At 34.5% G+C, this 236765-nt stretch overlaps 1 protein-coding gene, 1 non-coding gene and 1 pseudogene across 2 annotated transcripts; 2 read left to right on the top strand and 1 right to left on the bottom strand.

Annotated features, from left to right (window-relative positions):
• Positions 1 to 71338: 71338 nt before the first annotated feature.
• On the bottom strand, positions 71339 to 71540 carry LOC143386365 (U2 spliceosomal RNA; annotated as a pseudogene).
• Positions 71541 to 113989: 42449 nt separating this feature from the next.
• Positions 113990 to 234828, top strand: LOC143639946 (nuclear factor 1 B-type-like). Its single transcript, XM_077107969.1, has 16 exons — positions 113990 to 114019; positions 114899 to 115013; positions 118326 to 118362; positions 118523 to 118667; positions 119600 to 119660; positions 123347 to 123442; positions 141978 to 142031; positions 169591 to 169659; positions 174970 to 175090; positions 177971 to 178089; positions 197820 to 197954; positions 201971 to 202155; positions 206167 to 206332; positions 209385 to 209467; positions 219492 to 219580; positions 234109 to 234828. Exons 1-16 carry the CDS (start codon positions 113990 to 113992, stop codon positions 234236 to 234238), a joined length of 1635 nt encoding a protein of 544 aa, XP_076964084.1. The 3' UTR covers positions 234239 to 234828.
• Positions 159166 to 159238, top strand: Trnaa-ugc (transfer RNA alanine (anticodon UGC)). The gene has a single exon. It is a non-coding gene; the product is annotated as a tRNA-Ala (tRNA).
• Positions 234829 to 236765: the final 1937 nt, after the last annotated feature.

Genomic DNA, 236765 nt, shown 5'->3' with positions numbered 1-236765 from the left:
CAAAGCCCAAGGTAGCTGCCCATATACCGGTTGTGAGAGAATACTGTCCCTTGATTCAATTATACTTTTGTATCTCAAAAGTTTTAGAAGTCCTCTCCAGCAAATTGTGTTTGAGTTTAGTTACTAAAATCATTTCATTTGTGAAGCAGTAGTGTTTCAACCTGAAAGTATTACTGCTATAGTTGTAATTATTGTCCAGTGACTCATCCCCTCCCACACTAGAAAGTAAATTTAAACAACTAATTTGTGAGATACAGATTGTTTTGTGTTAATTGCTTCAAGATAAAACCACCTTTTTTGGCGGGGGAGGTTTGGTCATTCAGGTCTGAATTAAAGCTAAGCTAATGACAATGTTCAATTTAAGTTTGTTTAATGCTGATGAAAGACATTCATACAAAGCATCCTCTTTTTTTTTTTCATATAACCCCATTCTTTGGTGGCAGCTGGGGTTGTGGCTCAGTGGTAGAGTACTTGCCTAGCACAGGCAAGGCCCTGGGTTTAATCCTCAGCATCACATAAATAAATAGAGGTTAAGAAAAGCATTCTTATGTGAAGGATGCTAAATGTTTCTTCATATAAATTATCACTTTGAGGGGCTGGGGTTGCCTGTGAGGCACTGGGTTTGATCCTCAGCACCACATATAAATATAAAGGTACTGTGTCCATCTACAACCAAAAAAAAAGGTTTGTTTTTTTTTAAATTATCACTTTGATATACATGTTTTATAGTCTATGAAAAAACAGAAAGAACAATGTTTCAGTTTTGCTACATTTTAATAGTAGATTTTAAGGGAGCAACTTCAACATCAGTAACATCAAACAAAAAGGTACTGAGTACTCCACAGGGTACAGATTGCTGCCAAGCACCTTGGAAAGTTTACATGACATGGAGAAGATGAGGCCCTTCTCTTGAGAAGTTTACAGTCTGGAAATTTTGACTACTCAGAGTTTCAGTTGAGTGAACATTTTATTAAGGCAAATTCTTCATTTCCTAGAACTACTGTAAACTGAACTATTTTTGCACTTGTGAAATTAACCCAATCCAGATGAAAGAAAAGACTAAATTTGGTTGAGAATTCTTTCAGCCTCATATAGTTTTATTAACATTCATCTAGTAAACAAAATTGACCTAACAGACAACTGAAAAATTAAAGACTAGATCTCTTGAAGTGCAAGGGCTAAAATAACTGTTATTCGTTTTAAAAAGCAAACAGATGGTATGATTAGGGTTTACACTAGTTTAAAAATAGGCCAAGTATTGCATTCCCTTCATGCATTGTTCATTTAAAATAGTGAATATTAAAATACATGGGTTCTACATGTAACCCACAAAAAAGCTCCTCACAAAACTTTTATGTTCTGTGTATCAAATATCCACCTTGTGTACTATGAAAGATTTATTTGTGTCTCATCATTAAGTTAAAAGTAATGTAAATGGTGAAATTACAATAGGCTAATGATCTGCATATTTTCATATGAATGTCAATATATCTAAATAGGAAATAAATGGCAGTTGTATCTACCTATATTTAAAAAAAACTAGAATACCTTTCCAGATTTTGCATACCCATCACTTTATAAAGACAAGGTATGCAGGTTTTAAGGTTTCACTATCAGTTGTCAGAAAAACAGCAGTTGTTCCTGCAGTATCTCATTAGCATCTGACTCAATTATATTTAGATGACATGATTTAAACCCACCCAAAAATTTGTAATTATTCTGAGAGAGATGGTTTTAATGTTAACCCTAGAATCATTAATGTTAACCCTAGAAACAATAGCAATGTGATGTAGAACAACTAATCAACATGACTAAAAATATGCTTACTTTCAGAAAAACAATCTGGTCATCTGGAAAAAAATCACAGCTACAATCTGGGGGGCACTCCCCTATAAGATATTGATCTGGTCAAGGCACACTATTTCTAAGTAGAACTATCAGATAAGGGTGAATTTAGTCCAGCTCTAAGGAACAGCCTATAAGACAGACCATAACTGATCCAATTTCCTTTCAAAGCAATCTGGAACTATCCTACCCAATTCAATTCAAAAGTTTGAAGTTAATTCAAATAAAAAGACCTTATTGGAGCAAAAGTGAGCAAATGTGTAAACTCTAGCACATTCTTATTGCTGTATTTTAAAGTTTGAAGATGAGCATACCTACTATAGCAGTATTGTTCCAGGAAGCAGGGTAGGAACAGTGGTAAATTAGGAAAAAGACTATTAATTGCAGAATTAATAGAAAAGTAAAAACATGTTTCAAAATCTACAATAAACCTTGTATCCAAAGGAGTCATAACAATGAGGTGCTGGACTTTAGTTCTGTGGTACAGCTTTGCAATGGACTCACTGGCCTATAGGTACGGCTCACTTCCTGCCTCCTGAAGGATGAATATGCTACCCAGAGCTATGATGGTTTCTACTGAGTGGTATAATTCACAGAAATTCCACATTACTCATGTCAGAATCATTCCTTGTGTAAAGTTTGATGTAGATGAAGATAAAGTGGTTTCTTGGTCAATAACTGCAATTTCTTTCTTTTAAAGTCAGTGGGTTTCTTGTATATGTAACCACAATAGAAAGATGATTGTTTAAAATACTTTGATGATTGATTTACTCCAATGTTACATTCTAGATAAGAGGGACTAAGAAGAAACATGAACTAGTAACCATTAGTACAGTATGAATCCTATATGTATGTCACTTACAGTTCTATTACAATTGGCCCAGGTTTAATCTCATCCATCTCCATGAAAGCAAAACACTTGGTGCTGGTAAACCTTTTTTTAGGCTTGTAGTGTTTGAATTCAAAGAAGATAGCTGCACCTAAGGAATTAAAACAAACCACATAAGCCAGAGACTACACATTTCTTATGTGTCACCAGAAGCCTATGATTTTACAAAGTAACATGTGTCAAACAGTCTGATGACACAACTGTTGATAACTCACTGTGGCTGTCACTCCAAGCTCTTCTACCATGTCTGAGTGACATTTCTCCATATCATTTAATTCTACAAAGTACAACAAAATTGTATAGCAAGAATGTAAGTTATGTACACAGGTAGAATCATAAACTACCAAAGAATATAAAATATTAAATACCACAAGAAAAACAGAAGTTACTTAAGTATCAGCAGTACCTATAGAAATGGTTTCAATAAGCACCTATATTACAATAGAAATTTAAAAGAGTTCCGTTGATATTTTATTTCTCTCCCTCCTGAAACCACCATGCCCAGATTGTCCTTTCCATATTCTTACAAACTAACTGCCAGTTATAGTATCTTTTTACCCAATGCATCTTATTGAAAGAAAAAAAATAATTCCTTAACTGTTAGAAAGTAATCATTAGGTTCCTAAAAGGACTTCAGGTAATTATTAGAGAACCTGCTTTCCTTAACTCTGTATTATGAGAAATACTTCCCTGTCAAATAATATTTAACCACATTATTACACAACTAGATAATGCAACTGCTAATTCTCATATTTAAAAAAAATTGTTGATTTGACTTTAAGTCAATATTCATAACTATGTGAAATAAGATCTTGTTTTAAGTACACTATCAACACAAACCCAGGTAAGTACTTTCCTTAAGAAGTCCTTAAGAAGTCAGTAACTGATAATTACAAACCTTTGGTTAATTTTTCAATATGCTTCTGGAGCTCAATGTCCACATTAAAATGAACATATTTATCTTATCTTCTTGAAGCCACAGGAGTATCTTGCACAGGAGTTAAATCTATGCCATTCAGATCTGGAGAAACAAATAAGTTTCTGCTTATGAGCATTCACATATACAGATGGAAAATCTAGAAACTGCAAAGGTTACAGTTCCTAAAGAGGCATGGAAAGAGCTGAGAAGAGATTCTCAGGCTAAGAAATTCCTATTTGGTGTGAGCAAGTATGTGAGAGTTGTTGAAGTTCATGGGGTATGTGGAGAGAAATGAATATAGACTGGATAGGAGTCCTCATGAAGGGGACAAGGAAGCCTTTACATGGCCAAGTGGACAAAACTTGATCTTCATAGTGAAGTGGTAAAAAGAACAAACATGTTTTCCTTAGGGAATAGCCCACTATATTTTTCTATGCAAAAGAAAAAATCTGGAGTATATAATTTGCCACAATGGAGCTCTGCCACCAATTTCTAACTTTGATCAAGTATATGGCTTATTTAGAAAAGCCTTTAAACCTAACCTTATCATAATTTCCCTGTTAAGAACCAAAAATGGATGAGAACAGCCAACAAAAACCCTTTTGTTAATGAATAATTTTTCATATATATTATCTAAATTCTGGTTATACTGTTTACAACATACCCTGAATTTACAACAACCAGATGGTACGTTATATATAGTTTTAATTTTCTGGGTTTTAAAATCTCAGTTTAATCAAATTCAACATGGACTCATTTAATAACTCCTCAGTGTTTATGTGTTATTCATTTATGTGTCTCAAAAAGCTCAAAAACAATTTAGTACATTTAATAGTTAAAAAATTTTTACATAAAAATATTTCAGTTTAACATAGGCAAAGGTAACTTAACATTTACAACATCATTAAATATTTTTGTGTTTTAAGTATACTTTCTGAATGAGTATGCAGTTTTACAAATGGTCTATCAAACAATGTAAATATTTTCGAGTATACTATATATTTGATAAGTGGTAACATCGGAATTTAAAAGTGTACCAGTATTAGTGCTGTGGATTATGTTCTTTAAATAAATCTTTTTCTTTGTGGTCATATTTTTCTTTTAATTAGCACTAATTAACCCATGGATCTGACTTTATTTCTGCAATTGATAAAAGTTCCTCCATTTCATTTCAGCACCAATCTGTTCCTTTGGTGCAAAACTACAGATTAAAATAAGCCATTTGTACTAATTATAGTTATTTCTGTAAAATGGTATAATTTATTCCTTAATCATATCATCATCCCACGGGATTGCTTTCAGGGCATGGATGTTATGGATGCACCCTACTTCCCTGTCCCCTGATTTTCATCTGCCTCTGTAGGACTCACCTATGTAGATACCTCAGTAGCACAGGAAGAAGAGGGGCTGAAGCAGGAGATGGGAAAACAGGACATGGGGCTTTGTGTAGAAAACTACACACCCATGGAAGGTGAGGAGTGCTATGGTTAATCTACATCCTGAAGGCTGTAGCTGCTGTTAAACATACAATGTGTATGTTTAGTCCGCACATTAGCTGGAATCTGAAGAGCAAAAATCTATACAAACTCAAAAGCAAGTAGGAAATATATTTTGTAAGTCTTTCAGAACTATGTTCTGTTATGATCTCTTCTAGGATTTTGCCTCATTATAGAATGCATTAAAGTAAGTTGTCACATATAAAATACCATCCCCTGTCAAAAACTTTGTCCCATATGAGAAAAAGCATAATGCAATTTGCCAGTTATTTACCCTTTACACTAACTGTAATATAGGGATCAATGCACTGTCCAGCGTCTTTCAGACCAATTTTCTCAATCCTGATAGTGAGTAATGTCATTCCCGGTTCTGATGGCAACCTTGGTAATAAAGTACCTGGCAACAGAGAAACCTCAATAAAAGTTAGCTCCACCAATAATTCAGAGTAAATACTTTGACAAACAGAAGATATAGCCTACCTCTTAAGAACTAACTAGGCATTATGTATTTTTATTTCCAAAATTCATGAACATCTGATTTATACTTTTTTAGAAAAATATTTAAATTTACACATAATATATCTGCATTTCCCAACCATACAATCACCTTTAAGCAGAAATAATAATTTCTATAATAATAGTGTATAGTATGTATAATAAAAGTTTGTTAAAAACATCACTTGAGGAAGCCCAATTATACATAATAGTATAATATGCTCACATAATATTTATATTCCATATGTACTTCTATATTATACTCAGCATCTTAATATGAAGTGGTAGAACAAAGACAAGAAAAGCTTTTAAAATACTTGTTATTCTGTTCTAAAGTCTGAGACATTTAATATCAGAGTTGATCAATACATTCTTTCCTTTAGTTACTCCTAATAAAGAATAATTTACAATTTGATATTTATGTTTTAATTTAACTATATAGTCTAACTTCTATTCTTCATTCTATTTTGTATGATTTATTCTCAGAAATTAGTACTATACAGACTGCCATATAAAAGGGCCATTTGTATAACTGAACATTTTCCCCAAAACCAACTAAAATTTTTAAAACTAAAAACCCACCCAGAACAACATGACAACATTCACCCACCAAGAACATATGAAGAAAGAAATCAACTGTTCAGTATGTTCCCTTTTTCGAAACTACCAATAGAGGACAGATGCAAATAAGCTGATTTTAATCAAGTATGTATACAGAACCTCAAAATACATTTAACAAAAGATTTTGGTTAATGTTTTTCAAGTTTCTATTCATCAATGTGTTATGCTACTTTTAATGATGAGTTATTTGAAATAAATGAAGCAATCAACACACTATATTTGAAAATACACATTTGATTGATGGCAAATGTGGCTTGAGGAAATTTTGGGAGGCGATGGGAATGTTCTGAACTTGTATAGTGATGACAGATGCAAAACTCTATAGAGGTGTCAAAAATCAATGAATTTTATTCTTACAGAAGGGAAATGTTATGATATACAAATTATACCTCAACAATGCTGTTAAAAATGTATTACTTTCTAATTTAAACAAATATGAAGACAATACAGACAAATGCAAGAATGGGAAGGCCTGAAGGCTGCATTCCACTGTTGCATTAACAAAACTAAATGAGCTCAGGCTGATAGCATTAAATATATACATAATACCTTTTATGCATCTTCTTTGATTGACAAATGAGGGTACTTTTCCAAGAGGGGCTTGTACCTGGACATCTGGGATGAACTTCAGAGAGCTAAGAAACACCTCTGAAATTTTATGAAAAATGTGAATATGTATACATTTATATTTATATACATACATATTCACATGTATGTATATTATATATGAGTTTTTCTGCAGAAAAGTTCATTCTATTATGTAGTACATGGCTGTATAAATATGCTACAGTTTATGTACAAATTCTTGTGTTGATATTTGAATTACTTCAACTGTTTGGATATAGTTAACAAGGCTATTATAAATACTCTTCTGAACATCTTCTGGTGCCCATAAGCACCCATTTCTGAAACAGAGGAATCACTAAGTCACCTGGCATGTTACCTCCATACCTACTATGTAACAACAATCCATTTCCCAAGGTGGTTGTGCCAATTTTTATTCCTAGCCCAAGTGCAGTAGTGTTCCCATTGCTCCACTTCCTCATTAGGTACTGTTTTCTCAGATTCTTCATGTTAGCCAATTTTGGTATAAAGAGATCAATCATTTTAATTTGCATTCCTCTGAAGATTAATAAGGTTGAGCACCTTTTTGAATAAATCAAATAAATGATTTCCTCTTTTCTGAAGTGTGTTCAAATATTTTGCTCGATTTTTTATTGAGATGTCTATCTTATTCAGCTGTAGGAGGTCTCTATTTTTTTGCTAGACAAATGTTTTACAAATAGCTTCTTAGTAGTTTTCTTTTATAAAGACTTTTTGTTGAAGTAGAGCATATACATTTTAAAATGTACAAATTGTTAGCACAGTTTGCTGAACTTTCACAAAGTGAATACACCTGTATAACTAGCATCAGATCTAGGAAAGATATGATCAGCCTCCTGGGAGTGTCCTTCCCCACACCCTATCCAATTCACTCTTCCAAAAGATAGCAACGGTTGCTAACTTCTAACACTAAGTATTAGTTTTGAATGTTAAGAATGACTTTTGTCTGCCATGGTGTCTTCTGATTATGATAAATACTTACTGCTAGTAATATCAAATTTCTTAATATCTTCCTTTACAATCAGTGCTTTTTATGTTATATTTAAGAAAACTTACCCCACTCCAAAATCATAAAGGTATTATCTTGAAAGCATTTTATTGTTTTGCCATTCACACTTAATTCTATATGTCACACAGAATTATTGTCTATGGTGTATAGTAGGAGCTTTAATTTCATTCAATTTCACATAAATACTCAATTGTCTCAGCACTACTTATTAAAAAGACTGACATTTTCCACCACTGATCTGCAGTCCCACCTCAATCATAAATCATGTGGCAATCACTTTCTGAGTTTTCTGTCTTACCGAACTGTTTATCCTCTTATCACTAATACAGTATCTTAATTCTATAGCTGTATAAAAGGTCCAGGAACTGCAATAAAAATTCAGATGAGTTTCAGAAAGAGTCTATCTTTATAAATTACTTCTTCTAATTTATGAGCTAGTATATGTCTTTACATTTTAAAAATCATAACCTTTATTTAATAGAAGTTTATTTGACCTAAAAGCCTTCAGAAATAAAGACCTACAGATCCAGGGAAAACTCCTGTTTTTATGTTTATGTTCCATGAAGAATGGATGGCCATGTAGAAATGACTGGGAAGGGGGTGTGAGCTAATGGTAAAAGGCTGCCAGGGTCCTAGCAAGCCCTGTCTGGTCAGATTCTTCTTGGCCTCTCTGTATAGCCTTCTTTCCTTCTGGACCTAAGGCAGGACCTGTCTGGAATGAGGGTTTTTAAGGGAGGGGGGAAGGGAGGGTAAGGGGACAGGAAGGGAATAGCAGGGAGGGTAGAGGAGAGAGAGAGAGAGAGAGAGAGAGAGAGAGAGCTTTCTAGGTTTTATGAGAGAAGGCTTTGGGAGAGAAGGGTGAAGGACAGGAGAGCAGGAGGAGGGCAGAGGCTTTGCTTCTGAGGTTGCTTTCGGGATTCCAATCTCCTTCAGTTAGAAGTTCTCAGCAAGCCAAAACCCCACCCTTTGGGCTATAATATTTTTCCCCCTCTCCCTCCCTCCTCATCCCTTTCTCCTTTTAAGAAGGGAATGTGTAGATCTTTCCATCTTCTAAGATCTTCTTTGATTTCTCTGTTTAGGGTTTTGTAGTTTTCATTGTATAGATCTTTGACTTCTTTCGTTGATTCTCAAGTATCTTATTTTTTTTTGAGGTTACTGTAAATGGGGCAGTTTTCCTCATTTCCTTCTCAGAGGCTTTGTCACTGATATACAGAAATGCCTTTGATTTATGGGTGTTGATTTATATCCTGCTCCTTTGCCGAATTCATTTACTATTTCTGGAAAGATCTACCTTGCTCTTGGGATAGGCAGAATTAGTATTATCAAAATGACCATACTACCAAAAGCACTATATAGATTTAATGCAATTCCAATCAAAATCTCAATGGCATTCCTCATAAAAATAGAAAAAGCAATCATGAAATTCATCTGGAAAAATAAGAGACCAAGAATAGCTAAAGAAATCCTTAGCAAGAAGAGTGAAGCAGGGAGTATCGCTATATGAGACCTTAAACTATACTACAGAGCAATAGTAACAAAAACAGCATGGTATTGGCACTAAAACAGACTGGTAGACCAATGTTACAGAATTGAGGACACAGAGACTAACCCACAAAATTACAATCATCTTATTTTAGACAAAGGTGCCAAAAACATGCACTGGAAAAAAGATAGCATTTTCAACAAATGGTGCTGGGAAAACTGGAAATCCATATGCAACAAAATGAAATTAAACTCATAACTCTCACCATGCACAAAACTTAACTTAAAATGGATCAAGGACCTAGGAATTAAGCCAGAGACTCTGTGTCTAACAGAAGAAAAAGGTAGGCCCTAATCTTCATCATATGGGTTAGGCCCCAACTTCCTTAATAAGACTCCTATGGCACAAGAATTAAAACCAGGAATCAATAAATGGGATGGATTCAAACGAAAAAGTTTTTTCTCAGCAAAAGAAGCAATCCGTGAGGTGAACAGAGAGCCTACATCCTGGGAGAAAATCTTTACCCTTCACACATCAGATAGAGCACTAATCTCTAGGGTATATAAAGAACTCAAAAAGCTAAGCACTGAAAAAACAAGTAACCCAATCAAAAAATGGGCCAAGGACTTGAACAAACACTTCTCAGAAGAGGATATACAATCAATCAACAAATATATGAAAAAATTTTCAACATCTCTAGCAATCAGAGAAATGCAAATCAAAACTAAGATACAACTCTAATCAGAATGGCAGCTTTTATGAAGACAAACAACAATAAGTGTTGGCAAGGATGTGGGGAAAAAGGCATACTCATACGTTGCTGGTGGGACTGCAAATTGGTGTAGCCAATCTGGAAGGAAGTATGGAGATTCTTTGGAAATCTGGGAATGGAACCACCATTTGACTGAGCTATTGCTCTCCTTGGACTATACTCAAAGGACTTAAAAACAACATACTACAGGGTCACAGCCACATCAATGTTTATAGCAGCACAATTCACAATAGCTAAACTGTGGAGCCAACCTACATGCCCTTCAGTGGATGAATGGATTTTTATAAATGTGGCATATATACACAATGAACTTTTTTAAAAGAGAATAAAATCATGGCATTTGCAGGTAAATGGATGGCATTGGAGAAGATAATGCTAAGTGAAGTTAGCCAATCCCCAAAAAACAAATGCCAAATGTTTTCTCTGATATAAGGAGGCTCACTCATAATAGGGTAGGGAGGAGGAACATGGGATGAATAGATGGATTCTAGATAGGGAAGGGGGGAGTGAGGGAAAGGGAGGAGGCAGGGGATTAGCCTCCTAATGAATGTGGAATGAATGTGATGGACATCATTATCCAAAGTACATGTCTGAAGACACAAATTGGCTGTCAACCTACTATATATACAAACAGAGATATGAAAAATTGTGGTATATATGTGTAATAAGAATTGTAATGCAAAAAAAAAACAAGTACATGTATAACGTGAATTGGCATGAATATGCTTTATACAAAGATATAAAAAATTGTGCTCTATATGTGTAATAAGAATTGTAATACACTCCATTGTCGTGTATTTAAAAAAAATAAAATCAATAAAAGAAAAAGAAGGGAATGGGGAATGGGTAGGGAAAAACTGTGGAATGTACCCAAACTAACTTTCCAATGCACATATGTGAATATACTATAATGAAACTCATCATTTTGAATATCTATAAGATACTAATTCTTAAAAATGTAAATAAATAGATCAGTAAAGTGGATCAAAGGGAACAGTGGGAGGGAGGATGGGGAGGGTGAAGGGACTGAATTGGAGCAAATTATATTCCATGCATTTATAATTAGTCCAAATGAATCTAATGTCAAGAATAACTATTATGAACAAATGAAAAAAAGAATAATGACTTCACTGTTTTTATAAAATGCATTCTCATAAACAATTCAATCAAGAGAAATGAAAAAAGTAAAAGAGAACATACAATTAAACATCTCACCAACCATAACAATTACTAAGTCACTCTTCCATCTTTTTCCCTAATTTCAAGATTACTTCAGTTTCCTTTTCCTTTTGATATTCTTTTCTTTCTTTCAACAAAGGTTTATTTTCTACATAAAATTCTTATATTTATTTTGTTGAATTTATAATAAGGTCCTTGATATTATTTAATACTACTATAAATATTATAATAGTTCATTTTCTAAGCAACTATTACTTGTTTGAGATAGAATTGATTTGTCTGTACAGATTTTATATCCAGAAACCGCATTATCTTATTAATGAGTTATGAATAGGTTTTTTTTTTTGCATATTCTCTATATATTCATAAATATGCAAATAAAGAACATCCCCCCTTTTATATTTCATTTTTCTTATCCTAGTGCAGTAGCTAGGGCTTCCAAAACAATTCTGATGAAAAGAAGTAATAGACACTCTTGTTTTGTTCAAATTCATCATTAAATGATTTTGGGCTGTAAATGTCATGTAGCCATGTTTTATCAAGTTAAGGATGTTTTTCTGTTCTTTGCCAAGAATTGTTTAAAATCAAGGCTGTATTTCAAACTTAACTGGGAACTTTTCCTGCATTGTTGACAACATTATGAAATCTTTCCCCTTAATCTGCTAATGTGAACTACCTTGATAAATTCTGCTAATAATATATTTTGAAAAATCACTCATTAGTTCATGGAGATTTTCTGAATTATTTTCTACAGCATCCTATGTATCATAGTTTATTCAGTCAATCTTCATATGGCAGTTACATTATTTCTAACTTTTTATCATTATAAAAAACACCTCAACAGAGAATCTGGTAAGTCTGGCAAGTGTTTCCCCCTCTTTTTCCTGTATTTTGCGGGTGCATCTTCAGAGTAAATTCTCAGGAATGGGATTGCTAAGGAAAAAATATGTACTTATATATTCTTAGAGAATGCTCAATTTCCCTCCAAAGGAACTGTACCATTTTTCTATTTCCACCAGTGATTAATAAGTACCTATTTCCCCTAAGACTCACCAACAGTAGCTTTAATTTATGTTTTTTATTAAAAATAAAGTTGAGTATCTTTTTATATGTTTAATGGGTATTTTTAAATGTGTGTGTGTGTGTGTATGTGTGTGTGTGTGTGCACACACATGCACACTCGCTCATGTTGTCTGTTCCTCTCATGTATTCCGCTTTGGTTATTACAATTAAAATTTTTCTTTATATATTAAGAATGTTGGGTTGGGATGTAGTTCAGTGGCAAAGTGTCTGCCTTGCATTTGCAAAATCCTGGATTCGACCCCTAGTTCCAAAAAAGACAAAAAAAGAACCCACCCTACCCCACCCCCCAAAACCCCCAAGAATGTTACCTCTTTTATGTCTTACCTCTTTACTACCCTTTTTTTTTGACAGTCAAAAGACGATTGCTTTACAGCTTTCAAAGTCTTTTTGATGTTAAGATTATTTGTTTCCAAGTTGATATTAAACTTGTTGTTACTTTGGGGTGAGTCAATTTTATAACCTGTCATCATCTAGACCTTTCAGTTGAAATGGTAGGGCTGATGCTACATTCCTTACCAACAATCTTTTTGCCTGAGACTACACAGTAAGGTTTAATGTAATCATTATGCTTTGAATAATTTAATATGGAGGCAGTGATTGCAAGTCTGAATTTCTTGTTTAATTCAAGGTAGAATGTCAAATATTGTGCTCCATGATGAAGGAAGCTGACTATAATTAAGATCATATATTACATAGAAAGGTGCCTATTTAAGGTGTTTCAGAATGGTCTATGATGTGCTCTCTCTCTCTGCATGGTCAACATTCTACATACTCAGTGAGTCCTAAATCTGGCTAGATTTATTGAACTCCCTCAGCCCTTCAGTTTGCCAACCTATGACATTGGTGCACATCTCTAATCATAATCATGTGCTTTTGGCTCTGTCTTGCTGACTACACAATAAGCATACTGAAAGATGTGGGAACTGTTCCTTTTGTAGTATGCACAAGGAATAAACAGATCTTTGTTGAAGAAATATTTTATTGAATGAATGACTGAATTTCCAGTTCTAGTGGTTATCATGCTTTAGTAAACAAATGGCTAGAGAATCTATATCAATGAGTGAAGAAATAATAAACATAAAAGAAGATCAAATACTAAAATAATACCATACCATCTATAGCTCCCAGGTTAGATGAAAAAGGTTGCATGTTTTTGCATCAAAGATAAAACCATGATAGTTGTAAATTGAGCCAATGCATTAAAAGGAAGATTTCTAAGTGAAGAATTAACATATCCAATTTCATAGTGTAATATGAGAACAAGTCAAGTAAATTCATAAAATCTGAAGACTAACAAGGATAAGAAAGAAATCACTACACACAATCCAGTGTAAACTGTGCTATTCCAGCTAGATCATCTGCTCACAGATCTAGAGCAAAGATCAGAAGAAATGTTCTTCCACATGCAATTGCTATGTAAATAAGAAATAGCTAACACTTGTGAGCATTTTTGATGTGCCACGTACTGTCCTAATATCATTTTCGAAGCAAAACTCAAATACAGTTTGTTGTAATTAGTAACCCTAATATTACCAGTAGATGTATGACTACTTGGATTGAATGTTTGTATGTGAATACCAGATTTCATGTATTTTTGAAAATATCATTTCAATCCATTATTTAAAATAGTAAACTATTATACTTTTTATTCACCGTATGGTCTATTCATGCATCATCTCTATATACGTAGGCCCAGGGTACACCTATTTTTATCCCCGAACTCTGAATGATAGGGTTTCAAAACATGCTCCCAGAAATGGTGGAAGAAATATGCATGTCACCTGCTCCATGTATTCTTTTCATCACATCATCTTCTGGACACAAAATGCAAAACTCACACTTATCTTATATTTCTACTAAAGCCTAATTTTAATGACGGCATGAATTACTAAAATCATCTACATCTGCATTGCCTATTGTTTTCAAATTTCAATCCTACGGTGAGTATACACTTGTTTCTTCCTAGAATAGTGTATTCACCCATCTCCCTGTTGAAAATATCCCTGATCTCATCACTCATTTTATACGTTGCCCGATCTCCTAACATCCCTATGGATATCTATTTCCCCAAGTGCCTTGTTGTGACTGACTCTTCTTGTGTGCTGACATTCCCATTTACACTCCAATGGAAATTCATTGGATTGCAAAAAGGGCCTTTAGTCCAAATCCAAAACTCACTCTTCTTCCTTACCCTAGTCTGGAATCCTGCCTACTCTCTCTATTTCACTGGAAGTTCTCTTTTACATTCAGTAGTCCCAGGTACAAGATCTTATGCCATTGTATATCTATTTACAGGATTCATCTCTGCAGAACATAATTAAAAACTATGTATCCAAATCAAGGGCCCAACACCCTTTTGTGCTTCAGATCTTACCTACTTTTCTATTTTCATACTTACATTTCACCTTACATTCTTACAAATATCCCAGTTGCCCAATACCCGTATTCATCCAGCAGAATGACTCCTAACCCAAATCGAACATGATATGACCCTTAACCATACTCTGTTCCCTCAATTTATTTTCACATAACAGCAGGTCCTGAGTTGATCTTGCCACACGGGTATGTAGGGAATCCTACAGCTGCTGAGAAGCTCAAAGGTAGATGCCGAAATGCTTCCTGGAGCAAATGTAGGCAGCTAGGTAGGACCTGTGAGGTCTCTTCCATGGCCAACAACCCAGTCAGGATGAAGGGATGTGGCTGAATCAGCCTCTCTCTTCTCAATGCAGGGAAGATGGACACAATCAGGCCTGTGTGGATTGCTGATCCCAGGCTCCTAGGGTATTTAGAGCTTTATGTCTTGTGAAAATGTCACAGGAAGGTGGGGCAGCCTCCATCTCATGGGACCCTTGGAAACAATTGTTAGGACAAAGTGGTTGCCAAGGCAGTGACCTCATTCACTTCCCTTAAGAAGTGACCTCACCTCACTTCCTTGGTGATGGAACTCTCTGAACTTGGGATCCAGAAGGCAAGGCACCCAGAGGCAGTTCCAGTCTCAGTGGGCTCACTTGTTTGTCTGTACCAAGGCCAGAGTCATCCTTTCTTGGCACCTAGTGATGTGTGGAGAGCCAAATGCCTTAAATGGTCTGAACAGGGACCTTTCCTGAGAAAGAAGTGTTGGCTCATTGCTGGCTCCTGACAACTACACAGAGATGGCCAAGGAGACCAGAGCTAAGAAAGGGCAGGCCACAGCTGGGGAACATATTTTCACCCACCACTCAGAGGACAGAGTGGATAGATGCAGACCAAATACAGGGGCAGTTTGTGTGTATTAGTGGGTGTGTGTTGCAATTTGTCATTTTGTCTCATGTTCTGAGAACATGAAGGAAAAAAGTTTTTCTGTTGTTGTTGTTGTTGTTGGTTTAAAATGGGCTGTAGACTAGTGAGTCTTTCTATGTCAGTGGATCCCACTGGGTTTGTGTTTACAGAGAGTAGAGAGAAGAATGCAGCCATGAATGTGTCCTTTCTAGTGGAAATCTTTGCAGGACATCTCATGGCCAATTAATGAATGGACTGCTGCTTGCCTTGCAGATGGGCAACACCTACCAAGATCCTAAGTTCCTGTATTCTTCCTGCATTTTGACCACTCTCTGAAGGGGTTCGTGGTTTTGTGTCCAAGATGTGTACCACCTTCAAGCTGTGTGACCTGCCCATGGACTGGATTGCTGAAGGGAATGCCAAGCATCTCAGAAAACTCAAAAATTAGCATGACTGGTAAGGATCTCTCTGGAGAATCCCTGCTTGGATAGATGGCAACCCAAGTTGCATGATTAGGAGCTGTCAGTGCCACAGTGTTCAATTAAAGCCAAGTTTTTCTCCAGGCTTCTTTCTTCCCTATTGTTCTGTTCCCCTGAATGTCAGGGAGGTGTTTGCCTTGGGGCATTCCTTTGGGAATCCTCAAGAAAACAGTTTCAAATGGAAATGAAGAGGCCTAATCTGTGCCTTTGAGGTAAAGTGCTTTGTAAAAGCTGTGTCTGAATCAGACTCTTGGTGAGGGACAAGAAGCATGTACTATTTTTTGAAGGGTTGTAGTTAAGTTCCCCATTATTAGTCAGTTATATTATTCTATGTGAATAAAACACAATTATTTTGAATTTCTGTAAACAGGAAGATAATATATTTAATCTTAGAATATTGATCAGATCTTGAGAAAAGTTTATTTACTATAACAAAATATTTGCTTGGTTAAGTATACAGAAAATATGTCATTAGTATTTCTTTTCTGTAGGCTCCTGAATCGTGAAATTTGTACTGGTATTTGTATTTAAAGATTTTTAAGAGGTAGAAAAAATATTTATGTGTTCCAGAACCTCTATAGTAGATGCAATCTTTATGACATTTATTCATCAATGTATTATGCAATAAAAAATAAATGGGATATGCAGTTTGGATTATTCATAGACAATTCACCTAACATGGATGCTTTTGTACAGATTTCTTACCATTGCCAATATTTATCCATGATTTTTATTGCTATTATATCTCTAAGTTTTCTCCCCATTTCCATTACTATCACCATTAGTTGGTCTCTTAAAATATTTTTTTAAGATAGTATTAGTAATCAAACCCAGGGACACTCTTACAGTGCACTACACCCTAAGTTCTTTTTAGATTTTGTTTTGAGACAGAAGCTGACTCAGTATCTGAGACTGGTCTTGAACGTGCTGTCCTCCTGCCTCAGACTCCTGAGTCACTGAGATGACAGGTATACACCATTATGTTTGGCTTTAATACTTTAACTTGTAAAACAGAGTCTACCTTAAAACCTTTGAAATATGATAATCAAATAATCACAATTTCACTGTGAACCTCCAAAGGCTTCCTATTTCACATAGGATGCATTTTAACATCTGATTGTGACCAGACAATTTGTATTCATTCAGCCCCTTTCTCTCTTTTGGTTTGACTTCTGGAACATGCCAAATTCTTTCCCCACCTTTTTTTTACATTTGTATTATTTTGCAATGTTGCTTACATCATTTTCTTCTTTAAATACCATGGGTCTCCTCAGTTCAAATGCCATCACTTCAGAGAGACTTCCCCCAGTCTTGTAATATGGCCACTGTCTTCCACTCACTCTTTCTCAAAAAAAAAAAAAAGAAAGAAAAAATTACTATTACTTACAATTTAAATGATTTTGTATACTCATTGTGTGATGATAAACTCAACATTTTAGTTCAATATATGAACAAATGGGTAAAAATAATAAAATTTTGTGCTTATTCTTTATCCAAAAAGTAAAGCAATAATTTCTAAGATTTACAGTTTCTGAAATGTCCACATTCAGTGATATATGCATATACAGATAATACTTGAAAAAAAGTGGCAGTATTTTTGGTGTAACATCAATGGTTATTAGAAATCATGCCAGCCTAGTGAAAGATAGATGTCTGCTTTAGTTGGTGCCTATAAGGAAGAGCATCAGATTTAGTTAATCCATGGATAGTAAAAATTAAATAATTCAGAAGAAGAAGAAGAATTCAGAAGAATAACACCACATGAAATACTAATATGAATAATGGGAAGTTTTTTCTTTCTTACTGTTTTCTCCTTCATTTTGTCTCATACTCCATTACCCTACTTTAGTTGTTTCTATGTGTCATTTTCTGAAGTTCCATCTGGATTTCTTACCACTTTCTCAACTTACCACTCTTCATTTTGATGAATAAAACTTACGTATCAGTGGTTCTTCTCCTAGGGACACTACCACTGAGTTACCCCTATCCCCTATTACAAAAATTACTTTGAGGGACCAGGTTTGTGGCTCAGTGATAGAGCACTTCCTGACATGTGTGAGGCATGTTTTGATCTCCAGCACCACATAAAAATAAACAACAACAACAATAAAAGCTTCCTTAAAAAAATTACTTTCTAACAGGTTCCTGAGGCTAGTCTCAAATTTGTGCAACTCCGGTCTCATCCTCCCATGTAGCTGGGATTACAATTGTGCCCCATCATCATTGAAGCTTTTTCTGTCAGCACATGCCTGTTTCAGTTTGTTGACTTTCTAAAAAAATAATTAATTATTATTTTTATTTATTTATTGACTCTTTAACTATACAGTTGATATTATCCTATGCGTTCCAGAAAAACAACAAAGTATCTCGGTCTTATAATTTCTCTGAGAAATATTTTTGACAGTTTGAAAGAAATAAGAAGACAACAAATGGCTTTCAGAGATACCCATTTTTACAATCCAGATTCATTTTTAATGCTTTAGGTCAAATTTCAAGTCCTTAACACCCCTCTCTAAAATGTAGGACCATCCTGCACATGCAACCTGATTTAACTAAAGATATGGAGCCTGCTGCTATGGCCCATGTCTGTAATCCCAGCAGCTGGGAAAGCTGAGACAGGAGTATCACAAGTTCAAACCCAGTCTCAGCAAATGTGAAGTGCTAAGCAGCTCAGTGAGACTCTGTCTCTAAATAAAATACAAAATAGGGCTGGTGATGTGGCTCAGTGGTTGAGTGCCTCTGAGTTCAATCTCACCCATAAAATACATAAGTAAATAAATCAATGAAAAGATGAGGTCAGAAGGGATAAAAGTGCTTAGAAAGGGTATTTTGGCTTTGATCTCTGTTCATCTCTTCTTACCTCTGTTTTTTGAAAATCAAGTAAAAAATAAAACAAATCTAATGAAAAGATTGTCAAATAAAAAGTTATTTGAAAAAAAAAACTTGAGAAATGTTATAGATCTTGTATTCATCAAGACCAGAGACATGGATTTAATGCTTCTTAAGTCTGTACATTGTTTTATTTTGATGAAACTACAGAAGGATTAGCAAAATACTAACTCTATAATCTTAGACCTGGAAGAAGGATAACAATATAAGAACTGGCTGTGATGTATAATATGGAGTAATTACCTTGCATTATGATTATGAATAATGTTTCTGTGAGCAATTGCTTTCAACATTTTCATTTAAAAATGTTTGTCATATTAACCTTGGAAGGGGATTAAATTAAAAGAAATATTCTTAATCATTACACATTTTAACTAAAACTTTAGTTAAATAGGCTCTAATAGTTCACAGCCAATGAAGTTAGGAATAGTTCTTGAATATTATGTTTGTGTTTTTCAATATAATATTTTGCATAAAGATTCATGTCATTTTTGCTCCCAAGTAGGTAATTTTTCTTTGTTTATAAGGAGCATATAAAGTCTTTGTAAAAAAAAGAATAAAAAGTTTAATGAATAGCAAATATGAAAGAAGCACATTAAGAAGTTTGAGAAGTTTGAGAAGTTTAAGCTGTTAAGATAAAATTCCAAGTGTTGGTCTGTTTATTCACTAATTCAGACAACATGCCAACCTATGAGAAACAGGTAACAGATACAAGCAAAATAAATTTTCTTTCTAGTTCAAACTGCTTCAGAGAAATATGATGAAAGAGCTAGTGATACCTGGATTACAACCTTAGTAAGATTAGCTATAAACACACACACACACACACACACACACACACACACACACACACATATATATATATATGTACATATACATATATACATATATATATCTATGTGTGTATATATGTACATATATTTAAAGAAAAGGAGAAATAAATATGTATTAAAATATACATATAGAATTGGATATAAAATTAAAGCAATATTGAAATGGAAACTGACATGATAAAAAGTTTTGTTATGTTGCACTTCAGCAATGGGACTGCTGTTTCGTTTCTCCTATTAGCTATTAATCAAATTTATGCTGGATCTTAATGTTTTGCATATATAGTTGGAAAACATTACCCTTTTTATTGTATTTAAAAATACCCATAATTAGAAATAAGAAATAAAATTCAAAACATGGAAATGGGAATTCATATACATAATATATTTAACAATACATCAATATATACACTACATGTAAGTAACACTAACTAAAAACAAACTGTGTGTTTCTGATTTGATTAGCTTTTGGTTACATAGTATCTGTTAAATGTGAATACCAATAAAATATTTTAATAATTTCTTGCAAATATGTTATATATGTTATATAAAAATAACTTCTTAAAAATCAGTACTCTTGGTAAAATCTTTATTATATAGTCAGTATTTTAACATGCTCTTATGTGTATTTTAACATGCTCTTATTTGTATATTGACAGAATTTGTTTATGCTATGTGACATAGTTAAAAAGTTTCAAAATAAGATGATTACAAAGAAAAATATTCCTCATATTATAGAAGTGATTACAGCAGTACCTACATAAATGTGATATGCTTAGATATTAAAATTATGTAAATTTTAACTTTATTAAAATTATGAATATTAGAAAAGTTTTGCAGGAACAACATGATTTTATAGAATAGTATCAAGGAGGAAATATCAAGTATCATTTTGATATATATCTAAAAGTTTAGAAATAAAAGACCTACATATGACCATTTTATTCATTTCTAGAGTAAGTTCATCATTATCTGAATTATATTTCAAATGCTGAAATGCGAAGCATGCAGGAATGAGATAAAAGGATGATCCAACTTAGTTATTATCTGAAAGTTGAAAGGAATTTGATTTAGTGACAGGATTGGAATAGAATACCATATAATGGTAGGATCCAAAATTAGTTTCTTGGAAATAAGGGCATTTAAAAAAATACGTATTGAATAAGCTCAATCTTATTAAAACAGAGAGACATCCAAAATGTAGATGTAATGGAGGAACAGATTAGTAGATCCTGTTTTAAAATGGTCTTAAATCAATTTAGAAAGTAAACTGAAAGGCACATGTAGAAGTAGAGAAGTGAATGAAAATCACAGATAATTAACATTTCTAATTATTTGTTGTCATACATGTAACAAACCACACACACACACACACACACACACACACACACATACATACACAATGCCTTTATTATTGATTATAATCATCAACACAGACAGTGTATATTGGGACATTGTTTCCTTATTATAGAAATTAAAGTTGAAGTTCTGGGAAATTGACTATTGTCAGACTGCATGGCCCAAATCTTTCTTTCAATGCTATATTAAAAGATTTCCTCATTCTTTGTAAAGCTAAGTCATATATTCCCTGTATTTTAGGCATTTAAAATTTCAAAAAGTATATTCAAACACCTTACATAAGAGAAACACTTTAGTCAATTATAAAATAAAATTAAAAAAATAAATTATTTTTCAGAAATCAGTACTCCACGGGACAGGAGATATGAAAGTTGAAAATATGATTAAAATAAATCATCATTATAGGAATATCTCAGCATGTTCATTTTCTATGAAGTGAAAATAATAACAATGAATTTCTTTTGGAACTTTTAAATTAATCACTCAATACAAGTATAAAATAATGGTATAACACATTATATTTTGTCTCATGCACAAGGCTAGAAACTGTACATTTGGTTGACATTTTTAAAAAATAACTTTATTTTATTTATTTATATGTAATGCTGAGCATCAAACCCAGTGCCTCGCACGTGCTGGGTGAGTACTCTATCACTGAACCACAAACCCAACCCCAATGTGGTAGACATTTATATTCTCAAATTATTTTACAACAAGTTTGCTGATACTAATAATCAAATAGCTCATATTAACTTCATTTGATTAGTGTCAACAATTTAAAAAACATACATCATGATGGATATCTTACTGTCTCAAACCTATGTACAATGTAATGGAATAATTATGAAGAAAACAGTGTATAGTATGAAAACAATACTACATATGATATTATAAAATGATCTTCCTACATAAGTTCTTTGAAAATATAGATAACTATGATAATTTCCTGAGCAGAAAAGTTTTATTCTTTTCAGTTTTTTTCTGTGTGTGGGAGATCTCTCTCTCCCTCTTTCTCTCTCTCCCATTCTCTCCCTCTTTCATAATTTTTTATGTCAAAGAACATCAGATAGGCTGTATATTCATGAACATAGAATTTGATAAATCTGATGGTGAGCTGTATAATAATTTTGTAAAAACTGAATGGAAAAAATAATTGTATAAAAGCCAAAATTTAAATAGACATTGGTATTACTAGTTAGTAAAATTAAAATTTAATAGAAATGCTAATGGAGATATTATTGAAGAAAAATAGAAGCTGATAAGGAAACTAAATAAAAAGAATATTGTCAGAGTCATGTAAAATTGTTGAATTGTTTCATGATTTATTGTGTTCTTGTTTTAAGTCTACAAGTACTTTCTAGTTTTGAAAACATAATAAATATCTACTATCAAAACATTAATGAAAAAATTATCCATATAGGATGATGCTTACTAAATCTAAAATTATAAATTTGTGTGTACAGAAAAAGGTACAGATATTTGAAAGTAAAGCCTTTCTTTGGATATAATATTGAAAATTTGTGCTGACCAAAGAAGGACGAAGAACACTCTATCAAAGAGGTAAGTCTAAGTCAAAATATATTAAATCATATTATAATGTAGGCATATACTTTATGGAAATATCATTGTATCTAAATAAATCATTAAAGTTGGATAAAATACTTTTAAAATGTATGGTGTCTCATCGTTCGCTAACATTTTCATATTTGAACTTTACTTATAGACAATGCTTCAAGCTAGGCAATATTATCATCATTTGAGTTTTCAATAAATTTCCATTGAATTTTTGTCAATGCTCTGAAAAATTGAAGATTCAGAAAAGGAAGGAAGGAATAAAGGAAGGGAAGAAGAAAGGAAAGAAGGAATGGAGGAAGGAAGGATGGAAGGGAGCTGGGAATGGAGGGAGGAAATAAAATAATCCTGCTCTTTAGAAGCATGCACTCCAAATGCAGATGCACAAGTATTTATAAATTGCTTATACAAAGTTTTATTTTAATTGCTATGGTTTGAAGGCTGTTAAAATGACAAATGATTTGTGCAACTCATTTAATCCCCTCAAAATTGCCGCAGTCTCTGGCTGGGCACAAATCACAAGCCTCCACACAGCTTGTAGATTAAAATAGCAATTCTTTATTCCCGAACTCACACCAGCCGTCTACAAACACGTTCTGGGGGAATCCACGTTCTCTGCCCAAATCCACCACTCCCAGGCTTCTGTCTCCCAAATATACTGTCTGACCCTAAGAACTCAAGAGGAACTCAGCAGCAGGATACGCCCTATTCTAAAGGGGGAACACCCTAATCTCCTATTATGCTAAATTGCCCTATTCTAAAGGGGGAACACCCTAATCTCCTATTATGCTAAACCACCCTATTCTAAAGGGGGAACACCCTAAACACGGATCTGCCCTGGTCCTTGAGCAAGGTCACCTAAAATGCAATGTCCTGCAAAATGTCCTATTTCCATGAGTCCTTCCACTAAAGAAACATGGGGGTACGCTGGCAAGGAAATTGTCATACCTACTTGGCTGATGGCTCCCAGCATCTCCCCCCTTCTGTTTAATCAAACAACAAGTAATGTGGCTTAAGGACCGTGCCTGGTAGGTTGTCCAATTCAACATATGGTTCTTACCCGTCATCGGAAAACTGACCTTTAGGCAACTGACCTTTAGGTGTCAGCCTCCTGTCTTAGGTTGATACCACTGCAATTGGATCATACCCGTCACTGACTGAGATGTGGCACAAAATGATTTCATAATTTTTAAAATGACAATAATAACAATACCTACAAATAACATAACATTCAAATTTCTTAAATAAAATTAAGCAAGATCTGCAAGATTATCAGAGAGAGAGAGAGAGGCAAAAAAAGAGCTGATAGAGGAGAACAACAAATGTCCTTTTTTTCAGTGAAGGAATGCTTTCTTTTTGATAATTTCAACACTTGAAAATAAATATCTCAGCACTGCCACTCTCCTCTCTCTCAGATCTCTGGCTTAGGACTAAACAAGACCTGAAACTCAAGAGGAAGGGGACTGATCAAATAATCTTCAGAGGACATGCTCCTGAGAATTAGATGGAGATCTCTGGAGAACTGATCCACAGGGGCAATAAGGAAATACTGTCACTTCATTAAGTGTTAAGGTTGTGGTGAGGTAGGAAAGTCAATCAGATCAATGTCAAACTGATATGTAGAAGTTTAATCAATGCAATTTCTTAAATACCGTGTCTATGTAAATGACTAAAACCTCCAGGGAAAGTTTTCAGGAGACACTTTCAGGGCACATTGAGGAATTACCTATAGCCAGTTTGCCTGGATTCCTTCTTCACATATGTTCCTAGTTACTGCCCATGAAGTTCAACTTCATCTTTTGTTTGAAAGGCAAGTTCTATTGGCTCAAGCAACATTGCCAAAAACTCTGTAGATGACTGTAGCTTGTGAAATAAAAGATGTAATATTTCCTGTAGGAAAAGTTGCCTTAAAAAATAAGGGAGAATGGTAGAGGGAGATCACTGTACCATTGGCCCCCATGATTCTTGGATTTTCAGATTAGATCTAGAAATACACTCTGGTTTTCCAGGCGACCGGATTGAAGACGCAGATCATAGAATTTCTCAAATGCCATGATCATATTACCTAATTCTGTCATTATAGATATTTATTCAAATATGAAATAATGTATTGATATTACTATTCATTTATCTATTTATCTAAATTCATTCATTCATTTATCTACTTATCCACCATACTCTCAGTTATTTCTCTGGAAATTCTTGAATAATATACTAGCCTACAAAGTAACTACTACAAATTTAAAAATCTGATCCAAGTTACAGATACAGATCTTTGGGAACACTTTTTAATGCATCTGTATTCTTTGAACTCATGAATATTAAAAAAAAATTGTACTTAGGAAATAAAAAAAATGAGTTATAACAATATGAAAATAAAACAGGGAGTGACAGAAATAGAACTTCTATTTACAGAGACTGAGGATAATATAAAAGTTTCTTAAAAAGTTGACACCTGACTTTGACACCTCCAACCCCTAGTAATATCAATCATTACCTTCACAACACTGATAAACACTCCAAAATGCATTGCAGAAATTCTGGAAAAGCTCAGCAAGAAAGTGGTCACAAATTGAATTTCTTGATTAAAATAGAGTGAATCAGGTAACGAGGGGCTGAGTTACCTGTAAATGGAAAGCAGGGGATACAACCCCCATCAGTGTTATTACAACTTATAGAACAGATGGAGGTAACAACTAATAAATATGGTTATTAATATTTTGACTACAAACATCTGTAAAAGTCTTCTGGCTTGTAGGTACACATACACACACATATCATTTTTACATATACACACAGAAACATAAATGTATGTATTATATATTATATACAGTTGTTCCTTGAAGTATAAATGTGATACATCACAAAAAAATTCAACATATGCCAAAAATATTGTAAGTTAGAATGTATTTAACACTTTCACAAACTTAGCACAAATTGAAATGTCATAAGTTGGGTCAGGAACCATATCTACCTGCATATATATACATATGTTATATTTGTAACTATGTATGCATATGTGCATGATAAAAACAATGGTTATATTATATAATTTATTCAAGATGTTTTCAGACAAAATTGTTAATGCTAAATATTAGTTCTAATACAAATGAAAATTTTATTAAATTTAAATTTAGAAGCTTAAGAACAAGTAATTAACTTAGTATACCCTAAATATAACTGCATGTCTTAGCTATTAATTTAAATTATTCTTTATGAAAAACCATTGAAGCCCTAGGGCAAATATTAACAATGCTAATTTCTAAAATATTTTCTTATATTAACCATAAACTAGTGCTTGTCTTATTTCTGTCCCATGATATATTATATCCATGCTAATGAAGAACAGAATAAATTATTATCTATTTCATAGTTTTTAATATGAAACTGCTGATAGTTGCTTAAAGCTAACACTTTCTTGTATCATTTCAGAGAATAAATTGAGGATTAATTGTATGAATATCTTTTTTCTTTACATCCAGTAGATTTTTACTTACCATTTTTTCAAAGCTCAATATTTTAACTATAGGAAGTTAAGAGAAGTTTTTCATACTACTTCTATCAATTGTCTATTATTTTTAGAAGTATATATTTTTATACTATAACAATCTTTTAACATTATATTTAATAACATAAGAAATTGGTATTTTATGATCATGAGTGTTCTTAAACTTGTGACACAAGGCCAAATACTTAGCTTGATATCTCCATTAGGAAAATATTTAAAACTTTACCTTTCAAGAATAATTTTACTGTTTTCTATCACACTCAAATTCCAATTAAGTGGAAATCAATTGCTATTTTTCAAGCTCTGGACCTTTTACCATATATTGTAGAATCCATAATATAATGTGATTAAAAATAATGGTGGTGACAGAAATATGTAAAAGTCAATATATGGATTTTTACACCCGTTAAAATTCCAGACATAATTACATAAAATGAAAAGCATTCTTTTATTATAAGCAAATGAACTTTACCTTGTTGTGCTTGATAAAATGATTCCCAGTTGACTTCTAACAAGTAATTAGCATGTTTTAAATCTTACAAATCTTATATCTAGAGATTTTTTTTCATTTTGAAGGTTTAGGTTTCTATAAGTCTTGACATTTAACTACTGTATATGCATTGTATAAATTTACCCTTTAACATTACCAGTCTTCTTTAACATAATGATGAACATCAACATTACCAGTCTTCTTTAACATAATGATGAAGGTTATTATTTTTAAGTTTAAAAAAAATGATTGTATTGATATAACCACTCATTTAAATATTGAAATTAATATCAAAAATCCCTGATCTGTAGTCACAAAGTGCAACATCTATATCAGTTTGAAGGCAAAACATTCTGTGGGATAATTTGATATATATTTTGTTAAATATAACATTTATTTCACATATTTTACTAGAAAAAACCTGCATTATTAATTTGTGTTTACTTCCACAGATTTCCTGCAAATGCTATTTATGATAGAGCATATACAATTTTCCAAAGTCCAAAAAATCTAGGACTGTATATTTGTCTATAAGGGTTACATAAGATAGTCTATAAATACATCACAATTTCATAGTAAGTAAATTTTATATATTGTTTTCAGCAGTCAGACATGAATCTGCAGAGACACAGAACAGCTCTATGTGGAAGGTAGAGTGACAGAGAAGACCACAGAAGCAGCAGAAAGTGAGAAGAGATGGCTAAGGACTGATGGTCAATCTCAATAATTTACATCAAATCTATTTATCTATTTAGAACAAAGAGAGGAAGAAAAAGTCATCAAAGAAACATCTGGGGAGAAGGACAGGAGCACAGATATAGTTCAAAAGAACCCAAGGGAAAATGAACGTGGGATGCTAAGTGCCAGAAACTGAGCCAGGGTGAGAAGTTGTAAGATTAGGCATGATAAAGATTATAAAGTGAACACAAATGAACTTTTGTACACTCGATGCTTAAATTTCAGTAGGCATCCTGGAGAAGAAACAAATATTAAGAAATAAATAGAAATGGGACTTCAAAGAAATGGGTTCATATTATGTGAAGGAAGAAAAATGGTTGTATAGTTTGAACATTTCTTTGTTTTCCTATGTATATTTACATGAAAAATACCATTGTGTGTTTTCTTTTCTTTTTTTTAAGAGAGTGAAGTTTTTTTTTTTTTTAAGTTCTTGGTGGACACAACATCTTTATTTTATTTTATTTTTTTATGTGGCGCTGAGGATTGGACCCAGCGCCCCACACATGCCAGGCGAGCATGCTACCCCTTGAGCCACATCCCTAGCCCCCATTTTGTGTTTTCTTAATCAAAGTTCGTTAGTTGTTAGGTCTCTTACTTGTGCCTCATGTAACTTGTATGGAATGGAATCCAGAAGAACTACATGAGCTATAGTGACCCTTGTTCAAAAATTATTTCAAGACAGCAGAACTGGTTTGCCCTTCCATCCTGTGAGAATTCAACTGAGAGAGTTGCCCCTATGAGGAATGGGCCCTCACCAGACACTGAATCTGATGCTATCTTAATCTTGGAATTCCCAGATTTCAGAACTGGGAGCAGTAAACATTTGTTGGCAGCCTACACAAACTAAGACAACGTCATTTTAAGGATAAGACTCTGCACAGGCCCGATGCCCATGAATCCTGCTCTTCTATTGCTGTTCTGTGGTCTCTTGCTGGTTCCTGTCCTTGATCACTTAATGCTTCAATGCCTAGTGCCTTAGCTTTGGTTCTTAACACTCTGCACTGATTTTGTGGTGAGCTTGTTTCATCTCATGGCTCAGCCAACCATCAATGTGCAAAAATTCATTTAGTTTCTGTGGAAACCATCGGAGGGTCTACCACTGAAAAGTGCAAAGGAGAGATGGTTCCTCTTCCCTGTGACACTGTGCCTTGCTGCATCTATAGATTTCAAGAGTCCTGTGGCATAACTGGACCTTTCATATCCAAAATTCAGGCAGCAGGGATCACAAATGATATTTTAATATTTTGTTTCTCTGACATAGGAGTACCATAGTTCATCCTTATTGCTTAGTTCACTGACTCAAGATTGGCCCTGTGATGAATAAGGAAGTTGTTTTGAGACTTCATTCCATTTTCCCCAGGATACCATCTTTGTTTTCAGTAGCTGAACCGCAATCTTCATCCCAGGCACTTAATGCTTGCTTGCACTATGGGACCTCTTTCAGTAGTCTATCCGTTCGGTACATGGCAGTTTTTCCAACTATACCCAAGTTTTTACTTGTTAAATTTGTGTTCCCAAGCAAACACAAATGCTAGTTCATTGGAGGAAAAAAAAACCAACAAAGTTGGCAATATCTATTAAAGCAAAAGAAAGAGAGAGAGGGAGAGATAAAGAAAGAAACAGAAGAAGGATAAAGAGGCACAAATAAAAATATTACAAATATAACCATAAATACTACAAAGAATAAAACCTCAACAATGTTTCATTATGAATAACTTTTCTGCCAGTAAATTTGAAAACATGAGATAAAATATATAAGTCGATTTCTAGAAACATTTAAATACATAAAAACTTGTTAAAAAGCAATGATCCTTATCATATTATAGATAGTATGCCAATTGAAAAACAAAATCAGACATCTTTAAAAGAACACATGAATTCTAAATGAATTCTAAACGAATTTGAACCTTACAAACATTTTCAAGGAAAAAAAATGAAATGAGGAAATGCTCTTTGAATTTATGAGGCTCATCTAACCTTGAAAGTAAAATCTGTTGAGAGCCACAGCCGAAGGGGCTCCAGCAAACTTTCAGACTGCCAGCTGATGATTGGTTCACAGCGGCCCCAGCAACACCTAGCTGATTGGCTCCTCTGTGGAGATGCTCATTGAGCTGTTTCCCTGCCCTTTCAGACTACCAGCTGATGATTGGCTCACAGCAGCTCCAGCAACATCTAGCAACATCTAGCTGATTGGCTCCTCTGCGGTGATGCTCATTGGGCTGTTTCCCTGCCCTTTCAGACCACGGAGCTGCTCATTGGGGAACTTTTTTGGCTCTGCCCATGCGACCCAGCCAATCGGCCTCAAGAGCAGGAAGATTGTGGGAGGAGGTTGTTGTTGGGGTGTGTGGCTGGTGGGAAGCTGGTGGTGGCAGTTGGGCTCTGAGGGTTTTTTTCCTGAGGAGCTTTTTTGTTTATCTTGTGTGGTTCTAAAAATAAAGTTAGTTTCCTTTGACAAGTGGCTCCTGAATTGTGCCCAGCCAGACTGCGGCAAAACCTGACAAGGACTTAGGAGAAAGAAAAATCACAGGCTAAGTAAACTTATGAAAATAAATTCATGCCATGTTATTAAATTTTTAGAGTTAATAGCTGTCATTTCACCTGGTAATGGGAAAAGCCGCAGAAAGCAAAATTACTATTATGTGCTGATTTTCAAAAGCTTAGGTTTGCACTCAGAGTGGATTTCTCAGCAAGGATGACTAGATAGGCTGATTAAATTTCTATAACTTCATTCAGTAGATTATATCTACAAAAGAGTATGTGGTCCCCTGTATGACCACAGGAAACCATATATCCTGTAGCACCAAGGAATGACCAAATTCAATTCACTTTGAGGGATAGTATTGGAAATAAAGTCTAAATTGATCAAGACAGCAATAAGAGTGCTCAGATACAATATTCAGATAAATGGATATGGTTATGAGATTCAGAGAATATGGATATAAGATTAAGGACATAACCGTGTCTAAAGGACATATTTCTCTAGAGTATTACAACATCACCAAAAGAGAGACTTCTGGAGATATTCAAATGTACAGCCTCTCAAAGAAGAGAAAATTATACTTCATTTTAAAATGAGGGAAGAAAAAGAAATAAAAGGTATCATATAAAACTGCATTATAAGAAAATAAAAATAATTTGAATGAGGCACTAATAATTAGTGCAAAATAGAAAAATAGGTCTATATGAGGTACTTGGAAAAATCTAATAAAACAAAATTCACTAAATAAACTTTTAAAATACTACCTGAAATGAAAAAAAAGCATAAGTACAAATAGAAAATTTCTGAAGGATGTAGCTGAATAAAAGAAATAAAACTAACCAATCTCAGGAATGAAATGGAAGGTAAGAATTTTATTTTAGTGGTTAAGAGTAATAGGCAAGAAGGAACTTAAGTAAAGAGAGGTATATGAGAATTTATGATAATGGAAAAAAGGAGAAATGTGAAAATCATCAAATAGCAATAGAAAGTTAATTAAAAATGAAATAAGAAATGATGGCTGGGTGTGGTGGCATAGGCTTGTAATTCTAGTGGCTCAGGAGGCTGAGGCAGGTGGATTGCAAGTTCAGCCTCAGCAAAATCGAGGCACTCAGCAACTCAGGGAGACCCTGTCTCTAAATAAAATACAAAATAGGGCTGGGGATGTGACTCAGTGGTCTAGTACCCCTGAGTTTAATCACCTGCACTTCCATGCAAAAATAAAAAATAAAATAAAATAAGAAATGATCAATTAAGAAAGCCAAGATGATTTAACAAATATATAATTGCAGTTCCACCATAGTAGCAAATGAAACTAATGGAGCAGAATAAATAGCATAATATATAACTCAAAAATATTATTTATATTAGCCAAAACATATTCTATGCACTTTTTAAGTGGAGGAGTTAAACTAAAATGCTTGGATATCATAAAAGTTACAAATACCAGGTAAGGTAACAAGACTTATGAACAGTACTTGTTCATACATAATTGAAACATCCATTTAAGATTTTCAAAGAAATAAGGATTTCACATTCAAACAAGTTCAATTTCATCTAAAAGAAATATAGAAAAATAATTACGTGCTTTCAAAGGATCAGGAAATTTTTTTCCATGAACTTTTCTTGACAAAAACATTCATAAAGGAGCACCACTTGATCAGGATTGTTGAAGTAGGCTTCCCCCAAGGTGAGCATTCCTGTACATAAGCATTCCACCAGAATTAGAACAAGCAGTAAAGGTACAGAATATTCAGGAAGCAATGCATATTCTGACAGAAAAGTTGTGAATTGTCAAATATGAAGAAAGCAGAGAATAATCAAATAGGAAGAATTCAGAGAGGGTTTCTGGTTCCAAATAAACTTACTGATTGATTTTCAGTATTAATGGGCAAAAATGTCATTTATAATTAGATATTAAGTTAAAGGAGAATTAAGAAGTCACAAATTAAATCCACAATTGCCTGAAGTAGGAAAAATAGTATTTTAAAAACAGATAATTAAGTGTAACATTATAATGTGAGATACTAGAATAAAAAAATGATTTGTGAATAATAAAGTCATGAAAATAAAAAAGATCACATGAAAGATTTTATAAAACAAAATAACAGAATTAAGATGAAAGATATTGGTTTTACCAAATAATGCAAATGGGCTTAAACCATGTATAAAAGGAAAAATGTTTAAACAACAAAACCAATAATGTATGTGTTATGATTTCTTTTTTTTTATGTTATGATTTCTAAAACTAAAATAAATATTCCTCATGTAAAAAGGAGCAAAAATCCTTAACAAAGTACATGAAACTAAACTTTACAACACATTGAAATGATAATACAACTTGATCCAATGATTTATACCTGGTATAAGGAATGTTTAAGCATATACAAATAAACAAACATGATGTACCATTCTAATAAAAAGAGTGTAAAAATCATGTCAAGAGAGGATGTTTAGGCATTTGACATAATTCAGCATTTTTATGACATAATATAAAAAATTATAGAAATACAGAATAAACCTCAACATCTAAAGGCATTTTATGACAAGATCACATTTATCATCACATTCCACAGCAAAGAAACAGAGCCCTTATCCTTTAAGATTAGGAGTAGGCCAAGGTCCCCACTCTTACTCTATATAGTGCTGAAAGATCTAGGCAGGGAAATTAAGAAAAGTAATTATAGACATCTGGATCATAAAGGAAGAAGTAAAATCATCTCCAGAGACAACATCATCTTACTTATAGAAAACCCTAATGACTCCACCAAAAAAAAAAAAAATAAAAATAAAAAAATAAACTCAGTGATGCTACAAGCTACAACATGCAAAAATCACTTCCACATCTATCAACCAACAGCAATCAACAAAGAAATTTTATTAAAAAATCTAATAATCACATGGAAAGCTAAAATACATAGGAATAAATTTAATTGAGAAGAGGAAAGATCTATACATTAAAAGCAATTAAAGCATCAATAGAAATTGATGATGACACAAATAAAAGAAAGGACATCTCACATTAATTAATTAATTGAAAAAATAGCATTGTTCAAATGCCCATGCTATCCATCTACAGCAACTTACAGATTCAATTAAAATGCTAGAAAAACTACAATTTTTTTTAGAGAGAGAAAGGAAACAACTGTGAATTTGTGCAGAAATTAAAAAAAAACAATATTCTAAATAGCTACAGAAATCTTGAGAAAGAAAAAAAATCTGGAGGCATTATCCTTCTTGATTTCAAACTTTACTAACAATCTATACTAATAAATAAGTTATGGTATTAGCATATCAATAGACCAATGAAACAGATTAGAGAGTCAGGAAACAATGCATGTTTACACATTCAACTAACTAGATGGTTAACCTGAAATCTACAAACAGGAAACATTTTTGCTTTTTATGTATACATAGAACATCCTAAACAACTGACCTTCTGAAAGGCCAGAAAGAAGGAAAATTTAGGATTAACTGACAAATTTCTAAAGACATAAGACCTACAGAAATTCAATCATGTGGATATAGAAAACATAAACAAACCAGTATCAACCAATAAGATTAAAGCAGCAATTAAAAGTCTTCCAACACAGAAAAGTTGAAGACTAGATTGTTTCTCTGACAAGTTCTACCAGACCTTTAAAGAAAAACTAATGCCAATCTTCCTCAAATTATTCCATGAAAAGAAAGGGAAGGAATACTGCCAAATTAATTTTATTAACCTGATATGAAAACCAGACGCAGATATATCAAGGAAAGAAAACTTTAAATCAATATTTCTAATAAACATAGATGGAAACATCTTTTTTTATGACATAATAACATGATGTAATATGAACATTGAAAAACAATTGTATTTGTAATAGCAATGAACCTATTGATGTTAAAATTAAAAATAAAATATCATGTACATCCCCTCTAAAATAAAATGCTTAGGTATAATTCTAACAAAACATCCACAGGATTTGTATTCTTTTTTTTTTCTATTTTTTAATTTAGAAATAACAGCGGAATGTGGGCACAATTGTTCATATCTCCGGTGGTATACAAAGTATATTCATACCAATTCATGTCTTCATACATGTACTTTGGATAATGATGTCCATCACATTCCACCATCATTTCTAATCCCATGACCCCTCCCTTCCCTTCCCACCCATCTGACATATCTAGAATTCACCAATTCCTCCCTTGTTCCCTCTGCCCACCTCACTATGCATCAGCCTCCTTATATCAGAGAAAACATTCAGCATTTGTTTTTCTGGGATTGGTTAACTTCACTTAGCATTATCTTCTCCAACTCTAACCATTTACCTTCAACTGCCATGATTTTATTCTCTTTTATTGCTAAGTAATATTCCATTGTGTATCTATGCCACATTTTTCTTAATCCCACCTACTGAAGGGCATCTAGGTTATTTCCACAGTTTATCTATTGTGAACTGTGCTGCTATAAACATTGATGTGGCTGTGATCCTGTAGTATGCTGTTTTTAAGTCCTTTGGGTATAGTCCGAGGAGAGGGAGATCTGGGTCAAATGGTGGTTCCATTCCCAATTTTCCAAGGAATCTCCGAACTGTTTTCCATATTGGCTGTACCAGTTTGTAGACTCACCAGCAGTGTACAAGTATACCTTTTTTTTTTTACCATATCCTCATCAACAATTATTGTTGTTTGTCTTCATAATATCTGCCATTCTGACTGGAGTGAGATGAAATCTTAGACTAGTTTTGATTTGCATTTCTCTAATTGCTAGAAATGATGAGCATTTTTCATATATCTGTTGATTGATTGTATATCCTCTTCTAAGAAGTGTCTGTTTAGGTCCTTGGCCCATTTATTGATTGGGTTATTTGTTTTTTGGTGTTTATCCCAGTGCCTTCAACAGATCAATTAATGAATAAAATGTGTATATAAATAATAAAGATTTACTCAGTCATAAAGAAAGAAGAAATCAAATCATGGCATTTCCTGATAAATGACTAGAACTGGAATATATCATGCAAAGTGAAATAAGCTAGACTCAGAAAATCAAGGGTTGAATGCTTCCTCTCATATATAGAAGTTAGAGAAATATTAGCAGAAAAAAAATGATTGTCAGATTGCATGAAAGTAGAAAGATGGACAGCAGAATACAGGAAGAGAATGGTGGCTGGGAAGATAGAAGAGAAGGAGAGGAACTGTGGAATACAATTGACCAAACTTTGTTATATACATATATTAATTTACCACAGTAAATTTCAATTTTATGTATATCTAAAAAAAACAACAACTTTTAAAAAATTAAATAAATACAGGGAAAACGAGAAGAGTACAGGTAGGAGAATGGGGAAAGGGAGGAGGGAAGAAATAGAAAAATAGTGGGGACTGAAATGGAGCTATTATGTTGCATGCATATAATTATGTAAACCCCAAATGTTACATACAACAAAAATGTGCTTATAAAACATTTTTAAAATAAAAAAATCACAAATGACCCCTCTGAGAAACTATGTGCAAATAAAAATTTAAATCTAATAAAATTGATATTTTCTGAAAACATAACTAAAGTTGAGTGCATTTGACAGAAAATGTCTAAACAGACAATTTGTCATGCAAGAAAACTAGAAGTTTCATTTATTTCTCTTGCAGAAAAAGAATCAGCCTTGGATGTTTTTATATAGTTATGCTACCACAGATGTAGAGAGAATCTAGAATTAATTATTGCAAATATTCTGTAGAAAACCAAAAGGAGAAATAATTTCAAAATATTTAAAGATAATAGAATATGGAAAATCACTGCAGGCAAATATTTCTTCTGAACAGTGAGAAAAAATATGAAAAATTACCAAGTAGTAAAATCTATGATGTTATTTAAATAAATCAATTTTATCTAAGTGTTATAAATGCAAAAGTAAGTTAATATAAGAAAATATATTAATATAATTCAGTGAATTAAAAAAAATAAGACTAGTATAATTTTCTATGGAGTATGAAGAAATGCATTTCATAGGAAATTTTCATGTTTGAAACACTAAATAAAAAGAGTAATTTATATATGCTTCATTAACATAAAATGTGTACATCAGTACTAAAGAAACTATTTTACTTAGTGGAAAAACCTTGAAGAAACTAAAATAAAATTATGTATGACACTTGAGTATTCATTATCTTCAATTTTCTTTCATACTGTCTTAGAAATATTATTCAAAGTATCTAATTGCAGATATTTTGATTGGTTAACGTGGAGAAATACAATTTAATATTAAAATAACTATAAACTGGAATGATCACTGGATATAAAATGTAAAGTAATCAATGGTCTTCAAATGCAAAGTCAATAACAAGACAATAAAACTCTAGAACAGAAAGATTTTAATAAAAAATGCAGAAGTATAAATCCTAACAAGAAACGTGAAGCAAAACACTCCTTGAAAAAGACTTGAACAAATGGAATTATACATGTAGGCCCTGGAGAGGAAAACCTGACACCATAACAATGTCAATTCTCCCTAAGTCAATTTATAACATTATTCTAATGCCCCTTGGTTTTCCTAGAGCTTAAAACATTGATTATGAATCCTAAGTGAAAAAATAATCCAGGAAGAATCCAAGAAGGCAGTAAAGAGATGTTCTGCACTTATCTCTGCCACATAGAAGAACTAGGGCAACAATAAAAGGTATTCATTTCAAGGAGAGTTACTAAAAGAGAACTGTGGAAAGAAATAAGATAGTGACAGAAGCCCTAAGCCACACCAAGAGTCAGAAAGGCAACCTAAAGAGAGGAAGAAAGCACACTGGTACTTGAAGCACAGATCTCAGGATGGGGGTGAATTCGCGACTTCACACAGCCAGTAAAATGTAAGTGGGAAATACCTGCTACACTCGTCAGGGCAGGAACTTGTCGGTCCTAGCTACAGAGAATTGTACCATCATCTCACGGTTTAAATGCACTTTGGTGAATGAACTTGGATCTAAGTGACTGCTTTGCTTCAAAGAAGAAACATACATTGACCCTTCACCCCCCAAATCCAAGCTATGACCACTACAAGACTCACTGCTAGACTCCATCACATCTTGGTGTTCAGAAGCTGCTCCATGATGCTTCCACAGCCCTGGGCTTATATGCACCTGAAAAGGTGGTGAACAGGTAGGTCCTGTAGTATTCTGTTTCTTAGCTTCAGTAACTAAAAGAGCCACAAGTCTCAGTACCACCCATAACATAGAATGTAGAGAAGGTCTCAGGCACAGTCATGGCCTTAGGATGACAACTATTTGTGCCCAAATTCCCAGCATCACTCTATTTTATCCCTTTGAATCTGGGTAAGGTCCCACTATGGATTCACATTACCAGAACTGTGGCTACTAGTTTCACAAACTCTGTATCATAGACATTCTGTGGCTCATCCATTGCATTTGGCCTTGACACCACAACTACTGACACCACTGTAGTGTCCCAGAGTCACTCACTTGTCACATGGGAACTGGGGAACATTCTATCCATGTCCTCTAGCTTAGGATCATTGCTATAAGTGACAGAAGCCTCCTCATCACTTGTTCACACCTTGGGACCTGGCGATGCTTTCCTTTGCATCCTACAACTTTAACACTACAGTTGCCAGTGTTATGATGCAATAATCCATCTGCACTACTACCTTGAGAATTAAGAAAGAGCCCATCAATGTTCTACAGTTAAGGACCACGGTTACCAGCTCCATATGCTTAACATCTATACATTTATATTGAGGGACCTGTGGAAGGTGTCCTTCATGTTCTATGTCTGTTTCATAGCTGTTGGTAACACAATCCTCAGTGTCTGTCATCCAAGATCACCTTATAGGATGATGTCTTACACTTCACCCTGCAGCACCAGAACTCCAGTGCCATGAGCATGTGGTGGGGCCAGAGGTTGTGCATCTCTGGAAACTCACAACCACTCACAATCACACAACAATTCTCAGGAACAAGTGAAGATTGGTCTACTAAGGCAGAAGAATAAATAATGCAAAAACTACATTTTCAAGCTCATCTATAATCTAAGCTCAACTGACACCTTATATCCTACCTAAATTTATTTATGTTTTCCTTCAGAAGATATCCTATAAAATAGGAGGAGGTGAGTGCTATACCAGATGCTCATACGTCAAACAGGGACACAAGAAACAGGAGAAAGCAAAGAGAAACAGAATAATTATCCAGAAATACAACCCAATTTTAAGAAAATCTATGAAACGTCTGAAAAAATAATTCAAAATTACAACCATATAGAAACTCAGGGAAATGCAAGTATATAGGTAGATAATATAATGAAATGAGAAAAAAAATATATGATGTAAGGAATGAATTTATCAAAGAGGTAGAAATCATTTAAAAAAAAAGAATCACTCAGAAATCTTGGCGATGAAAACTTCAATCAATGAAATAAAAAATGTAACTGATACCTTCCAAAACGGATTAGACCAAGTAGAAGAAATAATCTCTGAACTTTAAGATAGGTATTTTGATAAAACTAAGCCAGATTTCAAAAAAGGAAAAATCAAAAAGAGAACAAAAAAAAAAAGAATTAAAAACATATTTAATAAAATAATAGCTGAAAACCTTCCAAGTCTTCAAAGAAATATGGATATACACATTTAAGAATCTCAAAGGATCTTAACTAAGATTCAACCAAAAGACATTCTCTAAGGCATATTCTTGTCAAAATGTCAAATGTACAAGACAAGGAGAGAGTTCTAAAAATAGCAAGAGTATCAAACCACATACAAGGGACCTTTCATTAGGCCAATGTCAGATTTCTCAGTAGAAAATGTGCATAGTAGAAGAGAATGAAATGATGCACTTTCAGTACTGAATGAAAAGAAGGGTAGAAAAATAAATAAATAAACCCTGCAAAACAAGAATTCTATATGCAGCAAAACTTCAGAAACAAAAAATTGAGTCTTTCCCAAACAAGCAGAAACTGAAGAACTCCAACAACACTAGATTAGCCTTGTAAGAGAGCTTAAGAAAGTCCTACACTAGAAAAGAAAAAGAAAGACAATTCCTATCATCATGAAAAACATGGATGTATGAAACTCACTCACAGAAGAGACATATAAGAGATAAAAGAAGAGATCAAAGCTTATCACAGCAGAAAACTACCAAACCACAAAGGCAAACTATAAGATAAATGGAAAAGAAGAAAATACATAGAATGCAATCATTAAATAATTAACAGAATTCAGGAAGAAATCTATCCTATCCATAATAACCTTGAATATATACACACTAAATTTACCAATCAAAATATAAAGATTGGCTGGGTACAGTGATGCACATCTAAAAATCCCGTGTCTTGGAATGCTGACACAGGAAGATTGCAAGTTCAAGGCCAGCCCCTGGGTTCAATTCCCAGTTTAAAAAAAAATATTGGCAAAAGGGATTAAAAAAATTACCCACTATATATCTTCCACAAGGACCTCACTTTACAAACAATAATACACACAGATTGAAAGTGAACATTTGAAAAATAAATATATAATCATAACAGAAACCAAAAATGAGAAGTATCAGAAAGAAGACATCTCAAAAAATTAAAAAGAGAAGAAATGTCATTATATACTAATAAAAGGATACATTTAAATAAGAAAATGCAATAATTATAAGTGTCAATGCAACCAACTCTGGAAATGAACAGATTTCATCTAAAGGAAGAAGGGAACTCCACTATAATAACTGGGTACTTCAGCACCTTATTTTCACCACCCAGACAGAAATCTTTAAGTTGAACCATAGTAGAGAACAAACTGACTTGAAAGACATCTTTAGACTATCTCATCCAGGAGCACCAGAACCTACCTTGTTCTGTAAACAGAAAATTTTCCAGGATTAATCATATGCTAGATCACAAAGAGAGTCTCAATTAAATTTTACAAAATAAAATCTTATTATGCATTTTCTCAAACCACAACAAAATAAAACTATAAATAAACAAGAACAATAAAAATATGCAAATACATAGAATTGAACAAAATATTCTTAGATGTAAAATTTGTAAAAAAATTAAAGGGAAATTATAAAATAATTCTCAAATAAAAAAGAAAATATAGTATATCAAAATCTGTGTCACCCAGCAAATACAGTATTAATAGAAATATTTAGAGCAACTAATATTTGCATCAAAACAAAAAAAAAAAGAAAGTGACAGAGATTTCAAATAAGTAACTCAGCAATATACCTTAAGGCTATAAAAGCAAGAAAAAAATAAAGTATAAAGATATAAACAATAACATCCAATGATAAATAAATAAAATCAAATTTAAAACAAAAAATCACTGGAATAGAGTTGAATTTTGAAAAGAAAATATTAATCAACATTTAGCAAGAATCATCAAAAAGAAAGAAAAAAAGAGGAATTGATATAAATAAAAACAAAGACAAAAAGGAGAAATAACTGAACCCACAGAAATTTAAAGATCATAAGAAACTTCTGTAGACAATTATATATTAACATATTGGAGATTCTAAAAGAAATGGATAAACTTGTAAACATTTATATTCTATAAAGATTGAATCAATAAGTAGAAAATATAAAAAGAAAAATAAAGGGTAATAAAATTGATGTTGAAATGAAAAGTCTTCCTTTAATAAAAAAGCCCAGGAGGACCTATTGCTTTACAGATACATTTCATAAAAATTTAAAGAAGAAGAAATTCCATTTTTTCTTTAATTATTGCAAAAAGCTGAGGGGGGAAATATAAGTTCTACACTTGTTCCCTTGAGACTAGTAGTACCCAAATTTGAAACTATATAAAAACATAACAAAAATAAAAGCTATAATTTAATCTACTCTAATATAAACATATAAAAAAAACTCAGCAAAATTCTAAGAAGCAAAATCCAACAGCACATCAAACAAGATCATGTTCTGTAATCATGTGGAATTCATCCCAGGGGTGCAGAGATAGCTTCACATCTGTAAATCAATAAACAGTATATCCCATCATCATAATCAAAAACAAAAATCATATGATATCTTAACAGAGGAAAAAAATCATTTGATAACATTCAACATTTCTTCATGATAAAATCTAAATAAATTAGGAAAAGAAGGTACATACTTTAACCAATAGTCAACAAAATACTGAGCAGGAAAGGCTGAAATTATTTCCCTAAGATCTGGAACAAGATAGTATCTGCTTTCCCTCCTCTTATTCCCTATAATGCAGTAAATCATAGTAGGAACAATCAGGTAAGAAAGAAAGAGCAAGCGGTGGGGGGGCATCAAATTACAAAGGAAAAAGTTAAATTATCAATATTTGCAGTTGACATGATTTTATACATAAAAAACTAAATATGCTATAAAAATTTCTTAGAATGATACAATCTATATAAAGTGATAGAATACAAAGCTAGCATAAAACATAGCTTCTTTATACACTAACAATTAACATACTGAAGAAGAAATCAATAAAACTATTCCATCACAACAGTCACAAAAATATCAGGCATAAATATATTTAAAGAATTAAAAGATCTCAACAATAAAAATTATAAAACACTGATGAATGAACTTATAGAGGACACAAAAGTAAATTAAAGATAATTTGAATTTATGTAATGGAAGAATTAGTACTGTTTAAACAAATAGTACTAAAAGCAATCTTTAGATTAAATGTGATCCTAATCAAAATGCCAATTACTTTCATCACAGGTATAGGGGATGAAATCTAAAAAGTCATAGGGAAACACAAAACTTAGAATAGTTGAAGTAATTCTGAATTCCATCAAGATGTACAAATCTTATGTCTCAATGAAAAGGCATTTGAAAAGATCCCGAAACTTAAAAAAAAATTAAGAAATTAAAATTAGAAATACAAAATAAAAAAAAATATTAAATCCTAAAAAAAGAACAAAGTGTGGAGTGGGGTTGGGTATATGTTGGTGGGTATATTCAAATATTTTAATTTTGTATTCACTGTAATTGAAATAATGTGAAATTGGTTCTTGTAAAGAACAACAGCCTATGAAACATAAATCTAGAGATAGACCTAAGTGGATGTGAACACAGTTATGGTAGACATCAAAACCCCACAGTCATCATTCCATGGATATGGCTTTCATTTATTTTGCTTTATTGAGTTAAAGGTAGTTACATGTTTATTTGTTACACAGAGTATTTTTCTATTTAATATTCTTCATAGATCCCTCCTTCTTCCACTATATTGGAATAGAATTTATGGAGGTACCATTTTAACTAAATTTTCCAGGTGAGGCATGAGCTATGTTCATCTTTCAAGCAGGCAGGAAAATTTGACATGATCAAAGATAAATGTTGGATCTATCCTTCACTTCTGGTGTATCTACCATAGTCTTTCTTTCCTTACCTCTGCCACAATAGATTTTCTTAAAAATTAGTCTTACTATGGTTATTTCTTGTTCATCTTTATGCCTTCTGTACCAATCCTTGAAATAAAATAAAATCCAGTTAAACTTCTAACCTCATCCAGAGAATCCCTCCTTCATGGAAAAGTTGGTTCTGTAACTCAGGGGCTATCAGAATTTATAATAACATTTCTGTAGCTTTTTAAAAAAAATCAACAATAACTATTATAGATTGAAACATCATTGATCATCATTGCTTTTCAGGAATCTAACTTATTTTTCTGTTTTGTGCATTCAAAGATCTCTTAATTTCTTTAAAACATGACTTTATTGTTAGTTGTTTTTACACACAAATTAAAGGGATATTCTAATCTACTTTGATTTGAAAAAAAGCAATTACTAGTCAAAGATTTTGTTTTAAATAATGCATAAAAGATATTGCTCAGAATAATTTGACTTTCACATTGAAAACAAATTGAAAATGAGGTTTTGCTGAAGTGTGGGCTTCCTGAGGTAATGGCAAAGGGCACTTGGCCACATTTAAATGAGGCAAGGACTTCATCAAGAAGGGAAAAATGTATAAAATAAAGATTCACTGAAAACCTGGTTCTAGTAACCTTAAAAATGTACACCATAGTTTTACAGGTGGAAAAGCGTCAAATGTGTTTACACTATTTGCCATAAGCCAATTTTATCTGCATCAAGCCATATGGTTTGGGAAACTGGGAGTTTCAGAATTCACAGTGAAATTTAACAGTACTGTCTGAAAACAGTTTATACAGAGTTTACAAGCCATTCTAAGACACATCGGGAACCTTTTTTCCCTTTTTTTCTCCCTTTTCAAAAACAATGTATATTACCATGCTGATAGTTTAAAAATGCAAATTTTTAAAAGTTACAAAGTTTTTGTAATTTTCTGAAAATGACTATATCCCTACAATAATCTACACAAAATTTTATTGTCATAAATTGCACCATTGGTGTTTTGTTTTCTGACATATAAAATTAAAAGCCCTTGATATAACATATACTTAATTACTTAAAATATTAATTATATCTTTTATAGTTTGAAACTATTAATTATAACCATCAAAGTAAATATTGTTGGGTAGTCATTCAGAGAAATGCATGGGAAAATTTAGTAAAATATTACATTTCAACTAATCTATCAATTATATTAAGCAATTCTCCTCTTGATAACGATGGGGTAACTTAGAGCCAAAAGCTTACATTTTTACCTTTTGTTAGTGTTTTGAGTTATCAAATACACTATGAAATATCATCAGCAATGTTACTTAACACATCACATTAAGATCTGAAGTTTGAATTTATTGCAGGTTTTTAATTTTAATTTTTGGATTATAACTCAAAATAAAGCAATTAGGTAAATGAACACATTGAAGTATAATATGCATATATTCATAAAAATATATCAATTTGAAAAAGGAAAGAACCTTACAAAACATTTCCAAATGTGAAAAAAAAATGACTTGCCTGCATATCCTACGGAAAACATCATCCTTTTCCATAGAATCCCTAAAGTTTATAGTAAAACTTAAAAAGTTGAATTTACACCAAATTGATTAGTTTGGAAACAATCACTCCTATAATTAGGATAGGTCAGGAAAAGTTTCTTTATAAATAGTTTATTAGAAACTACTCTATAAAAACCTAGGGAAATGTCAAGCCAGGTGCAATCTTTTAAAACTATTCCTGTATAAATCAATTAAGGTGCTTTATTTTGACATCTAGTGTCAATATTTACCAAACTTAGATAGACAAGTCCATCCCAGCAGCCTGCATTTGCAAATAACTTTACTCATTAATGTTTAATTAAGACAGAGGAAAACTGTCCTTGATATTTTGCTGCAATTAGTGCTCTCTCTACCCCACTGACTTCTCATGATGAATTACTTTTCAAATGAAAAGTGAAGTGATTAAAACTGGAGACACTCAATCTACTACGAATTGCCCATACCACATTTTAAAGAGAAAACCAAATAACACTACCCATGGTGAAAATGCAATGCAAGTTATTTGCTATTGTCAATTGCAACAGTGAAGTTTCTTTTTTATTATGATTCTGAAGTGATATGATATGAAAATCTCAATTTATTTCAGTTAAATTATAAAGTCAAATAATTAATTCTAAAACTTTCAGGGGTTTAATTCAATATCTTTAATTTAAGGTATTCCACAAACTCTAATTTTGAATCTCACAAATGGTGTCCAAATCATTTTGCTGGTAATTTTTCAACTTTTCCTAAAACAATCCATAATCTCTTTTGCCCCTATACCACCCACAACAACAACAACAACAGAAAACTGAATAAACAAAAACTTAAAATCTGAAAGATTCGTTGACTTATGCATTGTTACACAATCACAAAATATAGATCTAAAAATAAAATATAGTTGGAACATTCTTGAAATAGCATGTTGTTACCATGTTATGCCTAACATTGACAAATCAACTATAGAGTTCATACTAATAGTAGATAACTATTTTCTAATTTCTTTAATATTCACTTTTTTCATTATTCCCTCAAGTTTATAATTTGTCCAGACAGATATATATTAAGTACTCAGAGTTTACAATTAATAGCCTCAGAACTAGGCTAACCAAGAGCTGTGTTATACTTGTTCTCTATGGAATTAGTTGCCAATATGAAAAAAAATGGTGAAGTTTCACATATAAGTCTAGATTTCCAAAGTCTTTGTAGATACAAGTGGAAGATCTGGCCAGTACAGGTATACAGCACAGATGACTGTCATCCTCAAGAGCCCAGAAGAAGTGAGCCACTTTCAGCAGTGTCCATATTGCTCTTGACAGTCCCTTCCATTCCCTATAACTTCCCATCATCAGGGCTTTGTGTGTTTCATGTAAGTTCATGGTTATAAAAGCACTGTTGCTTTTATAACAACCAGCTTCAGTCTGTAACACCTGCCTATCACTCATTATTTTAACTGCCTACTTCTTCAAGGTCTTTACACTAGCAATTCTTGACATGATTGTTCAGAGGCAAACTACATGAAACATGGTAATAAACACACACACATACACACACGCACGCACACACACACAATTTTGATATTATGTAGTATGGAGCTTACTTATAATTGGTTTAACATTCTTTGGACATAAACTGCTGTCGCATTGTATGACCACTAAAACTAATATCTATAATATGTAATTTAATGAAGTTTAATGGATAAGTGATTTTAAAATCATGAGACTAATGAATGAGTATGTACTACCTGTGTGCAAAACTGTAAAAGAATTCTTTGATCTTAGTCCATTGGAAAAAAGTACAAATAAATAACTCATTGGTTAGTTCTGAAGAAAGTACTGATGTTATGGGACAAGAAAAATCTATGGTGGGCTGGGGATGTGGCTCAAGCGGTAGAGCCTGGCATGCGTGCCGCCCGGGTTCGATCCTCAGGACCACGTATAAACAAAGATGTTGTGTCAGCCTAAAACTAAAAAATAAATATTAAAATACTCTCTCTCTCAAAAAAAAAAAAAAAAAGAAAAGAAAAGAAAAAAAATCTGTGGTAAGGGTACAGAGTAGAGAGCCAAGTTGAGTGGTCTGTGTAACCCAGAGGCACTATCAGACAAGATTCAGGTAAGGGTGGGTGATATGTCAGCCTTGATAACTTATAGACTAGATTAAGTTGAGGTTTAAAAACTGTTCAAGTACAGACTAGAAAAGCATAGAATCTGGAATTTGATTTTAATTGCTTAATTTTATGAAATATGAGCTTCTGTGTTGAGTTGTCTAACATGATAAGGATATACAAAACTTTCTAATAATCTTCCATTCTCACTAAATGTACTGTTCTGTTTGGAAAATAGTTTCCTATGCCCTCCTCACATAGGACATTTCTTGCTCTCTCTCTTTAAGGAGAAAAAAAAATTCACTTAAATTCTGACAATTGCTAGACTTGGGTTTAAACATCAACATGACCTGAAATGTCCAAGATAGAATAAACCTATGGAAAATTAAGAAAATCCACACTGGAGAAACATGAATAGACCCTTAATATTGGTCTCACTATTGGGTGCCACTTATGATAACAATTCCAAGACCTTGAGCTCTCAGCAGGTTTACTGATGGAGAACTCTTATCAGAGCCCCTGCTGTTAGTTCTGACAGATTTACCACACATGGTTGCACATGGCTACACTTGTACCCACTCAAGTGTTTAAGAAGTGTCTAGTGCTGAGCCACTGAGAATTTGCCTCAGTAATGTTTTAATTGCAATGCTACCTCTAATCAAAGAGGTTAAGTTGGATATGAAAAGTTGCCTTTGTTGTTATTTTCACTTTTTTCAATGCAAAGAAACAAATTATCTGAAGGTATACATTTCTGATGCTGTCTTATTACATATGTACCTTCTTTGAAATGTTGAGATATATACTTTTTTGTATAAAAGAGATATGCACGTATATTTCTTAAAGATTATATCATGCAGTGTAATAAATATTCATGTGCATTTCTATGTACTTAAGAACCCAAAACAAAATATTTGAGCAAGATGGTCAGGTCTTGAAAATATGCAATGTTACTACAGGAAATAATCATGAATCTCCAGAAGGAGTCTCATCTCAATTCAGGAGACAGAATTTTATAACATTGTATGTATTTCCTCCTTCTGAAGTTAGATCATTGATACATTGGAATAACAATGTGCCTAGTGCATTCTTCATGACATGGTTCATTACTGAGAGAAAGAATAGCACTTTCAATAAAATAAAAAAAAAGAAAAACATGGATTTTTACATAAAATAAATCCAAATTTGAATCTTAGCTAGATATTTCATATTTCTAAGCTATTGGAATAATGTCATTCACCTTTCAGATATTTTGAGAAGACTACTCAAAATAATGTGTAAGCTTCTTATTTCAGTGACAGACACTCAATATCACCACAAGGACCAGTATTAGATATAAATGTTTCTTATGCATTAACTATATAAAAATGTAAAATCTATAACGTGTCCATTTAAATATTTTAAGTATAGTCAGAATTATAGGATTATTTGTATGTATTTCATAAAAATATTTAAATATATATTTAATATATATATTTAAATTATAGTAAAATCCTTTCTAAAATGATAGTATAATATTGTACTTTACAATCCAATAATATTCATGTACACATATGTGTGTATAAAAAACAAAATTGTAGAATAAATTGTGTAGCTTATTCACAATCTAAAGAATTCTGTGTTATGAGTATACTTCAAGACAAGATATCTATACTTCCTAAATTAAATCTGTAAAGCCAATAATTAATCTAACTCTGAACAAAGCAGAACAAAACAATTATAAAGTAAGAATAAAATTTTCAGCATTTAAAAAACAATTTGGAGTATTGGTTATAATGTAGCATTATCTATGGATGCAATGAGTACAATGAGCATCTAAATATGTTTAATAATTGTCACTCTATTTTACAGATCAAAGTATTTAGAACTGCGGCAATACTACTTAATCAATACTACTGAGATTAGAGAAATACAAGAAATACAAATATCCAAGATGCTAAATGCTCAATATTGAATCATATAAATTTTACCTTTCAAAGAAGTCTAACTTGAATTTAGAACAAAGCCTAGATTAGAAAACAAAAATCTAAGACCTGGCTTTGATATGTGTTCTTTCTATTGTATGATTTCACTATCATGCACTGGTAATTCATTCTTACTTTTAGATAGGTTTTAATGTCTTTCATACACCTCAGCTAATTTAAAAAGTCAACTTAAATTTTTCAGTTATTCTGTAACATTCTTTATACTAAATACTAACTGAAGTAGGGCAATCTTAAAATCTGTTTGCTAGGCAGACCCTTGTAATATGAATGGATTGGCTAAATTGACTCACTAAAATAGAATTCATGTTACCAATTTAAATAAGAGTAACCTTTCCAAGATGACTAAAGGAAAAAGTGACATAGGGTATGTCTACCTCCTAAATTCCCCAGGTCCTAATAAGGGGGGCTGATGCTGATGTACTTAGTACCCTGGCACTCTCCTGGTGTGTGCCTCTCATGGAAGTCAGCTTTGTTCTGCTCTACTTTTAAGTAGAAGAAAACTGGAACCCAAGAGCTCCACGAAAGGGGAGGCACTTCCTGCTTGAGTTCTGACTTGCTTATGTGGTTTGTTTGCATTATTTATTTACTTATGGTCAGGATCACAAGTAAAAAGTATTGGCCCTTTGAAGAATGAATGCGGCTGTCATCCTCCATTTCCTATGAGATGTCACAGCTGTGACAAGGAAGGGTTTATAATGGCACAGTTCGGTGCCTTCATAATTTATTCTCTCTGATTTTATGCTCTTTTTGTCTCCTGCTCAACCATCCACTAACAAGCAGTGATATTAGCCAATAAATCAAAGACGTCTGCTTGTCACCACCAGATGCTTGGCCACATCGCCACCGATTATGAGACGTACAAAAGGACAGTTTCATGTAGGGAGCTCAGCAGAGGTGTTCCAGTGATATTCTGTTTGATAGGAAACCAGTGTGAGGTGAATATAGTAAAATTCAATAACTTTTATGCCTTGTAGCAATGAAGAACTAAGTTGAAATAAAACTGGAAGTAAATTAGGACCTCACCTTTATGACTATTCTTTTTATGATCCTAAATGTCTTCCTTTATTACTTCAGCACAGATGAGAGGAAGAAGAAATGTTTTAATATACTCAAGTTTATTTTTCTGGGTCTGAGAATTTGTCTCCCTTTTCTAAAAACAACAAATAAGACATTTACATTAGTCTATTAAATGAATCTAGTAAAGCATCCATTATTTCTAAGGAAATGCAATAATAGTACAATAATGTTTGTATGAATTGTAGTGAATGTATAAGAAGAATATAATTGCATTTTTTCTTTACTATTAAGAGCTATTGTCAACTCATTAAAACCATCCATTAGATATTAATTGCTTGCAATCTCCTTTGTCTCCTTATTCAAACTACTGATCTTCCACAATGTAGATATACTCCACCTAAGATATATAAAAAAGAAGAGTTTCAGCAGACTGAATTTATAGAACACAAATGAATGCACACGATGTTTTCTAAAATGCTTCTCAATGCAATATTGGATATTTAAAAAAAAACAAGAATTTTTAAATTTTTCCTTTAAGTGAACAGAAATAAAGAAGAGAGTTTTGCTGCTTTTATTTTATCAAAGATGTTTATAACTTTTTCCTCATCTGAGAAGTTGAGAATATAGATATATCAAATATGTAGCTAGATTGTTAATTTGACATTTTAGCTATACTAACAAATTGCTATAGAATAATACAATAGCTCTTAAACTACAAATCAAATTTTATTGTAAGGGATAAAAAGGCATATATAATTATGCTTCATATTTAATTAACAGGACCACTGTTTATCTTGTGACTACATAAATTGCCCTTGCTTTTTTTATGTTTTCTTTTGACTTTTAGTGGTTGTAAAGAATGCTGTTAGATGATTCAGAAAATGAATACTCCACAGTGCCTCAATCAAATATCAATTCTCAGAGACTAGTAGAAAAAAAATCATTTTTCTTCTTGTTTTCAGCCATTTTTTCATCTTATTTTCATATCATAGATGTTTCTAAATTATACATTTTGACTATTACATCATTTAATCTTTCTCAGTGAAAGAACTTTAATGTTCCAAAGTGTGCATCATTGACATAATAACTTTTTTACATTAAAATCTTTATTTGCATAATATGGTTTGGATATAGAATGTCCTAAGTTGACATGTGTTGGAAGCATGGATCGAATGCAGCAAGATTCAGAGGTGGGTCTTTTATGAAAAGATTGGATCAGGGGGGTTCTAAGTTCATCAGTGGATTGATCCATTGATGGGTTAATTCACTGAAGGCTAAAGAGACCCTGAGGAGATGAGATCATTTGGAGGAACTGGGTCATTGCAGGCATGCCCTGGAAGGGTTTTTCTTCTCTTTCTCTTCCCTCCCCTACTATACCCCCTTTCTCTTTCTCTCTCTCTCTCTCTCTCTCTCTCTCTCTCTCTCTCTCTCTTCCCTCTTTCTGCTTTAGACACGTATGAGCTGAATAGCTTTCCTCTGCCATGCCCTTTCCTTCTGTAAAGATGTCTCAGTTCCAAAGGGATGGAGTTGGCTGACAATGACCTTAGACTTCTGAAACCATGAATCAAAGTAAACCTTTCTTCCTCTAACTTCTTCTTGTCCAGTTTTTTAGTAACAGTACCTGAAAAAATAACACATTGTATATTTTCAAGCAGTATGCATGTAAATTGCAATTGCACTCAATTTAGATTGTGATGTTTTAACATTGTTGTTACTCTGTTGTTGGTAGTATTGTGTTACTATTTGTATTATACCTTTTTACTCTGCTATTTCATGATGGCTCGATTTTTCTTCAGCCTATTATATGTTGAAAGCTGTCATATATCTAAAAAGCTTAGAGACTATAATTCAGCTGGAATCATGTTATTGGAGTCCTTTTATTTCTCTGGCCTACAGAATTATTAGTTATAATTAGGTACTTAACCACCATTTTATATTTTGCAAAGTTTTCGAAACTATCTTCTTATGTCTCACATTACTCTCTAACAAGAGCAAATTTCATTATATTAAACACAAAAAATCAAGGAAGCACACTAAAAATAAACTGAGTAACACATGTAGAAGTAAAATAGAAATCACAGGTATATTAAGGAGGTGATAAATTACAACAACAATAGTTTGGCTTCTGCATGACTACCACAAAGAAAAGTCTTCCTACTTTCAACTCAAGAAGGGTATCAGTTTGTATTGCCCTACAGTAAAATGATAAGGATGACTTGAAAAAATGAAGAAGAAGAACTGTGAGAACACAGAAAATGAGAAGCAGATTAAGGATTTTGGTAATATTTATTTTTGATGAGACACAATTAACACTAAGTTTACCAGCTAAGGAAACCTATGAGTTTAAGTGGATTTGATTGGGTTACTCAAAATCAATGAAAATCAGCATATGTGAAGTTGTTTACACTTTTTTAATGAAATATTTACAACTTGGTAGAGCCAGCGCAATTTGGAAAGAATGTGTCACAAAGCTTGCAGTAGCTGTACAAAGTATTGGTCTTATCTCCCCATTATATCATTCCTTGGCTTAGTAACATGTTTTATTTGTGGGTTCCATGATACTCGATTGGGTGAAATAAAATGCAGTCATTTGGTACCTGTCATCTTGAATGCACACTCAGAGATAAAATATAGGAAACTGTTTCTCACCAATATCATCATGAGTAAGAGTTTTGATTTACTCTGTGGCACTTGTGAAATAACTAGACTCACACACACATGCAAACACAAACACACACATAATGTATATGACATCATTGTGAAATAAAAATATGTGTGTGTATATATAGATAGATATAATAGTGATCTCTCTCTCTATATATATATAGTTCTCTCTATATACATATATATATATATATATATATATATATGTATTTGCATACACACACACACACACACATACTATGTGTGTGTGTGTGTGTGTGTGTGTGTGTGTGTGTGTGTATCATTGCCATTTTCACTTTATCCCTGGGCAGATCTGTGAAACCCACACTAAGATCAACACTCTACATCATGTAAACGATGTCTGATTTTTCCCATTGGCAGGAGGGGTTGATCTATACTCTCCTAAGTCCAAGTCCAGGTGTCAGCCAGAGAAATAATGAGGTAAATTTGATCTCAAGCAATATCCAACACAAACAAGTTACTTTACCAGATGATAAGGGAGAGTTGTAAATGTCTCTTACAAGCAATAAAAAAGTATTATTTTTTCTTCCATAGCTTTCAAACCCTATCAACAATAATGCATTCTAGGAATGTTTCCATCTATTGCTGAACAGGAATTCCTGATCAGGAATTTTCTCATGACTTTCTCTTTATAGTTTAATCCAAATACAGTTAACTGACTTGTTTTTACTCATAACTCAACATCACAAATATGCCCTTATCTGAATTCTGGAATTTTCATACTATGACAAAATCAAAAACACTGTAAAATTTTTCTTCACCTTTCCCCTTACTATACCCTATACCTTCTGAATGCAGGTAACACTATTTGTATGATGTATTTGCCATCTATCATATTTTGTGCATCATTCTGATTATTGTTGATATCTAGATGAAGTATTTTTAAGGTTTCACATCTTCATTTTCTTTATTTGTACAATGTGACTAAGAGCATATACTTAAAATGTTGAGGTGTGGATTAATGATGTAATACTAAACTTTATTGTAAAGTGCTAAACAAGGACTGGATGCCCAGCAAGATACCAATGGATAAATATACATTGGTGTTATGATGGGAGACACATTTTCTCCTAGAGCATGCAAATTTATTGAAAATAGTAAACAAATAATATACCTATTAATATAAATTAGAAGGTATATTTAAGAATATATTAAAAATATTTAAATCTTTGTTTATGTCAGTTTGAGATCCTCTGGTTTTTATATATCTTGTAATCCAATAATAACAGCTACACACTAAACAAATTTACATATTCATGTAAGCTCTATTGAAAAGTATAGTTGTAGAAAGTATCATTTACCATACTGTCATTATTCAATTTAAAATACACTAATAATTACGCTGAAAAGTTTTATGTTACACAATTCATCAAGTGATTAAATAAAGCAAATATGACAAATATAACTGCCATATCCTTTGATTAACATCAAACATTTAAATTATAAAATTTGAATTTACTTGATAGAGAAAAATATAAAACTGTTATTAGAGAAAAACAATACTAAAAGTATCTAAATTATATCTGAGTGCAATAAATTATCTCTGAGCAATACCTTAAATGGAAATCTATTAATTTTATTCACTCATTCATTCACTTAGTGCTCATTCACTCATTTGTGTGTCATCAATGTGTTCCTAGCACTTATATGAATACAAAATACTATTTTGTGTTTGAATGAATGCTGAATGACAACTTTTTTTATCTTTGTAGTGATGAGACCACAGTAAGTAATCTCTCAATTCCATAATTTGAAAATATTAGGACAGTAAAATATTTAAAATATACCCTCAATGATGTACATGTAATAAAAACAGAAATCCTTTTCTGCTCCTGTACTGACTCTCAAGAAACATACATTTAATTTCACAATGAATTTTATGAGTTTGCCTTCTCTAGTGAGACAGACAGAGGCAGAACTAAGTTTAATGCTTGGATTAATACAATTTTCAGCTCTAGAGCAAAAGGGATCATAATCATCATTGTTGCCATTAAAATACTCAGTTATGTACTATTCATTCCTGAGTGCCAAATCCTTTCCAGGTGGTTTACATAAGTAAGCTCATTAATCCTCACAGCAAGCTTCTAATATTGGAGGACCAACTTTGAATTTTGGTGACAATGTTGGTGACAATCAAGATTCTAAACCAAATCAGTTTGAAAGATCATGTTCATTCTATTTGTCAATCTCTAATATTGATCACAGATGAGCTTGTAATACTAAAACCTTGCTTTGCATTTTGTGGTATGGATCTCTATGATTCTCTGAAAATAAGTTTCGATATTTCCATTCCAGAATACAAACTCAGAGAAGACTCTGAACACATTTGTAAACCTGTTCTGCAGTTTGACCTGCGTGAAAAGAAAATTTCTTCATTAAGAAATATTAGAAAGATAGAAATATTAGAATGAAAAGTTACAATAGGGAGAAGGAACTCTTTGTTTGAACTAAATTTCATATTCAATCATCTCTTTTTAAAAACAACCTCATGTACTTCCAACTTTATTAAGTGTTTAATATTTCAGTACACAGAGTTATAAAAACAGTCTATATCTTCCTCCCCAAACCAAGTAGGTCATGTTTGTTAAGATATGGTGTTAGATTTAGAGTGTGATCCCATTCCATTAATTCTTTCTTCCTTTGCAACCTTTCATAAGCTTTGAAAACATGTATAAGAAAATGTGTTTTTTACTCTATAAAACTAAATCTCATCATTTGTCCTGTTCTCTGAAGATTCAATCAGCAGAACCTCCTCTATACTGGGTTTAAAAATAGAAAGTTGAAGAAAAGAAAGAACTTTCATAGTTCAATTAACCCATAACCCCCATCAAGCTCCCTTTTCCAAATTAGAACTTGAATGATGTGTCCAAACTCTAAGTCAGTTTACAAAGCCACCTGCGTCTCTGATTTCCTCTTCTAGGAGTCTTTGAACCACGTCTTGTTGATCAGATTCTGACAGCTTTTCAATGCTTAGTAATAGAAAACTGTCCATGAGTTTTAAAGGATCACTGGAGCTATTATGGAAAACTTCAGTAGTATAAATTTATTTACTGATTTATTATGCTATCTTAGGTATTTACATTTTTTTGTTAACGAGATAGTTCTCGTGCAATTTTTGACAATAATATATTCTTGTTAACCAATTTACATACATGTTTACTTTCACAATATATATTTTTTTTCAATTTTTTTGAAGTTTTTTGTTGTATGTGATATCTATTCTGTAAAGGCTCTTCATAATAAATACTTTAACATATTTCAAATTTCTTCTTTTTTTTTGTACTCGATTTTGAACCCAGGGGGACTTAACCACTAAGCTGTTTTTATATATTTTTTAAAAAAATTTTGACATAGGGTCCCACTACTTTGCTTGGGGCCTTGCTCTATTGCTGAGTCTGGCTTTGAACTAACAATCCTGTCTCAATCTCCTGAGCCACGGGAATTACAGGCATGTGCCACTGCACCCAGCTCTAGTTTCTAAGTACATTTTTCCTCATGTAAATAGTTACCTGAATGACACTTTATTGTCAAGTAAATGTCTAGAATTGTAAGTCAATTTCCTTTCATGTAATACACAATAATGACATTAGTTTCACCTGTATGACAATTAATTATAAATAAAATTACTGAACTATAGATCATATTTTTCCATACAATTTTTGTGAATGTTGTTCAAATATCATAGCAATTTATAGACTTCTCATCTGCCGAATATCACTTGGTTGACATTCTGTGGTAGACAGATACTGAGGTGAATCTCAATGACCTCTGGTTCCTTTTGTTCACACCATGAAAATACTGTCCCCCTTGAACGCAGTTGGGACCTAAGGCTTACTAACAAGTGATGTGCACAAAAGTGGTTACTCTATGTGATGCTAAGTTACATAGAATTCTCTCACCCTTTCTCTCTCCTTCTCCTCCTCCTCCTCATCCCTGTCCTTCTTCGATCTCTCCTTGTCTCCCTCGGTTGCTACTCTAAAGAATAAAGTTGTCTTGAATCCTACACCCAAATGGAAATTTACTCTGCCCACGTTTTTTATTGTATATGATGTTTATTCTGTAAAGGCTCTTCATAATCAATAGTTTAACATATTTCTAATTTTTAGATACTGGATTTTGAATCCAGGTGTACTTAACCACTAAGACCTTGATCCTTGATATATGATATATATATATATTGTTGTTGTTAATGAGATTTACATTTAACAAAGGAGCTTAGAGGTGCACCCTTCTCCAGTCACATTTCCAGATAGAACCCTGACCTGGCCAATTCCTTTATTATAGAGGATCCAATTATGATCTGCCTGGACTCCTGATCTAGAGAAAATGTGAGGGTATGGATGTATAACATTTTCATCCACTGTGTTTATAGTGATTTGTAGCACAACATAAAATCATTCTTTTTTTTTATTTTTACTTTTCCTATTTCCAGGCATTAATACTTTTTCTATTATTACCAACCTTTTGCAGCTAGAGATTTTCAAAGTATTCTGTCTCTCCATTATAATTGAACATCTTAGATCATTACCTGAGAATAAATATTTACCATGTATAAAGATTGTTGAAAGAGTAAAAATTCTTCTATAACTAGTGACAGAAGAGCAGAAATCTGAATATACTATTTGATCTTAGGAATTCAGACTTGAAGACATTGTTTTCTGTACTCTAGAATTTTTGTGCTACCAGAGTTAGAATTTTTATTTTGCAATGCATAGAGCCATTTAGTACAGCTATAGTTTTTCATGGTACCAGTAACAACATGACTAGTATTAAATTGGGGGGGGGGGGCTAAACATCCATCATTGTATTCTATTATAATAACTATTTGTGACGGAAGGCAGGAAGAGAAGGGCACTTGTTTGAAGTCTCAGGATCTCAACTGGATCTGTATTCATTTGTTTAATTTCTCTAGATTTAATTCTCCCTTTAACATAGTCTTGAACTGAGGTGGGAAATAACTGAAAATAATCTGAAGGCAGTTTCAGAGGTAGTCAGCTCTAAGATGTCAGACTTGATGTGTCCCATTAGGTATAGCTGTAGGATATTAAACAAAATTTTGGGATACAATATCAAGTGAAGATAAGCACTCCTGATTCTTTAAGAAGGACCCACTGTTCTCCAGGGGACAGCTCAACATTGGGGACTCTGGTAGTAGGTCACAAAACAAACTTTTCATCATGTCATATTAACAAAAGGAAAAGGGAATTCATATTTACTAAGCTAACTACTCTGTGTCCAGCACTGTGTTGGGCCTTCACATACTAACATGAATACCAGAGCATCACAGGAGACCTTAACAAATACAATTAAAAAGTCAAAGACTTCCATTTTCAGCTGTGATATACAAATATTTGGAAGCCACCAATCTCGTCTTAACACCAAGGAAAAGTTGAACAAATTGAAAATCAATGATATATTTTAATGACTCAACAAAGAACAAATGATCATCCTGAAATCCAGAATGACAGGTGAATTCAGAGTTACAACTAAGATTTGTTTATCAAGATCTACTGAAGCCATAAACTGGAAGAAACAGTGACATGATAAATTTGACAATGTTTTATAGGCTACATACAAAATAGTCTGAAAATGAGATATGCAGGGACCTACAATTTAGGAGAGTTCTCACAAATTCCTGAGTTTTCCACAATGCAACCTCCAGGTTCTCACAATGAAGAGTCAGGAAAGATGACCTGTGACTTGGGTACAAGGAGAGGAAAATAACCATTTAGAAATATGCTCAGAGCCTCCTATATAACCAGGCTTAATCTTTACTAGGAATATTTTTATACAGTAATGTCTGACCTTGGGGAGGGGAGTTTCCTCCAAATAGCCCCTACTATCCTTTCACCTAAGTGAAGGAAAGAAGCCAAAGAAATACTTGTGAAGGGCACACACAGTCAAATAAATGACAGCAATGCAATCATAAGATTAGAAAATATATTCCCTCCTCTACTCTTCATTACCATGGAAAAGACATTGGATTAGTAGCCCAAAAGACCTGGAAGACATAATGTCTAGGAAAGATTCCTTAGGGAAGTCTAAAGACAGGAGGAGGAACAAACATAGAATAAAACTAGAGGAATCTGAAGTCTCTGGCGCCCACAACAAATATGGAACCCAGTCAAACTCCCAGCCAAGCTAACTTAAACATTGCAGAAAAGATTTCTATTTCCTTTAGTTACTATTATCGGATGTATTTTATCAGGCTTTCAACAACAAACACGATAAAAAGTTATATTAGAAGAAAGAAAATGTCACCCAGAAATACAAAGCAAGCCTTGGAACTAGACTCAGCTATGACACAAATATTGGAATTATCAGGTGGAAGTCTGAAATAAGGATTATGACTCTATTAAGGACTCTGGTGGAAAAAGATACACAGCATATGAAATTAGATGGGAAATGCAAGAAGGGAGACTACAACAAAATCTAACTCTACTAAAAATCCAGGGAATAACCTCGTGTGAGTAGGCTGGGTAAGTTTGGTGACTTAAGTAATGTGGTATTAATGGAACTTGTATAATTAAGTGCAAAATAATTGGATGAATATTTCTCTCTAGTTGATAATATGTTTCTAGTGGGCTAGGGCTTTGCAATTCTGATATTCTAGAAAGTAATACTAAAGGAACAATTAAGTAAACAGATGCAGGTGGTAGAAGCAAGGTTCTTCCATGCAGTTGAAGATTAGAGATAAGAGAAGAGGCTGAAAGAGTCACATGGTAACAGATTAGAATTGGAACTGTCATTAGGAACTCATACTTGGCTTAATATAAAGTTGGTTCCAAGTAGAAATATTTACAGATATACAGATACACACACACACACAACCCACACACACACACAAACACACACACATACAGAGGTTAATATGTACACTTATACTTTTCTGCCCATTCACTAAGCATGCAAAGATTTAATGACGTTCCACTAGCTACAGGCATTGCCTGAGTCCAAATTTTGATTTCTAATACCATCATCAATAAAAGCAACAAGGAGTCCTGAAAGAAATGGTTGATTTTACGAGGCAGGAGAAAATATAAACGATAGTCCTTGTGTGGAAAATACCAAAAGGAAGAAGAAAGAAAACCTATATGAGAGTATGTCATCGGATACAGGAGCCAAATAAAAACTCTCAATGGCCAAAGATGAGTTAATTTATGCAGAAAATTATAACTCAAAGGATGACATAGTAGCAATAAATTCATACTGACATTATTATTATTATAATTAATTATTATTATTTTACAGAAGAATATCAACCATGCATCATGATTGCAAATATTTGGTAAAGGTACTGTCTGGCCAAGAAGTGGAGCACATGTTAAGTGCTGGATGTTCATAGTAACTTCTTTTGAAAGACTACAATATGAAAAAAAACGAAAACAGTAGTGTTATGGTAAAGAAACCTGACAAGGTTTTCAAGATGATTAAGGTCAACACCAACACTTATAAATCACATTGATGACATGAAATCTTAAAGTCAAGGGATGAAAGTGATGCTTTATAGTACACAAGCCAAAACTTATAATGCCAATATAATAATGAAAAAAGTCAGAAAAATCTCAATAAAGGAACAATTTACAAAATACATGATCAATACTCAAAACCATCAAGTTGATCAAAAACAAAAAGGTCTGAGAAAATGTCACAGCCAAGAGAAATGTAGAGAGATAATAGGGCAACCTGTACAGGCTCCCAGAAAAGGAAGAGAACAGTAGGCAAAAAATAAGAAAATCTAAATAAATTATGGACTTTAGATAGTATATATTGATACTAGGTCATTAATTACAACTAATGAAGCACATTAGAATAAAATATTATAATTGGAGGATTTTGTTGAAGAATGTATGAGAACTTCTTTACCATTACCATAAATTTTCTGTAAGTCTAAGACTATTCTTTTAAAATGTTATTTTTTATAAAAAGGTCATATGTTAATTTAAAACTCAGGAAATATATTTGCCTTTTTTTAGGTTATAAGGTAAATGGAGATTTTGTGCAGCAAAATTGTTACGTGATTACTTTCAGTATTCATAAAGGGTAAGTTAAAATCCTTGCTCTAGTGCTTGCAAGATATATTGGCTTCAGTGTCTATACTAGTTATATGTAATATTCATTTAACAATAACCCCCTACATTTGAATGGTTCAGAGAAGAATTTGCCATTGAAACTTTGAGGGGAAGGCATTTCCTTTTACAAAATATTAGATTGGTTAATTTTAAGATCCCCAGGAGAAACTGATTGTCTGGATACATGGGGATCTGTAGTCAATGTGTGTGATTGGAAAGCAGCAGGATTCTAGAAATGGAATTTCAGAGCATTCAGCATCAACAGTTTGTTTATCCCAGTTCTGAGAATGGCCAACTAAGAACTAGCATGGCTACTGTATTATCAGGAGAGCTGGATTTATGAAGTACATTAGATGGATGTGAACCATTAAAATCACCCAGTTGACTTCTCTTGTGTTATACTCGATTCCTCAGGCTAACTTTTGATTACATTCAGCATTTCCATGTATATTTATACAACAAAATTACACTGACGAGAACAATTGGAATATACGTCTCCCTCCCATTGTTCTAAAATAGTCTCATTAAAATGTAAAGATCAGGTGTTTGATTTTTATGAACCTATTCTGAGCTTAGTTGACCTGTTTCATCCTTGAGGTGGATCCACTTACAGTGTTTAAGGACTTCTAAATGATATTCAACCCAAAGCATACACTTCCCTTCAAGCTTTCACCCCATTCTTTAATCCATCAAATTAAGAAGCATTTTTAATCCATTTAAACATGTAACTAAACTACTTATATTGTAAATATAAACATCAATATTAGTGTTATTAATAGCATGGACAAGATAATATCAGTAAGCCAAAATTATAATATCAGTGTTGCTTCATTTATTAAAGGAATATTATGAGATGAATATCCCAATTGACTCAAGGACATAAAATTAAAAAAATAATGAGTAGGAGACTAGGTATGAATATATTAGAATAGGGGAAAGTGGAAAGCTCTTTACTTTGTAAAGAAAAAAAATTCTAGACTAATATACATTAGGTTAAGTCTTTGTCCATTAATTTGAGTTTAAATATGAAGATAGATATACAGTGCTCATTGGCATTCAGCTACATGATGATTTTATCTGGGCAGAACATCTATTTCAAAAAGTAAAATTCTCTTTGAACATCAATGAAAACCAAATATTCTGTATATATGCATGTTGGTATATGTGTGTTTATTAAAAGCACTATATGTCAGTTGATCGATTTGAGTTCTCTTTTCTTTTATTAAAAAATGGTAATAAACTAAAGAGGAAAAACATATGGGAGAACAACATTCATGGGATGACTATTCTAAGCAGTCTGGTGCCATAGTTAAAAGCAAAAGCTTTGTAACCAGATGTATATAAATTGAAGCCCAGGCTATTCTTAGTAGTTGGTAATCTTGGGCAAAATTTCTAATTTCTTGAGGTTTCTAATTATTTTTTATAAAATACAGAAAATAATAGTGCAATTATGACTTATCTCACCATAAAATTACTTGCTATAATATTTATATTTTTATTTCCTTTTTATTATGGTAATTATAACTATATCGATTATTCTGTGCCATAAAAAAGATTTGATTTATGAATTGGTTATGATACTCAAAACAGAGCTCCTTTATCTGTAGAGGAAATGTTCAAGGCACTGAGTAGATGCCTGAAATTTCATATAGTACCAAGTATTTCTTAATCCATTTGAACATGTAATTGAACTATTTATATTGTAAGCATAAACATCAACATTACTGTTATTAATATCAGTGACAGGGTAATATCAGTAAGCCAAAATTATAATATCAATGTTGCTTCATTGATTAAAGGAATATTATGAGATGAATGTCCCAATTGACTCAAGGACATAAAAAAATTTATATATATATATATAATATATATATATTATATATATGATAAAGTTGAATTTATAAATAATGCACAGGAAGAAATCAACAATAATCAATAATAAAATGGAATAATTATAAAAAATATGGTAACAAACATTATGTGGTTTATCTAAAAATATTTTCCTGTACTCTATGCATCCTTCTTCATGTGATGATGTGAGATGATATAATGCCCACCTGATAAGACAAACTGAGATAGATGCTTTAGGTTTGTGATGTAGTCTTTGTCTACTACATAATGGTTAATTGAACAAAAATTAATTTTTGTTCAATTGTGGTACCACAACAGATGATTTCATAAGCATGATAGCTTCTAAGTTATAAAGGAGAGACTTGCATATAGAGTGTGTATACATTAGACAAAGGGAAAATCCACATCCCAGGTAAGACAGAGAGAAAAGGAAGGTGATTTCATCATGCTATTAAGAAAAAACATACAATTTAAAGCTTATGAAATGTTTATTTCTGGAATTTTCCATGTAATATTTCTGGACCAATAACAAAAAAAAAAGTCAAATAACAAATAAGGAGGAGCTACTACATCAAATAGTGATTCTATTTAGCCAGAAAGTCAACCAATTACTTTATGAATCTACATAGGAAACCAATCAAGTCCCTGATTTTTATCATTTTTTCCATACAGAAGTCAAAACTGCAATAGAATGATTGTGACATAAAACATGAAAGTATGAGTTTTATTTTAGAGACTGTGTCAACTAACTCTTTAATTTCTCTTACATTTTCAGTCTGTCTTGCAGTTTATCTATTGCCATATTACTAAATCTAGCCAATGGCCCGAGAGCAGAAATGACATATATGTAACATTGGGACTGTAACATTTGACGGTATATATGCTTTGTTTTTTTTTCTTTTCCTGTCTTAGAAATATTGATGATTACAGAGTCCACACAAAGACTGGGTTTTCTGTGACAATGACGCTGAGATCCAGCTTAGTGAAAAGGATGTTTCTTTGCAGTCTACACATGGGTGGGAAGAAAAGGAATGGAAAATGGGTTAAGCAGAGACAGACTGAAGCTAAGATTCTGGCACTTAATAAACCTTTCTGGCAGATGAAGAGATTTAAATATATATGGCACATTATACCAAAAGAACAGTACTTCAATCTTTAGAAGACACAACCTTCCTTGAAGGGACATATGGGAAGGGTATCACCACATCTACCACCTTCCAGAACCACAGCTAAAAGATGCACAGAGGTTACAGTGGCATTAGGACTAAGCCACTGAGCTTTCAGGACTTTTGTATTGGTTAAACTGCTTTGATATGCTCCTAATAAAAGTATAACTTATAATGTATTTTCCTTCTGAATGAATTCTAATATGTACTGAGTCATTTTTAAAATCAAGTCAGTTTTATTTGGGTCTATTCTTGCAAGAACACATTAAATAAAATATTGTTAAAGAAAGATAGAAAAGCTGTTAGCATCTGAATTTTATCATAGCTAAAGCTCAAGCTGAGACTTCTCACAAAGATGTATTTTCCCAGGGTAGATCTTTTATTTGGTATGGCAAAAGAAATGACTACTGCTTAACGAAAATCACACTATTATCATACAATAACTAATGGCCATTCACTTTGCCTGTGTAATAGAATTCAGTTTCCAGTTTAAACAATACAGAGCTATAGGATTAAGAACATTCGTGCGCATTAAAAATAGCTAAAACAGATATTGGAAGGTAAATCCATTCAAATTGAGTACTGTTAGCAGATCTCCAATTACTGGTAGTTAGATGCTGGCTTTAGTTGTTAACTAAGCAACAGTAGTATGAGATGATTTGAATCTTAAAATGGCCACATAGCCAGAGTGCCCAGTGTGGATAATATTTCCCAAAACAATAAGAAGAAATTTGGGGTGCAGTGACTTTTAAACAATGGCTAAATAAGGTTATGATAAAATAAATCAGAGAAGTGAGATGGTTTAATGGCTTTTTAATGAGCCTAATGTTTTCCATTTTAATGAGCCCTCTTACATCAGTTTTAATCATTTTATGAGAATGAGAATGAGAAATGATTGAGAAATGGCTTGCATTAATTCAATTTTCCGTTTGGTCTTCCCACAAGCCATTATGGCACAGTGGCTAATGGGAGTCAACTTGGATAAGTAGGAACTTAGATAAAAGGACAAGTCTCAGCTAATTTTAGCTAGACACTTGATATGTTACCTGGTGATAAGGCTATATTTCCTCATTTTTCAAAGTGAGCATACCAAATGCCTGCATGGTGTTTTCACACTATATGCCACAAGCAAAAATTAATTAGGATAGTTGAAATGATCTATAATTTGTTCTAATGAATTCTACAGAATTGTGTTAAAATACCTACTTTTTTTTTTATTAGTGGTGTATTTGTATTACCAAACTGTGTAATAAATACTTTTGAGAAAAAAAATGGTGCTTACAATCACATTAAGCCTTTGTATTATAGAACACAGGACACAATTTATCTACTATCTATATCAATGGTATGAAAATTCTTTAGCTATATGAAATTATATATGCAGAACACCCTGAATCCTTATGAATATTCATGAAGAAGTAGTCAGTAAATACAAAAATATAAAATTAAAAATGATGGCAGGCTCTGATCTGTCAATGAGAGTTACTTAAAATGAGCCAAGAATCCACCTCTAATTCAGGTTAAAATATTTATTTTTAAAAATATAAGCAACACTGTATGACTCATAGAACTAAAAGGTAAATTCAAGAATTAAATATCGATAGTGATAATTTACTGTACCTTTTTCAGAAAGGTTAAAAGAAAATATTTTGAATAGTTTTACCAAAAGGAAATTATAATTATTCAAATGTAAATTATTATTTATTTGAACACTACATAATATGTAAATGTATAGGAACATCAAAAGGTGTGCCATAAATACATATCATTTTTTGTACATCAGTTAAAAAATTCAAGAACAAGATTGAAATGCATAAGAAAAATTTAAAAAAAAATACACAGAAAAAATCATACCCAACACCTATTCCATGAGGACATCCCATCCAATAGAAGTCTGGACTCTAAAAATTCTGACTGTTCTGGGCAGCAGTCACTACTGGTAGACCATAGCAACAGAAGTGCCTAGAACCTAGAGGTTGCCACCATCATTACTACCCCAACTGTCAGAATAGATTCTCTGCATTCATATCACTTAATACATTTTTTTTTACATGATATGTGATTACAGTAGGTTCTTTCTGAAAATTTCTTCCTAGGCTAGATAAAAGACAACTGCAAACATAGGCATTTGCAACCTAGTTCATCAGAGGCAGATTCTCCTCCCACACAAATTTATGAGGCAGAAAATACTGCCAGAGACAAGAAAAGAGATGATTTAGAAACTTGGAAAAAAAATGATGGATAGACAGATTATAGGATGCAGATAAATAGCAAAAGGTTAATATATAGCAATTTTAAGAGGCAAACTTTCAAAAATCTAAAGAAAAAAAAACTTTATCAACTGAATTCAAATGGAGTGTACCAGCACCATTATGTAATAGATATGGTGTTTAGCCCTATATGATGAAGCAAATGGAAGGAACGTAGAACTAATACTTTTTAAAATCTATTAAGTGATAATTATTTACTTTATCTTTTCCAAAAGCATTTGTCTTCAATGATTTGACAATTTTGTTGGGAGACAAAATTGCTCTAGTCTTCTAAAAGCAAAGAAAAATTATAATGTAATATCTTCTAAACTCTCATAAAAATAAAAATAGACTGTGTTCAAGGCAGGTGATACATATATATTTGTGGACATGTAAGTAAAAGTTGTTTGGGTACATAATAAAATGCAAGAGACAATAAAGATATTAAAGCTATAATAAAAAAATTATTTTAAAGATAATTAAAAATATTTGTTATATGAAAACCTTACCTCCTAAGAACTCTTCACCATGTACATCCCTATCTTCACATATGTGTTAAATGTTTATCCTAGTAGCCAGCTACATATGAAGAATCACAGCAAAGACAAGTAAGAAAAAACAAAACAAACCAATCAAATGAAATAAAAAGCAAAATGAAGGCAATGAAGACAAATAGCAAGGCAAAGAAATTGCAAAGCACCTGAGAAAAGTTGGCAAAATACTGCAATAGATGACTTTCTTTTCCAAATGCAAAATGTTTGAATCAATCAAAAATTAATCAATAAAAGTATTCCCTTCCCATTCTCCTCAACAATAATTCCAAATATTTATTACTCTTTATAGCCCACAGCTTTTTCAATTACAATATAGAATTTGCCCCCTATTTCACATGAAAATTCACCCTAAAATGTTGCATGCTACTACTTTGATCTAGTCTTCTAAAAGTTCCTTTCAATGTTTCAATCCCATCCACTCCTTTTTCCCTTAGGACTCATTATTCTGGCCTCCTGCATTGCCTCCTAAAAACAGTGCCTATAAACAAACTTAACTGCTTGCATTCATTCTCCACTTTCCCATTTCAAACTCTCAGTACCGGTTTTCTCCTCAGTTCTTAAAATTTGACTTCACTGACCACAGGTTTTTGAAAATAGAATCATTAAATCTTCTAATCTGCTCTCAAATACCAAGTTCAGTAGCAATTGTTTCATATTTCTCCCATGGGGCTTACTTGACACATCTAGGAAATGTCTATAACACCATCTCTAGTTGCTTAGTAAGCTTGAACTGACATGGGTTTCCTCATTGACATTAGTATGTTTTCATTGCTTTCCTGACTTCTCTTAAGTTCCTTTTCCTGTCTACCACCACTTGACACTGTTTTTATTTGCTGTGATTTCATACTCCATTTGTTGTTCTTATTAAAGACTTACTGAATGATTCTGATTCCATATATAAGTTTTATATTCTCAGCTGCTCCTTTTTCTGAACGTTTTATATTATACTTAATTGCTATTTCACCTCTGCTCCTGATTTTTACAGAGATGATACAATTATTCCATGTCACAAACAAAAGTCACCACCTATTTCTACATCCTCCTCCTTCTTCATTCATGTTTGCATTAGTGCCACCAATGAACATACAATCACAAGTCATCTCTCTGCATCCTTTCCACACTGTTTAGTCCACAAGTCCAATAGAGTTGTCTAATAAAAACTTTTTAATATTTTTTTTAGTTGTAGTTTGACACAATACTTTTATTTATTTATTTTTATGTGGTGCTGAGGATTGAACCCAGTGCCTTGCATGTGCTAGTTGAGCACTCCACCACTGAGCCACAACACCAGCCCCTAAATATTTTCAAATCCATCTTTTCCATCCTCACAACCCTGTTATATTCTATTCCCTCATTACTTCTCTCACTGTCATACAAAAAGATTCCAAAAGTTAACAGTGAATAATTTAATTTATAGTTGTCTATCCTACTCTATAGGCAACAGAACATATAAAACATAGTAAATGTAAATAGCAAATTCTTTTTAACTGTGTAAAAATTGTTTACTACAAGTTTAAATTTTATAAAATCTGAATTCGTATTAATGTATTAAAATAAATGAGGCATTTATATTTTAAAACTCTGCTCTTTTAATTAAGAAGCTTTTTAAGGAACATTTTTGAAATTAAGATCTATGAATATTAGTGATCTGAAATAAATTAATATCCATTTTTTAAAAAATGTTAAAAAATTAAATAAACTTGAGAAATAACCAGATAAATGAAATTTCTTTCCTACAAAACCTAGTAGAAACTTTATTATGCTAACATGTATTAAGACTTCTAAGAGGAATATATCATCTTTATTATTTCATAAGTATATTTCACCAAGGAGTCTCTTTATCATAGTATAGTTATTAACAGAAAAATAACACCTTTTAAAAATTTTAAAAACTGAAGTGTTAATAAAAACAAATTATGCTTACATATAAACAATATGAAATTTTAGGTTATATAAATCAAAATTAATTTTATATTATTAGGTTCTTCGCTGAAAACAAGTTTCCAGTCTTTTCTAAATATACTGATTTATGAACAGCAAATTAAGACACAGAGTATGGAGAGAAATTGAGTTTGAAATCATTTTGCATATAAAGTGTGATTCCCTTTGGAATTTATTTAAATCCTTCTGAGATATGCATCCATAATATTGCTAAGAAATACAGGATTAGGCTGGAATAAATTAGCAAGATGATTAATTAAACCAGAAATATTTATCATTATTAAAAAGTGATATCTCAAGGAATCTAAAAACCTATCTTATTGGACTCTTGCTAAATCTAGACTAAATTCAATATACTTTGTATATTAAACTCTAGTTTCTTTGTAAAATACAGGAACAGGAGTTTAAAAAAGTATATGATGTGGTTTAGAAAATGGCATGTGTGGATTTCTGAATTCATGTATAATCTCTCATTTTGTCCTTCATTTACAGAAACAAAATGATCATGTGAAGTCTCCAGGAGTCTTTGAAAGGTGCAGAAAATTACCAGATAAGTGAGTCTGGTTTGCTTGGTGTTCCTGTAGATATCATCTGAACCTACACTTCTGAATGTTTCCTATCATTTTGGTAAAGATGGAGAACAGTTCAGGTGACTACATATACATTATTCCTTTACATCCAGATAACTTTTTTTGAAAGATAGAGACCTGTTGATTTTCTTTTGGAATAAATTAGGCCCAAGCTATACATCAAAAAGTATAGAATTAGTAATAATGCAATGGTAGGAACATCTCAACTCTTCAAAAAAAATTACATGGGACAAATTCCTTAAATATCAAAATTTTCATGGTAAAAGTGTACTGATGACTTTCATTATAAAAAATTCCAAACATGTGTAATAATAGAAATGGTATAATAAACTCCCAAGTACCCACCTGAAAAAACTTGTGGTAAATTTTATTTCAAGAATGTCTCTGATCCTTTCTGGAATCTGAATTTTCTGGGGTAAATATAACACATTTTATCAATTTGCCTGTAAATATTTTAAGCCCATTTCTAAAGAACAGAATAATTTTATAAATGTAAACAATACATTAAGTGCTTCATATCTGTGAATTCCACATTGATAGGTTCAGAGATACAAGATGGCAACCAATCATGGATGGGAAATATTTAAAAAATAAAAAGTGTCTGTACTAAACTTTTTAAAAATAATTTTTTAGTTGCAGATGGACACAATACCTTTATCTTATTTACTTATTTTTATGTAGTGCCTCACATGTGCAAGGCAAGCACTCTGCCACTGAGCCACAATCCCAGCCCCATGTCTGAACTAAACTTGTAGAGGTTTTCTTGTCATTAATCCCTAAACAATACATTGTAACAACTATTTGCATAGTGTTAAGTATTTTAAGTAGTGTGGAGAGGAATTAATGAATACAATAGAATATGTATAGTTATATTCAAATACTACTTTTTTCATTTTATATAAAAAACTTGACTATCTGTAGATTTTGGTAATGTCAGGGGGTCTGAGAAGCAATCCCTTATGAATACACAGGGAAGACTTTACTACTGCCCCTCTTTTAAAAAATAAATAAATAAACATAAAGATTCTTCACTATCATGAAATACGAAACAAGTGTTCAGATTTCATGATTATATTTCAAATGCATATATTTAATATTATAGTTTGCTTAGAATTGAATTTTAAAAGTTCATAAATTGCAAATGGCTAATGTGTCCATTAATTACTTTGTTTCTTTACCAATGCTCTTTTTCACTAAAGCCTCCACAATAAACTGAGGAGGATTGGAATGAAAGCCATTTATAAAGATGGGGAGAACTGAGAACAGAAAGCCATTATTTGGTATCCAACTTCACCATCTGCTTAAGCACTCATTTTGCTGTGCTAATTCTGTGAATATAAGAGCAAGGAAGAAGAGAACTGAAAAAGGGGTGTTGGGAGATGGGGAGGCAGAGCTGTTGAGCAGCTGAATTTTATTTATTTGTTTGTTTGTTTGTATATACTGTTTGGAGGATTCAAGGTATGTATTTCCCAGGAATCAAGAAGACCATGTAGGAGGAACAGAACTAAAGTTCCTCAGTCATTGTTATGCACAAAATGGTTACTCACTGGGACAGAGAGCTCTACTGGCAAGAAAGCTAGAGAGATGGTTCCTTATGAAGGTATGGAGCTCCTGTTGGAGCTGAGGGAAGTATGGAATTCCACCATGACCCTTCTACATTTCTAACCTATGCACTATTAGAGCAAATCAGCAACTGGGAAGGGAGGAAGAAGTGGTGGACCATACTACAGTCAAACAGATCATACATTTGTCTCTTTCCCTCTCCTTTCTCAGGCTGCAAGCACATTAAAATAAGGAGGTCTTGAAAAGAAAGGAGGAGTGTTTCTGGAGCAGAAGATATCTCCCTCTTTCCCCACCCTCCAACACTCCAGCAGGACATGGCTCTCAGCTCAAGTCTATGTGCAGAGGTGATATTCAAATGAGATGATACAAAAAAAGTCTTATAATGAAGTGGATTTTAAATAACCAGAGTGAATGAAAAGTTGTGAAATCTGTCAGAGATGTCAATAAGAACATTTTGACAGATTGCAGTGGAAGGCAGTGATTGTAGAAACACAAATTGCTTCATGTTTACACCCCCACTGAGTTGAGACTACTCAATAAACCAGTTTGATGTGAATTTCATAGCACATGGTCCCTAAACACAAGTTAATTCCTTCTGGGGCTTACCAGAGAAAGAGCAATCTGTTTTAGTTCTGGGAGGAAACTGCCAGTGTCACCCTTGCTGAGAGACACTAAGTCTGTCTGCAACCTGGAACCCTCCTAAAGAATTTTCAATAGCAGTTTTGACCCCAGACGATGTTTTCCTGCATGCTTTCGTGTACCATGCATACCATTTGAAAAAAAAGCACACTCATGCATTGCTAGTGGGACTGTAAATTGGTGCAGCCAACATGGAAAGCAGTATGAATATTCCTTGGAAAACTGGGAATGGAACCACCATTTGACCCAACTATCCCTCTCCACTGTCTATACCGAAAGGACTTAAAAACAGCATACTAAAGGGACAGAGCCACATCAATATTTATAGCAGCACAATTCACCACTTGAAAATTGCAGTTTCTTGAGGACACTCTGTACATGATTCTCAATTTTTTCAGGAAAATTAAATTCATAGTATCCTGGCTTTTACTTGCCTGACACATTGAACTTCCACAATGGAGAACATTCAGAGCCAAGGTAGTTAAAAACTAAGAATCATCATCAGTGTAGCATTTCCTCAGTGAATGTTTTAAACTTTATTCCCATTTATTTGATATATTCTGGTCATTTGTTAAGAAACTGTTTTCACAAAGATATTATCCCCAGAAAATTAAAGATATTTTCTTCCTTCTTACTCAATGATGAGCTTTAACATACTTTCCTTCAACTCACCTTCTTCACACTGAGAGTTGAAGTGCTGGTAGCTGGATATTTTGGGGAAGGGCTCAATATCATAGTAACTGGTCTTAAAACCCTAGAAAATTCCCAAGGACATATAAGAAAATTGTTAAATTTCATGTTCTCCTTCAACGGTCCACTTATTCATTAAGTAAGCATGGGACAATAAGGTCATGCAAGGTGTCTCAGCAAAAGATAAGTCCATTGTGGGAGGACTGAGTAATCTTGGTTAAACCTGAGTGCACAAGGTTTAAGGTAGACTAATATGGTTTCAAAGTCCTCACAAAACAAGGGAAATTAGTATACTTGCAGATGAGTTCTAACCATTCAACTCATACGGTTATTGCAAGGTCTTAATTGGGGCATGATACTTTGAAATATTTTGTGTAGTGCATGAGATCTCATTTAATTCTCTTTGGGACTTAATGCAATGCAAAGTAAGCAATAATGGCTTCTAAACTGTTTTATCGAATTGTGCTATATTGCCATTACCTTTCCCATAAAAGAGCCTAACGTGCCTAGTTTAACTTTCTAATTAATTTACTACAATGATAAGAACAAATACTACACTTGATCTTAGCCAAAAGGCCAAGAAGCTATCGATAATCTATTCATTACTAATGGGAATTAACAAACTGAGACAACCTGACATGTTAGAAGTACTTTTCCTTAGTATTTCTTTCAATGTTATAAAATATCTCAATATTTTATGCAATTAGGATAGGATTGAAAATCCATTTCAAAACTTCTTCATTGAATTTGCAGAAGACGCATACCCTATTCCGCAATTCAAAGAGCATCTGAGTTTTTTAATCTTTTTTAAATTTTTCCTGTGGAGGGGGTACTGGAAAATGAACTCAAGGACACTCAACCCCTGAACCACATCCCCAGCCCTATTTTGTATTTTATTTAGAGATAGGGACTCACTGAATTGCTTAGGGCCTCACTGTTGCTGAAAGTGGCTTTGAATCTGTAATATTCTGCCTCAGCCTCTAGAGCCATTTGGATTATAGGCATGTATCTCAATGCCCAGCTAGTTTTTTTTTTCTGCTCTATTTTATATATATATTTTTTATTTTTTATTTATTTTTTTAAATTAATTTTTATTGTTGGTTGTTCAAAACATTACATAGTTCTTGATATATCATATTTCACACTTTGATTCAAGTGGGATATGTACTCCCATTCTATTTTATATTTTATTTTTTCCCCTTTTTAAAAATTTTTATTTCATTTTATTTATTTATTTATTTATTTATTTTTTATTGTTGGTTGTTCAAAACATTACATAGTTCTTGATATATCATATTTCACACTTTGATTCAAGTGGGTTATGAACTCCCATTTTTACCCCATATACAGATTACAGAATCACATCAGTTACACTTCCATTAATTTATATATTGCCATACTAGTGTCTGTTGTATTCTGCTGCCTTTCCTATCCTTTACTATCCCCCCTCCCCTCCCATCCCCTCCCCTCTTCTCTTTCTACCCCCTCTACTGCAGTTCATATCTCCCCCTTGTATTATTTTTTTCCCTTTCCCCTCGCTTCCTCTTGTATGTAATTTTGTATAACCCTGAGGGTCTCCTTCCATTTCCATGCAATTTCCCTTCTCCCTCCCTTTCCCTCCCACCTCTCATCCCTGTTTAATGTTAATCTTCTTCTCATGCTCTTCGTCCCTACTCTGTTCTTAGTTACTCTCCTTATATCTAAGAAGACATTTGGCATTTGTTTTCTGGGGATTGGCTGGCTTCACTTAGCATAATGTGCTCTAATGCCATCCATTTCCCTCCAAATTCTATGATTTTGTCATTTTTTAATGCAGAGTAATACTCCATTGTGTATAAATGCCACATTTTTTTTATCCATTCATCTATTGAAGGGCATCTAGGTTGGTTCCACAGTCTTGCTATTGTGAATTGTGCTGCTATGAACATCGATGTAGCAGTGTCCCTGTAGCATGCTCTTTTTAGGTCTTTAGGGAATAGACCGAGAAGGGGAATAGCTGGGTCAAATGATGGTTCCATTCCCAGCTTTCCAATAAATCTCCATACTGCTTTCCAGATTGGCTGCACCAATTTGCAGTCCCACCAACAATGAACAAGTGTACCCTTTTCCCCACATCCTCGCCAGCACTTCTTGTTGTTTGACTTCCTAATGGCTGCCAATCTTACTGGAGTGAGATGGTATCTTAGGGTGGTTTTGATTTGCATTTCTCTGACTGCTAGAGATGGTGAGCATTTTTTCATGTACTTGTTGATTGATTGTATGTCCTCCTCTGAGAAGTGTCTATTCAGGTCCTTAGCCCATTTGTTGATTGGGTTATTTGTTATCTTGTTGTCTAATTTTTTGAGTTCTTTGTATACTCTGGATATTAGGGCTCTATCTGAAGTGTGAGGAGTAAAGATTTGTTCCCTCTTTACCTCTCTTATTGTTTCTTTTGCTGAGAAAAAACTTTTTAGTTTGAGTAAGTCCCATTTGTTGATTCTAGTTATTAACTCTTGTGCTATGGGTGTCCTATTGAGGATTTTGGAGCCCGACCCCACAGTATGTAGATCGTAGCCAACTTTTTCTTCTATCAGATGCCGTGTCTCTGATTTGATATCAAGCTCCTTGATCCATTTTGAGTTAACTTTTGTGCATGGCGAGAGAAAGGGATTTAGTTTCATTTTGTTGCATATGGATTTCCAGTTTTCCCAGCACCATTTGTTGAAGATGCTATCCTTTCTCCATTGCATGCTTTTAGCCCCTTTATCAAATATAATATAGTTGTAGTTTTGTGGATTGGTTTCTGTGTCCTCTATTCTGTACCATTGGTCCACCTGCCTGTTTTTGTACCAGTACCATGCTGTTTTTGTTACTATTGCTCTGTAGTATAGTTTGAAGTCTGGTATCGCTATACCACCTGATTCACACTTCCTGCTTAGCGTTGTTTTTGCTATTCTGGGTCTTTTATTTTTCCATATGAATTTCATGATTGCTTTCTCTATTTCTATAAGAAATGCCATTGGCATTTTGATTGGCATTGCATTAAACCTATAGAGAACTTTTGGTAATATCGTCATTTTGATGATGTTAGTTCTGCCTATCCATGAACAGGGTATATTTTTCCATCTTCTAAGATCTTCTTCTATTTCTCTCTTTAGGGTTCTGTAGTTTTCATTGTATAATTCTTTCACCTCTTTTGTTAGGTTGATTCCCAAGTATTTTATTTTTTTTTTTTAGGATATAGTGAATGGAGTGGTTGTCCTCATTTCCATTTCAGAGAATTTGTCACTGATATACAGGAATGCCTTTGATTTATACGTGTTGATTTTATATCCTGCCACTTTGCTGAATTCATTTATTAATCTTTCCAGGTCCCAAGTATGGTTTACTGAGTTCTGGGTATCTGAACTTGGACAGAATATTAAAATATGACAATATGTGTCATAATATTTTCTATACAAAAGAACATTTTTCAAAATCTTAAAAGAAGTCTCCAAATTAAGCCCATATGATATTAACATAGACAGACCATATAAAGGAACCTGGTATATTAACCTAATTTGGCCCCAAAGAGGTGACATTAAATAGTACCTTGTTGGAGGCTGTGAACGTCTTGGGTAGACTAGGAAAAGGAGTCCAGGAAGGACACCTTGATACTATCTCCTGCTCCCAGCTTGGTTCCTTATGTGTTGATTCTCCATTTCATTGTTTGAGAACATCTCTAGAACCAGACTTTACACTGCTCTTTCTGTTCCTAGTCAATACAATGCTGATGATATTTTGGTATGTGCTCCGTGAGCAGGGCCTGTCTGCTTGTGACATGGCTCCTGGAGGCCATGGCATTCTGAAAAGTGGCAAAGCCCCAGATTCCTGTGCCAGGTCTGAACCATCTGCACAACCCTAAGGAAATACCATCATTGTGACCTTAGTCGGCCACAGTGGAATTACACACAACCAAATGAGGAAATCCCTGTATATGCAAGAAATTCTTTAAGTAAATTAAGATTCTTAACTGTAATTTTATTTTTATTAATGGAAATAACAACAACCAATAAGACTCTTGATTATCTGTAACTTAGTCTAAAAATTGAGCAAAAGACAAAGAGTCTATAAAAATCTTTCCTGATCTCATTGTAACCTAAATCCACACCTTTGAAAAAACTTAATAAATCAAATAATCAGCAAAACAACTCACATAAAGTAATGTAAAAGCTGCTGGTACAGAATGCTTATGGTTGGGTAGGAATTATCAGCAACAGAATCTATCACCATATAAAAATAAAATAGGCTTAATTCCTAGGTATAAAATGCATTAAGTTGTTGAGATACAGAGAAAATAGAAGAGATGGGAGAAGGCCGCAAAGAATCACATTCTAAAGATCAAGACTCCAATTTACATTTGATGCCAAATAACAGAGGCTCTGACTAAGGCTGAATAAGCTGGCACTCCAACCATTCCCAGGGAAGGAAAAATTCTGTGAGTCATGTTGGAATGAGAAAAGCCATGTGTTATAAGTAAATGTATCCCACTGGGATGAAATTAAAAGAGGATGGACCAGGATTAAAAATACAAGAACTCAATAAACCTTTTAGAAACTAAAAGCTTCTTATTTTTCCAGCTCTGATTGTGCAATCAGCTAGAGGTTTGTAGACCCACTAATATCAGAGTGGGCTGTACTTATCTCTAAGAAGAAAAACTATTGGATTAAGAAATGGTAGAGTTAATTTTCTAGCACTAGTGGTTTGTGCTATATGGAATGCCTTACCAAATACTCGGGGAATTATTTTGTTTATCTTGTCTGCCTTAAGTTGTCACTGAGAAATGTCAAGCCTAAATCCCCAAAATAGAAATCAGAGTCAATGTCCAAACTACTAAAGGAAAATTATTTCTCTTGGAAGGCCAAGTCATAGAAAGATTCTAATAAGCTCATTTCCTCTTAATAATCCAATGTTGATATTTTGCCTGATCACATAAATTTTCAGTGAGAAGACATGTATAATTGAACAACAATACTTATCTATTTATACTCTCCAAATGTGGTTTGTGTTAGGTTTTAGTTGCTACTATATAAGAGATCTTAAGAATAAAGAGAAAGGTGATAACTCCTTTCATTCTAACACTGATATAAGTAATCCCTCAAATTATTCCTGAAAGGGTTAACTTTTTCCTAGTTTTATTCATGCTTAAATAAATTTTTCACATGACGTTTATGAGGGATCATCTATGGCAATCATCAGGTAATACAACAACACAGCCCTCTCTTTTCAAGTTGCATACATATGGGTAAAATGACAAGTGCTTAGAGTGATTCAGTTAATGGTCCATGGCCTTAAAATTTGTGAAATATAATCACCTCATTCATCATTTGCAAAAATAAAATTTTTATTTTCTGTAACAGGAAATTAGGTGGCTAAAGGCTGAAAGTACAAATCCATCTTCAACTAATAAGGTATTAAGCGGCACTAGCAGACAGTACACTAGCTTCTCCCAGACTAGGGACACAGAGAAGTGATAAGCCACATGAAATATTCACCATCAGGACTTTCGAGGTAGGCAGATTCACAACAACAGCACACAAGCTTTGTCAGGAATTGTTGAGAGATTGAAAGCATACTTAAAGGATTTATTAAAGCAATAGAGACAACCTCGACTCCAGTTACCGTGATTGCAGGGATTTTTATGGCCATGTGTTTAATCTTCCTGTGTTGTAACAGATAAGTTATGCTTTCCGCTGATTTGTGTACAAAGAGTTTTCTCAATCTTTTCTAGTACTATATAGTACTGAGGTATAGCTTTTTGACTTGCTAAGTGAAGCATTAATAGGACTGTCAGCAACAAGATAGAACAGGCAATAAATATTAAGGTTTAATGTTAAAATGATTTATGCTGTAGGGAATATCATCCTAGATTATAAGGTATGATTATTATCTTTCATAATAAGAAATGATGGGAGAAATAGAATGTTGGTAAAGGAAACTTTCTTAAGCTCCCTTCTCATGAAAATATTTTTTACAGGAATATATATGAGATAAGATCTCAATCTTCCAAGAGTAAAGTTGATTCAAATAGGTGCTTAATAAAATATTGCTGTTCTACTATAGGATTTTTGTAAAGGTTGACACTGGTCTTTTAATACTTGACCATTTCATTCACTGAAACTATTTCATAGGAAAAATAATTTGTAGAATGTTTTATGAATGAACTACAGATAGTAGAAAATCCTTCAGGGAATGAAGACCTGCATAAAGGCCCATGATCCTATTCAAGACACCAATGTAATGACAGGTTGATTTATAGACTTAAGTGAGCTCTAGCATCTTCCCCTCCCTGTGTACTTGCATGCTATTTTCTTCTGCCTTGAGTGTTAGTTGCCTATGGGTGTCAAACAAATTGTAGTATCCTGAGATTTATATCAATCTCAAAATTACTATGTATCAAAAATACAAGCCTAGCTGAGTAGGTTGGCACATGCTGTAACCCCAGTGACTTAGGAGGCCGAGGCAGTAGAAGGGCAAGTTCAAGGTCAGTCTCAGCAACTTAGACTTAGCAGGGCCTTAAACAACTAAGTGAGACCCTATCTCAAAATAAAATAAAATAATAAGAAGGGATGGGGATATAGCCCAATGGCTGAATATCACTGGCTTCAAACCCTGGTACTAAAAAAAAAAAAAATCCAGACTTAATCATGAAACTGCTTATGATATGGCAGTTTTCATCCCCTAGTAAAAGATATCTTACAGGGGGAGGATGACAAAGAGAGTATCCATGATGTGTACTCCAACCTTCACATATCTCAAGGTGCAAGTGGCATCCCGTGGCTTTTACAGAGTTCGATTGAACAGAGCAGCCTATGCGGAGAACAGCCCATGTTTTCAAGGGCTAACTCACCCTATGAAGACCAAGAGGTACTGATCATTTGGGGTCCCACTTGGATGCCCTATTCTGCCTTGCAGTTTACCCTTACTATATCCTTCCAGTTATATTGAACTTGTAGTAAAGGGATGTTAAAATCTGGAAAGATTTGGCTTCACCCAAATAGTCATTCCAAGTTATCTGAAGCGTGCAAAAGATTTTCTAAAATGACATGACGAATGCAGGCATTCAATCTATGACCCAAGTGTGAGGTGTGTGGAATGCATGTATCAACAAAAGAATAGAAACATCAGGAGCAAGGGATCACAGGCCCCTTAGGGAGGGCTCAGCAGGATGGAATTGAATGCTGATATCACAGAGTACATGGGATTGCACAGGTGACAGGCAGAACAGCATTCTGGTGGTGGGAAGACAGACTTTTGAGATTTGGTAGCTGAATCCTGAGGACTTGGAGACCAGTGGAAACTGCCGCCCCATGTGTTGAGTCCAGAATCCAAGTGCCCTGCCAATGCAAAGTATGTGGATTTCTTTTCTGGAGACAATGGAAAGCCTTTAAATATTTTAAGGAAAAGGGAAAGTATCATAATTAGGTCTGGGTTTTGGACAAGCAAAAAATATTTTTTTTCCCCCTTTGGGTACCAGGGATTGAATTCAGGGGCATTTGGCCACTGAGCCACATCCCCAGCCCTATTTTGTATTTTAGTCAGGGTCTCATCAGTTGCTCAGTGCCTTGCTTTTACTGAGGCGGGCTTTGAACTCGTGATTATCCTGCCTCAACTTCCCAAACCGCTGAGATTACAGGCGTATACTACTGCGCCCAGATTGGACAAGCAAAATTTTTAAATATATTAATTAGAGTTAATTAGAGAGCTTAGAGTTGGAGGTCCAGCCATGCTATCCCTCTTTTCTGGGATGCCTTTCCCTCTCTTTGCACACTGCCAAACTCCTGTCTATCCTTCAACATTCCTCTGGAGAGATATTCACAGTAAAGTCTTTCCTGACCTGTCTAGATGGAATAATCACTCCCTCCTCTACAATTTATGTGTAACTATTATTGCTGGTGTAACATCAGAGGATAATAATTTGTTTACACATCTCTCCCACTCCTTGACTTGAAGGACCTTGAGAGAAGGGGTTGTGGGTTTTTTACGGGTTGTTCTGTTTTGATCTGTTTTGCATGCACAGTGTAAAGTGCTTGGCCCATTGTAAGGGTTTATATTTGTTGAACATAACTAAGCTGACTAAGGCTACTGTGAAAGTCAGGAGAGAAGCAAGGACATGGGCAAGACTGCATTGGTAGGAATAGAATGGGGAAGGCTTATTATGGATGCAAGGGAGGAAGATTTGGGGATGATTCTGAGACTTCTAATTAGTAATTCAGGTAAATGTTAAAATTTCCTTAACCGAGACAGAACCACTGCATTTGGAGGTATGTTGTTTAGTTATTCCCCTCTCCCCCTCAGATGGGGACATTCCAAATGATAGTGTATAGCAGGCAAATGAAAATACAATCTGGACTAAGCTTTGTTGTTATCCCCAACCTTTGAAGCCAAAGTTTGTTTGAGATTGAAGAGGGGGAGAAAAAGAGCCAGGGGTACAGTTTCGGGGAATGCTGACTTAAGGAAGTGGCAGAAGAATTGGAGTTAAAGGAGAATGTAAGTGAGAAAGAAGTCTGATAAATAGAAACAGAATCAGGCCACTCAATGTCATGGGATCCAAAAGGAGAGAAATAAGGCACATGCTAGTCTGTCTATAGCTAGAACATTTTATCATAAAAGTACTTTGTAATAATGACAATTGCAGCAGCAAGAACAACAGGAATAATATTTATAGTTTTTTCAGCACTTACTATGTTCTAGGCATTTTCTTAAGTGCTTTTCTGACATGTCCTTTGTGTCAAACTTTTAAGCCTGTTTTCCTTGTTTAAACAGATCTGCAAATTCAAACTCAGAGAAGTCAAGTTGCATGTCCAGGGCCAAACAGCCAATAAGTATTGGAAATGGGCATGATGTGAACTTTGGTATGCTGCAAAGAATAATGAGGGTTTATTTTACTTTGTGATGGTGGAAATCTGTGGAGACTGGAGATTAAAGTTATCTGTAAAACTCACCACAGCCATCTCCATTAACCCAGAAGACAAAATCCTTTCTTCCTTGAATGAGAGAATATGTGGATGAGTTCCATGCTGTTTGAACTTTGCTCATTTAAATCCCCTGATTCAAAATATATTAGTGACTGTAATATATCCGACTACATTAGTATGTGGTATATATTTTAACTTTGTTTTCTATTATAAGATCATTTAAAAACCATTCTTATCTACCATTTCCTCTACAAACTTCATATGCTTATGTTCTGCAACCTGAATTTTTATATAATAAGGAGAATTATTTAAATAGGAAAGAGAATCCTGAATATTTTTAAGCAATTATTTTGTTGAGTGCTTCCATGTGGAGTTGCATGCTTAAGAGACACACACAAAAGCAATTCCTGAAAATATTTGCTCATAATTGCTGCACTCTTATGGATGTGCTTTCATATATAATTCAGGAAAGATAAATTATTGCATGTGATAGATTAGCGTTACAACATAAAAGTACTGATTTGTGTATCCTATTTTAGTGCATTGCTAATTCCCAAGAGATAGCTATACAGTAATTTCCAAGAAACCAGACAGTTTAATTTTGCTACCAGTGCCATTTCAGAGCATGTGTGTGTGTGTGTGTGTGTGTGTGTGTGTGTGTGTGCAGCTGGCTAAGCCTCCTCTGTCCCTGTGCAGGAAGCCCTCCAGCAGCAGGGACTCTGGCCTGGACTTACCCACGGCATTGAGCCCTCCCCAAGCCTCCCTCCTGGGGACTTCCTGGCCTTGGAGTGGCAGAATGTCTCTGCCTTTTAGCATGAGAGGAGGCTGGTATTTCTCTGGAAGAACTTTTACAAAGAAAAATGCTAAGGGACATGAAGGATAAGAGAGTATATAAAAGAGATGGATGAGCACAGTGTTTGTGTTAAACCTAATTAGATAAATTTAACCACAGGTTGATTTTCTGGCTAGACTTAAAGATTTGTTTTTTCTTTAGTTTGTATTTCCTCATAAAACAAAACAAAACAGAAAAACCAAGACTCACTCCCAAACTGTCCCCCACTTTAGAGGGCATAGGAACTGGGGTGGAGGAGGAGGATTAAGACAATAGTGAGCATGGCTCTCCCCACCTGGTGGTTTCTATTACTGATTCATATTTGTTTCGGAATCCCAGGCAGATTGCCACATTCTTCACTTTAAAGGACCTTATAATGCAAAATATTATTTTTCTGAAAAGGTAATATAAGTTGCATTTACTTTCCTTTTCAATCATTGGTTATCTTTTCCTCACTTTATATGTTAGAAGTTAAATAAAAAAAAAAGTACCCTTTGGGAATTTCCATCAAGTGATTGGTTTTCATAGATTGTGTACCTGTAAGGAGGGAAAGAATGAGATTTAAAATTTTAAACTATAGTCTTGGTGACTGAAATATTCACAGATTGGTTAAATCAGCTATCTCTTTACATAACCATTGGATCTCTTTCAAGGTGCTGTCTCCTAACCGACATACTGTACAAATAACTGCAGTTTAATATAGATGTATCTTGATGTGTTTAGATTTGGTAAACCCTCTTATCTTTCAAACATGCATCATTTATTTAAAATGCATAGGCATATGTTCAGAACAAAGTTATTTTCAGTGCATATATATTCATTAGCCTGTGTGTGAAAGTACATTTCAAATAAGAACCATTTCAATATTTGTTTTTCTTTCAAAACTTTCTTTTCTCTCCATCTTGGTTTAATTGAACTCTAGGCCTGAACTCTTTAAAGCATTCCCATGGAGCCAGAGTACATTTGAACGTCTTTGACTGATATAAAATAATTGCTTTGTTGATCATATACCCATGCATGATAAGATATGCATAAGAAGAAATCTGGTACAGAAGTATAAATAATACTTATCTTTAAGCCAGCATCTGTCATCTGCTTCAGCAGACAGTGCTTGCTTTCTTCCTTGCACAAAAAGGGCTGAAAGATTTATGGAGCAGCTTTGTTTGTGCTCTGTGATGCTTAATCAATTTTTATTAAATTCTAAATTAAAACTTGGCTTTCACTACAGTGACATCTCTGATGTATAGAACCAGGGGAGAGATCATGATGCCCTGGACAGGTTAGACAAGGGTGAGCCAATTCCCCAGTGTATTTCTTCCTATTGGACCTTTCTGGATAACTTTTGGAAGTCTGACTGAATTCTTGTAGGAATGCACTGGAAAAGGTAGAGATGCATCTCAAACTTTGGACTCTTCAAACTTCTAAAGTATAGGTATTTTTGTAGCTTGTTTTTAATACTCTCATGCATGTCCCCGTATCTGAGAAGAGAATACATAAATTATTTCAATGTGCAGATAATAAGCTCATTTTGTATTCAGAATGCTCAACTAAATTATGCCTTGCTAGTTATGATTACAGAGAATTTTAAGGTTTTTGACAATAGAGGTTTTGCATATTAGAGGTCTGATACAGACGTGGGCTTTGTAACCTTGTTCTAACTAGTTTTCCTCATAAGTTCTACATTTGGAATTTTTCTGGCCTTTTCATACAAATTCTTTTGGTTGAATATAAGCATATGGTAGGAGGCCCACTCAGAGAGGCCTGTTTATAAATGACCATCTTATCTTTGTGATCTTATGTATAAGGAATTTAGAGTCATGAGTAAAATTGAGAATTTTTTTTTCCAGGAAAAATGTTAAAAAGTTACACTTGCGATGGGTTTTCTCAGATTCTGAATCTATAAGGAGAGGAAGAAGGGGATTTAATTAAAATGCATTTCTCTGTTGAATACTGATATTTTTGTTTTTGAATTTGATTTTTCTTACATCTGGTACACACCAGACTAACCTGTACATATTATTCCTTTGGAAACATATGTTTGTGGGCCCTGATCCAAAAGTGGCTTATGTATCTACATTTCAAAGTGTAAGGTTTTTTGACGAGAAGAGAGGGGGGAAAACAACTATGAGATTTGTTGTTAATTATTGTTTATTTTCTAGGAAATATGGCAAGCTGTAAACTTAAGATCAGAGTAGCTGTGTTTTTGAATTATGTAATATGCTACCTTGGAGAAGAGTATATTGAAGAAAATTCAGAAGCCACTGCTTACTTGCCCAAAGAAGATTAATAATTCATGCAGTTGGTTCTTTTCCATCACTTACCTTTTCAATCCCGCATTTATACTTTTGTATTACTCATTGCCATGTTTTAGTTATCAATGCTCCATGTACGAATAGATTGAACCTATTGATATGTTCTATTTACTACCAAAGGCTTGATGCATATTCTCCTATTTGCCTAGCCTTGATATTGGCCTGGTACTCTATGCATGTGTAGCTGGGGATGCCATCTATGAAGTTCAGAAATTATCCTAAAGCCCATCCCTGAAATGGTTATATGACAGGTAATCGCCCAGTAACTTTGCCTCTCCTTTGCCTAAAATGTAATTGGTGTCAAAGTGTATTCTCCCCATGCACCTTCTCGGTCAGCTGCTGCTGATTCAGAAAGACCCTTTAGAATTGTTGTGAGAGTAGAGAGGAAGCCCTGCATTACCCATGGCAAGACACCCACACTCAGCCTGACACACAAATAAGCCTTGCAGATGGAGTGTAGTTGTTCCTGGCTTTCTAACCTAGAGCTGCATCTTACACTGTCACTTGGCCAGTGCTACTTTATTGTGATACTTGCAGCCTACAAAGCTAGAGAGTTTGTCTGCTTTCTGTTTCTGTGGAGTAATTTTGAGTAGATGAACTGAGGCTTGGGAGAGATTGCCAAATGAGGTGGTGATGATGGCTAAAGAGACTTGGACTTAGGGAGTGCTTTCTGGCAGAAGCACAACGCAGACGGTATCATGTTTTTGACCATGGTACTTTGGACATGCTGCCAAGTGTTTGTAACGAGATAGGGCTGTTACCATACTTTGCTTTTAACTTTACTTCTGCATACAGTATATCATTCTTGTTTTATAAACTGTGTCGCATACTTTTTGTACCTCTATAAACAAGTGAAGCTGTTGAGTTTTTGGACAAAGTTTGAAGCAGTCTTGTGTTGCTTCTTCTTTGCTTTATGCTCCAAGTTGAGAGATGAATAGTAAGATCTTTTTCACACCATTTATGATGCGATGCACATTTTGAAGGCAATTTAAATTCTTTTGGCTCCCCTGCCATATGCTTCAAAATGGAAGCATGATACATGTCTGAATAGAGAAATAGGTAGGAAATTGGAGCATAAAGATATATGGCAGGATATACTGTGGGATAATATAATCCTTATTGAGGGGGAGAGGGGGAGAGAGGGAGGGAGAGAGAAAAAGAGAGAGAGAAAGGGAGAGAGAGAGAAAGAAAATGAAAGGTAGGTAGGTAGGTAGGTAGATAGATTGATTTTACTCTCTAGGAATTTTTCCAAACTTTAGCCCCGATTTTGTTGAAGGAAATTTAAAATGTTTCCATAGGCTGCACAAGAACATTTATACATGCAATTTATATGTGTAATGAGATTTTGGAACTTGACCAGTGTATTATTTGAAAAATTGGCAATATCGTCAAGAGTAATGAACTTTAAGGTATAATTTTTAATGGAGGGAAAAAAACCCTAATGTAAGTGAAAACTACATTCCTGTTTTATTATTACATTTTTACTCATTCCTTTTTTATGATCTTATTCCTCTCCATCCTTGCCACCCCCTCTCAATTTTTATCAGTTTATTTCTACATTGGAAGAGTGAAATGTAATATTCTCCTTAACACATAAACTCTTTCACTCTGTCTCTCTGGAGGATATTTTTCACTGTTTTCACAATCCATTCTGCCTGGGTAGAAAACACCAGATTTCTCCAATATTCTGAAAAGAATTTGTACTTTTCTTAGATAGAAATATCCCATTTCTCAGCTTCTGTCCTTATAATCATGTAGGCTTCTTGTGATTATGCCACAAGGATCACATGGGTGACTTTATGAAGTAATCTGGTTGATGTTGGATGGGCGTTTATATATACCTTAAGGTATGCCCTTCTTATTCTCATTAAAGATTGCTTCCTTATCTTTTTTCTTTCCCTCTTCCATCACAGATAATAACTGGTTGTGATATTAGATCAGATACAGTAAGTAATTCCTTCTGTAACTTTCACCAGAAATGGGAGAGCTGTATTATTCAGTAGTTGCTGTTCCTTTCTCTGACAGAAATAGTTTGTAGTTAAGTGTACCTCTGTACCTATTCATTTAGAAACAAAACAAATAAAATAAAATACACATGTGCTACTTTCTACTTTGGCTCCCTGTACACGGTGGGTACAGAAATGATGGGAAATTTTTAACAGAAAGACTTATTGGAATATATGTATTATTTTCTTCATGACCATTGTGTAAAAAAAAAAAAAAGTAGTTTTCAAAGATAAGTTTCTTTTTCCCTGTGTCCTTTTGCTCTTCAGGGCACATTTCTTAATTTGAATTTCTTAGGACCTGTTGTAACGGGATGTGTTACCAAGACTCTTCAACTTCACAGGCAGCTCCTTTTCCTATTATAAATTGGGTTGTGTGCTTTTGAGTAGTTATCCTGTGATGTGCTTTCACCATTGGTTGACCTTGTGCTGTTCAGGAGACACAGGGAGAGCTGGGAATTAGGAAACAAAAAAGAGGGAAAGGAAAAAAAAAAGCAGGAACTGAATTTCCTTCATTCATTCACTTATTTTTGAGGAGAAGGGTGGAGGGGCCCATAGATTTATATCTCAGTTGGGTGAAATCATGTTACTGTTTATCTGTACCTTTTTCCCCCTGTGGCAAGAGACGTGGTGAACAGACACTCACTCCCAAAGATACCAAGTTCCAAAGCACTGACTCACGAGTCCACAATGAAATCCTAGGATGCAGCCATTTCCTACCTTTGTTTGGAAACGAACTGATTGGAGCAGGCGGATGTGAGCCCTCAGCTGCAGGGCTTCACAGACGGAAATGCTTTCAGTTGCTCTGAGGTACTAGATGCTGTTTAGCAACTTCTTTGTATTTGACTGGATCAGCTGATGTGAATGTTTCCTAGAGTGTATGAAATTTGGTCCCTGCGCCCTTCCATCTGTTTGTGCACACAGCCTTAGTGCGGTGGGGGAGAGAAACATGTACTTTTAGTGCAGTTAGTTGTTAATGTGCCTTATGCATAGTACTCCTTGCCCAAGTCTGACTGGCTAGAGGAGTGTCACTTATGTTTGCAGCCTTTACATTCAGTGGTGACTTCTAGGTGCAGAACAGTGTGGCCCCGTTTCTCCCCTTTACCTGGATCACATTCTGCCTGTTTTCTCTTCTGACAGCTCACCACTCCCAGTACTCCTGAGCCTTTAGGTACTCTGCTGCTGGGAATCCTCTTTCCTCAGGTGGCTGCAGATAGGCCTTCACCCTTACCTCATTCCAAGGTCTACTCCAGTTACCTGTGTCCCAAGAGAACTTTTCTTCCCACTGTATCTACTACCTCCTCCCACCCTACCCCTCTTTTCCTCTGTTGCTGTACAGTTGGCCCTGTGGCTACTTGACACTCATTTAAATATAGATATATGTATATTTTTGGTATCAAGAATTGAACCCAGGGGTATTTACTACTGAGCTATATTCCCAGTCTTTTTTAGTTTTTATTTTGAGACAGGATCTTGCTAAGTTGCTGAGTATCTTGCTGAATTGCTGAGGCTGACCTTGAACTTGGGATCCCCCTGCCTCTGTCTCCCAAGTCACAGGGATTACAGACATGTACCACCACACAAAGCCTTTGTATTCATTTGTTTCTTGGTTTAATGTTTCCTCCCCCTGCTAGCTTGTACACCTGATGTAAGTTAGGACTTTGATCATCTTGCACCTTTTTTTTTCTAGGTCCTAGAATGTAATAGAACCCGTGTACATGCATGTGTATGCCTAATACTGTGAGCAACCTTGGAGATTCACAGTAAATATTTAGTCAATAAAAAAACCAGTATCAACCATCAAAACATAGTGCTAGCTTCTTATATTGGGCAATTCAGTGAGTTATTGGACTTGTGGATACCTCAGCTTTTCCATTTCTTAAATGGAGACAAAATTTTGCACACCCAAGAAGCATCATGGGCGTCTAAATAATGAGTAGTAATGCTGAGTAGTAAAGAGGTCAAACACTAATTTGACCTCTTTTAGCCCCAATATTTTTGAAGAAAATTTAAAATGTTTCCATAGGCTGCATAAGAACATTTATACATGCATGTATAAATGCATGTATTACAAAAATACCACAGCAGCCGTGTGCCCAGGGGGACAGTGCTTGTCAAGGTTTTCCAAGCATGTGATGATGCTTGTGATGGTCCTCCAGAGTGGGGATGCCAAGAAGGCTAAGAATGGCTAAAGTCTGAACGAAACTTAGGATCAATGTTAATCCAGAAATGAGATAAATGAGAGAGACTGGATTTAAAGAGAGTGTTGGAAATGGTAAGTTATTATCATATTTGCCAATGTTGGTTCTCAGACCTGATAGTTTTCAGTCAAGTAATCTTTCTAGGAATTTCAAAAGTGTGATTTTACCTTGAATTTATTAGGGCTGGAAACAATTGTTTATGTTTGTGCAGTTCATAATTTTGCAGTTTAGTCTGTGTGGGTTAGTGGCCCTACTGTTCAACTGGATGGCAAATCTGTGCTAGGAGGGTGCCATATGCACACATATTTTCTTAAACAATGTTGGCGTTTGCCACTGGTGTTAGGAGAAGAAGGAAAAAATGAGAGTCATTCTGGAAGCCCTCCAGTAAGGGGTTAGGAAAGAACTTAGGGACAAATGCTCCTACTTGTAACACAACACCAAATAGTGTTTTTTTTTTTTTTGTATTTTTTTTTAAGAGAAGCCAAAATTAAACACAGTAGAGTTTACTGTTTGCTAATCAGCATGCGTTTACTTTCTCTTCCAAAACTGAAGTTGCCAACCAATACATTTCCTACCCAGTGCTATGAATCTGTCCAAATAAACATGGGAAGTAGTAAAACAATGACACCACATGAAAAATATATCCTCATTCATTAAATAGAATCCAAAAAATTCTCTAGAATTTTATTCAAGCAATGAAGTGAGGACTGCTTGGTCTATTGAGAGAGAATAGTGAGTTCTTACTTCAGTTAGTTCTACTGTGTATGAATGTGATTTTAAGTGACCATACATTTCTACATGCATTGTCCTAACCCTAGAGAGGTGAAATGGATATTTCATATCAGCTTCTTACCCAGTTGACAGGAGTATTTTGATTATAGTAGAGTTTTGTGATAACCACAAGCATAAGCAGCTTGTAGCATTCAAATAATCAATTTTGATTCTGTCCCAATCACTAAAGATTATTAACAACAGAATTTGCAAGATGAAATCAAGAAGTGCTTCCTCTGGAAGGTAAAGATAAGTTGTAAAAATAAACTTTTATTTTATGGTCAGTTTTGAAAAATAAAGTCAAAAGCAGAAGCCAGAGTGAACATTCTAGAAAACCTTAAATTCATAAGGGTGATGATTTACTTTAGCTTTTAGCAAGCAGTTGCCTGTAAAATAATATTATCTATAAGCTGTATGTATGTCTTCATTAAGAAACTTTTTATAGGAATACAACATGGAGATGTAGTGATTATTCTTTTATAATTATTGTTATGGCTTAAAAATATCTAGTGTATGCTTTATATTGGTGTCCAGACTCCTGTCTTCCATCAAAATCCGCTTTTAGGAAATAATATAATATCAGTCATTTACTCTTTATTGTAAGTTTAAAGAAGTGCTTTGAGCTTCTGGTAGTATTGATATTAAAACCCCTGTGTTGTGGAGCACACAGCTGAAGCTCCAGCGCTGGGGGTAGGCGGCAGAGTCTAACCAGGACCGCCTTCCTTCTGGCAGAACATTTACTGCTCAGGTGACTCTTTTCCCCTCCTTGTACAAATACAGCCAGCCCCTGGACCTTTCATGTCAGGCCCTAGTGCTGCTTCTAGGCAGCATCCAAACACAGGAGAGTGACTTCTTTGAAGGCAAGTTAGCACCTAACTGTAATCCAACAGCACATTTAAGATTAGAGTTGTTGGGGCTGGGTTTGCGGCTCAGTGGTAGAGTGCTTGTGTAGCCCGCGCAAGGTGCTGGGTTTGATCCTCAGGACCACATAAAAATAAATAAATAAAGGTATTGTGTCCAACTTAAAAAAAAAAAGATTACAGTTTCTCTGTCTGCAACACTACAACAGTGCTCTTTTTTTTAAATTAAAAGCAAAAAATTAATTATCTGAACACATTTACTTCTTAGATTTAGTTAGCTAATGGTATATAACTAAATAATAGTTTTATATTAAGCTGACATTAAAACACATGAGAACCCACAGGGATTTTTTTAGGATGAGATGTCAAAATTATCAACCAAAACTTTTATAAACTTGGTTGTTGCCTTTATTATCTAATCTAATCATTTGCAGATAAGGAACTGGAGGCCCTCAGAAGTAAGGTCTCCCACAGGCTCCCATAGCCACTAAGGAGCTGGGTCAGGCTAACAGTATTGAGAGGTCCTAAGTATGGAACTCATTCTCCTCCATCCATCTGCCTCCCCAGCTTTAAACAGCATCCTTTGCAGATCTTTTTATTAAAAGTTTTCCCGGCCTGCATTTAAAGGCATAAAATATAGAGCATTATTGTTAGCAGCTTCTTTCAACACTCAACACATACTTTGGTATACTAGTCAGGCAATATAAGAAGGCCATTTGTTCTGTGTGACTCTTTCATCTGACAACCATGTATGTTAACACGCGCAGATCTAGGCATACACACATTTACATACCTATATATTTCCTGGTACTAGGGGATAGATACAGTGGAAATATTCTGTGTGTCCTTTAAATGGAAGCAGAAAGTGGAGAGATGTTGGAACAGTCACTGACGCTCAGGCAGGCATTTGGTGGATGTGTAGATAGTGGAAATGCAAAGGTGGAGACTGTCACAGTCCTTGGCTTCATGAAAGAGTATATCTCTAGTAATTGTGATGGATCAGAAGATAATTGGCAAAGTTTGATAAGATCTAGAAAAGGCTGCAGTGGGAAAATATATGGAGTTATGGGGGAAAAAAAGAGACCCATACAGAACAGGGAAGACTTCCAGAATGAAAGTTAACCACAGGAAGGGCGGTAGTGTTCCCGGAAGAGGGAACAGCAAGTATGAAGGCCCTGAGAGAGCTGAGGAACTTGAGGAAGGTCAATAAAGCTGAAACCTCAGTAGGCGAGTGGAGGTACACGGTCCAGGAATTCCTCAAAAGAATCAGTTTGATATTTGGTCTCATAAATTCCCAATGGAAACTCTTAAACTATCTGTGATGTCTTTTTTCTGAGCTTGGTGCTTTTTCTTCATGTTGCATTTCAGCTATATGACATTTGAATAAAATGATCATTATCCTCAATAGACTTATTTATTAAAAATCCTACCACTTGTGAAGCCCTCAAGGTCCTAACCCACAAATAGCAAAATATTTAAAATTTAGAAAAGTAGACGATTTTAGGTCTGTTCAAAAAGACCAAATGTAATCTTCAAAGCTATTTTTTTTCTTTTTCGTCTCCTACTATTACTTAATCCAGTGGCTTCACCTGGTTATTTCTATTCCAATAATCTTGGATCTGTTTTTTTTTTAATATATTTTGAAATATTTAAGGCAAATTAAATACTTCAGCAAACACAAGCATCTATCACCGTGTTTAAGAAATATAATTTCAATTAAATTTGCGTAAGTTAAAAATAAGTACATCTTAAATGAATGACTAAGTTAAAAAAATAAGTAAAATGTAAAAACCATTAATAATATACAATGCATGCCTCTTTTTTTCCAGCCTTTTTCTTTTATCCTCCCACACCAGGAGGTAGCCTCTCTCTTAAATGTGATTATCCTACCCAGCATTCTTTTTTCACATGCTCCTGCTGCACGTGGGTTTGTGATCTATGTTTGATGCTGAGGATGCTAATCTCTCTACCATCCAATCTAGAGAGTAATCCTCTGACATTTTACCCTAGGATAATTTCTCCTAAGTTTGATAGTTCAATGAGTCAAAGGACTTCAGACTTCAATCTGGATTTTTCAAGAGTCGTAAGAAGTTCCTTAGACGTCCTTTCCTTGACATGTAACATAATAATAATGCATTACCCTTGATTCTTGCTGTAGTCATTATAACCAATAGATGCTTTATGTATGTATGATGGCCTATAAATTACAGACATATTCTTTTTGAAAATGATGACTGCTGATGATAACAAAAGTGCCCTTTGGGCCATTATTTCATATCTAAATTGATAGACTAGAATTAAGCTGAAATATTTCAACTCATACTACAAGTTACTTAATTCTGCCTTAGTACATTTGCTCACTTTCCAATATATGCAATTTGCAAATGAATATTGAAGAATAACAGCAAAACAGCTGACTTCGGATCTCAAACTTTACCACAGTTTTTATGATAAATTTTAAGCATTTTTCATGAAAAATTTTGGGATCAAAATTTTTTTTTGAAAAATTCCTTCACATTAGAAGTTTTAGCTTCCTGTTACTCATGAAGAGATACAAATGGTTTAATTTTAATTCGCATTTAGAAGAAGAATATTTAGAGGTATGTTTCTGTGGATTTCACATTTTCAACATATTTTCTGTCTTTGTGTCTAAAAATGCATGGCAATAAGGGATCTTTTAAGAGCAGTGATAATACCATTTGTTTAGCAAATGCCTCAATTTAAATTTCCTGTTCTTTGCCTTGGTTTTTTTTTTTTTTTTACAAAGTGATAACTTTCTGCTCCATCCTGTTAGGAGCAAGTGCAGCATGTGTTAGCAGAAGGAAGGAGCCAGAGGCAGAGTTGCCCCCCTGACGTGTCCTGCTGAGCATGCCAGACAAGAGCTGGCAGCCCTTGACTCTGCTTTACGAAGGCCTGCAATAGGTGGTGGGCACTCCTGCTTCTATGATCATAGACCACTGTAGCTGAAGAAGACAGGCAAACAAATTGAAATGTTTAAATAAAAGAAGATAAATAGTTCAACCAATTGTAGGATTGTGTTGCAATTTAGGATACTTTCAGTTCAGAGTCACAGAAGAATATACAAGGATCCTGCTCCTTAAATTTCTCATTTTATAGTTTCCAAGGTGATATCCATTTCAAAATAAAATTTGATCGTGAGGCTTCCTCTTTAGCTTTCTAAAACTTTATGTTTTATTTATTTTGGTGCTGGGATGGAACCTAGTGCCTCCTGCATGCTAAGCCCACTCTCTACCACTGAGCCACACCCACAGCTGGACAACTTTAAAACGGAACATCAGACTTCAACCCTCACCTCTGCCAACTTCTAGTCTTCCTGTCTTTTGTCTGAAGTTCTGAGACGGGGTAAAGTGAACCTGGTAGCCTTTATAAATGTATTTTTTTGTTCCTTCAGCAAAGATGGTGTTGCAGGAGCCACATGTCTTCTTTCCCAGTGGCAAATGATTTTGGAAGCATCTAGGACCACTGTGCATCTGTGTGTTTTGCTTCAGGAAGGCAGGCATGCACAGAGTTAAGCTCATGGCTACTCTGTGCTAACTGAACATTCTCAGTGTGACGGGGTCATAATCCCTAAGCAGATGCTTTACAGGGTCTCATTATTGTCCAGAAGTGGCTCTTGTATGAGAAAACGCAGCCATGCAGAAACGGCACAAACACTATTGACTCGCCCACCCTGGCTTAAGGTTTTTTCCTTTTTAACATTCGTGAACCCATTCCATCCTCACCTCGCCATAGATCATAGCTCCTTCCCTCTCTACACCATTACCTCATAAAAAAAAAAGAAAGAAAAAAGAAGAGAAAGAAACAACAGCAAAAAGCTAGAATCAAATCATAATGTTCCATCCCGATGAGAGACTCCGCTTTACCTTGAGATCTTTCAAGTTTGTTGTTGTTGGCGAAGACCTTGTTCCTTTCTCAAGTCTTTCAGCCACATCGTGGCCTTTCAAAACCTTTAAGTCCTGTAATACTATATTTTGTGAAGAAGGAAAAAAAATGAGATTTTTTTTTCCCTTCTTGCTTTTGTTAACCCATTCTTGTTTTAGACTCCAACAAAAAGGGTTTTTGTTAACTGGAGCTTAAAATCGGCCAGCTTGCAAAGTATTCTCCCTTTTTATGCAAGGAGGATTAGCTTGGCATGTTATGCAGTTCTCTTGTATGAGCCATTCACGTGTCCTGTCATAAGGTGTGTAATTACTGCACTTCACCATCAGCAATCATTCTTAAGTTAAAACCTGTTTTAAACCTCTCATTAATATAAATCATACCGGGAAGGTAGAAAATACACCTTCAAAAAGAACGAAGTGTTAGTGAGTTAATCTGTTCTTTTCACAATAGACCCAGAGTAAATAATTTTTACTTAGTGCTTTTCTTTCTATGCAATCAAAATAGTTTGTGATAAAAGATCGGGTACCAGGGCTTGCATAAATGTGTAGTGTTTTATTCAGACAGAATTGGGCTTCCTGCTTGGTGCCAGCCTCGTTTTCTCTCTGTCACCCTTGAACAGTGAAGTGTGTAATCCTCCTTTCTTCTAAAGCTAGCCCTCTGACAAGACTCCCTCTCTTCCCTCTCTCTGTTTCTCCTATCTCTCTCTCTCTCTTTCTCTCTCAGTGTGCACACACACACACACACGTTGCACACTTGCTCATATCCATAAATTCAGGAGCAAATAGTTTTTGTTTTCAGGGCTTTTGTTCAGTGAACTCTCCTAGCATGCTTAGATAGCAATCTGAACTTCTGAAGGTCTCACAGAATGATATTTCTTTCGTGGAAGACACATAAGCAAAAGACTTGAAGATCCATGGTCTATTTATTCATTAAAGGTTCATTCTTCTATCGATATGGGAGCTCTGCCCCTAGAGCTCAATAGCCCAAGGTACTCATCTTTCTTACACAGGGAGGCTATCCCTACTCTCCCTCTTGACCTCCCACAACAGAACCCTTGTGACACCTCTCAAAACTGTTGTGAAGGATGGTCATGTGAAGCTGAATCCAAATTGTGTTTCTGGGTGAGAGAGGCCATCTCAGTCTCAGGAAAAAAAAAAAAAATTTCTTTTTTTTAACACATCCTGAAAGGCCCAGGCCCAACTTGATCTAACCTTTGCTCACTTCTTTGAACTCCTTACTTTTCTTCTTTAAATTTGCCAAGGAGCCCCAGTGTTTCTACTTTTTTCACTTCTAATCCTAATTCATTCAGATAATTTTCTTTCATCCTTCAGGTGTTAGCCTAAAATTAACTGTCTTTTTTCCCCTTCTACGTATTTTTAACTAAGTGCCTACTCTGGGAACTTATTCTGAGCCCTTGAGGCTAGAGGTTGTTTGGACAGACTATGTCCCTGTCTTTGTAGGACTTCCGGTATAGGAGAGACCTGGGACGTCTTACTGCCACCTCAGGCCAGGTCAGCTCGCTGTCTTTTGCATTCCCATCTCACTCCATGATTCCTCACAGCATGTACTCGCACCCTCTAAATAATATTTATTAATGCCTGTTGGAAATGTTCATCAAGCTTGAACAAGTTCTGTTTTCCCTGATGAACTTGAGGCTCTATTAAGACATGCTCATACTTCATCTCCATCATGTATCTATCCCAGAATACAGTTGGCACTCCATAGATGCTGAATAAATGGATAGAAGAATGATAGTCTTCCTGTCCCCAAACTTTTTCCAAATGTACACCGTCTGATTTTTTTTAATGTTAGCTCTTATGCTATCTTAAAAAGAATACAAATTAGAAAGTTACTGAGGCCAACCAACTTTTCTTTAAAAAGAAAAAAGTTAATTACTAAAATGATAGCTTTTAATTTATATTATCTGCTTTTCTTTCAGTACCCAGCAGATATTAGTGGCTGCAGGAATGGGGTGAGAGGTGGTAGGTATAGAGCCTAGGGCAGATAATCTGTGGTGATTGGCCTACTAAGGCTAACTGGGCTCAGGAGCTGGGAAGGTGATTTCCCAGGAGATGGGAGGGGAGTGCAGATGGGTAAAGACAAGGGTTTCCAGGTGAAGTATGACTTACTCCAACAATTTATTTTAGGAAGGCTAAGAACACTTTTTCTTTCTTCTTGTCCCCCAGTAAAAATAAGAAAAAAAGGTAGGGAACTAAAATATATTATTTTATCCAAGGCATTGTTTTATCTCCAGTTTATATTTAAGAAACCAGATCTGTTTAATTCCAGAATTAAAACATGTAAAACTGACACTCTGTAGCATTTTGGTGCTCAATTATTATGTGTTGAGTGAATGAATTTACTGTGTAAGTACTTGATCTGGCTTTTGGCATAACTCTTAAAGCCTCACTTCTTTACACTCAGAATTCCTGTTGGTACTATTGGTAAGATAGTTGAGTGGCATTCGGGGTGGAAGTGAACTTTTGTGGGCTAATATGAAAACCCAACCACATAGTATGATGTTGCTTCAAGAAGACAATTTGTTGTGTTTCAGTCTTTTGACTTACTTGTGAGCTTTTGGAACACTATTGGTTAGTAGGTTGGGGACTACTTGTATATGAATGCAGAAATGATATAAAATTAAATTTTATATACTTGATTTTCCTGTGATATTTAGGGTACTTGTTTTTCTAATATTTATCGCCTCTCTCTCTCTCTCTCTCTCTCTCTCTCTCTCTCTCTCTCTCTCTCTCCATAAACCTTCCAAAGATGTTTTTATGAAAAAGTGGTATGCATAATAATGATTAAGTAGATTAAGTAGTAATAAATCTTACTACCTATGCAGGCACAGTGGTGCATACCTCTAATCCCAATGGTTTGGAAGGCTTAGGTAGGAGGATTGTGAGTTCAAAGCCAGTCTCAGCAAAAGTGAGGTGCTAAGCAACTCAATGAGACTCTGTCTCTAAATAAAAATACAAAATAGGACTGGGGATGTGGCTCAGTGGTCTAATGCCCCCAGAGTTTAATCCCTGGTACCAAAACAAAAATAAAAACAAACAAACAAAAATCTTACTACCTAAAGAAAGATTTAAAGAAATGAAAGCAATAAAAGAATTTTATAAATGCATAAGATCTTCTGATATGTCCTCACTTTCTCTTGAGATACCAGGAACATGGTATTAAACTAGTTTTTGGTTTGGGTTCATATGAAATAGAAATCATGTAAGTAATGAATTCTAATAAAATTAAAATATAATAATAGAGATCCCAGATGGACTGAGAGAGCCAAACTGTAAAATTCTTTTGTTATGTAGTGATAAAGTCTCGTCCAAAAGGAGGCTTTTTCATTAGAATAATTTCAAAACCAAGCATATTTTAATTTGCAAGCAATTTAAATTTATATGTAATTAATATATTTCAAAGAAATTAAGTGAACAATTAAATGCTTACTGTTTTGGCCACAAAAATTGAGTGTGGCTTTTGTATGCGGGTTCAAGAGGAACATTATATGGTTCAGATGTGGGAATTAAGAATCATAAAGTTCATTTCAAGAGTCTAAAGTCTTTGATGTATGTGTTTCTCTTCCTATATAATTATTTTTAAAGTTAGCTTAAACACAATGTCCTTAGATTCTTTTCTCTTTTTACTGTATGTATTAAAAAATAGAAAATGAAATTGGATGAGTCATCTGATTAAAGGGAGAGTAAATAAATTGTTCTTATCGAGTTAAAAATAAAATTTTAAATATTTAAAAAGTATTATGTTAAAGAGTATTTTTAAAAAGAAATTATGTAAAATTAATTTAAATTAATGCCATTGTAGGGCATGGATAACTTCAAAACCTAAGGGTGCAGTGTGTGTGGTTCAGACTTCAGGGGCACAGGAGGCTCTTTTTTGCAGATGAACAATAGTGTTAACTTGGGCAATTTACTTAATCTCTTGAGGCCTTTCTTTTCTCATCTGTAAGATGGGGTTAGTAATAATATCTACCCTGATGGTTCTTATTGAGAATTAAAGCCAACCTTTTCGAAGTTTCTTGCAAAATGCTTATTTATCCTTGACATCTATAAATGATGGGTTATTATCATCCACAATTATATAACATTGGTGGGAATAGATATTAAAAATGACTACAGTACTATTAGTTTTCATGCTGATATTCACATTACTTAGGTTATAGGGAAAAATCCAGTTCATGAAAATCCAAAGCAGCTCTGCTTTACTCCATAATACAAATTACAGTTCACATCTATCCAGGGATATTAAAGAAAAATATTTTCTAATTCTTTGTTGATTTTTAAAAATTTCATCAATTCTTTCCTCATTCACCAGTTTCTGAGGACCTGTAGAAATTTCGTGCCATGTACCAACTTCTAGGAACAAAAAACGAGCTCTATTCTCAAGGATGTCATAGTCTAAAAATAGCCTCACCAGTGAACTGGGAATCCAGGTAGACAATACTAAAGGTGACAGAAATCTTTGAACTAATAAATTGGCTTTTAAAAATTGGTAGTAGTTTGGGCTGGGGTTGTGGCTCAGTGGTAGAGCCCTTGCTTAGCATGTGTGAGGTACTGGGTTCAATCCTCAGCACCACATAAAAATAAATAAATAAAATAAAGGTATTGTGTTCACCTATAACTACTAAAAAAGTGTTTTAAATAAATAAATAAAATTGGCAGTAGTTTTCTGGGCATGTTCAAGAAGAATTTCTCACTGCTTCCCCCAACTTGAGTTTATGATAAATTGGAAAACCGTTTGAAATCCGAACAACAAAAAAGTTTTTAATTTTTAATCTATGGTAAGGTGAGAATTCTCTGAATAACTCTAACTGTTCATTTCTAAATTTTATTTGACTGTATTAGCCTAACATTTATTTTAAAAATGTGACTAGCATTTATCTGGAAAAAATTTTAAGATTTTTACTTATATTAGTAAAGATTGTATTAAGTATTCTTTAAAGACTAATGGGATTTTACATTCATTGCTTTCCTTGCTGGTGGTTCTGCTTACTATATTTTAGGCAAACAAATTTCTCCAAAAATTGTTTATTAGCTTATTAAAAGGGAAATGAATCACCTGTTAATGAATTAATATTTTCAGCTTTTGTTACGAAACCAAATTTTCATCATTAAATGATTTTAGAAAAAGCAATAAACTTTAAAAAATATTTAGTACATAACTCTTCAAATAATTATTTTGTTAAGGCTCTATTGATCAATGATATGTAATTTAAGTTTATAATAATTCAATCTTCTGAATTAGTATTAAAATGTTATCTGATCAATGTTCTAAATCATATTTTAATGATTTTATTGAACTTAAATTCATTCAAAAGGAAATTACACATATTTCATCAGGATGACCAAATGACAGCATAAAAAAAAAAATCGTTAGAAACAAGTGTATTGAACTGGACCTTTAAGTACTACTTCTGAATATTTTTGGCTCCTCTTATGCAGAATTCCATCAAAGTTGAGAATGAGTCCTGATACTTTGGTACAGCCAAATCTGCCCTTACAGCTGGAAAACATATTATTTTTATATCGGGCCTTAATATTATGAGCAATGACAACCTTTTCATGTTATTTTCATAAAATAAAATTTCCTCATAAATATAAAGACATTATTAACTCACAAAACCCCAGACACAGTCCATCTCTTTGTTCTAGCCCATGTTCAATCATTGCTTTCAAATATATCATAACCTGTCTTGTTTCTGAGGATGAACATAGTATAAGGATGAACCTTGTACCAAATAATCACCAGTCTTTATTTTTGGTTCCAGGGATTGAATCCTGGGGTTGCTTAACCACTGAGCCATATCCCCAACCCTTTTATTTTATATTTTATTTAGAGATAGGGTCTCACTAAGTTGCTTAGGGTCTCACTTTTTTGCTGAGGCTGGCTTTGAACTTGTGATCCTCCTGCCTCAGCCTCTCAAGTCACTGGGATTACAGGCATACACCACCATACCTGTTAATTGCCAGCCTTTTAAGCATGATATTTTTATTTATTTCATAGAATTCTTTAGATAAAAGAACTTTGGGTATCCAAATCAAATGCATTCAAAACACAAGCCTACAGTTCACCTTTAAAAAAGTATTATCTATTCTAAATTTATATGTGAGATTTTTTAAAAAAGTGAAATGCATAAAAATAAGGAGAACTTGGTCACCCATAATGGGAACAAGGGAGAAGGTGTCAGAAGGTACAGAACTGTAGTTATTGTGCAGGATGAATCTGTCTAGAGAGTTAATATGCAGCATGAGGACTATGGTTAATAACACTTTAATGCATACTGAAAATTTGCTGAGAGTAGATTTCAAGTATTCTCATTAAAAAAAAAGGTAAAAAACATATACATCTTGCTCCCCAACCCTCCACCAGGATGCCTTCAATTCAGATATGTTCTTTGGTTCTTAGCTGTTTGCTTTTAGGGGCAAGATCATAGTGGTCTTTTTGTTATTAGGGAAATAGACTTCTAAATGTAGCAATGATATGGAGATCAAAAAATGACAGCAATCTCAATAAATAGAAGCCTCCGCAAATAATGGCATGGTTCCTTGGGCAACCTAGCACTTGCTTTCTTCTTATGCCTTCTGGATTGTTCATAAATATCTTAAAAGTGGCTAATTGTTCAGGGAAATATACTAGGGTGGAGGGATATTTTTCTTTCCTTTTTACTTCATTGTGAGTTTATTTCAGTGTCCTCTTGGATGGTTGGAGTACAGTGTGGTTGATGAGCTGCAGGTGGCCAGAAGGAAACCAGGCCAGAACCTTTGGGCAAGCAGGTAGATTCCTAGCATGGCACTTTTCCTATCGATCACAGGGACTTCCATTTTCTTATTAGATTCAGATTTAGAGGAATTGAACAAAAGCCAATAAGATTTTTTTTTCTGCTTTTGTATTTCTTTGAAATTAGATTGGCCTGTAACCAGTTCCATTTTACACATCTTCCCCTTTTTCTTCCTCTTGCTTTTTTAAACATGGAGAGAAAACCTGATGTCTCAACATTTTATCTTTGAATTGATCCATTCTATTGAATTGCACAATAAGGAAAGAATTAAAGGAATAAAAGAGGTCAGTGTGATTATTAAATTATTACTAGTCATCCCAAGGGTAAATATCCTAAAATAAAAAATTCTGGAATGTTGATTTTAAAATAATGTTCTATTTAAATTTGTTTCAAATGGGAAATGTGGATGGGAATTGAATTTGTTGAAATTGTTGGAAATAGGAGGCAGGCAGTTCACGAAAACTGCAATGTAGTTAATTGATTACCATCATTAAGTCTGAACAGGAGGCTTATGTAGTCACTTATCAATATGGCAAATACTAGGAAAGTACATCCACTCAGTGAACAGGGGCAATCAGAAGTTGCCTCTGCTGCTCACTGTGCCTCCCCATGCTGCCTGGCTTCCCTCTTAATGGAATAAGATCTTTATCATGAAGTTTCTACTCTGTAATTTGGGTATAGCACCTACCTTCTCTGAGCTTCTGTTTAGCTGCATAACTCACTAGATAAGAGATGAAGGTAGGCCTGGTGCAGTGGCGCATGCCTATAATCCCAGAGGCTCAGGAGGCGGAGGCAGGAGGATCACAAGTTCAAAGCCAGCCTCAGCAATTTAGCCAAGTGCTAGGCAACTCAGTGAGACCCAGTCTCTAATAAAATACAAAATAGGGCTAGGGATGTGGTCAGTGGTCAAGTGCCCCTGAGTTTAATTCCTGGTACCAAAAAAAGAAAGAAAGAAAGAAAAAAAAGATGAAGGTAACATTCTGAGGCAGGAGTAGAAGGGAGACCAGATCCAGGTTAAGCTAGAAGAATGGCATTTGACCTAGTCTGCAAAGAATGAGGATTCCTAAACTCAGTGAGTGAAAAAGACAAACCTGTCTGAGGAAGCCGCAGGGGCAAAGCACAGAGCCCCCGCTCAGCAGGTGCTTGAAGTACATGAATCCAGGGGCTGAGCCTGGAATTTGGAAAATAACGTTGGAAGACTTTGAAGGTCTTATGCAAGGTAACAAAATAACCACAAATTTAGCGACTTACAACAACACCTATTTACTAGCTTGCACTTCTTTGTGCAGCATGGCTCCCTTCTCTGCACTATTGTAGACTAAAATCTAGGTGTCACCTGGGTGATGAGTTCTCATCTGGAGGCTCTGGGGAAAAAAAAATCTATTTTCAGTTTTATTTTTTTGCAGTACTGGGAATTGAACCCATAGCCTCAACACACTAGGAGTGCTCTACCACTGAACCATGTCCCAGGCTGAAAAATGTGTTTTCAAGCTATGCTTCTTGCAGAATTTGGTCCTTTGTTGAGTTCATGATTGGCATCCCTGTTTCTTTGCTGGCTGTTATTGCCTTTAGAAGCTGCTTGAATTCCTTACTGTCTTCAAGTCAGGGAGGGCTCATCTATTCTTTCCCCTGTTTTAATTCTCTCCGACTTCATCTTCTAAGACCAGCCAGAGGAAACTCTGCTGCTTACTCAAATGATTAGTCAGGCCCACCTGGATTGGGTCTCTATTTTAAAGGCCAAGCATGACATATAATCTAATCATGGGAGTAAATTTATCATGTTACCAATCCTGGGGACTATGCAGGACTTGTAGTCCAGAGGGCAGGAAATCACAGGGACCACCTTAGAATTCTGCCTTCCATGGTGGTAATAGGGGGCTACTGTAGGTATCTGAGGGAGTTACATGTTCTGAGCAATGTTTTAGAAGGTGCTTTGGAAAACTGAGGGACTGGATGGAAGAAGTTGACAAGGGAGGAAATCTTTACAGTATCAAAAAGTCTGAGAGCATTGGTGTATTAGAAATGGGGACCCAAAGATGAAAAGGGAACTTGATGGTTTACCTTCTTATTTGTCAAAATTCAATTCCTTCATGGTTTTGGAAGGAAAGGTAGTGAAAGAAGGAATGGGGAATGCAAAGCTGGCATGGTCCTCGTGCCTTCCTCTCTTAAATGGGGTAAACTTTATTTATATACAAGAATTTTATTTTAAAATTAAGTGTATTCTTCCATTTTTATTATTGATATAAAAATAAATTGAAGGCCTGCTAGACCTTTCCGACACCATCATTTTATAAGTGAGAAAATGATAGCTCAGAAAGGGGAAGTGACAAACCTACAGGGGTTTCTTCGCTTTGCCAAGTATGCAGTTTATTTGAGAAGAGACAACTCACTGGTAAAGAATGATTAAAGGGCACCCAGGGCATAAGAAATGAAAGCTTGCTCAATTATATCACGGATTCCAAGGGTGGCTGGAGTCAGCATGGCTTCGGATTTGCCAGGAAAATGTCATGAGAGAAAGCTGGTCTTAGCCAGGCTGTTAATGGAAGAAATGGAGAGAAAATGGGAATAATTTGTCTCATGGGCTTCAGTTTTTCTAACTGTAAAACGGGGCTAATAATTGCCCATATGAATACATAATCAGTTTTCTATGTCAAAACCTGTTGAATATTGGAAATCTTACTTTATAGGGTTGTTGTGAGTCCTGAGTGAGATAAAGCAGGTTTAGCTTAGTATCTAGCACATGATCACTACTGTGAATTAATAACTGTGTGTAATATTATTCAAGAAATAAGGAGACATCAGAATTCATAATTTACCTAGAGGAGTCAGGCTTTCAAACCAGAAGTCTTTCCCTTTGAAATTCAGGATAGTAGCCAGATTGCAAGGAAGAGGATTCTTGATTCCAAGTGAAATGTGAGAATATCCACCAGAAGCTTGGGGTCAGGAGAGCAGGAACTCCTGTCATGTCAACATTTGGCATAACCTGGGTGTACCCAATTTAGTAGCTTGCTGAGGACGGAGGCCTTAGAGAAGCTCACAGACTTGGGTGTGGGGAGTAGATGGGCTGGCAGACAGGAGGAAATCTCTTGGGAAAGGGTGAGCAGGACAAGAAGACAGGGTGGTGCTTTTGTGTGCGGGCGTGTGTGTGTGAGTGTGTGTGTGTGTGTGTGTGTGTGTGTGTGTGTGTGTGTGTTAGAATTCACTGCACAAAGAGCAGAAGCTCTGGTGGAAACTCATCTAGACTGCTGATTTCTAATGATTAAAAGGGCAAGAAGGGAGGAAGTTTCACTTTGTGAAGGGGGTTTTCTGGAAAGGAAACTGAGGGATCCGGAGGGAAGAGTAAAAAGCTGGGAGAGGAAGTGTTGGGAGCTGTGAAGTTTGTAGGATGAAGACTAAGTTGAAGGGCAAAAGGTATATGAGAGCTGCTGGCTGTGACCCACGATTGAGGAGACTGCAAGTTCAGCCTCAAGTGAGAAAGTGGGAGGAGCCCAGGGCTCCCAGGTAGGGCTCCTGGTTTCCTCAGAACTGCATGTGTGGTACAAGGGGGGCTTGCAGGAAAGATGTACCACTTAATGATATTGAGGGCATGGATGTCATTCTCTAAGTGAAATAGTCTCATAAACAACATTCAAAGCATCTTTCTCTGAGCCTGTGAACCTAACAAGGGCTTTAAGACAATGTTAGAGAGGTGACTTTGCCTTGTTTATGATGCCTGTGCTAATGGGAAAGAGCTGTGTTCTCTTAAGACTTTACATTGGACATATGTTGTCATCATTATCAATAATAATTAATAAAAATTTAGATCATGTGTTTGGTAATCCTTGATGGAGAGAATTCAGGGGCTCTTGTTGATTTTGCCTTCTTCCACTTGAAGAGGAGGTGGATGGCCCATCACAGCTGCTTGTTGGGAGGTGATGGTTTGACTCAAGGTGGAGTAGGTGTGGAATGCCCAGGTCACCCTTGGCTAGGGACAAGGGCTTGCTGTTCCATGCTCCCCTGAGCCTAGAGATGGAGAAGGGTATTGGTGCAGTTACTTTCTCTCACAGGGAAGTTCTTCCATTTCCCAGGCCTGGAATCTTGGTCCAGGTATAAACCCAGTGCAGTGGTGCATGCCGGTAATCCCAACGGCTTGGGAGGCTGAGGCAGAAGGATCTCAAGTTTAAAGCCAGTTTCAGGAATTTAGCAAGACACTGAGCAACTTAGTGAGACTCTGTCTCTAGATAAAATATCTACAAAAGGCTGAGGATATGGTTAAGCACCCCTGTGTTCAATCCCCAGTACTAAGGGAAAGCGGGGAGTTACAGCATAGGCTCTGATGAAATGGATCAAAATACTGGCTTTCAGTATTTGATATATTTGCTTTATGCACCATAGCTTTCATTCCATTGCAGAAAATATGCTGTTTTGTTGGCATCCCAAGAACTCCTAATTTCTGAAGTCCTGTCAAATGTAGTGTTATTTACTCAAGCTTTCTTTCTGAACTCTGCCCTGGAGTGTTTGTAGGCAGTTACATTTATCTCTAACATTACTCCCCATTTAGTAAAAGAAACAAAACAAACCCCAGCAAAAATACCTCCTCCACAAAACGCATGTAAGGCAGGAATAACCTGTGAATGAAGAAAATCCTGGCTTAAATAAATCATCTTGCAACAAATGTAGAATTGTTTGCAATTTCAAGTAAATGAGTCTGCAAACCAAAATAGTTAGTTGGTTTAATTTTAGGTGCATAGTTTATAACCCTAAATTATATCTTATTTGGAAAAATCTCTTCGACTCAGGCTTTTTTTTAAAAACACAGCTTATTAAAGTTTTTCCGAAGATAATATGGAGACATCTATTTGAATAATAAATAATTTCTAAGATATCATTTTTAGCAATGATTTTTCTGTTTTTGTTGAATTAAAAAAGAAACACTGCATCACAGATAGGGAGTAGTCAGAAGTCATGCCAAACTCTGTAGGATGCAGCATTTTAGGGGAGAAAAAGAGCTAACACCATCAAAGTTTTCCACCAAATTGGGTGATCTAAATGAGTTTTACTAGCCACATTTTAATGAAGAACTAACACTTAAGAAATGTTCTTCTAGTGGGAGATGAGCAATGACTTGATGGTATCCAGTAAAGCCAGTAAGAGCCAATTGGTTTTAGGTTCCCTAAAGGACAAGAGGTGTTTCTTTAGAACTCACTGTATGGCTCCTCCAAGAGCAAGATTAAAACACAGGTACTTTTACCTGGGCTTGAAAGACTGAAGGCTAACAGAAATCTAGGTATTAGCTACCATTAAATCCCAAGCACTTAAATGAACACATTTCCATTTTGAGTTCTAGAGGAAGAGGAAAAACAATTTTCTCATGTCAAAACTCTGACCAGATCTGGGCAGTAGTAATAGCCTTCTTTGGCTCTCAGTAAAATCCCCCAATAAACCAAATATCAAGATATATGTATTTTATAAGTCTGCAGATTGACTGAGTGACATCAGTAATCATTGGCTCTCAGGAGGCCAGGGGACTCCAGCTTGGAGTTCCATGAGAGCTCGTTCCTGTTTGCCCAAGACCTTCAAAGTCCCAGATTACATACAAAAAGTCTTTTTCAAGCACTTTATTAAAGCCATTTGGCATGCACAGAATGTCAGTAGGTGGAATCTGGGTTTTTATCAGATGCTCCTTGAGGAAAAACACTTAGATTGTTCAGGAAAGCACTAAAAACAGAAGCAAGGCTTGGAGGTTCTTTGGAATCTGATTCTTGAAAGTATCACAGAAACAAAATATTTTAAGCTTTTAAAACATGTCATCATTTTATTTACTGTTTGGCTTCAATAAGGTGGTAGTGTTTGTCCCCACTTTCTGGACACCTGGCCTTTTCCTTCAGTGTTTTTCTTTTGGGAAAGCATGTGTCTTCCAAACTCAGCTGCTGGTACCTCATACCTCATTGTTCTTCCTCCTTTGTTGGGTAAAGCAATCCCTGCCTTCTTAAAAGTGCCCTAGGCCACTTAGGAAGGCAAGAACTCTCAGCAGAACTGGGCATGGGACAGAAAATACAGCTTGCTCGAAAAATATTGAGACCTGCAGCCTTAGTTTTCCATGCGCTGACTCTATTCATATGTATTTTATTTTCTTACCTTCATCTTCTCTTCAACCAGATCAACTCTCCTACTTTTCTTTTTAATCTCAGTGATGTTTATATTTTTGTAAGTGTTCTGAAATCTTTTGGGAAATGAAGCAGAGTCTAAACAAATAGATAAGAAATATCAATACAGTGAAGTCATATCTTAAATGAGTTAATTAGCAATAGGACCTTTTAGAACAGAGTTTGGTGACTTTTCCAGCATATTATAAATGTAGATTTATATAAATATAAATTTGCTTAGTTCGTATCTTTTTTTTTTTTTTGGTCTTCTAGTATTATTAAATAATTAGATAATTTTGCATCTTATCTTTTGATTGCTCATGCCCATACCAGAAACAATTTGTATAACAATCTACTTTAGATTCTATCTGTTTTAAATAGAAATTAGTGAGATTTTAATATAGCACATATAAAAGATGTAACCTAGGAAAAAGTTATTACCTGGAGGATTTGGAAATTAATACTAATCTTCCTTTGAGCATTATCAGATTGATCAAAATGGTCAACTTCATACAAAGAATGTGACTTTCGCACTTAAACATGCTTATGCATTCAAGTATTGGTGATTTTATATATGTTCCACTTCGTTGCGTTAAGTTCTGCATAATAGTCACTGTCCACACAATATTTATAATTTGCTACTGCTTATTAAAGGTGATATTTAAGAAGATGAACAGGGATAGCTGTTCCAGCTTTCACTGTGAAGCACTGTGTTCTATACATAGCCCAGAGTATTCTGCATAAAATGGCTTTTAGTTATGTGTCTGTCTGATGTAGATTTTACTGGAAAAGTATGCTTGTTTTCCTTTCTTTCAGCATGACTGTGAAAGCAATTTTGGCAAATTCAGCATAGTCCTGAGTGTCACATGAGGATGATGGAATTAAAGTGGCTGTTATGTAGGCCTGACTGGCATTGTGACCATAATGACGTGAACTCTTTGGAGCATGCAGTATGTCTCTTCGGAGGTTCACTCTTTTTGCAATGCTTTCTTTACACACACACACACACACACACACACACACACACACACGAGTGAAGAACATTCATTCTTATCCGTAGATATAGTGATCAACCTTGTCAGTGCCCACTTTTATTCTACACTGACCTTTCCCACACCTGACCTTCTTCAGTTTCTACTCTGTACTCCTAGGGACTTTATGAGCTTAGCAAAGTAACCTCATAAACTAATAGATTCCCTCAAGTTGGTGTATATCTGCCTTGTGGAATAAGACCAGCTTGCTTGCTCATTTTTTATTTTTTGTGAGTGACTATTAATTTAAAATTATTTAGGTACTTTATGTTTCATATAAATTCATTTAAAATGCAAAAAGAAGAAACCTTGATCAGTAGAATTAATTTGTCAGATAGTCATTGTCACCCTGTGTTTTCTCTAACATGACAAGGTCTTGTTGCTCCTTTTTTCTTTTTTTTTTTTTTTTGTCTTTTTTTGTGAGGCAAGCGCCTTGTCACTGAGCTATGTCCCTGTGCTGTGTTATTTCTTAATATTAAACATTATTATTATTTTTTACTAAGTTTGAATTATGTTGTGTCCAGAAGAATTAAAAATGTACCAGCTTCATCATTATTACTAAAAGTGATGATAATACTTATTCCTTATTACACACTTGCCATGTGCAAATGGTTCTGTGCTGGGAATATACATAAAGAATTTCAAGTAATTCTCAGTTTAGTCCTGCTTTGGAGAAATTACTCTTTGCCTTTTACATGAACATAAAAGAACTCTGAAATGTTAGGTCATTTGTTCAAGTTACAAAACAAGTGAGTTGACAAGTTGGTTGAAAATTTTTTATTAAAATTTGGATAACAGTAGTAAGTTTTACCTTTTGTGATAAAAATGAAGTAGTACATAGGAAGTAATGTGTGTTATGGACATGAAATTTATTCTCAGTATATCTTCCAGAAAAATCGGTTAACAAATGGCACATCTTTGTCATACTTCTTGAGAATAATTTTTGTAAATGATCTGATATATATATATATATGGTACTGGGGATTGAACTCAGGGACACTCAACCACATCCCCAGCCCTATTTTGTATTTTGTATTTTTATTTAGAGACAGGATCTCACCTTGCTTTTGCTGAGGCTGGCTTTGAACTCACCAATCCTCTGTCTCAGTCTCCCAAGCCAGTGGGATTGCAGGCGTACACCACCACAGTCAGCTGATCTGATAATTTAAAAAAAAAATTATATTTATTTTTTAGTTTTAGGTGAACACATTATCTTTATTTTATATTATATGGTGCTGAGGATCGAACCCAGTGCCTCATGCATGCTTGGTGAGCACTCTACCACTTAGCCACAACACAGCCCATGATCTGATAATTTTTAAAGTAATAATTTTCTTTTTCTTATAGCTTCTTCCTTTTCTTTCCTCCTCCTCCTCCCCCTTTCCCCTTCCAATACTCCCTTCCTCTCCTCTTTTTCTTCCTCCTCCTTTGTGGTGTTGGGGATCGAAGCCAGATGCACTCAGGCACTGAGCTACAACCTCAGTCCAGGACAATATAACTTTTTATACATCTGCTTTCTGACCTCCCCTGCAACACCCTCACAGACAACGAAACCCTTCTTTATTTATTAACCTTAATCAATAATTTATCCTTAAAATAATCTTCAATCCATATACACAGATGTTTAAGTTTATCACTTCTATTTTTAACACCATTAAATGGATAACAGAGATTACATTTTTGAAGCTCTTTGTTCTAAGTATTTATGCACACTCTTTTTTTTTTCTCTTAAAAGTATGCTAGCTAGTCTATGAGAAACTGATGTGAAAGTTGATGTCTTTGGAGATTAAGACTGCTTTAGTCGTTATTTTTCTATTTCTTGCTCTGCTAAGCACCCAATTAATGAGCTTGATGTAAGATTATTTTTACCCAGTTATTTACTTTGAAAAATTAAAAGTAACACGTTTACAGAAAATAACTAAATACTATCTGCAGGTAAAAAGGAAAAGTAAATCTCCTCCTTCCCCTTGTTTCTTCTCTGACTTTGTTCCTAAACCTACATTTAGATTGTTTTCATATTTTCTTCCTGTGTCCTTCAGTCCTGGGGATTGAACTCAGAGTTTTGCATATGCTAAGCAGAGCTCTACTACTGAAGGATATCCTCAGCCCCTTGTTTCCACATTTTCTTAATGGGTATATATACATAGATATGTGTAGTATATATGTAAAAGGTTTTTTTTTAAGTTTAAATTGTGTAAGATGATTATCTTTACAGTATAGTTCTTCTGGTGTGTACTGCATTATAAGAATAAGCAGCTATCATAGGACATGCATATCCAGTAAAATAAGGATACATTTCAAATGTAGAAGAAAGTTAGGACAAAAAAATAGAAGTGGAGAATCAAAAAATGGAAAAGAATACAAGTTATAAAGTTCAAAAATGTTACTGGGTAGAATAATGAGCATAATATGAGTGCAAGTTTCCTGGTAGCCAGCATACAAAGAAAGATGTCATCATGGATATATATTTTTTTCATCCAAAAGAAGGAGGTACAGCAAATTCCTAGAGGAAAACTTTAGTCTCATTTCCATGAGTGATTTTACCCTATTGTGCTGGGAACCTGGCCTGCAGGATGGTGGATGGTGACATGTGCCTGCTCAGGTGCTGAGATGTTTCCAGCTCCCCAGCATGTCTTCACGACTGTTTGCATAATGCAGGGAGCCTCTGGTTCAAAAACCAGGAAATTCAAGATGGGGCAGCAGAGCATCAAGCCATGCACTGGACCCTACTGAGTGGGGGCCTATACAACTGCCCAGGTCCTCACCTGGGGAGTCACCATGTGCCATGAGTACCTGAGCATGATGAGGGCCTGTTGGGAGTGGAGCAGGCTGGTGGAGAAGAGGAAGGCAGTGTCTCTTACAGGGATGTGTTCAAATAAGTGCATGTTCTCTCTTTGGGTTTTCCTTATCTTCACTGCTTCTTAAGTCAGGGGAAGTGGTGGTGGGCTAGAATGTGGCCTACTGGAGGGAGATGGACTGGGGAGTAATATGAAAGGGTAGAAAAAAGTTCTGCTAGAAACATTTAAAATGAAGCTAGAGGATTGATGCGTAGACTGACAGTGGAATCAGGCCATTAATTGAAAAAAGATGAGGGGAGATGAGAGAGTTTTTCTCCCTTGAATGTGGAAGGATATCAATGAGGGGCATGTGTCCTCACCACTTCCAGCCTTTGGAGAACAGAGATAAGTCAGCACATGATTATAACTCTTTAAAGTGTTAGGACAAAGGGAACATAGGGGCAATTAACCACTGAGTCACATCCCCAATAGTTTTTATTTTTAATTTTTAAATTTTGAGACAGGGTGTTGCTAAGTTGTTTAGGGCCTCATTAATTTACTGAGGCTCGCTTTGAACTTGTGATCCTCCAGCCTCAGCCTTCTAAACCTCTGGGATTACAGGCGTGGACCACCATGCCCAGCAGAACCACACTTTCTTACCAGAGCACAGAGGAGGTTGAAAAACTTAGAAAAGTTTTCCTGGAGCGGGTGGCCCCAAGAGGGATCCTGAGAAATGGGCCTGGATATGTGATCAGGTTTACATTGGCTGAACTGTTTTCTCTGTTACAGTGCAGCTGGGGTCCCTCAGAGTGTGGTCCCTGGACCAGCCACATGGGCATCACCTGTTAGCTTCTCAGAAATGCAGATCCATGGGCCCTGGCCTGCCCTGCTCAGAGCACTGAGGATTGGCCAGAGCTGTTAGAACAAGCTCTCCAGGTGATTCTTAGGGCTTCTGAACCCCTGCTGAGGAGAATGGATGGGAAACAAGACTATTATAAATCTCCTATTTGACTAATGAGGAAAGAACCTGAGGGCCTGAGTGAATAAGTAACTTCTTAAGGATCAACTTAGTGGTGGATGATAATTAAGACACCGGTCTTCAGACTGTGACGGTCTTTCTGCCATGGAAACTTCCCAGGCAGTGAGAGGATTCTTATAGCATTTTAAAAAGGAAGATGTAATTATATGTTATATTACCCTTCAAAAACAATGCTTACGAGAGTATAAATACAAATAGGCAAATAATGGAGAGCATGGAAGTGATATATAATTTTTGTTTGTATCACATTTCATATGTGATGCCTGTTGTGTGTGTGTCCCCGAGACTGGAATGGGGAAGAAGGAAGTAGCTGTTATCTTAACCCAAGCTAATTATTCTCTAAGCAGTGAGTTTACTGGAACTATGACCTTGGGCAAAACACTCAATCTCTTTGTGCCTCAATTTCTTATCTATGAAATGGGGATAATTATACCAACCTAACACAGTTGTTAGGATAAGATGACTTACGTGAAAGTGTTTTATAAGTTGTAAAGCATTATAAGTGTGACATTATTTTTAGTCATATAATTTAAATTTAAGTCCAGTCATCTAATGAACAATTATTAAATAGGCATTATGTGAAATATTGTAGGTAGAGACTTGTAAAGATATGTTTTTGTTCAGAAGCATTACAAAACTTCAGAGATGGTTTTCTAAATTATTTACTGTCTACTCAGTTGGAAGCCTATCAGAACAATATGGGAAATTTTGATTTGAAATTCCCAATCCTGTTTTGGATTGAATTTTTTAGTTAGTAGCCCTTTAACCTTAAGTCCAATTTTAGCAGGGATACTTAACATTCTGAGGTAGTACATTGTACTTTAATGTTTTTAATTTTGTCCTTTGAGAGATGATTCAATTTAAGAATTAAAGGAGTATATAATCATTTATATAACCTTCCATAACAGGAACAAAAGTGTCTGAGTAATTTCTAAGTAAAATTAAATAAATTAGTGGTTTATGTGACTCATCAAACCTTAAAGGGAATTGGAGTAGTTTTGTTTTCATTGTTTAGAGATAAATATACTGGTTGTTAATATGAGTCTTTGGTTTGTTTATTTAAACAGGTCATAGATGTTCCTTATAGGCATAAATGAGGCTCTCTTCAGGATTTATTAATTTGTGCCTCTTTTTGGTGTTAGAATGGCTCATTTTTAAGGAATGCTCAGTTACCTCTGGAAGTGTCACTTATTGTTCAGCAAATGGCATTTATTTGAATTAACAATAAGGCCGTATTCCATTTAACACCAGTTTGATTCCAGTTACCATTAAAGCCTAGTGGTAAGTTATTTCGAAGTGGATATTCTGGTTAGTTGAGAGATCGTTCTTTAAATGCCTTAATCTCTTAAATGTAAGTTCTTTCTTGATGGTAAAGATCTTTGTGAAGTGCATACTTTCTTTTCTCTAAACATAATATTCATGCCACAACTGCACACGTCATATTACTATTAAATACACAGAACAATTATTTTTGTATATAATGTTGTGGGGCATAAAACTAAGAGAAATCTTGTTTTTGAATTGGAAGACTATAATTTTATAGTGTCTTTCCAGGTTATAGTGATTTTCAACATGGTAGAAATATACGTCTACAATAATTTTCAGAGAACAATTGTTCGGTTCTGCATCTGGATTTCATCCAAACAGAGACAAAATGATATGTACATACAGATGCACAATTTCAATACAGTTTTAACCTCTGAAGGAGGCTCTTCTGCAGTTTTACTTGGTCAAAGATAAATAAGTTTCCAGAGAATCTGCAGTATACAAGAGACACAGCTATTTTGATACATATGAAGACTGACTCAAATGAAATTTGAAATGGGAAGGATTTTTTTTTAGGACTCTGTCAAAACTATTTCCATTAGAAAGTTAAAAATATTCCTCATGTTTTTCCTTGCAAAAATTTCAACAAAACAAAATTAAAATAATGAATGATGTTTTCTATTATACTTATTGCAATTATCTCTTTTGCTTGAAATTTTATGTTTTTTGGCCTCATATGAAGTGATAGATCATTACAGCCAATTTGTGGTTTTTAACAACCAGAAGTAAGTGACTAATGATGCTATTCATATTTGGTTGACGATTAAAGGAGTCTCATTTTTTGTGTGTGGGAGTGAGTGTGTGTGTGTGTGTGTGTGTGTGTGTGTGTGTGTGTATGTATGTTTATATTCTGGAGAATTTTCTTCATAATTGAAATGCCAAGAAGAATTTGTAAAGCATTCTGAATTTTTTATATGCTTGCATGGAAAGGTTTTACTCTCTCAATTATTTTTTCAATATTTAAGAAAGTTTATTTTTTGTAAAACTTTGTTTTAAAAATGAGAACTTTTGCCATACCAGTGGAACAGATGAAAGGGTAGAGATCTTAAACATTAAAGTATCTTAAATGTCCTCTGTATTTACTCCTTGTACATCTTGGATGCCTCTCTCCATATTTAGTTTCATTCAAGTTTTCCAGTTTTTGTTCTGAAAAGGAAGCAAAATATTGAATCCTTTTTCCAAAGGAAAATGTTTGTAGTGTCATGAAAAATGAGAACAGATGGCATTGTAAAGCTTTGTGGAGAAGCATAGCACTTCAACTCACATTGTTAGGCAAAGTCAGAGACAAACTCGCAGCTGCCAATTGTAGTTATTTATATGACTCGAGTGAAGTGTGTTCAACTAAAATTGAAAAAGGTAGAATTTTGTTTCTGATGTTAAGGAAAGACATTTTTCTAACTTACAGCGTAGACTTCACCAAGTGAATGCCTAAGCAACTGGGTTGGTTTTATTAGGAAAAAAAGAATAATCAGAGAAAAGTCGTCTTAGTCACTTAAAATGTATTGTATCATTTTGGGTTTCACAGTGGGCAAGTTTACCCAGATGCAGTGTGACAGCCTATTAGCAAAATAAACAGATCTTCTGAACTTGGAATCCTCTGCTCTTTTTCCTCCACTTTTAAGTAAATGAGCTTTGCAGTGCCTCCGCCGTGCAGCGTGGGTTGTGGTAGGATGCATTCACTTCTCCCCACACTGTTCTGATTGAGCAGCAAAGCATCCATTACCAATACCATATCCAAAGTGACGTTTCCATACAGGCTGCCTGCTGTTTCATTCATAACCACAAAACAGACTGAAATGACTTTACTTCTTTTTACAACTTGCAAAGAGTTAATGGACTGTGCTGGCCCCCTGCCAAAACCTTTAAGAAACTTTATTAATGTGTTATGACTCTGCGACACCATAGTGTGGGATTTTATTGGTTATTCATCTTAATGAATAAAAATATGTATGCACAATTAAAGCCACATTCTCTCACAATTGCCTTCTAATAAATGTTGAGTCTTTGTCAGTGCTCCTCATTGCATTTGCTGATCAATTGTGGTCTTCCTCCTTCTAACACCTGAAGTTATCAGCTGGGCCATAAAATAGACTTTGTTTAAAGAAATACTTTGTATTTGATAACTATGGAAAGACGAAATGGACATAAACAGGTGGTAAAAGTGAAATTTAAAAAGCGTTTATGGTAAAAATCTAGTTATCATCCTCTTTTTCATTTTCTATGTGTTTAAAAGCTGGGCTATGTTGTATTGATTATTCATGAAATAGAGACAACATACTTTTGGTGTAGTTCACATGGGAAAGTGATACTGGATTAAAAGTGATACGCAGCACTAAAAAATATTTCACCTGCCTGTCCGACATGCCAGTTATCAGAACATATTTCATTTGTATCTCTGTACAAATTTTTTGTCCTTTCACCTCTGATCTTTTCTCTTTACCCCTTCAGGGTGAAGTTTAGGAGGAAGGAATGAGGACAGAAGACATATCACACTGCAAACTAAATTATAAAACAGGCTGAATGAATAACTGGATTTAGGTGAATTTAAGGCTGTAGCTTTTTCAGAAAAGACTAATTTTTTCCATCTTTTGGTATTTGTACTTTGTCCCCCCAGTAAGAATACTTTGTGCCTTTATATCTTCAAAACATTTGTTGAATGGTCTTCAGTTTTTCAAAATAACCCCACCTATCTAAAGATGAGGAAAACTTTCGGGGCATTTTTATTTTTTTGCAAAATGATTTTACATTATGGTCCTTGGAGTGGGAGAATTTTATACTACTCCACAAACCTCCAAAAATCTGTGGCAAATAAAAATACCCAGAGAATGAATACATTATACTTCCCAAGTAGTAAAATAAAAATTTAAGCTATGTCTGCTTTTATTAATTTGATCTTAATTCACCCTAACATTTCAAAGACCTAAAGTCATCTGTGGTTTTGCCTCCAGTAAAAATGAGAATAACCCAATTTTCTTGAATTAACACAACTTGGAAATAGTGTCATTTCTTTCTTTTTTTTTTTTTTTTTGGACAGTTTAAGCTTGGTGTTGGAATAGATGCTGACAGAAATGAAAGTCTGAGCAGCCATCAAACTAAACACCTCTGGATGGACCTCTCAGGCTCCCAACTTGTAGACATTGGGCGGATGAGTAAGAACTTGCCTTGAGCTTTAAAGAAATGGCCTACCTGGTGGTCACTAAAATCAGATTATAAATATGAAAATAAAGTTGAAGAGTGATTTTTAAGTGACTTTTAGGGGGATAGAGCTCTCTATGGAATGGGAAGTAATCTTTCTATTTAGATTCTGATCCTTGTCTGCAGCTTGCCATGTTTTCAAGGGGAGTTATGCTGAGACCTTGAACCTTGTGCATTGATAGTTCTGTACTCTGTCGTAACCCATCATCTAGATTGGAGCAAGGGAATATTTTGACCTTGTACTTCTTCTTTGCTTCTCATTTACTGGTATCCAAGGCAGTGGTGAAAATGGTGTTAGTGGATCTTTCAGGGGACAATGCAAAGTGGTTCTTTTCGTAGCCATGTTGTCTTTGTTGGAAACAACAGGTCAGTCCCTGAATCCCAGTTAATTACAGCAGAGACTGTAGTAAGTAATCTTCTCCTAGAAAATGGCACATGGGAGAAATCAGATCGTCACTTGTGAGATGAGACTGAAAGGGGAAAGTACACGACCCTGTGGGGAAGTTTCAGGACTTTGGTGGGAAATTAGGGGGTTTGTGGGGAGTGACCAGGCAGCAGCTTTGAGGAGGGTGTCTGGTGCTCATCTGTGATCATATGCTGAGTGGCTTCGGCTGTGCTGGCCCCTTGCCTGTCTTTGGAGCCTGCTAACAGTCCTCAGCTTGTGGTGTGCTGTGGGCAGGAGGTGTTTTTGGTCTCATCCTCCTCCCGGTTTGTGTATTTTACTAGACCACAGCATAACTTCCAGTCAGCAGCCTCTACTCCTGAGAGGCTTTGTTCAGGCAAATTGGAAAGCAGTGGTTCAGGAAGAAGGGCAATTGACCAAAGAGCCCTGGAATTAGAAAGGTAAAACCTTTAACCAGACTATATAGTTGATGTTTTGTTTGTTTGGTTGGTTTTTTTTTTTTTTTTTTTGGTTTTGGTCTAGCGATGCCACCTGTAATAGGGGAAGGCAGTAATTTAAATTAGGTCTGGAGCTGGCTAATTTGGGTTTAGTTGCTGTTTTTCTTTTCCAGGTATGAGTTGAGCATCATCTGGCATCTTAGAATGGGGATACTCATAATCCCACCCCCACAGAATCATTGTGAGGATGAATTAGAGTATAGTATATTTCCCAGAGTATCAAGACAGCTGGGCTGCGCATGGGGGAAAATGCTCAGGGACTGCCAGCCTTGCTGCCACTGCTGTTCCCCCACAAGATTTTGGCTGATAAAGAGGAGGGTAAACTAATGTCCACACTTGGTGGAGCACTGAGGCTTTCTACAACCAACTGCTGTTGGTCCTCACTGGCATCCCTTCAGGTGTAGATGTCAGTTCTACAGGCATCACACAGAGTGTGGCAACAGGCATCCAAACAGACTTACACAAGGGACAGGCAGAATCTGAAACTGCCTTTTAGTTTTCTTATTGGTGTGTGTGTGTGTGTGTGTGTGTGTGTGTGTGTGTGTAAAGGATGATGTCTTAATCTCATGGCTCCATATGGAATAGCACAGGGTCTCTTTGCATGTTACCTACTGGCGATCAGTGAACATTTATTGAATTTCTCTATTGAGCAGATTATCGTTTTATCATTTTAGAATCTGGAAACTTTCAAGGAAGAAAAGGTAAAAAATTCACAGAATCAGACCATAAATTCTCATGAAAGTATATAAAAATAGCTCAAGTTTTAAGGGTATTAGTTACTAATAATAAGTTACTAATGAAACTAGAGGTATTTTTTTGAACACAACAACTTTGGGTTACCAGTCTGTTAAATGGGCCTGTTGTAATGCAGTTGTATGACTTTAGCTATTCTGATAATTAATTAAACAAAGGCTAAAAATTCCTAAATGTCTTTTACGTAGAATTATGAAATAATGGTGAGAAATTATTCTGCTGTAGAAAGATATAGGGAAAGTATATGTGTACATATCTGTGTTTTCAGGTGAATATTGAAGAATAGACTAGTCAAAATGTACCATTAAAGAGACATTAAACTTGTTTCCTGCCGGGTACAGTGGCACACACCTGTAATCCCAGCAGCTCAAGAAGCTGAGGCAGAAGGATCCCAAGTTCAAAGTAACTCTCAGCAACTTAGCAAGGCCCTCAGCAACTCAGTGAGGCTGTATCTCAAAATAAAAAATTAAAAAGAACTAGGGTTGTGTTTTAGTGGTTAAGTGCCCTGGGTTCAATCCCTGACACCAAAACAAAACAAAATAAAACAACATCTTGCTTCCATTATGATGGGGATTTAAAAAATGAAGTAAAAATTATTAGTATGGCTGTGCTGACTGTGTGGCATATAATAAAAGCTAGAAAGACTTAGCATTTAGTGAGTAAGCACTGTGTACATAATAAATGCTAACAATTGGTGTCATCTTTATGGAATTCATCCTTCACTTCTGAATTGTTTCTCAGCAGAGACAAGAATGTAGGGTTCAGTTGGCTCTTAGAGTTACTGAACAGCAATCACTGCCAATAATGATTCTGTGAGACCCACTGCATCAGGCCTAATGCATCTCTCTTAAACTGTGAAACCCTAAAAAAGAAAAATCCAGTTTCCTCATTATGCAATATTTGGCTACTGTGAACCCAGCATTTTAGCAGGGTTTTAGCAAAAAAGGACAAAGGCAATATACATCTTATAAGAGTGAGGTGTACCTTTGAAGTACTTTCCCTTTGCGGGTTTTTTTTTTTTTTTGAGTGTTTTTTTTTATTCTACTATGAACAGGTCAATCTATCTCATGTTTCATACAGTCCCTCCCTCTCCTTTCTTTCCTCCTTCCTGCTTCCCTCCCTTCCTCCTTCATTACTAACTTCTTGCCCATCCGCCCTCCCTCCCTCCTTCCCTCCCTTCTTTATCCCTCCTACCTCTCTCCCCTCCTTTCTGTCACCCTTTCAATCAGCCCTCCTGTCTTGCAGAGACCATAGATTTTGATCTCAGTTTTCTCAATTAGCTGGGTTTTGTGCCATGAACATAATTAATTCCTCAAATTTTGAGGAGTTCACCATAGAAGGGTAGAAAAAGAATCTGCTTTGTTAGGGTTATTTTAATGATGTAAAAGAAGCATAGCCTTTTATAACAAGGGAGAAGCAAATCCATCTTTCTTTTTTCTTGCTTTCCTTTTGCCTGTGCATAGGCTTTGACAAAGACTGTGGGCCCAAGTCTGATGCTGCCCTCGCAGATGGGAAATATTGGCTTGTGCTTGTCCACAGTGTGTTTTAGTAGGGTCAGAAGTTTGAAACTTTACCCTTTTACACACCATGAGTTGGATTTCTTTCATTAGCAGGAAGCCCGGTGGGCATATGTGTGACTGTAACCTCCAGGTGAGTGAGTGGTGTTCTGTAGCCCACCCTTTGACACCATTTTCTGGCTTGTAGTCTTCCATAATGCTTGGTGGTTATTTTTCTAAATAGTTTTTTAAAAAAATGGGGGTAGGAACTGGTTCTTATGTGGGAAGTGCACTTCCTGGCTTCCCTGAGACAGACTCGGGGGCTGGGCAGAGGCTGGCCTTGCCCAGGCCCAGGCCCAGGCCCAGGCTCAGGCCAGCGACATTTCAGGAGGCCGCTTGGCAGCCATTTTAGATCCTGCCCGCGCAGAGCTCCTGGCTGCCAAAAACTGCAGCCGCTCCGTGCCAAGACACTCTTGGCAGTGGAGATAAACTTTGTAGAGATACACAGTCCAGAAATATCTTATAATTACAAAGCACAGGGGGCAGAATGTTTTTACAATATAGCTGTGCTAATGTAAACATTTAATTTGGCAGCCTTCTCCACCCACTTTTCAATTAACCGGGTTTATGAAGATACTTTAGGTCTGTAATAAACTTTATTGCTACTTCTCTTAGAGTACAGTTTATGAAACACAGATTGGAGGGGCTTTTTTGGGGGGTTTTCCATCGTTTAGGAAATCGCGTTGTGAATGTTATGTTGCCAGTGAAGGGGAAGCGAAGCTTTCTGTCTCAGAAAATGCCACAGGCCTGGCTTTATTGAAACAATTGCTTTGGGGGAAAATGTGGGGGCTGCCTCCTTTGGCTTCTAAAGCAGGCTAGAGGATATTAATAGAAAGAGGTAAAATCACTTATGGAGCTACAAAAAGACACTTGTGTTGGTGATCATTAAAAAAGATAAATGTCCCCTGCAATGCATGAGACTATTTCAGAGATAAATTCCCAGTAACAGTTCTTACAGATATAATTATAATAATTGTGTGATCGCTGTGATAATTATTCTTATAGAGTGAAAGAAATAATTTTCTATCTAAAGTAGCATTCAACTGTTCTGCTCACAAAGCTAGTCAATAGATTCTTTTTTGCTAACCTAAAAAATGGTGGAGGTCATGGAGTTTTAAAGCTAAATTTGGTGCTAATTGATATTGTTAAAAGGAATTTTTTTTCCACCAGGAGTATGACATCACAATTCATGATATCTCTCTGCATAGATTTGCTTATGCATTTCTCAGATAAATTAGAGAAAACCAGGTAAATGCCATACATATGCATGATTTTTTTAAAAAGGAGACAAAAAAGATTTTCAACTCCTAATTTCATATCTTTCTACTTAGCGAGAGTGTTTTGATTATGGCTTTGAAAAGTTAGCTCTCTTTTGTCCTGATGATGGACTCAGTAATAGAAAACCAATTTTTATGATGTTTCTCAGGATGTTGAGTCTGGCTCCATCTCGGTTCTAAAATGGGCTGTGACCACATGGTAATTTTCAATCTGAAAGAATATTCAATTCTCCAGCTCCCCAACTATTCAATATATGTCTCTTAGCTGAGCAATGATAGAGGACAGAGAATTTTAAACCCGTGTTTCAATATTTCATCATCTCATTATTGGATGCTGCTCACTGTGGTATTACCTTCACTCTTTTCTGCTTCTCCCATCCAAACAATGCATTTGTAGCCTGTAGATTTTATCCCCTTAGATGTTTTAGTCAAAACAAACATTAAATAAGTAGAAAAGTTTGAATGTTCCAATACTAAATTTTTGTGTCTGTGTGTAAAATTGCTGATTTATTTTAAAACCATATTAGATGGTGGATTCGACTTATTTCTAAATTTTAAACAGAGCTCATTTTGAGCGTCAGCAAGTGAATGAATGTGAGCTCAGTGCAGATTGAACTGTGAGTTGCATGAAGACAGGACCAAGACACTCAGGACATGTTCCATTCACTATTGCAGAGTGAGTTCCCAGGATGATACAGGGAAGGCCCGTTGTTGATATTTAATCCTTTTTCTAAAGTAAATAAATAGGTAATTGTCCTAAATCATAATCAGAATTTTTGTTTGGTGATGCTGGGGATGGAACCAGGGCCTCACTCAGTAAGTACTCCACCACTGAGCCAAACCCAGTCCCAGAATCAGTACATTGAGTGTTGATTACCCTGAAAGCTGGTAGCTCATTATGACCCTTTCTTTTAGATTGTTTTGTCTTTCTTTGGGGAGTTAATACTCTTCAGCTCAGTTTATTTATGAATAGTATATGTATGATAGCATCCTTTATGTAGTTTAAGTAGATTCCGCAAATCAAGTAAGGTAAATTAGGATACAGGAGATCATAATCTTGGAAGGAAACAATGTATAGGCCACTAACCCAAAATGCAAAATGTTAAAATCTTATATTGGAGGTAGGAGTGAAGTGGTGTGGGCCCCCAAGGGATGGGCTTCTTAGGTAGAGGCAAAGTAAGGTCCAGGAAGAATGTAATAGATAAATGAAATTCAAGGACTTTGAAAGATGAATTAGGAGTTTGTCTAGCATCCAAGAAGGGATGTTTGAGGAATGAAAACCATATGAGTAAAGGTGTCAGGAGGTGTAATTGCATGGCATATTCCAGGAATTTGAAGGGTGCTATAAGTTTAGGTGTTGGGAAGTTGGGTGTAGATGTGATAAGGATAAAGGTGAGGGTTTGGAAGGCTGCACTTAAGAGTTGTAGATTGTTCTAGGCTACACAAAGCTACCACAGTGTTTTAAGGAGAGAGGCAATGTGGTTGCTGGTGGCTGTGAGGAAGATGGAGCCTCCTTACAGTGTGAAAAATGAATCTTGATGGCTTAAGGAGGCTGAGGCAATTATCAGGTAAGAAGCATCAAAGCTCAGTAAGGGACACAGTGGCTACTGGGATGGAGAGGAGGCCTGGTGCTAGAGGGGCAGAGTCTGGGCCAACTGCTGTATCCCAGGCTTTAAGAAGACAGGTTTTGAAGCATGCATGTGTTCTTAGCTCAGGAACTGAGTGGACGTGGACGTGGAAGCCATTGATTGTGAGAAGGTTTGGGTCAGGGAGGCTGAGAGTGGACAGAGGTTGTGTATTAGCAACCTTCCAACAGATTTTGCAGTTAAAATGAGAGTTTAGGGTTAAATACAAAAAGCTGATTGACAAAGACAAAAAGCTAGGCCCATTGGCCTGATTGTGCTAGGGATTGCCAATATTTAAGGGGCCATCAGAAAGAAAAGGAGATAGCCATCAAGATTAGAAAGAAGTCTCCAGAAAGGGAGGCTCAGAAGAAAGGGAGGCTTGGAGAAAGAAGGCTGTCCTGAAGGCAAGAGGAGGGAGAATTTTAAAAAGTTAAGCATCCCTGGGGGCAGAAGTTCATTATGGAGAGTCTGGGAAGGGCAAGGCAAGTTGTGTCTTATAGAAATTGTATCCATGGCCAGGCATGGTGGTGCATACCTGCATGGTGGTGCACCTCAGGAGACTGAGGCAGGAGGATCCCCAAATTCAAGGTAAGCCCTCAGTAGCTTAGTGAGATCCTGTCTCAAAAGAAGAACTCAAAAGAGCTAAAGATATGGCTCAGTGGTAAAGTACTTCTGTACTCAATTCCCAGTACCACCAAAATAAAAATAAAAAGTGATTTTGGAGTTAAGACACATCTAGATTTACTGACCCTGAGCTTTTTGTTGGGCATATGTATTATTATTTTTTCATTTTAGGTGGAGATCAAACAGTATTTGAGTATTGCCCTGTGTTTTTCTCCACAGTATATCTTCACCTAAACAAATTCAGCCATGCTGGTGTCTTGGGTTTCTTAGGATGAATAGTCTGTGGACCTTAAGAAATTTTTGGCAGAAAATGATGGATTATGTTTATTTGTAATCTCTGTCTTCTCCCAATTCTGTGGAGGAAATTTGCACTTTTTTCCATCTATTTTTATCATTGGCCGCTAAATTTAAAGCAGCAGAAGCTACTTTGAAATTTTGGTGAGTTTTTGAGAAGGCACAAACAATTTCATAGAAAATAAAAGGAAATGTGCCCAACCACTGAGCACACCCCTTTAATTGCTCTTACCAAGCCTTCAGACATACCCCTATGGAGAAAATTATGCTCCAGGCCCAGGTCCCTGGATTCATTCACCCTGTTAGCAGCAGCAGTGAGGAGCAATTTATTTGCACAATCCCCTCTGCTCCCCTTCTCTCTGTCTGAGTCCCCATTTTAGCAGTAAAAGACTCAGAAAGTGATGATATTATGCTAGTTCATACAGAATTACATTAGCAAATCTGATTGAGCCAACTAATGTGTAAGTAAAAACAATAGCTGACTGGAAACTGGCTGCAGCTCTGTAGTCTCCTTGATTGAGTATCTTAAAGGGTTTTCTGTTTTTCTTTTCTTTTTTTTTTTTTTTAATGCCTGAAGCCTCCAAATGGACTGATGTTCATACTCAATATGCAATGTTGACTTTGGAGTTTCCTTTGAATGGAAATAAACGAGCAAGTGGAAGGTTTGTTAGTTAAAATCAGAAGCACAGATATATATATATATATATATATATATATATATATATATATATATATATATATATATATAGCCTTTTCACAAAGCAAATTATGTATAGGCGTAATGAGACTGTAGTACATCTTTCCTTTTTTTTTTTTTTAATCTTTCCAGCCCTTGCCATCCTAAGACACTGCCTTACCACTTCCTTAAGGAAACACACACAGGAGCAAATTAAGTTTCCAAAAGTAAAGGAGGATCTTGTTTAAGTAGATTAGCGTCTGGCATACCATTTAACTTTATCAGGCATTTAAGGCAGAGGATGTACACTGTAGCCAGCTGTGACTTGCCAATTAGCTGGGCTTTCCCCACTGTTTCTGGTTTGGCAGGGATGAGGTGGTTCACCCTGCCACACTGCTGCCTGCCAAGGACACATGGCCAGCTCCCTGCTTCCTGTCTTCCTCTTTGTGTCCTGGCCTTGCCTTCCAGGGAGCTGCCAGGATACAGTTGCCCAAAATCTTCCTTCGGAAAGGTCAAGCAACCTCAAGTCACCTATGCCAATATTTGTGTTTTCTTTTTAATCCTTCTGTGTTCGACTTGGAGAAAACTGTACAACTGAACATGCAGAGTGGAACCTAGGGTCACTTCGGATCACTTGGATAAAGCAACGGAACCCAAAGAATCCCTTGGCCAGTCAGGGTATGATGTTTCTGGTAGAATTCTATTTAAAGCTCTGAGAAGTGTGATAGAGTTCAGAATTGTTCAATGTGGATTTGGATTTAGTTGCTTTTTAGGATTCACTATACACAAGTGACTTTGGCCAAAACCGAATCCTGGTGCATTCCATGGAAGGGAGAGGAAGAGAAAAGTGGAGATTGGTTTTGGCTGCAGGAGTGTGTTTTTTGCTTGTTTGTTTTTAGGACTCTAGAGTTGCATAGTATGTTTTGCATTCCAATTTGGAGTTGGTGAGTAAGCATCAGCAGCCAAGTCCCTCATACTCCGTCTGAGAACAATGCAGGAGTTACCTGGAGTGCTTGTTAGAAATGCCACTTTCTTGGCCCTGGCATTGCTGTACAAATCTGTCATTGGGAGTGAATTGTTAATAAAAATCTCAAATGATTCTGATGCTTACCAAAATATGTGAACTCAATGTGTTACTATTTAGAAGATGACAGTAGGCAAGTAGTGTTTATTGTCACGATACAGCAAATTGTCTCACATGTTTTCAATTGATCTTTTTGGATGCCTCATATTTAATTTGAATCTTTAGATTTTATATAAAACACTACCAACTTCAAACACTTTGCAGAAAATTGAAAAATTTCAAAACTAACAATGTAAGAAATCTTATACAAATAATTGTCCTTGATTTAAACCCTAAATTTGAAGATTTTCTATAGGATGTTTTCCATGACACACGGACCCAGCACAAATTGTATACTAAATAAACTCTCGAAGGCCTCTCCCTGTAGACCACATTGTATATGATGTTTCTTGGAGACGTGCAGTGTGATAGGCCTGGTAATGTCTATTTTGAATGGAAAGTTCTGTGTCTCCATTTTTTTTTTCTTAGCACAGGGGGCATTGAACCCAGGGCCTTGAGCATGTTAGGCAAGTGCTCCACCATTGAACTGTACCCCCAGCCTCTCTAAAATGTTGTAATGCAGAACAATTTTATTCCTACATTGAAAAAAATTCCATTTGAGGGATATGGAACTCTTAAAAATGCTGAGCCACCTACTAGTTCTCATGGCTTTTGATAGTTAATAGAAAGGACTGTATGTTCTGCTTGAAGACTCAAGGAAAATCCAATGAGGACCTGATATTCTTTTTTTGGCTTTTTTTTTTTTGTAATAGAACATTTTTCTAAGCTCAGCTTAATTCTCCTGCGTGCCTTTTTGTGCCCTGTAATAGCCATGAACCATTTTTGTCATTGTTTTGAAGAGTTGGACCCAGGTTACCTTTGTGATTTTGCCATTTTTTTCTAATTTATTTCCAAAATTTGCTGAAAACTGCAACCTTGGGGATACCTCTGACTTTCTGACATGACTAACAAACACTACACTAATTTAGAACACATGTTCTGTCAAAGTTTACCTATAGCCTTGGGTTCCAAATTTGCAACTTCAGCATCTTCCATTGAAAGGAAACAGCATATTTTTTCTTAAACTCCTTTTTTTTGCCTCCCCTTGAACTGTAGTCTTTTATAACAGTAATAAGGAAATGTGGTTATGGGTATAATTGCCATGAGGCAATTGTACCCTAGAGGACTGGCAGAATTTTCTTTTCTATATCTCAGGGCTGGGCTCCATCAAGACAATCATTTGCAAATAACTCAATTAGAATAATAACAACAATATCTTTATTTTTATGGCAACTTTCCCCATAGAGAGCAAAGTGCGTTAGAGACTTCCTATCAGATTCCTTGTTCTAATACCCCAGGGGACTGGAATAGATTTAAAAAAAAAAAAGTTTTATTGTAGCTTATTTGAGATAGAGGAGTGAGGCAGAGCAAGGTTAAGTGACATCCCTGAGGTCACAGAGAAAGTCAGTAACAGAACTGCAAGGAGAAATCAAGGTTTCCTGTTACTCTGCAAGTTATCAAGCTGCATTCTTTCCTGGCCATTGTGAAAGATCAAAAAATAAAGCCCAGCCTCTTTTGGGTTTGTAGAATAATGTGGGTGAAAGTGCTTTGAAAATCCTGAAGGTATTGTTGCTATCTTTATCACTTAGTTCAAATGGAAGGTAACAAAGAGACTCATTATTGTTATCTAGTTGTTCCAATACATATGAAATGGATTTTACACATTGCTGATTGTGCAAGTCCCAAACAACTAGTTGTCTTCATCATTAATGAGGACTAATGAAAAATTGCATTTACAATTCTGAATTTTTAAAAAATTTCATGAGGTTGACTACAAATCCAGAGATCCAACTTACTCTGCTTAAACTGCAAACAAAAAACTTATCTAAGTAGACTGATTGGTTGTTTTTTTTTCAAGGTTTTACTTAAAACCTTAGTTCTGAAATGCGTATGATGAATTTAGGGCTTTGCTTTATTTTTTTTTTTTAATTTTTAGTGGAAATTGGAAGATTGGGAGTAAAATTGCTACTCATCTTCCAACCTGATTTCAAGGAGCCTTGGAGGACACGTTCTCTGGGGAATAGACACAATTAACTCGATGTTCTTAATTACTATTGTTTGTTTTGTGGTTCAAAGTGACATATTTTGGTATAGGGCTGTTGGCTGAAGTGTCCAGTGGCAAGGGAGGGCTGGGAGTGGCAGCCTTCCCTCCTTGGATAGGGAACCTCTTTCTACAAACTCGGAGCTGAAAGGTATAATTGCCTCCAATTTTATCACACCTTGCCTTCTAGTGGAAATAATGAGAAGTTAGGTAAAGTATAAATATGTTTTTTTGTTTTTTTCCCAATAAGCTCTCTCTTTGATTATCGAAGGGCTAGGGTGAGTTCTTGTTTCTTTACTCTATCCCAGGTGAATGAAGCCATCATAGCTCCTCCCTGGGCGTCTCTTGGGAGGAACGATGGCCTTGAGACTCTTGGCATCACTGCACCTCTTAATGCTTAATGAATGTTCAGCCGAAAACCAATCCAGGTAAACAGGTGAACAGAAAATAAAAGTTCAACACGTGTGAACAAGTCTGTAAAACAACATAGCGAAACAACACCCATCCCTGCGAATGGACTAAGGGGATAGGTGCCATGCTCTACCTGGCTATGGGATTATATCAGCTATTTAGTCTGTTTTTATAATTACTGGATGATGTTCACAGAGAACTTTCAGTTCTTATTTTGTTACCGTGAATTTATTTTTTGCAAAGGAAAGTTTTAAATAACATTTTCTTAAGCTACCCACCCCTCTTTCCTTCCAAATGCCCTCACGGGATTCTTTTTTCTCTCCTTTGTGTTGTCTGTTGTATTTTGGTTTCATGGTGTGGCATGAAACATATCCAAACTGCAACAGCAGATTCCTGCTCAGTGAAAGAAATCTTGAGCAGAGTTGTCACTTTAGAAACACACTGATGGCTTTGAATGGAAACCTAGTGAGAGGAGGAAGCTTTGGCTTTGGGATCCAGATTGGGGTGATGGAGTATTTGTATTCACGTTGGGTCTGGAAACCTGACTGCACAGCAGCCATTTATATTGTCATTGAATAAATAAACCTAAATAAATGAAAATGAAGACACAGCCCAAGAAAAGTCTGCTCATTTGTAGTTTAGACTTTCAGGTAAAGAACAAATTATCCTTTGCTTTGAGAGTCTCTGTTATGTGTCCTTACAAAAGTAGCTGGTTCTTGTCCTGGCTTTGCTTCATTACTCTTTAGATAAAGGATTTGCTGAGAAATAGGATATTTTGTCAAGAAGATGAAAAGAGACAAGCACTGTTTCTTACGAGTATGGCAGGAGGGCAAGGAGCTGTGTTCCTTTCAGGTAGGGCCAGAGCTTTGCAGGTTGGTGATGGGAACCAAGCTTTGCTATCTTTAGGGGGTTTAAATTCTGCCTTGTTCAGTTGTAGCAAAAGTCCTTAACCCCGTCTAGCAGTTGATTGGTCTTATAAAGTAAATTATGTTTAGTCCGATTCTTGAGCAGAGAGAGATGCCATTCACTTTCCCTAAGACCTCATGGCATTCTCAGCTAACATGTTCCCACTTGAGCAGGTCTCTGAGGATGAGATGTCCTTCCAGGCCAGGGTGGCACTGACATTTAACCTTAGGGGTAGTGTGTGAAAAGGTACAATGCACCTTAATATTAAAAAATCAGCCCGGTGCAGTGGTGAACACCTGTAATCTCAGTGACTTAGGAGGCTGAGCAGGAGGATTGCAAGTTCAAAGCCAGCCTTAGCAACATCGTTGAGGTGCTAAGCAACTCAGTGAGACCCTGTCTCTAAATAAAATACAAAGTAGGGCTGGGGATGTGGCTCAGGGTTAAGTGCCCCAAAGTTCAATTCCCAGTACTTCCCTGCCAAAAAAAAAAAAAAATTCACTTGCATGTACACTGTTTTAATCTCACTATTCTCCAGTTCTATCTGTTGTGACATATGTAAGGGGAGATTTTGTGCTAATTAACTTTTAACAAAATCCTCTAATATGTTGTCTGAAGGTGGAGGTTGCTATTCTTTGCTCTATTAGCTTATTTCTAAGATGCTTCTTTAAATCTCTTTCTGGTTCAGTGACATGTGTCATAGTTTCAGTTATCTGCATGGTATATTGTAAACAATTAAATCTCTCATCTCAGTTTAAACTGCAACATTCATTTCTGTGGCATGGTCCTGAAATAACAAAATACACATATAGAGTGCATTGGAAGAACTGGGATAATCTTTTATTTCTTCCTATCATCTTTTTCATTGAAGGTTTAAGTTTCAAATATTAGGTATCTGATGAAAACCTTGTTAAAAAGGAGATTAACTTTTCTTCCTGGCTTTGGGCTTCCTGTGCCCCACCCTCACTACCAGAGAACGCCCAGGGTTGTTTCCATCTTGTGGTCTCAGCATTATTCCTATGGTTTTTAATGTCTTTGCAGTGTATCTATTTTCATACTTTGGAGGTTTTCTCTTAGTTTATGTCACACTATAATTTTCTCATTGGGAAAAAAGAAAAGGAGGCAGGAAACACTAAAAGTATAAGCTATTGCTAGACTCACTTCATGCCTATTTGGACTCCATTTTCTTTTTTCAATAAATATTTATTTAAATAAAATTGCAAATTTTGTGTTATATGATGGAGGTTGATTAGAGTTCAGAATCAGGTTTATGAAATTCAGTAGACACCAATTTTCAGTTTGATATAATCTCCACATGATATTTGGTGGTAACTATCACAAACTGTTTCAAATTTGACAGTGATAAAATTGGTGGGGGGAGGTTCAAAATAATCGAGAGAGAGAAAATACAGGACATAGGAGTATCGAGTAGTGCTGGTGGCTTAGTGTGCACACCAGACACCAGCAGCATCCTATTAAAGAGTTTTGTCAGAAAAAGCTGGCAACACGTGAACTAATGGGATGTGTTTTCTGTTATGTCACTTCCCTCTAGCAGGGCTATTATTTAGCACAGTTTAAAACACTGAGTGCGTGGGTACTATTTGCATTTGTGATGGTAAATTTTCCTTACAGTGAATTTGTATACTTACCTCTATATACAAACATCAATATTTATATGTCAGTTTTTATTTGTATTCCAGTAAAGCATCAGTGACTATACAATTCTGGTAGAAGAAAATGCTTTTGTCTCTTCTTATTTTATCATTTTTCTTATGTGAAACTGATGGATGTCAAGTGAGGTCTTGTGAACTACTTCTTAGAGAAAATGGTGATTTCTCCTTTGAAGTAAGCATTTCTTATGTGATGTATTTTGCTGTATATTTAAGATAACCACTTGGGTATCTCCACATGAGACAGATACTCAGACAATTGATGAGAATTTTAAAGTTTTTTGTGTCATGAGGTCTGAGTAAACACATAACATTCTATAAAAGCAGTCAAACTCATACTTGCTTCAGACAAGGAGTATATATCATATTTGTAGGGAAAACACAGACAGGAAAACTTCTGCCAGGTATTTCAATAGAAGGAATTTTTCATTATATCATGGTTATTTGATTTTTTGGAAAATTCTTGGATATGTGAAAAATCTTAGATATGAGGTAATCCAAAGAAGAAATGGTATATCTGGATGGGTATTATTGGGGTTATCAGAAAATCTTCTAGAAGACTGTATTTTGAGCTTAGCATTGAAAATCTAATTTTTTAAAAAATTTTTTATCTTCATGTAACAATATCATGCTTTGGGATAAGTGATTTCATACTTAGGACTGAATGGTAGAAGTGCTATCTTACCTTTTAAAGGCAATCATAAATCATTGAAAGTGTTAATATTCTAAATGTTATCATAGTTCATCTGTATAATATTATTTAACTCTATTATGTGACATTTATTTTGGAGTGGTAAATACGTCAAACTTCAAAAAAACATATCCGTCAAAGTCATGAAAAGTAAAACTTCTGCCAGGTAGTTCAATAGAAGAATTTTGCGGGAAGGACCAGTTACAGTGATCTTAGAAGAACCCAAGAGCCAAATGAACAGTAAGGCAACCCAGCCTCAGCATCCATAGGAGTCAACCACCACAAGTAGGCTGTAAGGGTCAAGAGAACAGGTGTTGTTACTATAGCCCTTGACCTGGAGCTGCCCAAAGGGAGTGTGAACCTCACAGGGAGGAACTTGTCCAGTGGAGAATTAGTTGACAGTTTGAAGACACCTGCTGAACATAGAGGAGAAGAGAAATATCTTCCTTTATCTTTTATTCAAATTTTCACACTCCTGATGGTTGGACTTGGTCTTGAAGTCTGTTGTTAACAGGACTGGAAAAGGTATTCTTCAGGAACGAGTGAGAGATGGATCGAGGACAAGTTACCATTCCATAGAAATCCTTATTTTGAGTGGTGGGTAGTGGTGCATGCCTGTAATCCCAGCGGCTCAGGAGGCTGAGATTGGAGGATTGTGTATTCAAAACCATCCTCAGCAATGGCTAGGTGCTGAGCACTCAGTGAGTCCCTATTTTTAAATGTATAACAAAATACTGGCGGGGATGTGGCTCAGAGGTTGACTGCCCCTGCATTCAATCCTCAGTACCCAATCGCACCCCAACCCCCAAAAGAAAAGAAATTCTCATTTCAAGGAAGCAGTAGAGGGAAAACATTCATTTGAGGCAAGGATCCAGTTTGTATGGTATCATTCGTAAGTCTTATCATACCATTGTTTCCTACTGATATTGCATATTATGTTACTGATTTGTTTTTAATTCTACCTGAAAATCTAGTTTATGGCTTTTCATCTTTTCATTATAGCATGATTATTTGATCTTTTTGAAAATTCTTGAATGATCTTCATTAATTTTCAGACTTTAATATGCTTTAAATGTCAAGAAAAATCGGATTTTCTTTAATTAGAACCAAAATTTAAAATCCAAACCAACAATTGATAGGTTCAAATTGTTCCTGTGGCAACTAACCTCTGATAAAGAATTATGGAGAACCTCCTTATTCTCATTTCCATCTTTTAGAGGTAGCAAGAGGCAAAAGTCCAACTGCCCTTGAAATTAAGCACTGTCTACAACTTGAAAATAATGATGTGGTTTCTTGGTTCTTTTGTGATTTTATTGAAGGTTGGTGTGCAGCATAGTTTATTTTTTGACTGGAAGGCAATATGAGTTTTGAAAGGACAGCATAATAATCAATTTGGAAAAATGAACATTAGCCACACGTAATGTTATGTGCAATGAAAACAATCTTTATGGGATCATGGGAGATGAGTCTGTAGTAAAAAAGTTTGAAGTTGGTCTCTGTTAAAATTTTGTCACATCTGGAAGGCATTTGATGTGTAAGATTACATAGGTTTGATACCATTCAGGGTTAAGACATATGGATGGGACATTATGCAGAAACTTGCTCTTTTTCATTCTTTTTGGATTTAGCATAGAGATTTTTGAATCATAAGGAGTCGATTTGAATCTCTCTTAAAGATAAAATGAGTAACATGACACAATGGGAGGAATTTTGAGCACATGGTACACAGCTCTGCATCATTATGCTTTCAGTTCCCTTTTTTTTTAATGGTCATAGTCAGTGGACATGCCTCTCATCATTATTTTTTTTCTCATTTCCCAAATAACCATAGTAAGGAGTAGTGGATTCCATGGTGGGCTATAGGAGACTCTTTAATATTCTTGGTTAGAATTATTTATATTTTAAACCTTTCTCCTAAAGTGTCCATGCAAAAAAATATTGTCCCCCCATAATTTTTGTATCTGTCAGGTTGTAAACTTTTCAGAGTTCTTTCAAACATTACTCCTTTTAGTAAAATAATCTTGACTTTCCCTGTAAAAAAATGAAAAAAATCGGGTTAGCTATGTTTTGTTAGTATTTTATCAATATAATTGAGTTACTTTCCTCTTATGCAGAGTTTTAATTTGCAAAAGGAAGTTACTATCTTCTCATTTGTTTCCTCATTTTATCCCTTTCAAAAATGTTAGCTCAATGATGTATTATTCCAGTAGTTTTATTCCTGGTAAATTGGCTTTTGCCCTGAAATCATGGGGACAGACGTTCTTTGAAGGACTTACCAAGGAACTGTTGGAACATTTAATATCATTATCTGCCACATCAGCAAGCTTCCTGTTTCATCAAGTGACTTCTCTGGTTTTTTTCCTCCAATATTATGATAAAGGTATTGTATAAAAAGAAACAATCATGAGTGTCTGACATACAAATCTATTTTCCCTTCATAGAAAGTATGCTGTTTGTAGTGCCACTTTATTATTCAGTGCAGTTCATGCACCTTTGGATTAAGTATATACATTTATTTTTATATGAATAATATCATCAATGACTGAAGAGCCATGATTTCAGAATAAAGCAAAGACTAGTTAACTAATATAAGATAGAGTTTCCCATCCAGTTTCCTTTCTCTAAGCTCATCTAATGATTTAAACATAAACGTTTTAACTACTTGGCAAAGTATCTTTTTAGCTAACTGAAAGGAGAAATCTGTGTTCCAGTAAAAAAACCAAATAAATATATCTTTTCAGAAACACATTTCTACGCTGTAATAAATATTGAAAGGAAAAAAAAATAAGAATGTGACTTTTTTGGTCATTAACTGAATCAACTGCTGCATTTGTGTTTATAGAGAGGTTACAGACACTTAAAATTAGAATATGCAGATAACCAAACAACTCAAAGTTATGATTATTATCACTGGCCTTTTATTTATAATGGGAGGAATAAAAAATGTTTTATCATTCATCATGCTGTTCACTGTAAAATGGTGGTTATGGTAGAAATTGAACATTGACTATATGCCAGAATTCTACCAAGTAATGAATAAAACTAACATAAATGTTGACCCCATGGATTTAAAAATGTAGCAGGGGATTTGGACACTAATCAGTCCTTTAGCTACCTATGTTGTTGGTGTTTGCAAGGGGCTGTTCAGAGTGAAAATAGAGGAGGACTAATGAGGTAGGCTTTTTTTTGGGGGGGGGGACTAAAAAAATGTATTTTAAAAATATATTATAGACTTTCTCTACAAATACTTGTCCATATTTTCACTGCCATATGAAGTTTTTTCCCTCTTTTATTTCTAATCCATTTGGAAATGATTAAGACTAAAACTTTACCTTTTTTCTTATCCAGTTTTAAGTAACTGGGCAAGAGAAAAACAGACTCAGTCATCAAAGAGTTTCCTTAGGATAAGAGGCTGGTAGTTAATGAATGGGACCCAGGAGCTCAGACTCTCCAGTCAGTTTGGAGAGAACATACCCTGCTCTTGAGAAGTAAAGATGGCGAATGAAGTATTAGAAAGTATTAGAATGAAGTATTAGAAAGTATCTGGGTTTAACCTACATATATAGTATTATATTAAGTTTGGGGAAAATACATGAAATGACATAGCATAGAAGGGCCATGTGTGCACAGGAGTGTGTGGGACAAAACAAAGCAGCTACATGGGTCAGTGTGCTAAATGGTGTTAAAATAGCTGTTGAGGACTTTGGAGGTAAAACAGCATTTATTTTTCCATTCTTTCTTCTTAAGAGAAGCATTAGGACTAATAGGATCATAAACATTGCCTTTCATTTATGTTGAAATTCTGCATTGATTTTTCAGTTTCCTCCCATAATTATGTTTTTGAATCTGATGACATTCTGGTTTGCATTTCAAGATTCCTGTCTCACCAACTTTTGCTTTGCACTACATACATTGCTATAAAATGCAGGTTTCTTGGTTTCCAAGGGTCGGGGGAAAGTATATTACATAGTTATAGTTGAAATTCAAAATGTCTCCCAGATGGAAAAGACAGAACAATCATCTCATCTTTTCCTACTGGATCTGGCCAGGTTTTGGAAAGGACTTCATTATTTTCATGTGGCAAACTGCATTGGCAAATCGTTCCTTAAAGTACGCAGTGGCGTGTTCATCTAATATTATGAGATATGGGCAGCATTTATGAAAGATTATAAATCTTACAACTCTCTTCAGAAACTTAAAATACAGCTGGAAATGTTTTGCTTCCAACAAACATGCAATCTTTATAAAATTGGAAAAGAAATGTTTTGAATAAATAATGTTTTAGTTTATTTCTCTCTAGTGTGAGAACTATTTTTTTAGTCAAAATCATGCCATAAAACTCCTCCCTCCCCTACTTTAACACCCTTGCCTCTGTATTTATATTATGCTGGTGCATTTAATTTTTTTTAAGTATGCCAGATTGCTTTGCCTTGCTTTTAAAGATAGAAAACTGGATTTGCTCCCAGGGACTCTTTCCCTAACTAGGCCAGTTTAAAAGCTAAACAAGAATTGAGTCAGTTAATTAATTTAAATGAGATTACAAATCAAAAACATATTATGCAATCTTGATTTAATTACCACATTTTATTTACTTAATTGAAAACACACTGTAGAAAGTTAGCAATCTTGACAATGACCAGTGTGGTGTCTTTGTATTCTATAGGTTAAAAGCGATGCAAGCAAGAAGTGTAGGTGATCCTGATTTTGACCTTTGGTTCACTCAATCCCTGGATCAGTAAATGGTCATTGACTTAGTCTTAGGGCAGGAAGCTCAGATTCGACCATCCTAGACTTCATTTGTTGGTCTTGGTGCTAGTTGATGAAGTACTGCAACTCTCTGCTCTTGGATGTCAGCAGGGTGACACTTTTCCTCAGGTGTATTCCTGTTTGCTCTGGTCAGTAGTCCCCTGTTGTGGGCATAATTGGCTCTCATACCCATTTGTCATTTTTTTCCCTTAAATTTCAGTAGTCTTTTTTAAAATTTTTTATTTTTTAATTAATTCCCTATGGGCAAATTTCAGTCTTGAGCCCAAACAAATCCTTATTTTAATCCTTGGGATATGAAATTTGGAATCTAATCTTCCTGTAAAGCAAAAGTGACTCTTTAAAGAAAGTTTAATAAGGGAACTAGTGGAATATATATGGATAAGGAATAGGATATATTACATATTGACTCTTTTGTTCTATATTTTCCTTTGGTTAATGAAATTACTTTATCTGTAAGGATTCTCAACAGAATAAGTTATTTTAAAACTGAGTTTTGCTAAATCATATATTTAAAAGTCATTGTTAACCAATAGAAAGGGTAACTGAAGGTACAAGCCTTCAGACATGAAGTAAAATAGATTGAAAGGCATCATTCAAAATATGTGGAAAGCCATATTTCCCAAATATTATTTTGGTTCTGCCAAGAGTATTTAAAGAAGTTTGATTTCTCTTCTTGCTCACAATTGAGCTTAAGGGGGGGGATACAAATGCAGCAAAAACATGTCAAGGACTCCATTAGCAAGTAATAAAGTTCATGCTTCCCACATATAGATTGTTAACCAAGTTTTGCAATGACATGAACTCCCAATAAGAGACAAGAGTAGAGAGAAGCAGGAGAGAGACAGGGAGATAAGGGGAAAGAATCAGTGAGCATTTCCCACACACTTAATGAAAGACAAGAGGGCACTTACCTGGTTTTCCCATGTATCTTTGTGTTATTTTAATAAACATTTAAAATAAATACTGTAAAACTATAATTTTGTGTCACCCCAGTTGATAAACCAGCTCTTCATTAAAACTGAAATAGTGTTGTCACTGTATTGGAAAGAAAAAAACATGGCAAATTATGTAATAGTAATTGTGATTATATAAAGCTCACTCACTAGAAATCCCAGGGAAATCAGTCCTGACACTCAGGGAACTGCCAAGAGCAAGACACAGTGCTGTGGGGAGGAGGGTGCGGGGTGAAGGAGGAAGACCTGCCCAAGGAGAAGCATTCTCTCCCCATCTTTAAACAGTACATGTTTTTGTCTTTTCTGTTTCCCTAGTATAAAGTGCGTGCATTTGTATCCCATCCTTCAAGTTTTTGCTTTTTATATCTTGACTTTTCTTTCTTAAGTGATTCTTTTTGGCATGCTATGTATTGAATTTGCACAAATATACAATTCTAGTATGTTAGCAATTAATAATGTTTTAGAGAGAAAGAAGCAGACTGTTCTAACCCTTAAAAAAAAATCTCCTGGTATTCTTTAGTTGACAATGGGCTATTTCTTCACCTGCTTAAGGCAAAGGAATATGACAAAGGGCTCTTTATGACATGATGACTAATTTTAATTCTAGCAAGAGGCTATCTGTAGGTTAACAGGTTACCGGTTGGGTTTCATTTACTCTTCTGATATCCCTTGATATAAAAGCTATATTGTTCTAGAATCATATAATTTTAGAGTTAGAAGGGACTTGACAATTTGCCTTGTTCAGTCCCTTCTTTGCACCCAAATAATTGTAAATTAAAATCGTGTTTCTCAAATTTGGTTTTCCTGTTGGTACTTAAGTCATGGTGTCAGAGAATAAAATGAGCCCCTGTGATAAGTTTCACTCAGGAATAGAAAAGTAGTCTATATAATGTAGGTCATTAAAACTTCTTGGCTGCCTCTGTGCAAATTGGGGACCTTCTTCCTGATACCCCAGTAAACACCTCCTTACTCTGCAGGAGAGCAAAAATTGATCCCTGATGCAGAATAGTTTATCTCATACCCTCACTCCAATTTCATTCTTCATTTCTTTTTTTTTTTCATTATTTAAATATACATTGGGAAGAAGGGAAGCAGTACCAGCCCTTACATTAGCCCGGAACACTCAGGCCTGGGAAGCGCGCATCTGTTCCTTTTCCTTACCACAAAAGGTTTATCTGTATGACTTCTAATGTTGTTTTTGTGCTGAGTGGCATACCTAGTCTTTCTTCTTTGTGCATATATCTGTAGTTTACAGACCAGTTGTTTTTATTTGGCTTTACCAAATGTGACAAGGCCTTATCCCCAAACTTAAGGCTAAAAGACTAAATAGCGCAGCATCTCTGCCATTATGGAGTTCAGAAGCCAAAAAAGGGATGACCTTCATATGAAGACTTAAGGGAGGGGGAAAAAAAGCAGTTAGAGGCATTCTGTGCAAGACCCTGAGGCATGAGTGCTGGTACACTCAAGGGTTCTGAAGGCTAAAGTGTGACTCAGGGGTTGGTGGGGCCAGATCAAGTTACCTTTAGTGACACATTAAAAAAACTGGAGTTCTTTCTGTGGGTGTTTGGAATCCATGTGAAGTGTTTTTTTTTTTTTTTAAGCAGGGATTTAGCCTAATCAGTTTGGGGTTTTATAAACATTGCCTTGGTGGCAGAGTGAAATATGTACTAGGTTGGGAGATCATGTTATTTTTCAAGACCTCACTTCTAGGGTGACTTCCATCTGATATCTTTTATGATGTATTCTTGCCCACCCTTACCAAGAAGAGTCAATTTTTTCTTCTGGATATATACTCCTTTGTATCACAGTGTTTTTGTTTTTTTCAATTTAAATTACTTGTTAACTTATAAACAAATAATAAATTATACATATTTATGGGGCACCATGTGATATCTCAATATAGATATATCTTTTATAATGTTTTAATCAGGTTGACTTTCTCAAACATGTATCATTTCTTTCTGTTGAAAACATTCAAAACAGTTTCTTCTAGCTTTCTGACATATATAGAACACTATTGATGTCTATAATAATCCTATTGAGCAATAGCATACCAGGGCTTCCTACTCCTATCTTACCATAACCTAGTACCCACTGATCTACCTTTCCCTAGGATTTTCTAATTTGTACATTCCTATCTCATTGGGTCATTTTTAAACTTCTAGAAGGCATATGATCTATATTATTTTATAAAACAATACTTCAAAAGACCATTATTATAAACCAAAGGAAAATTATAAGCACAATGGAAAAAAGGAGTGTGTGTCACACAGTACTAAGCATTTGGATATAGACAGTGCTCCATATATCTCATGATTTCTCTTTTAATTGATATCTACATTAATGAAATATTTTCCAATTTTGATGATCTACTTACCTCAGAGAGTTGCATTTTATTCACACCAGAAGGTTAGTGTTTAGTAACATTTTATACACCATTACTTATACACCATTATCTTATATTTATTATATTATCTTTTTTGACTTCTGCCAGGCTAATTGGAAAACATTAGGATTTTCTTTGTTTAGCAGAGAGAATCTAAGCTACATTTGAGTTAGAATCAGCCTCTCTAAAACACATCAAGTTGTGTATAGAGTTCAATGACAATAATTATAATTAATTTTCTGCTTAGGTAGAGAGAATAGCTAAAAGTTTTTTTTTCCCCCCAATTCTGAAACAGGTTTAGAATGCACTGGTAAAGGGAGGGAAGGTGAAGTTCCCAGGAACTGCAGGATCATTTGGCTTTGGGTCATTTCAAGATTTCATCATGACCACTCAAACAGCAGTGTGTCTGAGCAGGTGGCTCAGAGAGGGGAAATGCATATGACCCTGGCCATTTAGGTCATTTTGGTATCCCAGGGTTTTCCATAAAACTGATTCATTAGGAAAGCCTAAGCACTCCTTGGGTAAAGCTAAGACATTAGAATAGCCATAAAAGATTGACTGCTTTTTAAAAAGGACTGAAGAAAAGTTATAAGAGTTTTCAGGGGTGTGAACAGTTCCAGATTCTTGGAGAATCTTTAACCTGGCAGAGGGAGGAGTTGATTGAATTTTAGAACTCTCTTCATTCATTGTCTTCTTTTCCTAAAAGAATAACTTCATGTTTAAATTCACACTTGTAAACAATAAAGAGAACAGAGTGCTGTGGTGTGCACTTTTGGTGCCTGCTACTCAGGAGGTTGAGGCAGGAGGGTCACTTGAGCCCAAAAGTTGGTGGCCACATGGTGAATCCCATCTCCAAAAGAAAGACAGAGAGAGAGAGAGAGAAAGAAACAGAGAAGCAGGGGTGGGAAGCATGGGCCTAACCCTCTTACATAGAATCCCAGGCGGGCAAACATGTCTCCATGTTCAGTAGATCCACAGACGTTTTTAGATGCTACCACTGGACTGGACACAAAATATTTGTATATCTTTTCTCTTCTTCTTCCTGAGAGTTAGTCCATTAAAAATTCTAATCCTTCTTTAAAATGTGGCTTCATGTTTAATAGTGTCTTTCATTTGTTGATTATGTAGGACTGGTGTGGACCAGGGTTTGATGCATGATATGTCGTGATCTTTGCAGTGATCTGAAGTAGGCAGTAGGATTGCAGTTTTCAAGATCAGAATGCAAGGCTCCAAGAGATCGGAGATCTTTGTAATTCTGTACAGGGTCACACAACTATGAGGAACAGAGCCAGGATTCACTCCAGCATGCTAAACGCACCCATGCACGCACGCGCGCGCGCGCGCGCACACACACACACACACACACACACACACACGGTGGGGAAACTTGAGCAAAGTGGTGGAAGTGGTTAAATAAAACCTTTGAGTATAGAGTAATTTGACCTAGGTGGTGAATTGGAGGGTTTTAGATGTGGTCTGAATAATTCCTTCTCTGAAGTCAACCACAATAACAGTTCATTTTGGTTTCTCTGCCAACTGCGACTCCCTGGTTACTTCCTTTTCCAGCAGTTGGAATTAAGTGACCAATATAAGGTGACATAAGAGTTAACAGTAGATTTTAAATAATTTCAGAATTTGCTGTCTGAAAATTAAGTGTTCTGTATTTACTTGCATAGGGGTCCTCTTCTGTGTTTTGGGGACACAATATATGCTATTTGGCTTCATAAGAGGCACAGGCTTTGGAGTATGAAAGAGAACCTGTCATTGCGCTTTAGTAAACACCAGATCATTTTAGAAAGTGGAATTGTTACAGAAAGCAATGTGTGACTCAAATTTAGGGTCCACTCAGTTTTCTCTCAAATACTTGTGGGTCTTTTTCTCCCTTCCCTTCCCTTTCTTTGTAAGTCTATTTGTTCAATTGAATTTGGCCTGCAGTTGGAAATGGGAACACAAAGTAATTTAAAGAAAAAAAAATCCCAAATAGGATGTTGTGGTAATAGGGGATGCCATTGTGTTAACTGAATACTTTCTTAGGAATGGAAGAGACTTTCATTCTTTATTCTACTGGACCCAAACTTTAGCCACAGATAGTGGGAAAGTTATATGGTGCCACTTTGTCATTGATACAACTGAACATAATAAAGCTCATGTACTTAACTCCTGAATTAAGACAGCTGTTGCAGCTTGCCTAAGATAACAATTTTAACGTACCTTATGTTGTGTCATATCTAGTTATGCATATCTAGACTTTCATAAATGTGAGGTAGCTGTAGAGAGAAAAATTAACAGTTGAGGGTCTGGACAGTGGGTATGCAATGCATTGCTAAGAACTCGTCTCCATGTTACAATCACTTGAAAAATTGAATTGTAATGTAGTATAAATGCTGAAAGGAATCCATCAGAGGAAATCAGGGCAAAAATAGACAAGATTGTAGCAAAATAGTATAGGTTGTTATTTTCATGTAATGATTGTACTCTGAGCCTGGAAGATGTCTAATATTTAAAGGAAAGGTTGCTCTCTGGAGCTCAATTCCAGAAAAACTAATAGAAGAATTCATGGGAGATGAGAGGTGAGATTTTTCAAGAGCACCAGTCTGAAGGAGACTGTAGTCAGAGCATGGAATGCAAGAGTGGTTCTTTTCAATTCTTTATTTCCATACTTCCATACTTCCATTTCCTGAAATCAGGAACTAGTTGGAGGACAATGTGGAAATCACTAAATATGTTTGCTAAGATTTCACAAAATCTGTTTTGGATGGGAAAAGCTAAAAGACAAGGAAATGGGATGAAGGGTAAAATTCTGCTTCCAGGCTTAAATCTAAGCTACCAGGTATGTAGCAATGGGCTGAAGTAAATAACCAAGTTTGATACTGGGGAAGGAACCAGCAGGATGTTCTTGCATTAATAGTAGAAGTAGCAGTTGCAGTGTGCTAATCACTTACCTGGAGGAACAGAGTAACCCTGATTAAAGGAAAAACAAAACAAGCAAACAAACAAAAAAACCCAGCATCTGACATTTCAGCTTAACCAAGATGAAATACCTTTCTTGGCTTAAGTATAATGACAAGGTTTAAGGGAAGACACTTGTTACTATATGGAAGTCAATGACAGAGCAGTCTTCTGTGCCCCACCTATCATATTTTGGTGAAATGTACTATCTAATTCGAGATTGCCTTTCCTAGGCAAGCAAGGAAGACTGCTGAGTTTGAGCCATCTATTCTTCTGTTACTGAACTACAAGCCTAGTACACTCACAGCCACGAATAGCATACTGAGAAAGACACAAAAGAAGTAGGCAGAATCTTTGCCTCTGCTTAGGAGCATGCAATTTGGTAGGGGAGACGAAAGTTAAATACTAGAACCAATGAAAGAAGATTACAAAGCAACCTGCAAGTAAGGTATAATAACACAGGGCAAATGCTACAGATAAATGCTCTAGGGACACAGAGGCAAAAGGGTGAGCAAAACACTTCAGTGTGAGATCAGCCAGGGAAGGCATGCTGTCTAACAGTTGTATATCCTCCAGGTTCCTTTCTGTAGCATCCATGAGGGATAATGTGGAATAGTGAATTCAGATAAACTACATCGATCTCTTCCTCCTTATCTGAAAAATCTGTCCATCTATCACAGATGGAAATTAAATTGATCCAATAATTTGCTCTCCACAAAGGCATGTTGGTTTCTACCTAGTAATTTATGCTTTTCCTGGTGTTTGCAAATTGATTGCTATTATGGGATGTAGACAACTCTGGGCCTAGTTCCAGTAGGTTGGGGGATTATTGGAGTGGATATGTGTACATGCGTATGAAATCCTGGAAAAGCAGGCTCTCATTTCTGTGTATTTTACTCTTTGAATAAAAACATATTTTTTTGGGTTTTAAAAAGCATGTTTAATTATACTCAGATTGCATTTTTAAGGGAATGTATCTGCTTTATTTCATATTTCCACTGACTGACCTTGATATTTGCCTAACCTTCAAAACATCTTTAGTTGCTTTGTAGCCAGATCTTTTGTTTCAGAAACGCCTTGCTCTATCCCAAGAATATTATGGATTAATACTTGATTTTTTTTCTTTTGATGTAGAAATATGTGTAGACATTCATCTGGTTAGATGAATAAAACATTGCTATCAAAAGGCTTGGGAAAGGATACTTTATTTAAACACTCAGTTTCATTGTTGTACCTTTTTTTTTTTAAGTCCTTCTGAGGATTGTGAAATTCTTTCAAAACACATTAAAAAGAAAACATTTTCTGTGATTTCTTTACAGATTCTGGACAATCAGGAAGTCCAAGCCACAATGATCCTGCCAAGAATCCTCCAGGTAAATATGTGTTCCAGGACGTTTGCAATCTGACATTGTTGGAGAACAAAGGTACCACTGTATAGATAAACACCCCATAATTAGTCAGCTGCCTATTTTATTCTGGCAGGCAGGTATGATTGGGACAAGATGTGATTGTGTTTAAGCCCTTTGCAATGGCAAATACTTCTATATTGGCGTCATGAGTATTTACCTAATCACCAATGTTTTAATTTTTGTTCGTATTTCTTTAAAAGTGAACATGTGTATATTTTAGTTGTGTACCTTTTAGGTACTAAAAATCATTACTGTTTGAAAAGCCAAAAAACCTTTTAATCTTTTTTTTAATACTCAGGATAAAAAGTAAAATTTTCTCTATGCTTATTATATTCATCAGTTTTCATTACTTTATTGGTGGTGGTGGTTGGTTATGTTTTCACCAAAAGATTTTTGCAAGGATTTTTATTCCATAAGGTTTTTATTGGGTTCCTAGAATCAGGAAATAATGAAAGTAGGATTTTTTCCTTTAGTACAAGGTATGCCAAATACCCTCTATTTTCAGAAGCTGTTCCAGATCTGAAAATGGGTTTTTATAACTTGACCATCTTCATGGTTTTTGTTGCTGTAAAATCGGAATATATAGCATTTACTTTTCATTTATAGGCAGTGTTTTTTCTCCTGAGAAAATAATATAAAACTAGTGCAGTGAAGGATTTCTGTTTTTTTTTTTCACTATTTTAAGAATTTTAATCACACCTATAACTTTTGGTAAAAAATAAATGCTTTAAGAATAAACTAATGAAAACAAAACAAAACACAAGACAATGGAAAGCAGTCTACACACCTGCCTCCCACCTCCTCAGATAATCTCATCTATCACTTCTCTCAAAAATAAGCCACAAAGATTACAGAAAATCATAAATGTAAGTTTGTTTCCTCAGGCAGACTTAGTTTTAATCCTTCATTATTTGATTTTCCACGTCACAATACTTGGCTAATATGAAATTCAAATATCTAAAGAATCCCAAAATTGCACGAAAACGTATTAGATCAGTATTCTCTTAAAATGATATTAGAAAGATACTGCAAATGGATATACAAGTAAAAATATAAAGTCGAAAAAAAATTATTTTTTTTCTGAGTCTTGCTTCTATTTTGTTCTTTATTTTCACTTGAAAGGCATTTTTTTTGTCCCAAGTAAAAGTTAACTTACTATTTTAGACGAAATCATAATGTATATCAAGAGTGGTATGTAGTTCAAAGACAAAAATTCTAATTAAATACATATTTAAAAGGTATATTAAGTTGATATTTCTTTATCCACAAATTGGCTATTAAGAGCAAAACATAACAAAAAACTGAACAATTCTAAATGTAAATACCAGTTAAATTTATTTTGTTTTTTGTGTAAATGGAAGATTATTCAATTATTTTTTTCCAAAAAGGCAAATTGTTTATATTGTTAGAAATGTTCCAAAGTTGAGAAAATTTTATTAACTTAAAATGTCTCTTAATTTTTCAAAGATTTCTCTTTTTAGTTGACTATTTTTTTTTGAGTGAAAGTAAATTGTATCTAAATATTTTTCAAAAGCCTCCTTACTCATCTTACAAAGAATGAGAGGGAAATAGCTTTGGTAGAAAAAGAGTTGATAAGTATTATAAGCCAGAGCAAACAAAGGATATGTTCTTTGCATTTGAATGGCAGCTTGATTGAAATTAATAAAGCAGTTATTGTTGAAATGCATTTTGAACATGTACAGAAGGAATTATGTGCACCTAAAAATGTTCTCTACTTGAGCTGGATGAATAACCTTTGTATAGTTACACAATGACAAAATTTAGTTTTTCAATCTTTGTCCAGAAGCTTGGTTAAATTTTTCCTTTGCTGTATTCAATGTAGATCTCTTAATTTTTCTGTTTTTATGCAATATGGCAAACAGAAATAATTATGGTACAACACCTCTGATTTTTTTCCCATGTTGAATTTTCCTAAGAAATAAAACTTTTGAAAACTATATTATGCAACTGTCAAATACACATACAACCAAAATTAAATAGAACATAATTAGAATTTTCTTTGATCATTCAGAAGCATTCCATCATTTTGACATGCTTTGAGTATCATTAGATTGTGAACTTAACCTAGAGCTTATTAAGGAAATTTCAATGAAAACAAGTTTGTTTTGTAGTACCTAGAAATAAATCAAGCCACTAGGAATATAGATTATTTTTATTTTCTAATTTCAAGTAGAAAAAAAATTAGAGCTTATTAAGGTTTTTGTTTTGTAGTCAGTTGGGATTAAATTATTAGTATTTAAAGCTCCTTTCATACATATAAGCGTCTTAGGTGTTTTGGAGCATAATTTATCTTTAGGAGGCTCTTTTTCATCTTCTAATTTGGCTGAAATGTGAAATCTCCAAAGTTGAGATTCAGTGTCTTGAGAAGGCACAATCCATTTATGGGGAAAATTTAATCCACTGCATAAGCAATGAAATAGACAAATCACTTTGCTGCTTTCAGTGTTATAGCAAAGAGAAGTTAGCCTCTGAAAAACATCACCTTGATTACCCACACTTTCTTATCCCTGGTAGATTTCTGCTGGGAGATGTGCAGCCCATGGAAATTGCTACCATCTATTCCTGTGTTTATTTCCCAACAGCTTGGGAAGAGAGAGCAAAAATCCAAGTCCTTCTGGAGATATGGGCTCTTTGAAATCTGTTCCTGACTATTGACATGAAGGTGGAATCCCATTCAGTCATCCTATGAGTGCAAATGCTTGCAGCTGTATACCCACACATAGCCCTGCTCCCCTTTGGCTTTTCTTCAGCAGCAGACCTGGCTGTCTGACTTGCAGGCTCATTCCTTGCTGAGAACTTCTGAAGGGTGACCCTGAAGTTCTTCGTATTGTAGTTTGAATCTCTGTCGATAGAACTTTAGTCTTTTTTTATATTTTTTTAGGTGTAGCTGGACATAATGTCTTTATTTTTATTTATTTATTTTTATATGGTGCTGAGGAAAGAACCCAGGGCCTCATGCATGCAAGGCAAGCAAGTGCTCTACCACTGGGCTACAACCCCAGCCCAATAGACCTTTAGTTTTAACTTGTGTTTTCTCAATTGGAATTAGTATTTTCGTGCAAGCAAATAAAATCAATACATTTTGGGGAGGTGAAATATTGATATTTGTTATTTTAAAATCATTTAAGTAGTATTTTTGGTATTTGTTATTTATAAAACAAGTAAATACTCTTTATGGTATTTCATTAAACCATCTATGACTTAATGCTTCCTTTTTATTCTTTGTTAGATGGCAAGCATGGGCACCATTATCTTTTTAGAGCCAAAGTACTCTAGAAGTCTGATGGCACCCAAGGACATGGAATAGTTATTTTGCTCAAAAGCACTAGGCCACTTCATCTTTTTAATGATGCACTTCTCCCTGTGCTTATAACAGAGCCAGAAATTATGTGTCTGAATTCATTTACTTATTTTTTAATATTAAGCTAATCCTTCCTAAACAATAAAACTACAAGAGTGCTCTCCCAACTATCATGGACTAAACAAGGGTAAACTCTTAACTTTGGAACATGGACTCAGATGTAATTTTATTTTCAGTAATTCAAACTCCACCGCTACATTTAGGAAATGTGTGATTGACTGGGTTGTAATCTTTTAAAATTAGCTCTGACTTGCTTTATTATTTTGTGTTTCAACATTCCTTGGGCTGTGATCTTCTAGATTTCCCAAACTGGATAATTTGCTTAATGCTGAAATGGTTGGTATAGAGGTTGTATTTTTTGCCTAAGTCAGTTCCAAGATGAAACTAGAAAGGCCATAGTTTTGTGGGGAACTCTCTCTTGATTGGTAATATAGTAAAGAAATGTTGAATCCTAAAGCAGTTTTTGAAAATTTTATGATGTAAATTTTTGAAGTACTTCAAGTTTCATTAACAAGAATTTTCTTACCTGGGATGACATGGATTTAATATATTACTTTTCCTTTTTGTAGGGTACATGTGCTTTCTGTGTTTTGGCATTTGCATGTAGTTTGGTAAAATTTCTGAGTGCCATTAGGACCACATATTGAGTGTATCTAAAATATACTCTCTGGAACAAGGACAGGACTAAGTAAATAACGGAACAAATTAAACAAGATGGATCCTATTAACTATAACAATATTTTTGTCTTGAACTTAACAAATTTTTTAAATCATAAAAATTTTGAACTCAGTCTCTCCCCATCTTTATTTTATAGATACTGAAATTGAAGCCTACAGAAGGGCATCATGAAACTCATAAAAAATCAACTAAATAATTATTAAGGAAACAGCTCAGGCAGGCATGGTGGTGAATGCCTGTAATCCCAGTGAGAGGGGAGTCTGAGACTGAGGCAGGAGGGTCCTAAATTCAAGATCAGCTTAAGCAACTTAACAAGACTCTCATTCAAAATTCAAAAATAAATAAATAAATAGAACTGGGAATGTGGCTCAGTGGTAAAGTGCCTCTGGGTCAATCCCAAGTTAAGAGAGAGAGAGAGAGAGAGAGAGAGAGAGAGAGAGAGAGAGAGAGAGAGAGAGAACAAACACTAGCTTAGCATCTCAGTAGTAGCTGTCATCTATTGGTATCACTAGGACCCATATTTCCTAACTTTTCATTTTATGTTTTCAAATCTTAGAACTTTAATTGTTACTGAAATAATACAACATTTTTCTTAGCTATTTGCATACAAAGGCAGATAAATTTGTGTAATCCCTCATATAGCATGTTTTATCTTAGAATATTGTGTTTCAAGTTTTAAGAAAAAAGGAGGTTTACACTAATTTTCAAGAATCATATCCAATTAACTTCTTAATGAGTTTATGTCTATTTCTTTTCATGTCCTCATTTATTATATCTATCAGAATCAAGTTTTTTTTTTTAAATGGGAGAAAATGTACTATTTAATGATACTGAGAAGTAATTTTAAACTTTGGCACTAGACAATACACAACAAACTATAAACAGGCTTTCTATTCATAAAAAGTGTAAATAGAAAGACATTGAAAGGATTGGTAAACAGCAGTTAAGACTTGACTTTGTAAGTAAAGCTTTTAAGTAATTTAAGAATGAAGTCTGTGCCAATCAAAAAATCAAAGGGCTTTTTCTTAATAGATTTCGTTGCAGAAACATTTTTCTTTTTTATCTTTTTACTTGTTTGGAGACATCACATTCAATGAAATCCTTAAGTGTTCAAATTTAGGATAGGATTCCCAAGATAGGAGGAGATGATGAGGGAGGGTTTTATTCACAAATTAGTCTTAAAAAGCCAGAAGGGTACATAATAGCCCTCAGCTACTTATTTTTTGCAGGGTAAGTTCTGAGTGCTTATATATAACCCATTCTTCAAAGATTAGTCTGTATAGCAGATGGCATCATGTCTAGCCTCTACTGTAGATCTACCCTAATTACTTATAATATTTAATTTGAAGAAAAAGTCCCCCCCCCAAACTTAGATATAACCTGTAAGGTCCTGAGAGATTTCCCTCTATTTCTTAAATCACCTATTCTACCAGACAACAAATTAATATTAATTGCCTCCTGGTTACTGAGTTCAGAATTAGAATGAAATATTGCATTCCAGGCAATGAGCATATGGATTGAGTCAACTCAAAATTAGGAGCAGAAATAGACATTTGCCTTGGGAAGCTGGGAATATACACCATCTCATACCACAAACCATAAACAACTCAGAAAGAGCTGTCCATAGGTAAATTTTTCATTTAGTAGATATTTGCTGAGCATCTGTTACATTCATGACATTAGATTAGATGTTGTGAAAGATCTTTTTCAAAGTGAGTTACATGTGAACCTCACTCTTCCCAAGCTTTTTTGTCTGTAAACACATGCACTACTATATTTATATGAAGGAGATAAATATAACTTAGTGCTGCTATTCAAATGTCATGGGAGTTCATAGTCATGAAACTTGTTTCCCACCTTTGGAGGGAGTGTGGTAGAATAGAAAGAGTATGAACTTTGGAACTCCATTTTCCCCTGAACCACGGCCCCATCTTTTACAGTGGCCATGAGGAGAATGAGCAAGTTAGCCAACTTCTCCAAAATTCAGTGCAATCCATCATATCCACTCGAGCTGTGAGGGGCAAAGAGGGGCATATATCTGGAAAATTGCAGGTGTTTGATAAAAGTGAAGTTTTTTATCTCACTTTTTTTTCCAGATGGGTTGATCAAAAAGGCTTCCTGTAGAAGGTATCATTTCATGTGGAACCAAATGTGTTGAGTTTTTATACTGCACTTTCTAAAGACTTAAGATGGCATAGTAAAGTTACAGGGCAAGATAAGGTGATAGGCTAGATTTGAGGAGGTTAGTCTAGAACAGTTAGAGATTTTGAAAAGGTGGCAAAAGCAAACAATAAACTCACAGGTGTTTTCAAGCTCGTGATGGAGTAGAATTGTAATTTTTAGATAGTAAATTTTGTTGCATTTCTTTAGGCATCAAGGAATAGTAGAATGACTTTTTGTTACATAGCTTTTGATATTGACATGAGAAAGAGTACAAATGCATCTTTATAGGATACTTTCCCCGGGCATTTAACTATCTGTAGACCCTTGCATTAACATTGTATAAATATTGTTTCCACTTGCCTCTCCATGGTGGGCCTACTTTCTAAAACGACCAACTTTTCTGTCCCCATTGAAACTTCGGTCTGTACTTTACTCTTCTTAGTGCCTCCACTTACCTCTTTTTCTGTTGATAACCTTATTCAAACAAACTCCTTCAACCAGTGTCTCATCTCTCTTCCTTTCATGAAATGGCATGAAACACTGAAATTTCAACTTGATTTCTCCTGCTGCTGGGCTTCTAAGTCCCCATTGAATGATTCTCTTTAAATTCACATTATACATGGAGTCCAGTGACTCCTTCCATTGTGTTCTGACTTCTGTATTCTTGAGTATTTATTGATTTAGTTGACCATATTCTGTTTAAAACTTACCCCTTGCTTTTGAAAATGGTACCTCCCCTGTTAATCCAGAAATCTTTGGGGTTTTTTAGTTGCTTCTGATGACTTCTTTCTTTTTCTTAACCAGATTCTTCTTTAATCCTCTATGTTTCTTCAGTACCTCCTGTGATTTTTAAAAGTATATATTTGTATTTTCCCCCAAATGAATATCTTTGGAACAGATCTGTCTCCTAATGTGTTGAACCTGTGTTCCCAACTACTTTTCAGGCATGTTTTCTTAGTAGTCTTACGGGTAACTCACATTTAACATTTCCAAAGTTAAATCTATTTATTTTTCTCTCAGACTTGGCTTTCTTTCCTTGGAGCCACCAGAATCTACCCAAATACCTTCCATTAGACTGGCTCATGGTTGCGTTCTCAGGAGCCTCTTTCTTCCTGTTTCTTCACTTTGAACACTTTGAAAGTTCTCTTGAATCCATCCCACCTCTCAAAAACCAAAGTGTTCTGTGTATCTGTTGGATAGCCCTGTGTAGGACTACATGTCACTGCTTCTATTATGTTTACTGCTTATATTGTAAATCTTTGTTTACACATGTCACCTCCCGCAGATAATTTTAGATGACTAAATTACTACTATAATCAATATCATTTTTTATATGAAGTATTCTCAGAAACATTGTTTAAGGAAATATCAGATGTAAGTGCTTATAGATTGCCAGTTCAACTTCCTCACTTATAAAAACAAGGCAAAGGGGTTAAGTGACTTGTGCAAGATCCTAATTAGTTATCAGAAAATGTAGGTTAAAATGAACTTTTGCATAGGTAAAAAGTCATGTCAGTAATTCTAATACATGATTAGTACTCTTCCCCTTGCTCTGCTTCCCCAACCTGGACAAATAATATAATTCTTTGTAGAACATTGCCTCTTGATAAAATGAGAAATTTTGACTTGTTTTTGCATGGAACATGTTTAAAACCCCCACTGCTCTGAAGAGAAACCTTTGTGTTGAGATGTTCCAGAGGACCAAGTCTGCGTCTCCAGAGAGACCAGTGTGGGTGGCATACTCGAGTCCCTGGGGGTGGACACAGTGTCTACAGCTACCAGGAAAAGGGGCAGCAGACAGCAACAAAGGAGATGATGGAGGCAAATCATAAGTGACCTGTGCCTCAGTGGGGATGAGCTTGGAGAATGCTAAATTGAGGGTTTCCGAGGATGTGGGTTAGATCACTGGTGAAGAAGCGTTCCTCCATTTCATTATTGCAGTTGCTGAAATTCAGCAGCCCCAATCTTCCCTCTCTGCTATATTTTCTCAAGTGTCAAGTTCTCTGCATTTGTATAGATTAGGGAATGACTTGATATAGTACTTGGTTATAGTACAATTTGAATACAGTAAAACAAACTGTCCTTTCACAGTGCTATGATGGAAGGACTAACTAGTTCATGAGCCAGAGTTAGTTATTCAAGGTTTTGCTTTTCTTAAATTTATAACTGCATTTTAAAGTTTTGTGGTATCTTAAGTGATGTCACAATGTAACATGGAGTTCAAATTTAAAATAAAAAAAATTTTTTCAGTACTGGGAATTGAAGTGCTCTGTACCACGGTATGCACTACCATCCTATTTTACTTTTTATTTTCAGATAGGGTTTCCCTTAGTTGCTGAGGGTGGTCTAGAGTTTGTGATCCTCCTGCTTCAGCCTCCCAGTTTGCTGAGATTACAAGCATGTGCATGCATCACCCAAATGAAATTTTAATATATTGATGTAAGCAATTAATTTATATCACACCTACTTTCAGAAAACTTCCAAGATGGCTTGTATGTAAATATATTGTAATTTGTTAAATTTTAAAAGATATTGCTGTAACACATTTTTCTTTCTTTGTTGCATGACTAGATTCCCCATGGGAAGGGTCAGAATCCCCATGTGAAAAGTCATGAATACTCCTTAGCGAGGTTTTGTCTGTATCTACTCCTCTGGGCAATATTTTAGTGATTGCTCTTTTACCCAAGTAGTTCATATTCCTTTTATAAGGAGGGTCTGCATTTAATGTTTCCTCTCAATTTGAATTCTCCCCCCATATTTTCAAGACCTGCTTTTTCAGTACAACATACAGCTACAAATTAAGAATGCAAATCAGTTTCCTTCTCACAGTTGGAAAGCTAGAATCTTGTATCATAAATATGGTGGACTTTCTCCAGAACAGTGAATGTCACTGGGCTCAGCAGAGGTTTAGCCTGCTAAACTCACTATCCTGTACAAGGCAGTTGTATACCACCCCCCCCCACTTGAATTATTAGAAAGAGGGATCAACATTATAATAATACATTGCAAGCAGTTGAAAATATTATTTAGATATGTAACTAGATACCTGAGCTTTAAATTTTTTTTTTAACCTCAGCATTGAAGAATGGGATTTAAAGATACTAAGCAAATCCATGAAACTCTTCCTTTTTCTTTTTTTTAAAAGAGAGAGTGAGAGAGAGAGAATTTTAATATTTATTTTTTAGTTTTTGGTGGACACAACATCTTTGTTTGTATGTGGTGCTGAGGATTGAACCCGGGCCGCACGCATGACAGGCGCTACCGCTTGAGCCACATCCCCAGCCCTCTTCCCTTTTCTTTTTATGTAACTCTAAGGGCATCACCATGTCAAATAATTTAAGCACTTTTGTGTGGTAATTTTACTCTTACCAACTTAAAAAAAATTCGTAGTAGGTTTTGCTTAATGTCATTGATGTAGAAGAACAGAAGAATTTGGCAGGTTTTGGTTTTTGAAGTCATTGCAAGTATTATTGACTTAAGTGCTGCTCTTCAGGGACCTTGACCTTTTCCATTTTTATTTTATACAATAAAACTAGGGTCAAACTCCTGTTTTAATGATTGTGTTGCTGAACCATCTTCAAGTTCTTGGTCCCACTAGAGAGTCCCCTCCCTACTCCACACTCTATGTCTTGAGCATGTCCATGTCCCTGCAGTATTCAGGAGGAGGACAGGAAAGCCATTCAACTTTCAGACTTGATATTTTCATCATTAAAATCATCACATGCACTTGTTAATGACATGAAATAAACAGTGGTATGCTGAGTTGTAAGGTGCAGGCTCCATTATTTATTTTGTGGTGTGTGTGTGTATGTGTGTATGTGTGTATGTGTTTTAAATTCAGTGAATATTTAGTTTAAAAATTGACATTTATACTGTTGTTTTCTGAATTGAACTTTCTAAGCAGAACAGTATCTTCTAAATAAGGAAGGAAAAGAAAATGATCATTTTTGTTGCGATATGATATAATAAAACATTCTTCTATTTTATGCTTAATATATCCTAGTGGAGTCCAGGTATGACCCAGGTGAATTGTGTTACCTTCCATATGTTGATAGGGGAAGAAAGGAGTACCTTTGAGCTTTTGAGAGAAAACATGTAAACAGCGGAGCAGAAGAATGAATGAATACAGAATCTCAGGTCACTGATGTGGTTGTTCATAATTAAAAAGAGGAAGGTAAAATATTTTTAAAAGAAGATAATTGGTGCTGAAACTTGCTGTACAATTATTTTTCAAGCAAACATTTACACTATGTCCCTTTAATTAGCTCACCTAGGTCATTTTAATAACATCCTAATCTCCATAGCTGCTATTTTTGCCTTCAGTCAAAGATTACTGAATTCTCTCTTTGATATACCATTACAGATCTGTAGTGATCTCTATTAAGTGCAATTCTGATTATTTCATTTTCTCCTAATATGTGTCCAAGGTCCCCACTCTAGTTTAATACTAACTTGTTATCATTGTGATGTCATTGAGCATACCCATGGACCATGTATTTGGCCTTAACCTTCGCCTTGTGCCTTCTCTGCTCATGTAATTTCCATCTAAAATACCTGAGCCCTCTTGCCATGGTGACATGTCTTCAGGCTCTCTCTACACTTCAGTTTTATGACATTAGCACTTAGTGCAGTACTTCATCACTATTTATATGTCTTTTCCCCTGAGTGAATTCTTAACACCTTAGGGTGAGGGTTTTATTCTTTTTATAAACCTAACATCTATGGCATCTAATGCCTGGTTGGAGACAAGACTTAGCAGTGTTCAAGATTTATGAAGTGGAGCCTTAGGCCAGTAATAGACTAAATAAATAACCTATTTGTGTAGTACAGGAAACAGTTTCATACTCAGAACCTGGGCCAGGCCAGAGAACGCAGATACTTCTGTGGAGATAGTTACAGCGATCTTCTTCTGTTCTGTACGCAAACTGCAGCCCACATAGGAAAACTTAGGAGACTTTTATAAACTCCTAATCTTGTGCAGTGTGATCTGATGATGATGTTTGTGTGGGGGATCTGATAGAGAATTGTAGTGTTCTAATATATTTTCTCATTTAGAATCCAGGCTCAAGCAGATCTGGTTTCTTTTCTCCCAATCTGATGAATTACAGAGAAGTCTTGTTTGCTAGTTTTGTGCTTTTGTTTACTAATCCATAAGTAGTGCACTGTAGCATTGCTAGAGTTTACACGGTCATGAATGAGCAACCTAGTTACATAACTTTCTTGAAGGTGCAAAAGACACAGAGAGTAGTTAATTTCAGAATTTTCCCGATTACACTTAATGTTGCTGATTCAGTTGTGATTCTTTTCATGATGTGGAAATATTACCACTTTCTGAGAATTTGGCGACCATTATACACCATTTGCTGAAGGAGATGAAAAAAAATTGACTTTACTGATGTATAATTGTATGCAATAAATTGCATATACAAGTTTTGACATGTGTATACCCATGAAACTATCACTACCATCAAGATGACTTTTCCACCAATCCCTAAGTTTTCTCTGACTGCTTTGGATTCCATCCCTTTTTCTACCCCCATCTTCAGATGACTACTGATCTACTTTCTATCACTATAGATTAATTTTATATAAGTGGGATCACATCATATATTCATTTCTGCCTGGCTTCTTTAGTTCAGCTTAATTACTTTGAAATTGATTCATGTGGATGCTTTGTATCAACAGTTTATTTCTTTCTATGGTTGAGTAATATTTCATCATATGGATGTACCACATGGTGTGTGAAGTAAGGGTTGATGTTCACTTTATTTTTTTCATGCAGATATCCAGCCGATCTTGTACCATTTGTTGCAAAGGCTTTTTTTTTTTCTTCATAGAATTGCTGAACTACTTTTAGCAAATATCAGTAGCCACATACATCTGCCTATTTCTAGTCCATGTCTTTATATATCTCTTTTGTTAATACTGAAGTGTCTTCTTGATAACTATAACCTCATAAGTTTTGAAAGCTGTTTTCTAAAGTCTTATATTTTCTTATAAATTTTAGAAATTTTTTCCAATTCTTAAAAAAAAAAAGGCAAGCTAATAATTTTGATTAAGAGTAGTGAGACTATGGGTCAAACCAAAACAAAAGAATAGTAAGACTTAAAGTTAGGTCTTTTTAGGTATATAGCAAAATAATTATTCTTAGCTATCAAATATAAAGTTCACATTTTGGGCCTAACCACAATTTAGTTTCTAACAACTTTTTCAACTTAAATTTCCATGAAGATATGTAAAATATTTAAAAACGTTTTAAAAATGTTTCTGATCACAGTAGACCTGGACTGAGGATAACCTTTTGCTATAGTCTTGGAGGTTTATCTTGAAACCATATAGCCAGTATATTTAGATAGAATTTAAAAATTGGTGTTTTCCTCATCTTCTGTCTCATGAAAGATAATGGGGTTAGTTCCCTGTGAAAATGTAAACAGATAGGTTTGATTCTACTCTACTGTCCTCTTCTAGGTACAAGATTTCGGTTTCAATTTTAAAAGGCTTTAAGGCCAGAGAACAACAGGATTAGGAGATGGAAAATGGGGACAGGGTGAGGAGGAGTGCAGGAAGGCTAGCAGCTGGTTCTGTGCCCTAATGTAATTCCTCCAGACACAGCCTCCTTAATTTATACTCTGACACCTTACCTTGGTAGACAAGGTCCATTTGAAACACTAGCTTGAAGGTTAGTGTTTTCATGCATAATCATGGTAGAATCTTACTTATTTAAGTGGTGGGGTGAAGAGAAGAGCCCACCTCTTTATAGTGGGATCTCATTAATAAAGGACAGTCAATCATTAGAATTTGTTAGGAGCTGTGTTATCAACCGTGACTCATCATAGGATTACATTACTGCCATGATCAATAATCATTTATTGAATCATAAACACTTTAATGTACTTTCTTATTAAGTCTTCATCTCAAATCTATGAAATCAATATTATTAGGAAGTTAGAATTTAATCATTTATTCAAAGTCATTAATAAGAAAGGGGCAAATCTGGATTTTTAGCTGAATTAGAATTTGAAGCACTTAGTGCAGAGTCTGTTATGTAATAAACACTCAATAAATGATAGACATTACTATTACAATTTTTGTCTTCAAAAATTGTAGTAGCTTTGCACAAGTCAAGTAACTTGTGCAAAGCTACTAAGTGGTCAGACAAGAGTTCAGATCAGTTCTGCCAGTTGTGTAGTCATATTCTCATTCTGTGTTATGTACTTGACTTATGTAGCTAAGGGAATACTATATACTTTTCTGACCCCAAACCATAAATCTGGATAAGGTAAAAAGAAAACAATACCAGGCATGATGGCATATCACTATAATTCCAGTGACTTGAAAGGCAGAGGCCAGCCCATGCAACTTAGTGAGGTCTGGGGATATTGCTCAGAGATAAAGCAACCCCTGGGTTCAATCTTCAGTACCAAAAACAAACAAACAAAAAACCAAAAAAAAAAAAAAAAACAAAACATCAATATGCTTTGGTGAGAAAATACCAAACAATAAAAGGGTACATTGTCAAAATCCAGAAAAATATATCTTTAACAGTGAAGAACTAGAAGAAAATTTCAGAGAAAATAATTTGTTTATTCAGAAAAAAGGACTTAAAATGAACCCAAAAGATAATGTCTTCAATGAACATGGTACCATGTGAGAAAAGGAAAAATACTAGGAAAACTAAAATTGTTTTTGTATGATTAAAGTCTCCATTGGTGAAGAAAGAAATAGAACTGATATTGTGGAAATAATCATTGCTATAGAGAACAAACTTAAGATATTTGCCCCCAGAGCATAGGAAATAAAGAAGTTAAATGAATGAGAAAAAGGTTATGGTAGCTTAGAAAATTCAGTGTTGTTACGAGGTTTTTGTAGAGAAATCAGAGTATTTAGGAGAGAAACAGAATCAAAGGCATATGAAGAAAATTCTTATGAGCTAAAAATAATCTAAATATGCAGATGACAAGACCTAACTATATCCAGCCCACAATAACAAAGAGAGACGTGTAGCTAAATATATTCTGTTGAAGTATTTATATTTCATAGAAGAAGAAGAATAATTTTCTAATCATCCTAGACAAAAAGTAAGTTATATAGTGAGGCCTTTAATCCCACTAGCTCAAGAGGCTGAGGCAGGAGGATTGTAAGTTCAAAGCCGGCCTTAGCAAGTTATCAAGAGCCTGTCTCAAAATAAAATAAAAATTAAAAAAAGTCTAGGCATATGACTCAATGGTTAAGTGCCCCTGGGTTCAATCTCCAGTACCAAATAAATAAATAAATAAAAGAAACTAAAAAACTGTCTGAGAATACTTAGAATTATGATTTAAACAAAGAAAAATTCTATTTTTGTACTGGAGTTTTACCTAGAGTCAAAAGCAATAGAGATATTTTCTTTATTATTAATTGTCTCAAAAAGCAATTTTTTTTGGTAATAGTTTTGAGAATCTATTCCAGCTGACAAGGTAATAACCCAAAATTTAAAATAAAATAGGAACAGGAAAGTATAACTATAAATATATACCCACAGGTACGCATACAGATTAACCATGAGAATAGTAACAAGCTGAGAGTAATGCCTCAATAATTTTTATAAGTAAGATTATAGACGTAAATGCCAATGTCAGATTACACTTATTAACTTTTGTTTTAAAATACACATGAAGTCCAGCATCTTAACCTTTGGGAAGTGCACAATTCAGTAGTGTCAAAGATATGCACAGCATTGTGCCATAGGTTAGGCAACAGCCCCTTCTCCCCTGCTCCTGGCCGCCACCATTCTACTTTGTTGTTATCTGTGTGACTGCTCTAGGTATCTTGTATAAGTGAAATCATATGATATTTGTCTTTTTGTGACTGACTTCTTTCCGGATTACATTCTTAAAAACTTAAAATAGGAGGAGTCGGTAGAAGGAGGTTGGGAGCCTAGGAATGCCACACTTATGTCCTCTTTTAAAAATAATTCGATGTTGGATTTTGCTGAAGTCTTTTGATTTTATTTCTGTTTTTGCTTAGATTAGTTATTAGTTAATTAGTTATTAGTTATTAGGTAAACCGTCAAGTACATTTTCAGCATTCTTTTGTGGGTCACGGACTTTTTTCTCTATCACAAGGATATGTTTTTTTGATAGTAAACTGTATTCTTTCTTTGGAATAAACCATAATGATAATAATATGTTATTCTTTTGATAGCAACACTATATTCAATTTGATGATATTTTGTTTAGTGTTCTTGAAGTTGCATTTATACGTGTGTTTAATCTCTTTTTTTTTTAAGAGAGAGTGAGAGAGGAGAGAGAAATTTTTGATATTTATTTTTTAGTTATAGGCGGACACAACATCTTTTGTTTGTACGCGGTGCTGAGAATCGAACCCGGGCCGCACGCATGCCAGGCGAGCGCGCTACCACTTGAGCCACATCCCCAGCCCCTGTGTTTAATCTCTTGTTGGCTGGGTGGTTGCTTGTTTTGTTTTGATGAAGTAGGTTACAAGTTTAGGGATTCAAATTTTGCTGTCTCCAGAAACGCTTGTACAAGTTTTCTTATTCATGAAGCTTGTCATAATTTTTAAGGGCCTGAGACGGTTTAAATTGCATTGGAATTTAAAGATAGATAAAATCCAGCTGTGAATCCATCTGGTGCTGTTCTTTAATCACCTTTCTGTTCCAGGTTTGTCACATTTTAAAGTACATAAGGCTGGGTGTAGTGGTGCAAGCCTGTAATCTTAGCAATTTAAGAGGTTGATGCAGGACCATAGCAAGTTCAAGGGCTGCCTTGGCAATTTAGTGAGACTCTATCTCAAAATAAAAAATAAAAAGGGCCGAGGATATGACTCAGTGTATTCCTGGATTTAGTCCCCAGTACCCTTTCCCCCAACACACACACACAAGTACCTGAGAATCTTCTGCAGGTCTTATTAAATTTCAGACTCTGATTCCTGGAGCTGGGTGGTACCTATCCTTCTGCATTTGTAATAAGCTTCTGGTTTATGCCAATGCTTTTTGATACTACAGTTTGATTCATTGCTAGGACAGTGGTTCCCAAACTTTGCTGCACATTTGAATCACTTGGGGGAACTTTTAAAAAGTCCTCATGTCCAGGTCTCACGCCTGAGCAATTAAATTGGAATAGCCAGGGTTGGAAGCTAAGCATAAATTGGTTTCAAAACCCCAGGTGGTTCCAGTGTTGAACAAATTTTGGGAACCACTGCACCAAGGTAATTGGTCTATTTCAAGTTTTCCACTTCTTTGCAGTTTTGGTTACTTTCATTTGACTAAGTGATTGCCATTTCACTTTTCAAAGTTGTGGTCAATAAGTTGTATGTGTTATCCTCTACCTTGTTAATGTATTTGGTCACTTCTGTCTCCTTTCTGTTCTTGGGCTTGTATTTTTTGTACATAAGGCTGGGTGTAGTGGTGCATGCCTCTTTTTTTTTTTTTTTTTTCTCAATCAGCCTTGGAAATGATTTTATTTTTCTGTTTTGCTGGTCTTTTCAGAGAATTTTTTTGTTGTTGTTTTATGTATTACTTTAAATATTTCTCTTTCTAACCTGTTAATTTCAGCTTTAATCTTTAATTCTTTTAATTTTTCTTGGATTATGTTGCTGTTCTTTCTTGATAAATAATTATTTTCTTTTGTCTTTTTCATTGCTGTCTAGATTGTAATTTCTATTTTGGGGTTCTCTTTGGTTTGTTTATTTTCTTGATTTCCAGGTGGTTCAGAATACTTATTTTATTTACATTTTGTCACTTACTTACTTTTATTTTTATTTGCTAAAGATGAAACAATATGGTCTTGAAAAGTCTCTATTTTTAAGAATTTGTTGAAGTTGTCTCTTTGGACAAGGATTTGATCTTTTTTTTTTTTAATTCCAGGAGCAGGGCTGGGGGTATAGCTTAGTTGGTAGAGTGCTTGCCTTGCATGCACAAGGACCTGGGTTTAATCCCCAGCACCACCAAAAAACACCAAAACAAAACTATCTATATATTACTGATCAAAGCAAATAAATGTAAATATAAAAATAATCATTATAAAAAATAAAATAAATTTCAGGAGCATATTAATAAAATTTAATTTATATTTTCATGAGATAAAGTTAGCCTTTTCCTAATAGTTATGTTCAATTCTAAGAGAGATGAAAAATTCTGATTACTAATTCCCACTGATGATTATATTTTTATCTAGTTTCTTATATTTTATAATTTTTGGATTATATACTTTTTCTCAATATTATTTTGTTCATATAGGGTTTATGATTTATATTTTTTTGTTAATTGTACTCTATTAATAATGATTCATTGTAATTTATTTTAAATTATTTCTTTTTTTTTTTCTTTTTTTTATTGTTGGTTGTTCAAAACATTACATAGTTCTTGATATATCATATTTCACACTTTGATTCAAGTGGGTTATGAACTCCCATTTTTACCCCATATACAAATTGCAGAATCACATCATTTACACTTCCATTGATTTATATATTGTCATACTAGTGTCTGTTGTATTCTGCTGCCTTTCCTATCCTTTACTATCCCCCTCCCCTCCCCTCCTCTCCCCTCTTCTCTCTCTACCCCCTCTACTTCAGTTCATATCTCCCCCTTGTATTATTTTTCCCTTTCCCCTCACTACCTCTTGTATGTAATTTTGTATAACCCTGAGGGTCTCTTTCCATTTCCATGCAATTTCCCTTCTCCCTCCCTTTCCCTCCCACCTCTCATCCCTGTTTAATGTTAATCTTCTTCTCATGCTCTTCGTTCCTACTCTGTTCTTAGTTACTCTCCTTATATCAAAGAAGACATTTGACATTTGTTTTTTAGGGATTGGCTGGCTTCACTTAGCATAATCTGCTCTAATGCCATCCATTTCCCTCCAAATTCTATGATTTTGTCATTTCTTAATGCAGAGTAATACTCCATTGTGTATAAATGCCACATTTTTTTTATCCATTCGTCTATTGAAGGGCATCTAGGTTGGTTCCACAGTCTTGCTATTGTGAATTGTGCTGCTATGAACATCGATGTAGCAGTGTCCCTGTAGCATGCTCTATTTAGGTCTTTAGGGAACAGACCGAGAAGGGGAATAGCTGGGTCAAATGGTGGTTCCATTCCCAGCTTTCCAAGAAATCTCCATACTGCTTTCCAGATTGGCTGCACCAATTTGCAGTCCCACCAACAATGAACAAGTGTACCCTTTTCCCCACATCCTCGCCAGCACTTGTTGTTGTCTGACTTCATAATGGCTGCCAATCTTACTGGAGTGAGATGGTATCTTAGGGTGGTTTTGATTTGCATTTCTCTGACTGCTAGGGATGGTGAGCATTTTTTCATGTACTTGTTGATTGATTGTATGTCCTCCTCTGAGAAGTGTATGTTCATGTCCTTGGCCCATTTGTTGATTGGGTTATTTGTTGTCTTGTTGTCTAATTTTTTGAGTTCTTTGTATACTCTGGATATTAGGACTCTATCTGAAGTGTGAGGAGTAAAGATTTGTTCCCAGGATGTAGGCTCCCTATTTACCTCTCTTATTGTTTCTTTTGCTGAGAAAAAACTTTTTAGTTTGAGTAAGTCCCATTTGTTGATTCTAGTTATTAACTGTTGTGCTATTGGTGTCCTATTGAGGAATTTGGAGCCCGACCCCACAGTATGTAGATCGTAGCCGACTTTTTCTTCTATCAGACGCCGTGTCTCTGCTTTGATATCAAGCTCCTTGATCCATTTTGAGTTAACTTTTGTGCATGGCGAGAGAAAGGGATTCAGTTTCATTTTGTTGCATATGGATTTCCAGTTTTCCCAGCACCATTTGTTGAAGATGCTATCCTTCCTCCATTGCATGCTTTTAGCCCCTTTATCAAATATAAGATAGTTGTAGTTTTGTGGATTGGTTTCTGTGTCCTCTATTCTGTACCATTGGTCCACCCGCCTGTTTTGGTACCAGTACCATGCTGTTTTTGTTACTATTGCTCTGTAGTATAGTTTGAAGTCTGGTATTGCTATACCGCCTGATTCACCCTTCCTGCTTAGCATTGTTTTTGCTATTCTGGGTCTTTTATTTTTCCATATGAATTTCATGATTGCTTTCTCTATTTCTATAAGAAATGCCATTGGGATTTTGATTGGCATTGCATTAAACCTATAGAGAACTTTTGGTAATATCGTCATTTTGATGATGTTAGTTCTGCCTATCCATGAACAGGGTATATTTTTCCATCTTCTAAGATCTTCTTCTATTTCTCTCTTTAGGGTTCTGTAGTTTTCATTGTATAAGTCTTTCACCTCTTTTGTTAGGTTGATTCCCAAGTATTTTATTTTTTGGGGGGATATTGTGAATGGAGTGGTTGTCCTCATTTCCATTTCAGAGGATTTGTCGCTGATATACAGGAATGCCTTTGATTTATACATGTTGATTTTATAACCTGCCACTTTGCTGAATTCATTTATTAGCTCTAATAGTTTCTTTGTAGACCCTTTTGGGTCTGCTAGGTATAGAATCATGTCATCTGCAAATAGTGATAATTTAAGTTCTTCTTTTCCTATTTTTATGCCTTTAATTTCTTTCGTCTGTCTAATTGCTCTGGCCAGTGCTAATTAACAACAGTTTCCTTTTTGCTTGAATTTGCCTGATTTCTCTTTGAATACTCATTTACTTCCATTTTTTTGTCTCATTTTTGTTCATTTTACCTTAAGTGTATTCCTTAAAAATAGTTGGATTTTATTTTCTTCACTTGATCTAATACTCTCATTATGGGAAAAGTCAATCTGCTTAAATTTATTAAATGCTTGCTGAATTTGATTTTTCTCCGGTTTTGCTTTTTATTTATTACATGTTTTCATATTCTACTTCCTTATTTTTGTTACCTGAATTATATTCTCATTTATTGTGTTTTTCTTTGTGTTAATTTGAAGTAATATATCTTTTTCCCTGCTCTTAAAAACAAATGTCTGCCATTTTACTATTATCTAAAAATAACATGCAGGAATTTATTTATTTATTTACTTTTTTATTTATTCTAGTTAATTATATATGACAGCAGAACATGCAGGTTTTAATGTGAACTCATATCTACTATGATTATCATCTGCATTTTAGAGAAGAGAACTGTGAGGTATACCTGCCTTTGTTTTTCTTAGTAAATGGTATAACTGAGTCTTGGAAATATTACTCCAGAGCCACCTTTTAAGTACTAAGCATTTGGAGGGAGAACTACCTTCTACATCCCTAGATAAGAGAAAAGCATATAATAATTGTATTATACTCTATTTAATAACTTTATTATGCCATATAATATACATGACACATTTAGTAAACTATATCATTTCTGTTCTAATGAATTAAAAAATCTGAAGAGTTGACAGTTTTCTTGATGTATATATTAATTATATATTTAATTTCTGAGTCTCTCCCAGGTGTCTTCAGTCACCATAAGGGATTTGCACTTCATATTGAAGGAAAAATCATAATTCTAAATTAATATGAGAATGTCGACTTTGACTATAGACTGAGATTAAGGTTCTCTACAAAGAATAGTTTTCTTTGTAAGGATTAATATTTCTGTTTTGTAGTCACTGTTTCTAACAGCAATGGTAGGCAGTCCAGGTCAGTTGAGAAACTAAAAATAGAATATGTCTCTTATATGATTTAATATATATTAAATTATTCAAGAGTAGGAAACAAAAGTAGAGTAATATCCACTAAAGACTCAACATTGGCCAGGCACAGTGGCTCATGCCTGTAATCCCAGTGGTTTGGGAGGCTGAGGCAGGAGGACCTCGAGTTCAAAGCCAGCCTCAGCAAAAGTGAGGGGCTAAGCAACTCAGTGAGACCCTTTCTCTAAATAAAATACAAAATAGGGCTGGGGATGTGGCTCAGTGGTCTAGTGCCCCTGAGTTCAATACCTAGTACCAAAACAATAAATAAATAAATAAAACAAAAAAACAAACAACTCAACGTTGTCTATAATTTTTTCTGAAGCAGATTTGGGGAAGTTGATTTTAGCAGTTAATTTTTCCTAAAGTTTCAGGAAATTTTCATGAACCATATATTGTTCTTTTTCAGAGCATAAAAAGTGTTTGGTTGTCATCTAAACTATTTTATAGTGCCTGTGTATAATGCTGGTATGGAAATTTGACAGATAACATGCTGAAGTCCTTGCAAACAGTTTCCAGGTACATAAAGAAAATTTGGAAGAAACTGTCAACAAACCAGTTCATCAGTAAATTAAAATAACTATCTTCCATGGATGAACAAAGATAATTAAGATTCCAGTAATATATAATACCAATATATGGTATAAATAATGAGTATAATATCTTCTAATTCCAAAAAGCATTATCATCAGAGAAATTTTAAAAATTGAGAAAACCAAGTGAACAATTTTCCAAATAATGAGGAAAAAATCAATAAAGTAATATCAGTAATGTAATTATCATTAAATGTAAATTTCTAGAAGTAATCTCATTAAGAATAAATTATTCTTATTAACAATTACTGTTTTACGTATTTTTTAATGTGGTGGTTTTTTTTCAAAAGTTCTACTTTTGAAGGTTCTTTTGAAAGAATAATGCATATATCTGAAAAAAATCTAATTTTATCTTAAAGAAATGAAAATTACAACATTAACATAATGACATCTCTCCTCTATCAGCTTGTCACAATTAGAGACATATCTCTACTTCTATGTAGCTGGGATGGTAAGATGGACACATTCATGTGATGGACACTGCCTGAGGGAGTATAACTTGGCAAAAACCTTATGGAAAGTAGTTTGACAGTTTTCACCAAGAGCTTTACAAGAGTTTATGTCCTTTGACCCAGTAAGCCTACTTCTGGGAACTCCAGCCCAAGGAAATCATGAGAATTGCTGACAAAGATTTGTGTGTAAGGATGTTAATAGCAGTGCTGTTTATAGTATTTTTCAAAAATGGGAAATAACCTAAAATGCCAAACAATAAAAAAATGGTCAAATAAATGGCCCCTTAAAGTGTGATACAGTCAAGGTGATGGATACTCATAAACATCATGCTTTTGAAAACCTGTTTAACCTAAAAGGAGAGATAGAATGTTAACAGAAAAATTAAGATGTTAATTTACATAAATAAAATAATCTTGATTTTGTAAAGATACATGTATTTTATATTATATGCAGGAAAAGGTTTTAAAAAACTGGAAGGAAATAGTGAAACAATATAAAAAAATTAAAATAACACTATCAGAGAGTGTAATTGTTAGGAAATTCTTGACTTTCAGGTCACTTAAATCTCACCATTTATGTTTCATATTTAAAGATAAACAATTCTAAATTAATATTAGAATGTTAATCTTTCCTATAGGCTGAGATTCAGTCTCTGTGCAAAGAATCATTTATCATGTCAGTACTTATATTTTTATTTGATACTCAGTTCTCATACCTAGTTATAGGCAGTTCAAGTCAGTTGAAGAACTAAAGATAGAGCTATGTCTCATTCACTACCAGAAATCCACCAGTGGGTCAGTTATCATGTCTGAAATTGTAAGATTGGCAAAGCCTAATCTGAAATCATCTCATCCTCTCCCCTGTACCCCATAAACAAAGAGTTAAGCCATCTTTTGCACTCTGTTGAAGGAAGTGATCAATTAACTGGAATCAAGGGCTGGAAAATGCCTTTGCAGTGTCTCTTGTCTACCTGCTCTTTCTCCAAATGAGCTATGCAAGAAAATGAACACAGGAAAATAACCATCGAAGACAGTGGAATCTGAAGGTTACCATGGGCTTCAGAGGTGATTTTATCAGGTTTTCTATCCAAAATATGAACTCTTATGCCCAATGGTAGTATTTAGAGCTATTGAGAAACTTCCTACTCATGAAGTTGGACAGTTCTTCATATGTAAAATGACAACAATATTCCAGCATAGTTCACAGGATAATTGTGAAAATTAAGCACATTCTTTCTTGTGAAACAGGGCATATGTGGATTCTTATTACCTTTGCAGTTTCACATTCTTTCTTAGAACTTTTTTCATTGGATAACAAATCTTTTTATTGAGCCAAAAATCAGCTCTTAGAACTATGCAAAGTAAGTCTAATCCACCATCTACATTAACAGTCCTTCACATATTTGAAGACAGCTTTCATGAATTTAATAACTGCTTTCCGTGTGGCTTTTTTTTTAATTTCAAGAATAGAACACAGTAGACCATAAAAATGAGTGTTATCAGTCTTCCTTTGGATTTTCTATGTAAATGTTGTTTAACATTCAAATGGTGCTGATTATAATTTGAGATATTAACAGTTAGATATGCCATTGTGTCTCTCTGTTATTGTTTGTAAAGGAGGTTAAACACTATATTAACTTCTGAGCAGTGATTTACTGTTGCTTTTGTGAGAGAAAAATAAAAAAGAAGTAAAATAATATAATTTGATATTGCCTTTGAGACTTTTCAGTTTGTGGAGCTCTTTATTTCCTACTCAGTTTTATTTTATTTTTTTTAAAAAAGCATACTTGTCGTGTAAATACAGCATCACACAAATTCAGAGTTATTCTTTTCTTCCTGGCTGAAGCTGCAGTGTAATATTACTCCATAACCCTACAGCAGCTGCTCTGTCTCAAAGATGCTCATATTTTCTTTTCTTTTTTTTTTTCTTTTTTTGGTAGATGAAGAGAATTTTCTACATGAATGTCTCTAAATTACTTTAAGATCTTTGGCCTTTTATAAGCTATTGATATTTACAGTGGTCAGTGTAACATGTGAAAACCATGTTTCTGAAAGGCCCCAGTATCCTGTAGGTTACAGAGGTTTTATGTTAATAGCTGTCTGTTCTGCTGAGTCTCAGCCTCTATACCATTACAGGGCTCCAACCCACTGCAGGATCCTCCCCAGTTATTTTTGCTGGAGTCCTCAAGTATTATTTCCTATAGGCTTGAGCAAATACTATTTGTTCTCCAAATACTGTCATCCAGTACTTCTTTACTCTGCCTGTCTTGGGTAATGCTTCTCCACTGCAAAAACAGTGCTGTGTGCAAAGATGCATGAAGGTAGCAGCTGTCTGCACCAGGTGCTTCTCCCAGGCTACCCTCTTGACCGATTTCCATTCCCTCTCAGACTATCCCCTTGTCAGCCACTCACCAACCACCCCTGTGGCCCACTGTCACTAGGTACTACCATGGGTCTCTGAGAACCTTGCTTTCACTGAAGTGTCCCTATGTTCCATGTAGGATTAGAGCCCAGTGGAATCTATGGGATTGCATTTTATCCTGTGGGTTCTGACATATTTCCAATGCTCTCATAGTTTTAGTAAAATGACTCTTGTTTTCCTTGTAGATTTTGGTTTCTCAGACCTGGGAAGATTGGAGGTGGGGAATGGAGAAACACCCTACTACATTCTGAACTGTCTTGCCTTTTCTATGAGATAGTCATTTCCTTTGGTCTGAGTGCCTATCTTGGGTAAAACCAGCCATGAGGAGGCTCATTCTTCCCTCATGATTTGATTCCTAACAGACCCATACTTCACACCATCTTAATGAACATGGCTTAGAAGTTGATGAACCTCTGACTACTCATTAGTTTTCTAGAGAAATGAACTTCACATTAGATCTACACACAGAAATGTTATGTATTACATGTGATGTAATTCATATAAACTTTCTCTGGTTCATCAATTTAGTTTATAAGTATTTTTGAGCACCTACTCTTTAAATACTTTATTAGTCCTTTGATTTTTATTTTGTACTAAATGCTCAAAGTTACACATTAGTATACAATTAAAGCAGGGATATAATCTGACTCCAATCATTACTCTCTTCCATTCTGCCCAACAGCCTAAAAACTCTTCAGCAAATGAGTTCCAGGGGATGACACATGTTAGTATATTGATCTCTCAATCTTTAGCCATCTGTATCCACATTGTTATAAAACTACTAAATTGTTAATTTGTGACTAGTTTTTAAAACTTGAACTTAAAAAGTTTTTTGCATGTATTTAGTAGTAACTCTATATACAACCAATAAATGAGTTGCTGAGGGAGATATAGAGATGAACAAAATCTAGTCACTCCCCTCAATAAAGGAGCTGGTCAACCAGCAAGGAATTACAGACTCAAAAACAATTATCTAAAAAATCTGAAAATGGAAAGTGTGAAATAAGCACAAACTAGGTGGGTGTGATGTGAGTAAAGAAGAAAGAGATTCTTTCTGGCTGGGCCCCTGGTGGGAAAGAAGGAAAAAGTGGTGTAGCAGCCTATGGGGTGGGTGGTGGTCAAGCTGGACACTGCATGGTGGAATTAAGGTGTGTAGGAAGAGCCTTTGATCAGGGGGAACTTCAGGGGAAACCTGAGGGCAGGCATTTTCAGAGTGCAAGTAATCTTGTCTGGTTATGTATAAGTTTAAATAATGTGTTTATATCTAATATGTTTATTGTTAGTCATCTATAAAATAAACTATCCTTTAAAACCAACAAAAACAATAGAAATCTCTGCATACAATGGTAACATAGTGGTCTAGAAGATTGAAACGATTTGGTCCCTAACCAGGCAGAGAGAGTCAATTATCCTTTTTTGTATTCATAGCTTTTAGCCCTTGATACAGTGCTGGTTAAGTAGAAGTTTCTCAATAATTACTGAAATGAATTCAACTGGGCGAAAATAAATTGCTCAAGAAGTTTCTTAAAATAAAAGTGCATCGAGTGGGGATGTTTTATTATTATTCTCCTAAAAATGTACTTTTTTCCCCCAGAGGAATGACTTAATAATGAGGCCTAAGTTTTATCACCAGCTGAGACCTTGTAATTGCTTTTTACTCTTTCTTTCATTCTGTTTCTAAAGAGGGCAAATAGATATGTATAAAACTGTTCAGACATACATGATCCCTCAGTCCACAGCAGTGAAGTGTATATGCCAATGAAATGATTTCTACCATGCTATTAAGATTAGAGAGCATTGGCAATGACCTTTGTTAGGATAAACTTTCTAAATAAAGATTCACAAGTAATATGGGACTTGTGGAATTCAGTGTGCTTAATTCACTATATGGCTAATTTCTGGCTCTGTGGCTTAATTTATTGGTGACAAATAACAAGTGCCTACCATGCATGGGTTTTATATTTTTATCTCACTTTGTATTCATAGCAGTTTTATGAGGTAGGTGATTTTATTATCTCCAATTTCTAGATGAGGCATTCAAGGCACAAGGAAGTACAATAATATGACCAAGATCCCATAACTAGTAAATTGTGGCTGAAATTCAAATCCCAGCTCTCCAACATGAACATTCAGGTTGCTAACCACCCATTCTCACCTCCCTGAACTGAAACTAACGCCTTGGTCAGTTTTAAAGCTTTATGGGAAATCCAATCAAGTTGCCAGTTCTTGGACTCTGGAGAGAATTTTTCCTGGAGTTCAATTCTGAGGATTTTCAGACACTCTGCTGCAAGCCATCTCTCTCCTCCTAAGTTCTTCTCTTCCTCCTCACTCTTATTACACTCCCTTGACATGCATGAGAACTGAGGGGACAGTATTGTTTGTGGGTGTCATCTTTAGCTCTGGACATAGCCAGAACAACTAGCAGACAGGCATGAATTTTCTTAGGCTCCTGAATCATGGACCCTGCGCCCAAGATGTCACCTAAGGATCATGTGTCATTCCTGGAGACCTGGATTCACTGTCCTTTGTTGCTTAAAATGTCTCATTTTGAATTAAAGGGAGTCCAAAAAGTAATAGCAAGAGTAAGGAAAGCACTGAAATCATGCAAGGTGTACTAGAGATGCATGGAAATGGGTTGGTGCAAAGTAGTATTTGTTGTGTGTACAAGTTCTACTTTTATTAGTGACTGTGGAACAAGGGTGGGAGTGCTGGTAACAGCAACTCACTTTTCTTTAATCAGTGAAGGATTTGTGAAAGAACAGTGGTTTCAAGAGATCTTTGAAGTCTTTCCAACAAAGTGCTAATTGTGGTTGTGGTTTTCCTTTTTCTTTCTTCCTTTTTTTTTTCTTTTTTGTTAATGGGTAGACTTTAGCCTACCAGGTGCTACAGAGTCAAATGCGTTCAATGAGTGCCCTAAACATTCTCAATGCATGAAATGTGGCAAATAAAACCACATTTGCACATTTGGAAAGTTAAGGAAATTTTTTTCTATGAGATTATTTAGCATCTAAACTTTTTACTTTTGTTCAAACAGAACCAGTGTTTGTGCTCCCAAGAGCTTTGTTTTAATTTGTCCTGGTTATAAGCTTTCTTGTTTTTTATTCTAACCTTTGGTCAAACAATGAACAAATCCTAGTGTTTAATCATTTATTTTACTTTCTGTTTATGTTGATCTTTTGACTCTTGATGTTTATTTTCAGGATACCTTGAGGATAGTTTTGTAAAATCTGGAGTCTTCAATGTATCAGAACTTGTGAGGGTATCCAGAAGTAAGTAAATGGCTTTCTTTTTACTCAAGTGTACAGTATGATGTAAAAATATTTTAAATTTTGAACCTTAAATACAGTATGAAGAGTGACTACATCTTATGAGAATTTGCATTTGAAAATCTTAAACCTTTTGATGAAATCATTAAGTGAATGTATTATGTCTGTTTTTCTAAATTATTTGCATTCAAATCAAAACTTTCTGTTGTGCAAAATTAATTTTTTAGGTTGTTCTTATTGCCATGTTATTGGTATTCATCTAATTCAGTTCTCTTGTGACCATAGTTGGGCATTTATATCAAAGGAAGTGTGATTAATTAAATGTACTCTGTGTTGTTATGATAACCCACATAAGTTTCCTGTAGATAAGTGCTTTTTCATTTTACTAACATTTTGGTGGGGGTTGGAGATGTACAGGATATACACGCTAACATGCAGAGTGTAAAGGGATGCAGAAATTAACTTTGCAGATTGTAGTTGGATATAGATAGAAAGCATTGTTATCCAACACAATGTCCAATTGTTTTAACTGGCCACCTCAACTGGATACCATTCTTGGCATGCTGGATCATATTTTTTTTCCAGGGAAAACTTACCTGGCTGGCTACCTAAGCAAGGGGTATGTTCCCTTGATTAACTCTTTGACTTATTACTAATGTATGCAAATTATGTGAGATGAACTCTTAATGCACTGATTATGGTAAAGGGGGTGACTACTCTCCTCACTCCTTTCTATGATTTAGCTTGCTCATGAAACTTTGAATGGTGTGTTTCTGTACCTGATGATTTGATAGGAAGTGTCACAGTTTGGAATGATGTTATTCAGATGACTAGGTGGCACTCTGATTCTTGTTGTGCTGCTTATTTGGATCAAATTCAGAGGTCATGAACAAGAATTATGATGATCCAAAAAAAAAAAAAAAAAAAAAAAACAGAAAGAGCAGTTACTGAGAGTGGAAGTTAGCAGTGCTTTGGAGTCCTGTTCAGTGAGGGAATCATTAAGCTAGGAGGTAACCATGTTTTTGAACCATAGTTTCTCAAATAGCTCTGATTTCTAAAGTGGCAGAACAAACAGCATGTTCATAAGAGAATGATACACATGAACTTCAATACTGTGGGAACTCATCTTTTCTGGCATAATTCATGAGCAGATTAATGTATGTTCAAGAGGTTAAGGCTGTGGCTCAGTGGAAGAGTGCAGGCCTAGCACATATAGGTACTGGGTTCAGTCCTTAGTACCATATATAAAAGTAAGCAAGTAAAATGAAGGCATGCTGCCCATCTACAACTACTAAATAAATAAATAAAATAAAAATGTATGCCCAAAAGACTGCTGTCATGGGTACATTTACCTGGGGACAGTGTAGAAGATGAAATCATATATTCTGGTATCTCTAGGGTATGTATTTGCTGGACAAGAGGATTCCTATGGTCTACTCCATTGCCCAAGGCCATAAGCCTTTTGTGTCTTTCCAGATCAAATGTGATATGCAAAGGCCTCTGACATTTAAAATTTTTAGTTTAATTTTAGTTTTTTATTTGGAAAGGAATATAGCTGACTTGATCATTAGCACATTCCTGCATCATGTAAGGAAGGGAACATTTGCATGTTCTTATGCATTTCTCTACTGCTACTTAGCAATCGTTATGAGGTTGTATGTGAAGTTATTTGCTTAAATTTGTACTAAGTTTCATGATGTATTTGCATGCTTTTTATGAGAAAGGGCAGTAGAATAATCTGTCAAAAAATGTTTATTTAATAGGCAACTATGCAAAGTGCTGTCAAAGGAGAACTAGTCTGGAACTTTCAAAAGCCCAGAGTGATATTTTGAAAAATCTGAATTTCAAAAACAAAACAATAGCTGAAAAATACCTTTCTATAATAGCAGTTCAGAAACAAGGTGAATTTAACATACTTCATTCATCCATTCTTAATTCATACTGTCATTTCTTAGAGGTTTTTAGGTTATTTGTTATAATGAACATAACTGATTTGTAATTAGTACATTAATTATCCATATTCATTCTTTAGTTAATTTATTCAACAAACATTTATTTTCTTCTCCATATGTAAATAGGTATCTCTAAAATGCTTGAGACGTTATTCTCCTAAGTGTTTTAATATATTCACATTATAATCTTGTTTACACAATTGAACTTCATTGTTTATGAAATACAGGTTTGCTAAGTCAACATAAACCTCAGCACAGCCCTTATGCTGTATATCACAGTTCTGACTTCTTGAAGGTTCACGGTGTGTTAATGGTTCTGTCCTCTAGGGTTTTACTATCATATGACCCACTAATGTGTATGTTGACTTTAGCTAATGAAGCTATTCAGTTTTAGGATAGTGATCTCTCTGTTGAATGATATTATCTCCATCTTAAAAGTTGATTTAGGATCAGCTTTTGGAGTGAGGAGAACAATAAGAGAGATTAAGGGTTGGCCTCTAACCCTTAGAATCTGAGGTTCTTTGGTGCTTCGCTTCTAAGAGGATATTGGCAACCTCTTAAACATGATTTGCAGCTCTCAGCTCCCTTGTAGCTCTCTGGGAGAGGTCCCACTGCCAGTCTCTGCAACTGCTCTGAGTTCTTCCAGAGCTTTTCAACAGCAAGATCTGCCTGAGACATGCTCTCCTTGTTTCTAAATAAATTGTGTGTGCTGGTTTAGTATTTTGGTCATATTTATTATTAACCTACTCTTCTTTCTGTCATCTACTATTTACTCTAAGAATGCATACTTAATTTTTATAGTGTCCATGTATAAACATTATTTTTATTGCTATCTTGATACTGTGCCATAATCCTTCTGTAATAAAATTTAGAAAAAAAATTCTGAAGATTTTTTAAAAAATTATCATTTGAATATAAATTACAACCAGTTATGTTTATGGCCAAGTAAATTGTGTTGACTGTGTTAAGTCATATATATTTGATAGAAATTTCAAAACTTTGTCTGAATATTATATGATATTATAAGTTTACAAATTGTTTTCAAAAGATACAACCTGTACCTTTCCTGTTCGTAACTCTTTGGATTTTATCCATGACTATTGTAGGAAACTAGAGAGATTGCTCACATTCTCTTGACCCCTCAAGTGCCTGCTTCTAACACAAACCGTGTTTCCAATGTCACATACAACCTGGTTTTAATAATGAATTTTAAAGCATGTGGTTACTGTGGAATTTCTTACCTCATTTTTTTTTTAACCTCTGGTGTACCTCAAGTCACAAAAAACATAGCTCCATCTTAGCTGTCTAAATAACTCAAGTCATCAGACACAGTTACACATTGCATATAAATATTTTCTGTGAAAGGAAGTTAAAGTATATTATATAAAATGAACAATCTGACGGAAGGCAGATGCTCCAGAAATTTGGAGCAGAGACTCACTGTGTGTATATTTACTTAATTTTTATAGTGATGTTCATTGCATTCCATGATTACTTTTCTATAATAAAGCTTGTGCCTCCTAATCATACTCTCTTAAAAATATCTTAAGTTAACCATGGCCTGATATTAAAGCACAATTCAACTGATAATAAACATATTTAGAATGTTTATTACAAATTCTGGGTAAGAAAATGTTCTTTAAATCTGTAGTCCCTTTGGAATTTTTTATTCAACTGGAGGCAGTTAGGAGAGGGGGAGATTTAAGAGATGGTGTGTTCTTTTCTGGAATTTGTTGACACACCTTAGGAAACCCTTAGTTTCTGAAGGCCTGAAGGTAAAGAAATATATACTGGCCTTCAGCACTATTCTTTGACACCAACCTACCTTGTCTTCACTTTGCAGATGGTCTCTGTTCTTGACTTTGCTTCTGTGGTAAACCCTGTTTGGAATAATCTTCCTTCAGTATCATCCTTGCTTGTTCTCCAAAACCCAGTGCCAGATACACTGTTTCCATAGACTTGTTGGCACATTCAAGCCTGAATTAGATTTTTCTCTCTGGAAATCTTCTAGCATTTTGTGATCATATTATTCATCTGGGCAATCCCACTGTCTTGGTATTTGTATTTGCACAAATGTTTTGTTCACCCAATTTGTTGCCCACTGTAGTTATTAAGGGTTTTCCAAGATTATTTTGTAGCCATTTGAAATACTTGACAATAATGGACATAGTCAACGACTTTTGAGTGAATAAACTTTCAGCAAGTAGATTTATTTTGCTTTCCCTACTTTGAGGACATTTTTGAGTTGTTCCATGTTTGTTAACCACACTACCATGGAAACATTTGGCGGAGAAAGCAAAGAAGGGAGGGAACTCATGTTTGCTGAGGATTTATTTTGCACAATTCTGGGCTTTTATCATTACTTACCTCATTTCCTCCTCAAAATAATTACTTGTAAAACTTATTATTATTCTTCGCAATTTAAAATTTAGTAAACTGAAGCATACAGCTTTTAAGTGGCAGAGGGGGTTTGAACTAAAAGGCTATTTATCTCTCAACACTCTTCATTCTAACAAACACACTGTCTCTCAGATTTATTCAAGATGTCTAAAAATTAATTTAAAAAATTTGAACAGATGTACTACATTGTGCAAAAAAATAATTCTATATGAAAATTTAGTTCATAATATGTTTGCAAATTCAAACATACTTCTTCATTTACAAAGCACTATCTTAAAATATAAAGGTCCATGAGTATGTTCTAAATGATTTATAAAGTGATGGCATAAACTTTTTTTTTTTTTTTGTAAACAAAGTGTAACTGTTAAGTGCAGCCACACTTAGGATTTATATATGAAACCTAAATATGTATTTGGGAAAAACTTGACTTATTTCATATTAGTAAATTTTACTTTTTTAAATAAATATCTGCCCTAATAATTTTTTATATCAAATGATAATAAATATTATGATTTCCAATTCATTCTAATGTTAATGTTATTAATATCATAAAATAATAATCCTTGGTATTTGTGAAACTGCTTTATATTTATTGGTTTAACAATGATTCGGTTTAGCGCAAATTGGTGCTTTTGAAATCAAATGTTCTATTTCCCTGAAGGCATCTGTGAAGCAGTGAGGTGACAGGTGCAATGACCACTGATGTCAAGAAGTGAGGGAAGAAGATCGGGAGTGGGATTAGGGGAAGTGGTAACCAGTGATCACAGTTTGAATGCTCAATGTGATGAGGAAGTTTTCAAGTCCTACCCCCAGTCCCAGTACTGTGGGTATTAGAACCTTGAGGTAAAGAGGATTCTCTTCTTCCTTGCCCAAAAGCTTGCAAAATATTAGGTTTTACATCTGCATAGAGATGAGAAGTATGAATGTCAGTCCCAGTGTTTCTTTTCCTTTTCCTCCTCAGCACCCATAACCCAGGGAACTGGAGTCAACTTCCCAATTGGAGAAATTCCGAGCCAACCATACTATCATGACATGAACTCTGGGGTTAATCTTCAGAGGTCTCTGTCTTCTCCACCAAGCAGGTAATGGAAAGAGGAACTAATCTTGTTGCATCTGTGTGCAGATAGGTGGGAAGGTAGATGTGCAGATAGACAGTAGATAAATTGATAGAGAGGAGAAATGAAACAGTTTTTGCTGATAGTTTGTAGACGCTTAATCTTTCCTGGTATAATTTATTTTGATATTTGCAAATTAACTGTAAATGTACAAAGCATTTATAAAAAATCTTTGAGAGGACAAAGGAACTATGAAAATATATTAATATGATTTTTATCCTGTCCTGTGAAATGTTATAGTTGTACAAGTTCACTAATTCTTTTGGTAAGCTGATGATGTTGCGGTGTCAGTGATCCCTGATTTATAAGTGATCCATCCTGGGTAACTCATGATACCACATCCACACCTGGGATAATGAAACATGAAAAATGTATTATTACCTAACCTTAAAAGTAAAGGCCTCATTGTAGGCCAAAGTTTTCAATAAGTTAACGTTCTTTGGTTCTTTGACTAAGTTAGTTGATTCTCAGGTCCCAGTAAAGTATTACCTGCTCTGAGACTAACCAGTTTTTGTTAATGTGGATGAAGAGTGAATAGTTTCTTTGCTTTTTCATTCTCTCTTGATGTTCTCATTTTCTCTCTTGACCTTTGATTGCAACTTTCAGTTGAGGTGAGTAAATTATTATTGATGTATTGTTTTTCTCTTTTTGAGTTATATCTTTCATATAAGAAGATTCATTTATTTCTGGAGCATTAAATATATCCATGATCAGATAAAAGACCCTAATGAATTGCAGAGCAAAACAGGTTTTATTCTTTTAATTTTTAGAAGTAAAAAGAATATCTATAAAACTATTTTATTTTTAAAATTATTTATTTATTTGTTTGTTTGTTTGTTTGTTTAATGTGGTGCTGAGGTTACAACCCGGTGCCTCATATGTGCTAGGCAAGCTCTCTACCACTGAGCAACACTCCCAGCCCTATAAAATTGTTTTATTAGAGTATTCTCAGTAAAGAAAGTCAATTGCATTTGAATTAGTTATGGGAATAGTTATATTTGTATGTTTATAAATTAAGGCCAATTTTATATCATTTATAATCAAACTGTATTTTCATATAGTTAGATTATAAATCAAGATAATTAGATCTATTCTCACTAAATTGATCTCTGACTTGTTTAGGTCTTAAAAGTACTTTAGTTTTTCTAGATTTAAAATGTGAGTACTAACTTTCATTCCCTCTGCTTGATCAGGATGTTGTCAGCACAGATCTTTCATGGTCACTCGGTATCAGGTGCTATGTCCTTCAGAATAAACAAGTTTTGAAAACATTTCTCTACTACTTCAGTCTGAGAATAATTCCTCTCCTATTTTAATTTTTTTTTTTGTACTTATGCTAACTCACAGGTGGAAGAATTAGTTTCAAAGGAGAGTTTAAAAATATAAGCTCAAACTCTGGATACCTAAGGAAGAAACTAAAGAAAGTATTTATTATTGTTGTGGTTGAGCATGCATAGAAATGACCATCTTTGATCATGTTAATACTCTGGGAGTTGTGAGTCAAATATTAATCACAAGTGTATCTACAAATAGACCCAGGCACACAGGCTTCAAAGCCTTGGGGACCTAGTGTGGTGGGAGGAGTGTGGTCTTGGATGTCCCAGGGCCTTCTTTTGTGTCTGGCTGGTCCCATTAACTTGTTATGGAAACTCGCTGAATTTCTCACTGAATTTTAACAAATGTGTCTCCTCATTTGTTAAAAAAAAAAGTAGGATTGGCTTTTCTATAGAATTTTCGAGGTCATCTTGACTTCTGAAACCGGATGACGTTACATTTATTATCACTGCATAAATTTGATTCAGAAGGTTTTTTTAATTTTTAATTTTTAGTTTTTTATCTGCATGGGCACAAATAAGGAATTTTTTTAGTTAAAGAAAAACATTTATATTCATAGTCATAATTAACTGTTGAATAAGGTATTGGTAGGAGTATATAAAAGCAGTGTATCAAGCAATGTGACTCATATCATGAATAGTTTTAAAAATTTTGCTCTAGGTATTCACTGTTTTAAATAATTAGCATGAATCATGTTTTCCTTATTAGGGTGTTTCACTCTGAAATGAAAGTATGTGTTTGGTTTGAATTTGGAAACACCTTTTTTTATGTTAATCTAAACAATAAAGGATCAATAATATCATATTTTAGAAAAAGTTAAAGATTATTACATGAGATAGTGTATAATCAGTAAAGTACTATAAAATTTATTGTGAATTACAGGGTTAATGCTAATAATTAATATTTAATAAGTATGTTATAAATGCCAGCCACTTAACTAAATGCTTTATAGTTAATAACTCATTTAATCTTCTCAGTCATCCCCCTTTGAAGCAGTTTTATTATTTCCATTTTACAGATGATTAAACTGAGTTTAGAAAGGTTAAGGAACTTACTATTAAGAACTAATAAATGGTCAAGTCAAGACTTGAGACTTCTAAGTTCCATTACCTTACCTGTGAATTAATATGAATTACATTGTCTATGGCAAGTGCTATGCAAATAAAATTATTAATATTGATGATCATTATAATAAGTGTCAAGTGCAATCTTAGTAACATGATATTAATATTGGCAGACAAGCCATGCTTAAGAGTTCACTTTTTATGACAGAAATTTCTTGGGGATAAACATTTGAAAAGTAGATATAGGCAGAGATAGTGTGACAAGTGATACACAACTAGAAATGTTTGCTCTTCATGTCTTGAATACTCATCATTCCTTTAGAATAACTGGATTGCTTTGTGTTTATGGAAATCTCCATAGTAAGAGTCTTCTTAAGTCATTTATTTTTTAAATGTTGTACATCCTCCCCAAAATCCAATTAATGTGACTATTGTTATATTTTAACAGCAAAAGACCCAAAACTATATCCATAGATGAAAATATGGAACCAAGTCCTACAAGAGACTTTTACCCCTCTCCAAATTCACCAGCTGCTGGAAGTCAAACATGGCATGAAAGAGATCAAGGTGGGTGATTAGGAGATGACTCCAGGGACATCAGAATAGAATGTTGGCTCCTTTCATAAATTTCATCTAATAAAAATTATATCAGTAAACCAATATGGATTATATTCTCTTACTGAAATGATTTCAGTAAATTTATTTGTGATAATATACTAGTCAGATGTTATCAAAGTTACAAAAATCCCATTTTTTCCTATTTTATTTAGACCTTTTTTCTAGACAAAGTGATCTCTGAGAACTCACAGGTGTGTATCTGATCATCTCTGACTTCATTAGTTGGTTGGATTGCAACAGAACCTCAAGTGTTGATTCGATTAGACTAGATGGCTTTTTTCTGTGGAACATTTCCAGGAGGAGCCAAACTCTAAACACTTTGTAGGTGTCAGTACTGAAGGTTCTTGATTAAAGAAATCCACAGTTCTTTGAGAAAATAAATATAGCATAAATAATAAATAAAAGTATAACGTAAGAAACTTTTTGTCTGAGTCAGTGTAGTTATATTTTCTAGACAAAACTCCAACCCAGTGCTAGGGCAACTTTAAGGAGAAATATAATTTTAAGAAATAGGTGTTGTTTAGCTTTCTGGGGGTGAGACTTAGATTTTTTTTCCCTTTTTAATGTCTATTGGATTGAATATAGTTCATTATAAATATCCACCCCTTTTCCCACAATTACAGGGAGATTATTAAGCATGGAAATTGACAAATGAGCTAGCTGCAGTTTTTGTTAGTGTTTATACATGTGTGCAAATAAGATTTTTATATTGGCACCATAAAGTGTATTTGAAAATTGCCTTTTAAGTCAAATTCTGCCTTTAAATAAAAGAAAGGTGCTCTTTATCAACTGCTTTCGACTCAAATTTGGGTGTGTATTTGTGGGGGTTGGAGAAGTATATGTTGAACAATCTTAGCAGACAAATAACGGCGGAGCTTGACATTTAAAGCTAAGGTCAGTTCCTTAACTCAACTCCTGTTTTGTTGCTCAGAATTTTTATATTAAGTGACACAGTATTTTAAAAAATAGTGAAAAACCTCCATGGAGGAATTGGACTTTGAGTCTCTTGGGTCTTTTCAGCTTGTTGAAATTTAACAAAAGTAGGGCCAGGCAAAAGCACAGCCCAACTGCTGAGATGGGTAGGTAAGTTTGAGAATGGTTCTGTGTACCATGTGACTGGACATTGTGCATAGGAAAGGAAGGGATAGATGACTGGGGTCATTTCGTAGAAGGACTTAAAGATCAGCTAGATCCAATCCTTTTGTTAGGTAGGAGACAACAATCATCTTTATAAAACATAAACAGCATTGTATCACACTCACTTTGGGTCCTTTGGTCTCTGTACTTTTAGGGGAAGATCAGAATTCCCTCCTTTGACTGACGGGCTTGGCCTCTGGCTGCAGCTGCAGCTCAGCAGGTGCTATTGGGCTTTTCCTTCCTGTTTGCACCTGAGCCTGCGGCTTTGTTTAGATTTAGGAATGTAACACCCAGGACCTTCTTATAATCCTTGTTCTCTGGAATGCTCTTCTCCTGACTCTTGCTCTAGCAAATTCTTTTCCATCCTTCAGGGACCAACTTAGTCTGAGGAATTTCAACCTTAATCAGGACTTCCTGTTTTGTCTCCTGGTGCTTATTATCCTATCTTTCCTTTATTGTTTTCAAAATGTATAATTCCATATTTATTTACTTTGAAGGCAGTAGACTACTACTGCAGCCAGTATCTAACTCAAGACTTGGTGCATAGTAGGGGCACCATAAATATTTGTTGGATAAATGAACCATTAATAGACCGGAAAACCAGACTCCTTAGTGAAGTCAGGGAATAATAGAGACTTTTACCTGAGGTGTAGAACTGTGAGTAAAAACAAATTCCTCAACCCTTTATATTTTATTACTTGTTTTACTGACATTGTCAGTTTATTCTAAACAAAGCTATGTTTTCCTTGTCAAAAATTTGTTCTGGAAAGGTTCTGATGGTAATGATGATAACATTGTAAATGTGTGAGAATGTCTGTGTTGTTCAGTAGTGTAGGTGTTTTTTATTATAGAGAGTGTCACTTTATAAGAATTGATTCCTCTTTCAGTCTATTCAATAAAGCCAATATCAAATCATATTATAAACATTTTTGAAAAGTAGAAGGGAAACTGTCATTTTTTTTCTTTGTAAAATCATTGTATTGTCTTGGTGATTTTCTATTGTCAAGATGACTAGAATTACTGGAGAAGTCTGTAAAGGCATATTATATTAAGGGTAAGGAAGAATGTTCCATTCTCAAGTGTGCTTTAAAAAAAATAAAATAAAATAAAAACTCTTGTCACTTTAATTCTGAAGACCCTGAAGACTTTGTAATGTGCACAATAAGCCATTGTGGGTAGAAGACTTCAACTATAATGAAAAAATGAGGGCAGTACAGTACTATCTTTATAAATTTGCTAAGCCAAATGCAGTCCTTTTGTTCTTGGAAAATTGCCTTTTTAAAATTCACAAAATAAAATGCCTCATAGTTGTTCTTGTCCATCTTCAAATGTTCCTTAGACATACGTGTCTGTCATGAAGGGAATTGTTTAAAGCACTGGCTGAATACTACTCTGACACTTGTAATGGCTTTAATCTGTCTTATACTTCTTTCTGTCATAAAACCCAGTACTAACTGGTACTCAATAACTACTTACTGGGTGATTGTAACATGGCTTGTTTTATGATTAGCAGAAACACTTAACTTTACTATTATTTCCTGGTTATGTGCCTTATTCTGTTAGTCTTAACTTTGCATTGAAATCTATTCTTGCCATAACTCTTAGCAAAGCTGATTTTTGAAATAGGCAAATAAAAACAACAAAATTGTGGGCAATATGTGGATTTCTGTTTTCCCTTATAGTCTTAAACATCAGTATGAATCATTGAGATTTATTCCAAATAGGCAAAAATAAAGACTATAATATGACCAAGTTAGTATACTTTATTTTAGAAAGAAATTAGGCATTTTACAAAAATCTAAATTCATGTAATGAGATATGTTCATGTAATATTCAATACTTTAATGAAAAACTATTTTTTAAGTACGTTACAGTTAATTTTGTCTTTTCAAAACAAAAAAGTTATAGTTTTCTGATTATGAAAGAATTGTTATTTATAATTTTGCAAAAAAGACAAATACTTTTAAATTAAACAGTATTTAATGGTATTAAACATTGGTAGAAGAATATAAAATTTGCTTATTCTAATTGAATAGTGATAGAAATTAATTTGTCAGCATCTAAATTATGTAATATTTATATTTTTACTTAATGTTCTTTTATACATAGAGAAGGAAAGGATGAAGAAAATAATTCTGGGCTATAAGCAAAGAGTAACTGCTTCATTCTTAAGTTCTAAATTAGTTCTCCTTACTTAGTCTAAGACTAAGGTCTTAAACTTCTGACTGCCTCTATTTCTAATAAATTCCTTTTCATGTTTTTTTCTTCTTCTTTCTTTCTCTTTTCCTCCTCTTTCTTTCTTTCTTCCTTTCTTGAGTTGGGGATCAAACCTAGCCTTCCACATACTAGGCAAGTGCTTTACCACTAAATATATCCATAGCCCTGAGCATTTTTTTATACTGTTTTCCATCATTTAAGATCTTAATGATCTTTATCAGGGAATTTTTTTATTTTATCAGTGATAGTATGCAGGTTGAGAATTTTTTTATTTTTTATTTAATTTTTAATTTTTTGTTAGAACTTTATGGTTATACATATGGTTGGTTTCATCCCAACAAAGTCATACATGATTTCAGTTCATGATTCCCCCTTTTCCCTCTACCTTTTCCTTCGAGTCCCCCTCCCCCTTCTTCTTCCTCTACTCCAATAGATTTCATTTTGCTTATCTATTTATGTAATCTTATCCTTCCCTCCTCCTTTCCTTTATTTTGCTCTAACTTCTGCATATGAGAGAAAACATTCAACCTTTGAGTTTCTGAATTGGCTAATTTCACTTAGCATGATAGTCTTCATTTCCATCCATTTACTGGCAAATGCCTTAATTACATTTTTTTTAAAAATAAAAATAGCTAAGTAGAACTCCATTGTACATATATACCACAATTCTTAATCCCTTCATCTATTGACAGACATCTGGGTTGATTCTGTAATTTCACTATTGTGAATTGTGCTACTATAAACACTGATGTGGCTGTGTAACTGTGATATGCTGATTTTAGATCTTTTGGAAAAATACCCAATATGGGATAGCTGGGTCATATGGTGGTTCCATCTCTAGTTTTTTTGAGGAATCTACAAACTGCTTTTCAGAGCAGTTGTACTAGTCTGGGGCCCTACTAACAATGTACAAGTGTTCCTTTCTCCCCATAACCTCATCAACATTTATTGTTATTTGTAAATAATTTATTTTTTATAACACTTATTTATAAAATATTCCTTTTGAAATTTTATCTACATTAAGCTTTCTTGAATAAATTCAGAGACTTGATTCCTAGTTAATATACTTCTCTAGGAATCACTAGAGCAATTCTTGTGACTTCGGATATAAGAGGAAAAATGAGATAAGTCATGATTTTACTTCTAGTTCAAGTTATCTTCATGAGACCAAATCTAGTTGTATGCCTATGCTCATTTATTATTTGCTTGAATGTTTGAAATATCATTTATCAAGGTCACTTTGCCATTGCCATTCTAATAGTCATTGATTCATCCAAGTCTGAATGTAACACTAATAAAGCACTACTTAAGAAACAGTGAGAAAAACATGATATGGTAAATATATTTGTAATATACAGTCATGGATTTCTAAATGAAATATGTAATAACTTCTCAGTCTGATGAGTATTAAAACAGCTTATGATCTTAGATAAAATGTAAATTCAAAAAGATTTTTCGTGCAGTACAATTTTATTAATTTCTACACCTTTAGGATTTGAGATAATTTGGCTCAATTAACATTTATCAAGTGACTGTTATATGCCAGGAATTTTTATAGGCATTGAACACAATAATGAGATTAATTTTGCAGTCCTTGACCTGTTGAACAGAAAAATAGTTTTGTACTATTTGTGAAAAAAAGAACTTCACAGAAAATAAATAATATAAACCAGATTGCAAAGTGACTATATTCATGCTTTAGAACTAACTTACTTTAAGCACTGTAAGAGGTAAATCTTTATAATATGTCAGTTAATTGGCACCTTGGAACAAAACTGGTGCTACTTGCTGTATTGGTGTGTAATTACAATTTTAAGAGTAGTTTAAAAAAAATAAATTGACTCTAAAATAAGTTATATTTATGCATTGAGTTCTGGTTGTTGTAGGTACTAGAAAATAAAAAGGCTAATATAAAAATTTTTTTTTGAAATTCTGTTATCTAAGTCTTCTTGGCAAGTTTTTCTGAAATTTTAATATATTTGCAAGTGTGGAGATTTATGATAATTTTATAAACATTCTCATTAGTAATGCAGTCTTTTTACTAAATTTCAATTTGCATTTTATAGAATTTTATAAGGTAATTTTAGATATCAGATGAGTTAAGACAAAGGGCTCAAAGGAACCCTGGATGCTAGTGAGTGATAATGCCAATTTATTATCATAAGCTCAATCAAAAAATAAATAACAGTAAATAAGAGTGTGGTAGCATCCTAACAGAACTGCTAGCAGACACCAGCATCACTTATTGTGAGTTTAAGAATGTTTCTAGATAAGCAAGATAGAAGAGTGGTCAACTAAGTTTAGAAAATTCGGTTTTAACAGTATTTAAGCTTTTGTCATTCATGAATGAAAATGTCAAATATTTAACACATTACTGTGGTTATCTAGGAGTGACTGCTAATTGAACAAGCATGTTTATTAAGTTTGTGATTTCAGAACCTTTTTTTTCCATGGAAGAATCTACAGGCAACACAAGGTTGAGACGTTGGGAAATAGTGCTCAAGCCCAAACTCCCAACTGATAAATGACACAACTTTGAGGTTTCTCTGGAGCTATGGGAGCAGAACATGTTAAGTAGCTTTCCCAGAGATTGAGTGACTGCTGCCTGGGAGCCACTAGCATTCTGTGGAGTCCTAGAGAATAGCAAGGCAACAGTAACCTTGGTGGAAGGACTTTTTAACCTGCCTTTGTGCAGCAGATCAAACACCAATTCCTTACATTCCTAGAGTTCAGATCACAGGATTAAGTAGCAAATGTCCAAATATCAAATTTTTGAGCAAGAGAAAAAACAGAGATACAAGTTCTTTTGGGGGATAAATGTGGAGAAGAGCTCGTATGAGTTTAATGTATAAACATAATTTTTAAGATTTCCAGTTGAGCTTTTTATTATGAAAAACATCAGAACTTGAGAACTACAAGTGAATTTCCATGTATTTCATGACATTGGAAAACAAACTTCAGGGATACTTCCACTGGGGTGTATATTATTCTCTTCAGCTACACTGCTAAAGTTAAAAAAAAAAAAATCACATGAACATCTTTGAAACAGAAGGAAAACATTAAATTGTTGGTGAAGGCTTTCATCAGAATCCCTTATGTTGCCTGCTAATCAACAAATATCTGTCCTCATTTCATGTGATCTGATTCTGGGCGGGGCTAACTCGTGTATATGTTTGAAGGCTCCACGCTGATTAATATGGAAAAGTTGTACTCACTCATATTTCTGTTCTCTGGAGCCTTAATAATTTGAAAATAGAGCATTTTGTAGAAAAACTGAAATAGCAAATTAGTTTGAAATAATAATAACTTTCTTTGTAATACTGGATCTCTGGACTGATGGAATGCAGATTAAAATAGGAACATCAGAAACCCATGGGAGACTGTCACAGTGTGCCATACAAAGTTCAGTGGCATAATAAAAGGTTTTTATTTCAAATCCTTTCACACATTGATTTCATGTGTAAGCTTATTTTGCAGTAGTTTGGAAAGCATGTGTCTTTTTAGTTTTAGACTATCAATATCATATATAATAGTGAAACATAATTCAGACTCCTTATTTTACAGCTAGGCAATCCAAGGATCAGAAAGGCTGACTTGTCCAGTGTCTAGGTAACTAATTGCAGAGCCTAGATCTTCTTTTTTTTAAAATCAAATATTTTCTGTTATACTACAGTCTCCCTAGAGAATTACTTATGTGGGGAGAAGTGGACTAGCAGAATTTTACCACCACTTCACAAGTCTCAGAAAATGGACAGTTTTCCTTAAAAGCTTCAAGATGAACTCTGAATTGTAGAACTAGAATGGGAGAACTGAAGTGACTTTGTCATTTTCAGAGTTCTGAAAGAATTGCCAAAACAAAAATCTCGATGGTATATGTATACACACACACACATACACACACACAGAGGTATATATGTATATATTCATATATATTACACTGTATTACTATTAGGATTATTTATATATAAATATATATTTATATGAATGTATATGATTATATATTTATATAATATTTTAACTGCTTCAATATATAAATATATATAATCAGTTTTGAAGTTAAAAAATTGCATGTATGAATGCTTTTGATAGATAAATGTGGAGAAGAGCTAATATAAAATGAATGGCTAAGCATTATTTTTAAAAGTTTTTGCTTTGGAAAGTAGAGAAAAATGTAAAGTGCAGAACATTGTACCTCACCCAGCTTCAACTATTAACAATATTTTACTAATCTTATTCATTTTCTCTCTTCCAGTTTTTAAAAACTATTTTTAAGTATATTATGCCATTTGCATATAAATATTTCTAATGGTTCTCCCCCTAACAAAGAAAATTTTTACATACAGAACCATTTTCAATTTAAAAAACAATAATAGTTCCTTAATATAACCTCATATAAGTTCTAATTCCCCAGTCCATCTTGAAGGTTGTTCTTTTGAATGAGAATTCCGATGTAGTCTATTTAAACTTTCAGCCTGTTTACCCTATACTAGCTACCCTCTTGCTTTTCCTATATCATTAATTTGTTGAAGAAACCACATAAATTTAAAATTGTGTTCAGAAAGTACATGCAAATGAGGCAAACCAGAGCCTGTTGCTATTTGTGGCTACCATTTATTGAACATTTACTCTCAGGTGATTAGCTAAGTAATATATTTACATATATTTTTTTCTTTTAAAATCTGTTAAAAACTCCATTTTACAACTTATTAAACTGATCATTACCCATGCTGATAATGCTTAGAATTTTCCCATGTGTAAGATAACAGTGTTAGATTCTAAAGTTCCTTTGTTTTCCAACATTTTAGATTTTTAAATCAATTGCAGTCAAGGAATTTGATAATTTTCAATAATCCCTAGTCCAAAAACCAAGAACTTTTTGAACACCAACATGATGCTACAAGTTCAAAATTTCACGCCTGACCTCATGTTTTGGGCTATAGTCTAAATGCATGCACACTAAAAATGTGGTATAAAACTACCTTCAGGCTATGCATAAGGCATATGTGAAACTTACACCTATCCCCAAAGACATCTCATTATGGGGGCTCCTATGTCCAAGATATCTCATTATGTATATTCGAATATTCCAAACTTTGAAAAAGAAATCTGAAAGCTAAAACAATTCTTATTCCAAGCATTTTGTTTAAGGGATACCCATCCTCTCCTCAACTGAGCTTTCATTAACATGAAACTTTTTGAAAATTCAGAAGATTTTCCATTTCTTAAATTACCTTTTAAATGTTTATTTTAAATACTCTCATTGAATAACAAAATAATGGGGCTGTTTATGTACTTGGAGGCATGTTTTGCCTTATACCCAAGGAATGTACATTTCTCAAAAATACATGTCCTGTCCTGCACTGTTCTGTTACAACAAATGATTGATAGAGATTGAATTATTATAACAGAACCTTGTTATGGGATCAGTGTCTCCTACTTTGAAAACAAATGACTCAGCCAGACGGCAACATTTATTTTTCTCTAAATGACTACGGACGTAGCAATAGGAGACCATTATCCTGTGACAATATTCTATTTCATTGACATTATCTCACAAATGTAATTGGTCCATTACTAAATAGAGGTTTTGTTACTGATCAATTTCACGTTATTTCTAAAACCATTAGGATAATAAATATGCCATCGTAGTAATTTCATTGACAGGATGTTCTTTTTTTTTTCATCATTTACATTTGTTGGAGGAAAAATATAGATTTAGGTTGAGCTTAAACACTATGATTTATGTTAGTTTTCATACTTTTCCATTAAGAGAAACAGAACATTGTGCAGAGTAATCCTATTTGCATTGAGCTGCTAAACTGACAAACTTCAAATTTTCATGATTTTTTCTGCCTTGCTAAATCACATCAAATCATAATTGTTCCTAATTAGTTTACTACCTTAGTTTAATGATTTTCTTTTTTCTTTTCTTTTTTCTTTTTTTTAATAAGTTCTAGATTATTTCTAGGACCTTCCTGTAAACCCACTGAAGTAACACATCAGTTAAATCAACCCGTTAGTAGTGTGAGCAACAACAGCCTTAGTACAACAGAAGCCTGGAGATGTCTGGTAGCATAAATGTTTCTAAATGCATGGCTTTTTCCCAAATGTTCCCCTCTAAAAACTCATCTGTAATCTTGTTAAATTAGAACTCTTCCAGTATCTTTCTGACTTTTACAGTTAAGGTTACGGTATTGATTTTATTTTATAGTCCATGGCTCTCAGATGCTTAACACTAATAAGCCTCCATAGCTAAGAGGTTTTCCCAAGAGGCAGGGCGAATAGCAGCTATTTACCTATACTGATGTTTAATAAGTGACTAAAATATACTCCCAATCCTGTGTAATTGTTTGGTGTTTTTTTCCCCTTTTAAATTACATTTACTGACATTACTCTAGGCACTTTATCATTGTCTGTTAAAATGAAATTGCTAACGGATAAAGGCATTTTGAAGTTTTTTTTTGTGGTGCTAGAGAAACTGTTTCATTTGTTTAGTATTAGTTTTTTAGCACTGTTCTTTATTATTCAAAGCATTTTTTTAACTGTCTCAGAAAGGTGTTCATGAGCTTCAAAGGGTTTTGAGCATTAACTTTGTATTGGGTGTAGGTGTAGCCTGGAGACCTTTTTTATAGAGATGTGATAAAAAAAGAAGAGACTTGTAGTAACGTGCTACTCAACTGTGCTGGGGTTAAAACATACAGTAAGAAAGAGACTTCAGCCATCACAAAATGTTTCAAGTTGCTGAATAATACAATAATATGCTCAAGTTAATTAAGATTAAATAACTCAATGTTTAAAGTAAGAATCCATTTATTTTACACAAAGACTACCATACTTTCTCCTTTAAAAAAGAACTGATTTCATTTGTTTTAAATGTTGAGAATTCTAATTGAAGATGACATCTTATCTCCTCTTAACATAGCTTGCCATTTTTCCTAGAGTTATTTTAGAGTGTGATAAATGTAAAATATATATATATATATATATATGGAGCTACTTTCTTAACATGGCAGCTAATTATTTTTTGAATCATCTGGCATCACCATCAAACTACTGTAGTGGAATTAAGTCCATATGTCTTGTCATAACATTCAGAGCTTTTTGTTAACTTGGAGTGTGTGGGAAGGACTTATTCACATTTGCCACACAATCACAGAATTTTACATCTAAAAGAGTCCTTAGAAACAGATATTCAGATATTCTCGTTTCCTCACTCTGTTTTCAATAAGACATTGCTTTGTGTTTAGCCAGCTAAATTGCAAAAGTTAGTTTTAAGCATTTCTTCTTACCTCTTTGCAGCACAAGGTACTTTCCTCGAATTTTGTAATGTTGGACACATACCAAGATCCAGTATTGTCAACCCAATATTGGGAATTATTTATAATATTCTGTAGTGCTACAGGCAGTATTTTTATCCCCCAAAATATGTATTTTATAATTCATTTTGATAAACGCAATGGTTGTTTGTGGGAATTTGGAAAATTCATCTAATATAAATAAGAAAAAAATTACTTATAATTCCACCACGTAGACATAACTCCTCTTCATATTTGACTGAATTAACTCCTATTAATATGAAACCCTATTAGGTGAAAGTCTGTTTTTCTGGTTTTTTCTCTCTGCATTTTCTATGTGTTCTATTTTGATTCCTATAATTTTGCACTAAATTTGGTTTATGATATATGCTATTATAATTTATTTTTTCTTTCACTTACAGTATAATGGCACTTTATAATTGAATCATATCATTCAATTTCTGCTTTATAATGACTGTGCAATATGCCATCTTTGGCTATACTGTAAGTTTTTAAATGTCTACTTCACTCATGAGGGATTTTTAAAGTACTTCCTGAATTTTTATATTATAAAGATACAGTGAACCCCATTGCACAGAAATCTTTGTGCCTAATCTGATTAGTTCATTCCTGTCTATTCCTTTTTCATCAAGTAGAATCTTGATGAAATTTTGTTAAAGGAATGAATTTATTCCTACTGTAGAATTACTGAGTTAAATCTTATGTCCATTGTTAAGGCTTTTGATGAATATAGGCATAGAATCCAGAAAGGTCTTATCAATTTACATTCCCACTAGCAGTGCATGAACGACTTAACTCTCCCTTAATTCATGTGAACAATAATCACATGTAGCACATGGCTCTATGAGAAATTTTGAAGCATGTGCTCCAAACTGTATTTATAGAACAGTCTCTGTGGCCTTGGGACTCCATCATTGCACCTCTTTCTTGTCATTTATATTCCATTTAAGCCATCAAGGATCATACCACGTCTTCTCTCTCCATGTGCCTGGCTAGCTCCATTATACTGAGAAGGAAATGGAGAAATCAAATTAGTACCTAGGGAATAGTGCAAAGCTTTCAAATAAAGGCATAAGTGACTTGGTTTCTCTTTCCTTTCTTCCTCCTCCATGGTACACTCCCCAACATCAACCCTTTACCTATGGGTGAAACTCACTGTCAATCTCCACAGGGAAATTGGTAGAAATATAAATACATCAAAGCTTTGTGCTGAGAGCTGAAGTATCAGGCAAGCAAAGCAAGAAAGACTCTGCCTCAATGTAGCCATGATAATTGTAATATTTCACATAACATTTATACCAGTGTAAATAACCTGTAACTTTCCTCTCCTCAACACTATCTACCTCGAGGCAAAAACAGGAAAGGAAATCATGGTCTCTTTTAGCATTTTATTGGCAGATATCTGCTCTGCCTTCTCCTTGTCCTCTGGGCATACAGCCCACGCTGTTTCCTTGCCTCAAGATTGACTTTGGATTTGTGACCCAAAGCAAAAGACCAGACTTCAGCTCCCAAACTCATCCTATACACTTGATTTGGTGGCTTCCCATTTATTTTAAATGACTATTTTTTTATGAAGATAGTTCATCTTTTTTATATTGTCTTCCAGCTTCCACTCAACATTTTAATGGGATACAGAGTGCCCCAGTTTAGCTAAAGCTCATTTTCACTTTTAATAGTGTGCATAGCATGGACAATTTGAATGGAGTATTGAAAGTGTTGACTACCTTTGCCTTCATCCAACAATGAATTTGGTCTCTGAAGAGATTCTCAATTTTCAGAGATTTTGTAGAACCATAAAACTCTTTAAAAACCTATAAAAGTATGAAACCTTTAAAAGCCCCAACAAAATTTCTAAGCTAAATGTTCCCACATATGTGCTTTCCTCCTCTGGTCTGTGTCATATTCTGTTCTCTATCATATTATAAGGTCAAAGTTAACAAAAGTTTCCCTGAGGCAGGAGGATTGCAAGTTCAAAGCCAACCTCAGCAACTTAGGGAGGCTCTAAGCAACTTAGTGAGACCCTATTTCTAAATAAAATATAAAAAGGGCTGGGGATGGGGCTCACTAAAGTTAGTGGTTAAGTGACCCTGGGTTCAATTCCCAGTACCCCCCCCCAAAAAAAAAAGTTGCCCAACTGTTTCTATTACACCTTGATTTGTCTTCTGAAAAATCAAAAGCAGGGCAGAGACTGGTGGTAGTGATCTTGCAAAATGTTCTGTAGCTTCATAATGTGAAAAACAGATATTTTAAATAACCATGATAGATTTTTAAGTACTGAGCAATGAAACATACCTTAAAGATAAATACTCATAAATAAGAGAAACCAGCCAATGTTGACTTGTATTTATATGGCCCGTTTAAAGTTGTGTTTAAGTATGGCATGTAAATAAAGAAAATAACTTAGGAAAATGTGAAAGAATGGGACATTTAAAACACTTTGAGACGTTTTACTTCTTTGTTAACTAGATAGGAATATGTTTGTCTAAATCATAAGACTGGCAAGATTGTTAATATATTTTAATTTAGTATTATGGTATGCTAAAAATAATAGCTTCCAGAGATTCATGAATTTGTGTATGCTTTTACATAATTAATTTGAAGCAATTATAAATCGTAAGAAGAATAGGAATTATTTTAGAACGAAAATAATATGTTTTCTGTGTAGGCTCTAGAAAATCTGATTTGTAACCTTAATCTATTCAAACATATTGGAAAAGCTAACATATTGCTCCACTATATGTGAAAAAGGAGCAGGTGTCCCAGACAGGCAGGTGTTAAGGTGGCTGTTTGAGCTTGCCCCAGATCACTAGTTGACTTCAGTGAAGTTCTACTAACAGGTGGCTAACTGATTGGAGTGCCATGTGACATTTATCCCGGGAGCGACTTGGATGACAGGCTGCTACAGACTGAGGAAGGGGTCTTCGCTTTGATGAAGAAATTGCCAAAACTCATGTCTCATTAGTGTTTCCTAAGGTTCTTTGGAAGTGAACAACAGTTTAATTAAGGGCTGACGTAAACACGTTTCTGCACACTTTCCCTGCAGTATTTTATCACATTAGAATTGATCAAAATTGTTGCCTTGGGCTGACTTGAACAGATATACATCTGGAGCGCCATTTGTGCAAGCTGCCGATGAGTGGAGTACATATGCTGTGTTTCACTGCAGCTCTCTTCTTTTGTAGATGAAATTACCTTGTTGGGAGATGAGTTGATCTAACTCTTTATTTGCTTAAGCCTTTATTTCTTTGAAGTGATGCTGTGAAATGAATGACACATCAGGGCTTAGGATGTATATATTTTACAGTGCCAAAAAAATCATAGCATAGCTAGTAACAATCATATGATAACTTGGTTTTACAAAATACTTATTTAAAGATAAGCTTAAGTCTAGATGAACCAAGTTTTATTAGTAGCTTATTTGAATTTTTTCTTGTTTGGTGATCTTTTATTCTATACTTCACTATATAGTTGTTTTAACAGTCATAGTTAATTGTCCAATTATAAATCTAAGCACAGTTGTGGATGCTGAAAAATAGCATCATTAATGTGAATCTCTTAAAAAATATTAGCCTCTCTAATCTTCTGCCATTAAAAGTCCTTTCTACAGTCTACTTATAACAATTACATTTATCTAATGAACTTTCATCTTTAATGTCTACCTTCTTTCCTGACTATAAGCCTTACCAGGACAGGGTCCAAGTCGTCTTGCTTACCCACTTGACCCTTACTCATAGCTATAGTTCCTCTCCCTTTTTGGACACTTGGTGGTTGACTTTGATTTCTTTTTTTTTTTTTTTCACTTTACATCCACTACTTCTCATCTGGAGCTTTTTATTCATGAAGCATATGTTTTAAGTTACACTGGCTGTAGTTGCTTTGTCTTCCTATACCATTAGCTATCACTTCACTATTTAGCTTCTTGCATGTGTGAGAGATTATAAAATATGCTACCTAGAACTAGGGCCTGTTTTATCTCTTCCCTTTTTTTTTCAATCCTAGATTATATTTTTAAAAAAAGTTTTCCAAGTAGCATTATCTTCTAGTTTCCACAACTTTTTGTGTTTTTGTTAAAGTCATCTTCCATAGAAGGTAATCAGTTAGCTTTTTTTTTTTTTTTTTTTTGGTATGGCGGAATGAATCCAGGGACACTTAACCACTGAGCTGCATCCCCAATCCTTTTATTTTTTATTTTGAGACAGGGCCTAAATTTTTTAGGACCTTGATAAATTGCTGAGGCTGGCTTTGAACTTGTGATCCTCCTTCCTCAGTCTCCCAAGTCACTGGGATTACAGGCATGCGCCACTATGCCTAGCTGTTAGTCAGCCCTTTTTGAAAAGAGTACATACAAAGGATGGAACAAGTAAAAAATAATAAAAATGCAAAATCACCCAGCGATTTAAGAATTAAACACAAGGTCATTAAAGAAATCTAGACCTCAACCTTTCCTGGAAGGCATTACTTAAGAAGAAAATAACTGTTCAGTGGATTAAACTGTTCTCTAGGCTGAATAATAGTAGAAAGATATAATTTTCTAACCTAAAGGAAGGTCACAGGCAAGGAAGGACAGAGCACATTCTTCCTGCCAGTCAAAAGGACTATATGGTAAATTAGCTTAGCTAAAGATTAAATAAAATAAATCAACAAGGAAAATGTTATACTAAAATGTGGCACCATGACAGATCTTAATATGAGAAGGATACTATTTGAGGAATATAGTTTCAACTACTGTTTTGATAATAGGCCATGATGAGGAAGGCCTGATAAAGACTAGAAAGAAAATTTTTTCATTTAACCCTGTACAAGGGGAGAAGCCTAGTGAAACTTATAAGAACAGTGAAGAAACAAGTTTGGGGAAAGTTTTACCATTCTGAAACCACTGCACTTAGACATCATTTCTTTCTAAATAGAATTTAAAATTCTTTCCTTCTTATCAGTCATCAGCAATTTCTGCCTTCTTCCTACTAACAGAAATATCAGCTCATTCTTTTCTTACCATCTTGCTTCTCTCTTCAGCTTCCTTATCTTATGTATTATTCAACTTATGCATTATTGTGTATGTATTATCATTCAACTTATTATATATTTATGCATTATTCAGCTGTATTATTCAGCTTATTTTCACTTTAATCTTTTTATGTATTATTCTTCCTGCTTGAGGGACAGCAGATTGTACAAAGCATGGCATTTGTTTTTCTTCACAGAAAGGTCACTGAAAATTATTTCTTCTACATATTTATTCCTCAATTTTTTTTTCTGTAGCATAGGAGTGCATTAAAAATGGAAATAATATCATTTTTCAGGTGGGAAGTCCATTAGATGCAGACATTTAAAACAAAATTAGAATCAAAACAGTATTAGTTTGGTTCATGGTTAAAATGTAGTGGCTAGCAACTCTACCCTTGCTGCCCCCACATAATTGACCTTTTATCCTCTCTTCAGTCCAGAGAGTTGTTTTGCTCTTTGAGAGGGGATTCACTTTTGTGTCTCTGTAAGTACTCAGCATAGTGCCTTTTACATGCTGCGTAGCAGTATTTCTTTATTGATTAATGGGCCCAGAATTAATTTCATTTAACATGAAAACAAAGGCAATGGAGCTCACATTCTGGTTCACCATTCTTTACCTGTTTCTAAAGCACAGCCTTTTAGTTTGGCCAATGGACCTTCCCATTTTTATTTTTACTATTCTAAGTTACTTTGGCTGTTTAAGAAAAGAGACAGTTTGTGGGCCCCTTTTCTTTTGTGAACTGTGAATGTTATTCTATTTGTGCTGTGCTGGTCTTCTGTGTGTTCTGAACATGAGGGTATTCTAATTGTCAAGTACATGCCTAAAAGAGGACCAGTAAAAATAAATAGAAACATAACAAGTACCCTATAAAGCCAACTGTATCATTTTAGTAAAAAAAAATAAAATTTTATTAATTAAAAATTACATAGATGCCTATATGCTTGAACTTCTGTACAAACATCTTTGATTTATGTGCCCTTTACACAAAGGAACTTCTAGGAAGTTGTCTGGGTTTAATGAACATTCATATAGTGGCAGTAGCTGGAATTGCCTTAATTCAGAAATAATATAACTAAAAGAAAAGAAATGAGATAACTACAATGACACTGTTTTACTTCCCAAGCTCGGATTGCATTTAATGGTTTTCAAATGATGTCTACTGTGCTATACTATTTATATTATGGAGTTTTTACAAACTAATTTATACAGTTTTATTTTATTTGAAATTTATATTTAAGCACAGGTAAGCATAAGGGTGTCAACAATAAGCTATAATAATAAGTTCTTTTCCTAAGAGTTAATTTCAACTTAAATATTTAGAATGCAAACTTTTGGTGTCATCCCTACTATAAGGAGTGAAATGGAGTTTCTTAAACCTCTAACAGTCTACATATCTATGGTTTAACTTCTAGTAGGCAAAACCTGTATTTGTGTTATTGCTTCTTAAAATCAAAGAGCTTTTAAGTAAAATTTTATTATTATTATTATTATTAGTAGTAGTAGTAGTATTTTGGTACCAGGGATTGAACTCAGGGGCACTTAACCACTGAACCACATCCCCAGCCCCATTTTGTATTCTATTAGAGACAGGGTCTCACTGAGTTGCTTAGTGCCTCACTTTTGCTGAGGCTGACTTTGAACTTGAAATCTTCCTGTCTCAGCCTTCCAAGCCACTGGAATTATAGGTGTGCACCACTGTGCCCACTTTAAGGGTTTTGTTTTGTTTTGTTTTGTTTTGTTTTTTAGCATTTTGAAAACTTAGCTGAAGTGAACTTCCTTTTTATATTTTTTAAAACTTGCTTTAATTTTTTTCATATTTGTAGTGGCATTAATTGCTATTATTTCATGAACAATTTCTTTCTTTTGTTTTTCTTTTTGAGAAAGATATAAGGAAAAAGTTATTTGACTCATCAAAGTCCCAATAGGTTAATGACAGCCAGTTAGTAACAAATTGTAGCTTACATCTACAAGCACACCTGTCACTTTTTGTGGACTGTGACATCTACTGTCTTCAGAAGCATAAACTTTCTGTAATTACAAGCATGATGAAAACACATATCTAACTCTATTGGATGTCTTTCCTAGAATTTAGATAATTTTTCAAATGGTAAAATCATAGTTATGAGTAGTTTCTCATTTCAATAGCACTATGAGATCTTTTTCTCATTAAAAAAATCCTAATTGAAATACTAATTGTATGTATTTTTATGTGTCATACAGTTTTGATTTTTCCTTCTTCTAATAAATATTTCTTACTGTTTAGTGGTGATATCTGGGATTTGCTTCAAGTAATGAAGGTGGTTGAAGCATAGAATGGAGTAAAGATAACATAAGATTGGCTTTGAGTTGCTAATTGCTGAAGTTGGATGATAGAAACATGAGAATCTATTATTATCCTATGTACTTGTGTGTGTATTTAAAATTTTTATAATAAAATACAAATCTTATAGTTCATATTATTGTTAGGACATTTTACTACAAATTTATAAATCTGAGTAAAAGTCAGCATTACTCAAGAAGTTAAACTCAGGGTCATCTCTCCTGTTAATGAGAGGCTCTTACTGAATTCCCTTTTCCAACTAACTGCATGATGCAATCTTGTGGTCACCTGAGATGGTGACCTTCCACATCAGTTATTCATTTAACTGACTTAATTCTGTTTAATTATTGATTGCATTACCTCTATCCCCACTCTTTTTTTCAATCTCTTATGATCTATCTTTTGGCAGTGTTAAATATCTAGAGAATGAATGAAGGAAGCCCTGAATACTTCTATCACAGCACATTGTACACCGTATTGTAATTCAATTTTACTTCCATTTATCCCCTTACTGGATTTTAAGCTTTGTAGAAGCTGAAAGTAAATCCAATTTACCATTGTGTCCCTAGCAATTGGTGCAGTGTCTGGTATAAATTAGGCCTTCTATAATATTTATGGAAGGCATGTATTAATAATATATCTTCTTTTTAATGGGCCTCCATGTCTTCTGGGTCTATTGTGGATAATCCATCCTCCATGTAGTTTCTGGAGGGATTGTTCTCAACTGTAATTGTGATCATATTTTGCCCATCCATATCATTTCCCTCATCAGGGCAAGCTCTCAGAGAGGCAGTACAGGAAGTACAGGAAACACACTGTCCTTTGTTGTGTGGTCTTGTCTGTCACTTGCTCCCCTTCATCACTCTGTTTTCCTCTCCATAGACTGTTTGGGCTACTTATATGTTTCATACCTCCCTTTTTGGGAACATTTCCTCTTTGTTGATGTCATCTCCATTTTGAAAATTGCACCATTGGGGAATGCCTCTTTCACCTGGGGGTGCTGAGGTGATCATGTGAGGTGAACAGAGACTGGGGCTGCAGCAGCAAATGCCATCATGTCCCTGCTGATCGCTATTTCCTTATCATTTTCCTTTTCACTGCCAGGGAGCGTCCTAGGGCAGGAATTACTTTGTATTTTTCTTAACATCTGCACATTATCTGGCAAATAGATGAACCTAAAATATATTTGTAGAGTGAGAAAAATTAAGAATTATTTTATTTTTGCTAATCAAGTGAATGAGTTTTCATAAAATGTTAAATGCACGATATATTTACCAGCACACCCAAAGGTTATTTTTCACTCCACACCAGGTTGTCCTTGATTTGTTTTCATGGTGTAGCTGGTCAACACCTGAATCATATAACTCAAAGAACAAAATGTGAGGTAAAAAAAGACTCTTATGTGAACCAAGGGGCTAACAGAAACATACTTAGATTTTCATAACTTCAAGGTTTCTTTAGTAATGGAATGATTCTGATCATAATTCTAATAAAAACTTTGGTTGTTTTCTGTTGAGAATGTTTCTGACCGATATTTTAGAGCTCTAACCTTCAGTATAGATTTTGTAAGAGCCAAAGCACAAAAGTACTAAAGCTTTGAAAAATGAAATCTGTTGTTATGTTGAGGTGAACCTTGTCAAATAGGAAGGTCATGCAACTTGAATTTTTCCCTCCTGTTTTCTAGATATGTCTTCTCCAACTACTATGAAGAAACCTGAAAAGCCATTGTTCAGCTCTACATCTCCGCAGGATTCTTCCCCAAGATTGAGCACTTTCCCCCAGCACCATCATCCCGGAATACCTGGAGTTGCACACAGTGGTGAGGACTCTCAGTCCTAGAAGAGAAGCCTTCCTTTGTTCGCAGGGCTCCCACCCTTAGGGATGGAGCCAAAGGTTCATAGTTATAGCTACAGTGACCATGTTTTATTAACCCAAAGGGGAAGGTCATGATCCCATAAACTGGCTCTTCTTATCAATTTGTTAGAAAATATTATCACAGTTATGCAACTTAATAATATCTATATATGTACTTTTTCCTTCCATGTGCCTTTATTGGAAAGCTTATGATCATAAGGACTTAGAAAAGTAGAATACATAGTTATCTTTACTAATTTCAGGATTGGTCCTAATTTTATATATTCTACTAAGAGAAAGTTGGATTTTCAGTTATAATTGCTTAGTTTAGAGTTGTTCCAAAGACATTAAGATACATAGACACTATTTCCTATACACAAATGATTATTTACTTTTTGTAAATGAAACTAATCAGAAAATGAAAGAGGTAGTGTTCTATGCCAACTACTTAGGGCTAGTACACTTGATATTATGTCTAATATCTTAATCTAAATGAGAAAAGGTATTCAATATTTCATGTTTATATTTTAAATAGCAATTGATGATGTCTTTTTTCACAAATTAAAAATGATATATAATCAGTAATCAATACTGTATGCTTTCTACATAATTACTCTTAAGTCCTAGGGATGAGGAGATTAAAAGTTTTAATATAACTGTAAAGTTTTATGTGTAGATATGTATATATATATATCTATATCTATATATATATATAGATATATATATATATAGATATAGATATATATATATAGATATAGACAAAGGTAAATAGATATGTATTTTTAGTGACACTCTTTAGTTTACAGTTAGGCAATTTTTTATCCTTCATATGTTTTTTAAAATCTTTATGATGTAGCATCTGCTCAAATAAAGTACTTAGGTTTAGTTTGTCAGTGTATTTTGATATTTATTGTTGCTAAACTTAAAAAATGGACTTTGTTGTTATCGATAAGGAAGATAAGAAGTTGAGAGAGGAAACATACCAATTTAATGTTGTATAAGATTTTTTACATTTATTGTTTAGACTATTGACATAAGTGAAAAAATTAGTAACTATTTCATAGAAATAATTGAAATATATGTTGAAAAGTATGTTCAGCAAAATTAACTTAGAAGTCATATCATCTATATATTGTGGCACCTGAATAAAAATTCATACTGGAAAAAACTGAACAACTTTTATAGGTAAAGACAGTTGAGAGAGCTAGAATAAGCCTTCCACCTTAGTCCTTCACCAAATATTTACTAAATATCAAATATATTAGAGTCTATAGGCACCTTGGTAACAAAAGATGGTTTCTGTCCTAAAAAGATCATGATGTAGTGAGAAGAGAGGGAATGATATCACTGGCTGGGCATCTAATCTGAACAGAAGCAGACCCTTGGAGGAAGTTTAGATACCTGGAAAAAAAATATATTCTGAACTAAGTGTCAAGGGTGAAGGAACAGCCAGCCTGGAAGAGGTTTCAGGCAGACGCCACAGCATGCAGCAATGTACCAGAGGTCATTGCAGGAAGGAACTCCATATATCCAACTTCCTTCATGCAGCTGGAGATGAGGCCAAAGAAGTGATCCAAGACTGGCTTCTAAAGCACATGAGAACCATATGCACTGTGACATTATTGGGGCTTTATTCTGGAGGCAATAGGAAGGCAGAGATTTTTAGAGATTTCTTAGAAGTTATACAACTGTAATGGCATTTTAAAAAAGTCAGTCTATGGAACTGTAGGGCATGTACTGAAAGAAGCAAGACTGAAGGAAGGAAGACAATTAGAAAGACCTTGCATTAAAATAGGCTATGTGTGTGCACATGCACACCCACACTCATACATATACACACATCCATATATATCACCCATATGTATATATGCTTTCAAAATTAAGGAACATATTTTTGCCTTGTGTTTTTTTTTTAAACCTCTTTTTAAAGGACTAGAGTGACTTTTATTGATATCAGGTAAACATTTTTACCTGCTATTTAAAGCCTGACATGCTACTCAGTTATATCAGGCCAGCACAGGCCAGATTGTTCAGAGATGTGAATTCAAATGTGATTTATAACACTTCAGTTGCAAAGGGACCTCTTTCAGAACTACTATGTCCAAATTGATCCCTAAACCCAGAGGACCCAAGATGGAACTGTGTATATATCTTTCAAGGGTTTGTGTACAGATGTGAGCAAAGACCATAGTTGAATTGACTAAGAATAAGAGCACTTAGACACCAATTAAAAAGGTGTCCAATTTTATGTAGAGGTTTGTATTTCTTTAGATAGATTTTCAGATGGACATATTTTCTTTTTCTTTTTGGTACCTGGGATTGAACCCAGGGGCGCTTAACCTTCAAGCCACATTCCCAGCCCTTTTTTATATTTTATTTAGAGGCAGGGCCTCGCTAAGTTGCTGAGGCTGGGCTTTGAATTCACAATCTTCCTGCCTCAGCTTCCCGAGCCACTGGGATTACAGGTGTCCATCACCATGCCCCACCCAAAGGGCATATTTCTTAAATAAAGTAATACTTCAATAAGGAATTTTGTTTTTAAATATCTATACAGTTATTTTCTGAAATGTATCTCTTTGATGGAGGATGCTCAAATTTCAGTGCATGAAAAGATTACATGATGCCTCACCCCTGCTGGTCCTTATCTAGGGTTTCTGTGGTAGGCCCAGTAATCTGCATTGTAAAAACAGTCCAGAGGATTCTAAGACATAGTGCCCTGGACATTCAAGGAGCAAAGTTGTGACCATAAAATTAATGATTCTTCTGTAATATACATTCTTAATTTCTTGTATATTTTGAAAGTTTTCTTCGTTGGACATAAGCAACATCCTTTAAATTGTTGCCTTCCCTCGCCCCCCATATTTACAAAGTTGAAGATAATCATTCCAGAGGCTTTTCATTTATAGGTCATGGAAAGAATTTATTTTTTCATATTATTTGCTAAGTTATTTCATAAAACATTAAATATTCATTATGTGTAATTTTCTATAATTTGGATCAAAATTAAATAGAAATATACATTTAATCTTTACTCCTACATGTATTAGTTGGTTCTCTTGATTTATAACATAATTATTTTCTTCAACCTTATAAAGATAATGATCATGTTATATTTTCCCCATCTTTCAAACTTAATATTAAATTAAAAATTAGACAATTATTTATGATCATACTAATATTTAAAAGTTATATTAAAATTAAACATTATACATATTACATATGTTTTATATAATAGTTGCCTCTATAAAGTTATAAAATACATGGTTTATGGATGATGTAATATACCTACCTCTATTGACATTCAAATTCGTATTTTTGTGGGTTTTATTCTTGGTCTTACCTTAATATTTTCAAAGTTACACCCAGTAAAAGAGTAGAAGAAAAATAGTTGCAGAATAAAGCTCTTTTGGTTTTGAAAGGAATATCTTCATAGAAGAAAGAGTTGCCAGGTCTTGTGTTTTAATGCTCAAAAAGTATTTATACAATGACCAGATAATTATTATTCATGACAGGCAACTTTCTGAACAACTGTAAGCTAGAATGTATAGGAAAATAATTTATTTGAAATTGATTAGTAGACAATTTGTGGGTCTCTTGCCCTGTAATTAATGCTTTGACTTTTTCTGGACTTAGGAAGACAAAGACTTTATAATCAAAGAATGTGTTTTTGATGGGAAATAACTGCTCAAATAAATGTTTTATCCAGTATTGGCATACCTTATAAAAGCAAAACTTCTTTTTTGAAAACATTCTCGGATGTAGAAAGCAAGATCATTTTTTCCCTTGGTTGTGGTTTTGTCTCTGTGTCCCTACCTGTATTATCATTGAGAATATAAGTAGAAGAGTAATTTATTTTAGAAGAACTTGATTAAATTGTGGTAGGAAAACCAATGATAGTTTTACAACATCTTTATAGAATCTGGACGAAATAATAAGGAAATCGGCTCTGACAGTGAATCTTTCCTTTTCTGTGTTCTGCAGTCATCTCAACTCGAACTCCAACTCCACCCTCACCGCTGCCATTTCCAACACAAGCTATCCTTCCTCCAGCCCCATCGAGCTACTTTTCTCATCCAACAATCAGATATCCTCCCCACCTGAATCCTCAGGATACTCTGAAGAACTATGTACCTTCTTATGACCCATCCAGTCCACAAACCAGCCAGGTAAAAATAAGAGAAAATAAGAATAGAACTTAAGGGAAATGGGACAGGTATAACTCTAAGACATGGAGGTTTGTCAGACAGTATGTCTGGCAGAATATCAAGCCTTGCAATCCATCTTCAAGAAATTTCTTGGTGACCCATTAAGTTTTTATTTAAAGGTGGTTAAATGACAGGTAGGAAGTGTATTGCCCCAAAGGGGTGTGTTTGTGAAGAAGTTTTTGATTTGATGTTCTTGGATTTTTATTGACTGAAGAGAAAGTTTATGCAGAGTGTTCATTGCCAAAAAGCTCCAAACTGGAGTTCACACCTAAAATACTGGGTTTGACATAGTGACAAAAATGCTTATTTCATGTAGTAGCAAGGTATGTGCTAAAATAAACACACACAAAAGAACTTACTGGTGTATTTATAGGCCTGTTATTAGGTATTAAAATAAGTTTTGATAATGTAAACATTTTCAGTGTTTGATGACTACTTGAATATTCTTTGCAGTGACATGACTTACATTTAATAAAAAGTGGCATTATTATAGGTATCTTTTTTTTTTTTTAATAAACATGGTATAGTAGTTTTAGGCAATTCATTGTATTAAGTGTAGTAATTCATGTGCATTTCCTACTCCCTAGTCACTTTATAAGGATTTGCTAGAAGAGGATTTTTCACAATCAAGTAGACAGTCTTTGTGCCAAAGCTGGGTCTATTGATAATTGTAATATCCAAAATCTGCAATATAATTTTGATCTTATAGTATAGTATTTGGCTTTGCTGCTTTACCTCTAAGACTCCTGTCTACTTCTTATTATATGGATTTATGCTTTGGGGAATTTTTACAACATTCTATCATTACTGCTGCTAAATTACTAAAATTAGAGTAAATAATATGTGCATATCAATCATAATTAGCAAAGGTCAGGAAAAAACTCTTGAGTCTTAATTTGTTAAGATGAAGCAAAATGGTCCTTTCTGAATGTTTTATTTTGAGTGACAGTGCATCCAGTACCTTTGAGTTACTTAGAAAGTTACCTTTGCTTTTAGTACCACTGACTAATATATTAAACTAGGTGTTGAATTTTCACATTAAACTTATCATTTGTATTTTAGGAGAAAATGTTCAAATGGTGTAATAACTGCAGTACTAATGACAACTAAGTAAAAGAGTGGGATCTTAGTATTATCAGTTTAGAAATGAAATTTGCTGTCAGAACATGGATTCAAAAATCCTGGTTCCATAGAGCATTTTGCTAGACTCAGCTGGGAACAGTGCACACAAGGTCTGATTTTAATTTGTGTAGAATTTCCATGAATAACAAAGTCTAATTAAGACATCCATTAAAAGTCCTTAACGTTAATTCAGTGTGGAAAATCTTAGAGTTCCATTGGATTTTTTTTTTAACTGATGTCTTAATTAGGCACTGTTAGGGGAAAAATTATGCAAATTAAAATCAGGCCCTTAGTGTTACGTATTTCTTTAATTATTCAGTGCTTGTTTTACGTATATTTTAAATTCTTTATAAGAGGGCATATTAGGTGATAATCTGCCTATATTGTTCTCAGCTTTTCTTTATGTTTTCAAGGTAAAAATCTAGCTTCTAAGAGAAGCATCTTACTCTCATCTCAATTAAAAGACAAAAACCAAAAAATCCCTCTCAGGATTTTGTATAATAGGAGCAATGTATTAAGTAGGATAATCCTTTTCTAATGCTGTTCAGCTTCATCTTCAGATAAGACACCTCTCTTTTTGTATCTGCACTATGAAAGTTCATCTATTAGCAGCCTTGAAAGATGGAAGCTTTCTATCTTAGCTTCACCTGTTTAAACTAGTAGAAGACTAAAGAGAAGTAACCCTCCCCATTCTTCTAACCACAAGTTTCAGAAAAAAAATGTCTGTATTAGCTTGAGAATTTTTTCTTTGTCCCTTTTATTATTTTTTCAAATAGGAGACATATCTGTCAGTTCATGTTGATTCAGTTCCAGTGTACAAAGTTTACAGACTAGGCAGGGTAATGTCATATGCAGTGGCAGCATTTTCTGGTAATTATTGTCATTCTGGTCCTGTGCCAGGTAGGTACTATCAAAGTGTTTTGGTGAACCCTATACAGAAGCATGTTTACCGTTTAGCACACCCCCAGTGACAAAATAAGACCTTTCTTCTTTCTCTAGTAAAATATGTAAAGCAGTCATTTGTGGTGTTCACACAAGCAGAAGTTGATGGTCTGCTTTAGAAACAAACTATTTCCACTTGAAAGAAAAATGGGTCTTTATAGGAAACTACAGAAGTGTTTTTATTAGGAACATTATACCTGCTTTGATGTTTAACTCCAGCTCAAAACCAATTAATTTGCATTTCAAAATAGAATTCTTGATATTCACCTTTTCAGCACTAGAAATGGAAAAAAAAGGACTCGGTGACCATTCACCTCCAGTCAACTGCTCCTTCCCAACCTCCTCTAGCATTGCACTGATTTGGATTGTTAAGCAACTGAGATGCCTTTTCCTCCCCACAGCAATTTGGAGATTAATTGCATTACTGCTGCACCAATTATAGTGAGACAGTCATGCTATTCAATGGAATATTTTGAATAAAATTAGTTTAAAGATATAACTCTCCCATAGGTTTCCGTAGGGGAAAACTCTGGTCAATTTTCCTGACATAAAGTTAAATACTTAAAATTACCTATGATGAATAGTCAGGATATTCAAGAAGTCCATTTTCTTTATAAAATAAAGAAAGTGGACTCTGAGGAACCCAAGCAAAATCTTAGTTCATACCTCCGGTCACAATACTTAAATATTATCAGCTATTTATCTTTTCCTCTAAAGAAAATCTACTTGTAATTTATGCATATATAAATAATCTGCTTCATTACTTTCTTTGCCTTTGATAGTTGAGATTATAAAGACTATATCCTTTTGGAGAATAACAACCTGGCAAATTGTTAGGAATACCATGCAGTGGAGCACTGTAACATGGGTGTAATCAAAACTAGCATTCTCTGTCTAGAAAAATATATTTCAGGATTTCTTTAAATAATGTACTCTAATGATTTTGTCTCCTACCACAGAAATTATTTTTCCACCAAGGGGCTAAGACTCAAATAATGATATCTCTTCTGTCATTGCCCTAGGGATTTTCTCTGTTAATTCCCACAAATGTCAAGGATACATGTTTTGTGTAATTCTCTGTGCACAACAATGGAAGAGTAACACAAACAGCACTGTGAATTTGATTGTCCTCTAGTTCACTTTAGTACATTTTAATTTTCTTTGGAAATCTTTTATTTGTAGGTATAAGGTCAGACCTCTTTCAGCATTTTATATCATTGTGTGCATCTGAAATTTTAAATACTTTAATCTCATCTAACTGCATATATGAGTAAATCATCAAAAGTTGATGATTGCCTGGAAAAGTTTATATTGCCTTATGTTAGTTGAGTCTGAAATACCTGCATGTGAGAGAAACCTAGTTTTTGTATGCAGAAGAATAGGCCTTCACTATAAATGATGGGAATTATAGAACTGGATGTGTTTTCTCTGCTAGGCATTCTTGTGTCTCTTGTGTCAGTGATAATATCCAAATGGAGGAAAATTTTGTTGTGAAAGCCAAACGGACTCTGTATAGAGAATGAAGAGCAGAGAATTAGGAATCACTGGGTTTTAATTGTAGGTAGCTTAGTAAGGAATTCCATTTTAGCTTGAGCTAAGCCTTTGAGTCTCCATTTGAGTTTTCTGGACTACTAAATGAAAGGATCAAGTCTACTTCTGTCTTGAGGGTGTTGTGAAGACCAAATAACCTATGCAAAATGCTTTGAAGATGAAAACCTTCTTTTAAACACTGTTGCTTTATACTACCAACCTTTGATTGGCTTCCGACTCGGACTTGAGAGGGAGGGCCTGTGTGATGGCTCCAAGCAGCCTGCAGGATCCATGTGGCCACATGTGCTGAGTGGAGTTGTTGGAGAAGATGACTGCCTTTTGGATTGTTTCACCCAGCATTCTGTTTTTGTTTTGTAGCCTAACAGCAGTGGTCAAGTAGTAGGGAAAGTGCCTGGCCATTTCACTCCTGTCTTGGCACCCTCTCCCCATCCCAGTGCAGTGCGACCTGTGACCCTGACCATGACAGATACTAAACCCATCACTACATCCACTGAAGGTGAGGCAGCTTCACCTACAGCAACCAGTAAGTATTTCTGTAGGAAATGAGAAATGTCCATCAAAGGCACCATTGGATACTTGATCCAAGGTGGAAAACATGGCAACTTTTCCAGCTACCTGACCAGATGGAGATTTCTCATTTAAGTGGAGCTAGCAGGCATGTATGTGGCTTGGCTGTCACATGCTCTCTCTTATCAAATGTCTTTCAGTGCATCATATTTGAAAAGGGAGAAGCAAATTTGTTTGAGTAAACAGTTGTAACAACAATAATAAGTCATGCCTGCTTGTTCAAGGTATACATTGAAATCGCACTGAATAACATTATGCAGTGTATAAGGTTTTTATATCACCAAAGGGAGATTAGATAATTGTTACTTATTGGAGCACTCCTATAGAAATCAAGCCCCTCCATCAGGCAAACTGAATCAGTGCCTCTGTAAGATAATTGCATGTTTACCTTAACGTAGGTCCTGTCATTGTTAGAAACAGTCATACAATGTTGGGTGTAGGCAAGAACATTTCAAAGCTTAGTATTAGGCACATGTTAAGCTACCTGCACTTTCATTATCTGCAACTTTTTCTTTAAATGTTTTAATTATTTTGCATATCATGGTATATCAGATATTATGTTTAATAGCATGGACATGACATTTTAAATGTTGGAGGTTTTGCTAGTAAACTTACATAGCCCATTGGACAAATGATTCCTTTGCTTCTTCATTTAGAATACTCAGAAGTTTATGAGGAATAAATTTTCAATCTGCTTCACCCAAATTACCAGCTTCTTAGAACTGGAGCTGATGTACACAGATTAGCAAAGTGGAACGAATAAATTTCCAGTAGAGAAGAATTATTATGCGCCCCCACAATTATACATATGCCTTAAATTTAAACTATTTTTGTTTCCTAGAGCAAGAAAATCCTTTTGCTTTGGAAATTCCCATATGAAATTACACAACCAGAGGCACCATTGGCTCCCTCTTTCTCCACCATTGGAAAGACACTCTTTATTAATGACTTCTGAAAGACTAGGAAGAAAAATGAACAATACTTTGTGTGTACAGTGAATATTTAGCATTTCTTTCTCAAAATTTATGAGCCCCTATAAATGAGGACTTGTATTACCCCTCAGTATTTATTAAGGCTTTAAATCTGTTTGTTGGCAGAGGGTCCTGACTCAGCAAGCAGTTCCTTAAATACATAGATGGATGAGACCTGGTTAGAGAACACTGGATTTCTTTCGTTTTAAAGATTTTTTGTGCATGTTGTATCACTAAAAATGCTATGTGCAAATTTTAAAAATGAATGTCACAGCATCTTTAAACAAACAAGTCAGTGATTTAAATAAAAGCACATAGAAAGCAAGATTTAATAAAGTAATTAAATTCTCACAGAATAAATATTTCAAGCCAAGTTCAAAAATTTCTGGTGCCTACTATTATAGTGACATTACTGTGAGATTCAGGGGATTAGCAGACCCAAATAGTCACAGCCCACTTACAGGAATGCCTTCAGCCTGTTGGTTAATGGATTGTTTTTATATGCACATACAGGTTGTTCAAAAAGGGATCTAAATTGACTAGTCAAATCACAAAACATTCAGAAGGAGTACCTTGGTTGTCTAAAGATGGCTGCATCAGTTCATTTTCCACTCTTACATAAAAGAAATATAGTGAGTAGTTTTTCTTCTCTAGAAATGAATTTGTAGCTTCAGTTCCCTAAGCACCACTGATAATGAGGAACTGGTTACTGAGCTGATAGTAGCATTGAAGAAAACACACAGGCTAAGGGGAACCTCTTCTCATGGTTGAGAAGAAAGGACTGCGCAGATTGAATGCTAACTCTTCAAGAGTGATACTGTCCTTGGTCCATGTGTTCAGTTTGAGTCGTGGTGATGGAGTGGGGGTCACTGGTTGCTGATGGCTGCCTTTGCATGAGCCCTTTATTCAGGAGTAGTTAAAAGATGAGTTGTGAACATCTTCAATGTTTTTGAAAAGTTGATCTAAAAAAGCCTCAATGTTCAAATTTTTCAGTCCTTTATTATGAACATGGCAGAATTAACATACTGACTTTTTTAAAGGCAGCTTATTTAAAATTAATGTCTGAATTCCTCATTAACCTGATGGTTTTAAACCAAGCAGATCTCTTCAGATCTATGAATGTAATATATAGTAAAACTTAGTTCTTCTGTGTATTCTGACATGGAGTAGTGGAATTGCTTAATGCTAGAAAAATGTGTTAGTCCTATTCTTGTAAAAACAAGCAAAAATCTTTAGGAACAGGAGAAACTTTTCTGTGGAAAGTTCACTCTGTACTAAAAAGCACCTGTACAAAGAGTACTCACAAATAAGACACCTGTAACATAAGGAATGATCACCTTGTGTACTTAACTACCTGGTGACAAGTATTCAGAAGGTGCCACCAGCTCCCTTTCTGACTAATTGCAAGACATTGAATTTTTACACTTATGGAAAATAAAGAATTTCTTTCCAAAAATCTTTTTATCAAATTAGAGGGCATTTTTACATTAAATAAAACACTGAACTTATTTACTATATAAATACACAAAAATAGATTCCTTCTTTAGAATAGTAATATTAGATTTTCTATTTAGGAAGACTTTTAAGTAAGACATTTTTCATTTCATCATCAAGCACATCTGCTTAAGTCCTGTCATTAAAAGCTGTCACTTTTTTCTGACATTTAGAATCACAGACCATAACTGGTTATTTTCTATTAGATCACTAACATCTAGTAAATGGTCACATCCAGGCAAAGGACCCTTCTGCTTAGCCAATCTTGAGCACCACTGCAGGACTGTACCTGGACATTTAAGTGTGAAACACTACACCAAAGCATGTGATTTATTAGATAGATTTTTTTTTAAGGGGGATAAGCTCATTGATTTGAAATCAATTACCATTTCTTTTCTATCACTCAGTCAAAAAGGAAGAGAAATGGAGAAAACAACTTTTTTTGGTTGCAAATCCCATTTCTCTGGGTTTCTTATACATGGACAGGGTGTTCATTCTGATAGTTCACAATTTTTATCTTTGTTTTTGTTCTTCCTTAATCAGCCTACACAGCCTCAGGCACATCTCAAGCCAATCGATATGTGGGACTAAGCCCAAGAGACCCATCCTTCCTACATCAGCAACAGGTGGGCACGTTTCACCCAGGTGTAATGGTGTAGCCCTGCTTTGCTTCGGTGCTTTTCTCCATGTTGCCTCTCAGATCTGAACTCAGAATGGGGCTCATGGGGCTTCTGAGACCAAAATTGATCATTTTGTCTTCCAAAAAATTTTCTCATTTATACCTTGTTTCCTTGCCTCTCTTAACAGAGTTTCTCAAATTGGCTCATGACCTCTTTCATCTTCTCTTTAGCATATATTGATAACATCCACAAACACTATTGTGATTCAGTCAATGGGAATTTTTCTCAATCTTATTGGCTATTGAAACTTAGTAGCCTGTCGTTTTCAAAGGCAAACATTGAAAACCAATTTAAACTCCAGTTTGAGTAGAAGCAGTGCATAATTTGTGTTTTTGAGCAACTTTATATTTTCCAGATGTTTTACTCCTTACTTTTGTATTTTAGATCAGGAAGATGAGTTATGAAGCTAAAATCTCAGTCGACACATCATTGCTATTTTAATAGGTTTAAGTTGGTTTAGTGATTTCAGATGTGACAAAACACTTTTTTTTGTTCTGCTTTCTTACATCATTTATGTTTCAAGTAGCATTTTAAATTTCACATCTCATTAATGCTGTAAATTTAATGCAAATGAAGTGTTTACCCAAACTGTGAAAATATACAGCCAGGATTAATGGTGGCTTATAAACAAATTAGCCACAATCAAAAGCATGGACCATACCAATGCAGAAATCCCATGATTCCAGTTAAAGGATAACAGATAATTTTAAACACTTCAGAATTCAAATATATTTTATGATGCATATGTTTGCTGCTTTCAAGTTTTGATAGCAGAGCTATTTTCAAATAACAGAATTCAAAATATTACATGGGGAAAATAGCCTATATAAATAAGAAAGAGCCAGTATTAACTAACTTGCTCTTCATTTGTAAGTTATTTGTGCATTTATATGAGTTTTCACATGTATAGCAAGCCCGTGCAGGTGCTTACTTTTATGCCCACTTACTTTGTTCTAGGCCGATCCGACACATTTAGACTTTTTGTGGCCTATCTCTACTATGTTTCATATGGAATTCTTGGGTCCTTCCCAGTTGCAGGCCAAGATGGTAGACTGTGCTTATGAAGGTCACCACATGCAGAGTTTAGAGAAAATCGTAAAGATGATAGCTTATGCAGGGTACTTGTCATTTTGCCAGGTTTAAAAAAAGCAAGGCAAAACAAAACAAAAGAGTGAGGACTAACTGAAAACATCTGTATACATTTATGAAAATACCAAATAATAATTAGAGGTTTTGCCAGCCAATGGCTTTTCAATGTAATTCTCTGGAATGTTGCTTTTGTTCACCTCTAAAATTGCTGTAATATGAAATGTGTTATAATTACTATAATATGTTTCTGTTTGACAAATGTATGTGTTCATTGTGTTTTTTAAAACTTATGCAGGATTTATAGGTTTAGAAACTTGTTCTTTCAAAAATCATTACACATTTTTTCAGAAATACTTTTGTCATGAGATTTGCATTATTCTTTAAGACATATCTCTAATTTCCAGTTAAGTTTTATTTCATAAAAACATGCGTCCATTATTTAAACCTTTAGCCCTAAATACATTTAGAATATTCTAACCAATTCCATGTATTTAGGAGCAATCTTCCTCTCTCCCTGCCTAACCCATGGCAGCTTTAATTTTCTTATCATTTCTGATTAATATTGGAGCCTCATGTAATTATGATCATGAAAGTTCATTAATATAAAAGTTACTTCTCCTTTCATTTATCTAAAGATAAATCAGGAAAAGCTAGCAAACATCATAAAATATTAATCTTAATGTGCATAGAAATATGGGCATATTTTAATTGAAAAAATATGTATGACTTCTGGAACAACAAACTTTTTCATCAAAAAACTAATTTTTACTTAAGTGGACAACATTGAGTGAAGACCACTTACAATATGAATATATTTTGTTCAAACAAATGGAGTTGATATTTATGAAATACATGATATATATTGATCCTTGCAATAAAAAGCTATATATACTTCATAGTTAAATTTTTTAAATACCATGCAGATAGGTTGTTTGTTCTCTATGTAAAAAGTACCACTTTTGAATTTGAAGACGCCTAATGTGTCTAATTTATTATGAAGTACATTTTTGAGGCCTGCAGAAGATAATATAAATTTATATCATGTAAACATTGTATTACTAAGGCTTCAGTTAAAATCCAATGTTGTTTATCCTTCCAAATTCTAAAAAAATCATAAAGATAAAGTTTTATATTTACTATGTAGGAAAGGAGGGACAGAAATGAATGACTGCAGTAGAGTAAAGGTTATTCCTTCCTACAGTAGAAATGAGATTGATTTACTGTGTCCTTTCATTACTTTACAAAGATTTAAAGGAGACCACTCTTCTAGCAGCGGGTTCTAAATGCATTTGGTTTAAAGCACTCAATGATAAATGAAAAGGAAAATCAAGGGGTACATGAAATAAAGGTAATCAATCATTTTATATTAGCTAGGAGAAATTTAAAATTAGAAAGGCAATGGTTTTAGTCTAAGAGAGTTCTTTTAAACATTCCCCATAACCTTTAATATACATGACCCCTTAAGAATAAATATTGTCACCAGGTACATACTTGAGTTCATGGCGGTTGCTTTATAAAGATTTATCCTTTTAGATTATGAATACTATTGATGTGCATTGTTGAGTGCTACTTTTTCTTTAGAAAAGAATCTTAATATAGCTTACATAAATTAGAGTTAACAATAAATTTTAAGTTACTGAATAATTTTGACCATCTTATAATCCTTCCACAAAATGGCACGAGAGTAGCACTTTCAATATAGTTTTAACACAGAAACATTCTTAAATTAAGATGGAGAATATTAAAATATTAAAATTAACCCCATATTCTACCTATCATAATAATACATTAATATTATTAATTGGCAAATCTGAATAGTAAAAGTATATGCTTTATGCACATACCGTTGTGCTCTCCTTTTTATACATTTGTGTGCTCCTTTTTACAATGCTTATTACTGATTGATGCTGGTTGCTAACTGTCTTGACATACTAGGTTTTTTTTTTTTTTTTCCAACCCTGGAATTTCACCCATCGTTGCAAATATCATATTTCATTTGAGTCCAAAATAAAAAATCACATAATTATGAGAAATATTTTAAAAAGATTCATGTAAACCAAGTTAATAATTTGCCATAAAACAATCCTCTCTAATTTACCATAATAATCAGCTCATGCCAGCTGACCAGGACTTGACTTTAGAGTTTTCCTTTATCTGTTAACACAATCTTGAGTACTGTTCAAGGTCTGGAACAAGTCTGTCTTTAGCATTACTGACTGTAAATGCATTCACTATTGGCATGGGGGAAATCTTAAAATCAGAACTTCAATTGGAGTTTCATTCTTCTTTAACTTTTCTATTGGAAGATGGAAGATGGTGTAGCGGCTTCAAGAACTGTGAGTCCTGCTTTAGCAACTGAACTCAAGTTTCTACAAAGAAATGCCTTTTTATGGTTTAGGACATTTTTAGAAGTGTGAAAGTCCTCTTTACTTCTGTAGAAATTTAGCAAAGTGCAGTGTTTGTTTTCCTACCTCATACTTCATAAATACTCTCTGCCTATTCCTTATATAAATAGTGAAGAAACCATATTTCCCAAATATTATCATCTTGAGGAAATGGAAACTATCTAACAGAATGTTGGATGTTGCTTAGAAAGTACAGAAATTATTGTATAATCCAGCCTAAAAATCTTGTATAAATGGAAACTATGAAGCAACTTACTTAAATTACCACCGGTTTCTTATCTGATCAACCTTATGTCATTAATTTGCTAACTTGAGACCTTCTTTATTAGCTATCATAGAAAGTTTGGTAATATAAGACAATCTAGTTGATATGATTATCACCATTACAATTGAGGCTAAGATCATATTAGAAACATAAATTCCTACAGTTACACATCAATATGACTTAAAAAAAACTCTTTTGACAAATTGGAAATAAACATTTTTGAAGATAAGAAATTTCTTGCTCAGATATAAAAGATCATTCAAGACAGCCATTGAAATGCATATTAATTTTGATACAGATTCAAGATTTTAGGTGGAATAAATGGGAGGTCACTTTTGCCTCTATTGAGACAATTAAGTCAATTAATTTGTAAGAAATGATTATTTTCACAATCTCAAAATTATAATCTCCTGACTCTATATGCTACATATTCCTAGAGCTAATGAATGAGTGGCCTGATCAATTCAGGTCCTTGTCTCACTTTTCACAATTGCATGGATTTTATCAGTGCTTGAGCTTCAGCATGTACCATCTCCTGCATGACTATGTAATGCTATTGTTTCAAGTTCAGTTACTGGGGTAGTTTACATTGAAATGCTTTTTACACTTTTCTTGTTATACTTTTAAATTAAATTAGCATTTGAAAGTACTTTTCATTATACTGAAAATTTCTGTTACACACAATCACCTTTTAAAAAATTGCCTCTATAATTTTGTTTTAACTCAGCTATGAGTTGAAATCCCCTTGTAATATTTATACTGGCAAATGGCAAAGCCTAAACTTGGTGTAGTATAACCACTGAAAAGGCAGTCATTTATTAGAGGCAAGCAATTGAAAGGACACAAGTGGACTATCAACAAACTTTTCAATAAAGTCATGAAGCAGGCTATCAACACTTGAGCCATTCTTATTGTGTCTGTTATCATAATTGACAGCTTGACGTAAAACCCTATCACATGCCTTCTGGGTAGGTATGTAAATGGATAAGAGGTCACTTTTTACATATGCTAGCTGGAAAGGAAACACATTTAAAGGAAGTTTCAGTCAAAATAATAGCTATGCAAATGCTTACCTTTTGGGCTAATTCTTAAAATTAAAAAGAAAAATCCTTCCATTGTCTGTCTTTTATCACTCATTCATTTGTTCTCTTACCTTTTCTGGTTACCAAAGGCTAATATGTAGATAACTATTCTCATTGATGTAAAAATAAAATTGTGTGCCATGTAGCCTTAAATTTCAGTCAACGCAAGGGAAAAGTTATCTACTTTTCTCAAAGTGTTTAAAAGATCTAAGTTGAATCAAGGACATTCTGAAGGTGTTTTATTTACAGTTATTTTAGTCTTAAATCTTGTTGGACTACACATTAAGAACAGAGTAGGAGAGGAACAATGATAGACAAACTGGTGCAGAGGGTGATAACCAGGGATTAGGAGCCAGGATATTGGAGTGTTAGTGTTGATATGGAAGGGCACAGCTAACCTTGAACAAGGTCTTAAACCTTTTTCTCCTGGAAACTTATCTTGGAAAGGAAATTGAAGATGATGGATTCCATCTCTTGAAACCTTAAATTTTACATGTTAAAGTAGTCTTCATTAAAAAAGAAAAAGAAAAAGAAAAAGAAAAACCCTTTCATTTTCTTACTTATGATTTATGGTCAGTAACATTTACTAAGCTCATGGCTTATGCATATCTGTTTAACTTGATTTTGATTCTACTGTGCTAACTAAATTAAATCTCAAGAAGCATGGGTTTCAGAAATTGATATTAGAAATGACTTTAAGGTACCAGAATGATTTTGGATTTTTTGTTGTTGTTTTTTGCTTTTTTTTTTCTCCTTCTTTTCATCAGTTTTACTTTGAATACTTTGCTTGTTCAGTAAGGTTATATACTATTTATTCAGAGACCACTTCACTTGCTCTATAGTGGGTAATTATCAATAAAATAAAATTCTACTAATCCAGGCATTAAGAGAAAAATATGAATTCCCCCCAAAATCTGTTTCCTTGAGGCATCTGGAAAAATAAACTCAAGAGAACATAAAATATACCTTTCAAGATATTCTTGCGGTCATTATAAACCTAAAAGAAAAAAAGTGAAAAGGTAAATTTGCCTATGTTGATTTTTCTTTTTGCACTTAATGGCTTATTGGGTCAATTGAGAACTGTTGTCCTCAAGAGGGACTATTGGTGCAGCATCCTGTTTGCTGAGTCTCCCAAAGTAGAACATTTTTGTTAGCCTTCTTCTGTTCCCAAAGCTAATTGCTATGCATTTTATAAAAGCCCCGTTAATAAAAATGAAAGGCCCTCATTTGAATAAACAAACTTTTATTCTGAAATCACAAGCAGTATTGATTCTTTATGGTTATCAACTACTTATATAATTATTCGAGTATAGTAGCTTAGGTTTTTTTCCATCTAAGTAGGCTTTTGAGGGGAACCAGATGGTTCCCCATCCTTATGATTGGGAGACAGTCTCATTTGAATTGTGTAGGAACAAGGTTCTCCCTTCAGAGACTTCATGGACTCCATCCTAAGAACATATGCAGTGAAAATTTCACCTTCACTTCTTTCTTAGTACTTTGGACTATTTTAGCCTGACCATTTACTGTTAACGTCTTTGGGAAGAAATCCTATATCTTTTTCTTAAAATATTGGTTTTTTAGTTGTGGATGGACCTTTATTTTATTCATTTATTTGTATGTGGTGCTGAGAATCGAACCCAGTGTGCCTTACACATGTGAGGCAAGCAGTCCACCACTGAGCTACAACCGAAGCCCGAAATCCTATATTTTTACTTCACTTTTTGTTTGCTTTTGGAATTCTGGGCATAGTCAGTTTAATATACATCTTACCTTAATTATTTAGATAACTTAAGTTCATATTGGTGGGTGTATATAAAGAATTAAAATGATTTATATGAGTAAGCATTTTTTAAGGAATATGAATATGATCAGGTTTGACTTAAAGTCTGACTGAGAAGAAGAAGAATTTCTCCCCTCCTCCACATAAAAACACATGATTTAACAGATCAAGTTTGAACTCACTTATGCTTTGTGTTTTAAAAAAGTTTGATTACAATGACAGGGGTGAATACCTATTTTTTAAGAGAAAATACTTGGAAAAATCATTAAGCTGTTATTAAAGCTTTGAACTAAGGAATTTATTTATTTTGATAAATGAAAACCGTGTATTTATGTGCTACATAAAATTAAAGTTTTAAAATTTAATTAAAAAATAACAATTGATAGCTGAATTATCTGACATCTGTCCTCTAATAGGACAGAAGCTGAGGAATCACTACCCTAAACTCACAAAAGACTATTACTTATTCTTTTAAATTTATTTAAAGACTAATATAAAGTTATTTTTATTAGGACTACTGAATTATAATAATATTCTATTTAACACATCCCCCAATTAACTACACTTAGTGTTAATCTTCCAATACCTATAGACTGTTGCTTGGTCAGGTCTGTATTGGCCAAATAATATTTTTAGGAATGGATTTTCTTAGACATGACTATCAAGGGAATCTTTAGTGAATAGGTAACTTTTATTTTAATTATTTATTTCCCTTCCCCACACTATCACCATCAAAATGTCACTTTAATCAAACAGTCCTTAAATTAAAAAATGTCTTTTACAAAAAAAAAAAAAGCTTATTAATTAAAAAAAAAATAGACTCTTACTCAGGTAATCTGACTGAACATATAAACATAAGTGTGCCTCCTCAGAAACTTTTGAAAATTGTGATAATGCCGGTCTACAATCTAAATAGGCAAATAAATTTAAATTATATTTTAAGTTTTTAGCCACTGAAAAGAAATTAATTTAATGCTAATTAATATCCTATCAACTTCTTTGAAATTACTGCTAAATATTTGACTATTTTGATTAATTTTTATTTATTTAAGCATATTTTCTGTTTAGGAAAAATATTTCTTGGGTGTGTGTGTGTGTGTGTGTGTGTGTGCGCGCGTGCGCTCCCACACACACACACACACATCTTAAGGATGGATAAAAATGAATACCTCTAGTCAGGTCTAACCCTTTTGAGACTGTTTAGGAAAGAATAGTCCAAAAATATGGTGATTTAGATGTTTAGCATGTGAACAAAGCTAGCCTACAGGGGGCATTTTTAGGGATGGTAAAACAAACAAAAAATGAGCAACTTTAACAACAAAAACCTAACCAACTACATAATATTTTTCCAAGATCTTGTACCCTAGCAGTTGTCTGTGAGACAGTATCCAATCCTGAGTGACACTCAGATTCCTTTGGTTTTGTGGAAGTATGGTTACTTTCTGAAAAGTTTAAACTGAGCATCCCGTAGAAACTAATCTGTTAGCAATTAACAGCAGTAGGATATTCTGTGTCTAAATGTAGCCTCCCTTCCTGAGAATTTTAAGTAAGTAAAAACTAGCATTTTTCATTGATAAGAACAGGATCAATAAGTGGTCTCTAAGGTAATCTTTATGCAAAGTCAAGTTTCTTGAACTGTTTTTAGATTTTCATAGCCCTTTTATAACTTGTATTTTGAAATAGACAATCGGTTTACTCTATTATTGTTAAAAATAAACAATTTATCCCATCATATTGAATTTCTATTAGATGACCCATTTTGAGAACTTCAAAAAATCTTGCCATATTGCTTCTCACACACAAGACTGAATAAATTTACTTCTTTGAAATAGTAAAATTATGTCATCCATTTGAGTAAAAACTAACTACATTATTCCCTTTTATGTAAATATTATGGTGAATTTTAAGATTTCTTATTTTTGTTTCTAATTTAATAATTTATGACTTCTTAATGATGTATTTCCTGAACAGAATCTACATATCTATCAATGCATGTGTCTGCCTGTCAATCCATCTATATAAGGGAATTTTTTAGTTTTATAAATTATAAAATCACTTTTACTTAAAATATCAGCACAATTAAAACATATATTTTGGAAAACTTTGACTGTAATATTGGATATTCAGAAGAAAATTGAACAAAAATTGTCATTCTGAAACTCCAAAATCCCCCTTCCTCAAGAGTGTGCAGAAAGTTGAGAGTTTGATAGGAAAAGATGCTTAACAGCCAACTTTTAAAAGCCATAATGTTAGAAAAATAGATAAAACAGTTTATCACAAGTTTAAAGGCATTTTGGCTTCAATCATCATCCTGAAATTCTCTCTGAAAAGCATCAGACCAGGTTTCATGGATAGTAGTGAAGAAGGCCTTTTCAATGCAGGATGAATTTTCAATGCAGGGTAGAATTTGACTTTTAGATTTTAGAACCTGAAAAATGAAATCCAAGCTTTAGGGAAGATTTTTCAGCTATCTAAAGGTTAAAAATCATGGTTTTCTACTGTTTCCCCCCAAAGCCAGATAAGTTTACTTTCTTAAGCATAAAAATAAGCAATATATCTTTTCAATAAATCTGCTAGCACTGTAGGGCAGCTGTTAACCAAACAGAGCTGGATAGGGTTACTCAAGGATCTCTGAAGGGCAGAGCTGATGATTCCTGGATCTGGGAAGAATTTGTTTCAGCTTGTATTCAGTGCATTCCTCACTTTCTTCAGATGTAGTAAAGTATTTTAAATACCACTGCTCTGAATTTAAAATAAAAATAGAAATTCTTATCAACTCTTTCCAAATAAGGTCACTTTAAGTAAAACACAGTTAGTAAACACCTAAAATTGAACACCTTGATGCTTGAATGCGTAAGTTAGGGTGAATGTCTATGTAGGGTGGGTCTTTTTTCCTCTAAACTGCATGTCTTCTTGTTTTGCAAACTGCATGCTTAAAGGTATTGATTATTTTATTCAGTGCAGATAATTTGGTATGTTGCATAGAAAAAAAGCATTTTTATTTTCTTTCTAAAATATATCTCTCTATTGAACATTAACGTTTGCTTTTATTTCAGCTCAATTTGTACTCTAATAATGGCTAATTGTTATGTTCTAAGCACTTGTTTCTCTTGTATGCTTTAATTAATAGACAAGCATATTGCAATAGCTTTTTCTAAAAAAAGAGTCTAAGGAATTTTGCTTTTCAGAATAAGATTTTCTTTTGCTTTTTTTTTTTTTTTCCTTTAAGTTGCCTCTTGGGAAAATAAGGTTAATGCCATATACAGTACTAGTTTGCATGTGTTCATTTAAATACTAAAAACTGTAGTACTGCTCGATCCATATCTGACTGCTAGGTTTCAATTGACAGCTGAGGATTTGTGACTGGACCATGAATCAAAACGGCAGGCATTTATACCCCAGTACCAGTGAGGATACATTGGGAATTACTTGGCAAAGGTAACATTTTTATTATTTCCAACCCTACACTTACACCTCAAACTTCCATGACCTATAGTGTTTGTTTTTAACTAGTTTTACGGAAAATATATGTTAAAAATTTAGTTGTTTTGGCTATGCCATTCCTCCTCTCCTTCCCCTCTCCTTTATTTCCTATTTAAATGCAACATCAATTTAATTCCGGACTATATAGCATATGCTAACTGATCATTGGAATTTCTAAATATTGTGAAATGTTTGATAAAATTTATAATATTTTTGGTGGGGGAGGGGGTGGAATTTGACTTTTACATTTTAGAACCTGAAAAATGAAATTCCAGCTTTAGGGAAGATTTTTCAGCTATTTGAGGATAAAGCATTGGTCTTTCACATTATACATTCTTCTCATTTTGACTGTTTCCTTTATTGCTGCCTCTAAGCCATGTTACTATTCATTTATTCCTTTGTCAGAGAGGAAAAGCTAGAAGAAAAATTTCAAGTTATTCAATTTGATTGTTACTAGCAGCACTCAAAAAATTTTGGAGTGGGAAGACTGTTAGAATCAGTAGCTATGAAGGAATTTGGTTTAAATAAAGTGTTAGTTTGTTCATATACTAATGTAACCCATTGAGGGTTGATTTAATTTGGTTGGCTAAAAAAATCATTCCAAAACTTCATTTTCAAAAGCAATTTGGATACTGTTTCATGTGTTGGTTTTAGATAGTAAGTAGTTCCAAGGTAGCTTCATATGTGTTATTTTATTAAATTATTTCAAATTGATAAATCAAATAATTAAAATTCATGGTAGAATCATATGTAATAAGAAATAAAAATTTGCAATAGAGAGTAAGTCATTCCTTGAGTTCACCAAAAGTAGAGTCAACTTAATTTTTCAGCCCTGCTATGATTGTGATCCTTCCTTTACAGAAAATGCCTATACGAAGTCACATGCTGAGATATTAATTATGATAGAGCTCGTTGCTCATCTCTATGTTGGTTGATAGAAACTGATGAAGAGTAATGTTTGAGTCAGATTAAATGTCTGCATTTGCTCAGATAAAAATTAAGAAAATTATTTTTATTGTTTTTCAAAAACATTTGATGGCTTTTTAGTAATTCAGTATCTAAATGATTACAATAGGACTTTTACTTTTTGAAGAGTGACAAACCATCAAATTTAAAAATAGATACATTTTTACCTATTATGATCCTGCCCTAAAGCTTGTGTTATTCTTCCTTTTGGAAAAAACATACACATAGTTACAAAAAAGATGATAAACTCAGTGGAAGTATCTTATTTAAATAGCCTTAATGACTAATAGTGTTAATTACATTTAATAAAAGTATCTTATTAAAAAATCTGAATTAATAAACTTTTAAAAGTTAACTTAATTATGTTTGATAACACATTGTTTGCATTTTGTTTTATTAAAAAAAAACCTCCCTGTATTCCATTATCTGCCCATCAATTAGCAAAATGGCTCGTGTCTACATACAAGCTTGATATATATATATATATATATATATATATATATATATATATATATATATATATGAATTTCAAGTCAGAATGAAATGTACTTATGTTTGTAAGTGTTCCTATAGTTGTCTGAACTTCCACAACTGTGGATTACTTATTGGCATTTACTTAATCTAAAATTGGATAGCATCTCGGAAATACATTAAATCCAATAAAGATGTAAAATTTCACCTAATTCCTCATAATTTTTTGAATCAAAGTTGATATCCCCCCAAAAGAAAAGGTGAGTGGACAATGAATCAGAACACACATATGTGGAGTGAATGAATATGATAACTAAACTCAGCTCTGAGGGGGTTATTGTTCATTTCACAAAGCCTCTTCTTGGTGAAAAATTGATATGGTAATCGGTTTCAGGTCATAGAAGACAATTCAGAATTAATATTTCTTTTTTTGTTTTCCAGTCTCAAAAATAGTAGATTTTCTTTGGGTTAGTAGATAATGATGTGTAGAATGGCCTTTAGTGATTCATACAGCTCTTAAGCAGGCAGTTTTGGGTTTGTTTCTTCCCTTTTTGTGATGACTCAGAAAGCGCGTAATTGGTGATGGCAGGCGTCTTGCTTATACATTCGACAGGGATTTATTGCATCTCTGTGTGGGGCTATCTTAAACACTGTGATGGACAAGACATCCACAGTTCTTAAAATCTAAGTATCAGGCAGTTTAGGATAAATATACTCAAACAAGACAGCAATTCACTTTGTTTTGTTACCTTTTTCAAATATGGACACAATCCATATTTTATAACACAAATATGCCATGTCTGTGGCTTTGGTGGCTTTATGTGTAATTTATAATTTGTTCCCTATAGATTTTTAAAAAATATCTTTATTTTATTTTATTTATTTTTAATGTGGTGCTGAGGATGGAACCCAGAACCTTGCACATGGTAGGCGAGCGCACTACCGCTGAGCCACAATCCCAGCCCATCCTATAGTTATTTTTAAAACTTAGTGGGTTTTCTTTCTTCTAGATATAATATTGCAAAGGGAAATAATAACTATAACCCTACTACTATTTTTTTTTTCAATGCTAGGTATGGAACCCAGGGCATCATGCATCTTAGGCAAGTGCTAAACCACAGAGCTATACTCTCGGTTCCTGTAGAACTACCACTTAAATATATTTATTTGTGTGTGTGTATATAATATACATATATATATATATTTCTATATATATTTACTTATTTTTTAGTTGTTTATGGACTTTTATTTTATATATTTATAATGCAATGCTGAGAATTGAACCCAGTGCTCATCCATGCTAGGCAGGTGCTCTACCACCGAGCTACAACCCCAGCCCCCTGGAACTACCATTTTCAAGGCAGATCATAGATATTTAAAATCTTGTGGGCACAGCTGCAGTTTTGCAATCATCTCCATAGGGTGAAAATATACAACAAATGTAGATATGGTCAACCAGAGAATTAAATAATTTAGCTCTGACCTGATGGAATAGAGAAGATACCATGGGTTATTTTTGTTGTGGGTGTTGCTTTTTGTTTTTAATAAAGGCAATCCCTGGAGACTTTGTAGTGTTTCCATATGGCTTGGTGCAGTTTGAATTGTCTGTTGTTTGCTGCCATCTCACTAGTTTATGGTTGCCTTCTCTTCCTCTTCATGCCAGTTACCCTCTTGAGGTGTTTGCATGTCATTTAATGCAGCTCCTTTTTGGGAATGAAAATGGCAGGGTCCAGGAAGCTGTGTAAGTAGTATAATTAAAGCTGGAAGAGTTCCTCTGTCCTTCCCCACCCTACCTCAGTCTGTAAACATTCCCTAAGGAACCAGAGCTGACTTTTGGAAAGTTTTCACTGCCTTCCTAGGGTGCAGCCTGAAGGTGTTTTGTTGTTTTGACCTTAGAATTTTGTGAGCCATTTTTCTGTGTGTGTGTGTGTGTGTGTGTGTGTGTGTGCGCACATGTGTGTTTGTGTGGTCTTGAGCTAAGGAGCTTCTTGTACCTTGAGAGCTCAGTTAACTGCCATTAACACAGAATAAAATGTTGATGAAGATCTGTCTCACTTTCATGTCAGTGAGAATGGGTTCCACTCCTGGGAGGGTCATAGGTGCCAGATTTGCTCAAGCTAGGCACTGATGTGTCTGTGATAGGCACTGATCCGTCTGTGCTTTGTTCTATGTGGACAAAACACTTTCTTTTTGCATATGTGCATTCTGTGGGCGTAAACACATACAGCAGGTACTCTCTAACTGGCTTTCTTTCTTGAAACTATAAGCAGAACTTTACTTGTACTACAGCAGGTACTCTCTAACTGGCTTTCTTTCTTGAAACTATAAGCAGAACTTTACTTGTACTATTGAATATGAAAGAGCAATATAATTGAATAAAAAAGAAAGCTGAAGGACAACCCAAGAATAATATAAACATAAGTTATTTTAAAACATTGGAGGGAGTGCTTTATGCAAAAGAGAAACTGGATTTATTGTTTCATTCTCCTTTCTCCCCCTTCACCCTTTTCAAGAAGACGCAAAGCCACAAGTGAGGGTTGCATGTGTCTGATGGCTTATATAAACATGGAAGAAGCCTTCAGATGGCTAAAATAAACATGTGCGTGTTACTGAAGGATATGTTTACACAAACCATTTGCTCAGCCTCTGAAATAATGAATAAATGAAGATTTTACTAAAATAATTGGAAGGAGTTTTGTGTCTCTGCTGATGCCATAATTGAATGGCACCAAAAAGACTTTTATCAGCTCTTTTCGGTGTCACATGTGTTAGCAGTTCCTTTCCATGAGTTCAATACTTCATTTTGTAGTTACTTTACACATGTTTTTGTAAGAAATTGTCGTTTATTACTGCAATTCTAGAGAGTTGCTTGATTTCCCAAGAGAAATTTAGCAGCCAGTAAAGGTTATTTGGATCTGGTTGGCCAGGAAAGAGAGGGCAAAAAGGAAGGAGTAACAGTGTTCATTTCATATATATATATGTGTGTGTGTATAAAACTTTCTTTGCATAACATGGCCCTTGTCCATAACATTTTCTTGGTAAAATGTATGCTCTCAAAAGGCTTAAGAAGGAATATTGAAGCAAAAATAATTCTCAATATTGGGTTGCAACTGTATGTTCATATGCACATAAATGTATGGATATATCTATGCATAAGTGTGTAAGTGTGGATATAAGTGTGGCTATATCCACAGATTTGTGGCATGTGTGGGGTAGTGGCAATACATGGTCTGTTCTTAGGTGGAATTAAGAGTTAACTTTTGTTTCAACATTACACTTAGGCCATCCCCGAGAATTGACTAGGTTAGCATTTCCTGCTCTCAGTTCGTTATCTTGACACATAACTATAATACAACAGCTGGGTTGTTCCTGGAGTTCCTGGGGGGAGCTTTATTCTCAGAGTGCTAAGTTTCCTTTTCAGCTGTTAGCTCTAAAGTGTGTTCAGAATGTACAACTTTTTATACACATCCTGGGCCCCTAGCACCACTCTGGGACCATGATAGAAATGCTGATAAGATAGATGAATGGAAGAAACTTTGGTTCAAGGCAGAAAATTGAAAAAGCCAAAATTTCACATGATAATTTTTACTAACAGGGCTGCTAACCAGTATTGCTCTCCCCATATGAACATTCTCTTGAAAGGAATTCCTTTCTATTCTCATCAAAATTATTTGCACCTGTTATGAAATCAAAAACTAGAAAGGTTACCATTCTTAAAAATGATCTTGATATGGTTTTCACAAACACACAATGTCTCTGATCTGGCTGTTGAAAAATACATTGGGATTTGTTGTAGTTTTTGCCTAACTTCGCCCATTTATAAAGAAAGATTTGTGCAATACGACATTTCCTTTTTATCTAGGCAAACTCTTCAGAACACTTCCTAAGAAATTAATTGTATTCCAGCCAGACTTGCCTGCTGCCATCCCACAGGAAATGGGTCAGCAATCCATTAAGATGCCATTAGATAATCTAATTTGGAACTTAATCTCTAAATTAACCATGCTCCATACTTGAAGCATACTTGAGAGAAAGAAAAAAAGTTTACGTTTGAATCGATAGGGGAGCCGAAGCGTGAAGAAGGCTGTTTGTTTTTTCTGTAGCTGTGGTCACGTCTCAAGCCGTCTGCTAACCAGGAGAAACCAGACATGATGTAATTCCAGATTGAACTTGAACTTCAGGGACTTAGGATGGGGGAACAATGGGCCATAGGAATCAATAATGTCCATTTTCCACATGATTATGTTTGGAGCTTTAAGTTAACCTTTATGGGAGAAGCAGCAGGATCGGCAGTGTGACCAAAATGAGATGATCCAGAGACAAGATGTTAGAGGAAAGAAAACAACTTTTTCCGTGATATTTTCTGAGCAGCACTGCAGATTCCAGCAGGATTAGAAAAGTTCCCGCTTTGCAGTAAACCGGTGGCCTGTTCAGAGCACTCTTTGTTCGCTTAGGTAGGACAAACTTAATCGTACGTTTCCTGTCAGATGATTTTTGGCAGCGCTCCTGGAGAGGGAGGAGCATGATTCACAGCACTCCCAAATGTAAACCTTTCTGATTAACCCTTTGCAACAAAAGGAAGTCTATCAAACACCTACCTTACGTGAAGATGTTTTACATAAAGTGCTGTATTCTCACTCTTGGTCCCTGAGGAATGAGCTCCTTCAACAGCCAATGCACCATTTATTAGTTTACCTTTTTTGAACCTCGTGTTTACTAGAGCTGTGAGTAGGTGTATTGTGAATTTTTAGTGGTATTTAAATAACAAAGCTCATGAGTGAATAAATATAATAAACACCATGAATTATAAAAGAAAAGGCAAAAGCCCATTGAGGTTTGAGAAATTGAAAAACACAAAGGTGGAATAGTCAGAAATTGTCGAAAGTTAGGCTTGTTCACTTTGTTTTACAAGGACGATCTCTGCACATATGAACAGAGTAAAAGGCACACTATCAAAAAGCATTCAGTTTCTTAATCCTTGGTAACTTTATTTCAGAATTCTGATACCAATAAGTTCTATCCCTTAGACGTGAAATTGGGCAAGTAATGCTGATTTTTGCTTTGAAATAAAAATCATTTGTGAAATAATCACTTTTTGCTTTTGCATAAAACTTATATTTCCATTTAACTTAGTATGCCTTGGATGATTTTCTGTAGTGAAAGGCACTATGTTGAAGCACCATTTTTGTAGAGAATTTTGTCTGCTGTTGAAGAATCACATATGCAAATAAGAGGAGCAAGTAGCACTTATAACAATAGCTTTGAAAAGGAGCCTAGGGGTGGAGAGGAATACAGACTAGAAAAGGAGGCTGGAAATCAACATGTGGGCTTCTCCACTGTCGCATATCTGTAGGAGGAGATAAAATTACTACTGTAAGCCTGACTTTCCCAGCTTCATAAGTTGCTGTATATGTGTGCATGTGTGTGCTGTATCATATTTATTAGTTGTCTTCATATTAATTCTCCACCTTTCACTTTCAGCTCTAAAAAAGGGAAAAGATAATTTTTTAAAAAATCTACTTAATTTGCCCTATTGAGGGAAAGAACTTTTTCTTATTATTGTTTAAATTAAACATTCTAAGGAAATAGACTTTTGTTACTTTTAAGGGTATAGATTGCCTTGTTGAAGGATCTTTTAGGATTATGTAGAGCTTTTTACTGAAAAAGTATAGTAATTTAATACTTAGTTGTAATGGTCCCATATGTGAGGGCTTTTCTTACCTTGTCCTCTTCATTAGATTAAATATTTCACTGGAATGTTCCATTATTTTACTTAGAACATGCTAGCACTCAAGCATGGTAAAGTTAACCCTCAATTTAGCATGCCCCAGTACCAAAAAACATCTGAAATAATTGAATATAAACTAATGAGGTTTGATGGCTTACTGTTTTGATGTTATTTTCAAAACTGTTGGTCCCCAAGGAGTAGCAATAAAGAAGGCTATTTACCTACTTAGTTAAGAAACAAATACATTTCTCTTTCATTACTATGAAAGTGCTATTGCTTGTAGTTAGAATAATTCCATGAGCCACCTGCAGTTTATGATATTTTGTGTTTCCCAGAGAGCCTACAAGAGTACTTTGCAGATCAGGTAAAAGCTAGCCAGGGAGCTTTCTGATACAGATTATTACAAATAGTAATAATCATTAGAAATCATCTTGCATGCAAATAGGATCATTCAGATGGCAATAATGATCCTTAAAAATGGGAAAAATAAATTAAAGGAACCTAAGATCTATATAAGCCCTTGTAATTTTTGCTTTCAGTCTGGCCTGGTCTGAAAAGGAATTGAAAGCAAATTATTGACATACATATTTGTACATCCATAAAAGAAAGATACATATTTCTTTCAACTGAAAAGCAACAGGGATTAGATGGATAAAATACAGTTATTTATGCTGAAGTTTGGGCAAGAGTTATACTTCTATGGAAATTTCAGTGTGTCTAAGTAATATGGACCTTTGTTTATTGACTCTTAAAAAAATCAGTTGTAATATAAACTATTATCCAGTTTTTCTTTTTTTTTCTTTTTTTCTTTAAAAGAAAGTGTATTTCACAAAAGACGCAGCTGAAGTGAAATGTATAGGTTAAAAGCATAGATCCTAAGTCCACACTGCTAGAGGGAAAATCCTGGTTTACACAACACAGTGGCAATATAAGCTGGGCGAGATGCTTAACTTCTTAGCTCAGTTTCCTCATCTCTAAAATAACAGATAAAGACACTTTCTCCTAGGTTTTCTGTGGGGATTAAAAGCTTTAAGTAGGTCAATCTCAATCACATAAAACAGAGCCTGGCAAATAATAACCAGTATCTAAGTGCTAGCCACTGGTATATTTATTATATTTATTATCTTTGTTCTAAAGTAACATTAATAGGTTCAACTTAAATGCTACCCATTTATTTCTTCCACTGGTCTGAGTGAGCATTTTTTTCACAAAGACATGATTTGCCTTTATATTATATTAAAGCAAGCAGCCACAGCAAATGCACACATATACAATCAAGGAAAACATGATTTTTAACTTAATGAATATTTACCTAACACACCATACCTGATTTTTCCAGACATGCCTTTAGCAATCAATAGGGAAAATTATTTTGCGAGAGGTACTAAAACCTGTATATTAATATTGTGTCAAGAATTAGAGTGTTTAGGAAAAGAACTAAAAAAAAAAAAAAAAAAACAAAAAACAACAACAAAAAAAAAACAACCCTTCAGTCTTGGAGATTATCTGAAACTGGTACAAAAGAACTAAAGGCAAATTCTGTTAAGATACCTATTTTATACATTCCTCATGCTTTCCAGACCATTTTTATTTTATCACTATTTATAAATAACATGGCTGTTGGTACAGTTGAGGTTATATGAATATTTTCAATTCTTGGTGCTTCATTTTTTAGTATTTCTTAAGCTTCTTGAAAGAGCACTTATTGTTTTTGAAGTAAATGTAGTATACAAAACCCGAACGGATAATACTGCTATTCTTCTGAAAAGTACTAATGTATTGGATACTCTGACATTTTATAAGTTGTCTAACAAATGGAATGTCCAATTCATTATCAAATAAACATGTACTAGTAATAAATGAATTTTGCCAGTTTCAAGTAGCTCTTTTTGTTTTAATCACCCAAAACTAATAGAAAAGATGAAATTTTTCACTTTGGTTCCTGATTCAACTCAAGGACTTAATATGTTTATTTGGTACTCTGTGGTTCTTCATGGGTTAGAGTGTTTAAAGCTAATAGACCAATCCTTTTGGGCCTCAAAGACTCAGTCACAGGACACATTAAACAACAACAACAACAACAACAAAAACCCATAACCATCAAATGTTGGTTTGGCTGCAGAGAACAATTTTCTCTCTTTCATTGAAAGATAAAAGATCATGGATTCCTTAGATGCAAAGAACAACTATTTTATCCAATTTTCCTAGGCTAAAAAATATGTAAATAGTGTATCATTTTTAAAGGGAGAAGTGGGTACCTTCTTCTCTTTTAGTCCTGATTATAGTGTTACCATTTGTTTCTAAAGGAAACAGGTTCATAGAATTTCAGAGTGCTTTGCCATCCTGCCTGTTGAGGGCCACAGCCAAGTCGGGATTACGCATGGCATTTTTGCCTGAAGTAGTGGTTGAGAGGTGATGCCAGCAAGCCATTAAGATGATGACTTTTGAGTTCTCGAGGAGTTGGAGTTCCCGTTGAGTTCTGGTTGAGCTCTCGCGGGGATTCCTGAAGAGTTCGCGTTGTGTGGTGGGAGTTCCGGTTGGTGTGTGGTGTGTTCATGGAGGAGCCACGTGGGTGGCGTTCTGGAGAGTTTCCCGGGAGTGTGCTGGTGGAGTTTGGAAATAAAGTTTGTTCCTGCTTGAGTGGCTCGTGATTTGTGCCCAGCCAGACTGCGGCACCTGCCCAACCACATATTCAGTGCACAAATCTCTCTTCTTCAGTATTATCGAGGTTATGATTCAGCTTGTGTGGAGTCTTGGAAGCTCATTGTTTACTGAAGTAAATATATTTTGCCTTCAGAAAATTGTTAAAAGCTCTTTCTAATGTTGGATCAACATCTGATTCAGGGCCTCAAACATGCTAGGCAAGTGCTCATTCCTAGCAACATCTGACTTTCTAAGAAGGCAATATATTATAGTGAAATGGCCATGGGAATCAGACAGAATTGATTTATTATATCTGAGGACTAGTGGAGACTGAACAACTTGCCTCAGTTTCCTTAGTGAAATGGGGAAAATTGTTGTCATTTCAAGAGTTCATTGATAGAGGGAAGTGACATAGCATATGTAAAACACCAAAGATGTCACCTTGCTCTTAGTGGTCTTCAGCATGGTTGTCCTGGGAAAATTTCCCCCTTTGTGCTCATTTTATCCATGTGAATCTTACAGAGGAAGTCTGAATTTCTTTCTGATTCCACTGTCCTGTCTTCCCTGTTGCCCTTAAACTGTTACTTTAATAAAGCAACACCATTGAGTCCGTTTCTCTTGAAGAGTGATGCCAAGAAGCACATTGCTCCGGGGGTAGTCTTATCAGTATAAAAGAAGCAGGGCTATCTCCCACCACTAATATTCTCAAGATCAAAATAATTTGTTTCCTCTTCCCTCTCTGTGGAGGAGCTATATCATACATTTGTTCAAAATTATGTGAAAATATTCTCAATGAGATATTTTATTTTTGAATTTTGATTTAGCTTCTATATATTTTGTTTATAATGAAGTATCTCATATAGAGAGAGTAGAAATCAGTAGGGCGAGTTGCACTTTGTATTAAAATACTTTGTGCTTTTTTTTTTTTTGTAATGCCTGACTTTTCACATAGTACTTACACTTTCTTCTCCCCGCTTCTTCTTCTCTTTCTCCCTTCCTTTTCCTCCTCCACTTCCTTCTTCTTTTTCTTTTTTTAGTGATCATGGCCAGTATATATTATATTTAAAGATGTTCTCTCAACTTTCAAATGTGTTCATCTTTACTTTGCCCAAAGAAAGATGATTTGACTTTTGAAAATTAATGATAATAAAGTAAATGCAAGCTTGAAGACATAACAATGAAGTAGCTGCATTCAACCTCCTTTCAGAGTTAGATTCTCATGACTCTTACTAGGTAGCTAGGTAGATGACAGATTGTTGAATTGAACATATGATTTTTCATATAATTCTCATTTCACCATAAATTACATATAACTTACAAGTAACTAATTTGTGTAAGAATATGTGTGTTTATTTTATTCATACATATGACTATTTGCATTAATTTGTACATAGAGACAGCATCAAATTTGTAAGAAGCACTGCTACATTTTTACTTGAATATGCAATTTTAGGCATTGTGCTTTTGAAATTAAATGATCTAGATTATTTTGGTAAATAAAATATTTTTCTTTGCATTGTTATCCTGGGCTTTGAATTAGTCTTACCAGGCCTTTTTTCAATGGGACTGCCGAAAAAGCTCTAAAAAATGTCTGTGCCTTATAGTTCTGAACTTAACCTACAGATTGGCAATAAGAGGCTTGTAAAACTCATATATGGGGTCTGCACAGTGTTAATGTTTGAGATTTATTTCCCCCTAAAGGTTCATAAACAGTATTGACAAATATATTACACACTGCAATTTTGATATGGTCATAATGTAGGATGGGAGGTTTAGAAGGTTTAAATAAACATTTAAATTAAATTTGTTAGACATTCTACAGCAAGAGTCCTGTGATTACCAACAATTTATTTTTATTGAGGATTTTCTAAAGAATATTAATATATGTCTCTTCTAAAGAACTGAGTAAAAAATCAATTGCAAGATAGACCCTGAATTCTTGTCTTTTCTGCCATTAGTTGGTAGACTTGTCCTTTAAGAAACCACAGTCTGTCTTTCTTTCTTTCTTTCTTTCTTTCTTTCTTTCTTTCTTTCTTTCTTTCTTTCTCTCTCTCTCTCTCTCTCTTTCTTTCTCTCTCTCTTTTTCTTTCTTTCTCTCTCTCTTTCTTTCTCTCTTTCTTTCTGGAATTGAACCCAGTGGTGCTTAACCACTGAACTACATCTCCAGCCTTGTTTTATTTTTATTTTGATACAGGGTCTCACTAGTGATTAGGACTTGGCTAAGTTGCTGAGGCTGGCTTTGAACTCGTGATCCTCCTGCCTCAGCCTCCTGAGCCGCTGCGATTACAAGCTTGCACTACCAGGCCCAGCTCACACTGATTTTCAATCATTAAAATTTACTTTATATTCCTAAAGCGTGCAGTCTCAAAATGAATTTTTGGAGCTCGCTTATTTTGGAATTCTTGTTGATTTTGCTGCCAAGGATTATCTATTAAGCTAGGTTTTTTTTCTTTTTACATAGCCCTCTTACTTCAGGTTAAAAATATTGGATGTTTGTTTATTTTGTAATTCATTTTGTTAAGAAATAGTTTGCATTGGCTATGGCCAGGCTCTATAAGGATAGATAAGACTAGGTCATTTTCTCTATGGAGTTCACCTTTCAGCCAGTAAGATGTTGCAGATAACAGATCATTATGAAATGAAGTAATATAAGCTGTAATAGGACTATGTACAAAGTGCAGTAGAAGCACAGTGGAGGGGAAAATGAGCTTCAGAATGCATTATGTAACGCTGTTCTCAATCAATGGTGCAAACTGCAGTGATCGTTGTTGAAAATGTGTGTGGAAAGAGAGAAATGAAAACGGTTACATCTCTTAAAAAGACTTCAGTGAAAAATATTCTTATTCTTTAAGATTACAATTTTCTTTAGATAATGAGGACATACCTTTGTAGCTTGAATGTGATTATTCCTGCAAGTATTAAATCAGATATCTATTTTCTCCGAATATGGACCAAATCAGAATGTACTGATGAGTATATACAATCTTAGGCAACACCTCTAAAATATGTTTATTGGATGTGATTTGAAATGATTGATTTGTTTATTTTAAAAGTCATTGAACATCTACTGCGTTCTTGGTCCTACACTAAATGATTAGCAAAAAAGAGATGGACTTTGCGGTCATGGAATTTGACAACTGATCATAAAATCCCTGATTTAAAAAGATCATTGTGATTTTTTTTTTTCTGTTGAAGTATCTCAGAATTATCTACCTAGACATGTAGTGATATGTCACATATTGCATAGAGATATCAGCAGAGTAAAAAAGTTGTATGTCAAGTGTTATTTCAATCCAAATTTGTTCCTTCATGTTCCATAAAGCCTTTTGTATCTTTGGAATTCAACTATGAACAAATGAGTATATCTAGATCAAAAGCTATGTAACAGCATATATCTTACCTTATGGTTGCAAAAGTAAAGCAAAGGATACTAAATGAAATTTAAATTTTGTCTCAATGCCAGGCTCTGATTTAGCTGGGTATGCAATTGTCTGTCTGATGTTTTCTTGGTTCATCATTTTTTACGCAGCTGTTACTTAGCTGACAGTTGTTCCAAGCTGGATATTGAAACAAGCAATACATCAGATTAGGTGTGCCCCAAACCTGTGGTATGCACATCTGATGTTATTTTCCCACATGTGATGACACTTTTTTTGTGAGAGATTAAGCTGGTAGCAACTAGAGAACTGTTTTGTAATTTTTTTTTCACAACCCCAACATAGGTCAAAACTGAGGTGATGTGAAGAGAGACAGAAATCTCATCCCTTTATCCTTTCAATAGACCACTCCACCTCACCCTACCCCCACCCTTCCCACTCCTCCAGTTCAGAGCAGCTCAGAGGTGGTGATGTTGAAGGCAGGGCATAAATGGAAAGGAAAACTTTGGTTGTATCTCTTAATAAGTTTTGACAGAGGAGGATAAGGAAACCACTGGAGAGCTCTAGACCTAGGAGGCACAGGCATAGAGGTCCTTGTGGCCTCCTACGATGATTTCTCACAGTGTATGCTCTGCAGAGAACAAAACCTCTGTTCCATTTTTTCATCTATTTGATCTTTACTAACAATTTCCAATGAAGATATGTTTGGTAATCAAGCATTTCCAATTACACATTACGTATAAGACAGCCTGGAAAAAGTATTTTCCTCTTGTGAGGGAGAAAAAAAATCTTTTCCATTACACTTTTCTTTTTTTTTTCAACACAATAGGTAGGTAAAATATTGAAACCCATCTTTCTACTGAATTGCTTATGAAATAAAGGTGAAACAAGATAGTGTCATATAACTGGCAAACTACAGTATATTGGTATTACTGTGGACTGCTGTTTTTTTTTTTCTCGGACAAAAAAAAATCATTCTATTTATGTCCAAATGGATCAAATATTTTAGGAAGAATATACTTTATCAGTTCGATGATTGTGTGTATCCTACTCCAGGTTTTTCTGACTCACAGTTAGTCTTACTTTTCATGAAAAAAAATAGATCATATAGTATAAGTAGCTACAGTATGTGTAATTGGCATATTTATCTCATGTTAGACTCATTATCTCATTAATTTTGAATAAAGTTATAGAACTAATTTGATGCATCTGGAATTTGTATTTCTAATATCACTGCAGATTTTAACATTGTCTTTCTGTTTTTTCTTCCTTCCCTACTACCCTTCTCCTCTCAACAGTCCTGGTACCTGGGCTAGCTTGGTTCCTTTCCAAGTGTCAAATAGGACACCCATCCTACCGGCAAATGTCCAAAATTATGGTTTGAACATAATTGGAGAACCTTTCCTTCAAGCAGAAACAAGCAACTGAGGGAAAAAGAAATACAACAATAGTTTTAAGAAATTAAAAAAAAAAAAAAAGGAAAAGAGGAAGACTGGACAAAACAAAACAAAGGGAGAAAGGAAAGAAACTGAAGAAAGAAGATGATAGACCAGCAATTGCAGCACTTACAATCACTAATTCCCTTAAGGTTGAAACTATAATGACATTAAAAGGGTCGATGATATTTCACTGATGGTAGATCGCAGCCCCTGCAACGTAGCCTTTGTTACATGAAGTCCGCTGGGAAATAGATGTTCTGTCTCTATGACAATATATTTTAACTGACTTTCTAGATGCCTTAATATTTGCATGATAAGCTAGTTTTATTGGTTTAGTATTCTTGTTGTTTACGCATGGAATCACTATTCCTGGTTATCTCACCAACGAAGGCTAGGAGGCGGCGTCAGAGGTGCTGGGTGACAGAGCCTTGAGCCAGCCGTTTTATAAGCACTCTGATTTCTAAAAGTTAAAAAAAAATATATAAAATCTCTGTAGCCTTTAGTTACCAGTACAGATTTATTAAATTTTGGCCCTTAACCCAGCCTTTTCCAGTGTGTAACCCAGTTTGAAATCTTAAAAAAAAAAAAAAAAAAAAAAAAAAAGGAAAAAAAACAGTTTGAACACAAAGGCTCTATGGAAGAAATGCCTCTATGTAGGTGAAGTGTTATCTCAGCATGCAACAGTAAAAATTAATATAATATTTTCCCCACAAAAGAAACACTTAACAGAGGCAAGTGCAATTTATAAATTTATATCTAAAGGGGAATCATGATTATAAGTCCTTCAGCCCTTGGACTCTAAATTGAGGGGATTAAAAAGAATTTAAAATAATTTTGAATGAATTTATTTTCCCCTCAGTTTTTGAGGGCATTTAAAAAGGCATTAAATCAAGACAAATCGTGTGCTTGAGGAAAAAAAAAAAAAAGAATGAAAACACAGCACTTATGTTGGTTTAGCTGCAGCCTCCGTGGAGGTAGAATTTATTTATTTAAAATTACTGGTTGCATCAAGAACCCATAGGGTGTACAAAAGGTTCTATAAAATCTGCATTATAGAGACAAAGAGGCAGGCAAATCCATGTCACAAGGGTAAAGCTTACAGTTTACAAACTGGGAACGCCAGGGTGTAGGATATAAAAACGCACTCTTGAGAAAATAAATGTAATCAGGGTGCTGAAAACTTGCATGGTGCTTTCAGACATTAGCCTTGTTCAACAAATTTCTTGTATTGACAGATCCGTAGTGTGCATGGGCAGACACATTTTGCCTCTACATCTCTTAAAATTTTAATTAAAAATACTCTTTCCAGTAATCCTAATTTGCACGAAGATATAATGTCCACATTACGTGCCTTGCCTTGAAATCTAAAAAACAAAAAAACATAAAAAAACAAAAAAAACACAAAAAGTGACATCACTACACTTGTTTTGCTGCATTTATTATCATTTTAAATCTTTACCATTTTTATGACAAAATATTTTGCACTCCAGACGAAGAAAAATGTGTGACATCATGGATTTTTTAGACAGTTATACCTTTATCTCACATTTATAAAGCATATCATGGCTGTGTATAGTTGCTGCTTAAAAATTGTAATCGACCAGCAATATTTTCAGTATTTTGGTGTTTTTTCTATTAACCTTTCATGTTTTTCATCTTCCAATTAATATTTGGGGGGGAGGGGTTTCAAATTTATACGAATTATGCAATACCAAGTTTTGCCTATGTAGGTAGTGCTTTTAGCTGTATTGGTTATTATAGGTAAGTACACAGATTTAAAAAAAAATAATAATGTATGCTTTTTTTTTTTTTTCGTTTGTTTGTTTTAATTGACCAAAGTGGGTACTGCTATTTTTGCAGTGTGATGAGGTCCTTTTGTGTACTGAGAGATGGACAGGGGATTTTTTTTAATATACATATATATATATATATATATTCTGGGGTGGGTGGGAGGATTTTTAACACTTTACAGTGTAGCTGTGAAGCAGTGCACCCTGAGTTGGGCCCGGGCTGCCAAGCAACTGTTCTGCCTACTGTGACAAACTTCAACTTACACAGGTTCCCTCTCTCTAATTTCCCACCTGGGGTACAAGCTGAACTCATTTGTGGTTTTCAGAAGAACATGATAGTAAGAACTAGAAAACACAACAAATTCCCCTAGAGGCAGAATTGGCCAAAGAAAACTTATTTTAGTTGTTGGTGGTAGTTTTTCTTGAAAGTTCCATATCCACAGTGAAGAATGAGCCTGTCTCATATTTGGCAAAGACATTTGTTGCAATGCCCACGTAGCGGATGTTGGATGTTTCACACTTTGGGGGTTAGTGCAGGAATATGCTTTCTCCTACAAACAACATTCAAGCAGCTGGAGGGAGTGCTGCTGCATATTCTTTCCAGCCACTTCCCTACCCTGTATCTACATTTTATTAATAATAGAATATAATTTACCTGTGACTACTTCAAATGAATGGGAGTGCACTTGGACTTTTTCTTTCTTTCTTTCTTTCTTTCTTTCTTTC

The sequence above is a fragment of the Callospermophilus lateralis genome, unplaced genomic scaffold, assembly GCF_048772815.1.
Source record: "Callospermophilus lateralis isolate mCalLat2 unplaced genomic scaffold, mCalLat2.hap1 Scaffold_101, whole genome shotgun sequence".
Lineage (NCBI taxonomy): Eukaryota > Metazoa > Chordata > Mammalia > Rodentia > Sciuridae > Callospermophilus > Callospermophilus lateralis.
Note: the sequence above shows the minus strand (reverse complement) of the source record. Positions and strands in the feature narration are given on the sequence as shown.

What these genes read in the sequence shown, in the direction of transcription:
- LOC143639946 (XM_077107969.1), top strand. Translation starts at nt 113,990, where the DNA reads ATGGAAAGACGAAATGGACATAAACAGGTG. An exon ending in CCAAAAACTGCAGCCGCTCC is followed by an intron (nt 118,668 to 119,599) that starts GTGCCAAGACAC and finishes CTTTCTACTTAG; the next exon opens with CGAGAGTGTTTTGATTATGG. An exon ending in CCTTCCTACATCAGCAACAG is followed by an intron (nt 209,468 to 219,491) that starts GTGGGCACGTTT and finishes TTCAATTGACAG; the next exon opens with CTGAGGATTTGTGACTGGAC.